At 42.1% G+C, this 266487-nt stretch overlaps 1 protein-coding gene across 5 annotated transcripts; it reads right to left on the bottom strand.

Annotated features, from left to right (window-relative positions):
• Positions 1-30344: 30344 nt before the first annotated feature.
• LOC132392716 (SPATS2-like protein) lies at positions 30345-250029 on the bottom strand. 5 transcript variants are annotated; one of them, XM_059966994.1, is made up of 16 exons: positions 249987-250004; positions 211172-211212; positions 176728-176767; positions 176152-176278; positions 141589-141965; positions 107456-107539; positions 103441-103549; positions 101306-101355; positions 100959-101208; positions 99441-99626; positions 90811-90949; positions 49408-49466; positions 38718-38827; positions 36841-36943; positions 35687-35883; positions 30345-31284 (listed from the first exon to the last, which is right to left on the bottom strand). In XM_059966994.1, the coding sequence occupies exons 6-16, from the start codon at positions 107492-107494 to the stop codon at positions 30883-30885; spliced, it is 1644 nt and encodes a 547-aa protein (XP_059822977.1). In that variant the 5' UTR covers positions 107495-107539; positions 141589-141965; positions 176152-176278; positions 176728-176767; positions 211172-211212; positions 249987-250004; the 3' UTR covers positions 30345-30882. The 5 variants fall into 5 exon arrangements, with proteins under 5 accessions (XP_059822977.1, XP_059822975.1, XP_059822976.1 ...); XM_059966992.1 differs by lacking the exons at positions 141589-141965; positions 176152-176278; positions 176728-176767 and adding an exon at positions 157141-157242 and having other exon boundaries at positions 249987-250029; XM_059966993.1 differs by lacking the exons at positions 141589-141965; positions 176728-176767; positions 211172-211212; positions 249987-250004 and adding an exon at positions 157141-157242 and having other exon boundaries at positions 176152-176417.
• Between the last annotated feature and the right edge of the window lie 16458 nt (positions 250030-266487).

Here is a 266487-nt window from a genome sequence, read left to right as displayed (position 1 = left end):
CTCATCTCTCTCAACCATGACAAAGACTTTGTTCAGATGGGCTGATCATTGAATCCAGACAAGTCCTGGTTGTGCCACCTTTCTTGTAGCAAACCTGTGCAGGGGTGTTACATATCTGTGTGTGTGATTGAAGAGCTATGAAGTGTGCCTGTGGTCCAATGGTATGGGTTGTTTGAATGTCATTGCAGAATTAGATAACGATGGATTGCAGTGCTCTTACCGGTATGTGTACATTGAGCAACATTTTTGTGAGATAAGCACAAACCTGGCTGCTTATGGCACGGGACTCACATCATACATGACTTCCTTCCTACCTACTTACGATTTTCTTTGTCTCAGAAAGTCACCCTTGTCTCTGTTTGCAATAGAACATGCATCATACACTGGAGGCCTTCATCTTTAGTATGCAAAGGACGAGTCAAGCATGATATTTCATTAACCAGAAGCACTGTGGGATCCACACCTAGTCCCTTCATCACGACTCGCAGGCTAAGAGATGTCCACAGGGCTCCTGATCTTGGAGTTCAGAAAAGAGGCAACACCAATATTGAAGTGAATGGTGTCAGGTAGTATATCACTGTGAATCTGCTCTCAGAAGTAGAATTGAATAAACTATCATGGACAAATCATTTTCATTTTTAGGACTAAACTATAATTTATGGTGCTGAAGTGCAGACAACTGATATGACTTCCATATGACTTGTGGGATCTAGTTGCGTGAACAATAGTTGCAACTTTAACTGTTAATAGCAACCGTTCAGAGTTGTACATTGTATGTGAAACATCTTGAGTTGCTGCTGGAAGAATCGCTGAGGCACTATATATAAATACAAATATGTTATTGCATGACACTTTCCACAGTTCTCCAGAATGAAAAAAAATAAAACCAAGTAAATTAAACATCTTTACCTCATTTATTTGACTGCTTTCATCAAGCAATGTTCTTCAGCAGTGGCCATGCAATCATTTGTAAATCTTTCTCAAAAATGTTTGCAGAACATTGGTTATTTTTATATTCAGAGCCCATTTTATTAGGCATTTCCTGTAAGTTGTAAAGTGGCCACTGTGTATTTGTTTGTAGCCTTCTGCCGCAGTAGTCCTTCCACTTCAAGGTTCAATGTGTTGTACATTCAGAGATGCACAGTACACCACTGTTGTAATGTGTAGTTATTTGAGTTACAGTCACCTTCCCATCAGCTTGAACCAGTCTGGCCTTTCTCATTAACAAGGCATTTTCACTCACAGAACTGCCGCTCACTGGATGGCTATTTTTATTTTTCACATCGTTCTCTAAGCTCCAGAGACTGGTGTGCATAAAATCACAGGTGATCGGCAGTTTTTGAGATACTCTAATCACCCTATCTGGCATCAACAATCATTCCATGGTCAAAGTCACTTGGGTCATATTTCTTCCCCATTCTGATGTTTGGACTGAACAACAACTGAACCTCTTGACCATGTCTTCATGCTTTTATACATAGAGTTGCTGCCACATGATTGGCTGATTAGATATTTACATTAACTAGCTGGTGTACAGGTGTACCTAATAAAGTGGCCACTGTGCATATGTTCCTCAAATACTCCGAATAAACAATTGATTTTTTTCTTCTTTACAGCACCTTGGACAGTCGGACATCTTGGGCACTTTCTTCATTGCTTCCTATCTGTTTCTGAACACCAATGTGTTGTAGGTACTTACGCAATGTCCAATTATCCCTTAGCATTTGGTCATTATGCTCCTGTGATTAGCTTACTAAACAGAATTAATGGCAAATACAAATGGGGACTTTACATGGAACTCCCTGTAAAGCTGCATCAGGTTCCATTTTCTAATGGAGTTCTGGTTTGGATCCATTAAGATCTATTGGATGATAACAAAGCATTTCAATGCATTCACAGCAGGTATCAGCCATTTATTATTCAGATGATTGGTTGTGCTGTGCTCTCCGGGATCTACATCTCAGTGAAGCTGAATAATTCATCTAAGCTGTTTTTAGTCAGATTTCGGATGGATGGTGGATAGAGCCATGAACTCGGTGAGAGGAACTTTGGATAGCCGAGTATTGGCGGGTGGGAAACATGGGACAGATTAGTTAGAGATTATTGGGTGTGCAGGTGATGGGCAGATTGATCAGCAAGGGTCAGTCAGTTGGGGAATATTACCCCAAGTTAAATTGCATTTTGTCCTTCAGGATCTGATGTGTGGAATGTGGGATCGCGTTATTTCCAGCTAAATCTCTGAGCCTCGAAGGCACACTGCTGAACCATGTGGTGGTTCTGATCCTAAATCCACCGGTGAATCTGGAGAGAGGTGGCATCAATTTCACATAATGGGAACAGCTGAAGAAGTTCCGTGACCTCACTCTGGCAACAAAGATGTGAATAACTTTTTTTTTAATCCTCTACTTCTGACTCAGTAATACTTGCTTCTGTGTTTTGAATGAAACTTAAAATATAGCTTTGAATAAAGAGAATAGAGGAATTATCCTGCTGTCCCGACCTGCAATCACCTCTCAGCCAGCACTATGAATATGCAATAAATGTTCTGTTTGTGTTAACTTGCTGTGATCAAATTTGATGCAACTTTAGCCTACATAATAAGTGTCTACACTTCAAAGGTTGCTCACAGCCCATGACCTTTGTTGGGATATTCTAAGGATGTGAAAAAAGCAAAATAAATGCAAGTTATTTTTTTCCCTTTGGGCTCTCCTGTGGAGTCCACCACTCGGATTTATCCTCTTGAAATATACCACGGAATTGCCCCATTCAATTGGCCAAATGAGTATTCCTACAAAAAATGTATTCCTACTAGATTGTAAAAGTGAACAAAAAGCTCCAGCGAAATGTTCAAAATCAATAAAACACAAACAATGACTTCCTCCCTTGAACTTCAATCGATCAGTCAATGTTTGAAGAGAGGCCACAGGCTGACTTAAAACAATTTCTTTGTAATTTTTGCTTGAGCTGCACTTCATACTTCATAAATCAATTCAAAATTGTTATTGTTGCAACCACACTGGAGGCACATCGCATTATGTGATAATTTAGATTTGTGCAATATTATTATATTAAAAATTATAGCTGAATATAGGTGATGAATAAAAATATGATTACAGAGCTAAAGTATAGGGGATTAAATAAAATAATCGAGCAAATCATTTCAGCTGATCTAATATGGATTAAACTTGCATGTTCTGTGGACATTGGTGATTGTGGGTAGCTGCACTTACTATTCCGGGGACCTAGTGGGGATTAGCTATAAAGAAAGTTTGGACAAACTTGGATTACCTTCTCTGGAGTTTTGAAGGCTAAAGAGGTTTACAAATTCCGGAGATGGATAGATATGGATAGGTTCTTCCCCAAGATAGAAACATCAAATACAAGAGTTTTAAGGTGAGATGGGGAAAAGAGACATACAGATAGGGATATACAGGGTAAGTGTTTTTTAAACAGGGTATGTACAGATACCTGGAACATGCACCTACCATTTTCTGTGTAGATCACAAAACTTTGATAGTGGTGTTTGAGGCTTTTAGATAGGCAAATTGAGGAATATAGACCATGTGCTGGGAGAATGGTTTGGTTTAACTTGTTCAGCACAGATATTGTGGGCAGAAGGGGCCTATTCCTGAAATGTACCATTCCATATTTCATGTTCAACATGACATCCCACTTTACCTTCATGCTAAAGCAACAACTTAATTGCTTCTGTTTATTTTCATGAATAAAACTTCTATGACAATGTCATTGTGCAAGAGCTGCATTTGTAATTTCACACAAGGGACTGAGTAGAGCACCAAAGAATGTCAGTGTGAACTGAGTGCTAGGAAAGGATGTCATAACTGTGACCTTCTTTGAGAAAGAAGACATGTTCTATGTGGTTATCACAGTGGGGTCTTCCCTCTAAATGCCGAGGGGTAGCTATTGGCAGTGTCCTTCTCAACCACTCATCACAGTGGCCGAAGAGCTGCCTACCCCCAGACTGCAACATGGATTCCATCCATGTAGATACACAGGTCATTACTGAGAGACATCTGCAAGAGAATTTCAGGCAGCAGACCAGCCACTCTATAAGATCTATATGTCACTCAATAAGCCTTTGATTCAATTAAAATTGGGAGTGATTGTGAAACATCCTCCTCACATTCCACATAAATTTACTTCCATCTTAGATTTGCTTTCTCAAGCTCTGTCTTCCTCACTGCAATGTTGCACCTCACAAGCCACAAAAACCCCACAGAGTTGTGCTAATAGATGAATGTTCAACCCAGAGTGACAATAGGTCACCAGAAGCTCTGCAGCTGAACTGCAGTTTGCAGGTACCACTTGCATTTGTGGGCAAGTGCTTGGAGCCCGAGCTACAAGCCGTTCTCGACTCATTCACCAAAGCATTTAAGAGGATGGGCCTTACAATCAGCAACGGCAAAATAAAGCTCCTCAACCAACCTGATCATACTGTACCATACTGCGTCTGAAGATAAAGTTTCTTGGCAAGACCTGAGCCTTTGGAATATTGGAAGTGTTGCTCATTTTTTGTTCATGAGGAACACTTCTCATGTCTTGGGATTCTGCAATGGTGACATTGGGCATCGCCTTCAATGTGCCAGTTGAGGAGCAGCAGATACCTTACTGTAACCTATACCATATTTTATGTACGGCACCATACAGCTCTGCAAGCAATAAATTTTACAACATACTGTATATCAGAGATAATAAACCTAATTCTGATTCTGATTCTGAGGTTAGGAACAGCTTCTCCCCCTCTGCCACTAGATTTCTAAAAGGTCCACAAACCCATGAACACTATCTCACTTATTTTGCTCTCTTCTTGCACTCTTCATTTATTTTTATATTATTTATTGTAACATAGCATTTTTTATGTACTGTACTGTACTGTTACCACAGAACAACTAATTTCATGACATATGCCCGCATGGTACAAGGAGCACTGCCATACAAAAGCAGCATCGATCATCACGGACCCCCACCATCCAGGTCATGCTCTCTCTTCTCGCTGCTTTAATTTTTCTAAACCCCCATTTGAAACCCATCCATGGTACAAAGGGCACTTAATCTTAATTTTCTCCATTGAAAATTCATGAGATTTTTTTCGAATTTAACTTTGAGCCTCTAAATATTTGGGTGGGCCTGACCAAAGGATTGTTGGTCTAGCTGAGCCACAAGAGACACTGAAAATTTGTTCACCGAGTTTGTGTCGGAGGCCAACTATGCTTTAAACCAGTTAGATAAACATGTCCAAGAGAAGTTTGCTAAGATGACGAAGAGATGCCTTAGATACTATTACAGAGGCTCTTTATGATGACCAAGAAATCATTTCTTTGGATGTTTCCAGCAAAAGAGAAAAACCTTCCTATTAATGTACTTCTTACTATAGTTCAAAACATGATTGCACTGGCTGTGATGTCATTAGGCATTGCTTCAAACCTTTTGATGGGCTGGGGAAGAGAGAAGGATGTACATTCAGCTTTTAAACTTCATTCAACTGTGGAGAATCCACCAGAAGGCAGCATCTAACATCAAGGACCTCCACTGTCTAGGCCTTGCTCTCTTCTCACTGCTGCCACTGGGGAGGTGGGACAGGAGCTTTAGGCCCCGCACCACGATGTTCAGGAACAGTTATTACCATCAGGCTCCTGAACTATATGGATACTTGGCTCAATGCTGAAGTGATTCCACAACCTATGGGCTCATGTTCAAGGACTGAACAACTCAGGTTTTCAGTGTTACTTTTTATTTGTTTATTTTTGTGTTTGCACCATTTGTTCCCTTTTGCACATTGGTTGTTTGTCAGTCTTTGTGCGTAGTTTTTCATAGATTCTGTTGCATTTCAACATTGTACTGTGAATGCCTGCAAGAAAATGGTAGTCTATGGTGGCATGTTCATGCCTTTGATAATAAATCTACTTCGAACTTTCAAGCTTGAATATCTCAGTGATAATAAACCTGGTTCTGATTCTGAGGATGAGCTCACGACAAAATGCAGCATCTCTTATAGAGTCACTGGCACGTGAGGTGATTCAACATGGGGAAGGAGCTCTTGGGCTGATATTGAGAATGTTAAGTGCATGCACCGACATCATGCAGAAGCCTTGACAGGAGGAGCCTAGCACCTCACGAACTCCCCATCCACCGGGCTCCACAGTCACCTTCTGTCCCATTTGAGAGAGGGAGCAAGTCCCATATCGTCCTCATCAGCCACAAAACTGGGAGTGGAAGCACGCTGTTCTGCATACTGAGGGCTGGAAAAGAGACAAAGGAAGGTGTGGGGAAACAAGTGTATGGTTAAGTAGAAATGGCATCTTTAAAACAGGGTTGAAATAATTGAAATACTGAGTACCTCAGGCGGCAGAAAGGGTCATCAATATCAAAAAATCTGTGGAATGTGGGAGTAAACCGGAGCACCTGGCCCCAGGAGGGTGGGATTAGACTCTAGGAGAGGAGAAAGTGATGAGCATAAAGAGAAGGCTACCAAATGATGTAGGAATTTTGGTAACAACATGCAGAGTCGGAAAGGAAGTACCCGTGAGCTCAGCTGAAGACAAGGTTAATGGACTAAATTCAGGAAAATGGCAAGGCAAAAATTAAAGATGTTCTCTCTGAAAGCTGAAAGGCATCTGTAATAGATGGTTTATTTAGTGGTATAAAGAATGCTCCGAGAGCTATTATAGATATATGGATGTACATGTCAATATTGGGATGTCAATATGACAGGTTTCGTAATGTTGCTAAAAGACTGACAAAATGGAAAAATAAGCAAGAGGTTTGGATATAATAATGGACAATAATGAGATAAGGTCTTGGCATAGACTATCACATCAATATTACTCTTGCTATACTACTTCAACCTGCTTTACAGACACCACTATCATCCTGGTATCTAAGAAAAATAAGGTAAGGTGTCTTTATGACTACAGTGTGGTGACTCTGACTGCCACCATTACAAAGCTGGTCATGGCACACATCAGCTCCAGCCTCCCAAACGACACTGACCTACCACCAAAACAGATCCATACCAGATCATCTCCCTGGCCCTACATTCATTTCCGGAGCATCTGTTCCTATGTTAGACTATTGCTTATTGACGATGCGTCTGCCTTCAGTACTGTAATCCCAAGCAAATTTAGCTCTGAACTAGATTTAGGACTCAAAATACTTCCTTTTGCAACTGGAACCTTGACTTCTGGACCAACAGTAAGGAGAGGCAGTAACACCTCCTCCATGATTATCCTGAACACTGATGCCACACAAGGCTACATCCTCAGCCCCTACTCTACTCCCTAAAAACTCATAACTGCATGGCCAGATTCCACTCTAACTCCTTTTAGAAGTGTGTTGACAACACCACCATAGTGTGCCTAACCTCAAATCACAATGAGTCAGAGTACAGGAAGGATTGTGGCATGTTGCCATGACAACATCCCCTTGTGTTTGATGACAACGATGTCAGTAAAGTAAAAGAGCTTGCTATTTTCTTCGGGGGGGGGGAGGTTGGGCTGATGGTGGGATGTGGGATGTCCACATCCTCCTCCCTATGGGAATGATGCTGAGGTTGAGAGCTTCCTGTCCCTAGGACTGAACACCACCAGTAGCTTGTCCCAATCCAACCATGGCCAAGAAAGCTCACTCTGCTTCCTCAGGAGGCTAAAGAAATTAGGCATGTCCCCTTTAACCCACAAGAGTTTTTAATAATGCACTATCCTGTATAGCTGCATCACAGCTCGGTATGGCAACTGTTCTGCCTATGACTGCAAGAAACTGCAGAGAGTGGTGGACACACCTTAGCACGTCAATGAAAAAAGCCTCCCCTCCATAGACTCTGTCTACGATTCTCATTGCCTCAGTAAAGCAGACAACATCATCAAAAACCCCATCCACCCTGACCATTCTCTATTCTCCTCTCTCCTATTGGACAGAGGATACAAAAACCTAAAAGCACGTAACAACAGGCTCGAGGACAGCTTCTATCCCGCTGATATAAGACAGTGTCTTAGTACGATAAGATCAAAGACCTCCCTATCTACTTTGTATGGTCTTGCACCCTATTGTCTGCACTTACTCTGTAATCATAAAGCTTTATTCTGCATTCTGTTATTGTTTCCTTTTTACTGTCAGTGTACTGTTGTAATGGAATTATCCATATAGATGGCAAGCAAATCAAGGTTTCTCACTGTACCTGTGACAATAATAAACACACTTATCAAGTTACATGCCTGAATATAAGTTGTGTCCAAGAGTTTTCAGATACTTAAGATTGTGAACTGTAAAGCAGATTCTGAAAAATGGCAGTAATGCAAAGTCCTGGTGTGAAACTGGAGAAGCTCAGCTAGTTTATTCACTGAAATCTGGAGGAAGAGCGAGGGAGAAGATGAGAAGACAAACATAGAAACTGATAGAAGAGAAAAAGAGAGAATGAGTGGGAGAACGGAATGGGACATCGTGGTCGGGCTTTGTGATGGTGATTGTGAATGATGAGCATAAGAGCACGTAACTCTTTCCCTCTCCTTCCCATTTTCTCTTCAGCCTCTTGAACCCCCATCCCTACTATTTGAATAATTTCCTCTTCCTCTGCTTTTTTGTCAGTACTCAGGCTAACTGGCTTCAGGAGCCTCCAGCTTCAATCCTCAGGTTTGACAGGCAGGTCTGACGCGGCCCAACAGCGGTGCAGGACGTCATGACTGGGGGGAAGCCGGGCATGCCAACACGACATTGGTGAAGGTGCAGAGGGACAGAGAGCTGGCCCATGGCAGGCTCTCATTTGAATCCCCGTGCACCCCATGGTTACCGACGCTTGCCGGAGGCCGAAGCGTTAGCAGCACACAGGCACCTGCGAGATCCCAATCTCCTGAACCCTAAGAAATCCAGAAATCCACTGCAAGGAGCAGTCGCTTTATCTTAGGTACCTGAAACTCACTTACCTCTGCCCTCACTGTTAGCCCCCTCCACCCCCCATACACACACCTTTATAGCCTCTCCAGTTAGTAGCAAGGGCAGCTCAGTGAATGATACTGATGCCCCCGTGTCCACTAAAGTATTTACTTACTTAGTGACACAGCGCTGAGCACGTTGAACACCTCTGAGCCACGTTGCCCCAGCAACCCCTGACAACCCTGTTCATCCCTAACCTAATCATGGGACAATTCACAATCACCAATTAACCTACCCGGTACGCCTTTGGCCAGTGTGAGGGAAACCGGAGCCCCCCGGGGAGAACCCACACGTTCCACGGGGAGGACAGACAGAGACTCTTTGCAGGTGCACTGGAACTGATGACCAAAACCACTACGTTACCATGGCACCCCGCGTCACGTTGCTGGCCCCCGTGTGAAACTCTTGTGTACGTTTGAGGGTGACCAGAACTGGCTTGTCTGACCAGAATGCTAATCCTGGCGGTGGTCCGTGTGGGTCGAGAAGATTCTGCTGTAAACACAAAGTACACTGCAGATGCTGTGGTCAAATCAACACGCACAAAAGCTGGATGAGCTCAACAGGTTGGGCAGCATCCGTTGACTGCTCATTTCAATGGATGCTGCAAGATTCTGCTGTGATTTCTACCTGATTTATCGGGTGACTGTCACACCTTCCTGCCTTATAAGGATGCCACGTTCAACCGTAGTCCACGGGTATAATAAATCTCCTCTACTCATCTATGTCTATATTGGCAGTCCCTCACTAAGTGCCCCCATCACTGGCACAGAAAGCAGGTCTTTGGTGTCCTTGTAGCAGCTGCATCCTCTGGAACCACTTTATGGTTTCTCTGCCCCTTTGGAAAGGTCGTACTCCTGTGCCGGAAACCTGAGGATGGCAGTAAGCTCTTTGACCTCTGGAAAATGAATATCTACCCCACTTATATTGTTCTGCATGTTCCTCACGTGTGTGTGTGTGTGTGTGTGTCTCTCTCTCTCTCTCTCTCTCTCTCTCTCTCTCTCTCTCTCTGTAAGTCCTTCAATCTGTCCAGCTCTTGTACACTGTCTCACTATTCTCTGTATCCACCCCTTCCCCCTGTAGTGCTATTACTTATACATTATGCAATTCTTGACACTTTCTTCTCTCCTCAAGTAAACATGACACAAAATACTGCTGCTTTATCTCCCTTTCTCCTTAATTCCACCACTGCCAATGTTCCTCTGGGCTCCAGGTTTTAGCCTGGTTTTGTCTATTCCCTGTTCAACCTTCTCAAGTTTATGAGAACCCTCTCCCCTCTCCCCTTCCCACAACACAGCCCATGATATTGATATATCCTTTTTATATAGAATATTAAATATTCCTGCTTTATCCTCTCTCCTGGGCTTTGACTCTAAAGATTTTCCACATGTAGACACAGATGTGTACTTACAAACATCGCTCTGCTATTTAGCTTCCCAAACAAGCATGCACACACCCCCTCTAGTGTCTCAAACAGTCAGTATCCACCTTTCACAAATGGTGGCCTTGTTACTTCAAACCATTCAGCATTGTCCGGTAGCCGGTCCCTTAAACAAACACATCACAGATACAACACTTTTATATCCACCAGTTCAGTTCGTTGCTGTGTTCCATGATACCTTGTAATCGCATGATCATTGGCTGAAACAGATCCCAGCACAGGGGGCTACATTTGAAAATAACCTCCCCTTAGACTGCAGACATCACTGGCTATGCAACGGGTCACAAACCCTATACAAGCCCACAAATGTGACTGTGACTAGGTCACTGGAGACACTGTGCATGTGGAAGTCTTTATTCATTATGACAAAGAGATATTGTCTTGGGAGACCCTCTCAGCAGAGTCCCCCAAAGTGCATCAACATTTTATACTGGATTTACAGTACCTGAATTTAGAGCTGTTGACAAACTATGGATGCGATTTTTTAAAATAATTGGTGTAATACTTTGTGATGCATGTGAATAGTTAATTGATAGAAATAATTTAATAAGATTTTTCGTGTTTATTTAAGGCAGAGGTTGATAAATTCTGGATCAGTCAGGGCATGAAGGGATACGCAGAGAAGGCAGGAGACTGGGGCTGAGAGGAAAATTGGATCAGCCATGATGAAATGGCAGAGCAGACTCGCTGGGCCAAATGGTCTAACTCTGCTCCTATATCTTATGGTTTTACAGGCTAAGATGCAGATATTCAAAATCAGGTTTAATATCACTGGCATACACTGTGAAATTTGTTGTTTTCTGGCATCAGTGCACTGCAATATATAATAAAAAGAACTATAAATTACAGAAAGAAATATATATACAAAATTAAATTAAGCAAGTAGCGCAGTGTAAAAAGAGAGCAAAATTGAAAATAAATAGTGTACATGGGTTAATTGTCCGTTCAGAGATGTGACGGTGGTGGGGAAGAAGCTGTTCCTAAGATATCGAGTTTGTGTCTTCGGGCTTCTGTACCTCCAGCTTGATGAGAAGAGAGCATGTGCTGTGTGCTGGGAGTCCTTCACATTGGATGCTGCCTTCTTAAGACATCGCCTTTTGAAGATAACCTCAGTGCCGGGGAGGCTAGTGCCCGTGACGGAGCCCGCTGAGTTCTCAGCTTCCGGCAGCTGCTTCCAGTGCTGTGCAGAGGCCCCTCCATACCAGACAGTGATGCAGCCAGTTGGAATGCTCTCCACGGTACATCTGCAGAAGTCTGTGAATCTTTGGAGATGTACCAAGCCTCCTTAAATGCCTAATGAAATATAGCCACTGTCGTGCCCTTGTTGCAATTGTATCAATATGTCAAGCCCGGGATAGGTCTTCAGGGTTGTTATTCTAGCATTACTAGTTTTTCTGAAATCAGTGCTGTATATATTATGTGTAAAATACCATTAAGAACTACTCCATGTGAGCCCTGTGGTCCGATTTTGAAAACATTGCATCAGGTACTGTTAGTTGTCTGTTGTGAACCATCAGTAAGTTTTATCCTTTTTATTTGTTTAACCGATCAGCAACGCAGAGAATCTACAGGCACTGCAGAGCACAAGAACATCTGCCCATTGACTTTTCATTTCCACTAGAAGTGGCACTCATGACAAGATAAACGTTCGGTATTAGTCTTCCTCGCATTTGGAATTTTACCAGTGAATACCTGTTGGGATACAAAAGATGCCTTGACATCAGTTCCAATGGAACATCAAGTAGAAGATGCAGAAAAGGATTTAATTCCCCCTGAATAAGCCATCTCTATATAGTCAGGCTCTGCAGAGTTCAGAAACACACAGCTCCCTTGTACATTGAACTTTGTACTGTTCCATGTGTAGAAATACATAGCGGTAGCTGCGACTGCTTCTCCATCATTCCATAGACTCAGGCCAGGACACTGTGTCCAGCTTCAACTATTCACTGAGCTACAACCTTTCTCACAAATACTTCTGTCAATGGAAGATCAATAGGGGATTCGGGTTAATTGGGCCATTGATTAATCAGGGCAGATGCTTACTTGGGACAACACTTAATGAACACTTAAGAAAATAGCCGGGATTCCATCCATTTATTTGGGACAATATGCCTCTTAACTGGGGCAGGGGATTGTTGTCGAGCATTTTCTAACTGGTGTCAGTCACATGCACGTTATGTGGCCATTTGACAACACACTGTGCCTAGAGCGAACAGTTTTTAAATAACACACACAAAATGCTGGTGGAACACAGCATTAATCTGCAAATTTCCTCGTGTTTGCTCTTTAGTTTTTAAATAGTGTCAGTTGCGTATGTTTGTGTTCAAAAAGCAGTGATTTTTGTCACTGATAGCAGGTGGGAAGTAAGCAGTAAGACAACTCAGAACTATTTTGCTCACTGTGGTTTCAAGCATTAAGACTTGGAAATACAAGGAACGGCCAGGAGTGAAGATAACTGATTTCATTACTTCAACAAGTTATGAACTATGAAGAATTTGAATTAATGATTGGTCGACAATCATCTTGAATGTTACATTTGGTTCCCTTTGGATACTAAACTCTCACCTGTGAGGATAAATGAGGATGTTAAATTCCACAATAATCCAAGTGCTGAGTTCCAGAATTAAAAGCAGGCAGTTGCCGCCCTCTGCTGTTGCATAGCTGTCATTGCAAAGTGGCTCTCCATTTGTTAGCAGAAAACAGAGCTGTGTCCAAGCGAGAAACTGTAAGGATGCCCACGTCATTTGTATCACAATCAGTACTGATAACTGCTGTGTTAGGTCTGTGACACAGACCCCAGGAGGAAGCTGGGAGAGATTATCTATTTGAAACCTTAACCTGAAGGTGGTTGCAAATCCTCAGCCTTAACTGAGTTTGCAGTACGCGTTCAAAGAACGAAAATTTCCGGAAAGTACTAACTCATAAACACGTCCTTGAACATGAGCAGCATTTTTTTTTTGCTGAAAAGGGTTTTTAATAATGGACAAAACCGGTTAAATTGATGATTACCTCTTTCCAAGTGAATCCTGAGAGCAAGCAGAATTTCCGCTTCTAAATCTACTGTTATTATCCTTAAGTGATTATTTACCTATTATCTGGTTAATTTTCAACTTCCAAACCAGCTAAAGCATAAAGTATTGATTACAGAACAGATTAAAAGAAAAATGTAAATACTTTAAATCAGACCTAACAGTTGAGATTAATGACCTTCCCTTTATTTTCTCTCCAGAGTGCAGATTAACCTGCATTATGTTAATAGAATTTATTGCCGTGGTTTCATAAAGTACATGAAATTGACTTTTCATGACAGATGGAACTCAATCAACAACATCTCGCTTCTGTTCAGTATCACAGTCGGTGTACTGAACTCGTTCCTTTAGCTGGCTGCTCAATTGCAGAATTCCAAGTTATTTTATGCCTGCTCTAACTTGTTTAAGGCACACTTTCGATTCATTTTGTTCGCTGTTACACCATTAGATTCTAAATCGAGAAGCAGACAAGAAGAATGAAAATATGGGTGACCAGCTGTCAGGATAACAAAGAGCTGCTTCCTGCGGAACTGTACCTATGACCTACATTCTGCCGTTGATTAGTTACGGCAACAATATCTGCCATTAGTGAAATAAATTGAGCCACAATTACGGAACATGTTTCTGAGAACACCCACTTAATGTATGGTTCCTGTAGCACCTTAAAACCATGAGTTTCAAGCATCCACTTAATGGCTCTGCACTTATAAAAAGGTTTTTTAAGTGTAAAAGCAATCCAACATGCATCAAAAACAATGTTTGCACTTGTGCTGAGTTAATTGTTAACATGAAGCTCAAAGTTTGTTAACATTTTGCCATTTCGAATTCAAAAGCTGAGGAGTGGAAGCATCTCACCTTCTTCAAATGGGAATCAGGAACAAAGTCATTCTACTTCCCATGTTCTCATTAATTCCCGCACGTCTTCTTACCACGATTTGTTTAAACGAGTAACTTACCTTTCGAACTCAGCAAAGGAGATCGATCTCCAGTTCTGTTTGTTACCTCGTTAGTGCTAATGTTGGCATCCCTTACATTCCCTTAAGGAGTGGACAGTGTGGTGTCATAGCCATTAGCACAATCGCTTTACAGTGATCCTGCTGTTACCCTGTGACTGCACGGGTTTCCCCCACCCCCCTCCATTCCAAAGACGTAGGGTAAGGGTTAGTGAGGCGTGGGTGTGCTATGTAGGGTCTGGAAGCGTGGTGACACTTGCAGGCTCCCCAGCACAGCCCTCAGACAGCGCTGAATATAGCTAATCTTGTCTTAAAAGGATATGATGGAGGGTTCTTCAAAAACTCTACAATTAAGTGGAGGAATCACTTGCTCAAATAATTATAGATAATTTAAAATAATGATCAAACATACCTACGGATCTTGATTCACTCTCCGACTATTTCTTTTAAAAAGTATGTCTTCAATAGTGAAATATGACTGTTCCATACAGGGGTAGGGGAAGGTGTTTTGATATTCCTAAGTAACGTTGCCATTTCCTCTCCGTGCTCCAAGCTTTGACATTTCAGAAATCAGGATCAGGTTTAATGTCACTGGCATATGTACTGAAATTAGTCATTATGCTGCACATACATTGCATGCATAATAATAAAAATTGTAAATTGCAGTAAGATGTGTGTGTGAATATATATGTAATTAAATACTGTAAGTGATGCAAAAAGAGGGAAAATTAGTGAAGGAGTGTTCATGTCAATTCAGAAATCAGACGGGACAAGGAAAGAAGCTATTCCTGAATTGTTGAGTGTGCACTTCCAGGCTGCTGTACCTCCTCCCTGATGATAGCAATGAGAAGAGGGCATGTCCTGGGTAATGGGGGTTTTGAATGATGGGTGTCGCTTTTTTGAGGCATTGCTCCTTGAAGATGTCTTGGATGCTAGGGAAGCTGTAAAAATTTGTGTAGCTTTGGTAAGGTACCAAATCTCCTCAAATTCCTGTCATGCCTTTGTTGCAACTGCATTGATATAGAGTCATGGAGTCATACAAAAGTACAGCACAGAAATAGGGCCTTCGGCCCATCTAGTCTATGCTAAACTATTTAAATTGCCTACTCCCATTGACCAGCACCAGACCATAGTCCTCCATACCCCTACTATCCAAACTTCTTTTAAACGTTGAAATCAAAGTTCCATACACCACTTGTGCTGCTAGCTCATTCCACACTCCCATAACACTGTGAGTGAAGTTTTCCCTCAACCCCCTTAAACTTTTAACCTTTCACCATTAACCCATGAGCTCTAGTTGTAGTCCCACCCAACCTCAGTGGAAAAAGCCTCCTTGCATTTACACTATCTATAACCCTCTTATCAAATTTCCTCTCAATCTTCTATGTTCTAAGCAATAAACTCCTAACCTATTCAATCTTTCTTTATAACTCAGGTCCCACAGACTTAGAAACAACCTTGTAAATTTTCCCTTCACTCTTTCAACATTATCGATATCTTTCTTGTAGGTAGGTGACCAAATCTGTACATAATACTCCATAGTAGACCTCACCAACATCTTATACAAATTCAACATGGCATCCCATCTCCTGTACTCAATACTTTGATTAATAAGGGCCAATGTGCCAAAAGCTTTCTTTGTGACTGTATCTACCCATGATGCCACTTTCACTGAATTATGGATCCGTATTCCCAGGTCCCTTTGTTCCACCACACTCCTCAGTGTCCTACCATCCACTGCATTGGTCCTACTGAAGTGTAGCACATTGAACTTGTCTGAATTAAATTCCATCTGCCATTTTTCAGTCCATTTTCCAGCTGGTCCAGATCGTACTGTAAACCGCGATAGCTGAACTTGAGGGAATGGAGACGTATGACATCACAACTAAAGTGAATGGAAAGCTGACTGGTTTGCGGGCATTGCTCCTGCCCCAAGTCAGATGGCACTGTGAGGATCTGTAGGAACCTCACAATGTCATCTGGCCTGGGGGGCGGAGTAACGTCAAGGGCCTCTATTCCCTCAAGTTTAGCTTTGACTTTGTTCGTCAATGGGACTGGTATACACCCGCTATGTCAGAGAGTAGAGCATGGATAAGGTACTCTTCTTCTAGTACCCCCAAGGGTACTGTGAAACAACTTCTCCTGACACTGACCTTTGTTTAGCAAATCCAACCTTGCAATGAGGTTCATCTTCTCGATGGCATGTCGTCTTGGTAGTGGGGTGAGAAGAGGCAACATAGCTGTTTCTCATTTTTATCTTTGAATGTAGTAAACATTCTTTTCGCATTGATTTTACATTTCGCTGGCCCCATGAGCAGTTTCCTTGTTTGGTTTAGTGTAATACATGTTTCCTTCATGAGTCCTGACGAAGGGTCTCAGCCCGAAACGTCGACAGTGCTTCTCCTTATAGAAGCTGCCTGGCCTGCTGTGTTCCACCAGCATTTTGTGTGTGACATGTTTCCTTCACTGGTTTTATGAACAGACATTCGGGAACAGCTGTGACAGTGGCCCCAGTGTGCATGTCGTACTATCTTATTTTGAAACTGAACTGCAGTACACCAGCCTTGTCTACTTGAATCTAGAGCCCCAAGGAAAGCTCTCTCTTCATCTGAATTATGGTCTTCTTTGACCTCCTGAAGAAATGTTTTTGAGTGACGCTAGTTTTTATAAAGGCCATGTTACACAAGCAAAGTGCTGGACAAACCCAAGTGTAGTTCACAGGGATGGAGGCAGAGTCAGGAGGCATTCTTGACGTAGCGAGCATGGTATCCATATCCAGGAGCAATGCCAGACTTAGAACTGGCAGTCCTAAGAACCATGAAAGGTGGAGACTCACACCGGAGTCGACCAACGAACTGGCAGCTCCTTGTTGTGATCACAGGGTTTTTATCCTGCATTTGCCGATGGAAGGCAGGTGTGTGTAGTTAGTGGAACCTGGGAATGATTGGAAACTAAACAAGGGGATTGAGGCCCAATTCCCGAGGTAAATAGCCAGGTGGGGGGTTGCCAGAAGGGACCATGACAGGCCAATTCAATTTCTTTTCTGCATTTCACTTCTTTTGCTGGACAGAGCTCTTTGACATGGGATGGAGACATTCCGCATCTCCTGCATTTACCTATTCTTTGTTTCACGTGTCTGGTTTGTTTGAGCTGAGCTTTACAGTCACCTCTTTCTGTAGTCTTTCTGACTGCACCCTGTTTAATCTCATGTACCACATTCTGCTTCTCTGTGAAGTATTCTTTACATTTATCAGAAAGCCACAATATCTTTTCTTGTCACCTATAGAAGTATATTAATGTGCTTACTTTAAGCTCTTCTGAAGCCTTAGTGAGATTGCTTACAACTCTAAATATTTCAAAGTGTCTGAACCATCTCTCAAAATCCCCTCATTTAGATAAATCAAATGCCTTGTGGCTTTATTAGGTAAGTAGATGTAGGTACTGCAGGTATTTACTACAGTTACTATGACCAGGGAGAAGGTGCTCAAAAGCTCAAAGACCTAAAGATACATAGGTCACCCAGACTAGATGAACTGCACCCTAGGGTTCTGAAAGAGATAGCAGTAGAGATTGTGGTGGCATTAGCAATGATCTTTCAAAAATTATTGAACTCTGGCATGATGCCAGAGGACTGGAAAATTGCAAATGTCACTCCACTCTTTAAGAAAGGAGGAAGGCAGCAGAAAGGAAATTTTAGACCAGTTAGCCTGACATCAGTGCTTGGGAAGATGTTGGAGTTAAGGATGAGGTGATGGTGGCACAGGACAAGATAAAACAAACTCAGCATGGTTTCCTTAGGGAAAATCTTGTCTGACGAACCTGTTGGAATCCTTTGAGGAGATTACAAGAAGTATAGATAAAGGGGATGCAGTGGATGTTGTATATTTGGACTTTCAGAAGGCCATTCATGAGATGCTACGTATGAGCTGCTTACCAAGTTAGGAGCCTATGGCATTGCAGGAAAGTTACTAACATAGTTAGAGCCTTGGCTGATGGGTAGGAGGCAGCGAGTGGGAATAAAAGGATTGTTTTCTGGTTGGCTGACAGTGACTAGTGATGTTCAGCAGGGGTTTATGTTGGGACCACTTCTTTTTATGCCGTAAATAAATGATTTAGATGATGGAATAGATAGGTTCTGAATTAGACATGGCATCAAAGGTTACAGGGGAAAGCCGAGAAAAGTGGGTGAGGAGGGGTGAAAGGAACAGTCATGATTGAATGGCTTTAATGCCATGTCCAATCAAGAACTTATCAATCTCTGCCTTAAGTACACCCAACAACCTGGCCTCCACAGCTGCACATGGCAACAAATTCCATAAATTCACTGCCCTTTGGCTAAAGAAGTTTCTCCTCATCTCTGTTTTTAAAGGCCACCCCCTATCCTGAGGCTGTGCCCTCTTGTCCTAGACTCTCCTACCATGGGAAACATCCTTTCCACATCTACTCTGTTTAGTGCTTTCAACAACTGAAAGGTTTCAATAAGATTTCCCCCCCCCCCCCATCCTTCTAAATTCCAGTGAGTACAGACCCAGAGCCATCAAACGTTCCTCATATGATAACTCTTTCATACCCGGAATCATCCTTGTGAACCTCCTCTGGACCTTCCCCAACACTAGCACATCTTTTCTTCTATGAGGAGCCCAAAACTGCTCACAATACTCAAGCTGATGCCTCACCGGTGCCTTATATAGCCTCAGCATCACATCCCTGCTCTTGTATTATAGATCTGTTGAAATGAATGCTAACATTGCATTTGCCTTCCTCACCACTGACTCAACCTATGTTAACCTTTAGGAAATTCTGCACAAGGACTCCCAATCCCTTCACATTTCAGATTTTTGGATTTTCTCCCTGTTTAGAAAACAGTCTGCACATTTATTTCTATTAGTGACCATGCATTTTTCAACATTGTATTTCATTTGCCACTCTCTTGCCCATTCTCCTAATCTGTCTAAGTCCTTCTGCAGCCTACCTGTTTCCTCAACACTACCTGCCCCTCCACCAATTGTTGTATCATCTGCAAACCTGGCAACAAAGCCATCTATTCCATCATCTAAATCATTTATTTACAGCATAAAAAGAAGCAGTCCCAACACCAACATTTTATCTATCCTACTTGTAATCTCCTCAAAGGATTCAAACATTTTCGTCAGGCAGGATTTTCCCTGATGGAAACCATGCTGACTTTGTACTATCTTACCCTGTGTCACCAAGTACTCCATTACCTCATCCTTAATAATTGACCTTAACATCCTCCCAACCACTGAGGTCAGGCTAACTGGTTTATAATATCCTTCCAATAATATCCTTCCTCCTTTCTTAAAGAGTTGAGTGACATTTGCAATTTTCCAGTCCTCTGGCACCATGCCAATGACTTTTGAAAGATCATTTCCAATGCCACCACAATCTCTACTGCTGCCTCTTTCAGAACACTAGGGTGCAGTCCATCTAGTCTGGGTGACCTATGTACCTTTAGGTCTTTCAGCTTTCTAAGCACTTTTTCTCTTGTTACAGTAACTACACCCACTTCTCTTCCTTCTTACACTACAACATGCTGATTGTGACTTCCACAGTGAAGACTGACATTATGATCACTGTCTCCTAAGGGTTTCTTTACTTTAAGCTCCCTAATCAAATCTGATTCATTACTTTGAAGTTTGCTCTCTATATCAGTGATCTGGATCAACAAATTTTTGGAGGACACCAAGATTTGGGTGGAGCGGACAGCATAGAAGGCTATCATGGCTTAAAGTGGGATCTGAACCAGCTGAAAAAATGGACTGAAAACTGGCAGATGGAATTTAATGCAGACAAATGCAAGGTATGGCACTTCAGTAAGAACAATCAAAGTAGGTCTTACACCGTGAATGGTAGGGCACTGAGGAGTGTTGTAGAACACAGGTCCATAATTTGAAAAAGGATCTAGTGCTTTCCCAACGTATATGACAAATAAACTCTTCTCATGCTTCTTGATTTTAACTGACGTTTCAATGACAAACTCCACCATCTTCATCAGGGATGATGCCTAGGCATCATCTGCTGTTATATAAACTCCCATTATCCATCCCTCCTGATCGGTTGGTCCTCAACCAGTCAAGTTTCCACTGTCCCACCTTGTTTACATACAAATTTCAGTTCTTACGGAGAGCAAGATCTTTACCTTTGTTAAAATTATTTTTCTCTCGTCTTATTTCAATTGCTTCCTTCACCTGCTGATCCCAAAAGCCATTGGCGCCACACAGTGGTTTTGCACCGTCAAATGAACATTGCAACTGCGATGTTCTGCTACCACCGACTTCTCTGCGTAACCCAAACAGACGCACCTCCAATGGGCCTTGATGCAGGTTTCCACTGTGCGCACTGTCTGGCCGATATACGCTGCTCCACATTCACAGGGAATCCTGTAAATGCCAGCTGTCCTGAGTCACAGGTCAGCTTTGACCCACACAAGCTGGGACTTGAGCTTTCTTAATGATTTGGGGAAGATATTAATCTGTATTTCTTCAAGATCCTGGCAATCCTTCCATGGAAATACAGGGAAGACAGGTGGTAGTGATGGGTACCCCATCATTGTTGGGTTTCCCGGTTTTTCCATCGGTTCTTTTAAGGGCCCGATTGATTTCCTTTGCCTTGTAGCCATTCTGGAGGAATGTTATGCATAATCATTTTATTTCCTCATGGTGACTCTCCAGGTCCAAAATAGTTTTCACACGGTTAATCAAAGTAGAAAGAACCGCTCTATATTGGGAGGCATGATGGTGGCTATTATTGTTGAGGTTTAAGTCTGTGTGAATGGGCTTCTGATAGACACCATGTCTGAGACTACTGTCCAGTTTCCGTCATATTAGAATGTACAGGAGTGGGAGGCAACCATTTTTCTCCATCTCCATTGAAATTGAATGTTTGCCTGTACCCCGTTCAGATGGTTGTGGAACTGCTGGTTTGTGTGGAGTCCATGAGGCCACACTACAAAGGTGTCATCGACATAACTGAGGAAGCATTTGTGTAAGGACAATGAACTCAGAACCCTCTCCTCAAAATCCTCCTTGTAGCGATTACCTATAACCGGTGACAAGGGTGATCCCATGGCCACTTCATCCATCTGTTCATAGTATATAGAGAAATTACATTGATGTAAGGTGTGTTCAAAAATGTCACTGGTACCCTATCAAACCTTGGCCACTGGAGGAACAAGCTGACCTTAATGGGAACTCACGAGAACAGGGACATCACTTTGAAACTGACATTATGCCCTCCAGGGTTATCTGGATGTAGGTTATCATTTTTTACGAAGTTGGTTGAATTTGTGATGTGACGCTCACAGCGCCAACAAAGGGAGACAGAATGGTCGTTAAATGCTCAGCAGGGTAGTTAGTTGGAGAATTTATCACACTGATGATAAGCCTCATGGGGGAACCCCCCTTGTGTACATCAAGGAGACTGTAAAGTCTTGGTGGTATTGGTGCCTCGAGATAGAAGTGTCTTGCATACCCCTGCTGACAGTCTGTATTTCTTCTGTAAGGCAGAGTTCATCCTTGCAATCGAGTCTGTGGGATTCCACTGTAGAACTCTGTCGGGGGAATCATCCAGAATCTGAAAGACTTTCCTGTTGTATTCCTCCGAGGACATCAGGATCATTGCGTTTTGGTTGTCCGTTGGTAAAATCATGATGGCTGGTTTTGGCAGCAGTGCTCGGAAGGCCAGTCACTTTCCTTTTGTCATGTTCAGTTTCAGCAAATCGGCTCTTTTGAGGGCCATGCAGACCTTTCTCCCCACCTCCTCCAGGGTGTCCAGTGGTAGTTTCCAGACTGCTTGCTTCACTCTGCCAATGTCATCTTGATAAGGTGTAGCTCTGGGGACTGGAGCGAAGTTTGGCCCCTTGGAAGGACCAATCTATTCATCTTGTTGATACTTTGCCCAGTTTGATTGATGACAATCCTTCTGGGTCCAAAGGTGCTAAACTTGGCTTTGGGAAACCCAAACCAGCACCAACTTAATTTCCCAGTTCACATGCATATTGAAACTCCCCCTTAACCATCATTGTCCTTTTTACTTGAACATTTCTATCTCCGATTGTAATTTGTACCACACATCCTGGCTATCATTCAGAGGGCTATATATAATTACCACCTAGGTCCTTTTACCATAGCAATTTCTCAACTCCGTTCACAAGGATGCCACATCTTCTGATGCTATGTCACTTCTTTCTAAGTATTTGATTTGATTTTTCACTAACAGAGTCACCCCACCCTCTCTGCACATCTGCCTGTCCTGTGGAAAGCAGCCAGTGAGTGAGTGGGGCAGTGAAGGAGTGGAGATTTGAGGCTTTGACTCGAGAGGCTTCGACGAGAAGAGGCTGAGGATGAGCTTCACTCCAAGTGAGGTAAGGTCGGGTAAGTTCCTTTCAAAGAAGAAAGTTTCAAAAGTTGAGGCAAGTATTGGGTAGGTCATGGCAGCTGAGATCGGCCCCGTGGTTTGTTCATCCTGCAGCATGTGGGAAATCAGGGATACTTCCAGTGTCCCTGACAACTATGTGTGCAGGAAGTGTGTCCAGCTGCAGCTTCTGGCAGACCACATTGAGCATCTGGAGCTGAGATTGGATTCATACTGGAGCATCCACGATGCTGAGAAAGCCATGAATAGCACGTTCAGTGAGTTGGCCACACCGCAGGTAAAGGCTACACAGGCAGAAAGGAAAGGGGTGGCCACTAGACAGCGTAGCAGTAGGCAGGTAGTGCAGGAGTCCCCTGAGGTCATCTCCCTCCTAAACAGATATACTGTTTTGGATACTGTTGGGGGAGATGTCTCATCAGGGGAAGGCAGCAGCAGCCGAGTTCATTGCACCATGGGTGACACTTATGCACAGGAGGGAAGGAAAAGGAGTGGGAGAGCTATAGTGAGGAGATTCGATTGTAAGGGGAATAGATAGACGTTTCTGCAGCCGCAAACGAGACTCCAGGATGGTATGTTCCTCCCTGGTGCAAGGGTCAAGGATGTCTCTGAGCGGCTGCAGGACATTCTGGAATGGGAGGGTGAACAGCCAGTGGTCGTGGTGCACATAGGTACCAACGATATAGGTAAAAAATGGGATGAGGTCCTACAAGGTGAATTTAGGGAGTTAGGAGATAAACTAAAAAGTAGGACCACAAAAGTAATAATCTCTGGATTACTACCAGTGCCATGTGCTAGTCAGAGTAGAAATAGGAGGATATTTCAGATGAATACGTGGCTTGAAAAATGGTGCAAGGGGGAGGGATTCAAATTTCTGGGGAATTGGAACCAGTTCTGGGGAGGGTGGGACCGGTATAAACAGGACGGTCTGCACCTGGGCTGGACTGGAACCAACGTTTGCTACTGCTGTTCAGGAGGCTTTAAACTAATGTGGCAGGGGGATGGGAGCAAGTGCAGAGAGACAGAGGGGTATAAAATGAGGGTAGAAGCAAAAAGTAGTAAGGTGAAAAGTAAAAGTGGCAGGCAGGCAAATCCAGGGCAAAAAGCAAAAAGAGCCACTTTTCAACATAATTGTATAAGGGCTAAGAGTGTTGTAAAAACAAGCCTGAAGGCGAGGAGCATTCGTAACAAGGTGGATGAATTGAATGTGCAGATAGTTATTAATGAATATGATATAGTTGGGATCACAGAGACCTGGCTCCAGGGTGACCAAGGATGGGAGCTCAACATCCAGGGATATTCAATATTCAGGAGGGATAGACAGGAAAGAAAAGGAGGTGGGGTAGCATTGCTGGTTAGAGAGGAGATTAATACAATAGAAAGGAAGGACATTAGCCTGGAGGATGTGAAATCAATATGGGTAGAGCTGCATAACACTAAGGGGCAGAAAACGCTAGTGGGAACTGTGTACAGGCCACCTAACAGTAGTAGTGAGGTTGGGGATGGCATTAAACAGGAAATTAGAAATGCATGCAATAAAGGAACAGTAGTTATAATGGGTGACTTCAATCTACATATAGATTGGGTGAAACAAATTGGTAAGGGTGCTGAGGAAGAGGATTTCTTGGAATGTATGTGGGATGGTTTTCTGAACCAACATGATGAGAAACCAACTAGAGAGCAGGCCATTCTAGATTGGGTATTGAGCAATGAGGAAGGGTTAGTTAGCAATCTTGTCATGCAAGGCCCCTTGGGTAATAGTGACCATAATATGGTGGAATTCTTCAATAAGATGGAGAGTGACATAGTTAATTCAGAAACAAAGGTTCTGAACTTAAAGAAGGGTAACTTTGAAGGTATGAGACGTGAATTAGCTAAGATAGACTGGCAAATGATACTTAAAGGGTTGACGGTGGATATGCAATGGCAAGCATTTAAAGATTGCATGGATGAACTACAACAATTGTTCATCCCAGTTTGGCAAAAGAATAAACCAGGGAAGGTAGTGCACCCGTGGCTGACAAGGGAAATTAGGGATAGTATCAAGTCCAAAGAAGAAACATATAAATTAGCCAGAAAAAGCGGCACACCTGAGGACTGGGAGAAATTCAGAGACCAGCAGAGGAGGACAAAGGGCTTAATTAGGAAAGGGAAAAAAAATTATTAGAGAAAGCTGGTAGGGAACATAAAAACTGACTGTAAAAGCTTTTATAGATATGTGAAAAGAAAAAGATTGGTCAAGACAAATGTAGGTCCTTTACAGTCAGAAACAGGTGAATTGATCATAGAGAACAAAGACATGGCAGACCAATTGAATAACTACTTTGGTTCTGTCTTCACTAAAGGAGGACATAAATAATCTTCCGGAAGTAGTAAGGGACCGAAGGTCTAGTGAGATGGGGGAACTGAGGGAAATACATGTTAGTAGGGAAGTGATGTTAGGTAAATTGAAGGGATTAAAGGCAGATAAATCCCCAGGGCCAGATGGTCTGCATCCCAGAGTGCTTAAGGAAGTAGCCCAAGAAATAGTGGATGCATTAGTGATAATTTTTCAAAACTCCTTAGATACTGGATTAGTTCCTGAGGATTGGAGGGTGGCTAATTTAACTCCACTTTTTAAAAAAGGAGGGAGAGAGAAACCAGGGAATTATAGACCAGTTAGTCTGACATCGGTGGTGGGGAAAATGCTAGAGTCCGTTATCAAAGATGTGATAACAGCACATTTGGAAAGAGGTGAAATCATCGGACAAAGTCAGCATGGATTTGTGAAAGGAAAATCATGTCTGACGAATCTTATAGAATTTTTTGAATACGTAACTAGTAGAGTGGATAGGGGAGAACCAGTGGATGTGATATATTTAGATTTTCAAAAGGCTTTTGACAAGGTCCCACACAGAAAATTAGTGTGCAAACTTAAGGCACACGGTATTGGGGGTATGGTATTGATGTGGATAGAGAATTGGTTGGCAGACAGGAAGCAAAGAGTGGGAGTAAACGGGACCTTTTCAGAATGGCAGGCAGTGACTAGTGGGGTACCACAAGGCTCAGTGCTGGGACCCCAGTTGTTTACAATATATGTTAATGATTTAGATGAGGGAATTAAATGCAGCATCTCCAAGTTTGTGGATGACACGAAGCTGGGTGGCGGTGTTAGCTGTGAGGAAGATGCTAAGAGGATGCAGGGTGACTCGGATAGGTTAGGTGAGTGGGCAAATTCATGACAGATGCAATTTAATGTGGATAAATGTGAGGTTATCCACTTTGGTTGCAAGAACAGGAAAACAGATTATTATCTGAACGGTGGCCAATTAAGAAAAAGGGAGGTGCAACAAGACCTGGGTGTCATTGTACACCAGTCATTGAAGGTGGGCATGCAGGTACAACAGACGGTGAAAAAGGCAAATGGTATGTTGGCATTCATAGCAAAAGCATTTGAGTACAGGAGCAGGGAGGTTCTACTGCAGTTGTATAAGGCCTTGGTGAGACCGCACCTAGAATATTGTGTGCAGTATTGGCTCCCTAATCTGAGGAAAGACATTCTTTTCATAGAGGGAGTACAAAGAAGGTTCACCAGATTGATTCCTGGGATGGCAGGACTTTCATATGAAGAAAGACTGGATCGACTAGGCTTAGACTCACTGGAATTTAGAAGATTGAGGGGGGATTTTATTGAAATGTATAAAATTCTAAAGGGATTGGACAGGCTAGATGCAGGAACATTGTTTCCAATGTTGGTGAAGTCCAGAACGAGGGGTCACAGTTTAAGGATAAAGGGGAAGCCTTTTAGGACTGAGATGAGGAAAAACTTCTTCACACAGAGAGTGGTGAATCTGTGGAATTCTCTGCCACAGGAAACAGTTGAGGCCGGTTCATTGGCTATATTTAAGAGGAAGTTAGATATGGCCTTGTGGCTATAGGGATCAGGGGGTATGGAGAGAAAGCAGGTACAGGGTTTTGAGTTGGATGATCAGCCATGATCATACTGAATGCCGGTGCAGGCTCGAAGGGCTGAATGGCCTACTCCTGCACCTATTTTCAATGTTTCAAAATGATGTTGACCCTTGAATGTTAAACTCCCAGCTGTGATCCTGGTTCAATCACAATTCTGTGATGCCCACAATGTCACACTTTCCAATTTCTAACTGCACTACAAGACCATCGAACCTTTTTCATATAAGAGGGGTGATTAACAAGTTTGTGGTCTTAGGTTGAAGGAGTCAATTTTAGAAAACCTAGCACATTTATTTTTCACCATAGTCCCCTCCTACATTTACACACTTAGTCCAGCGGTCGTGGAGCATACGGATCTTGGACCTCCGGAAAGTGTCCACAGCAGGAGTGATGGATAAGTTTGTGGCCTAAAGTAGAAGGAGATGAGTTATACAGCTCTTGTTACAGGCACACGCAGTTCAACTCTTTGAGTGATGATGCAGACAGTTTGAAGTTAATAACTCATCAGTTAATAATTCATCGGGGTGATTGATACGTTCATGGCCTAAAGAAGAAGGAGTTGAGTTATTAACTTCAAACTGGTCACCAAATTATAGGAAAGATATCAATAAATTAGAGAGAGTGCAGAGACGATTTACTAGGATGTTACCTGGGTTTCAGCACTTAAGTTACAGAGAAAGGTTGAACAAGTTAGGTCTCTATTCATTGGAGCGTAGAAGGTTGAGGGGGGATTTGATCGAGGTATTTAAAATTTTGAGAGGGATAGATAGAGTTGACATGAATAGGCTGTTTCCATTGAGAGTAGGGGAGATTCAAATGAGAGGACATGATTTGAGAGTTAGGGGGCAGAAGTTTAAGGGAAACACGAGGGGGTATTTCTTTACTCAGAGAGTGATAGCTGTGTGGAATGAGCTTCCTGTAGAAGTAGTAGAGGCCAGTTCAGTTGTGTCATTTAAGGTAAAATTGGATAGGTATATGGACAGGAAAGGAGTGGAGGGTTATGGGCTGAGTGCGGGTAGGTGGGACTAGGTGAGATTAAGAGTTCAGCACGGACTAGGAGGGCCGAGATGGCCTGTTTCCGTGCTGTGATTGTTATATGGTTATATGGTTACCTTAGGCCACGAACTTATAAATCACCCCTCGTACTGCGTGCATTCAAATATAACACCTTCAGCTCTGTATTCACCACCGTACTTTTCAATTTTTCCTCCATGTTGCCTGAACTCTTAACTTTTACCCCATTCTATATTGTTGTCTTATTCTTTTGGAAACTTCAGTAGCATCTCCTTTCCTTTGGCTTTATCTGTACTTTTCCAACCTGCTGAACCTGCCCCTCCCAACCTTCTATTTAGAATTAAACCTTATCTACAGCCCTAGTTTTGGTGTTCCACCAAGACGCTAGCCCCAGTATGGAATGGAACCTGTCCCAACTTAGCATATCCCTCCAGCCCCAATACTGGTGCTAATGTCCTATGAATTCAAACCCACTTCTCCACACCAATATTTAAGCCATGCATTTAGTTCACCATTGTCAAAAACAGTTACTACCCCTCAACCATCAGGCTCTTAAACAAAAGAGGATGACTACTCTCATACCATTTCTAGTCTTTCCACAGCCAGTGATATCACTTTAGGTTCTCTTAATCTCATCATTTCATGCACTCGTTTTTATTGCTATTTATTTATATTCATATTTGCTCAGATTGTTGTTCATTGATCCTGTTTACAGTTACTGTAGTATAGACTTGTTGAGTATGCCCACAGGAAAAAGAATCTCAGGGTTGTATCTGTTGACATGTATGTACTCTGATCATGAATTTTACTTGAACTTTGAACTTTAGTTCTTAGGTTTTACTTATCCTGTGTCAATTCTCACATGGCTCAGGTAACGATCCAGAGATTATTACCTTCTTGTTCTGTTTGAATTTAGCTGCTCAAATTCCCTCAGAGGAAACTCTTTCCTTGTTCTTCCTAAGTTGCTGGTACCCACATAGATCATGGCAACTGGATCCTTCCCCTCCCACTCCAAATTTCTCCACAGGTCAGAGGAGAAGTCCCTTACCCGGACACCAGGCAGACAACATAGTCTTCGGGAATCTTGATCCTTGTGACAGAGAACTGTGTTCATCTCCATGACTATACTATCCCCATCACCTGTTGCACAAGCTCAAGGGCTGAAGCTCCTTGAACACTACCCCTTGAATCCCCCTCCCTGCCTCACTCGCAGTCATGCCCTCTTGTCTCTGGACACACACAGTATTCGAGTGCTCAGCCACAAAATTGTACTTTTGCAAGAGGGGAAAAAGTAAACCAAAATTGCGAACCACATTGTACCCTTTGCCAAATTTGGAATTCCCAGCTTTGACACTGGGTGGAGCAATTGACTGTTACTTGGAGCACTGTGCCCTGCCGTTGGACTTCGTTGGGACTTAACATACGTGAATAAAGTGCTGTGGTGATTGATCACTGCTAAGCTACAAATTGGAGGATTTAGAGTCGTGGAGCACAAAAGCACAGACATAGGCCTTTTGGCCCATCTAGTCCATGCCAACTCAGTCTTCTGCCTCATCACATCTGTCTATACCCAGCTGCAGCCCTCCATAACCCTCTCATTCCCCTGTACCTATCAAAACTTCTCTTAAATGTTACAATTGAATCCACATCTTCCACTTTCACTGACAACTCATTCAAAACTCACACCACCCTCTATGAAGAAGCTTCCCCTCAGATTCCCCATTTAATATTTTGGCTCTCACTCTAAATTTATAACCCATAATTCTAATCTAGATGCAGCAAACATCTTATTGCACTGTATTGGGTTAGCTTTTCCCATTAGCTTTCTGGGAGGAATGACTGAGAAAAAGTTGACTTAATTCAGGAGTTTATGGGAGTATTGAGCAACTTGGGACTGGCCAGGAAATTTCCCCTGGTGTTTTAATAGACACAGGGGCCAACATTCTGCAGTCAACAGTGAAGTGATGGTGTCTGCTGCTGATCTTGGTTAAAGCTGTCCCGGAGGATCCAGTCATCTTCTCATTTAGATCTCCTCCATTCTGATGATATTTACTCTGGGAAATCACTTCACAGGAATGTATGGTCTCCCACATCAGTGATGTCATTAAAGAGACTGAGCAGCCAATTATATTGACGAAAACACCAAATATTGGAGGAACTTATCAGGTCAGGCAGCATCTATGCAGGGAAATATGTGATGCTTTGGGTTGAGACTTTTCATTTGGACTGATGGACTGGATATCTCTGGATCTCACCTGATGCACTTTTAAACACCACTACTTTGTGTGTTGTCCCAGACTCCAGCATATGCAATCCCTTATGTATACAATCATGTTAATTTTCAAATACAATAAATCAGATGTTTGATATAACAAAGCTTTTGCTAATACTTTAAACATATTACAAAACAGGATTTAAAGATGAATATGGAATCTAAAATATTATTAATAAGTTAAAAAATAAATTTAAATTCCATTATGTTTCTGTGAATTCTAATCCACACAGACAAAAGTAGAGATTGTATTTGAATGAGAGATGTCAAGCAGTAATCATGAAACATAGAACACATTATTTTAAAGTATTATTATTAAATTTTATTAAGTATTTAAGTGTTATTAATAATAAATCTGGCGAATGATTATTTTGTTAAAGGGGCACTTTCAGCAAAAGGAGATGCTTAAAAACTTTATTAGTCATTTCACAAATGGCATAATTTTCAAAGAGATAACATTGCACAGATATCCTTTAAGAACAGGTTGAGCATAAAACTCATCATTTATGATTTTATTTATTGATATACAGCCTTTTGGCTCTACCACATGACAACACATCTTACCCTACTGCCCAACCCCCAAAATCCCCGCCATGAGTCAGCCAAAATAAAAGTCACATATGTGATAATTTCTTTTCTCAGCAAAATGGTTGCGGTTTTCTTCATGCTCTAACATTGTCATTTCCAGCAAGTTTAAAAACAGTTTCCTTTACAAATGGAATATATGGCCAATTTCAGCAAAATGTGCTCATTTTCACAAGGTCCTTTATCTGAGACAAGAAAATATAAAATTAAAAATAATCATTTTTTTCACTTTAAATTTACCAGAATTGTATGAAGGTAAATCACAAAAGAACTTAATCCTGGAAAGAAAGTAATTCAATTAAATTAGGCTACTACAGTCATTCTATTAGGTATGGACAATACTTTGGTATCAACAGGTATCTCTTGTTTTATAGGGCATGACCTATACTGAGAAACACTTTTGCTGAAAACTGCAGACACAGGAGTGTCTGGTTCAGGGGGTCTTGATTGCGAATTGATTTTAGTTGGTGGAACAGGACTATTCGAATTTGTCGTTAGCAGCTTGCCGGTATCATGAGTTTGTCCCTGATGCCCAGACTTGCTGTTCTGATGCTGACTTTTATAACCTTCCTGAGGAGGCCCTTTCCTGCCCCGATCCCTACCATCTTCAGGTTTTCCTGGGAAACTGCTTCCACTGAGCCTTTGACCTTGTGCTCGAGGGTAGAAGCTTCGTCTTTGATTCGATGGGCCGTTACGTTGATTGTTCTATGAGAAAGAATAAGCAGTAGGCTCAGAAATTATTTCAACACAAAATAGAAACAGTCCTCTAATTCGGTTGGTGAAATTGGAACAAGTGAGGCATTTGCAGTTTATCATACGTACACGACGCTGGAAGAACTCGGCAGGTCAGGCAACATCCGTGAGAAAAGAGTAGCCAACATTTCGGGCCGAGACCCTTCATCAGGAATGGGGTGGGGAAGAGAGGGCAGAAGCCCAGTAATAGAGATAGGGGAGGGGGAAGGGCTAGAGGCGCCAGGTGGAGAACCAATCAGAGGAAGGATAAAGGGGGGAGGGGATAAGCATGAAAGAACTGTAGAGATAAAGGAGCAGAAAGTTTAAAGGGGAGAGGGGCAGAGAGGGACCTAGGATGAGGGGAGGGGAGGGAATTACTGGAAATTGGAGAATTCTATGTTCATACCACCAGGCTGGAGGCTACCCAGACGGTATATGAGGTGTTGCTCCTCCAACCTGAGTTTGGCCTCATCATGGCAGTAGAGGAGGCCATGTATGGACATATCCAGATGGGAATGAGAGGCAGAGTTGAAGTGGGTGGCAACCGGGAGACCCTGTCTATTGTGGCAGATGGAGTGGAGGTGCTCGACGAAGCGGTCCCCCAATCTGCGTCGGGTCTCGCCGATGTAGAGGAGGCCACACCGGGAGCACTGGATGCAGTTTATCATGATGCGTAAAACACAAAACTGTCATGAAACTTGTTGCATGGCAGCAGTACAATGCAAGTCTTTACAAAATAATACAGAAGATGAATAACAATGTAATGCTCATGGGTTCGTGGACCATTTAAAAATATGATCGCGCAGGGGAAGGAACTGTTCCTAAAACATTGACTGTGAACCTTCAGACTCCTGTACCACCTTCCCATTGGTAGTGTCCGGGACATGAGGGTGTTTAATAATGGATGGCACCTTCCTGAGCCATTGTCTTTTGAAGATGTCCTTGGTGGTGGGGAGGGTTGAGCCTGTGATGGAACCCGCTGAGTCTACAACCCTCTGTAGCCTCTTGTGCTCCTGGGCATTGGAGACTGCATGAGAAACTTCATAAACTAGGATAGAGAAGAAAAGAGCAGGGAGGTTGTGGTACAATGTGAAACAATAGTCAGACTATTATCTACAGTCTGGTTACCACACTACAGGAAGGATGTGATTGCATAGGAGAGGTGCTGAGGAGATTTATTTATTTAGAGATACGGCATGGAATAGACTCTCCCAGCTCAACAAGCCGCATTGCTCAGTGAGCCACCTATTTAACCCTAGCCTAATCACATGACAATTCATAATGACTAATTAACCTATTAAACCAGATGTCTTTGGAATGTGGGAAGAAACTGGAGCATCCAGAGCAATCCCACGTGCTCACAGGAAGGACGTGCAAACTTCTCGCAGGTGGTGTTGGGACTGAACTCTGAAATCTGATGCCCTGAGCTGTGATAGTGGTGTGCTAGTTGCTTTGCCTCCGTTGGCGCCTCAATATTCTGGAGCGATCCTGAGAAGATTCACCCGTGACTGGGAGGTTGCTTCACCAAGCAAAAAGGTGGGATCTCCCAGTGGCTAACCATTTTGATTCCACTTTCCCATTTCCATTCTGATATGTCAGTCCATGGCACCGTCTTCTGTGTCGGTGAGACTGAATGCAGGTTGGAGGAGAAACGCCTTATACTCCGTCTGAGTAACCTCCAACCTGATGGCACGAACATTAATTTCTTGAACTTCCGGTAATGGTATATCCCTTCACCATTTCCATTCCCATTTTCCTCTCTCACCTTATGTGGTGAACTATGTGCCTGTCTGGACACGCCCCCTTCTGACTGCTCCTGTGGCTCCTCCCACAGGCCCCTGTATAAAGGCGATCGAGGTCTGATCCTCTGCCTCATTCTCCAGGATGTAATATGATGGTCACTCACTGCTGGTTCCTTCTTCAGTCAATAAAAGCCGATATCTCGCCTTACGTCTCAGAGTGAGTTATTGATGGTGCATCACCTTATCTCCTCGCCTCCCTCTGGTGCTCTTCTCTCTTCCCTTTCAACTCCCTCTGGTGCTCATTCCCTTTCTGTTCTCTCCTATCAGATTTCCCTTCCTCCAGCCCTTTATCTCTTTCACCAATCAACTTCCCAGCTCTTTACTTCACCCCTCCCCCTCCTGGTTTCACTTATCACCTACAACCTTGTATTTCTTCCTCCTCTCCCCACACCTTTTTACTCTGACTTCTAATCTTTTTTCTCCTGTCCGGAAGAAGGATCTTGGCCCGAAACATCATCTGTTTACTCTTTTCCGTAGATGCTGCCTGGCCTGTTGAGTCATGGAATGAAATATGCATTTATTGAGAATTATGAAAAAGGCCATAAATTACATAAATTTTGGCCACTATCTGAGCTCTTATTTCTGATTTCAAGCTCCACTCTACTCCGCTGTGCTTCAAACTTCTGCAATTGCCTTTATTTCAGTTAGACACAAGTTTCTGGCTTAAGCTTTTCATTCAAAGCCTAATGAAGGGTCTTGGCATGAAACTTCAGCTGTTTAATTATTTCCATAGATACTGCCTGGCCTGCTGAGTTCCTCCAGCATTTTGTGGGTGTTACTTGGATTTCCAGCAACTGCAGATCCTCTCTTGATTATCATGAGGATGTTGCCTGGGATGGAATGTTTGGGTTCTAAGGAGAGACTGACTAGGCTAGGCTTGTTTCCCTTGGGGTAGAGCAGGTTGAGGGATAACTTGACAGAGGTATGCAACATTCTGAGGGACAAATATAAGGGAGGAAAATCCCCCATAGCAATGGTATCCAAAAGAGGGAATGGGTTTAGGGTAAGAGATTTAGAAAGAAAGTGAGTATGCGGTTAAGATACAGAGACGCTGCCTACATGGTGGGAGGAATCAGGTACACTCACAATATTTTTAAAAAATATCTACCCAAATACCTGAGTTGTATAGAAGCTATGGACTAAGAGCTGGTAAATGGGATTAGCATCAATAGATAGTTGGTAGTAACATGTGCTGGGGTTGGGCACCTGTTTCGCTGCTGCATGACTTGATTGTCCAATGACTGCCTCACCTTCCATTTCTTCCTCTGCTATGAAATACATGGTTGTAACATTCGTGAATAGGGAACGTGGATTTGATATAGTCCTTGTAGAGGTTAAGCAAGATCAGAATCACTATCACCTTTTGTTGATCTTTTCTATTGAATGTAGTGGTAAGAATTAATGCAGCAGTATCTGTAATTGTTGTAATGAATCTTAATCTTGTGATGTATGATTATATTTTTATTTGCTATATTTTAAATTCAACTAATTTAAAAAGTTGGGAAGATGATGTTCTGTAAGGATGAGACGAAATGGGTGAAAAGGCTCGCTTCATTTAAATTTAGCCTGTGGTTTGGATGACGTCAAATGTATCCAGAGTAAATCACCTAGAAATTACTTTGCAAAGCTGCATTAGGAAAATGCTTCAAGATTCTTGAAGGATGCTACAACAGGACACACAGAAATGTTTGAGGTACTCAGGCAAACATGGTTTTCTGAAAGGGAAATACGATTTGACCAAATTATTGGAGCTCTTGGAGGAAGTAAAATGTACTATGGATGAAAGGGAACTGGTGGATGTACTGTAGTTAGACTTACAAAAGGACATATACAGTCTATTATGGAAAATAAGAACCCATGGTACAGGAAGTGACTGGATAGAAAATTGCCTGGCTAACAGAAAAACAAAGAATAGTCATAAGTGGGTCAGCATCTCCTTGGCAACATATAAGGAAAAGCTGCCACATTGATTAATGCTGGGGCAATGACATTTTAAAATTTATATTAAAGACCTGGAAAGCGCTGAATGTCCAGAAGCTACATGAAAACAGTAAGAAAGCAGGTTTCCTGAATCATATAAATCATCTCATTCAGAAAGTTTTTATTTTGCATACTTGTCATTTTTTAATTTTTCTACCTGTTCGAACAGTTTCAAGGACAGTTTTTCCCCTCTGCCATCAGACTTCTGAATTGACCATGAAGACACAAACACTACCTCCCTATTCCTCTCTTGCACTAGTTATTTATTAATTATTGCAGCTTATCGTCATTTTTTATGTCTTGCACTATTCCTTACAGAGGTTATAAGGAGGCTGCAACAGGATACAAACAGGTCAGCAGAGTGAGCAAAGTGAAATAAAATGTGGAATCATGTGAATTCGTCCATTTTGACGGAAAAAAAATGAAAAACCAGTGTACTAGATGCAGTATTTATTTCCTTATTTAAGGAAGAATATAAGTGCATTGTAAGCTCTCAAAGAAGATTTCCTAGACTCATGAGTGGTTCTTTATAGGCATTGTTACTGACAGTCTAGCATTGATAAGAAGCAGTAACGTCAATGTGCTCTCCTTACCTGTCTGTCTGTAGGCACTTTCTGTACGTTTGAACTGTCCTTGGAGTTTGTTACTTTATGACCAGTGGATGCTGTTGCACTCAGTGAGCTGGATGGTGAATGGACATTACTGGAATCACCTCGAGGATTTTGATGTCGTGGAACCAAGAAGGAGCTGCACTGTGATCTTGTGGAGTAGTTGTTCTTTGGATGTGAAACTGCATAGAAAAATACACTTTACTGACAATATCCCATGAAGCTTCAGTCTACAGGCTGCAGCTGAAATCTCAGAAACCATTCTGAGAATATTCACCTGCTTTACTTCCATTCACAGTGATATTATCACTGTTGCAGGAGATCTGAAATAATACAAATTTGTTCTAATCCATTTTTACAGTTTAATTATGTACCACAGACAAACATAGATAAGTCAATAAAGAATTTCATACAAATAACAATCAGCTCATTTATTAGGTTTTTATTTAGCATACTTTTGTCATTTCCTTTATTCTTCTACTTAATCTAACTCAGCTTCTTTCCCACTGGCATCAGATTTCTGAATGGTCGATGAAGCCTTGAACACAACTTCACTATTCCTCACTTGCACTATTTATGTTGGATCTTGGAGCAATCCCAATGATCCCATTTATCCCCTCCTTGTCTATTCCCTGGACCACCAGCACCCTTCCCTACACATTCAACCTGATTGCAAGGATGACTCTCACCCTTCCCAGCAGCGACAGAAGCATGGAGACATTATGGCACAGAAAGACCCACTTGAGACATGTTAGTCCTCCATAAAGCAATCTAGTCAATTCCAGTCCCCTGCTCTATACTTTCCTCTGCCCAGTCCTGACCTAAATGGTGCAGACACAATCTGGACAGAGTATTCCACTGAGCTCTTATTTTACTGCAGATTTGTCATCTCACTTTTTGTATTCTGATTCCTGGGATAAAATCTAAATTTCCTTTAGGGTTTTCTTTTTTGGAGTCTAACCAGCACTAGTTTTTTGTGAACTTGTCCATCAAATCCCTCTATTAATTTTGCAACTGTGCATTTGATGTTCCTGGATTGACTTCTTCACAGAAATATCTTCTATTTACCAGGAATCTAATTTTATGTCACATTCTTAATCATCATTGATCTCTCATTTTTAAGCTCTGGTAAAACTCACCTTCTCCAAACAGCTGGATTTGGGTCTGCAGGCTACTGACATTACCAGTGAATCGTGCTGACTTGCCCAGATCCTCATCATATTTACGTTCACTTACAAATTGCTATTAGTGAAGAGGTAAAAACTAGAATTATACTCAAAGAATTGACAGTGGATAGCATCACTAATTAAATATCTAAGATCTGTTAATTAAACCAGTGTTACAGTATCCTATTGCTTATACTGTGGGTGTCACAATAGCATAGCAGTTGGTGCACCGGTTTACAGCCCTAGTAATCACCGATCAGGGTTGATTCCCACTGTTGTCAGAAGGGAGTTTCCTCCTGGTGCTCTGGTTTCCTCCCATGATCCAAAGACATAAGGTTAGGCTTAGGGTTAGTGAGTTGTAGGCTGCTATATTTGCACCTGAAATGTGGCAAACCTCGCGGGCTGCCCCCAGCACAATCCTAGCTAATTTTATTTGATGCAAATAATGCTTTTCACTGCATGTTTCAAAGTTTTAATGTATATGCACTGTACTTTCAAACTTGGATAACCACAAATAAAGCTCATCTTTATCTTTATCACTCCCTTCCTTGCAATATTTGTTGCTGCTCCATAGCACGGCGTTACTCCCTGCAATGCAATGTCATTTTAGTCTACTTTGGTTCAAAGGTTCATTTATTATCAAAGCACGTATCCATATATAACTCTGAAACTTGTCTTCTACAGATAGCCATGAAACAAAGAACAAACACAAAAGTCATTCAAAGAGCAACATCTAGCCCACCCCTCTCTACAAAAAATAATGGCATCCTGATTCATCAACCATGCCTAAAAACCCCCTCCCCCCACACAAAACGGAACAGGAACATCGAGCCCCCAAGAGTAACCCTCCCCTGCACAAAAAACTAACAGGACATCAACCCCCAAACATCCTCCCCTCACACAACAAAATGGAAAAGGAAGGGGCAATTAAAAAAACAGAATATAAAAACCATAAGTCTGAAAAGTCCACAGTTCATAAACACAATAGTCTAATCCATAAATGTAGATACCATCCCGTGGTATCGAGATTCATCGAAAGAGAGGGACACCACGTGAGGCAGAGAGGCCTACCCGCCCATTACAATGAGCCACACACTGATAGGCTGTTTCTCTTCTGGCAGCAATCAAAAGGCAGGCAGTCTGTGCTGAACACTCACTCGCCTTGATAACTCAGTCTGCATTGATGCTTTAATTGATGATTCATGGATGCTTTAAACAGTGAAATGGAGTCGAACATTGGTTTGTGCACCATCTCGAAGTTTTTCCGGATTGAGACCGTCCAAGTACATGCTCGCTTCCCGGAATCTTCTCTGAGCCAGCAGATTGCTGGGTCACTCAAACGATGTCCAAGCTGTAAAATGCTGGCTCTAACAGTCCCAGAAACATATTTGAAGCGAAAAGCAGATGTAAAAAAAGGAAAAAAGTAATATCTGCGTGCTATCTGGAAGTTGTCGACTGAGGGAGCATTGTATGCTGGCACCATTTTGACCAAAGATTTCTTCTTGTATTCTTGTATTATTTTCATACTAAACTTCTTAATTCCTAGTGGTATTTAGAAACAGCCTCACAAGCTTCTCAGTTGTATTAAAGCCAGAGCAACTTGTAATGGCAACTAACATTGGGTCTTGTCTGCAACGTCTTCTTGGCAAGAATTAAAGTATGAAGGTCTATACATTACAGAGTTCACAGAGTAATCCCATGAATCCCACTCCCCCACATGTAGGGCAAGGAATTGGTGAAGCAGGATATATCTGTTGAGCAGAATAAAAACCCCCTCAGAACTATGCACTCAGTTTGAGCTCAGCAACCCATCTCTACAGGACAGGACATGATTTCTTTTAACCACTGACCTTAATCTCAGCTCTGAGCTCAGCAAGCTGGGATTCTGACATCTGGATGGCCATATCGGTCAATCTCTTTAGTTCCTCAGCCCTCCTCTGTCTTCCTTCTAGAATCTCCACTGAAAAATAAAAAGATTAAAAATAGTATGATTTAGCCAAACTCTTTGGATTTTGAATGGCTTTCTGCCTGTGGAACAAACTTTCTAGAAAATTCATAAATTTGTTCTATCTTCCATATTTTTCAACAGCAAATGATTTAGGAAGAATTCAAATACAGCATATAACCAAAGCCTTTTTCAGATAGCCTTCATCCCTGCAATTGTTTCACTGAGCCATTGTGAAATAAATGAAGCAGTATTTGTTGCCAAATGAATGGTGATGGCCCTCAATAGTACTGAAAGCTCTAAAGTATGGGGGACAGATACTGTCTGCAGTTAAATTACACAAGCCGATAAGTTGTGCTTCAGATTTATGAAATTGGCCCTTCACTGTTTATTTCAGCACTGAAGTGTACTGAATGTCACAAAGTATTTGCATGGCAGATTAGGCTTAAACTGCAGTTATGCAGGGATAATCGAATGATACATGCACTCTTAAATCAATGTGATCGTGACTGTCAGCTAACATCTCTGGCATTCTTCAGCTTGTTGATCTTTTTGAGAGATTGAAAGGCTGTCAAATTTTAAATTAATGTGATTTCTCTCCCTCTTTGCTTTCTGACTGTGTTTTGTGGAATTATAAAATTCCTTACCTTTTAATTTTAGGGAGAATTTACTGCCCATCATAGTGCTTTGTTTATTTTCTTTTAGTCCAATCTTTCAATATTTCATTTTCACAAGAACACAAGAGAAAGCAGTAGTTGGCTATCTGCTCCCTGAAGTCTACCTCATCATTCCTTATAATCATGGCAAAACTGCCCCAAGGTCTTGATTTCTCTTCTATAACAGTTCCCCATGGCCTTCATTTCTCTGATCTTTAAAATAAAATGACCTTTAAATACCCCCACACAAAATGCTGGTAGAACACAGCTGGCTAGGCAGCATCTATAGGGAGAAGCGCCGTCGACGTTTCGGGCCGAGACCCTTCGTCAGGACAGATCGTGTGTTCTGCCAGCATTTTGTGTGTGTTGTTGTTTGAATTTCCAGCATCTGCAGATTTCCTTGTGTTTGCTCTTTAAATACCCCCTTTGTTTTAGCCTCCATAACTCTCTGATGTAGTGATTTCCAGAGGTTGCCCATCTTCTGTGAAGAGATTCCAAGATCCATTATAATGTGACCGTATCTCTTCATCCAAGACACTCTCATAAAAAAGACTAGTTTGATTTGGCTTTGCATGCTTAGTTCAGCAGAACATTGTGGACCAAAGGGCCTGTTCCTGTTCTCTATTGTTCTATGTTCAAGGACACTGTGAACCTTAAATGCACATGTTGGAAACAAACAGAAACCCAATGTAATTGAAGGAAGGAGCAGACAAGCTTCAGAACTGTACACCCTGTCAGCTCATTTATTCCTCTAAAATCATATAATAGAAAGCTGGAGGAACAGGTTCTGTGGAAGCAGAAGATATACTTCAACATTTTGGGTTGAGGCTGTGTGTCAGAACTGAGCAGGAAGAGGAAAAATTGCCAATGGATGGCATAGAAGGGGAGGGGAGGGTGGAATAGAGGCTTGGAGGTGATGGGTGGAACCAGTGGGGTTTTGAGGAGATAAATCAGGCAGAGGGAGAGGCGTGGTAGAGGTGAACAAAGGGAGAAGTGGACAGGTGAGTGTGGGTGGGAGGAGAACACTAAGATTGTAGGTTACTCTAAACTGGAAACATCGGTGTTCATACTATTAGGTTTTAAGCTACCCAGGCAGAATATGAGATGTTGTTCTTCCATTTCCTTAGCTGTGGACAAGGTTGAGGGCAGGTAGGCTGAGATGGAGTGGGAGGAAAAGTTAAAATGAGACTCAGCTGGAAGCACAAAATGGCTGTTGCAGACAATGTATTGCATTTGGTACCCACGATGTAGTCCCCTTTACATTGGTAAAAACAAGTAGAGAGTAGGTGAGAGTTTTGAGGATCACCTGTACTCTGTTTGCAAGGGCAGCCTCTCACAGAAAGGCCCGGCAGGGAGGCTGAACAATCAGCAGTGTTGTGAGAATGTGCTCTGGGCACAGAGGTTATTTTGAACTTTGGGTTCAAAGAAGAGAATGGCAGGGGGCAGAAATTAAAGAGAGAGGGGCTCAGTTACTGGAAAGAGGTAACAAAAGGATTCAGGACAGAGAAAGGGAAAGCAGAGTGCAGAAGGTTTGCAGCAAAAAGAAACTGACATTTTAATAGTTCAAAATATGATTTGGAGTAATGAGAAATTCCAGCAGAAGATAGTAAGGACCAATAAAACACCATATGTTCAGTTATATCCAATCTCTAGATACAGTATACAATCTATGTGCCCTGTCTTGAGAGAGTGGACATATCTAAATGAGCCTGGCACACTGAAGGTTTAGCTAGAGAAAATTATATCAAAGTTGGTGGAAAACCCAGAAAGCTGTCATGCAGTGAAAATCATTTGGATCAAACTCATATTCAACTAGTTGCCACAATACTGTAGTTGTTCTTGACTTTGTGGATGCTACTAGACTCTAGCCAGACAGTAGTAGTTTAAATAACCAGATGCACTGGAAAGCATTTCCTTGGAAATTCATGCTGGCTTATTGGCCTTCCGGAGAGTTAAATGCTGAAGCACATTTCATTGATTGTAGAAACAAAGTGTCTGTGTGATCCTGTTGCTAAGTATGATTTAAACCTCTGCATTTCCTAGAAGTACAGGATCTTTCAAAAACTATCATGGCTTTCAAGAACATACTGCCCATATAAAAGAACAAAAAGAAGGAAGAATGCAATGCGTTATGATGATCTTCAGCAGACAGGAAAATCAGAGCTGAATTTATCCAATCGGCGTTCTCATAAGACTTCTCTATTAAAGCATGTAATACTTTCCTTCACTGGAATTATAAGTAAAATTATTTTTTAAAAAATGCAAGTAATTTGTACATTCAAGGGAAGATTAAGTGAACTTGGCACAAGATGCAGCCAGATAGTAAGGATTGTGAAAAGTTTGTTTCAGGAAACCATAATTTGAGCCAGAAGACATGGAAGGTGAAGAAAAATGTGGAAGAAGATGCCAAGGAATGTAATCCTGAGCCAGGTCAACTGAGGACACAGTGTTGTAGTGCCAGCATGTTTCTACAGCATCTAATCAAGCAACTGGAATGACCACTTGTTCACTTGTTTAAGAAGCAAAACTAATGAAAGACGGATTCAGCTGCACTAAATAAGCAACTCTTTGAGGCACCTGACAAGCCAGTTGGTGTAAAATTGCTCAGGTACAAAATGTCTCAGTAATTCCTTTTCTGTACTGAATAATTTGTAATTTAACATCATGGTGATACAGTAGGTCCTCTCTCTAAAAATTCCCAATAAACCAATTTACACAGAATTTATACTTCCAAAAACATGCAGAAAATATTAAGTGGTAGGAACAGAACCCAGCATTGCCTGCTTTACATCAATTTCAAGTGTCACTGAACCACACTCAAAGGACATTAGCAGGTCACCCAGCGTCCAAAATCCTGTTGTTCAAAGTAAGTTGATCATCAAAGTATTCATATACTACTCTGAGATTTATTTTCTTGCAGGCATTTGCAGTAGAACAAAGAACCACAGTAAAATCGATGAAAAACTGCACGCGACAAAGACTGTGCAGAGAATACAGATTGTGTAAATACAAATAATAAATAAATAACTAGTACTGAGAACACAAGTTGTAGAGTACCTGAAAGCATGTCCACAGGTTGTGGTACCAGCTCAGTGTTGAGCTGAGTGAAGTTATCCACACTGGTTAAATTTGGAGTATTGTGTATGGTTCTGGTCACCGAATTATAGGAAAGATGTCAACAAAATAGAGGGAGTACAGAGGAGATTTACTAGAATGTTACCTAGGTTTTAGCACATAATTTACAGAGAAAGGTTGAACAAGTTAGGTCTTTATTCTTCAGAGCATAGAAGGTTGAGGGGGGACTTGATAGAGGTATTTAAAATTATGAGGGGGATAGATAGAGTTGATGTGGATAGGCTTTTTCCATTGAGAGTAGGGGAGATTCAAACAAGAAGACACGAGTTGAGAGTTAAGGGGCAAAAGTTTAAGGGTAACACGAGGGGGAATTTCTTTACTCAGAGAGTGGTAGCTGTGTGGAACAAGCTTCCAGTAGAAGTGGTAGAGGCAGGTTTGATTTTGTCATCTAAAAAAAAAGTTGGGTAGATATATGTACAGGAAAGGAATGGAGGGTTATGGGCTGAGTGCAGGTCGGTGGGACTAGGTGAGAGTAAGCGTTCAGCATGGACTAGAAGGGCCAAGATGACCTGTTTCTTTGCTGCAATTGTTATATGGTTCAGGAGCCTGATGAATGAGGAGTGGGTTATTGGTGGCTTTTTCTGCCGTACAGGGCACACTCTCTGCTTTTGTCTCGTTGCTGTCTGAGATCTCTGCCACTATCTTCACTTTCTCAAAACCATGCAAGGCAATAACCACATGAAGTTGTTTCTTAAGTGCTGTGGGGCCCACTAGAGAAGGAAAGCTCCCACTTCCAGAGGACGCTGGATTCATGAGCTTCCTCAGAGAACTTACCACAGCAGTGCTCGCCTCTAATGGTGAGTCGCCTCTGAGGTGATGCTGCTGTTGGCACCTCACACAATGTGGAGCAAGGAGACTCTGCCTTACATTTGGACAACCTTAAACCAGTGGCTTGTACAGGCCAGGACCCTGCAGCTGGGGAACTTACACCCCAAATTATTTAATGCAGTGAAGAAACTGGCACAGATATGCTTGTTATTGTACCAGCTGGATTTCAAGATCTAATAGTAAATTAAGTAGTTTAAAAACTAAATAGTAAATTCACCTAATAGTAAACCTAATCATAAATCTAAAAATTTCCAAGAACAAGAATAATTGGAGAGTCTAACAGAACATTATTGCTTCCCTTTCTTTTTCTAATACTGTTCATGATGAATTGCTGAGCAGTAAATTGAAGCAATTGACATGGGTGAAAATTTACTCATTAAGTGTTTTTAATTATTGTATTTAGTATTCAATGTACAAAATAACCTCATCAGAATTGGAACAGTTGGTTCTATTTCATTCTGGTCTGACCGCGGTCATTACAAATGATTTGAGTGAAGATTTGGATGGGTATGTCAGTAGGTCTGCAGATAATACAAAGGTTGATGGTGTTGGTGACTGTGTAGAAAATTGCCAGAGGAGACAGGGGGACATGGATCAGTTGCAGACATGGGCGGAGAGGTGGTAGTTGAGTTTAATCTAGCTAAGTGTGAGGTTGGAAGATCAAATGTGAACAGACAGTGCATGGTTAATGGCAAATTTGCCAAACTTGGATTCTCTGGAACAGTGGAGGCCGGGGGAGTTCTGAATGAAATTTATAAGATTATGAGAGGGATTGATAGAGTTGACAGCTCCTGGGGTTGAAATCTCTAATTCTAGACAGCATACATTTCTGGTGAGAGGGATTAGGTTTAAAGGAGATGTACAGGTCAAGGTTTTTTTTTAATTACACAGGGAGTGGTGGGCAATGTTCCCTCTCTGGTGCTCACATGCACACACATCTTTTGCTACTAGCGCACAAAGGAATTTAACCAGTATACAAAAGATTGCCACCCTCTACCTTCTTGGCATGTTCCACACGGTAGGCTTATTCAGAAAGTCAGAAGGCATGAGATCGAGGGAAGTTTGGCCCGGTGGATTCAGAATTGGCTTGCCTGCGGAAAGCAAAGGGTCACGGTGGAGGGAGTACATTCGGATTGGAGGGTTGTGACTAGTGGTGTCCCACAAGGATTGGTTCTGGGACCACCTACTTTTCGTGATTTTTATTAACGACCTGGATGTGAGAGTAGAAGGGTGAGTTGGCAAGTTTGCAGACGACGCAAAGGTTGGTGGTGTTGTGGTTAGTGTTGAGGATTGTTGAAGATTGCAGAGAGACATTAATAGGATGCAGAAGTGGGCTGAGAAGAGGCAGATGGAGTTCAATCCAGAGAAGTGTGAGGTGGCACACATTGGAAGGACAAACTCCAAGGCAGAGTACAAAGTAAATGGCAGGATACTTGGTAGTGTGGAGGAGCAGAGGGATCTGGGGGTACATGTCCACAGATCCCTGAAAGTTGCCTCACAGGTTGATAGGGTAGTTAAGAAAGCTTATGGGGTGTTAGCTTTCATAGGTAGAGGGATAAATTTTAAGAGTTGATAAATTTTAAGATGCAGCTCTATAAATCTCTAGTTAGGCCACACTTGGAGTACTGTGCCCATTTCTGGTTGCCTCACTATAGAAAGGATGTGGAAGCATTGGAAAGGGTACAGAGGAGATTTACCAGGATGCTGCCTGGTTTAGAGAGTATGCATTATGATCAGAGATTAAGGGAGCTAGGACTTTACTCTTTGAAGAGAAGGAGGATGAGAGGAGACATGATAGAGGTATAAAAGATATTAAGAGGAATGGATAGAGTGGACAGCCAGCACCTCTTCCCCAGGGCACCACTGCTCAATACAAGAGGACATGGCTTTAAGGTAAGGGGAGGAAAGTTCAAGGGAGATTTTAGAGGAAGGTTTTTCACTCAGAGAGTGGTTGGTGCATGGAATGCACTGCCTGAGTCAGTGGTGGAGGCAGATACACTAGTGAAATTTAAGAGACTACTAGACAGGTATATGGAGGAATTTAAGGTGGGGGTTATATGGGAGGCAGGGTTTAAGGGTTGACGCAACATTGGGAGCTGAAGGGCCTGTACTGTGCTGTACTATTCTATGTTCTATGTTAAGTATATTTCACAACTGTACGCAATCACATTTCCTTTTCTGGTTTCTGATGCATCAAAGGAGCGCTAACTACCAGCCCCTTGTTCACTGCTGCCAGAGGAAGGTGCTTGCGTGTGACGGTCCATCTCTTCCTCTCGCTTGCTGCTCCTGGAGGAAGGATGCTGAATTTGAATGGCCTCTCTCTCTCTCACTCCTCTCGATGCTACCAGAGGATTGTGCTCGAGCAGCGAGTCTTGGGCAAGGTTTAGTCGACACGGCTTGTGGATTGAACTCTCTAGTTTACATTATGATGCGTTTCTGATTTCTCGTTGCTTCTTTTGCTGTTGCTATTTTGGGAGATTTATGATTGGGGCAGCTTGCAGATGACAAATAACATAGCACTAGATTAAACTGCACTGAACTGAGCTGCACTAAATATGCCTGGACTCTTTTGATTTTGGTTTATATTCTGAGTTTTTCCGTCTTTTTTATGCTGTTCGCGTGATTTATTTTTGTTTTTCACGTTGAGGGGATTGATTTATTTTCTTTGAATGGGTTCATGGCTTTTCTTTGTTTCGTGGCTGTCTGTAGAGAAGATGAATTTTAGGGATGTATATTGCATAATACTTTGATAATAAATGTACTTTGAACCTTTAAATCTTTGAATCTGAACATGCAGAAACCTTTGTTTCAAGTGAATCTCCACAGTCCTCCAGAGTCATGAATTCTAAATATTCACCACTGTGAGCGAAGAAATTTCTCCTCACCTTAGTTGTAAATTGCCTGCATCAGAATAAATCTGCGGCACTTAGGCCCGGCCAGGGAAGCATTTTCCCTGTATTCACATTGTTGAGATCTCTACTTCGTTTGGAAGTGTCAATGAAATTAGTTTTCATTCTTCTCATCTCAAAAGATTACACCCTGGTTGATACATCTTTCCTGTGTGGGGAATATCTGTTAACAGAACCTCTGTTGCAAGTAACAGGAAACCAAAACTGTGCTCAGTTCTTCAGGTCCAATCTCACCAGGCCCTGAAAAATTACTATGAGGCATTCTTACTCCTGTACTCAAATTCTCTCACAATCAAAGGAAACATGTATTTGCCTGTCCTTTGCTTTCTGTACCTGCATGTAAGCTTTCAGTGATTAGTGAACAAAGACAAGTATGTCTCTTTGAAAAATCAGCATTTCCCAATCTATCATAATTTAATAAATACTCTGCCTTTCTGTGCATTTTCCATTGTTGGCCAAGGATCAGGGTCATTGAATCTTAGAGCAAAGCAAGTTCAATTCAACCCATCACTCTATCCTAACCCTATGATAAGGACGTCCAGCCCAAGCACTCACCTCCGTTTTTCCCCTAGTTCTGAAAGCTTTCTTATTCAAGTATGTGTCCAATTGCTTTAAAAGCTCCCAAGGATTCGAATTCTGTAGTTCTTTTACATCGAGTGTGTCCCTGATTCAACAGTCCATTCATATGGCGAAACTTTTCTTCCTCTTGCTTGAAGACCATGACTGCTGGTTACTGGCTCACTTGCCAGAGGAGGTGGTTTCTCATATGACCCCTTTCACAAACACCTAGTTTTTAACACCTCTCCTATGTTTTCCCTTAACCAGCTTCCCCAGACCTTCCTCTGCAAGTCTCACTTGTACCTACTGTCCTGATAAAACTTCTTTTATTCCCTAAAGTGAGATTCACACACAGGTTAACCGAGGTCTAAACAAAGATTTATAGAAGTTCATGTTTATATTCAGTCTCCTATTTATAAGCCAAAGTATCCAATACATTTTCTTAATCATCCTGTCAAGATTTGTGAAGATGTACCGATGTCAAAACAATATCATTTAGACCACCCTCCTCCTCTATTTTAAACTTCCCAAAATGAGGTAAAATATAAACTTGATACTTCACGTTGAATTGAGCTCCCCTAAAATCAGTACTACCCTGGTCAATGTATCATAATGTTAGGTTCTTACTTCATCCATAAATGTCAACACTATACTTCTTGAACCAGGTCCAGGTCATTTATTAGTCACCAGATGCCTTATCTCAACCTCACTGGGCAACCCTGCTAAATACATCCATTCATGTCTACTCTTTGCTTTCCAACACTTCACCAATTTTGTACCTGAGTTACCAAATGTCTTGCCATATGTTCCTAAAATTTGAATAAGTATCTGAAGACCTTATCAAGAGTCCTTTGGAAAGATTTTCACTCAATGGTCATTTTATTAGGTACACCCAGACTCCTGCTTGTTAATACATATATGTAATCAGCCAGTCATGTGGCAGCAACTCATGTGGTTTGAGTATCTCAGAAACGTCTGATCTTCTGGAATTTTCGTGCACAATAGTCTCCGGAGTTTACAGAGAATGGCGTGAGAAACAGAAACAAAACATCCAGTGAGCGGCAGTTCTGTGGGTGAAATCTCCTTGCTAGTGAGAGATCAGAGTGAAAGGGCCAGACTGGTTCAAGCTGACGGGAAGGTGCCAGTAACTCAAATAACCATGCATTCCTACTGTGGTGGGCAGAAGAGCATCTTTGAGTGCATAATACATCATACTTTGAAGTGGGTGGGCTACAGCAGCAGACCATGAATATTCAGAAAAGCACTCATTGGCCACTTCAGTAGGCACCTCCTAACCCAATAAAGGGACTAATGAGTCTGTATAGCTACTGTAAGAAATAAGACACAGAGGTAGAATTAGGCCATTCAGCCCATTGTGTCTGCTCTGTGATCATACAGCAGTCAGCTCCTCTTTCAAAAGTTCCTTGATTACTTAATCCAGGAACTCAATCAAATTTGATATTCCAAGAACAAATCATGTTGCTTGTCCTTCAGTAATGAGTATTTCTCCAAGTGATTTCATATGGCAATTGATATATTTTAAAAAATTGTGGACGCATGAAATATTAGCTTTCCTATTACACATATTGAAGTGAAAATTACTTGAGAGGACAGGATTGAATCATTGACAATTCCCATTTGTTGTGACTTCATTTTTTTTAATAAGTTAAGAATGTTTAAACATGTAAATACTTATAAAAGAAAATAACTACAGTTTCAAAGTTATTTCTGGTGGAAACACTGCAATTTTGACCAGATTTGTGGACAAGAACTCATTTAAGCGAATTCAATCTGAAGACTATCTAAAAGAAATGCTAAAAAAACACATTGCTGACCAGTGTGTAAAATTCTCTGTTTTTTTAAAAATCTAGTTCAGCCAATATTTTAGGAGTTGGAGAAATGAGACTGCACACAAAGGACCCTGTTGGAAGAAATCCGCAGATCCGGCAGTATCCATGGGGAGGAAGGAATTGGCAACATAATGGGAAGAGACCCTGCACCATAAGCGATTCCCTTTCTGCTCTCAGAATTAAACAGTGTTATATCCAAACAACAGTACAGTCTGAAAGTTGAACAATTCATTTACCAGACAGAAGATGACTCATCTGCTGCAAGAATTGTGGATATACAGCCGATACTAAATCTCAAAGAATGGCCACTTATAGGGTGCAGTTTATTTCCTATATGACATCTGAGCCACTGCTTCAATAGTACCTCATTGATAGAGGATTACCAGGGGTGACCTGAAGTTGCAACAGCTTTCATACATGAACAAGACATTCCTTCTTATGAATGCTCAAAGAGCTGAATGACTGATAACAGAACAAGGAGCATGTTGCCCAAACCACAGCGTTCTCACAGCAGTTTTCTTTTGTTCCACATTCCAGGATCTACAACCTCAAGTGTGTAGTTAATAAAACAAGTATTGAGAAAAACAGAACCCTGACGCAAATTTTCAAGTTTTTTCTCCCAACCAGCCGTGACAAAGGAAAGTCATTATTTTACTTACTAGCTTCCTTTTTGACTTTATCCATTTCTGTCATCAATGCGACCTCTCGATCCATGATGCTGGAATGTTAAAGACAAGGATGTCAGAACTCTCTTCCAACTGCTTTCTGATATAAAGTCCGCATGTTGAGAATTGAAGCTGAAGTTTTTCTCACCTGGCTCTACAGTGATTTTAAGCTTGAAAAGTCCGATGTCTAAAGTACATTTTGTTTTTTATGCTCTCTCCTGAGCAGCGTGCTCATTGCCCTAGAGTATGTTCAGTATTTTTTAGTCACCCCGACCCAAAGCTTCATTGCTGCCCATCTCCAGTCTACTTGCCACCAGGTTTTAAACTTGGATTTTTAAAAATATTTATATGAATGTTTTATTCCCTCTGTAATACCTGTGCTGCTGTTCTAAGTTTCAGCTCGAGTTTTCAGATAATCTCTGTTTTCAAGTCCCTCGTGTATCACCTGCTCTACCTCTGTGTTCTCCAACAAGTTTTCCAGATCGCTGCCCCCCCCCATCAAATCTGGTCTATTTATTATTAGCTGTAGGCTCTGAGCTCTGGAATGTCCACCTTAAAGTACTAAGATGCTCCTTTAAACCTACCTTAGTCTGAACCTTCAGCTTCCTGAGCGTTTGCAACTTTCTATGGCTTGGTGTCAAGGCTTTGTTGAATAATATTCCTATGTAGAACCTTGGGGGATATCCTTACAGAAAGCCATTATAGAAACACACATTATAGTTGTGGTGATGAATGAAAGATGTCAAGAGAAACTGAAAAGTGGTGTTCATTCTAAAGCGAAGATATGGAATAAACACTCTGCCAAATGTGTGTTCTGCTTATTTAGTGGATTTAGGAGACTCAGTAGCTCCAAAATGGTGTATGAAATAATGTATGATTAACCCATTCCTGGTCAGGCAGCACACTGTCAGCCAATTGTAGTAGTCACATCATTCACCTAATAGTGGCACGGTACAGCCACTTGTTGGGGTTCAATTCCCACTGCTGTCCGTTTTCCCTGTGACCACGTGGGTTTCCTCCACATTCCAAAGATAGAGGGTTGGTGTTAGAGCTGGTAAGTTGTGGGAATGCCATGCTGGCACCTGGAGCATGGCAACACTGGCAGGCTGCTCCCAGCTGGTTTAACTTGGCGTAAACAATCCATTTCGATGCATGTGTCGATGTTGAGAAGTAAATGTGACAATGAAGCCAATCTTTAAACTTCTTAACCTTCATGCTAACCTTGCTGTTTTATTTTCCTTAATATATTTATTTTCAGGATCCAAGCATCACCAGTAGAGCCGGAACAACACACACAAATTGCTGGAGGAACTACAGCCAGCTTTTATTACCCATCCCAAATGCCCATGACAAGGTAACGGCAAGCCCCCTGTGAGCTGCTCGTCTTTCTGGGTGAAAATGTTCTGATGGTGTTGTTGGGATTCAGAGCTGTTGTCATGTATACAACACAGAATGGTGTGCAACCTGGAAGGGATCCTACCAGCATCAGTCTTCCCATCGTTAGCTGTCCTTCTCCACCATGGTGGTACAGGTCATGCCTGGGGGAGTAACTGTGGTATTTATATTGGTGGTGCACTTCACAACCACCGTGCTCTAGCAGAGGAGGGAATGTTTAGGATGGTGGATGGATGCCAATCTGGTGGGCGGCTTTGTTTTGGACTGTACTGAGCAGCTTGATTTCCATTTCCACTGTCTTAATCCAACGAGTGGGGAGCATTCCCTTGCGTGCCTGTCCCCTGACTGACTGAAAGAGGCCGATATTTCAAGTACTGCCTGCCTCTTTTAAAGTGAAAGCGCACTGTGGCTGGAGTTGATGCTGGAGGGCATTTTACAAAATGAAAATGACCAAGAGGGGACAGGCTCCAAGATTTTCAGGAACTGCAATAGAGACTGTAGTGGAGATGAGGTAAAGGGTAAGAGGTCATGAAGTCATAGAGCACCACAGTACAGAAACGGATCCTTCAGCCCGTCTAGTCTGTGCCAAACCATTAATCTGCCTATCCCCACTGACCTGCACTTGGACCTTAGCCCCCCACACCACTCCCATCATAAACTTCTCTCCGATGTTGAAATTTAACCCGCATCCACCACTTGTGCTGGTAGCTTGTTCCTCACTCTTACTGCTCTCAGAGTGATGAAGTTCCTCCTCATGGTTCCCTTAAATATTTCACCATTCACCCTCAACACGTGACCTCAGTGGAAAAAGCCTGCTCGCATTTACCCTATCTATACCCCTCATAATTTTGTATACCTCTGTCAAATCTCCGCTCATCCTCCTGTAATCTAAGGAATAAAGTCCTAAACTATTCAATGTTTCCCTATAACTCAAGTCTTGACAATATCCTTGTAAATTTTTTTCTGCATTCTTTCAATCTTATTGACATCTTTCCTGTAGGTGCGTGACCAAACCTGTACTCAGTAATCTAAATTAGGCCTCACCAACATCTTATGCAATTTCAACATAACATCCCAACTCATGTACTCAATACAAGAATGCCCTTGTGCCAGAAGTTTTCTTTATGACCCTATTTAACTTTTAAGGAATTGTGAATCTGTATTCCCAGATCTTTCTATTCTAGTACTCAGTGCCCTCCCGCTCACTGTGTAAGACCAACACTGGTTGGTCCTCCCAAAGTGCAACACCTCATACTTGTCTGCATTAAATTCCACCTACCATTTTTCAACTCATTTCCAGCTGGTCCAGATCCAGCTGCAAGCTTTAATAGCCATCCTCGCTCTCCACTACACACCCAATCTTGGTGTCACCTACAAATTTGTTGATCCAATTAACCAACATTATCATCCAGATCGTTGAAATGGATGACAAACAACAACGGACCCAGCACTGATCCCTGTGGCACATCTCTAGTCACAGGCCTCCAGTCAAAGAAGCAACTATCTACTACCACTTTCTCACTTCTCCCACAAAGCCGGTGCCGAATCTTTTACTATCTCATCTTGAATGCTAAACAACTGTACTTTTTTGACCAACATCCCATGCGGGATCTTATCAAAGGCCTTGGTAAGGTCCATGTAGCCAACACCCATTGCTTTGCCTTTATCAGCTTTCTGGTGACTTCCTGGAAAAAAACTCTATAAGATTGGTTAGACATGAACTACAATGTACAAAGTGACGTTGACTATCTCTAATCAGTCCCTGTCTATCCCAATACTTATATATTCAGTACCTCAGAATACCTTCCAATAACCTTCCCACCACTGTCAGGCTCATTGGCCTATAGTTTCCTAGCTTATTCTTAGAGCCTTTCTTAATCAAGAGAACAATATTAGCTATCCTCCAATTCTCTGGCATCTCACCCATGGTTAAGGGCATTTTAAATATCTCTGCTAGGCCCCCTGCAATTTCTACACTAGCCTTCCACGGGGTCCAAAGGAACACCCTGTTAATCCCTGGGGATTTACCCGCCCTAGTTTGTCTCAAGACAGACAGCCCTTCCTTCTCTGTTATCTATATAGTGTCCATGACCTCACTGCTGCTTTGCTAGACTTCTCTTGAATCAGTGTCCGTCTCCTGAGTAAATACAGACGCAAAAGATCCCTGTCTCTTTCGGATCCCTATATTGGTTACCACTCTGATCCTCCAGAAGACCAATTTTGTCCCTTGCTATCCTTTTGCTCTTATACCTGTAGAAGCCCTTAGGATTCTCCTTCACCTTGTCTGCCAGAGCAACCTCATGTCCTCTTTTAACCCTCCCAGATTTACTTAAGTGTTCTCTTACATTTCTAAGTATCTTATTTGATCCTATTTGCCTATACCTGCTATGCATGTCCTTCATTATCTTAACCGGGGCCTCAATATCTCTCACAAACCAAGGTTCATTGAACTTGCTGTTCTTGTCTTTTATTCTGACAGGATCATACAAACTCTGTTCTCCCAAACTTTTACTTCTGAATGCCTCCAACTTACTAAGCACATTTTTGCCAAAAACAACCTTTCCCAATCCACACTTGCCAGATCCTTTCTGATACCATCAAAATTGGCCTTTATCCAAGTTAGAACATCAACCCAAGGACCAGATCCATCCTTTTCCTAATTACCTTGACACTAAAGGCATTATGATCGCTAGGCACAAAGAGTTTCCCTACACAAACTTCTGTCGCATGCCATGTCTCATTCCTTAATAGGAGATCAAGTATTACACACTCTCGTTGGAATTCTATGTGCTGATTAAGGAATCTTTACTGAACACATGTGATAAACTCTTTTCCATCCAGCCCTTTTACAGTATGGGAATTTCAATCACAACATTATGTCTCTAGCAACCATCTGCGATCTTTCTTCAAATTTTCTCCTCTAAATTCCATGGACAAGCTTTCCAGTCCATCCTGACTGAGCACTGCCGTGACATGTTTCCTAACTAGTAATGCCAACCCTCCATCTTTAATCCCTCACGCTGCATCATACATGAAACAATGAAACCCCAGGACATCAAGCAGCCAGTCGTGCTCCTCCTGCAACCAAGTCGCAATAATAGCTACAATGTCAGAATTCCATGCACTGATCTGTGCCCTAAAGTCATCTGCCTTTCCTACAATGCTCCTTGCATTGACATATACATAGTTTAGAATATTAGTCCCACCATGCTCAACCTTTTGAATTCCAACTTTATATGTAGGCTTAACATTTCTACAATGTCTCCACTCTGGTTCCAATCCTCCTGCAACCTTAGTTTAACCTCTCTCATGCATCCTTCCCACTAGGATATTAGTGCCCCTCCATCTCAGACGCAAAGTATCCCTTCTTTACAGGTTCCAGCTTCCCTGAAAGAGAGCCCAATAATCCAAAATTCTGAAGTCCTCCCTCCTGCACCATCTCACTAGCCGCAGGTTAAACTGTATGATCTCACTATTTCTGGCCTCACTAGCACATGACACCAGTAGCAGTCCTGAGATCACAATCCTGGAAGTCCTGTCCTTTGATTTAGTAGCCCTGAACTTACTTTGCAGGACCTCGTCATCCCTCCTACCCATATCATTTGTACCAATGTGGACCATGACCTCTGGCTGCTCATCCTCCCACTTAAGAATGCAGTGAACCTCATCTGAGATGTCCCTGACCCTGGCACCTGGGAGGCAGCAAACCATCTGACAATCTCGTTCTCGTCCACAGAACCTCCTTTCTATTCCCCTAACCAATGAATCCCTTATCACCACAACTTGCCTCTTCTTCCCTTTCCATTTTGAGCCACAGAGTCAGAACCAGTGTCAGAGACCTGGCCACTGAGGCTTTGCTCTGCTAGGTCTCCCCCCCTCCACTACCAACAATTTCCAAGGGGTACTGTCTGACTATCCCCTTTCCTCCACCTGACAGTCACTCAGTTTCTTGTGTCCTGCACCTTTGGTATAACTACCTCCCTGTATATCTTGTCTATCAACTCATCAGCTTCAATCTCCCGAAAGGTCTGGATTTCATCCAGTTCCAGCTCCAACTCCTTAACAGGGTCTGTTAGAAGCTGCAAATGGATGCTCTTCTTGCAGATGTAATTGTCAGGGACACTGGTCATCTCCCTGCCTTCCCAAATCCCACAAGAGGAGGTTTCCACTATTCTGCATGGCATACCCACTGCTATAAATATGCAAAATGAAAGAAAAAATAATAAATAAATGAAAACTATCTGTCTACAGCCCTGTTTGACATCCATTACCCCCAATTACTTCAAATACAACCTCAGGTCTGTGTTTATGATGCTTCGGCCATGTAATCATGCCCTAAGAACTTAGTTACAGTCACAAGCCTTATATAAATGGTCAAGCTCAGTGAATGTATTCTTGAATACATTATTACAGATCCCACTATTACCTTTGGCCTCAGCTCAATCCTTTCACCAAACTCCAAGCACCTTTGCTGTTCAAAGTCACACCCACATCTCACAGATGTGCAATCCACAACAGTTACTGAAACACTTTTGTCTGTTTTCCATGGGGTGAGATGGTAGCAGAAGCAGTGACAGGAGAAAATACAACACCAGCATAATAACTGCAATGGCTGAGAGTGGTAGAGAGACTGAAGGTGACTATGTTCTCGTTACTGATCCTGCTTTGCCTCTCTGTTTCCTCTCAGTCCAAATTTTCCTGATTTATAAGATGGTGAAAGCATACTCCTCTTACTTTGCTGCCTGTCTTGCTCAACAACCTTATCCTAGCACCCTTCCCATTTCAGATACATAAACACTATCATTTGGTCTGGACAGCCAGGTAGGCAGTGGAGACAATCGAAATGAAGGCCCACCATTACTCCCCTAATATTATGCTATTAATATAACTGTAGAAATCCTTTGGATTTATTTTCACCTTACTTGCAAAAGCAACCTCATATCTTCTTTTAGCTTTTCTAATTTCCTTAAGATTCTTTTTACATTTTTTATATTCTTCGAGCATCTCATTTGCTCTATGCTCCCTATATTTATTGTAGATCTCTCTCTTTTTCTGAACCAAGTTTCCAATATCCCTTGAAAACCATGGCTCTCTCAAATTTTTAACCTTCCCTTTCAACCCAACAGGAACATAAAGATTTATTGCTCCTGCTGCGGCCTCTCTACATTGGCATGAATGGTTTGCAGACAGCTGACACACTACCCACAAAGATCTAAGCAAATTGTATATTTTTCCACTTAATGCACTTAGGAAAACTGGTACTTGCTTTTCATTGGTCATTTCATTTGCTTTAAAATACTGCTCAATTCACTCAGTATACAATATCTAGTTACCTCTTGTGTAATTGAATGTACCTTTGCAATATAATCAGAATCAGGTTTATTATCACCAGCATGTGGTATGAAATTTGTTAACTTAGCAGTAGCAGTTCAATGCAATACATAATCTAGCAGTGAGAAAAAAATAGATAAAATAAAACATAATAATACATTAAAAAGTAATTCAATTACATATATTGAATAGAGTTTTAAAAATATGCAATAACAGAAATACTGCATATAAAAAAAAGTGAGGGAGTGTCCAAAGATTTAATGTCCACTTAGGAATCAGATGGCAGAGGGGAAGAAGCTGTTCCTGTACTGCTGAGTGTGTGCCTTCAGGTTTCTGTACCTCTTACCTGACAGTAACAGTGAGAAAAGGGCATGCTCTGGGTGCTGAAGGTCCTTAATTATCTCTGAGACACCACTCCCCGAAGATGTGCTGGGTATTTTGTAGGCTAGTGCCCAAGATGGAGCTGACTAGATTTATAACCTTCTGCAGCTTCTAGCCAGATATTTCTCCTTGATTTTAAAACATTTATTATTATCAGCTGGTCCTCACTGTGAACACGTGAACTTGGTTGTTTTCTACCTTTTTAAAATTTGAACATCTTTCTCTTGTTGTGAAGAATAAAACTGTGCTGTAATGTTTTTGAACTTGAACATCTGGTTGCACTTCAACAGGTAGGTAGTCATCATGGGTTAATTTAAATCTTCCTCATTGCCACTGCTATGCTTTGAAACTTCAAAACCTAAAACTAATTAAAAGAAAAACAAGGGAACCTGAGAGAAGCCTGTAAACTTTGTTTTTAGACTTAGGGAGGCATGCAATAAACACAGTGGCATGGTGATGTATGCCAGTCACATACGTTTACATATATGCATAATATAAACAAACAAGAATGTTTAATCGAACAATATATTTGTAATATGACTCAAATATTACTGAAATATTAAATAACCAACATTTTCCACTGCCACAGTAAGGCCCAAGGCAAACTAGAGGTACCACACCTCATATTCTGCCTAGATAGTCTACAATCAAATGGTATGAACATTGAATTTCCAATAACCCCAAGTTCCTGTGTTCCTCTCCCTCTCTCTCTCCTGATACACTCCTGGTCCTCCCATTTTTATTTCCTTTCACATATCCCCAAGCCACCGGCCCCACCACTCTTTTTCATAATCCTCCCCCTCATAGTTCATCCATCTACTACCCACCCATTTCACCTACAAGATCCTCTCCCCATCTAGTGCCTCCTGCCTTAGTACTTTTTATTATCATTCTGAGACATAGAGGCACAGAAAAATAAACACGGAAGCAGACCCTTTGAACCACCCAGTCCATGCTGAAACCATTTAAACTGGCAGATACTATCGACCTGTGCTGGGACCATAGCCTTCCATATCCCTACTCTCCATATACCTATCTAAACTTCTGTTAAACATTGGAATCGAGCTTACGTGCTCCACTTGTGTTGGCAGCTTGTTCCACACTTTCATGATCTTTAATGAAGAAGTTTCTCCAAAGTTCTCACCTTTCACCATTAACCCATGACCTCTGGCTGTAGTCCCATCAAGCCTCAGTGGTAAAAGCTTGATTGCATTTATCCTATCTATATCCCTCATAATTTTGTATACTTCTATCAAATCTCCTCTCAATTTTCTATGTTCTAAAGAACACTGTCCTAATCTATTCAATCTTTCCTTATAACTCAGGTCCTCCTACATGAAGGTGGAACTTAGAAGGATTAATGGTGCCTAACGGCGACTCCTTTGCTTGCATCTTTGGAAATGGCTCTATTTCCATCTTTAATATTTTTCCCTTTCAGTATTCTTTTGAAGATCCTGACCTGGAGTTACATGCTGACTACGGTTCTTTGCGGGAAGGGGACCTACTCACAGGGTTTCATAACTGACCGCTATTCGACATGCCAAGTGCTTGGCCTAAGAGATCCACTTGCCTTTGGAGGACCGGGGGAGGGGGTGGGGGGTGGGAGCGGAAGTCGGAGTCCAAGGAGAAGATCGGTGTTTCAAAGGAGATGGAAGATCTAAGGCTGTGAGCCCAGAGACCTGAGATCTTTGGGCACAGAGCTTGGAAAAAGCAACACAATGGACGTTTAAGATCGTAGACCAGCAAGTTGTTTGTTATGTCTCCCCTCTCACTGTGAAACGGAGACACCTCTTTCTCCCTTATTAGGGAGAGAGAGCCTGTGGTATGTCAAATGCCGGGTGAACAATGTAGTCTTTGGGGTACTGCAAGACTGTGTCTTTGTCGTTGCCTTGCTCTCGGTTGAGTGCTTGGTGGTTGGTGTCGATGCTTTTTTTTGCCGGTAGGGGTAGGGGAGATTGGTGCTTGCATGCGAGAGGGAGGGGAGCTGGGGGAGACTTCAGGGTTTTAACATTTAACTGTCATTCATTCTTTAGGGACACGCCTCTGTTTTAGTGGATGGTCACGAAGAACAAGCATTTCAGGATGTATATTGAATACTTTTCTCTGTCATTAAATGTACCCTTGAAACCAGTCCCAGCAATACCTTTGTAAATCTTCTCTGCACACTTTTAATCTTGTTTACATCTTTCCTATAGGTAGGTGACCCAAAACTGCACACAATACTCCAAATTAGGCCACACCAACGTCTTGTACAACTTCGACATAACATCCCTTCTCCTGTACTCAGTACTTTGATTTGTGAAGGCCAATGTGCCAAAAGCTTTCTGTATAATTCTATCTACCCGTGATGCCGCTTTGAAAGACTTATGGACCTGTATTTCCACATCTCTTTGGTCTACCGCACTCCTCAGTGCCTGACCGTTCACTGTGTAAGACTTACCATGGTTGGGCCTACCAAAGTGTAAAACCTCACACTTGTCCACATTAAATTTCATCTGCTATTTCACTGCCTATTTTTCCAGCTGACGCAGATCCCTCTGCAAACCATGACAGCCTTCCTCACTGTCCATTAGACACCCAATCTGGGTACCATCCACAAATTTGCTGATCCAGTTAACCACATTATCATCCAGATCATTGATATAGATGACAAACAACAAAGCAGCCAGCACTGATCCCTGTGGCACACCACTAGTCACAGGCCTCCAGTCAGAGGCAACCCTCTCCTATCACCCTCTGGCTTCTCCTAGAAAGTCAATGTCTAATCCAATTTACTACCTCATCCTGAATGCCAAGCGACTGAACCTTCATGACCAGCTTCCCCTGCGGGATCTTGCCAAATGCCTTACTAACGTCCACGTAGACAATATCTACTGCCTTGCCTACATCTACTTTCCTGGTAATTTCCTCGAAAATCTCTATAAGATTGGTTAGACATGACCTACTGGACACAAACAAAATGCATTTTGGTAAAAGGAACAAAAGTGCAGATCATTATCTAAAGGGGAAGAAAATTCAAACATCAGAGGTGCAGAGGGACTTAGGGATCCTTGCGTAAGACTCCCAGTAGGTTAACTTACAGGTTGAATCTGTGGTAAAGAACGCAAAATGTCACAACCACAGATTCGCCGTGTAGTAGATACGGCAATTGCGCTTGTGAATTTGCACGTGTCAGGTGATTATTATTTAATCGTGGTAGTATTTCACTCCATACTTGTCGACATAATGCTTGTCAAGACTTGAACAGAGCATAGCAATGCCTCACTGCTGTTTTGTATTCAGCCTTCCTTGATATATTGGAGGTTTGGCTCTTTAACTTAGCACCTAACTCCCTATGCAGAACCTCATCACTCATCCTACCCATGTCATTGGTACCTACATGGACTGTGATTTCTGGTTGCTCACCCTCCCACTTAAGAATGCTGAGGACTCGATCCAAGATCTCCCAGACCCTGGCACCTGGGAGGCAACATACCATCCAGGAGTCTTGTTCTTGCCCACAGAACCACCTGTCCATTCCTCTAATTAACAAATTGCCTATCGCCACAGTTTGTCTCATCTCCCCACCTTCCCATCTGGGTCACAGAGGGAGACTCAGTGCTAGAGACCTAACCACTGTGACTTTCCTGCGTTAGGTCATTCCCATCCCCACCCCCGACAGTATCCAAAGTGGTATACCTATTATTGAGGGGCAATAGCCGCAGGGGTACTCTGCACTGGCTCCTTAATCTGTTTCCCCTTCCTGATTGTCAACCAGTTTCCTGTGTCCTGCACTTTAGATGTAACTACCTTTCTATATGTCCTATCTATCATCCCCTCAGCCTCCTGAATGATTCATAGTTCACCCAGTTCCAGCTTCAGCTTAACATGGATTGTTAGAAGCTGCAGCCATATGCAACTCTCGCAGCTGTAGTCGTCAGGAACACTGGAAGTCACCCTGCCTTCCCACATCCCGCAAGAGGAGCATTCAACTATACTGCCTGATATCTCTATTGTCCTAGTTGAGCAGATATAAAGTAGGGAAAGAAAAAATAACTTAACCTAGAGCTTTTCTTCCCTTTGCTTTCTCTGACTGAAGCCTCCCTTCGTGGGAGTCTCAATGAGCTAAATCCTCAAGACCACCACTCTGACTCTGTCTACTCAGATGATGGCTGCTGTGCTTGCCTTTGCCTTCCTTTAATTTGCTCTTGCTAATCAATCCCAAACACAGATTGGTCACTGATCAATTCTCAATTATGCTGCCGTGATCAGCTGCTGCCTTGTTCTACTTGGGCAGTGGATTGAAATCCCCTCCTCTCAAACTTCTGATGTCCAGATTGGTCGCTGGTCAAAGCTCGGTCTTCAGCTTCACCCTTCCCTCTTGTCCTAGCTCCATCTGTCTTTAATCTCTGTCTCCTGGCTCCACTCCTTCCCCACCTGTATCCATGTTCAGGGTGATGGCACCTCAGCTCCCGGCTCCACTCCTTCCCCACCTGTATCCATGTTCAGGGTGATGGCATCTCAGCTCCCGGCTCCACTCCTTCCCCACCTGTATCCATGTTCAGGGTGATGGCATCTCAGCTCCCGGCTCCACTCCTTCCCCACCTGTATCCATGTTCAGGGTGATGGCACCTCAGCTCCCGGCTCCACTCCTTCCCAACCTGTATCCATGTTCAGGGTGATGGCAGCTCAGCTCCCGGCTCCACTCCTTCCCCACCTGTATCCATGTTCAGGGTGATGGCACCTCAGCTCCCGGCTCCACTCCTTCCCCACCTGTATCCATGTTCAGGGTGATGGCATCTCAGCTCCCGGCTCCACTCCTTCCCCACCTGTATCCATGTTCATGGTGATGGCATCTCAGCTCCCGGCTCCACTCCTTCCCCACCTGTATCCATGTTCAGGGTGATGGCATCTCAGCTCCCGGCTCCACTCCTTCCCCACCTGTATCCATGTTCAGGGTGATGGCACCTCAGCTCCCGGCTCCACTCCTTCCCCACCTGTATCCATGTTCAGGGTGATGGCACCTCAGCTCCCGGCTCCACTCCTTCCCCACCTGTATCCATGTTCAGGGTGATGGCACCTCAGCTCCCGGCTCCACTCCTTCCCAACCTGTATCCATGTTCAGGGTGATGGCATCTCAGCACTAGTTGGAAGATCGCCAGCAGAGAAAGTTTGTAGAATTTACTTCAGACCTCACAACGTGATGTGTATATAAAAGCTAGTGACTCTCTACAATCTCTGGGACATGTGCGCACACATCTGAAGGAGAATTAAATGTCATTAAGTGCAGTGTTACGCCGGAATTAAATCTTGTTCGCTCTCTTTGAATGGACAGTGTCAGCGACTTCCTTTGCACAATAGCAAACAGCAAAGCCAGCAGTTTGCAAATATCACCAGCAGCAGCTGGAAAGCAAAGAGACACGTTGCACAGGACTGTGGTCATTGTCTACCCTTGCGTACGTATCTGGGAGTAACTGTTCTGTGCAGAGGATTACAATCTCCACCCTGCTCTAGGAATGCATCATAGCTGTAGAAGGCAGAAGGTTTCACTGAATTTGCCAAACTAAACTGACTGAAAGGACCCATTGATGATGTATCTGTAAGGGAGAACTCTGCTTTCCTGCATCATTTCCTGCAGCCAGTAATAGAAGTTCAGAGCTAGCTTTCCTTATTATTTTCATTCCATTTAAACACCAGAATATAACAAGAATTAAGGATCCCCACCACCCAGGACATGCCCTCATCTCATGGTTACCATCGGGAAGGAAATGCAGAACTCTGAAGGCACACACTGAGCGATTCAGGAACAGCTTCTTCTTCTCTGTCATCCGATTTCTAAATTGACATTAAATCCATGAACAATGCTGCACTACTTTTTTATTTATTTTTTTTTGCACTATCATTTTAAGTAAACTATTTAATAGACATATATATAAATATTTAATGTAATTCAGAGGTTTCCCTATATTTATTTATCTTGTATTTCGTTGTACTGCTGCCGTAAAGTTAACAAATTTCACAACATATGCTGATGATATTAAACCTGATTCTGGTTCTGTTTTTGAATTATAACCATAAATCTACAACTTCCGGTATTCTTTGAAACTTTCTATTCATTAATGCTCTGAAAATATTATATTCCTTTATGAGAAGAAGCTATTTGAATTTTTAAAGCTGTGTGGCTTCTGTTTTCGCCACTGTTTACCATAGATAACTCCAGATCACAATACAAGATCTAAAAAAGCTCTTTGACCTTCCTCTTTGCTTTCTTTAGTATAATCTTCAGTTTCAATCTCCATAAATATTGTAGAGTACATTGTCTCTTGGAGAATGAAAAGGTACATCATAAAAATACCCACCTGCACTAATTTAAAGGTGAAAAAGGTAAAGCTGTAGCAATAAATTGGAAAAATCATTGACCTTAAATGATCCTGAGGTAGATCTAAAAGTTGGAAGACTGTTTCCCCAGACACAGATAAACTTTGCCTTTGATTTCTACAGGCAGAAAATCAGGAAATCCTTTGGCCAATTTACAGCTTGACATTTCAGCACAAAATGTTCTTGGCACTTTTTCTGGTTTATGTTCAAATGAAATGGATTTACAACCCAAGGGAATGCTAATCTGGAAATTCAATGGCTTTGCACATAATTTCAGTGTGCAACTGGTTTGAGTGGAAGCACAAAATACAATTAGGACTTGAAAATATACCTTGTGCATATTAAACCTTTGGATCATATTCAAACTATGCACATGACAATATACAACATCAGCTATTCATTTTAGATTTTCATTTTGCTACAATTAATATCACTGCACTTTTCAGTTTAGTCTGAATTGCCCAAGACCACAAGAAATTGTGTAATTGTGAACACAACTCAGTCTTTCCTGTTCCACCAATTCTGTCTACATTTCCTGCTCTCAAGACAGACATACTTTATTGATCCCGAGGGAACAACTAACTTAGGTTAAAGACCCACTTTTCCACCCCCCCCCCCACTCCACTGGAGAATAGATAAAATAACCTTGAAAACATACATCTTATGGACAATTTCTACCCACTGTTAGTAGACCCTTGAATGGATTTCTTGGATGAAAACAGTGAGCTTTTAATCTCTCTACTGACTTTGTCATGGCTCTTGTGCATTATTTGTTCACCTGCACTGCACTGTAACTGGTACAGTGTCCTCTGCATTCTGCTGCTGCTTTTCCTTTCATACCACTTTGATGTCTTGATGTTTAGAATGATCTTTCTAAATGGCACGAAAAACACAGCTTTTCATGGTAACTTGGTACATGTGACAATAAGCCAATTGTTGTCTCCACCTGCCCCTATCTCTGCACCTCAAACCACGCTTGCCTTCTCCCTTTTCCAGTTCTGTTGAGGAGTCATTATTTTGTTTCACCCCCACCACCACTGATGTTGTCCAGACAATCCCATCATCCTTTGCTTTTGGTATGCAGCATTAATTTCAGTACCTGTATAATGCATATTGGATGCTGCAGCTAAATTGAAACATGCATATTCTGTGAAGGAAAAGTTTAGGTTACACACCATAAATCAAGATCCAATGGAAGAAGGAAACCTGTTCCTAAGATAATTAAAGGTATATATCATTATTTGCAACTTTATTGATGAATCAATTACACCAAACTTAAATGATAGAAGCATAGTGGTAATGATAGACCAAATATTTATATTTTTAGGGGTGCCCCTGAGTCTTTACAACCTCTTTCTTTGCCTGCACTTTTGCTGTCATGGATCCCGAGAAGCTAGGTCCAGTACTCTTCCTGAAGCCAGCCTGCCATTCCCAACTGTAAGTATCACCATTTTAGAATCTCCAGACTTGAAGTCCAATAGCACTACTTTATTAATGGCTGCATAGCGTTAAGAAAGTCAGAAATAGCAGACATGTAGAAAGATAAACACAATGCGCCGTAATGAAAATCATTCCCCTGTGGAATGAATCGATCGATGCAGACTCACCACCCCCTCTCCCAGCAGTAACAATTTAGCACATATTTCCATGTGGTAAAGGATTTGAGATTGGTGAAATCTTGTTTTGGACTGAAAACAAGATTCCTTCTCAAAACAGATCCAAAAATAATGAATTCATAATTTTAAAATCTGGCAAGAGAATTCACAGTGGTTTATTGAGAATGCTGTTCAATATCTTGTCCAGCAAAAGTAATTTCATTTTATTTCTAAACCAATAGACTACATTTAACCTCTTGCCACAGCCAGACATCTGGTACAGATTTATTTCAGTCATGGAGTACAACATTAATATCTGTAAATCTCTGAGTGACTTTATTCACTTTACAGTTGAGAAGACAGCCAATGGAGATAGAAGTAAAGCAGGGTCAGGCAGTTTGCTTGTGGGAGGCTCCTAGGATAAACTCGATCCTGTGCAAGCCAGAAGGAAACTAAAATGGAAATAGCTGTGCTCACCTTTTTGGGCCTCTCCTGGCCTCAAAACCTCCTCCTGTCCAGCTGAGCTGGCAAGGAAGCCACACTGGCTTGCCCAGGAGACATCTGGATAAACTGGCAGTCAGACCTCAATGATGTCATGGAAGCCTGAACTGAATATTTGAAGAGGGCTTGGACAATCAAGAGGCACAGTTTGAGATGAGAACTGACAGGTTGGCAGTGGAATCGGAGAGATACCTGAGAAGGGACTAAGGCACTACGATGTGTAATAACAATACCCTGGTCCACAGATTCCTTGTGGCTGATGGAGCATTTTACTAGACAGGCAACACCAAATACCAGCCCTTATGTTTGTTGGCTGAAGCCTTGTTATATATTAAATTGAGAACAGGTGGCAAAACACTATCCTGATACTAACATAGCTTTACTGGTTTTGATGATAGACAGGTAAAGGATGCCTATTTGCAGTACCTTGTTGAGGAGGTTGTTTCGGATATCTGAGCCCAGATAATGGTATTGAGAAGATTGTCCAGACACACACATACAGACTGAGACTAATTAGTTTGTACTTCCTCTGTCAGGAACTGTAAAGGAGGCTTGACCCAAACCTAAAGCAGTGGAGATGATTTGGGGGGGAGTGATCACTTTAATGATAAACTGCAAAATAACGAGCCATGAGGATGTTGCAGAGCAAGGAAGAACTGACGCCGCACACAAAAAGTAACAGAAGGCTATGAGTGGCTGGTTGAAGTTAGCTGGTTTGGATGAATGAACAAAGATTGTGGATGAGAGCTGGGTTTAAATAGGCTGCAGGAGATGAATTGGAAACAAGTGGCAAGTGACTCCTGTTAGCTAGGTGGAGACTTGGAAGTGCCTACCTTTAAAAGCCTGGCATCCTCCTCGACAAGTCCAGACAAATGCTTGCATTTCTAAAATATTTCAAACACCTTTACTTCCTCAGGAGGCTATATAAATTTGGCATGACCATTTGACCTACATTAATTTTTATCAATGCAACTTAGAAAGCATCGTATCTACATTATTATGTTTGGTGATAGAGCCAAATCTCATGGAGAATCAAGTCAGACCTGACACATTGGAGCAGAACCTTAATCCCCACCAAGCATGCTGGCAATTGTAGCTGACAGAGACAAACAAGAAGGCAAATTACCTATTATTTTAAATCAATATTTGATTTGGTTTAGCATTTTATTTATGGATATTTGTGACAATACTCATTTTGATTTGTAAGTACTTTTTACATTTATTTTCTTCAACTTCAACAGTTTCTGTATGTCAGAGCAAAGTACAAACTGCAAAAAGTTCCTCACAGTATTTGCAGCTGATAAAGCTGGCCAGGACCTTCCAGCTGTTGCTCATTCCATGCCACCGGAATTCTGGGGAGGAGTTGGCCCTTCACATCCAGATCTTTGGCCTGGGGCTCCCGTGAGCACTGATTACAGAAGGAGCGTTGCATCAGTAAGAGTTTATTTCTTCATCTGCAATGAATTACTGCTGAGATGTTGGGTCCAACACAATTTGCACAATTTGTCTTCTTTTGCATGTTAGTTATTTGCCAGCCTTTATTTATGTATAGTGGTTTCATAAATTCTATTGTATTTCTTTGTTTCCCTGTAAGTATCTGCCAGAAAATCAATCTCAAGGTAGTATATGGTGACGTATGCTGTATGTAATTTACTAATACATCTTCTTTGACTTTGAAGTCAGAAGGCTTTGTGGCACATTCCATTCACTCAAGTTCTTGACCTTCCATTCTTAGACAGTCACCTGTTGCATTTCATTCCTCCATCTATTTATCTGATCCCTTGGTCTGAGAATGCGTGGCATTCGAAGGCGGACTCAAGCTCACCCTGGTCTCCCGTTCAAATGTATACTGATCCCAGGTAGCCAGAGAAAAGAATCATTCCAGACTGCAACAGAGAGGAAGGAAACATTGGGAAAACAGATATCCAGGATTTTTCTGAATCCGCATGTGTAACCGCTCCTGAAAGCCATCTGTGTCCTTCCAACCTCGCTCTGCTATCTTTACTGTTGATTTTTCTTAACCTTGGCAAGTCTTAATGAGACTTCTGCATTCTGCGGATACCAGAGATTCCTGTCACCACGGTTTACAAAACCCAGCAGGAGTAAAAGGGTCAGCTCAGTTTAAACACAACATTAACCGAAAAACCGACTGGTTCAAGTAGCGAAGAGAATTCCTAGTTGAACTGCAGCTATGTGTAAAAAAAAGCTGAACGGGGAGTGAACAGTTGCATGCAAATCATCACACAGAAACGACTCACTGGGCTCAAGCCATGCCTGTTAGCTCTAATTCTTGCATACAATATGAATTGTGGATGAACTTTAGTGCATAATGAGTCTGAGGAACCACGTTCTTCAGGGTTGTAAGGAAATTCTTCTAATTTCATTCCCTTCTTCATTGCATATGCAAAAGAGTTGAATTTGGCATTTATTTTTTCCAAAGGGTAAATGATGCAGTCAGAAGATGGTCAGGTATAAATGTGGGATCTCAATAGCTTATTGGCCACGCATTCACATAATTTATAATACAGTCCACAAGCATCCATTAAACCGGCAAGTCAGCCAAGCAAGCAGATTGCTAAAGTGCACCCAAGCATTATTATTTGACAAGGTAGTTTGACATATAGTTAACATTTTGGAATGAATTTGGAGCATCCAAATGGAGCTTTTCCTCTGAAGTAACTACAGTGACTGATGTGCTAGTTAGCCTTAGTCATCTGGCCCTTGAAGATCCAGTCTCCCCCTTCCCCCCGCCAATATTTTCCATCTATTGTGAAAGGCTTGCACACTAACTCTTTTGCTGCCACTTTTTGTTTTAACTGTGCTCCATTTTCCTGGCCCCGATGATAAAGAACAAGGCCAGTTTTCCACTTATCCTCTGCACCAACAAGAAGACTCTGAGTGGCATCGGCAGTATCAAATAAATCATTTGCTTAATGTGGATTTTTTACACAAATGGACAGCAAATATGTGAAAACAAAATCTAGGTTACCCCTGCTGCCAAAGGTCACATGATAAAAAGTCACAGGTAATTTTTCTATGACGCTGTAACTCTATGATGATAAACCTGATTCTGATATGAGTCTCTATTGTGGACTGAGTTCGGGAAGAGGACAGGGAGAGGGGAATCATGGTTGGAAGAAGAGGAAGGGAGAGGGGAGGGAGCAGGAAGCACCAGAGAGACATTCTGTAATGATCAATAAACCAATTGTTTGGAATCAAATGGCCTTGCCTGGTCACGGGCTGAGTGTGTCTGCACCCACACCACCTTCTGCTCCAGGCACACCTTCTCTGAAATCTGTCCCGCACCCCTTCCATGGTGCTCCACCCTCACCATTTCCAAAATTCCTTAGTCCCACCAGATTTACAAGCTCACTTTCTGCTCTACATTGACATATATCATACTGTGCAATAGTCTTAGGCACACTATCTGTATATATGTGCTGAAGACTTTTGCACAGTACTGTAGATGATCAGCAATCAGTAACCTCATTGCCCATTGCATGTCTCCCTCCATTATGACTATCAGACTAATGATTGACCCTGGCTAAATGAGATGTGCAGAAGAACATACCAGGGGCAGTCCCACAGGTACTTTAAACATATGAGATGCCACCCTACTGAAGCTGCAACACAGAACTACATGCATATTAATCAGCAAAAACAGCAAGTGATTTCACCACCAAGAGATCCTACTGAAGATCAAAGTCATGAATGGTCATGGACAATGTAACGGCTAGCATAAAGAGTATAATCACGTTTACATCATGAGTGAATCCCCTCGTGACTCTCAAGGCCTTTTCATAACCTAAAAGGACAAGTCAGGAGAGCGATGGAATACTTGTCAGCTGATGGAGTTCCTGTCCAGTCTCCTCTGGCATCTCCCAATTCCACAGAATCTAGAAGGACGAGGACAGTGGACACATGGGAGGAACATCATCAGCCGATTCTCTTCAAAGTTTCACACTGTCCTTATAGAAGTACACTATATCAACAGCTTTTCATTGCTGCTGGGTCTAAATCCTGGAAATCCTTAGCCAGAAACACTTGGGACTACTCTCATCGAATGGACTCCAGCCTTTCAAGATGGTGGTTTAACACTGCCTCCTCAAAGGCTGGCCTTGCCATCAATACCCAAATCTCAGAAAATGTACAAACTGTGGGTTAACATAGTAAGAATAAATAAATAAAAACCCACACTAAATGTGTTCATTTTGCATCTTGACCAGATGTCATATTAAAAGGCCGAGATAAAGTGAACATTGGGAGAATGTTTCCTATACTGAGGGAGTCTAGGACCAGAGGGCACAGCTTCAGAATAGAAGGGCATCTCTTTAGAATAGAGACGAGGAGGAAATTCTTTAGCCAGATACCAAGTCACTGGGTATATTTAGAGTGCATTTTGATAGGTTCTTGAGTATTAGGGGTGTCAAAGGTGACTGGGAGAAGGCACAAGAAAGGGCTTGAGAAAGATAATAAATCAGCCATGATGGAATGGTGGAATAGACTCGATGAGCTGAGTGGCCTAACTCTGCTTCTATGTCAGGCATGTAAACTAATCTCAGGAGAGAATTGAGTATGAATTGAATAAAATAGTGACATTGATAATTCGTAACAACTCATAATAACAAATTCCAGCGGTGATATTTGAAAAAGGATTTTATTAAGGCTGAATGAGCAAACGGCTGGGTAAAAGCAAGGTGATTTCAACCTCTAACCACACCAGTAAACCATGAGGAGGGGGCATAATTATGAATTTTGGTTCAAATGCAATCAGGGGGCTACTGACAAAGCAGGACTTCTGTGAAAATCATCTAGCACTTTGATAACTGCAAAGTAGCTCTATTCTTTACATAGTTGGTCTTTGGGACAGGACTATTTTTCTTACAGAACAAACCCAGACGTGGAGGACCTTTCCTCAAAGGTACGACTTAAAGTCCAAATAACAAATGACAGTTCAAAATAATGTTTACTGGAACAAAAGATTCTTACTTTTAAATTCAAAGCTGCTTGTTTGGATTGTTTTTATAAGACCATAAGATATAGGAACAGAATTAAGCCATTTGGCCCATCGAGTCTGCTCCACCATTTCATCATGACTGATCCAGTTTTCCTCTCAGCCCCAACCTCCTGTCTTCTCCCCATTTCCCTTCATGCCCTGACCAATCAAAAATCTATCAACCTCTACCTTAAATATACATAAAGGCTTGGCCTCCATAGCAGCTTGTGGCAAAGAATGCCACAGATTCACCACTTGCTGGCTAAAGAAATTCCTCCTCATCTCCATTCTATAAGGACATCCCTCTATTCTGAGGCTGTGTCCTCTACACTTAGACTATCCCACCATAGGAAGCATCCTCTCAATGTCCACTCTATCAGGGCCTTTCATCATTTGATAGGTTTCAATTAGGTTACCCTTCATTCTTCTGAATTCCAGTGCATACAGGCCCTGAGCCAACAAATGCTGTTCATATGGCAAGCTGTTTAACCTTGGAATCATTTTGGTAAACCTCCTTTGAACCCTCTCCAGTTTCAGCACATCCTTTCTAAGATGAAGATCCCAAAACTGCTCACAATACACTAGGTGATGTATCACCAATATTTATAAAGTGTCAACATTACATCTTTGCTTTTATATCTAGTTCTCTTGAAATGAATGCTAACATTACACATACCTTCCTCTCCACCGACTCAGCCTGCGAATAACCTTTAGTGACTCCCAAGTCCCTTTCCACCTCAGATGTTAGAATTTTCTCTCCATTTAGAAAATTGTCTACATTGTCATTTCTTCTATCAAAATGCATGACCATCCATTTCACAACACTGTATTTCATCTGCCACTTATTTGCTCATTCTCCTAATCTGTCTAGGTCCTTCTGTAGTCTTTTTACTTCCTCAAAACTACCTGCCTCTCTACTTAGCTTCATATTGTCTGCAAACTTTGCAAGAAAGCCTGTAGCGACCCACTTCCTAGCGCACTCGAACCGGCTCACAAATAGCCAACGCGCCGGCACAAAGGCCAGTCTCAAAAGGGCGCTAGGTCTGCTTCACCAACAAAGGGAAAAGCTCATGCGGGACTGTGAATACGTGCCCCCTACAGCATCCGCGCCCGGGGAGGGCGGGATCAGGAAGGCTTTAAAGCGAAGCTGCGAAGTTCGAATAAAATCTTCTTTAACTGCAGTTTACCGACTCCGTGTCATTATTTTAGCACTGCGTGTAGCACACCGCTACAATTGGTGACCCCGACGGTCCAAACGATATTTGGACCGGAGATGAATGACGCCGTACCTGTTCATGCGGTTTCGTTGAAACTGCCAAGCTTCTGGACGCTGCAACCTCACCTATGGTTCCAGCAAGCAGAAGCTCAATTCCACGTTTGGCAGATAAGCTCAGAGGACACACGTTACTACTACATGGTGAGCTCCCTTAACCAGGAGAGAGCCGCCCAGGTTGAGGAGTTCATACAGTCGGCCCTGGAGAACGGCAAATACATGGACTTCAAAGCCCTACTCATAAGGACTTTTGGACTCTCACGGCATGAGCGGGCTGCCCGCTTACTGCATCTGGATGGTTTGGGGGACAAACCTCCATCGGCTTTGATGAATGAGATGCTGTCTCTGGCCGGCGGACACAAACCCTGCCTCATGTTTGAGCAGGCATTCCTGGAGCAGCTGCCCGAGGACATACGCCTGCTGCTGTCCGACGCGGATTTCAGCGACCCCCGGAAGGTGGCAGCCCGGGTGGACTTGCTGTGGAATGCCAAGAAGGAGAGTGGGGCGTCCGTCGCACAGATCACCAGGCCATGCTCCCAGCAGCAAACCAGACCCGGCCCAGCCACAGAGCCGGCTAACCCCAAGGGCAGGGATGAGGAGCCCAATGAACAATGGTACCAGCGGTGGGGTGCAGAAACTCGCCGCTGTAGCCCGCCCTGCAAGTTCCGCGTCGCTGATGGCTACAGCGGCTGGCCATCGGGATAGCCTCCTGTATGTGTGGGACAAGCAGTTGGGACGCCGTTATTTGGTCGACACCTGTGCTGAGATCAGCATCTTACCTCCGATGAGTTATGACACCCGCAACAGGGCACCGGGTCCCACCCTGAGGGCTGTGAACGGCAGCACAGTAAGGACCTATGGCACCTGTATGGTGCGGCTACAGTTTGGCTCCAGCTGGTTCACGTGGGACTTCACACTGGCCGCCGTAGCCCAACCGCTTCTGGGTGCGGATTTTTTGCGGTCTCACAGCCTACTGGTCGACCTGCCCAGGAAGAGACTGGTACACGCCGAGACCTTTCAGACGTTCTCCCTGGGTGCAGCCCAGTTGCTAGCCCCTCACCCCGACTCCATCACGCTGTCCGACAACGACTTCACCAGGGTCCTGGCGGATTTCCCATCGGTTCTGGCACCGCAGTTCATGGCAGCCATGCCCTGACACGGCATACAGCACCACATCCCGACCCAGGGACCACCCCTCCACGCCCGTGCTCGAAGGCTTCCCCCAGACAAGCTCTGACTGGCGAAGGAGGAGTTCAAGAGGATGGAGGAATTGGGGATCAAACGGTGGTCCGACAGCCCATGGGCCTCCCCCCTGCACATGGTGCCCAAAGCAACAGGGGGCTGGAGACCATGCAGCGACTACCACAGGCTGAATGAGGCTACAACACCGGACCACTACCCTGTGCCGCACATTCAGGATTTTGCAGCAAACCTGCATGGCGCACGGATCTTCTCCAAGGTCGACCTCGTCCGGGGATACCATCAAATCCCAATGCATCCGGACGACGTCCCCAAAACGGCTCTCATCACCCCGTTCGGCCTTTTCGAGTTCCTCCGCATGCCGTTCGGCCTGAAGAATGCCGCACAGACGTTCCAGCGGTTAATGGACGCGGTGAGACGCGACCTGGACTTCGCGTTCATCTATTTGGACGACATCCTCATAGCAAGCAGCAGTAGTCTTTTTTTTTAATTACAAAATCCTTTATTACAAATATCGGTGCTATACAATATATACAAAACAGTGGCAAATACAATTACTGCACTACAAATAGACAATAGACATTACACCAGAATGTTGCCATCTCTATCCACGATGGCATTTACACCCCACGGTGCCCAACGGTCTCAAAACTCCTCTAAGGCCACAGTGGACTGCGCGTGTTCTTTTTCAATATTTACCCGGGCACGAACATACCCCCTAAACATTGCCAGGCAGTCTGCCCGGGGAGAAGCAGCAGTAGTCAGGAGCATCTGTCCAACCTCGGTCAACTCTATGCCCGACTGAGTGAATACAGTCTAACAATCAACCCGGCCAAGTGCCAGTTCGGGCTCGACACCATCGACTTCCTGGGCCACAGGATTACTAAAGACGGGGCAACCCCTCTGCCCGCTAAGGTAGACGCAGTCCGCCATTTTCCCCGACCTATCACAATCAAAGGCCTTCAGGAATTCGTGGGTATGGTAAATTTCTACCATCGCTTCCTCCCTTCAGCTGCCCGAATCATGCGCCCCCTGTTCGCCCTGATGTCGGGTCCAGGCAAGGACGTTACCTGGGACGAGGAGTCTGTCGCCGCTTCCATTAAAACGAAAGAAGCCTTGGCAAACGCCACGATGCTAGTGCACCCCAGAATGGACGTCCCTACTGCCCTCACAGTGGATGCATCTAACACGGCAGTCTGTGGGGTAGTGGAGCAACTCATCGCGAGTCGCTGGCAACCCCTGGCATTTTTCAGCAAACACCTGCGGCCACCCGAGCTCAAATACAGTGCTTTCGACCGGGAACTGTTGGCGCTATATCTGGCAATCCGGCATTTCAGGTACTCCTTAGAAGGTAGGCCCTTCACTGCGTTCACAGACCACAAGCCGCTTACCTTTATGTTCACGAAGGTGTTCGACCCCTGGTCGTCCCACCAGCAGTGCCATCTGTCCTACATCTCTGAGTACACGACGGTTGCCCGGCTCGTCTCGGGTAAGGACAATTCGTGGCGGACGCGCTCTCTCGCCCTAACGTTCATGCCTTTTCCCAAGGGGTAGACTTTGAGGCGCTGGCAGAGGCGCAGCAAACAGATGAGGAGATCCCAAGTTACAGAACCGCAGTCTCCGGTTTGCAGCTCCAGGACCTCCCCATAGGCCCAGGTGAGAGGACCCTACTCTGTGACATCACCACCGGCCAACCCCGTCCCGTTGTCCCGGCAAACTGGTGGCGCCATGTTTTCAACTCCATTCATAATTTGGCGCACCCCTCCATCCGGCCAACTGTCTGGATGGTCTCCAACAGGTTCGTTTGGCACGGACTCTGCAAGCAGGTCAGTGAATGGGCCAGAACGTGCATGTACTGCCAAACAGCCAGGGTGCAGCGGCACACCAAAGCTCTGCCGCAGCAGTTCCACCCCACCCACTGGCGTTTCGACTACATTCATGTGGATATTGTGGGCCCCCGTCAGTGTCGCGCGGAGTGTGGCACTTCCTCACTATCGTGGACCAGTTCACCAGATGGCCAGAGGCGATCCCGCTCACCGACACCACCTCCGAATCTTGCGCCCGGGCACTGATCACCACCTGGGTGTCCCACTTTGGTGTACCGGCCCACATTACCTCCGACAGAGGCGCCCAGTTCACCTCCAGCCTCTGGTCAGCTATGGCCAGCCTTTTGGGGACACAGCTACACCACACAACTGCCTACCACCCACAGTCGAACGGACTAGTGGAGCGTTTCCACCGTCACCTGAAGTCAGCTCTCATGGCCCGCCTGCGAGGAGCTAACTGGGCGGACGAGCTTCCCTGGGTCCTACTCAGCATCCACACGGTGCTCAAAGACGATCTGCACACCTCGTCGGCCGAGTTGGTGTACGGCGCACCCCTGGTCGTCCCCAGGGAGTTCATACCAGCCCCAAGGGGGCAAGAGGAAGAACCCGCAGCAGTCCTGGGCAGACTACGCGAGAGGCTCGGCAACCTGGCCCCCATACCCACTTCGCAGCATGGGTAGAACCCGACCTGTGTACCCAAAGACCTGCAGAACTGTAAGTTTGTGTTTGTACAAAGGGGCGGGCATCGGCCACCGCTGCAACGGCCCAATGAGGGGCCATTTACAGTGCTCAGGAACAACGGGTCCACGGTCGTGCTGGACGTTGGGGGGAGAGAGAAGGTTTTCACAGTGGACCGACTCAAACCGGCCCATGTGGACCTGGCACAACCGGTTGAGTTCCCGGCACCGTGGCGCAGGGGCTGACCTCCCAAACAGCGTCCGGCCCAGACTGTGGACACTGGGGGGTGTATCGCTGATTCTGGGGGGGGTTACGTGGTGGCCCACTTCCTAGCGCACTCGATCCGGCTCACAAATAGCCAGCGTGCCGGCACAAAGGCCAGTCCCAAAAGGGCGCCAGGTCTGCTTCACCAACAAAGGGAAAAGACTCCACGGGACTGTGAGTACGTGCCTCCTACAGCATCCGCGCCCAGGGAGGGTGGGATCAGGGAGGCTTTAAAGCGAAGCCGCGAAGTTCGAATAAAATCTTCTTTAACTGCAGTTTATCGACTCTGTGTCGTTATTTTAGCGCTGCGTATAGCACACCGCTACAAGCCACCAATTCCATCATCCAAATCATTGACAGACAACATAAAAAGAATTGGTCCCAACACAGACCCCTGTGGAACACCACTAGTTACTGGCAGCCAACCAGAAAAGGCTTAATTATTCTGTCTCTTTGCCTCCGGTCAATCAGCCACTACTTTATCCATGCTAGAATCTTTTCTGAAATACCATAGCTTGTTCAGCAGCCTCATGTGTGGCACCTTGTCAAAGGCCTCTGATAATCTAAGAAAACAACATCAACTGATTCTCCTTTGTCTATCCTGCTTGTTATTTCTTCAAAGAATTCCAACTGATTTTCAGGCAAGATTTCCCCTTGAGGAAACCATGCTGACTATGGCCTATTTTATCATGTGCTTCCAAGTACCCTGTGACCTCATCCTTAATAACGACTCCAATGTCTTCCCAACTACTGAGATCAGACTAACTGGCCTATTGTTTCCTTTTTCTGCCTCTCTCCCTTCTTGAAGAGTGGAGTGACATTTGCAATTTTCCAGTCTTTCAGAACCATTCCAGAATCCAGTGATTCTTGTAAGATTGTTAATAGTGCATCCACAATATCTTTAGCCAAGCTCTTTCAGGACCCTGGGGTGTACACCATCTGGTTCAGGTGACTTATCTACCTTCAGACCTTTCAGTTTCCAAAGAACCTTCTCCCTAGTAATGGTAATTTCACACATTTCATGACCCCTGACACCTGGAACTACCGTCATACTGCTAATGTCTTCCACAGTGAAGACTAATACAAAATACTGATTCAGTTTGTCCGCTATTTCCTTGTCCCCCATTCCTACCTCTCCAGCATTGTTTTCCAGTGGTCCCATATCTACTCTAGTCTCTCATTTCCACTTTATGTATCTGTAGAAATTTTTCGCACCTTCTTTAATATTATTGGCTAGCTTATTTTCATATTCTATCTTTACCTTCTTAATGACTATTTTAGTTGCCACTGTTGTTTTTAACAGCTTCCCAGTGCTCTAACTTCCCACTAATTTTTGTCCTATTATATGCCCTCTCTTTGACTTTTATTTTGGCTTTGACCTCCCTTGTTAGCCATGATTGTGCCATCTTGCCTTTAGTATACTTCTTCCTCTTTGGGATGTATATATCCTGTGCCTTCAAAATTGCTTCCAGAAATTCCAGCCCTTGCTGCTTTGCTGTCATCCCTGCCAGTGTTCTTTTCCAATCAATTCTGTTGAACTCCTCTCTCAGGCCTCAGCAATTTCCTTTAGTCCACTGTAATGCTGATATATCTGAACTTAGCTTCTCCTTCTCAAATTTCAGGGTGAATTTGATCATATTATGATCACTTGTCCTTAAGGGTTCTTTTACCTTAACCTCTCTAATCAATTTCGGTTCATTGTGCAACATCCAAATCCAAAATAGCTGATCCCATAGTGGGCTCAACTATGAGCTGCTCTAAAAAGCCATCTCATTTGCATTCTTGATATTTCCCCTCTTGGAATCCAGCACCAACTTGATTTTCCCAATCTACCATGACTATTGTAACATTGCCGTTCTGGCATGCGTTTTCTATCTCCTATTGTAACTTGTAGAGCTCTTTCTTACTACTGCTTGGGAGTCTGTATATCACTCCAATCAGGGTCTTTTTACCCTTGTAGTTCCTTGGCTCTATCCACAATGATTCAACACCTTCGGATCCTATGTCACTTCTTTCTAATGATTTAATTTCATTTTTTACCAACAGAATCATGCCATCCCCCTGCCTTCCTGCCTGTCCTTTTGATACAATGTGTTTCCATGGACATTGAGCTCCCAGCTATAATTTTCCTTCAGCCATGAGTCATTGATGCCTACAACATCATACTTGCTAATCTGTAACTGTACTACAAGTTTATCGACCTTACTCCGTATACTGCCTGCATTCAAATATAACACCTTCAGTCCTGTATTCACTCTTTTCAATTCTGTCTGCCTTTTACATTGCAAATCATCATGTTGACTATAATTTTGCCCTATCATCAGCCTCTCCTTGGTAAGAGTCTCACTACACATTGCCTCTGTTTGAAAACCAACTACCTCATCTTCAGCACTATCACTCCAGTTTGCATCCCCCTGCCAAATTAGTTTAAACCCACCCAAACAACTCTAGCCAATCAGCCCACAAGGACATTGGACCCCCTCAGGTTCGGATGTAACCTGTACCTTTTGTACAAGTCATACGTTCCCCAGAAGAGATCTCAGTGATCCATAAGTCTGAACCCCTGCCCCCTGCACCAGTTCCTCAGCCACACATTCACCTGCCAAATCATCCTATTCTTACCCTCACTGGCACAGGTAGCAATCCAGAGATTACTGCCCTGGAACTCCTGTTTCTCAGCTTTCTACCTAACTCCCTAAAATCTTTCTTCAGGAGCTTCTCACCTATAACGTTGGTGCCAATATGTACCAAGGTTTCTAGCTGCTCATCCTCGCCCTTGAGAATGCTATGGACATGATCTAAGACATCCCTAATTCTGGCACCAGGGAGGCAACATCGTGCCCACAGAACTTCATCTCTGTTCCTTTGACTAAAAAATTTCCTATCAACACTGCAATCCTCTTCGCCTCTCTGCTCTTTTGAGCCACAGTACCAGTGACCTGGTCACTGTGACTCCCCTCCCCACACACCCCCACCCTCATTAGGTTATCCCCTCAACATTATCTAAAGTTATATACTTATTATTGAGGGGAATGGCCACAGATGTACTCTACACTGGCTTTGCATTTCCCTCCTTCTCCTGACAGTCACCCAGTTACCTGTCTACTGCAGTCTAGGGGTAGCTGCCTGCTTGTAGCTTCCGTCTATCACCTCCTCATTCTCCCGTATGAGTTGAAGGTCATCAAGTTGCAGTCCATTTCCTTAATATGTCCTCTGAGGAGCTGCAGGCCGGTGCACCTGGTGCAGACGTGTTTATCTGGGAGACTAGACGTCTCCCAGACTTCCCACATCTCACACACAGTACACAACACTGACCCTGGAGCTGTTTTAACTGTGCTACTATATATTAATAGATGAAGAATAAACAAATAAGAAACAAAGAGAGAGAGTAACTTGCAAGACAATCTACCTCACCCAAGCCTGATTTCACCTAAGCTTGATAAACCAAAGATGGGCACAATCAAAAAATGGCTGCTCCACATTCTCATTGGCCCTTTCTAATAAATCCCTCTTGCTGATTGGTCGATCCTCAACTCAGAGAGGCTGCCACAAAACTCTGCCTTTAAAGTATCGATAACCGTCCTGAGTAAAAATTAGCTCTTTTTGTGCACCCCTGATGTGGATTGTCCAACTTTTTAAAATGGTTCATTATCATAAGGCCACAAATGCTCTTTTTGAGCATCTGGCACTGGGAAATTCAGTTATAGATAAAGTGGCAGGCTGAGAAGGTCTTGTGCTATCAAAGAACTTCTCTTTGTGTATTTCACTACTGAGTATAGAATAGGCCCGGAATGAGTGGATGAAGGTCTTGGACTTAGTATGTGGGCCTTGATGAAAATTATAGGTTTAATATTCAGGTATATTAGCATAACGGATGTGTGGGAAACTCATTATAGGGTAAACAAATATTGTTCAGTTTACAATAACTCCCTAATTATCAATTTCTTTAATTTTTAATTGATTGAATAACCACATGGCAGAACGTGACAGAACATGATCAAGGTTTGCAGCTTTTTTCCGGTGCAATCAAAACAAAGTAGTGAATAGCCAATAAATACAGTTGTTTCTGAACTATACTCATCCAAAAATTATTCCAAAAAAAATGTTACAGCTACTGCAACAAAATGTAAATGAGATTTTTACTGGCAACGACATCTGCTTAGTTAAACTTCTGGTTCTAGTGAACTAATTTTTTTACGTAAATACTCTTCAACATTCCTTGAAAAATATTTTAAAAACCAAGCCATTTTATTACTTTTTCATTCTTCAGGAGCTTTTAATGACAATTCAGCTTATTCCATGATCCTGTTAATGTTCCCATATCTAATTTGAGGCCAAGCATTTTCTTTCCAAATTTCTTGACCACAATAATTGCTCAGTTTTATGCTTCTCTGCCTGCATGATGACATCGATATTACTGAATGCTGGAGAATTGATGCTGGGCAGCGAACAATGACATTGCACTGAGTCACCAGGTCTTCTCAGACCACTCTCAGCTGCGTGTGGTGTTACTTCATACTGGCAGCGATGTCCAGACAGATGCTCACGAGGTGAGGTATCCAGAATCTCAAACTGGAATACATCTGAGTATGGAAACAATGTTATATCACACTTTGGCTGGCACAGCATAGCATGCAAATGGAGCTGTGTGTCACATCAGGACAACAAGGCTCCAGCAACACACACAAAATGCCGGAGGAATTCAGCCGAACAGGCAGCATCTATGGAAAAGAGTAAACAGTCAATGATTTGGGCTGAGACCCTTCATCAGGACTGGAAAGAAAGAGGAGAAGTTGGAGTAAGAAGGTGGGGGGAGCGAGTGGAAGAGAAAATACAAAGTGGCAGGAGATAGGTGAAATCAGGAAAGGGGGATCAAGTAAAGAGCTGGGAAGTTATTTGGTGAAAGAGATAAAGGGCTGGAGAAGGGGGAATCTGATAGGAGAGGGCAGAAGACCATGATAGAAAGGGAAGGAGGAGGAGTACCAGAGGGATGTGAAAATCAGGTAAAGAGATAAGGTGAGAGGGGGAAAGAGGAATGGGGAATGGTGAAGGAGATGGGGAGATCAATTAATAGAAGTTAGAGAAATCAGTGTTCATGCCATCAGGTTGGAGGCTACCCAGATGGAATATAACGTGTTGTTTCTCCAATCTGAGTGTGGCCTCATCACGACAGTAGAGGAGGCCATGGACTGACATGTCAGAATGGGAATGGGGAGTAGGATTGAAATGATGTCTACTGGGAGATCACACTTTTTCCGGCGGATGGAGCATAGGGGTGCTCGGTGAAGCGGTCTGGTAACTTATGTCAGGTCTCACTGACAGTATCCAAATTGGTATACCTGTTGTTCAGGGAGATGGCCACAGGGGTACTCTGCACTGGCTGTTTAATCTCTTTCCCCTTCTTGACTGTCGCCCAGTCTCCTGTGTCCTGCACCTTGTGTGTAAATACCTCTCTATATGTTCTATCTATCACCCCCTCAGCCTCCTGAATGATCTGGAGTTCACCCAGTTCAACTCCAACTCCTTAATGCAAAGTGTTAGAAGCTGCAGCTGGATGCATTTCTTGCAGGTGAGGTCATCAGGGGCACTGGACGTTTCCCTGCTTGCCCACATCTCGCAAGAGGAGCATTCCACTATCTTGCCTGGTGTGGTGAACTACATATACCAGTGTGTACACCACCCCCCCCCCCCCCCCGCCGCTGACTGCTCCTGTGGCTCCTCCCACAGACCCCGGTATAAAGGCGACTGGAGGCACAGATCCTTCCTCAGTCTCCAGGATGTTGTGTGGTGGTCACTTGCTGCTTGTGCTTTCTTCCAGCCAATAAAAGCCTACCTTGACTCACGTCTCCAACAGTTATTGATGGTGCATCACCTGGCAACCCTACTGTTCTAACTGTGCAAGTATAAAGAAAGAAACAATAAATAAACCGGAAAAAATCTACTTATATGGCTTTTTTGCCTTCACTCACACAAGTCTCTCTGCACTGAAACTCCAAAGAACTAAACCCTCAAACAACCACTCCATCAAAGGTCACCTCGCTTAACCCTGCCTTATTCTTATTTGTTCTTTCCAATCAATCCTGATTGCTAATTGACTACTGTTCAAAAACAAAACTATTGCAAATCGATGCCTTATGTACCCAATCTGCAAACCTGAGTGAACTACGTCTTCTCATGCTTCCGATCGCTGATTCAAAAAACATAAAAGATAGGTTGTCAGAGCCTTTTCCTTATGACAGAGGAGTCCAAAACTAGAGGGCTTGAGCTTAAGGTGAAAGGAGAGAAAATTAACGGAAGGCTGAGAGATAAGTTTTTCCAAATGGAGGCTAGTGAATAATTGAAACGAGCTGCTGAAAGTGATGGTTGCTCAAGGTAGTATATGCACTTTGATAATAAATTTACTTTCAACCTTGAACTTTTAGATGTACAACAGTCAAAAGGTATTTGGTACAGTTGGGAAAGGTACAGCGGGATACAGGGCCTAATGTAGGTAAACGGAATCAGCATAGGTAAACATCACTGTCGACGTGGATGAGGAGGGCTGAAAGGGCCCATTTCTGTATTATACATTTCTGTGATGTATGTCAGCCATTGCAGTCATTTATAACTTTGTAGAACCATCATCAGTGTTGTTTTTCTGGTTTATTCCAGAGAATTGCTGAAGTTTTGTATAGTGTTGAACTGTTTGGGATAATTTGCACCAATTAGTCTCAATGCTGTTGAATTAGCTAGGTAGATTTTGTGTAAATGGTTCCCTTAATTATTAATAATGCAGATTTTGGCTACAGGATCAAGCTATAGTGTTTTTATTTTTACAGACAGTGATTTCCAGCTATTTTCACTTCTCTTCCAAAAGGATTATCTCAGCCCAGCAGTTACATTCGTGTATGAATTTTAGTTCCTTTGGGGAAAGCGATTCGTGAACTGCAGATGATAGAAGCAGGCAAAGCATAAAGAATCAAAAAACATTCAGCTGCTTGTCTGCAATAAAGGCCCGAGTAAACATGACAGTTAGAGTACTGTCCACAGTTTTTTCTTGTTTTAGAAACTTCTTAAGTGCAAATGTTGGAATCGCTGTGCATCTTGACAGATGCACATCACTCATTTAAATTAATGCATTATTTGAACATTTTAACATGCCAACATTTTAAAAGCCATTATTTGCATTATGATGAACGTTCCAATGCTGCAAATAATGACACTCTTGCCAGCAGTAGTCTTGAGGCCTGTTACTTGCTGGCATACATCGTTGCTTTCCCCCTAAAAAGATCTTTAAATGTAGATCAGTAAGATTTTGCATTGTAATAGCAGTAAATTTCAACCCACAGAAATGCAAAGTGACCAGAGCCTAAAGATGGAGTGTGACTACACCAAGCAGCCAATCCTCTTGACCCAATTTCCACTAAGCATCAATGATAATTTTTTTTCCCACTCACAACCTTATTCCAAACAAATTGACTTGCTGGTCAAACAAAAGCAATTTTTGTTTTTTCCTGTAATATATTCAGAAAGCCAATAAGAAGGTTTCCACTTAAGATGATCCCTACACCCAAACACAACGTGGTCTTTGCTAACCTGCATCACTTGGCAAGAACAGGGCGTGGAGCTTGGTTTCACCTCTTGGCAGATGTGTCATGGAGCTCTCCACTGGAAACAGGGAAGAGACTCATAAATCATTGCAAATTAGAGTTCTGTTATGTCAGTGGATCCCAGTTCCACTCTCTCATCTGTCATCTATGTTCTATCAGTCTGACCTGACAAAAAACAAACACTACCTCAAACCGTGCACTAATATTATGTTTATTTTGCCCTGTAAGTATGCATAACTTATGTTAATTTAGACTCAGAGGCCACTTTATTGGGTACACGTGTCCACCTGCTCATTAATGCCAATATCTATACAGCCAATCATGTAGAAGCAATTCTGTGCATAAAAACATGCAAACATGGTGAACTAGTTCAGTTGTTGCTCTGACCAAGTAGCAGAATGGGAAAACAATATGAGCTAAGTGACTTTGACTGTGGTGCCAGACAGTGTGGCTTGAGTAACTCAGAAACTGCTGATTTCCTGGTAATTTCACACACAGCTGTCTTTAAAGTTTACAGAGAATAGTGTGAAAATAAATATCTAGAGCACAGTAGCTCTGTGGGCAAAAATGCCTTGTTAATAAGAGAGGTCAGAGGAGAATGGCCAGATTAGTTCAAGCTAACAAGGATGTTGCCTGGATTGGAGAGTGTGCCTTACGAGAATAAGTTGAATGAACTTGGTCTTTTCTCCTTGGAGCGATGGAGGATGAGAGGTGACCTGATTGAGGTGTATAAGATAATGAGAGGCATTGATCGTGTGGATAGTCAGAGGTTTTTTTTCCCCGGGCTGACATGGCTAGCACGAGAGGGCACAGTTTTAAGGTGCTTGGATGTAAGTACAGAGTAGATGTGGGGGTAAATTTTTTACACAGAGAGTGGTGAGTGCATGGAATGGGCTGCAGATGATGGTGCTGGAGGTGGATACGATAGGGTCTTTTAAGAGACTCCTGGATAAGTACATGGAGCTTAGAAAAATAGAGGACTATGGGTAGCCCTAGGTAATTTCCAAAGTAAGTACATGTTCGGCACAGCATTGTGGGCCAAAGGGCCTGTATTGTGCTGTAGGTTTTCTATGTCTCTGTGCTTCTAACAGCAAGGTGATAGTAACTCAAATAACTACGCGTTACAACAGTGGTTTGCAGAAGAGTATCTCTGAATCCACAACTTGTCGAACCTTGAAGTGGATGGGCTACAGCAGCAGAAAGTCACAAACATTCTTTCAGTGGCCACTGTCTTTGGTAGAGGAGGTACCTCATAAAGTGGCCACTGAGGTTAGCTTATGTCAAACAGGTGCTGCAAAAAGCCAATCTTTATGAGATGGGTGGAAGGGTCTCGTTTAGTTTTGTTGTTGCTATTTTTTTCTTTATTCTGCTGAACAATATTGAGGGCTGCCATGTTGGTGCCAGAATGTGCGAGAATGCTTACAGCTGATCCCGGCACATCCTCAGCTTGTATTGGTTATTTACACAGATGACGCACTTCACTGTACGTTCGGATGTAAATGTGATAAACAAATGAACCTGAATCTGAAATATGAGGACAGCCACCATGAGTTTTCCCTCCTGATAAGAGCAGGACAGCATTTGCCACCAGGACAAAGAGATCCTCTAAGATAAAAAAGAAAGAATTGCCTTTATATTGCAATTTCACAATGCCTAAAATAAAGCACGATCCTTCTGCAGTGTGGTCACATTTATAATGAGGGAGACACAGCTGCTAGCTTTGAGCTGTCACAGTCTGCAAGTGATAATGGTCAGATAATCCACCATGATGATGTTGATTCACCTGTGATTCAACATCATAAGCTGAACAGAACTTTCTCTCTTGGTAAATTCATACAAACAACTGCTAACACACTTGAACCAGAGTCCTGAACTCACACCAGGAGAATCGCAGATGATAAAAGCAGTTAAAAACCATGAAAGCAGAAAACATTTAGTTATGTAACTCTGAAATACCTGCCCAATATAAACATAACTATAGAGTACTTGACATATTTTTGTGCTGTGGGTACTTATCAATCAAGCCATTATTAGTCGTGGTTCTGGGGCATACTGGTGTATATAAACTCCCCTTTATAGTATAGATGTGTGATTATGTGTTTTGGGAGCATTACCACAAATGGGGCATATACTAGGAATGGCATATCTTAGGGAATGTTGAGGAACAAAGGATCCTTGGAATACCAGTCCAAAGATCCTTGATGGTGGTAACACAGGTAAGGAATGCATGTAGGAAAATGCCCTTCATTGGTGAGAGCACCGAATACAGAAATAGGAAAGTTGTGTTCCAATTTGATTAACTTTAGCCAGGCCTCAGATGAGCACACTGTGCACCAACGGTCAATGTGCTATAATAGGTTGTATTAGTCTGGAGAGGGTACAGAAGAGATTCTTCAGGACTTTGCCTGAGATGGAGGAGTTCCATTATGAAGAGAGACTGGAGCAGAGAAATTAAGAGGAACAGTCTGAGGTAGATAAAAGTATAAGCAATTATGGATATGGTCTAGTGCAGGAATCTTTTCCCCGTATCAAAGGTAGATAAAACCAGAGTCATAGTGTGTTATGATACGGCAACAGTCTCTTTAGCCCATCTAATCCAAGCTGGTGTTATTCTACTGAGTCCCACTGACCCACACCTGGACTACAGCCCTCCATACCTCTCCTGTCCATGTATTTATCAAACTTCTCTTAAGTGGTGAAATCAAACCTGTATCCATCATTTTCTTCTGTCTACTTGTTCCACACTCACACCTTCCTTTGAGGGAAGTTCCCCCTCGGGTTCCCCTTAAATATTTCACTTTTCTCTAGTTCTGGTTACCTGGTTCAGATATCGCCCAAGTGCAGAGTGAGAGACACTGAAGCAGGTCAATAGTTCACAGACTTTAAATCAAAAAAGGGAAAATAAAACACTAAACGCTAGGCCAAACAGGGCCGTTAACTAAAACTCTCAAAAGGAAAAGGAAGCCTACACTGCTACTGAAAAGAATATCTAAACATTAAATGAATACCGCTAGTCTTCAGAGTCAGTTAACTTGAAAGTCCAGTATCTCAGGGAAGGCTGAATGCAAACCAGCAACGAAGCTTTGCTGTGCTCTGTCCAAGTCTCGACAAGCACTATGGAGTTAGATACTATCACCATTAAATAATAACTAGCTTACACATGCAAATTCACAAGCACAAATGCCGTATCTACTGTGCTGCTGAATCCGTGGTTGTGACAGTTCTAGTTTCACTGGAGGATAAAGATTTAGGGTAGGCATGAAGAGATTAAGAGTGGATATCACCCAGGCATGATTAAAGCAGGATCACTGGTAGTAGTGCTAAGGTATTCACTTGAGTCATCTAGATACAGAAAGCCATTCACCAAGTGCTGGGTCATGGGATTAATATGGAAGAGTCCCCAGAAGTTGGGCTGAGTGGCCTGTAGTCATATGGCACCATTCAATGACTTCTATAAAAAATATTGGAAGGCTAAAAAAAAAGATGTTTAAGAACAATTTTAAAAATCTAAAGGAATGCAATTAAATCAAATAAAACAACTCCTTTGCCTTGGCAGCTTTTGCTCCTTTCATTTGAATGGGACTGCAGTTCCTGAGCCAGGTTGACTGGGCAGATGTCCCACTTTGAGAGTGGGGAAAAGTCTTTAGAAGTTCAGGGCAACTTGTCAATGAGGAAGCCTGTGGAGTAATGTGAGGTGACTAGTGACAGAGCTAGTAGGATGGGAGTGAATTCTGCTGGTTTAGGCACACAATGGCACTGGAGATCCACTGAGAAATACCTGCAGGTCCCGGCAGACGTGCTGTTGGTGGGAGTGATGACTTGCCTTGTCAGACCTTTGCTGAGATGAGGCATCTTGAAACCAGTACAGAACATCACAAGGCAGCTGAGCAGCAAAAACATCCTGCTTATTGCAGAGTTGCAGTCTAAGGGTAAGAACTTCTTAACGCAATTGTACAAGGTTTTTGGGGCCACACTTGGAGTGCTTGTGCAGTTGGGAAGGCCATAACCTTCTTCACCCAGGCATGCTTCAAATCAAATCCATGTAAAGCAAGAAGACATTAAGACTAGATATGAGACTTGCCATAGTAAAGAAGGTCCCTCACATATCCACTCTTAATGTCTACTTACATTACATGGCTTTGCTTTGCAACCCACGTAATGCAGATCCCAAGGTCTGAAGCTTTTCTTACCTCAAAAAGCTACATTAGATCGTCTGCACTTCAGAACATTGTGAGGTAATTGCATAAATTCCAAGCGGGATTGACTGGTAATGTTGGGAAGAGCTAGGAGGGATGATGGGCTGGGTGAACACCTACCCATGACCTTAAAAGACACTTGGACATGTACTTGAATAGAAAGAGTTTAGGAGTGTATGGGCCAAACATGGGCAAACAAGACCGGGCTACATAGACATTGGCTGAAGTTACTGTTCTGGTTTTATGACTTTATAATTCTATTTTGTACTGTCCACTGACAGTCACTCTGAGTGTCCAAAGGGACTGAGTTTGTAAGCTGGGCCTGTGCCAGGCTTCAAGCTCCTTGTAGATTGTATGCTCCTGGGGGTGAGCCCATGTCTGGCTTCACTCTGCTCACAGCAGGCAATGCTTGGACCTACCAAGTGAGTGACTGCAAAATGCTTGAGATGTTTCTCAGCCATGTCCTTTTTGGGGTGGGTTCATACCTACTCCCAACCTAGGTAAGGACGCAGATGAGAAATATCATGAGGAAAAATGGATAAACGTACCGAAATATTTCAAAAATTTTGTGGCCAGCTTTACTCCTTTTTAAAACATTCTCACCACTGAGACCAATATTTCCTACCCACTCCCAATATTCCCCAAATATCGCTCCCAACTTGCCAAATCTGAGATTGAGCCACAGATTCTGCTCCTTCCGAGTGCCCTGCTCAACCAGGGCCTTCCCGTCACAGAATGTCTCCCAAGATTCTCAAAGGAAGCAGAGTGGCTGGCAGAGGAGTTTGCTCACTGAATGAGAGATTCCAGTCCCCAGCCCAATGGTGAGGTGGAGGCTGAGGAATTGGAGTTTCACTAAGGGCCTGTGCTTATCTGGCCATTTACTGACCAGAAACTCAGTCACTCGAGAGAGGAAATTATCTATTTAGAACTGAAGAGAATGGAAACTACTTTAGAGCCACACTCCACGGAAGTTTAAACATTGTCACTGTACCCGTGTCTACCTCTGGCAACTCATTCCATTTACCCACCACAAGATTGTGACAATCCACTTTACCTATGCTTCTCATAGTTTTTTAAACCTATATAAGGTCATCGCTCAGCCTTTACTCCAGGAGACACAACCCCATGCTAACCGGTTTCAAGCTGTCCAGTCCCTGCAAAACCCTTGTGAATATTTTTCTGCACTCTCTTGAGATTAATCACATCCCTGTGCAGTGTGGCGAACAGAACTGGGCCCAAAGGCCCCTTTTTATGGTGAAAAGAACTGTGTATGATGTTCCCTTTCCTTGGAAACCTTAAATCCATGGATTTCCCTGCACTGGAAGTTTGTGGTTGCTTGGCTATTTAAACCATCTATATCATTTTATGAGTCAGAGGAATTGGGGATTGGATGGAAGAGTGGGGCATTTACATCATCAGCCACATGAATGGGAACATGGATTCCAGCCCCTCTTTTTCACATTTTTAATGCTTTACTAATGTTGTTTATAACATCTTGTATTCTGTGGAACCACATCACTTTGCTTTCTTGCACAAATTAATCTTTTATTTAATCTGGTTCAGCCAATAGCTATCAATGCAGCAACCTCTTAATATTTGCAGTTTTGGGAATACTTGGTAACTTCCTTCATAGATACATTTATTTTTTTAAAATAACAGATTTAGAATGCATTAAACTACTGGTAATGAAAATGTATGAAAATAGAAAAAAGTGAATGAAAAAGCACCAACATTTACCTTTTAGATTGAGATCAGTGACCCTTCTTAAATGACTAGGCTGCACCACACATTGCTGCTCATCTTTCTCAATTCTGTAGCATTTTTTATATTTTAATTAATTAACAATAGTTTATTGCTTTATCAATACATCTCATATATTTTTTCTTTTTCTTTTTGTTTTAAACATTAAAACATTCAGTTTCCTTAATTATCGACCACAAGGTCACCTTGGGGGCTTAAAGCTCCAAAATGCAGGTCCTGGGGCCTTGTGGCCTCCTTCACTTCACAGTGTGGTGGGGCCTGTGGGGCCTCAAGGAAGGCATGTGGTAGCAAAGGGCAAGAAAAGTGTGGAGAGAGAGAAGCCACATGGTGCAGACTGGCTCCAGCATAATCTGGCCCAAAGTCTCATAAATTCACATGTAATGGCAATGAGAAATTTACTTGGATCAATAGTTCCCAATGCAGGAGAGATCCTTAACTTCATGTTGCCTAACAAACTCTTCACAGGATTCAAGCTGGTTTCAGGTATCGATCACAACAGACTTTTCAATGACAAACTCTGCCATCTTTTACAGGGATGATGCCTGGGTATGTTTAGTCCGGTGGTACTTATACCCCAGTATTCCATCCCTCCTGATTGGTTAGTCTTCATCCAATCTGGTTTCTGCTCTCCCACCTCGTTTACCATTGAATTCCAGTTCTTACTTAGGTCGGGACCTTTGTCTTCATCAGAGTTTGTCATGGAAACATCAGTTATAATTGATACCTGTACCCAGATTGAAGCCTGAGAAGAGTTTATTCATCATATACACTGGGAAAGCACTTGATCCTTTTTCACATTGCCTATTATCTAACAATGTATAGGGTAGGGGTGTCAAACTCATTTTAGGTCACGGGCCGGATTGGGCAAAATGCAGCTTCATGCGGGCCAGATCAGTCGGGCGCGTGCGATCACAGCTTTCATTGCCTCCGTTTTTTCAGCCTGTTCTCATGTGTCTCAGTCTCTGCTATAACTACAAAGTGTTTCACTTCACAAATTCCATTTCTTATGAAGAAGACTGCTGAGCAAGAATTATTTTTATGATTGGTATTAACTTACAATCATAGGCTTCATATCGCCAGGCCATTAATAATTAAAATAATGGATCTATCTAAAATGATCTCGCGGGCCGGATATAATTGTACGCCGGGCCAGATATGGCCCGCGGGCCTTGAGTTTGACACCTATGGTATAGGGTGTGCTAACCATATCAAATACATCAGCAGAATACTCCTGACTGCACACAACACACAGAACTAACTCACAGCATTTGAAACCAGTGTCTGAAGAAGAGGTACATTGTAACTGGGAAGGAAACTGCAGTGAGAGTATCCTTGATGAAATGTAAATATCTTACATGTTCATAGGGAAAGGGAAACCAAAAGTGGATATGCCTGTCAGTCCTGGTCTACCTCCTTCCAGCTGTAACTTTGAGGATTTTTGCTCATTCTTGTGGTGTTACATTCCAAGGCGAATATTTAATGAATACACCATGTCTGGAAACAACTGGTTATCCAAAAATCTTGAAATCAAGACTTCGAAGCAAATGTCTATCATTTGCTGCAACACAAGAAACTTACAAATATTGTAGAAACACAGTGGTAACGAGAAAAAAGAATCACTCAACAACTAGCAATTATATCACTGATCGTTTGTTCAAATGGCACCATCTTCTTGCTGTTGCTTATGTGTTTAGCTGTGTGTGTAAGAGCGTGGTATTTTGAGTCTTACATGCTGGTGCTGCATGTGTTAAGTTATCATTGCACACCGACTGACGTCTCCATCTGCCAGGTCTATGTTTTCTAGTATTGTTTAGCCATGCACTCCCCAACACCCTGGCCAAAATGGTACCTGATACGTATTGTCATACAAATGGGCACTTGCTCCCTGATGCCATTTTGGAATTGAATGAATACCCATTACATCTAAGGATGTGAATATTAAGGTTCTACATTTTGTGCTGAATGTTTTTTATGATGCAAATTATTGACCAACAACTGTTTTTAAAAAAAGTAAGTCTTTCACAGTTGTCCTATTTAGACTCGGAATCACATACCAGGCCTGCAACTCTGCAAAGGTAGTTTTAATCTTCTTCACAGAAGCATCCATTTCCTCTTTGATCAGGAGCTGGTATCTGGCCAATGAGACTGTGCATCGTTGCAAGTCCTTCACTGATTTTTCAATGCTTGTACCTGCTTTGAGACAAACAAATTCTGGTATCATCATGATGTGCCTTCCTTGCAGGGTAATCACAATGAAAAATGTGTCCAACAACAGCTAGAGACCATTTCATTATCAGAGTCTCTCACAGCATTGTACCCACCAATTTTCCAAGCAAGCTTTACAATTACCAGCAAATGTGTACAGCTGAATTTCACTTCTATTGATCAAAGCACTTGATAATTCTAACTGTATATACAGTGGATTCTGGTTAACTGCGCCTGCAGTTATTTGGGACAGCCATTTATTTGGGACAACTTTTAAAGAACAAAAATAAATTGAAATAATAGCCCAATTTCCCATCACTTATTTAGAACCCTATGCTGCTTAATTGGGGCAATAGTCATGCCAAACAGGTTCTAACCATTGGTAGTGTTCTAATTTGTTCTGTATTTCATTTAAATACATAATTTGCTTCTCAGCTTGTGTTTATATACCTATTTGACTACCACGGGAGTACTTGGAGTCATTTTGGCAGCGGTTTGACATCTTAGGCCAATGTCAATCAGGCTTTAGATGATCTGAGCAATGGGATTAACATACACGAAACCATACACCCTGATGCCTTCACTGTCATTTTGGGAGATTTTAACCAGGCCAGTCTGGAAAAAAATCACTAAGCAATTACCATCAACAGATCACTTGCAATACCAGAGGAAACAACACACTGGACCATTGCTACACCACCATCAAGAATGCCTACCGTGCTATTCCACACCCTCACTCCAGGAAGTCTGATCACCTGGCTGTACTTCTACTCCCTGAGTATCGGCAGAGACTGAAGACTGCAGCACCAGCAGTGAGGACCAAGAAGATATGGACAAGGGAAGCACAGGAGCACCTACAGGACTGCTTTGAATCGGTGGACTGGACTGTATTCAGGGATTCATCTTCAAACTTGGATGAGTATGCTGTAGTTGTTACTGACTTCATTTAAACCAGTGTGGATGAGTGTGTTCCCTCAAAGACTTACCGTACATTCCCAAACCAAAAGCCATGGATGAACCAGGAGGTATATCGTCTGCTGAAGGGTAGACCTGTGGCATTCAAGTCTGGCAACCCAGGCCTGTAGCGGAAAACCAGGTATGATTTGCGGATGGGCTATTTCAAGGGCGAAGAGACAATTTCAAATGACGTTGGAGGCGACATCAGATGCACGTCAACTCTGACAGGGTCTGCAAGACAATACGTTCTACAAAGCGAAATCCTATACCATGAATGTCAGCAATGCTTCACTATCAGATGAACTCAACGCCTTCTACGCACGCTTTGAAAGAGAGGACACAACTACAGCTGTGAAGATCCCTGCAGCACCTGATGACCCTCTGATCTCTGTCTCAGAGGCCGATGTTAAGCTGTCTTTAAAGAGAGTGAACCCTCAGAAGGCAGAAGGTCCTGATGGAGTATTCTGAAAACCTATGACAACCAACTAGCGGGAGTATTCTAGAATATTTTCAACCTCTCACTGCTACGGCGGAAGTTCCCACTTACTTTAAAAAGGCATCAATTATACCAGTGGCTAAGAAGAATAAAGTGGACTGCCTTAATTACTATCGCCCAGTAGCACTCTAATTGACAGTGATGAAATGCTTTGAGAGGTTGGTCATGACTAGATTGAACTCCTGCCTCAGCAAGGACCTGGACCCACTTTCAATTTGCCTATTGCCACAATAGGTCAACGGCAGACGCAATCTCAATGGCTCTCCACATGGCTTTAGATCACCTGGACAACACAAACACCTATGTCAGGATGCTGTACATCGACTATAGCTCAGCATTTAATACCATCATTCCCACAATTCCGATTGAGAAGTTGCAGAACCTGGGCCTCTGTACCTCCGTCTGCAATTGGATCCTTGACTTCCCAACTGGAAGACCACTATCTGTGCAGATTGGTGATAACATCTTCTCCTTGCTGATGATCAACACTGGCACACCTTATCCCACTGCTCTACTCTCTATATACACAAGACTGTGTGGCTAGGCATAGCTCAAATACCAAGTATAAACTTGCTGATGATATAACCATTGTTGGTAGAATCTCAGGTGGTGATGAGAGGGTGTATAGGAACAAGGTATGCCAACTCGTGGAATGACGCTGCAGCAACAACCTGGCACTCAATGTCAGTAAGACGAAAGAGCTGAATGTGGACTTCAGGAAGGGTAAGACAAAGGAACACATATCAATCCTCATAGAGGTATCAGAAGTGGAGAGAGTAAGCAGCTTCAAGTTCCTGTGTGTCAAGGTCTCTGAGGATCTAACCTGGTCCCAACATATTGATGAAGAAGGCAAGATAGTGTCTATATTTTATTAGGAGTTTGATGAGATTTGGCATGTCAACAAATACACTCAAAAACTTCTATAGTTGTACTGTGGAGAACATTCTGACAGACTGCATCACTGTCTGGTATGGAGGGGCTACTGCACAGGACCGACAGAAGCTGCAGAAGGTTGTAAATCTAGTCAGCAACATCTTGGATACTAGCCTACAAAGTACCCAGGACATCTTTAGGGAGTGTCCATTATTAAGTACCTCTAGCACCTAGGGCATGCCCTTTTCTCACTGTTACAATCAGGTAGGAGGTACAGAAGCCTGAAGGCACACACTCAGTGATTCAGGACCAGCTTCTTCCCCTCTGCCATCCGATTCCTAAATGGATATTGAATCTTCGGACACTACCTCACTTTTTTAAAAATAATGTATTTCCGTTTTTGCACGTTTTAAAAAAATCTATTCAACATATGTAATTGTTTACTTGTTTATTTTTTAATTTTATTTATTATTATTTTTCTCTCTGCTAGATTATGTATTGCATTGAACTGCTGCCGCTAAGTTAACAAATTTCACGACGCATGCCGATGATAGTAAACCTGATTCTGATTCTGATTTCCATGGATCTTCAGCTAATTAGGCCAGATGCTTAATTGGGCCAAAATGTACTGGTGCCAATATGTCCCAATTAACTGGAATCCATTATAATTATTACAAAGATGTGACTAATATTTCAAGATAGGTTTATTTTTGGAAAAGTGATGATTTTTTATCCTTATTCAGCCAGTTTCACCACTGAGCTTACCTGAATCCCAAAATAGCAGCCTTCCTGAAGCCAAACTTGAAAATTAAAATGAACTTATTCATTACATATTTAGTATTCCCAGCCTGTTTTTACAAGTTCATTTCATCCTGTATTAAACCATTGTACTTCACTTTACATACCAAATATCCATCAACAATGCAGCATTGATAATTCATCTTTGAACTTCTTGTAATGGTAGCAACTTGGTTAACAATTAATTTAGTGTAGATTTAGCCAGGAGCTGCCCATTTGTTTTGTATTCCATTTAAAACCATTTGTTTTGGGTATAATGGGTCACATTACTGTTTACATACAAAATCTGGATAAATGAGCAAACATTAAGCAAGAGCAAACCACCCCTTTAGTTAAATTAATGTAATAAATAGGATAATTAAAAAGTAGTTTTTTTAGATGGATAGTAATGCAGAAACACTTTTCCCACAGGCACTTAAGCTTTATCTTAAAAGTAAAATAGTCTCTGCGGACAGGTTTTTTTTCCTGATTTTCCACCAAGCATAATGGATTTTATAAGTGGATTTTCATCTTGCAAATAAAAGTCATATTATTTAATTCTGCAAACTTAATGCTACTGCCAATCACCTTAAAACAGCAGTGTATCTCATAATTTCTGCTTTGCAACTAGACTTCTCTCCATGAAATTGAAGTAACAACTTCCTTATAAATCCTTGTACATTTTCAAAATGTTGTTATGTGTAATTTTTAACAAATCTGCATGGGAATATTTGTCCATCACGAATGAACATGTGCAGATCCGTTGAAAATCACGACAGTGTGAAGTATTTGTCAGATCTGCACAGGTGCAGTCACATTGTGACTCTTTCTGGCTCTTTGACCATTAACATTCCAGCTTGTAAGACATTTGTCAAGGCAATAAGGGAAACGAGCTATGCAAAAGGCTCACAAGGATGCTATCCAGACTGCATGCTGCAATTGAAAGTTAGCATCTCATTTCTTAGTTTTGTTTTCCTCTCAAGTGTTGTATAAAAATCCTTGGCTCTGTAGTTTGCAGCTGTTCTTCAAGTTCTGGCATATTGTACAGGCAACTATTTCTTTGTGGGCCAATCATTTTGAACAACTTTGCTCAAAGGGCTCAATAAAATTAATGACTGACTGGTAAAATCTGGAGTTTTACAGTGCAAGTTGTAGAGGTCATTGAGTCTGCTTTCTTGGCATTGACTACTATAGATCAGACTTCATAGACTGCCACAACACCATTATTTTCCAACAAACACAAATTTTATCCAGGCTTTGAGTTTAACATGTTCCTTTTCTGCTTCCTGCAAAAACAATTAACTGCAACGAAACTGGTCATTTGGCCCAGCCGGCCCATCTTGAGGTTAATGGTCCGTGTAGTTGCCAATACAGGATGGAGGCATTTCTTAAAGATTGGTTGTATGACATTTGATTACTGTGTGTGTGACTTCAAATGCTCCTCTTACAAGGATTGACCTCCTCGGGGTTGAGTAATTTTGATTGCGGTTTCACATCAATAGCTGAAGTGCAGTAATGCAAGAATTGGGGAAAAGTAATTGAGGGAACAGAGGGCAAGGAAATAAGGGGGAAAGGAGGGGGTGGGGCTCAGAGCTCGGAATGGAAGAAAGGAACCAGTATCAGGAAAAAGAAACTGAGGGAAGGGAAGGAAGAGTTAAAGGCGGAGGATCAGAAAGATGGCAGGGTTTCACTGACTGAAATTGCTTTGATGATTCCTAAATGACACACTAACAGCTAATTTGTAATCTGATGCCAGTCTGTAACTAACAACAATCTTACAACCAACTGATATTGACTCTGAAACTACACAGGAGGAAGCCATTTACCTCCTGATGCTTGTGTTGAGCCCTATTAAACCACTCACCATCCTCAGCCCCATTTACAAGTATATTTTGCTAATCTTCCTTTACAAATCTCTCCTGTTCCTTGCAAACACAATTATTGTCCATTTCTCCTCATTTTATACAGAATTCTAGGCCTCATTCCTGTAAACAGCCTATTTCCTCCCATTTCTTTGAGTCCCCGGTACCCAATGGGGGTTTAGTTTCCAACCCTTCCTGTTGTAATGTAAGTATTATTAAAAGTAAGTTAATACTAATCAGGAAGCTGTTGGTAGCAAGAGGCGGGATGGGGGGTTGGCGGGGTCTTTACTTCCGCTCTTTTTACTCCCAGTATGCATTGTATATAGTTCCTCCACCCATGCCGCACGAGGTACCTGTAAGCCTTTGTATTGTAAATATCATTTTCCGTCCCAGATAAAGATGCTCTTTTGGCCACCAAGTTATCGAGTGGTCTTTTTGTAAAGTAGAAGTTACCACACTACCAAACCTCCATTGAAGCAGGATACCCTGCAAGCCAGCTATGGTGAACACATTCATCACCATGTTCAACTTGGATACTGTGGCACATCCATCCATCTCCCCTAGCTCCAAATGATGCTAAAATCACACCCCGAAGCTTCAAATGTGCCAGTGTCTGTTTTCCCTGTTGATCTCCACAGCCAGTCCTAACGCTGCTTGTGGCCTTTGTACATTCATGTTGTTCAAAATGAAAACTGTGATGAAGCTTGAGAAGCGCCAAGCCTTTCGTCTCAAGCACTGCTGAATGTTACAGCACTGGGACCAGAGTGAAGCATACGGCCAACTGAAAAATATCTAAACTGAATCTACTTTGTCTAAATGTTCAGCACAGCTTTGTGGGCTGAAGGGCCTGTATTGTGCTGTAGGTTTTCTATGTTTCTAAATCCACCCTTGTTAACACCTAGCAATTCAACACAGGGAATGTTCCTGCCTTCTGCAAATGTGGATTTGGCAAGAGCTGGGGGATTTTTAACTGTGGTCGTCCAAAACACAGCTAATACGGGATCACTTCACAGCAAATTTAGAGCAACAGTAGGTCATTCAATCATTTGAACCTGCTCCACCACTCGGTATGATTAAGGCTGATCCCGATTGTGATACTATATTCTTGCTTTCTTCCCATACCCCTTCTTGCCTTTTGCACAGTATCTGGAAATCTATCAGTCTCCTTCTTAGATATGCATAGCACCTTCTCTCTGTGGCAGAGGTTTCTGCCAGTTCATCGTGGTCCGCTCAGCTCAGTTCAAGCCATCTTGCAGCTAGCTAAATTCTGCCTAGCTAAAGGCAGAATTTGATGCCCACTACGGAGGTACAGCCAATCACTCAGGGGCAGAATGATGAAATAAATAAATGTACAGAGTGTCCACTGACACCTTAGCATTTTCTTTTGTTACTTTTAACTATTTGCAAAGAGCTCTGAGAACTCACAATGGAGAGATTCATGTCAGTAATTTGTAATGGACATCGGCTTTATGATGACTGATAATGCGGAACAAGGGTGATGGAAAATGATGCAACTGTCAGGGAAGTGCACAGCAAATTAAACAGAATGTGGAGAATGAAGGGAAGCTGGTGTTGCCTCTTCCAGAGCACTGGAGGTTGAGGGAAGACCTGAAAGAATATATAGGATTATGACAGGCATAGATAGGGTAGGTAGCCAGTATCCTTGCCCCAGGGGTGAAACATCAAGATATCAAGGACCACAGGGCATGCAGTTAAGGTGAGGAGGGTAAATTCAAAGGAGATTTGTGGTGAAAATTCTTTACACAGGGAGTTTTGGGTGCCTGGAATGAGCAGCTAGGAGTGGTAGTGGAGGCAAAGAGAATCAGTACCTTTAGTTTCCTGTGTGTTGACTTAGCAGTTAACTTGCCATAGGCCCAGCTCATAGATATAATCAAATGGAAGGCATGAGAGTATTTACTTTCTTAGGAAATTCAGCTTATCATTGAAAACTCTCACAAACTTCTACAGATGTACCGTTGAAAGCGTCCTGACTGTTTGCTTTGTGGTTTGGTAGGGCAAGCTGCACGTACAGGAACGTACAGGCGAGAAGCCTCAGAGAGTAGTGAACTCTGCCCAATACACATACTTTCCCCATCACTGGTGGTACCTATGGGAAGTGCTTCATGAAAAAGACCTCCAGTTACAGAAACCTACCCACTGTTCTTCAATAGGGCCACAGTACGTTGCGGTTAGTGTGATGCTATTATCACTTGGGGTGTCAGAGTTCAGCATTCAGTTCTGGCGTTGTCTGTAAGGAGACTCTGTATGTCTTCCCTGTGGAATGTGTGGGATTCCCTCGGGTGTCCCAGGTTCCTCCACAGCTCAAAGACATCCTGGGTAGGTTCACTGGTCATTGTAAAGTGTCCCGAGATTAGGTTGGGGTTAAATCAGGGTTATCAGGGGATGCTGGGGCAGTGCAGCTCAAAGGGCCGGACAGGCCTGTCCCGTGCTGTATCTCTATAGAAATAAATAAGAATTTATGAACTAGAGGTGACCAGGCATATAGATGAGGGTAGTGCAGTGGATGTGATCTACATGGATTTTAGTAAGGCATTTGACAAGGTTCCACATGGTAGACTTATTCAGAAAGTCAGAAGGCATGGGATCCAGGGAAGTTTGGCCAGGTGGATTCAGAATTGGCTTGCCTGCAGAAGGCAGAGGGTCGTGGTGGAGTGAGTACATTCAGATTGGAAGGTTGTGACTAGTGGTGTCCCACAAGGATCGGTTCTGTTAGTTAGAAATTTCGTAACTTAGTATTTCCAGCAACTGCTGAGTTAGTTATTAGACCATTGCATTCTAGCAACAGTCAGAAAGAAATGGCAACAAGATGATTTAATGCAAACATGAAAACTATTAATAATCTTACTAAGCCTCTAGTTAACAGCTTTTTCTTCTCTTAAGGTCTGTTCCTGTACTCCTTCTCAGCATCAGAACAGTTGCATATTTAGGTATTAGCAACAGGACTATCTGCGTAGGGATCTTTGGTTGTTGATAACTTGCATTTTAGGGAGTGGCATGGCTTGTCCTGAGATCCCGTATGTGGCAATATGATTGGTAATTGGGATAAGTTAACAGGCCTTTGAGAATTTGAGATCCATGTACTGGATGTACTGTTGGAACAATCAAAAACTACAAAGACTGAGCACAGCTACCATTCTCATTCAGAATGCTAATATTGTGATGTTAAAAAGAAGTGTTTAAAAGTAATCCATCTTTCTCTGTTAATATATACCTTTAATCCATAAGTGCACTATACATGGCTGAAATCTACAGAAGGTACAATGCAGAAACGGTTCTTTCAGCCTAACCAGAAGTATTTATGTTCTAAGGAAATTCCAGGGAGTTACAGCATTGGCGCTAAATGCACCCATAAGCAGATGACAATGCTTTAACCTCTACGTATTTTCAGTTGTTGGTAAATGAAGTTTCCCAGGGGCATGGGTCAGGTGGAGTGGTTAGGATTTGCAACTGTCATGTTGTAAAGGTCGTGATTATAAATATTTTACCCTCTTACCTCTTTTCTTGCTTGATGCCGGGTCACCTGGCACCGATGAAGACATAGGAGCAGGTGGATGGGAACTGGGCAAGGCTTTTGGCTTCATCTTGTTCGTTGTTCTGGTGGTCTGACATTTTTGGGCATCCTGAACGGGCTGAGGTAGTAGCTCCAATGGCGTGGTCTCATTTTCCTGAGAGAGACCAACTGAACAGGGATTGAGAAGGAACAACTTCACTGCTGATTATAGTATGCCTCTCACACTGATACAGTTCCCACCACAGTACTTACCCAATATTATCAAATTCAATACCCCAATATAGTAATCATATACATCCACTATTGTGCTTTGAATCCTGGCAACATGCACTGTAGCTGTTCAATTTGCTTTACTTCTTTTCCATGTATTTTAATTTTTAGGACATTTGTTTCCCAGTGGTAATGTGGTTTTCCTGGATTAATTCACATGTTGTACATTCCAGAAAGCACATTATTGTCCGTATACATCATGCACCCGAACATTTGGGAATTTAATTACTCTAGTTGTATTGTACATTAACGTTGCTATAAAAACTGAACCTGAATTGTTATTGACAAAACTCCAAGCCATGGATAACTGTGACCTGTGCAGTGACTCAGGTTGCCTGGGGTCTGTCAGCATGAGGTGCCCAAACTCTTTTTACGTGTGCCACATCAATTAAATCTGTCTCTTTATTTCTAACAACCCCACTTACCCCATCAACACCACCATGTACCGAACTCCTATGTCATTTCTGCACTCTAATTATTACAATTTCAGAATAAAGAGTTTACTTTTGCAATGGCACCTCTCACTTCCATTTTGTACTCAGTAGTACCTCCCATTTGCTTTGCCATATGAAAGCATCTGAAGTAATTCGCATAAATGGTGCATCCAGGATTCTGCATATTTAGCCATGGTCGGAAAACTGGGTAATTATCACACTATTTGCGGGGGGGGAGGGGCAAGCAACTAAATCAGTGACTGGTGTCCACTGAGAAGCTATAAAACATAAGCAGTCCAAAGTAATCAGAGGAGATTGCTTTAGGAATACAGTATCATGTGGGTGAACATAAGACATAGGAGAAAAATTAGGCCATTCAGCCCATCGAGACAGTTCCGCCATTCCATCATGGCCGATTTATTATCCCTCTCATTCCCATTCTGCTTTCGCTCCATAGCCCTTGACGGTCTTATTAATCAAGAACCTATCAAACTCTAATTTAAATATACCTAATGATCGCCAACATCCGACTAAAGAAATTTCTGCTCATCTCTGTTCACGCAGAACATAGACCTTGATGAAGCTGAAACAGGTCAGACTGTAAAACCAGCTTACGTTACACTATTATATGATTAATTTCACCCCTAGAGTTCTCCGGTCAGAACAATATGGAGAAATAGATCAGGATCAGAATGACACATTTCTGCCTGACTTTTTAGGTTTTTGTCCTGTATTTTCATTTTTAAAAATTTGTACGTGTTTTCTGTAATAGATAAAGCAAATGTCAGAAGCTGACCTGTTTTCTCTGGGGCCATTAACTGATGTAACACTGGGCTGGTTGCTGCTTTCTCGTCGTTGGAAAGAATTTCCGTCTTCTCACTGAGAGAGTCCGCCGAGGAATCATCATTTGCTGAGCTGTTGGCATGGTACCCATTCAGTCCACCTTTTGGTAGGGGGAGATCTGCATTCTCTCCCAGTCCTTGGGTCTTTTCATCTTTTACTTGGCCATTTGCCTGTCTCAGTTTCCTTTTCCTTTTCTTATTGTGCTGGGTAAAATAAATATTATATATAGATTCGCCCCATTGCTAACCAAATAATTTAAATTCACACCATGCATTCAAAGATAAGGATTCTGAACTTTACCTTCTTTTTACCTGGCATGTTCCATTCTTTCAAAACCTCCACTGCACTGCCTGATCAAAACAGAAAATACCAATAAGGGAAGGTTGGCATTTCACTTTGGACAGGAAGCAAATTTACTAATTTCCTGCTTTTAGAACACAGTTTGAATGAAATTAGATCAAACAATTTCATTTGACAGAATCCCTATCTCTTTGTTTATTTGATCTAATTTAATGGAAAAGAGATTTAATGGAGTGCTCTGTCCTGTGATTTTGCTGGAAAACCTTTCACCAGGTTCAGTCACAGTTCTAGGAATGGGAGCAGCTCTGAAGAAATTCCGAAGTATTCATATTTTGTTTGATCAGAAGCTTAACATATAAGTCAAACATTTCTTCCTAGACTAGGCTTCTTCCATATGACGCAGATGCCTTTTAACAATGACATAGCTCACATTATTAGATCATGATTCAATGAACTGAGTACCTTTGACTCAGCTGTTACAAGACCAATGCAAAAAGGTACCTTCCATTTTCCTGAGTATAAGCATAATAATGAGCTACTGCAGCCACTTTTTAGCAGAACTAAAACAATTCTCTGTATGTTTCTCCAGTGATTTAAATTTTAGCAACCTTAAAAGAGGACCACGAATGGAGGTAGTGCATTTACCATGACATATTTCTCAGCTTGGTGACAGGGCTCGGCAGAAACATGAGAGGCAGGTTGGGCAGAGATAACCAACAGAATGGTATTAAGGAAGCCTTTCAAAGTTTGGTATTTGACAAACTCCCAGAATGGGAAAAAGGCAGCTGAAGGTACTATCATTGATGAGCGTGGGGCAAGGCAAGTGAGTGATGGGGTGGCGATGCAGCAGGTTGCAGGCACGGCTACAACTAGACTTGAGGACATCAATGTGAATCTTCACATTTGTGCATCAAAGAACAGGGATTCATTGGGAAATGGGAAAAGATCAGAGTGGTACTTAGATTTACAATGGATGCAAACACCGGCAATCTGGAAGAAATTGAATTTGTGGAATATGGGACTTGGAATGCCAACACAAAAGTTAAGATCCAGAAGACTGATGCAGCATAAGGTAAAGAGTGACTATGTGAAACTTTGTAAGTAAAAAGTTTTGATTGAGTTAGCTGTGGGTTATCTTGTGTATTCCATGTATAGTTATACACTGCATAATTCATAATAGACCTGCATTGTGGCTGGATATACTTATGGAACGTTGCTTTTGCTAATTCCATTACTTCATCTCTTCCTTCTTTTAATTCTCATCATTCAAATAATGGAGTCCAAGTGGTCCTGAAATTGAACTTTTAAAAAGTGAATGACTGGTTTTGTGCTGTAATAAGTGACAATAAAATGGCAAAAAATGCTGATATTTGAATCATCTACTTTGTGAAATGATCACTAACCTCTGAAAAAAATACAAAACATTCTCACATTTCAAAGTAAAAAGTTAATGTCATCTTTCGGTGACATCAGTCAGCACAACAATCACCTTCCACATCTTGTTATCAGACCAATGTAGTTCAATATATTCAGAAATACTTGTAAGCCTGATCTAAAGGAGACAAAGGAAATTGCATCTATTGGAATCTAGAGTAGCAAACAATGCGTTGGAGGACATCAGTGCATCAAACATCATCCGTAGAAGGAAAGGAATTGTCAGTATTTTAGGTTAAAACCCTGCATTAAGATGCAGTGTCTCAAGTCCTGATGCAGAGTTTCAACTTGTGAAGTCCGCATTTCTTTTCTTCCCATAAATGCTGCTCAGCCCACCAAGTTCCTCCAGCAGACAGTTTGTTAAACCTGCACAAATGATCCTGTAATATAGACATAAATCCCACCAAGACAGCAGAGGCAGAGGAAATTTAAAATTTGTGAACTCAATAAATTTGTTTCAGTTTGCCTTGAAAGAAAATTGGTCAAAAATTTATTAAAAAATCAGTTACTCCTATTCTATATAACTCGAATGTGATCAAACCCAGTGTGGTTGCTTTGAAGTAACCTAGAAGCCTCTTTATTCACGGACAACCAGACTTACCGGTAATGTTCAAATTCCATGACTGCATAAAGCAAAGTAGAGTTAAATGTTTAAAGGTGATGACAAACTTGGTTACAATTGGAGAATGTAATTTTCTTACCATCCATAAAGGCCTGCACTGCCTTGTCTACATTGTTGTCAAAATGTTGAAGCACCAGGACAATTTCATTATTACTTCTGTTTGGAACCACAGTTCGAACAGCAGTGATCTGGAATTGGAAACAGAGACAATAGTAAATTGATTAGCTCTCCACTTTTGTGATGATAATATTGCTCCCTCTTTTTCTGACCTTTTTTTATCATTGGAAAGACCAGTAAAGATGGTCTAAACACTATGAAAAGCGTAACCCACATCTAACTTCTCTACACTGTGCATGAATCATGAATCTAATTCTATAAAACTATTAAGCATAAATCCTAATGGAAAGGAGGGGGTTTCATGCACAAACAAGAGAAAATATGCAAGTGCTGGAAATCCAAGCAACACCCACAAAATGCTGGAGGAACTCAGCAGGCCAGGCAGCATCTATGGAAGAGAGTAAACAGTTGATGATTTGGGCCGAAACTTCAGCAGGTCTTGAGAAAAAAGATGAGAATTCAGAGTTAGAAGGTGGGGGAAGGGGAGTAAGGTGATAGGTAAAACTGGGGGGGGGGGGGGTTCATGTAGATAGGTCCAGTGACCAGATAGGGTCTTGGATGAATTGAATGACGATTTTCTGTGTTGCTCCTTCTATAAGAGTTTTTCAAGGAGATGGTATTGTATCCCCATCATAACAGTCTAGTAATAACATCTTTCCACTTAATTAATTATTATTTCATGGTCCTGTAACTTCTGTGGAGCCAGTTTGCACGATGCCTTACAGTGTTAGCAATCACCATTCAGGCTTTGATTCCCAATGCTATCTTTAAGGAGTTTCGACATTTCTCCCTGTGACTATATGGGTTTCCTCTGGGTGCTCAGGTTTCCTCCCACATTCCAACAATACACTGTTAGGTTTAGGGTCAGTGAGATGTGGGCATGCTATGTTGACATCAGAAGGGAGTGGACGGTTGTCAATCCTCAGACTGTGCTGGTCGCTGGTGCAAATAACACTTTTCATTGTATGCTTCAGTGTTTCAACATTCACGTGACAAGTAAAGCTAATATCTTTTAGTCCCCCATTTGCCTTTTGTTTGGTCTGTCCCAATCCCCTATTGACAGCTGTGGCTGGAGTCTACCTATCTAAGCCAGTCATGTGTCAGGCCAGCAGCGTTCAGCAGGCCTTCCTTCCCAGAGTAGCCCTGTAGTGGAGTATCAGTAGCACTATCAACTGTATGGGAACAGGCTCTGCGTTGTAGCCAGCAGTAGTTCCCTCCCAGGAGAGGAAAGCCACGTCAGCTGCACAGTTCATCCACAAAGAATAAACATACAGTATGTGCACTGGTGGTGACCCAGACCCTTCGCTTGCCTCTCACAGAATACAAGAAAAGGACCTTCAGATTGTTCAGAGGAAACATATTGATAAGCAAGGAGCTTACTACAGTCTCTGCGTTTTATTATTTGTGAGGTTAGATGCAAGAAAAGGCATACTTATTTGATGCTGATGAATCGATTTAGTGAATGCTTAGAGACGGAGTCATAAAGAATAAAGACTATTTTGTTATTTTTGCTGGAGACCCGATGTGGAATGTCTTTCTATTTGATCATAAGCAAGAAAGAGTTAAAGTGGTGTCACACAGAACACTCTGATGCTGTGAAGTACTCTCAAGGCTGCTATTACTGAGTCTGGGTTATTGTGGTACCTCCATAATTTAGTTCACATTTTAACAGTAAATCTAAACTCTAGCCCCTTTTGATTGATGAGGCTCTGACAGGCACTAAAGGCCTTGAACTCTTGATTTCAATTATGTTCCCAGCAGACCAAGCAGATGCCTGGCTCTTCATGGAAGAAAGGCAGCAAAGCAAACCAAGAAGAGGAACTAGTTATGTTTACAAATTCTGTGTTAATAGAATCCTTTCACCACTCATGCACAAGCTATGATTACCCAGCCTAGGATGAGCATACGTCAAAGGAACTCTTGAAGAAGCAAGTATCTCAAACGTTCTTCTTGCTCAGTTAGTCATCGATTTGGCAGTTAAATACTGTGGCTAGCTACACCCTACTATAGGCTTGACTTTAGCAAAGCTGTTAAGGAGAGAGTAGAGAGGTGACAATTAAAGCAAAAGGCAAAGACATAAGACTCGATCAAGGTGAACAAAGCATGAGACTCAGAAAAGGGGCCTTTTCAGCCCTTGAGCCAAAATAGCATTTGGTACACAGTGAAAATAGGATGCGAATAGTCTATATCAATCAGATGATTGCACCAAGGCATAACAATGTTACTAAAGGAATACATGATGACAAATCCATTCCATTCCTGACATTGCCATGGACAAATAATTGGTGAAGGGCCTCTGTGGGTTGAGCTTAGCAGCTGCACATTCTACAATTTAAGGATCTAATCTTGTATTCATAGCTGAAGGGGTCAAAATGGCCAAATAAACCAACTGACACACTGAATTGATCGTGGTTATATGGAAGTGGCAGCTGTACACAGACCTGCTTTCAAAGAGGAAAAGCAGGGGTGATCTGCTTGTGTATGATATAGAAACAAGCCATCTGACAACACTATGATGTTATGTGATGTCATCATGTGCATATGTGACATAAACATCACTTGTTCGCCTCTTGCCTCTTGACCAGAATAAGATACGCACCACTATTTAGATGACATTAGCATTGTATAGTTATTAGACTAATCACAGGTTACTGGAATTCCAAACCTGAATTCATTCACTTACCGTGGATGTCAGACCATAGAATGGAGTGCTGCATAGATGTAAAGCTTCTGTATTCTAGTTTGATGGATTCTAGACAAGCATAGGACATGACAGAGGCTGTTTGCCTGCATAAGGGGGCTTTGGGAAACAGTGAGGGGTCTTCACTTTTGGTCAATAACAAGTAACAGCCTGAGATGAGGATCAATGTGGTGAAGACTAAAGAAATACTCATAGCCTTACTGGCTGAGAAGAAAAGTTAAAATAATTCTAAAATATAGCTGTTCTAGCCCAGATCACATTTCTTTGTATGTCTGCTTTCATGGAGAACTGTCTCTGCCCTCCACTCTAAATAAAATTGTATTTGTGCCCTAATTACCTCCTTGGGTCTTTCTCTGACGAAAAACCCTCTTTAAATTGGAAGAAATGTAAATGAATGGCTGCTTCAATTGAAAAAAAAATGTTTAGATGTATGGACGGTGGGAAAGGAAGAGATAAAAGAGTGGTCATAGCTTGGGAAAATGCCCTGGAAGGGGGAATAGTTGATGGAGATGGACGAATGGACCAAGGAGTCACAGAGGGAACAGGGATCTGAAAGGGGAGGATGGAAAAGATGTGTCAGATGGTGGAACATCATTGGAGATGGTGGAAGTTATTGGAGAAATGAAAAGTAGATTGGCTAACCACTTTGTAGTACATGACAACCCTGAACTTACAGTTTCAAGTATCTTTAATTCTCCATCCTACTCACACTGAGTTTGCTGTACCAATAATGTCCAATGTAAACCTCAGGAACAGCACCTCATTTATTAACAATTGACAAACTCTCCCTCTCTACCTTTCTCACTATAGCTCTGTGTTTCACTTTTTTTCATTTTTCATTTCTGCTTCCAACTGCTGTTTTGTAAAATAATTGTTACATTGCCAACTTTGATTGCACCCTATCACAGGCATTCCAGCAGGTCCTTCCCAACTTCCCTCTCCATCTCTGCCACTTAACTTACACTTGCTGTCTCATTTCTCTGGTGCTTGGAGCTAGAATATTGACTCTTGTTCTTTCCTGACAGTTGCTGCCAGCCTTGTAGAGCAGTTCCAGCATCATCTCTTTTTGTTTTGGACTTTTAGCATTGGTCAGTTTTTGGCTCCCACTTGCAACGCTCAAATGCACAATTTTGAAAGTAGTATCCTTAACCTGTATACCTTACATAACATAATCCTCATACAATGTTTATTTTGCACTGATTTCCTTAAACCTATAGCAATAAGTTATAAGTTTGGAACTCTATAAGTTTGTAACCTATAAGTTTGGAACTCTTACCTTTTCCTTGAACTTTTCCTGAACATTGGTTTCAGACATTGCTGCTTTGATGCTGAACTGATAAGAAATACTGTCTCACCAAACCTGCAGAAAATACAAACAAAATATCAGTATTCTAATTGTGTTTACACTGACCTGTTTGTCCTTTGCCTCCAACTCTGCCAGGATGTGGCTAAATGCAAATTGAAAGAATAGCATCTTACATTCTGTTTGGATAGTTTGCAACCCAATGACACGAATGTTAACAGAAGAGATTCTGCAGATACTTTAAACCTTGAGCAACACACACAAAATGCTAGAGGAGCTCAGTAAGTCAGGCAGCATCTATGGAGGGGAATAAACTGTCAACTTTTTGGGATGAAACCCTTCAACAGGCCTGGAAAGGAAGGCAGAAGAAGCTAGAATAATAGAGGAAGGAGTACAAGCTGGTAGGTGATAGGTGAGACCACCCAGATTTTTACTTCATCTCTCCTCTCCCTCTCACCCACCTTCTCCCTCACCTGGTTTCACCCATCACATGCCAGCTTGAATGCCAGCAAAGTTACAACATGACAAATCTAAGTGAATATAAATTATACATGAATACTAGGGTGGGTGTGGATGAGTGGAAGATGATGTAGTGTGAGGTGAGGAGCATTGAACCTGAGACTAGAATCCTGGATGTCTGTGCTTCCCTCCACATTCCAATTCCCCAGCAGACATCCTTTGTCCCCACTTGGAAGTTGGCGTGATTCACATTTGGGCAAAGAGCATTTCACAGCAGGATACAGGACCAAGTGGTTCTGACCCCTGAACTGGAAGGTGACTAAGCATCACTTTAGCTGTTCATTTTGCTGAGGTCTGGGAATCATTGAGAAATCCAATTTGCCAACTGAACGAGGGAGCAGGTTCACAGATCATCCAGCATCCAAATCCCTGAAAAACCCAGTGGTGGGTAGAATCAAGATTGGTTTTGAGTTATTAAAATTTCAACTCTCCACTCATGTCATTCTACTAAAATTCATCTCTGGTTTTGAGCACATTTAAGCACATTAGAGCTTTGACCAGCAGCCAGTCTGGACGTTGGAAGTTTGGAGTGGAGGGGACTTCAATCAGGTCCACTGTCTGAGGATAAAAGGCAAGAGCAGGTTGCAGCAACGTAATAGAACTTTGACTGGTGACCAATCGGCATTTGGGATTGATTAGTAGGAGCATTTTAAAGGAAGGTAGGATGTAAAGACAGTGGCCATCATCTGAGTGGGCAGAGTCAGAGTGGTGGTTTTAAGGCTTCGGTGAAGAGAGACTTCACCTAGAGAAAGCAAAGGAAAGAAAGCTCTTTTTTTTTCTCTTCTTTATATCTGCTCAGCTAGGACAGTACGGATGACGGGCAAGATAGTAAAATGACTTTTTTGTGGGATGTGGGAAGGCAGGAAGACCTCCAGCGTCCCTGGTGACTACAATAGCAAGAAGTGCATCCAGCTGCAGCTTCTAACAAAATGCATTAAGGAGTTGGAGTTAGAATTAGATGAACACTGGATTCTAGGTATGAGATATTGTGGGCAGTTTTGGGCACCTTATCTTTGAAAGGATGTGCTGAAACTGGACAGAGTTCAAAGGAGGTTCACGAAAATGATTCCAAGATTGAATGTCTTCTCATATGAAGAGAATTTGATAGCTCTAGGCCTGTACTCACTGGAATTTAGAAGTATGAGGGGTGACCTCATTGAAACCTTTCAAATGGTGAAAGGTCTTGATAGGGTGGGTGTAGAGAAGAAGTTTCCTATGGTGGGAGAGTCCAAGACCAGAAGCTACAGCCTCAGAACAGAGGGGTATCATTTTAGAATGGAGATGAGGAGGAATTTCTTTAGCCAGGGAGTGATTAATCTGTGGAATTCTCTGCCACAGGCAGCTGTGGAGACCAAGTCTGTATGTATAATTATGGTAGAGATTGATACATTCTTGATTGGTCAGGGCATGAAGGGATGTGGGGAGAAGAAAGGAAATTGGTGCTGAGAGGAAAATTAGATCAGCCACGATAAAATAGCAAAGCAAATGTAATAGATCAACTGACCTAATTCTGTTCCTATACCTTATTTACACAAAGCAGTGTCACAAGAAAACAGCATCCATCATCAGGAACCCCCACCACCCAAGGCATACTCTCTTCTCGCTGCTGCCATCAGGAAAGAATGTACAGGAGCCTCAGGGCTCACACCACCATATTCAGAAGCAGTTATTGCCCCTTAACCAATTTGGCTCTTGAACCAATGAAGATAATTTCACTCAACTTCACTTGCTCCACCATTGAAATGTTCCCACAACCTATGGACTCACTCTCAGGGTCTCTTCATCTCATGTTCTCGATATTTATTGTTTAGTTATTTTTTTGTGTGTATTTCCACAGATTTTTGTCTTTTGCACTTTGGTTCAACGTTCAAGTTGGTGTGGTCTTCCATTGATTCTACTTTGGTTATTTTTCTATTATAAATTTTTTGAGTATGCCCACAAGAAAATGAATCTCAAGATTGTATGTGGTGACATACACTTTGATAATACATTTATTTTTAATTTTAAACTTTGAACTTTGGTTTTAAGTCAAATTAGACCACATTTAGTTAATGTGAGATGAATGTGAATTAAACCTGGTTTTCAAGGTAAAGCATTGCAAGCAGAGATAACAGTCACGATAGCAATAGGTCTATGATTTTCCAAATTACATTCATGGTTACAGTGTCAATGCTGTTTTTTTCAGGATTAATCCATTGTCCAAATATTTCATTTGCTCTTGAACAATGTGGCCTTTTGCCTAACCAAAGTTATATCACTTTCATTTCTGCATCTAAATGACATTGCTGCAACAAAACCTTCCAATGAATTGAAATTTGATAGCCCAAGTGAAGCCTAAAACATATTTATTGAGATCCTGGTCACTTTCACTCAAGAAATGCAGAATACTAATTCCAATGTCATCTCTCTTCATTTATTAGTGACAGCACATCTAACAACATTATAGGCACAAAAATGCAAATTTCTTACAAATATGACAAAATAAAATCTTTTATTCTGCAGCAGTATGTTTTCCTATGTTTATGCTGAATGGTCAATTGCATTGACCTCAACATCTCACCTTCAAAACTATGTACAAAAAAGAGGTATACATCATGTCTGGAGTCCACCACCAATTGGTGCCAGGTCGGAAAGTCTGTTTATGATTCTTCCTTCAAACTGGCTTCTTAGCAAATCAGTTCTTTAACTTCCCTCCTCAAACCTAAGCTTTCTCCATCACAGTCCCCTTTTCACAATGTCAAAATCAAGGCCTATTAGTATATTGTTCAATTACAAAAGTTGAACAAAGTTTTAATGTGCCCCAGAGATTGATCAGAGATTGCCAATTTGTACTTTGAGTCCTCACTGTCCTCGGTGGCAACAGTGAGTTCAAAAACATTCCAAAAATCTTATTCAATTTACAAAACAAATACTTCTGTTACTCACAATTATGAGTCACTGAGCTGCTAGATCACAGTGCACCTAACACAGCTTAACTCAAGTACTGCTAAACTTCAATTACATAAGAATAAAAGTTTACAAGACTTCAAGTTGGATAGAAACCTTGGCTAGCTGAACAACCTGGAAATCAAAAGTAGCTGAAGTTAAAACCTGGTAAAAACTGATATTCTTGTACTATTGTTCGATACCCTCCACTCCTGCAACGGGTCATATTGCTCCTGGCTATCTCTCCAGAGCAACTCTTTCTACAGCTTTCCATTTTTCGATAAATACATGAAAATATGTGAATCTGTTGCTTTCATGATAAAAGCATATCAATGGGAAGAAATTAATGCCCAAGACTGGAGTAACTGGAGTAATAATACACAATGTTAGCAATAATATCAGCAGTGCTTTTAGAGATCAGATATTAGTACATTTAATAAAAAGGAATAAAAGATTAAATACATTTTGTGCTAGTTGAAAGGATTATCTATTTTTTTCTTTTTACAGATCCTTTTTTGTTCTTCTCTTCCACAATGCAGCAGCTTCATTTCACATTGAATGATAACAACTACAAATAACCCAGAAAGGTCTTCACAAACATCTGGATTTGTATTACATCAAATCTTTATCTCAAATTCCTGCTACTCTGAGATTGATTTTCCTGAGAATTTCACTGCATGGGACACATGAACTCAATGGCTATACCACCACCTAAATACCCAGCCAAGTAGATAATCCTTTGCAAAAGGATGGTACAAAATAGCCTCCTAACAGAGAAGAAAGGTCTCAGCCCAAAACATCAACAGTGCATTTTCCTCCACAAAAGGCTACCAGACCCACTGAGTTCCTCCGGTAGCTAGTTACTTTTTACTCCAGTATTATTATTTCTATCAAAAAGTAATTTTCTGGATCTTACCCTATAAATGATCTGTCATCGTTAATCCAATGCTACCCTTCGCTCTCTCACAAAGAATCTACCCACTAGATTGAAGTATATTTAACATAAGAGGCCTAGCTCTATAAAATTGCAACTCCACTCTTCCAAACCTCTGGAAAAGGCATACACAATGTATATCTGATCCATTGCAGTCCACTCTTCCTTACAGCCCAGCTAAGTAACAAAACCAGGTAATGTTTTGGAAGATACCAAAAGATCATTTTTTTAGAACATATGCATCAAAAAGTCACATTTCTGACCTGTTCAGAGTTTTGTTAATTTGTGTTACGCTTATGAACATGCTGGTCATTCAGATACCTAGACTCTAAAATTTGTCTTGCATTGGCCATTATCTGAGTGTAAAGGACAATAATTTGTCTCCAACTTGCTATGGAACATGTAATGCATTAAGTCACAATTTCCACCCTCTTTCACATTGATAAGAGTAGGGAAACATCTGTATGCTGATGTGTGCACACAAAACGTGAGCTGTTGTTCATGGCTGATTTGACACAGTGCTGCCAAATGCAGACCTCAATAATGTAACTGATGCTACTTGTCAAATGTACATGCAGGAATCTGCACTTAACAGCAGGGGAAACCACTTTATGCAACCTGACTATAACCCAACTGTTCTATTTAAAGGGAACAACAAATAATTTGGATGCTTCTGTTGATTAATTTATGATTTACTTGCTAAAGTAACTTATTGGTCGAGCATTTCCCAGACCCTACGGAAGTTTGCAGTCTACACTGAGTGTCTCATGGAAGGAAGTGATAGTGCGTGTTGACTTCAAGCATTAATAGAATATTCAGAATGCTGGAGACACTTCGGGGGAAGCAGTGTCTATGGAAGGAAATGGATAAGTTGATGTTTTGTGTTGAGACCCTTCATTTGAAGGTATAGTCAAAGGTCTCAGCCAAAAACATCGACTGTCTATAAATCTGAGGCAAACTATCTGTAGCTTTGGAGATCTATTTGAACTGACTTGACATTTCCTTTCTTGATTTTGCATGTTTCTTGAGGTTGTCATAGAATCTGTAAGTAGAAGACTGTGCTTACCCTGCAAAGCTCGCTACCTCACTCTCCAAAGCAGCATTAGACAGTGGGATAAATGGGAATTTTGTGCATATCTTGCACAAAGTCAAAGCTGTTATATCTCATCCTGCTTTGTGAGCTCAGCACTTGCTTCTCAACCCTACCCACCCTGGGCCCTCAGCATTAATGCTAAATCTACCAAGGTCAGCAGTAAGATGTTAATCTTGACTCAGTCTCTCCCTTCCCTTCCTCAACATTCTAAGTGCAGCATAGTGACATTCCTTTAGCTCAACAATAATCAGCTCAACAACTTTATTAAGAGAAGCTGCCTTTGCCGTTGTGGAGCTAAGAATGAAGTTGACATTTATCACTTTGTGGAGGCCACATGCATACAGCACCAGCTAGAACAAACAATAAAAGTCCTACCAGAGACACCCACTCAAAAACCTCAAGTGTAGTTTAGAATTACTTCCCCAATTAAATTGCAGCAAGACCTGCTTTGATTGTAATATATGTGTAATGGCTAAGTTTACAGGGTCAGGACCTCAGTATTGAAACCTAGATTATAATCCTTTGTTGATCAGAATTTGTTCATAATGCATTGTGTCCCAATAGAGGCAATCTCATACCTCAAGATGCAAAGAACAGTTTAATGACAGCATGGATCTGATTGCACAGAGGCAGTAGGAAAATTCCTCCATACTGTGGAAGTAAGGCTACCCTGACCAGAAAGGAACTCTGACAGTGTTTTATGGGAGACCGGCAGTTGCCCAAGCTGCAAGTCTCCCCTCTCCATGCCACCGATGTTGTCCAAGGGAAGGGCATTAGCAACCATACAGCTTGGCACCAGTGTCGTTGCAGAGCAATGTGTGGTTAAGTGCTTTGCTCAAGGACACACACGCAGCCTCAGCCAAGGCTCGAACTAGCGACCTTCAGATCACTAGACGAATGCCTTAACCACTTGGCCACGCGCCAACACATCTACTTGATACTGATGCACCAAAAGGGTCCTTGGCCGCTGCATGGTTTTTCCATGTCATTACCACTTATACCAAGAGATTTTGTTTGGACGCCCGGTAAGTAAATGTAAAAGGGGTATTTTGACTGGAAACACTTGAAATGCTCCCTGGCTTCCCGCAGATACTAAACCAAGTATTTGTATCTAAATCTCCTCAGCTCATTCATCAACTACCAGCTAGCTGTTTAATTCTGGAATTTTTTCAGATGTTTTGGAGTTTGAAATAGAAGGCTGACTGGGTGTGAAAATTCAAATTCATTCTCAGAGTCTTAAATCTTTTTGAATGTATTCCTCAAAACAACCTGCTTCAGCTTTGAATGGATTTCTCTAGACCAGGGGTCGGCAACGTTTGCCACTGAAAGAGCCAATATGGACCCATTTCCCACAGAAAAGAAAACACTGGGAGCCACAAAATGAAATAACACTGCATACAACGGGTTTTTTTTGTCTTTATGCTATGTATAAACAAACTATAATGTGTTGCATTTATGAAATTGATGAACTCCTGCAGAGAAAACGAAATTACATTTCTGCATGCAACAAAAACATTTTGAACTCCGAAAAAAAGACGTTGGGTTGAAGGTTACTCCATAGTTAGCCTACCTTGGATCGAAGAATTAAAAGAAAGCGCGCACTGGCGGGTATCTGGCTTTGGCAGTTGTGATGTATATTAATAGCGATAAAAAAACACGTTATAGCGGTGTGCTACACGCAGCGCTAAAATAAAGACTGCAGTCAAAGGTAACTTTATTCAAACTAAACAGCCTTGCTTTAAAGCCTCCCTCAACCCGTCCCCGTGGGCGCGGATGCTCCAAAAGACACGTACTCACAAACCCCCGTAGGCCATCTCCCTTAGCCGGAACGGTGGCTAATTGTGAGCCGGTTCGGATGTGCCAGGAAATGGTGTCTCCACAAAGTTTTCAGATTGTACAAGATCACCATAATCTTCAAATTTCGAATTACATTTCAAAAGCTAACAAACCACGGGGAGCCGCATCACAGAGATGAAAGAGCCGCATGTGGCTCCGGAGCCGCAGGTTGCCGACCTCTGCTCTAGACAGAGGAAACCTCACTACAATTCACCCTTTTAGAAATCAATTGCCGGGAAGCAGACATTAAAGTCACATATTTTGTATAAATAGTGAGTTCCAATGAGATTGATGGGGAACTAACTGCAATTAGTATACTGGAATAGTGATGACAAAAGTTATCAATTGCCTCCTATGTCTGCAAGGCAAAGAATATCAGTTTAATTCAAATTACTGTTCAAAGGTTCCTGGAAAAGCATTGCAAAGACACTGGCAGGACCGGAAATCATGGGTGAAACCACCTCATAAAGATGTCCTGTTCAGTAAGTGGGTCTTCACCTTGATCTGGACTACTTCTAACAAGAACAATTTTAATAAGTTTTTAAATATGTAATCAGTAACAGGTGAAATGAACAGATTTTCTCCTTCAAATGGGAGGAAATCAAGAAAAAAAATCAGTTAAAAGCTAATATCTCTCTGAAGCAATAATGGTATGGTATTCATTTTTTCTAACTATTTCTATAACTGGACATTTGAAATACCATCACATGGAGATTGCTAACGTGCAATGCCAGTTGGAATCCAAATTTCAGGGAGCAGAGATTTTATAAAATCACCTTTTTGATTCAGTTCCAATGAAGATGGTTAATTAAAGGTTTTAGTTTGTGCTGTCTTTTTAATTCAAATATAAAACTTAATAATGGAATGCTTCTACATGAAAGCCTCTAACTGTGAGGACGAAATTCTGCAAGAATAAAATTGATAAAAACTGCAGATTATATTACTGATAATAGCTTTTAACTTTCAATGTGATTCCTCACTGTTCCCAATTATTTTCTTTGCTCACGTTATGAGCTTTGAAATTATTCAATGCTTATGAGATCCTGTAGACTTCTTCAAATGTTATTCAGTCAAACGATTGTAAAATTCTCTAGTAATTTGGTTGTGCTTTAAAACAGACAACATGGAGAAGTGATCTAGTCTAAAAGAAATTATGTGCATTGATAAAGCTCTTTATTCTTGGTATATAGCAAGTAGCCGCCCGTGAAAGACTATTGAAATGAAGTCACCATTGTTTTGTAGAGAGCTTCAGCAGACAAATCTGCACTTAACAAAATCACATAAACAGACAGAAAGATAAATATCCCACTGAACTTCTTGGGTGGCAGGAGCTGACCACAAACTATGATAACTCTCTGAGTAGTGTTCTACAATTTCTTCCATTATGTCAGCAGAGAGACAGGATCTTAGTTTAGCAACAAACCAGGAACAGACTATAACCCACACATTTCAAATTGAACAATAAGCCAAGCTGTAAAAAAAACCCAGAAAATTATAAAGAGAGGAAACACAGTTCAAATATGAGTGGGGATTTTCTTCTGTAATTTCTGTATAACAAAACAAAATAGTTCAAGCAACACACACAAAATTCAGTTTTAGAAATGGTGCAAAAGGAGTAGAGGGAACATGTAGATTTATGAGATTAGACTAATAAAAATGTTAAAAGAAACTGTATTTTATTAAGAATATATAAAGGAAGTGAGCCATAAGGTACAAGTTAGCCCCTCACAAAACATGGGGAATTTCTAATGTAGAACAAAAAAATGCCAGTGGGAAATAGTTCAGACTCCACTGCTGATCCAAGGTCAATCCAGCTTCAACCGATGACCTGCAGTAAACAGATGATACTTACTTTCATGCATATTCAGTGGCCAAGTATTTGTCAACTTATTCACAGACAATTGAGAATGAGGGACTGGGTCTAGAGAAAAGGATCAACTAACCTTCCAATGTATGGCACTGGTCCCTGAGAGGAAAAAAAATCCATAATGAAATGCCGAAAGATTCCTATAACATGGAATCCATGTTTCCCTGAAGATAGAGATCAATATCAAAGCTCTCACCACCTTCAATGCTCTCCACTCTGTTATGTGGGAGGTGGCCTTCTTTGTGCTCTTGACTAACTTGTGCATTCAGTCTGTTTACCAATGGACCAATCTTCTCACTATGCATCCCCAGAATTCCCCAAGCACTTCCTTTTAGGATCATCATCCATATTCTTCAGGCCCCTACCACTGTGTGAAGTTCTCCTTGGAGAATCATTGCTACAGTTTTGTCACGGTGTGTGCTGGCAGTGACTGAACCCAGGTGCAGAGGACAGACTCCAATATAGAGATAGAAACAAGAGTTTATACATAGGATTTCCAGCAGAACATTGATGGCTCGTTCGAGTGACATGGCGATACAAAATCACTCTCAGAGCAAGGACCCTGCGATACCCACTAATTCAGAGCCCACGTTAAATAATTACAGTACGCGGAAAACCCATAAGCTTGACAAGATTAAACAGAAAGTTCAAGGGCTTAATGACTCTAGTTAAGACAGCAATTAACAAACACAGGTGCTCTGGAAATCTTGGAGCCCAAAGTTCTACAGCTCGTTGCACAGGTCCTCAGGGCTCATGACAGTACCACTCTCCAGAAGCAGGCACCTAACAGCCCAGCAAACCTAAGGAGCCCTGGGAACTCAAAACAGGGCTGGTAAACTTGGGAATATTGTATATAACTCAGGAACATAGTATACCACAGGAGACCTAGCCAACCTAGAGTGCTTAGGAAGAACCCTTGGCTGTAAACTGGAGTAGCTCGGAACATAGACCCAGAATGTAGACTGGGGAAACTCGGAATAGAGGGCGCCCTTGCCTTCAGCTGACCGCTGTCCAAGCCGCTGAGGAACCTCGGCTGGGTCCATTGATCGTGAGGTCCGTCTGTCATGGTGTGCACTGGCAGCGACTGAACCCAAGTGCGGAGGAACAACAGACTCCATGTAGAGACAGAAACGAGGATTTCCAACAGAACGTTGCTGGCTCGATCGTGTGACATGGTGAGACAAATCATTCTCAGAACAAGGAAAGTAATTAAATGATCACAATATGCAGAACACCCATGCCAGTCAAAATAAACTTGACAAGTTTAAACAGAAAGCAGAGGGGCTTAACAACTCCAGTTAAGGCAGTAGTTAACAAATACAGGTGCTCTGGAAACCTCGGATCCCAATGTACTATGGCTCACTGCTCAAGACCACGGGGCTTGTGGAAATCTTACTTTCCTGCCTGCAGCCCCTCATGAACTGTGTCCCTCTAACCTCCAGTACACTAGCAGGGTTGGACCATGATGCAGGGCACCTCCCACCACTGGATCTGCACTCTGAGACACCTCCCCGCATTCCACCTGCTCAGTCTGCCTCCTTGGCACGGACTCAGAATCAGCCTCCTTACCGATGAGCCCACAGTGATAACAAGGAAGCAATAGAAGGTAATTCTGTATCCACAGGCCCTTTGTGAAAATGCCAGTGTGCTCCTTGGACAGAGGGAACATTCCATTGAAGGACTAAACAATGGAGTTATGTCTATACCTTGGAGATTGTGGGCCTACTTTCTCAAGCTGGGCTTGGATGCAGTGTATTCATCTCTAGACATCAATCTTATGGACAGAATGGTCTCCTCCTCCTACCTTCCACCCCCCCCCCCCCATCCTCCCCTCCGAACTGGGATGACTTGCAATAGCTGTGTGTATCCTTGATCTGAAGGATAAGTAGGCAAGTTAGTGAAGTGGATCGATGATATGAGTATTTTATTCAATGAACAAGCATGCCACACGATGCCAGTGCATGGAAGGAGTGCCTGGCTTTTAAAAAAAAGGTAACATCATCTTCATTCATGACCTTTTGGCAATCTTTCTAAAACAGAACTAGAGCTTTGTGCAAAGTTATTAAGAACTCTGACTCTGGAGTGAATTAACACCAAGCATAGTGTCAAACGGTTGTTTCAAATTTTCAGTCTTTGATTTCAGTCTTCAGTCTTTTCTTCATCATGCATACTGCCTCGATGTATGAGCAGACTTCATGCTACTCTGAGTGTCCTGGTTGCTTGCATCTGTAATGTCTTCCTACCTACTTATTCAAAGAAGTTGTCAATATGTTCATTTGATCTACAAGCAAGCTTCACCCAGACTGGCAAGTGCAGGGGTAGTTCACCATTGCAATAAAGGCTTTAATACTTTTTTACAATATTCTAGTATCCATGGAAGAATGTTTGACTCACTGACAAGTTACAAGAAGTGATTTGGGAGCAGAAGCTTCCTACTCCAAAATGGAGAACTGGAAATGCTGGAAGCTCTGTGCAAGTACCATTGATAGAGAGAAAAAGTGTTGTGCATTTAATATTTCATTAACAGTAATATTTTAATCACTCTGTGTTGTTTACATAATCCATTACAGGTTATGACTGGCATAGGTTATTATGCCACCGCGTCATAAATGCACGTCTCACTAAAGTATAAATGAAATTAGAACGCATATGCATCTCCCAGTTCCATATCTTTCTTTCAATTAGTTTTATGTTTTGGAGTTGCAAAACATAGCAGTGGTGACAAGGTAGTTTGAAAGGAATATGAGATGACTACCTACCTATTGGAGTGCGTTGAGCATTTGAGTTTCAAAAAAAGCAGTGAGAAATGGTCGAGTTATAAAAACAATGCACCACATGCTTCTTTGGTAAGGGACAGAGACAACTGAGTTAAAAAAAGGCAGAAAATGGACAAATTTTCATGGGTTCATAGTGAGTATCAGGTAATAATAGTCATAAATTTTTTTAAAAAGCAGCAATAGCTGGCTACATCAGAAATACAGCTGAATTTGATTGCACAAAAGATAACTGGCTGATGTATGCTGAGTGAATTGAGCAGTATTTTGAAGCAAATGAAATAGCCAATGAAAAGCAAATGCCAGTTGTGCATTTGGTCAAAAAGCATACAGTTTGCTTAGGTGTTTTTACTGTTCCAACCAAACCAGCTGAAATAAGATTTGCTGATATTGTGAAAGTAATGCAGGAACATTTGGAACTGAAACTATTGTTAATTGCAGAATGTATCTCCTGGCTCCATATTTTTCCTTCAATTAGGTTATGTTGCAAAACTTGACAAATATAATCAAAGTTTCATGTCTAAGATGCTTTATCAGAACTGGACGAGTGAGAAAACTTCTTTATTTAAATTTGCAGAGGGTTGAGGGGTAAGGTTAGGATGGGGAACAAAATAAGTCTGCTGTGTTTGGATGCAGATCAAAGTTGTCGATGTAACAATTGACATACAAGCTGACAATTAGGAAAAAGAAAAATTGGAACAGAAAGATAGCCCCATCTGTAGAGGAATAGAAAAATACCATATGAGCATGTTAAATTCAAGATGAGGTTTTAAGAACTGCAAGGTGCCCTGGCAGAAGATGGTTAGTTAAAATGGAGGTGGTAATCTTTGGAAAACTTATTCCACGTATCTCACAATTTGGGATGTACATAGTTCGATGTGGAAAATAGCCATTTCTTAACTAACTTCAAAGGGAATAGAATTTGAAGATATTATCTTATTTGTTCAGTTCTCTCAGTCACACTTAGGGTTATTAATCTGCCCAGTATGTACTGTCAAATGTTCAGTGTTGACACCAGATTTTTTTGACACTTTGAAAATTAACAAATGACTCGACAGGAAAATACCATGAAAACTTGCAATAAATTTCCCTCAAGGATATGTTAAGAATTTGGAATAGCAAATTCAAGTGTGTTCATATGACCTTTCAGACATAAGCACAAATTCTTGTAATGTATCAAATAAATTAGATAGCAGCAGCGGGTCAAAACAGTGGAATTATCTTCGCACCTAAATATCCACGTGCTGAAATATCAACTGTGTTTATACAGATTTTATATATGTTTATTCTAACTTTTCAGTTAGGTAATACATCTCAAAATACAAATAATTAATAAGCAGATTAAAATGGACAGAGTTTACAGTTGATTAATGCAACAATTGTCATTATACACTCCAAAGATAATGTAAAGAACACTTACGTCAATTTGGTTGTTGTTGTAGGTAGTAGAGTATTTGCTTCTTTACTGTAAGGTCCCTTACATCTGCCTCAGTTTTATTTTTTGGAGAAGGTTAACTGACAGTGTCAGTGAAAGTGGCAACTCGGTAACTTCACAAGATAATAATTTACTAACTGAGATCGCAAATGCGATTGCATGGCTAAAGACTTTAGCTTTACATTGTTGAACTCTGTGCTTTCCAAATGAACTTCCATTTATTGCTAAATTTTCAGTATTACTGAATCCCCTTTAACTCTTGGGCAGTGAAGGCTGCTCACATCTGAGGACTTATAACTGATAAGAGGAATGAAAATTTCCTTGAGGGCTGGGTTAATCATAAAGTCCAGAAGGAGTATTTGCAAAAAGCTCTCTACATATTACAGAAATGGCTATATTCTCAAAAGTACATCAATGGGTTTTATAACTGAAATGCTTTTGACAACATACCCACTGTTGTGATCTAGGAAACGCAGCCCAGAATGACTGACCAAGTATTGATACATAAGTAGCAAGTGTGCAGGACGGGATGGAGAAGCAAGACAGACCAGTCCAGGTTTTAGGGCAGCACAGCTGTGCAGCAGTCAGCGTAACACTATCCCAGCCCAACGCCCCGTGTTCAGTTTGGCTGCTGTATGTAAGGAGTCTGTACTTTCTTCCCATGACTACGTAGGTTTCCTCTGGGTGCTCCGGTTTCCTCCCAAAGATGTACGGGTTAGTAGGTTAGCAGGTCACATGGGTGTAATTGGGCAGTGTAGTCTCATTGGGATGGAAAGCCTGTTACCGCGCTGTATCTCTAAATAAAATATTTTGGCCAAGCCAGAAGGATGGGACAATATCGGCCTATCAAACTGGTACACTCAGTGGCCACTTTATTAGATACACTTGTACGCCTGCTCGTTAATGTGACTATCTTATCGGTGAATTATATGGCAGCAACTCAATGCATAAGAGCATGCAGATATGCTCAAGAAGTTTAGTTGTTTAGACTAATCAGCAGAATGGGGAAGAAATATGATTTAATTGACTTTGACCATGAAATAATTGTTGGTGACAGACAGGGTGGTTTGAGTATCTCAGAAACTGATGATCTGCTGGGATGTTCACACACAACATTCTCTTGAATCTACAGAGCATGCTGCAAAAAATGAAAAAAAAAACTCCAGTGAGCATTCTGTGAACAAAAAGGAACTTGTTAATGAGAGAGGGCAGTGGAGAATCGCCAAAATGCTATAGTTGACAGGAAGGTGTCAATAACTCAAATAACCACAAGTAATACTAATGATGTGTAGAAGAGTATCTCTGAATGCACATAACGTTGAACATTGAAGTGGATAGGTACAGCAACAGAAGATCACAAACAGTGGCTACTTTGGTAGGTACAGGAGGTTACTAATAAAGTGGCCACTGTGGGTATGACTTTACTGCTGGCATATAAAGGGCTTCTGCATACTTGAGGACAAGTTTATTGATGTCCTGTGCATGGGCTTTGCTCATTCACCTATTTCTCGCAATGTACAAACTCACGTCGATCCATGGCATAATCTACTACGCTGGCATGGATATATTAATGAAATTCTGTTTTAGGAACACTCTTTATCCCAATTATCCTGAGGCAGTCTTTCTCATACCAACATCTGTTTTATGTCTGCATGCATTATCAGCAGTAAATTATGAAATAAGTATCTAGATTCTTTAGAAGAAATTATAGCGCATTCTTTTCCAGCAGGGCAATATGTATTCCTCCTCCATTTCAATTTCTTTAGAATGCAAATACTTGTTCTTTTAGGGTGGACTCAAAAATTGTTCAGGTATTGCGTGAATTTAAGGTGCTATTTCTTGATTTTCTCAAATGGTGCCCTATTATCAAACTAACTCTGTCTGACGGGATAGGAGAATGTATTTCCCCACCCCACCCCACCCCCACTGCAAATGGCTAAAAGCACTCTAAAATATTTGACTTAAGTTCTGAATGCTTAACAATGTTCTTGTCAGAAACTCGTATGACTCATCATTACAACACCAGTAACGGTACCAGAGTCCAAAACCAGAAAAATCCATATCCTGCCACTTAATGAGTTCACATCTTGCATTATTTAAATGTTACCAAAGGAAAGAATTTTGCATACTGCACTCCTAACATATCTCACCAAAGCAGTGACTTTTAATGAAGAAAGACAGCTACCCCATTGAATAACAAGTGTTGCTTACCACTGCTAGTATCCAAAGTTCCGACAGTCAACAAGATGGGTGTGAGGGGGTTAGTTAAGCTGCAGGTAAAGTGCCAGCATTTACACGTTCCCCTTTCATGTCTCGAGGTAGCTGGTTACTTCCTGCATGTAATGTCTGAATGCCTACTATCCCTTGAAAAGCCTGGCTCTACCAGTCAGGCTTTTACTTAACCATTGAGCTAGGAAGAGGTTTATCTCTCTTGACCCTATCTGTTTTCCTTAACATCTCAAAAGCTTCAATTATTGAACATTAATCTTCTGTCTCCCTGGTGTGTATAATTTCTCTTCACAAATTAATCCACAGAGACAAGGGATCACCATTATGTAATTGGTGGGTAATTCTATGTAACTAAACATTGTTACTTCGGTGAAGACAGCACTCTGCCTGTACCTGGCCAAATCAATTCGGAAAATGCCTAAAGTGTCATCAGACAGTCATGTCATTAGAGGTTAATCTATCAGGAAACTTCTATTTGCAAGGTCATTGTAGATGAATCCTTCCTCAATGCAAAGTGAAGGTCACGAAGCAAACCTGCCTGTGTGTCAACAATGGGGCGGCATCTGTTTTTCAGGAGTTTCAGATGTCTGTTGGAAAAGTTCCTGGAATCAGTTCCTTCAACTATGAGGTGCAGGCCTGCTGACATGTTGGGTATCATTGTGGCACATATATTGCAGCTGCTTGGTGTGCAGTTCAAACAAAAATTTGGTTTGTGCTAGTGGCATTCTCTGTCTATAACTGGAAAGAACTTCATCAATATGTTTTCAGAGCTGCTGTCCTTGGCTCACATGTGCTCACTTGTTCACTTGTTCTTCTGCCTTGGTAATCACTGGGACATCTTCCAGTTTATCTGGAGGTCCAAAACGGAGCAAGTCTGATGGGTCACAAGGCACAAAGCATTCTGTGGGTTTGATCCATGAGCAAATGGTCCATCTGGTAGAATACCTTGGCTAGTGGTGACAGGTAACCTCCCAGTCAGATCCTCCTTTAACAGACAGCACTTCACCTTCAATATACACTGCCCTCAGGATGGCTACACTGGAGAAGACATGGTCATCCACCTCTTTGCAGACTGGGGATTTGCTCAGAAGGTGAGGAGATGGATGCAAAGGTCCATGTCCTGTGTCATCCCGGGCAGCTGAATACCAGAGACTGTCTGATTCCCAGGGACACACAGTGAGACAGAAACCACGCTGCTAGAAGGTCATCAACTCAGTGAAGGGTGCCCTTAGGTCTGCCTGAAAGTTGTTGACCTTCTAGCACATAGAGGGGTTGAAATTGGGGAAATTGGCCCCTCAAACAATGGAAGGTTATCACCTCAGGGGGTAACATGATGGCAATGGTGCTGTTTGTGTGAGTTTCTCTTTTTCACTTTAAATTCACATTACATAAAGTACTGACCAAGAATGGCAAGGCTTCTTGCACTATTTCTCCTTTTGTATATATTTTTGTCATGAAAAAATCTATTTTTGACATATAAATAAACATGATTTTCAAAAATGAACTGCAATTTTTGTACTTGTATAACTTTTTATGAATGAAGTTTATTTTCCAAATAAAAATCCTTCTGTCAGAAGAAAACTAGACATTGAGAAGCTAAACATGGTGTAACATCCTCTAAAATATTTGAAGTTTGTATTTTCTGTGGAAGCCAGAGGAGTGTCAATGGTTCTTTGCACTCAAATGGTCCCAGCTCTACATTTGTACAAAACCATTTACACTATGAATGTATAGAATGGATGACAGTATGAATGCAAAGAAAGCCACAAACTGTTTTTAAACATTTTTATTAAATAAAGTTTATACTTAAGCTTATAAAAAATACTTCTGTCAGGAAAGCATGTAGACATCCTTGTCCATCCCAAGCAGCAGTGAATAGCTCTCTTATCTATGGGCTGTTCACAAGAATATCATCATTATGTGCTATGTAATATGAATGTGGGCAATCAATGGTTCTGGCAAATTTTTCTATGGAAGTGGTTTGTCATTGCATTCTCCTAGGCAGTGTCTTTACCAGATGAGCGACCCCAGCCATCATCAATACTCTTAAGAGATTGTCTGCCTGGCATCAGTGGTCGCATAACCAGGACTTGTGATGTGTACCAGCTGCTGATATGACCATCTACCACCAGCTCCCATGGCTTCATATGACACTGATCAAGGGGGGTAAGCAAGTGCTACACCTTGCCCAAGGGTGACCCGCAGGTTAGCGAAGGGAAGGTGCAGAGTAAACTTCCTTTGGTAGAGATGTATACCCACCCATGTACCACCAAACATTGTTAGAATACAGCAAAATCAACAAAAATGCACTTTGGTGTGTTTGAAACTTTGTCTCCCAGTACCATGAGATGTCTGTAAGGGAACACTGTCCAATGCCATTTTTGAAGTTGCAGGAGTACATGATAGCATATTGTTTAGCATGAGCTATTATGGGGCATCAGAGTTCAGCGTTCAATTCCAATGCTGTCTGTTAGGCGTTTGTATGTCGTTCCCATAGGTTTCCTCCAGATGCTCCAGTTACCTCCCACAATCCAAAGACCTACCAGTTAGAAGGTTAATTGGTCATTCTAAATTGTCCTGTGATTAGGCTAGGGTTAAATGGATGGGCTTTTGGTAAGTGTGGCTCATTGAATCAGGAGAGCATGGTCCACACTGTATTTCTAACTTTTAAAAAATGGTAAGGGATGCACCAAATTTGATATCGCCACCACAAAGGCTTTGTGACCGAGGACTGCAGCAGTGTCCTGGCCCCACTGGGCACTATGGCGATGGGTCCTGTAGTTACATCTTTCAAACGCTCAAAGCATATATCAGCCAGAGAGGCCCCATGAGTGGGCATGGTCATTTTTATATAGAAATACTAATATTACAACTGTATAGATCCAATGACCATATGAATCTATGGATTGGATGACATCATGAATGTAAAGAAGCCTTACACTGTGTTTTGAATTTCCTGTATGAATATTTTATGAATAAAATTTATTCTTGAAACAGTCAAAGTGCGTTCTGTTATATAGAATTAATCGGGGCAGAAGGAGGCCAATTGGTCCATTCTACCTGCAGTCAGTTCTTCTAAAGAGTAGCTACCTCAGCCAAAAAGCACCATGCTTGGAGACTTACACCAATGTCACCTCGCCCACCCCCACACCTATCTCCATCCCCTAACACCCAACCAAAACCCGACCTACTACTTCTCCAAACACACCCGGCTTTACCTGCCAGTACTCCTATCTCCACCCAGAACTCCTACCTACACCTCCCAATATTCCTATCTTCACCTTGGGTACACCTCCAAATATACCTACCCCCACCCTTCAACACTCCAACCTATACCTCCAAATATACCTACCCTCACCCTCCAACACTCCAACCTACACCTCCAAATATACCTACCCCCACCCTTCAACACTCCAACCTACACCTCCAAATATACCTACCCCCACCCTTCAACACTCCAACCTACACCTCCAAATATACCTACCCCCACCCTTCAACACTCCAACCTACACCTCCAAATATACCTACCCCCACCCTTCAACACTCCAACCTACACCTCCAAATATACCTACCCCCACCCTTCAACACTCCAACCTACACCTCCAAATATACCTACCCCCACCCTTCAACACTCCAACCTACACCTCCAAATATACCTACCCTCACCCTCCAACACTCCAACCTACACCTCCAAATATACCTACCCTCACCCTCCAACACTCCAACCTATACCTCCAAATATACCTACCCTCACCCTCCAACACTCCAACCTACACCTCCAAATATACCTACCCTCACCCTCCAACACTCCAACCTATACCTCCAAATATACCTACCCCCACCCTCCAACACTCCAACCTACACCTCCAAATATACCTACCCCCACCCTCCAACACTCCAACCTACACCTCCAAATATACCTACCCTCACCCTCCAACACTCCAACCTACACCTCCAAATATACCTACCCTCACCCTCCAACACTCCAACCTACACCTCCAAATATACCTACCTCTACTACCAACCTTCTCTACATTCATCCTCCAACATTTCCACTTCCCAACACATTCAGCTTCACCTGCCAACACCCCACCTCCTAACACACCCATCTACACATTGCCTGTGTAAGCTTCCTCCACATTTTCCTTTCACTATAAAAGCCCTGGAAAAAGCAGTGTGTTTTCCATTCTCCCCCTTTCCATCTGTTCCTATTGAGGTGTCCTGTACTTGATTTGCTTCCCAGTGACTTTGCAAATAGCACGGACTTTGCTTTTAGGATATGGAAAGAAATTCTACTTTCCAGCATAAATGAAAATTCCCTCTCAAAAATAATTCCAAGAATGAATATCCTCATTAGGGTTGGAATCAATGTTGAAAATATCTATAATAAAATAGCATTCCAGCAAACTGAAATATACAATGAATATTTAAACCAAAAAAGGCAGAATTACTTCTGGCAGTGATGTGGAGGAAGGGAAGAGTGTAATCCAATCCCCGCAGCAAATGAAGGCATTCCTACAGATCCTTACTGGAGTTGTTTTGCAGGCATTCCAGGGATTTATCCAGCTGTGACACAAAGGGTACTATCTCATTTTGAGCATTCCCAGTGCAAAAGCAAATGTAACTTAGTTATTACCACATAGAAGGCCATTCAATCCTTTAAATTCATGCCAGCTCCCAGCAACCCCATTCCTTATTCTGCACAATCTGCCCCAGCCTGAAATTTATTGTCTCTCTCACACACCCATCAGGTCTTGTTTGGTTGATTTTAACACAGAACCATGCTACGGGTGAATTAATTAACGCAGCAGCCCACTTTTGGGATGTAGGAGGAACCCAGAGCATGCGTGGGGCACCCTACGTTTAGGGGGCGGTTGGGGGAAGAGAGGAAAACCCACACTGACAGTACCCAAAGTCAAGATCACTGATGTAGTGAGTCAGCAGAACTACCACGTCACCATTAATCAGCAAAGATCAATGAGAAGATGTGCTAACTAACAAATGATTCAAAGTGGGTTGGGAACTGATGTGTGCTTCAAAATCAAGGTAGCATTTGATTTGAGAGGCCCTCCTCGGCAGTGCTGCTTGCTTGCAGCATCAGCTGTCGACTAGTGCAATGAATGCAGCCTCTGTAAGTCAGTTTGAAAGGGAGACTCAGATTCCTTTCTAGTGAGCTGGACAAGTGGACCAGTTAACAGTCTCAGGAAGAACAGCCTTCGATAAATGAAAGTTTCAAAAACACCAAAGTGGTTGAACTGGCTATCTCACAAAAATGGGTTAAAGGGTCAGAAAGACCCTGTCCCATTCAGTTTAATTCAGACAGAAGTCAATTTTACGCTGCCTCGCTGCCTTCTCACTATGTTCATTTATGGAAGCGGTCCGCACCAGTCAGAGTGCTCATGGACTGCAGACGTGGTTACACTACATAAAGTCAGGCTGAAGCTCTTAAAGGGAAGGTGCATTCAACAGTATTTTGCCAGCCAAGCTTTCTGCTTCCTTTTCCCTCTGCCAGCAGTTTATCATCCTTTGTGAAGCCTCTGCTTGTTCTCTCACTCGTGAAACCCAACCAGTGCGCCCACATCTGGGAGCAATCGGTCTGAGCAGAAGACTTGAAGACTGCCAAACATCCAGCTCTGTAACTGCCTGCTGTGCTGAGCAAATATGCAGACGTGGAGCAGCAACTGGAATAACCCGGCATTAGGCCTGCAAGGAGTTGATGATCTGGCAGGTGTCTGTGCTCGAGGGGAACGGAACAGTAAGCAGATGGGTCTTTCATATTGCTTAATGTCACGATCACATGTATGAGGTTAGGGCCAAGCAATGGCTGGCGCAGAAAATCCCAAATGGCAGCGTGGACCGACTTGCTTGCTGGCAAGCATTAAGTGTGTACTCAATGTGCCCAGATGTGTCTGCACATGGAACAGATGCCATTTTGGAAGCTGAAAAGGCCTCATGTCACCAAAGCTCGAATAACACTCGCCCAGTTGTCCTGCCAAAGATATCAATGAGCAGGAGCCACGTTTGTGTGAATTCCTCGGATGGAAAAGCAGTGAATGGAAGAAGCTTCATTACCCACTTAGTTTCTTTTCTATTTTGCCTCCATGTTAATTCTCACATCTCTCTTTTTTTTCTCTGCGCCAAGTGAAAAATGAGACGTTTTGCTCTCAGGCCTCTGCAATGTAGCTGCATCACCAGCTGTCAGGAAGCGGGCAAACTGACTCACAGACACCTGACCAAGGTTCAGTCATCCCTATGTGGGAAGTCATATGCACAAGCCTGGCCTTGACTCAGGGATAGAATCCTCATCAGGTATTGATGCACCATCAATAACTCTAGGAGGCTGTAAGTGAACGATAGGGTTTTTCTAACAGCGAAAAAGGGAGCGCGACCATGTTGAAGACCGAGGGGAGGAGCAGTGCCCCAATTGCCTTTATACAGGGGTCTGTGGGAGGAGCCACAGGAGCAGTCAGCAGAGGGGCGTGTCCAGACAGGTATATGTAGTTCACCACAGGCATAAAAACGAAGCTGGCGCTCACAGCCCTGTGCTGAGGGGTTGATCCACCATCAATAACTCACTCTGAGACGTAAAGGCGAGATATCGGCTTTTATTGACTGGAAGAAGGAACAAGCAGTGAGTGACCACCATACTACATCCTAGAGACTGAGAGGCCAGGCTCAGGCCTCAAACACCTTTATACAGGGGTCTGTGGGAAGAGCCACAGGAGCAGTCAGCAGGGGGTGTGTCCAGACAGGTATATGTAGTTCACCACAGGGGTATCATCTTCTTGGAGGTGCCACCTTTAGGATGAGCTGGCGAACACAGGTCCCAGCTGTCCTCTCAAATACACACAATGGATCCCGCATTAAATTCCTTAACATATTCCAAGCATTTGGCATCTTAGTACCTTGAAGGATAAGAACACAGGCCATTTTGGAGCATCCCAATGTTCATTGCCCTCCAAGTCATACCCTACCTGGCTTAGACATTCATCATAGTTGGCTCAAGATCTTGAAGCTCTCTGCACAATAGTTATATGGGCGTACCCTCATTATACACTTGAGTGGCCAGGGATTCAATGTGTCATCAAGGGCAGTTTGGGTCTGGTTCCAAGTGCCAACCCCAAAAGCATCGTCACAGCTCATCATGAAGAAAACAGAACTTTCTTTTTGACTGTAAATGACTGAGTTAGTTACCTTCTCCGCCACATCTAAAAACAGACAGTTAGTTCAGATCCTCGTTGTGCTCTGTGTGCACTGACCACAGGGTTGTCGACATTACCAAGACAGCAGTTCACAAGTGCTTCAGCTGCTCTGATGCAGTGAGTAACGCAACTTCAAAAGCACGGCTTTTTATGCATACCACACGGTGCATTCATCCACGTGTGCAGTTCAGCAGCTGACCACTCTTCCCTTTATGGATCCTTGAACATGTACATCTGGATCCTCCCTTATCTCATCCTGACCACGTTACTAGTTACCATATTGAGCCTATGAAATTAATCTGAGTGCTGGGGTAATGCATCTCCGATGTCATACTCGGAGGCGGGGGAAATTAAAAAAATGCATTATATTATTACTGGTGCTTAAAACTGTTTGACATTCTTTTTGAAATAAAATTAGAATAATGACAGTACTGGCTCATGAAGCTGCATATTTCTGTTATAAATGTAATCTCTATTCAAAGTGTTAAATAACAGACTAAAAATCAATGTCATCTGGACCTGTAAAAGCCAGCGTGTAAATTAAGGACACTTCCCATAATGGAATATCTGGAAATAACCCAATTGTCCAAACATTTATGCAGCATCTGAAATCATTTTGAAGTTACTAACAAAAATTGTAGCTGGCTTGTCTCTGACGTGCCTTCCTTCTTCCCTGCTTTGTGATGCTACATCCTACTCTAATGTGTAATAATGTTGCGGTAGCATCCACCAGGAATTAATCAACTTTTATACAACCTCTTTTCCTAATTGCATATGCTACATAATTTGAAAAAGAGCACAAAAATATATGAAATAGCCACAAAATAGCAATATTTTACATGTTGAACTAATCATAAAGATTCTATGAAAATCTTCATGCATGAAGTTGAATTTGGGTAAAGTGAATGTGTGGCTGAGAAAATTTCAGTTGCACAGAAGCAATATTAAGTAAAGGACGAAGGGTTTTTCTCAGTCAGCACTATGACTGTCAGCTGTGTAAACAGAACAAACACATCAGGTAAAACTTGTATTTAGAAAATATTTCATGGAACTGCACAGACCCAGCACATTTAATAAAAACAGAATGTGGTAGTAATAGAATAGGCATCCATTCATATGTAAATAGAAAGCCTGGATTTGACTTTAGAGGTCTTCAGCCAAACCACATACATTAACTCCTCATACAAATACTGAGATTCCATTATTGCTCCCTAGACATGCACAACGCAGATTTCTGAACAAATGGCAGCTGAGCCGAGTCGTGGGATTTAGCTCCCTGCCTGCACCAACGGTGAAGAGATTCGTCAGAATCCGATGACCGTTCACAACCAAATTATGCTGGAGCTTTAAGACAAAAGCTGTCTGCAGTCTGCATTCTGTCTGTCTGTCACTGCTAGCCTGCACAAGCCCCTGCCTAAAAGCCAGACTTACAGCCTGATCCACACAGCAGGCAAAAGCAAGGTTTGCCTGTCATCTCGGCAGGAAATCAGACCTCCTATAGAGAGGACATTGAAAGAATGTGCACAAAAATTAAGATACTAGGAAGATGCAAAATGCTTCAGCAAAACAGAAATCCCCACTTGGCTAAAAAATAATTTTATCCTCAAGCACTCAGAATTAAGTCAATCACTCTGTCTCTGAACTTGCCTGGAATACAGGGCAAGTCAGCTGAAAGCACATTTGTAAAAAGAAAAGGCAGTGTGTCTCTATGGCAATAATTAAGGTTACTTTACCTCAAGGGAAGGTCTTTGGTAGTTCTGTTGCGGTAGATAATAAAGATCAGGCTGATGGTGCGCAGCCTAAAATATCCAGAAGCTGTAGTGAATGAAGCCCTCAATTCAGCCGGCAAAATAGTTCAGACAAATGCTGGCTCTGACCTCTTGGAAGAAGTTCTCTACATTTATCAGTGTGTGCAAACAGAGCACACAGCTGCCAAATGCAGCCCTTCCTTTGCTCTGCCAATATTCTCCTTCCTGTCTCGCTCAATCTTTCCATTCACTGCAGCACAGAGAGAAGAAGGGAACTGTTAAAAAAAATGCTGCCACTGAAGAGTTCGAATCACAATTGCAAATTCTGTTGAAAAGGGCTTGCCATTTTCAGCACACCATTCTCCAGCCTGCACAGGAAAGAAGGAAGCCATTGGGTGTTTAAAACAGAATTATAAACTGGGGCATTTAGCTCAGTGCTTTGCTAAAATATTCAGAGGAGAAAAATATTCTTCCTCAAATTCCAGAGATAATTTTTCTCAGAAAATTTATCCTAATTATGTTATTAGATGACATCCACATGTGTCCATCAGCGCTGGCACTGAGTTCCAGGTGCCAGACAAGGTGATCTCATTGGCATGGTATCCTGGGGCACTTCTCTTCCCCATGCATCCATCATGATTGACATCACCGTCTAAGAGTGAGTGTCCACACACCCATCATTACCTTCTCGTGCTCCTGGGGCACAGTAGCATGGTGCTTTACGATTCCAGCGACCAGCGTTCGTTTCCCGCTGCTGCCTGTAAGGAGTTCATACGCTTTCCCCGTGACCGCGTGGGCTTCCTCCCACAGTCCAAAGATACACTGAGTGGCAGGTTAATTGGTCATTGTAAATTGTCCCACGATTAGCGAGGATTAAATCGGGGGGGGGGGGGGGGTTACTGGGTGGCGTAGCTTGAAGCCAGAAGAGCTCACTCCATGATGTATGACAATAAATAGTCTGCCAAACCACATTTTTTAATCTTCTTTCAGAATCCATGTTGCAACTGCTTAATGATGGGCATTTGTGAGTCCACATCTGGAGAGCAGTGTACCTTTATTAGAACAATACTCAGAATCTTTTTCCCAAGGCAGGGATATCAAAAATAAGAAGGCAGGGGTGAGGAAGGAGTTTAAAAGGGATGAGGGACAATATTTTTTTAAAAACACAGAGAGTGGTTGATCTGTGAGTCATACTGCCAGAGGAGATAAGCTTAAGAGACATTAGGCATACCCACTTAAATAGGTAAGGCATAGAAGTATGTGGTCTGGATGTGGGCAAGCTGCATTGGCAGGGGTGAGAATAAGGTTGGCATAGATGTGATGGGCCAAAGGGCTGCTTTCTGTGCTCTACAACACCATGAATCAATGACTCAATGGTTCAGCAAAATGTAAGCAATCCTAGTTTGGTCCTCTCTGCTTTGCCAATGCTATCCTGGGTGTTGTTTGCCTTTTAAGTGACAGCTGTTCCCTCCTCTGCAAGGCAGAGTTGAAATGTATAAAAACAGTGGAAACTTGGAGGCATTGAGCTGAACTCGGGGGTCTTGACAATCACCCACTGGGTCGACATTGAGGGTCACCGGTGGAAATACCAAGAAAACTGATGGCCAGTAAGTCCAGTTGTCCCTTCTGTTCTTCATTTGATAGCAATCTGTCTTTTATGCAATAAAAACTCTGTCATTGATATTTCATTTAGCCTGGTTCTCTGAAGTGGGAGTAGGGGAGGTGGATGGGAGTAGTATGAGCAGTTGGAGATGGGAAGATCCAGGTAACAGTAAACAGCAAACTGTGGAACAGGAAGATGGAAGTGTGAGGGTAAAGTGGAAGTGGGGAATCAGGAACCCAGTGTGCTGGTCAGCAAGCTGGCTGTGACGAAGGAAGAGCACTGGCAATTGGGACAGCCTGTAGTGCTGGAGAGTCGAATAACTACAGATACTGCATTATTTCTTGTACCGAGGAGCTCTTCTGGTCACACTTTCAAGTCAATCACTTCAAAAAGTTTGAAGTTCAACATACATTTATCATCAAAGTATGTATACACCGCACAGCCTTGAGGGTCATCTCCTTACAGGCAGCCACAAGACAAAGGAATCCAAAAGAACCTATATAAAAAAAGACATACTTCTAATTGCTTTTTGTCAAGCCACTCGTCCAACTCATGGCTGTATCGATGGACCACTGCAAAGCCACCTGGGATCTTGGTCAGAAGGCACGCTTGGAGCAGGTGGAGGACGTTCTGGGTTGGGGCACCCCAGGTGCAAGCTGAGATTTGTTGGGTGCCCCATCAGTATTTTGGCATGTCAACTTCTGAGTCTATTTGCGACTGTTCAGCTGTTTCTGGAAGCTGTAGTAAAGCCGGGGAGGAGCAAGGTGGGGTCATCAATCAGATCTCCACCAGGGGGCGCATTGGTGTGCCAGTATTGGCACCATTCAATGTGTTTGTCACAGGAGTCGAGGTTTTTTGGGTTATAGAAAAGTTTTAAATTAGATTAGATTAGAGTAGATTCAACTTTATTGTCATTATGCCAAGTACAGATAAAAAGCCAACTGAAATGCAGTCAGCATCTAACCAGAAATGCAAAGAATCGTGTTATTTACAAAATAACTGAATAAAAAGTAAGTGCTACAACACACAAATATACAAGTACTGAGACAGTACAATATGTGTACAATACTGCTTAGTGCTGTGATGTGAGGTTCAGCAGGGTCATAGCCTCAGGGAAGAAGCTCTTCCTGAGCCTGCTGGTGCAGGAGCGGAGGCTACTGGATGGGAGGAGAGTGAAAAGTCCATGGTTAGGGCGAGATGCATCCATTTCACCCTGCCCAGGCAGGGTTTATGGTAGATGTTCTCAATAGTGGGTAATTGGGTGCCGATAATCTGCTGGGCAGTTTTCACCACACGCTGGAGTGCTTTGCGGTCCGATACGGGACAATTGCCATACCACACTGAGATGCAGACGGTGAGTATGCTCTCAATGGTACAACGGTAAAAGTCCGTCAGTATCCTGGGACAGAGGTGAGCTTTCTTGATGCTCCTCAGGAAATAAAGGTGCTGTTGCACCTTTTTGATCAGGATGGAGGAGTTCAGGGACCAGGTGAGATCATCAGAAATGTGGACACCAAAGAATTTGAAGCTTGATACACTATGCTCCACTACAGCTCCATTGATGTAGATGGGAACGTGAGTGTGGCTCCTAGCATGCCTGAAGTCCTCAATGATCTCCTTGGTCTTCTGGGTGTTAAGGACCAGGTTGTTGTCGGCACACCACACGGCCAGGTGCTGGACCTCGTCCCTGTAGGCCGTCTCGTCATCTCCTCTGATCAGGCCAACCACCGTGGTGTTCTCTGCAAACTTTTATGGAGTTAGAACCAAGAACAGGAACGTAGTCATAGGTGAAAAGGGAGTACAGAAGAGGGCTCAGCACACAGCCTTGAGGCACGCTGGGATTTCAGGATTTGAGTCAGGCAGCTGAAGCATTTTTGAGGAGTTTACAAACTGGAATGTTGTTGGGCATATTTTAGATATGCTCGTAGAACTTTGCTGAAGCCACTGGTCCATGGATCTCCAGGGGTGCAATTCCACTCATTGTTGGAAGCCATTGAACAGGTGTGGATTTCAGGGCTCTGGAGATTATTCTCATGGAAGTATGGAGCTGTGTATTGATGATGTTTGTGTGAGCACTTCTCCCCCAGATGGGTGCACGATATTCGGCAACTGAGAAACATAGTGCTAGGCTGGATGTTCATAGGACTGACTGGTTAGCACCCCATTTAGTTCTTGCTATCTTCTTGATCATGGTCATTCTGGATTTTAGTTTCTTTGCAACACTTTAAAGGTAGATCTTGTATGAGAGAGTTTGATCTAGTGTGACTCCTAAGTGCTTTGTATGTGTATCTTTGGGTAGCTGTTTGTCATTTAGTTTGACATTAAGTTTAGCCGATTGTCCAGATGAAATATTGAAGTTACTGTTTTGTTGCCGTTCATATTTAGGTACCACCTTGAGAAGTAGTTGATATCTTGGGTAAGGGTTTTCTCAAGGATTTGACATTATTTGATTGAAAGGCAATCGTCTACGACCTGGATCAACACGTTGATGTTGTGTGGAGGCTTGCGTGCTTCAAGGACTCTATCGGGCGATACCAACTCAGGGTTGCCCAAGTTGGAACAGCTGTGGATGAGATGATGAGATGTCAGACAAAGATTATCCAACCCTGGCTCCCAAATGGACAAACTTGCATCTGGCCTTCCTGGGCCACACTTCATCATGTATCAAGCCAACACTTCGATGTAAAACACACAATGTGCAAAGGGGAAGAATAAACAAATCGTGCAAGCAATAAAAGTTATCAAATAGCATCTAGGAGTCCTCGGACACGAAGCCCGGAGCAGCTGCAGCAGGCCCACAGCCTCAGCCCAGACCGCAGAGCCCACAGACACAAAGCCCAGAGCAGACGGAGCAGGCAACCGCCTCAGCTCCAGTGCAGCGCAGAGTGGAGTAAATGTTGCTGAGCAGCAGGCAGAACCATCCCAACCTTCACCTCTGGTCCCAACACCCTGCCTTTTCAATACATCTGCTCCAGCATCCAAACATCGGGTGGCACCTCAGTCTAAGACCAGGTCCTGTCACGTCAATATGCTCTAGGCCTGGACCTTGCCTCTACGTTTTGGCCCGTACCCGACCTTTCCAAATTGGCCTGGTGCCTCAGTTGATTAAACCTCGCTCTCAGGCCTCAAATCTGTCTCTTCTCCACTCAGCTTAGTTTGACCTCACCTCACTATCACCCCGGCTTCACCTCGCACCCGCACGCTTCGACCCTCGACTCAGGTGCACCATTAACTGGCCTCTTCAATGCTTGCGGTTGTCATTTACCATAATTCTATGACCAAAAAAAGTGTTATTAATAAAGTATTCAGTCGTATTCCTTGATTTGCTAACCACCAGTAAGTTGCCACTCTCTTTCAGTAGCCCCATCTTAAACCAGAATCAGTAAGCAATTTCAGCCTGTGTTGGTGCTGGCTGCTTCATCTCAGAGAGCATCCTCAAGCAAGATCTCTGATTTACATATGCAATGTCCTCATAACAAGTGAGGAAAGGCCATCTTTCACTTGTCATGAAAGCTGCAGAGCATTACTAAGCTGTGCCACACCTTTAGCTTGGATTCCTCCAGGCCTACCTGCAAAAAATATCTAAATATTTCCAGTGATCATCAGAAGCTGCCCATGAAAACTGTCAGAACTTGGTTTCAATGATATTAAGGTATCCCCTTCCCAATCCGTGTTGAGTGTAACTTAAGTCCTATACTAAATAGTTAGCTTCCTGCTCACATGATGGACACTGAATATTGCTTGTCTGAGTCCCTCAGGTCAAAAGCATGCATTGCATTGAAAGAAAATTTCTTCTGTAAGGGATTAAGAGATTTTCTTTTGGCATAACCCTATGCCCAGAAAATGCCACAGCTTATTGAGCCCTGATAAAGTTGAAGGAATTAAGGTTCTTCACCGACTCACAGACCTATTGTCTGACACCATGGCACTGTACTTCAGCATCAGGTTAAATGCTCATTCTCTCCTCCAAGTCCTTAAGTTGATGATGCAAGTATTCATGCTGTGGCAATGATCTGGAACTGCTGCTGTGTCAAGAGTCCTGATATTTTAGATAAGGAATTAATAATTAAACTGAGGACCAGTCCGACTCTGAATGATCACACACCACGACTTCAAAGAGCGCGGAATTCTTGTGGCCAATATTTATCTCCTAACCAAGGTCACTGAAAAAGGTTATCTGTTCATTGACATATCACTGTTTGTGGGATCTTGCTGTGTGCAATTTGGCTGCTGCTTTCCCGACATCATATTTCAAAATACTTTGTTGACCATAGCACACTTTGAGTTATATTGAGGTCTTGAAAAAAATTATATAAAAGCAAGTCCTTCTTTTTCAAATTAAAACCAGGCCTGTTTGAAAAGATCACAAACAAGAGAAAATCTGCAGATGCTGGAAATCTGAGCAACACACACAAAATGCTGGAGGAACTCAGCAGGCCATATTGTGCGTGTTGCTCTGTTTGAGAAGATGCTACTGATCTCACTCAAGTAGATTGTTACTGCTGTGCTTTATAACTCAAAAACATAAAACTAATTGAAAGGAAAACACAGAGCCAGGAATAACATGTCCTCTCTTTATTTACTGTATTGAGGTGCTGACTTATGACATGGTGGTGTAACAATGTATGCCATTCACATACTTTGTATATGTAACCCATAATGAATTATTCAAACAAAGAATGCTTAATCAAACAATATATTTACAATATTACTCAAATACAACTGAAATATGAAATATACAACACACCTCCTTGCTTAGCTATAAACTCCAACTCAATGTAGAATGCATCTCAACTCAAATAGGAAACATCTTGCTCTCTAGTCATCTTAGTGTATATACACAGTATACTAAATAATACAACTACTATACAGACATCCATAGCACAGACAAATTGGAATTGTCACATGCAGGCTTAAAGATTTAATCGCTCTGGAGTATTTCTTACTCTTAAGGGATAATGTCTTTCTGGACAAGGGTGGCGTGTGTCTCTCTGACCTGGCAGGTGAGACTTGTGGCTGTGAAATGATCTCAGGTTCTGGGGCCATCTCTGTGGTGGCTGTAGGAGCTGACTCTGAGACTGCTGGAAGTGGTTCTGACAACTCTGTAGACCTTTCTTCTAGATGTGTTGGCATCCCGAACAGTGCAAGACAAGCTGCTCGAACTGTCGATCTTTCCCAGGCCACCAGACAAAGCTTCGATCCAATGTTTTCATTTTGATTGTGCCTAGATAACCAGCATGTAGTTCATACAATGCTTTAGCTCTCGGCTCAGATGGTACGACAACTCACAATCTCCACGTAAGGCAACCTCTGTCAAGGGCAAGTTCATCTCGGCGCTGGTAAAAGTGGGGAAACTGTAATCTGCTGTACAATCCAGCCATGTAGACTTGAGACAGCATGGGATCTTTTCTGGTTTCCCTTTGAATCATTTCTGTCTTAATAGGGAAACTTTTGATTTGCATTAGGGAGAATATGTCAAGAGGAGTGCCATCTTTTGCAATTTTTCAGGTATTTCCTACTCCAAAGGAAAATGGGTCAATCTGAAGGGTTTTGCATGATTAGTCATCCTCTTCAATTTAATCTTGCATTTGTGTCCTCCAAGAAACAGAGCCCATCTCGACATTTATGCTGCTGCTGTTAGAGGAACACCCTTCTGTGATTGAAAATTGGCATTAGAGGTTAACGATCAGTAATGAAGTAAACTCTATCCCATGCACGAACGAGTTGAAATGTTTTGCGCCCCAAACCAGACTCATGTCATTCTGTGCATAATTTTTCTCTGCAGACACAAAGGCTATAGCGTATTCTCTTACATCACTCATAACATGTGACATGACTGCACCCTTACCAAAAGGGGAGGCATTACAGAAAAGCTTCACTGGATGATGTGGATCATAATGTGCGAGTACAGTGTCTGTTGTCACCATTTCCTTTGCCTTTTGGAAAGCCACCTCACACTGCTTTGACCATTGCCAGTTGTTTCTGATCTGCAATAATGAGTTCAAGGGATGGAGCAGAATAGCCAGGTTTGGTAGAAACCTGTTATAGTAATTGACAAATCATAAAATGGACCAAAAGTGTGACACGTCTTTTAGCCTTGGGATAGCCACCACTGCTTGAGTTCAAATTAACTGTAGTTCATATTGGCCTCTGTCAGTTCCATGTTGTTTTCTTGTTCACGCCTGTTCTTTCTTGTTACCAGTTGATGGGCTGCAGGTTTGGGTGATCTGTTAGTTTGGTGTAAAGGAGGGGTTGGGGGCGTTTGGGTTTTGTGACTTTTTTTTTCTTTTTTTTTATACAAGAGAGAGATCGTCTTTCTTTCAACTACTGATATGGCTTTCTATACTGGAGAAGACAAATTTCAGAGTTGTATTCTGCATACATAATTTGATAATTATGAAAATGAACCTTTGAACGTTGTTTAATTGTGTGTCAATGGTGTGACTGCATTGTGACACCTGCTTTAAGGAATTCACACTTGTTGCATTGTGCTCTGAGGCCACACTCTTCCAATCTTTTGAACACACTCAAGATTTTGGAGGTGTTCCTCGTCATCCTCACTGGTAAAAATGAAGTTATCCAGGTAACACTGAGTGCCTGGGCAGCCTTGGAATGAATTCCTTCAGCCTGCATGTAAAGTAACTCACTGGCTACTTTGTCATGGATGGTATAAGGAACTGGATGTGCTTTGCAAAATTTGGATGGTGCCTTCTCATTTTTCGATTTTTTTTACCCTTGATATGTTTGGCATTTCCAACGGCATCCTTGAACACTGCAGTGGCATCATCCAGTACCTTTCTGAATTTGCTTTCATTTGATTCAATTACAGGATGTGGCATGGATGGATCTCCAGTCAAGTTGTAGTTGTCTCTGACAATCACGACCCCATAATGCTACCCTCCTGTTTTCACTACAGCCAAGACCAATGAGGCTTATTGTTTGTTGTATTTCACTGTTACAAATGTCACTCCCACAGGAGTTATCTTTTCTCCAGTGTAAGTTTTCAGTTGGAGATTTGGAAGCTTCAAGTTGAATATCTTTGAAATGCCACTCAAACTCTTTTTGTGGAATGACTGAAACAGCTTAGCCAGTATCCTATTCTATTGTAATTAATTTGCCGTTCACTTCTGGTGTAAGCCACATTGCTTTTCTCCTATTAGTTTTTAGTTTTTATATCTCAAGGATACCCAGCCCTTTGTTACTCTCATCATTGTAGGATTTTTCAGATTGGTGCTCTTTTTGAAACTGGAACTTGCTTCTGTGTGCAGTCGATTTATTTTTGTCTGCCCGACATGTTCTGTGTACGTGTCCTACTTTACATCAGTTGCTACAACTCTTGCCTTTAAACCTGCATTATTCTGGTGTATGTGAGCTCCAGCCTCAACGGTAACACTCAGCCAGGCCAGTTTCTGCATTGACATTCCAATTTTGTTCATGCTCGCCTTCATTCCTGACTGCAACCGAATTGTGTCTCTGGCTGCTGTTTCCATTGAGACAGCGATTCCAACTGCTCCTTTAAACTTGAGTTGTGGTTTAGTTAGAAGCCATTTTTGAATGCTTTCTTGTAAGATTCCACAGACTAAACGATCTCTCAGAGCATTATTAAGCCCATCACTGAAATGACATATCAGCTGTAATGAATTATTTACATAAAGTATGCTTAATCAAAATGGTTCAAATGGTTCTGTTTATTACCAGAGAATCTATACAGTATACAACCTGAAATGCTTGTCATCGCAGACAGAACTCCAAAAGAATGAATGATAGAAAACAGTTAGAACCACCAAGTCCTGTCTTCCCCCTCCCTCATGCAAGCATCAATGCAATGTCCTGCTCCACCACCCATTTCAGCAAAAAGCTTCAGCGCCCATCGCCCACCAAGCAATAGCAAAGCACCCAAAGAGAGACCATGATCTGCAATCAACAAAAATTATTGTTTACCTGACAGTTCAACACACCAGAAGCTCTCTCTCTCTCTCACTAACCAGGGACAGAGAGACACCATCCATTTTCACAGCGAAAGGGGAGACTGACAGTCACTGTTACGATATTACAGTCTGCCATGTCGCTTTTCCATACATCCGCCACAGCAAGATCCTAACGTTCCATCTCCTGTGATGCCTCAGCCAGCAGCACCAGCCTGGAATAGGTCATTCACAGGGCTGCACCCTGGAGGTGCCACCTCCCAAGTCAAACCTGGATAAAGTCAGAAACTGGTTGGCCGATGAGCTCCAGGAATGGGAACTCATCTGCCATAAACAAAAAGACGTAGTTTGAGTGCCACCTGTAGATCACAACCTTGAAAGAACCACAAACACCTTGAAAAGGGAGAAAAGAGACATTAAACGGAGGAATTTAAATTGTCTTCACCAATGAGCTTGAAGAGGCAGCCTCTTGGCACCATCTTAACTCAGCCCAATATACTCAAAACAATGAATTTACAATATTACTCAAATATTATATACACAACAGTTTTAAGTGAAGAAACATCACTAAATACCTTGTGGGTGAGGAATTCCCTCAGAAATCTGAATAAATTATTTCACAGTTGTACCTCCAATACAAAAAAAGGGCTTCTCGCAAGGGCAAGAAAAAAACTGCAGTGAGCATAAGGAGCTACTGGAGCTAAATTTCAGTAATTGTGAGGTGTGAGTAAGGTTTAGAGAAGGAATTCCAGTGGTTGGATCCCAGCAAGTTAAAGACTCGTCTGTCTCTGTTGAGAATAAAGGAAAGTGGAGATGCACTCATGGCCAGAACATAAAACATAGAACAGAAGACTACAGCATGGTGCAGCTCCTTTGAGCAATGATGTGCCAACCCTTTAACCAATTCCAAGATCGATCTAACCCACATAGCCTTTCATTCTTCTTTTGTCCATCTGCTTATCTAAGATTTTCTTAAATGTCCCTCATATACCAGCCTTGTACCACCAACCTTGTACAATGCACCCACCATTCTCATTGTAAAAGAATCTGCCTCTGGCATCCTTCCCTTTCCATCCTTCCTAATACCTTAACGTTATGTGGCATTGTTTTGGCAAATTCAGCCCTGGGAAAAAGTCCCTGGATATCCAAAAGAGTCCCTGTTTGCCCAAAACTGAGGGAATGCAACTTGCTTAGAAATAGGATTACATTATACAAACTGGCTTTGATATGTAAGTGTGGAGAAAGTTAGATCTACAGAGCTTGGTAACCTCAAGAAGACTTCTGGGTGCTAGTGTAAATTCCGTTAGGTCCTCATGTGGCAGGTTTCCTAGACCATGTGGCAGTCCTCTTCTGCTCAAGTGGCTTGTGGAAGCTAGATGACATTCACTGAAGTGATGACCAGATTTCTATAGCATACCATTGAACAGCACTGCATGCCCAGGAACTTCAATGCAATAGCAGAGACACAATTTAGAACTAAATTCTTGTTTAACTATAATTTATATTCATTGAAAACTATTTCAAGGCCCCATTTCAATCTTAAAATGTTGCCCTCGCATGACTGAAGAGTTTCAGCCTGAAATGTTGACTGAACTCTTTTTCATAGAAGCTGCCTGGCCTGCTGAGTTCCTCCAGCATTTTGTGTGTGTTGCTCGGATTTCCAGCATCCACAGATTTTCTCGTTTGTCTTTAGACTAGATATTAATTCTTTCCATTTTTTTATGGCATAGGAGGCCATTTCAGCCCATCGATCTATGCTGGTGCACAGAGCAATCCTGTTCCACCACAAATATTTCTGGCCACCTACTTTCCACACATCCCTCAGGTTCCAGTGGTCGAAGAAATGACTTACTAACCCATAAATCTCTGAGAAATGGGAGGGAACTGGAGCAACTGGAGAGAACCCAGAAAGTAACATGGAGAAGTCACAAGCAACAGAGGGCAGGAATGAAACAGTCAGGCAGCAGGAGTACTCACTGCACCATTGTGCGGCTAAAAATCCGCTTGCGCTTGTATTGAACTGTTGCAGCACAGAGGGCCAATAACTGCTGCACTGGAGGACACCACTTGGAAACCCAGTGGCGCATAAGGCTCAACGTTCAGTTAGGCCAAGAAAGTGATGAAACACGTCAATACAGATTGTGGGCTGGAGTGGAAGAAGAGCAGAATTTTGGATGAGCTGAAGACAATTTTGAAAGGCCAAAGAGGACACCACTTAAATAATTGACACTTGAACTACCAGTGGTCCCTGTGGAAAGTTTCAGCAGTGGAAGAGTAGGAGTTGAGATGTGCAATGTTCTGAAGTTGTCTGTACTCTCTGTGGGGTCATGAGTGCTGCTATTTTCAGCAAACTACAGAAGTAGAGATACCAACATGTTTTACTGAACTCATGTAATTCCCAACCAGCAGCGGCTGTAACAACAATATACAAAATTGATAACACACAGTGCACCCAGTTCTTAAAGAAACATTAACCCTTATATTCTCTACAGTAGATATAGACAGCCTTTGTGTTGGAGAGAATATGGTATCACAAGCACGCTGAGCTTGGACTCAAGCCAGGATTCCAAGACTGCAAACAGAATGGGGAAGTTGACAAAGATGGGCAAAAGTAGGGTTGAGGAGGATGAGAAAGGGGACAAAAAAATGGGAGAACAGAGGATAAGAAGGGGAAGAAAAAAGGGGAAAACTCAAGATTCATGCCATTGGGTTACAGACTACCTAGCTGCTGCACCATTTTGTGTTGGGCTTCAACCTACCAGTGGAGTGGGCTAAGAATGATCAGGTCAGTGTGGGAATGGAAACAGGACTTGAAAATGGTCCGCAACTGGAAGCTCCATATAGCCATTGTGGACTGAGAGTAAGCATTTTGTAAAATAGTTGCAGAATCTGCTCGGTCTTGCTGATGTAGTGGAGGCCATACTAGGAGCCCCAAATGAGACAGACAAGTTTAGAGGAGAGCCTTTGTCTCAACTGGAAGGACTGTTCAGCTTCCTGGCTGATGGTAGGGAGGATGTTTAAGGACCAGTGTTATATCTACTGTAACTGCAGGGGGGAAATGCCAGGGATCGGGGAGGGATGAACAGATTAGAGAGTCACAGAGGGAGTGGTCCCTGTGGGAGGCAGAAATGGATGTGGAGAAGAAGATAAAGTCTGGTGGTGGAACCACATTACAACTGTAGGAGATAATGAAGGATGGTACGTGGATGCAGAGGCTCACAGGATCAGGGAATCTCTACCTCTGTTCTGTTCAGGGTGAGAGGAGATGTATGAGAGACAGAGAAAAATGTGAGATCAGCCTGCAAGAACTACAGCAGAAGGGGAGCCTCACTTCCTGAAAAGGAGGACATTTCAGATGTTCTAGACCAAGAGTCTTATCCTGAGAGCAGAGGTGGTGATGACGGACAAACTGGGAGAACAGAGTGGCTCATGTAGCTTGGCAGCTTAGTACTGTAATCTCCGAATTTATTTTTGTTCTTAACCCATAGCATTGTACAGTATGAAACAACCTCCCCCCTCTAATGTACTTCTGAAGGTAAAACACTAACTGATGTGATTGCCAGAGACAGTTTTGTTGAGAATTGAACACCTGGATGGTGAGGAAAGGGATAAGAGTTGATGGCAAGGAACTGATGTTTGTGACTGGGAGCGAAAATGATGTCACCAATATCTAATTGGAGGGAATTATTGCCCATTAATGACTGGTTATTGAATAAACAGTGTCACATTTCAGAGGTGATACATAATCAGGAGAAGCGTAGTGTTAGGTGATATTAGTCTTGGTATTGAGATTGCATATCTGCCTAGTTTTGTCTGCCTTGCTTGGATGGAGGTATTTCAGAGAAAAGTTCTGGCTGACAACAAAATGACTTGCCACAGGATGCAGATGCATTTATAATTTCTGTCTCCATCTACACAGTGACCTTAAAAGGACTGGTCATATGCATATAAATTAGGAACAAGGTAGACCACCCTGCCCTTTGAGCCTGCTCCATCATTTATCGGATCACGGCTGACCTGAACTCCACATTCCCATCCACCTGATAGAAGGGCCCGTTTCTATACTGTGTTGCTCAGTGACTCTATAGCATTCTGAGTATGGCCTCCAGCCTTCAACACCCACTTGGCCGAGAGCCTTCCTGCCCTTAGCACTCACGTGACCTCCTGTCTTCCTGCTGAAATCACTTGCAACATCTACGTGACTCAGCCGAGAAGAACAGCACCCCACTGTGATTACTTCTGTGCACATATGCCCTAACTGACCTTTCATGATTGCCTCCTGAATAGAATTGCCTCTAGTTTTTAAGCACTACCTCCATTCTGACCATCAACTATACATTTTCTTGTGCATTAAGCAAAGCACATCAATTACTTTAAGCAATCCTTCATGACCATGAGGTCTGGACTGTATCTTTTCCCCAGTCTCTTTCCCTGACTACAAATTTATCATTTGTTTCCCTGGAGCCCTGATTGCACTCGTTGAACTTGTAATTCTTCACAGTCTATGAAGGTGCTAGATTAGGATGAAGTTTTTAGAGATTTCTAGTTCAAGGCATCAGTAGATTCACCAACATCTCAGTTACTACTGCTGCAAAGCATCGTCTTCATCTTTTACCTAAGTCCACGTTACTGTGCTCTGTGCCCTACCATTTGACCTTCATAGTATCATTTGCCCTCAAGAGCATTCCACAAGCTTGGCAAATGGCTGAGATTGCTCATGGTTCTTGAGAGTGAGGATCTATCAACACTTTATCTGCCTGCCTTGAACACAGTTCTACCCAGAAAAACAGTTCTTCACACTAGCTCACTAACCTGCTACTCTCTTAAGCAGCAGCAACCCATCCCAGTGACTAATATTGTGCTCCAGGTTCTTTGATGTTGTTGTTCACTAGGGCAAGAAGCAAAGGTACAGTTATGAACAGAGAAGCCCTTATTAAGAGTGGCCAACTCTCAACAGCAGTGGTTGCTACAACAAGGTGCCACAGTCCTGCCATACTGTACACTCAATTTTTAAAGGTACACTAAAAACTTACATTCACTAAAGTTTTCACAGGCTTCCTCTGTGTTGAAGGGAACATGGGATCAAAAGCACATTCAAACTGGGATGCCAAGATCACAAACTGGTTACCATAGTGGCCTCAGAAGGGGAGCAGAATTCTTGACAGGCTGCAGGCAATATCTTGGTGGGAGGCACTGTTTATCGAGAGGCTGGAGAGCTGACCCACAGTACATAGTGAAGGGGGGCAGAGGGCTGCTGGGGGAGGTGTGGGGAAGTAAAGCTATTAATGACATACTGCTAAAAGCTGATTCCATTTTGACGGATGCTTACGTACAACGTAGTATATCAAATAGGCCCTCTGGCCCACGACATCTGCACCTAACTTGGCGCCCATCAAACTAATCCCATCTGCCTATCCCTCAGTTTCATGCCTTTTCATGTGTCTGTTTGAATGCCTCTTAAACATTGTTATCACTCCTGTTCCGCCACCTCCCAGCAGCCTGTTCCAAGCACTCCGTGCTGTGTGTGGGAAAGCACTTCCTCACAAATCTCCTTTAAACTTTCCCTCTTCCACCATAAAGCTGTGCCCTCTGGAATTTGACTGTTCTACCCTGGGAAAATGACTGTCAATGCCTCTCAAAGTACTACATACTTCAGTCAGGTTATTCCTCAGCCTCCAACACCTCAGAGAAAGCAACTCTCCTTATAGTTAACATTCTGAATCCAGGCAAATCCTGATGAATCTCTTCGGCACACTCATTGAACTCTCCACCTCCTTTCCATAAGTGACGAGGGGTAATGGAGGCTTCAGGAGTAATGGTGTGCACAGGGTTGGGGTGCTGTTGGATGGAGGGAGGAGCTGCAAGAGCTGCTCCATGGGGCTGAGGCACCGGGGGGGGTGGCACAGTGTGATAATGCCCCCTATTCAGCAGACATTGAGAATGCCATTTATGACACTGAATACAGGAAACAGACCAACTAAGGCTGGGAAAAAAAATCAAATTCACAACGCATTTGCAAGCTGCTCTAAGCTTCATACCAAATCCAAAGTAAAATCTTCATTTCTTTTGAAGATAACAAAAAGATTTCAAACCAATCCTTGATACAGGGTTAGATACCCAACTTTAACATTCCTGATGTATAGTGCAATGCAATTTGATACCCTATTAATTTATTAACTACAAATTAACCATGGCTTTTTACTAATGGTGTTATGCAGTGTGAAGCACCCTCCCTTAAATGTGCCCCTGACTAAAGAACATGTTCTTGCATTATTGCCAAAGACAGTTTTTGCTAAGGTTTGAACTTTCCTCTGACACTCTCCAGAGTTAACACTACTTTTTTCTTAGATACAGGCCACAAAATTGCTCATAATATTCCATACAGAGTCTGATCAATTCCTTATAAAGCCTCATCAGTACATCCCTGCATTAATGTTCTAGTCCTCACTTCAGTTCTCTCCATCCCATTCCTCTCTCTCTGCTGTACATCTCAGAATTCTTCCATCTTGAAGTATATTGACCTGAAACATTAACACTGTTCCTCTTTCCACACCTGCTGACTCTATTCAGCAAGTTGACTTTATCCCCAAGACAAGTTGCTTGACGCTGTTGTCCCTTTTCATGCCTTGTGGCATATTGGGCAGCATTTTTGCCGTTTCAGTAGTATTTGTGTTTTACAAGGCCAAGTTGCTAGCTCGACATTCAGCCAAGCATGCAAGGAGCTGGCTGAACTCAGGACCATTCGCCTCGAAGTCCATTGCTGATGCCACTACGCCACCAGCCAGCCAAGACAAATTGCTTATTGCTGCCAAAATTCAGGTTAGCAATTTAGGACCTAAGAAAATACAGGGATATAAGTATTGTTTAGATCATTTAGTAATTTGTGTGTTCGGTTTTGCTCTTCTAATATGTTATGTTATGAGAATCTATTCATTTTGATAGTGTGAAGAGGATGGGAAAATGGAAAGGGGAATTGTGCTTCGTCTCAATTTCTGCTTTACCTTGTCAGCCCCTCTTGCCTGGTGTGAAGCAAATGCATTCACGGGTAATTATATAAATGCGTACAATAATATAGCAATATTTAGCTTGTCTGCACACATGTACAGACATCCCCTGAGGGGGGATTGTTACTTGCTATCACTTACGCGTGGGAGGGAGGGGAGCTGGGGGATGGGGGAGAGACTTTGAGGTTTTGAGACTTTAGGTTCTAATATTTAACTGTCATTCATTCTTTGGGGGCACTCCTCTGTTTTCATGGATGGTTGTGAAGAGAAAGCATTTCAGTATGTATGTTGTATACATTTCTCTGACATTAAGTGTCTCTTTGAAACCTTTGAACTGCGAAAGCCCTATTTACTGACAGAAGTACGATATGCTGTCTAATCAAGTAATGGTCACTGTACTGACACCATGAGAGTCAAATGTGGAGACAACAAAGCTGTTCTGCGAGAAGATACCGATGGCATGTTTACTGACCAAATGTTTGGCATGATTGTATTTGTCAGGTGATGGCCAGATAGACTCCAACACTGATTAATGGAATAAATAAAAATACATTAAATGCACTTGTCGGAGTGCACATTTGATAGCAAGTTGTGTGAAACTTCTTCAAGCTGAAGAGATCTAAAGAAAGGGAGAAAGAGGGTTAAAAAAAAGAGGTCAGGAGAGAGAGAATAAGAGAGGAATTAGAAAGCGCATGAGAAAGCAATAGAGAAAGCAAGAGAAATAGAGAAAGTGATAGAGAGGTAGATAGAGAGACAGTAAACAGACAGAAGGACAGAGACACAGAGAGAGACAGAGCATTTGTATTTACCTGATTGTTCAACTGCATGAGAGGTGTCCAGAATCTCTAAAAGTTAGAGACTTGGAGTTTCTATTAACGTGAATGTGTGCACTTCAGAGGAAATCTGGGAAGACTGGTTATCCAAGATTGGACAATACCTGTAACATCAATGTTACAAAGTATAGTTTCTAACTATAAAGCAAATTAGCCCAATATGATTCTGACCTCTTGATTCGTTAAAAGCAGCACTCTTTCAGGAATTTGACCTCAGTGTCAGAGTAAACAGGAATGAGTGAAAATATAATACCCCAAAGGCTCTTGACAGAATGGACGGGAGAAGATGTTGCATTAGAGTCTAGAACTAAGGATCACCATTTAATAATAAGGGCTCATTGATCCAAGTCAGAAATGAGTCTTGGTGAAGGTTCTCAGCCTGAAATGTTGGCTGGTTATTCCTCTCCATAGGTGCAGCCTGACCTGTTGTGTTCCCACAGCATTTTGTGTCTGTTTCTCCAGAGATTAAGAATATTTTTTCTCTCAGAGTTGAGTCTCTCTCCCCCTAAAGTAGTAGTTCCTAGGTCAGGCAATATCACACCGTTGGGGATGGTGGGTGTTTCTAAAGGGACGATAAAGATAAAGGGGGTGGGGGGGTACTTGGTAGCAAGGAGCCAGCTGATGGATTACAGATTTAATTTAAGAAATTAGTTATTTATTATAAGTAATTGACCCTCTGTGCCTCATAATGGATTACAATGATCACGTAATTGCCTCATCTCTTAGACTTTGCTCAAAGCGATTTATAGTTGTTGAAAAGCAATGTGACACTTCTGTATTTGGCATCTCATGAGACCTCTGAACTGAAGAATTCATGTTATTTCTGGTCCTGGCCCACACAGTATTGCCATTCACTACTGTAGTACAATGTTAGCTAGTAAGATCCCCCTACTCTAATAACACAGTGACGTAATTCCTGTGAATCAGAGTATGGCATTCAATAAGGTAAAGATCAGAATGTGCCCCTTTTGACTGATCTTGGTCGCATTTCTCTATAGCCCAACTGAGATACTGCTGCCTTCCTTTATGTATCTTCAGGCAGAGTCAGGTTTTGCCTTAGCAATGATGATGTAATAACTTTCTCCTTTACTGATCACAGTGGTTGAGTTTGGACAAACAATAGGTGATTGTGCGTGCTTATTAATCCATAATGAAAATAGCAGATGCAGACCAAACAGAAAAGAAGTGTAGACAGTATAGTGTGGAGTATCTGAAATATAGATTTAAAACAACACCAAGTAAATAACAGGAGCCAATATGTCTGTGGTGTGAAAATCTGCAGGCTGTTAATGAAAAATCTGATAATGATGAGATTGACAAAATATTGAGTAGCCCTGAGATATACAATGTGAACACTAACATGAGACATGTAATATGGCTTACACCAGAAGTGAATAGCAAATTAATTAAAATGAAACTGGACACTAGCTCAGCAGTTTCAGTCATTGCACAAAATGAATTTGAATGGCACTTCAACGATACTAAACTGAAGCCATTTAAATGAATTATGTTTCCTTATATCATCCATGGAAAGTAGCCAGTGGGCTAGATCATATGGGGACTGAAGGAACTCTTTCCAAGGTTGGGTGCAGTCTGTGGGTAACACCGATAGTCCCAGAATCCAAAAAAAAACTGGCTGCAGTATCTATGGCAATGTTAAAGTCAATATCAACTCAGTACAGAAAGATTGATACCCTTTGCCCAGGATAGAATATATCTTTACAAATCTTTCTGGAGGGAAACACTTCAGCAAAGTGGACTTAGCTGAGACCTACCTACAGATGGAGATGGAAGAAGAGTCCAAAGTGAGTCTCATCAAAAACACTCACAAAAAGCTTTATTGCTATAATAGACTTGTTTTTGGAGTAGCATCTTCACCTGCAATCTTGCAGAAAACTATGGACCAGGTGCTGCAAGGCTCCCTAGGCACAGTGGCACCTGAATGACAAGGAACATCTCCAAAATTTCACATCAGTGTTAAAAAGATTATAGACTCAAAGCATGATGCACAAGCATGAAATCTTTTAATCAAGCATCACTTACTGTGGTCACACCATTGATGCACGGGTGCTGAGAAAATTCAACCAGTGGTGGATTCACCAAGGCCAAAGGATGTGTCACAGCTGTGGTCCTTTTTAAGATTTGTCAATTACTAATACAGGTTCCTGCCAAACCTGGCTACTGTGCTCCACCCCTTGAACTCACTACTACAGATTGGGAAGAAGTGACAATGGACAAAGCAGTGTGAGGTGGCTTTCCAAAAGGTGAAGAGAATTGTGACATCAGACACTGTGCTCACACATTATGATCCACATCGTCCAGTGAAGCTTGCCTGTAATACCTCACATTATGGTATAGGTACAGTAATGTCAAATGCTATGAGTAATGAAAGTGAGCACTCCATAGCATTTGAATCATGATCTCTTACTGCTGCAGAGAAAATTTAAGCACAGATTGACAGAGAGGCCTTGAATTTAGTTTGTGGTGCAAAATGTTTTAACCTGAATGGGAGAGTGTTTACCCTCATCACTGACCATTAACAACTACTGTTCATTTTTAATTCGCAAAAGGGAGTTCCACCAACAACAGTAGCACAAATGCACAGCTGGGTCTGTATCTTGGAGGACACAATTACAAGATCAAAATCAAGAGGTCGACTAATTATGGAAATGCTGATGGATTAACCCATTTTCCCCTGAAAAAGGAAATAACTGAAAAATTGGAAAAGGGGATCCTCCTCTTGAGGTATTCTCCCTGATGCTAAACTATGTCGATAGGACCATAAAGCCATAAATATGGGAGCAGAATTATGTCATTTGATCTATCGAGTCTGCTCTGCCACTTCATCATGGCTGATGCATTTCCCTCTCATCCCCAATCTCCCACCTTCTCCCAGTATCCCTTCAAGCCATGATGATTCAAGAATCTAGCAACCTCCGCCTTAAATATACACAATGATTTGGCCTCCACAGCTGCCTGTAGCAATGAATTCCACAGGTTCATCACTCTCTAGCTGACAAAATTCCTCCTCATCTCTATTCTAAATGGACTACCCTCTATTCTGAAGTTGTGTCTTCTGATCTTACACTCTCCCACCATAGGGAACATCCTTTCCACATCCACTCTATCAAGGGTTTCACTAGTCAACAGGTTTCAATGAGATCCTCCTCATTCTTTTAAATTCTATTGAGTACAGGCCCAGAGCCATCAAATGCTTTTCATATGACAAACCACCCAATCCCAGAACCGTTTTCATGAACCTCCTTTGAACCCTGTCCAATGTATTCACATCCTTTCTAAATAAGGGGCCCAAAACTGCATATGATACTCCAAATGAGGCCTTACCAGTGACTTATAAAGCCTGAAAATCACATCCTTGCTAACACTGTACTTGCCTTCCTCACCACTGACTCAACCTGCAAATTAACCTTTAGGGAATCCTACATGAGGATTCCCAAGCCCCTTTGCACCTCAGATTTTTGAATTCTCCTTCAATTCAGAGAATATTCTGCCCTTTTATTTCATCTATCAAAGTGCATGACCATACATTTCCTGACACTATATTCCATCTGCCACTTCTTTGTCCATTTCTCTTAATCTGTCTCAGTCCTTCTGTAGCTCTCTACTTACCCAACACCATCTGCCCCTCCATCTATCCTCATATCATTTGCAATATAGCCACAAAACCATCTATTACTTCATCCAAATCATTGATAAATAATGTAAAAAGAGGTCCGAACACAGTTCCCTCTGGAACACCACACATCACTGGCAGCCAACCAAAAAAAAAGGTTCCAGCCATTGCTGCACTGCTGTCATCCCTGCCAGTGTACTTTTCCAATCAATTCTGGTCAACTTCTCTCTCATGCCTCTGTAGTTTCCTTTACTCCACTGTAATACTGATACATCTAACTTTAGCATCTCTTTCTCAAATCTCAGCGTGATTTGATCATATGATTCTTTTACCATAAGAACTCTAACCAATTCTGGTTCACTGCACAACACCCATTCTAGAAGAGCTGATCCCCTGTGGGCTCAACTATGAGCTGCTCTAAAATGCCAGCTAGCAGGTGTTCTAGAAACTCCCCCTTTTGGGATCCAGCATTTATCTGATTTCCCCAAACTACCTGCATATTGAAATCCACCATGACTATTATAACATTACACTTTTGGCATGGATTTTCTATCTCCCATTGTAATTTGTAAACCACATTTTTGCTACTGATTGGAGGTCTATATATAACTCCCATTGGGGTACTTTTACCTTTGCAGTTTCCCAGCCTAACCCACAACATTTCTACTCGTTCCAATCCTATGTCAATTCTTTCTAATGATTTGATTTCATATTTTTCCAACGCAGCCTCCCCTCCCAGCCTTCCTGCCTGTACTTTGGATACAATGTGTATCCTTGGACATTAAGCTCCCAGCTATAATCTTATTTCAGCCATGACTCAGTGATGCCCACAACATCTTACGTGCCAATCTGTAACTGTGCTACAAGTTCACCTACAGTGGTGCTAGAAAGTTTGAGAACCCTGTAGAATTTGTGTTATTTCTGTCTAAATATGACCTAAAATGTGATCAGATCTTTACACAAGTCCTAAAATTAAAATAAAAGAACACAAATAAATAATAACACAAAAACATTATACTTGTTAATTTATTTATTGAGAAAAATGATCCAATATTTCATGTATTTGTTGGGAAAAGTATGAGAACCTTTGCCTTCAGTAACTGCTGTGACTCCCTTGTACAGCAATAACTTCAACCAAACAGTTCCAGTAACTGTTGATTAGTCCTGTACATTGGCTTGGAGGGATGTTAGACCATTCCTCCTTATAGAACTGCTTCAACTCCAGGATGTTGGTGGGCTTCCTCGCATTAACTGCTTTCTTCAGGGCCTTCCACAACAGTTCTATGGGATTAAGGTCAGAACTTTGACCCGGCCATTCCAAAACATGAATTTTCTTCTTTTTAAACCATTCTGATGTTGATTCACTCTTATCTTTCAGATCATTGTCTTGCTGCATTATTCAACTTCTATTAAGCTTCAGCTGATGGACTGCTACTCTAACATTCTCCAGTAAAATGTCATGACCCAGTTTTGAATTAATTGTTCCCTCGACGATTGCAAGTTGTCCAGGCCCTGAGGCGGCAAAGCAGCCCCGAACCATAATGCACCTGCCACCATGCTTCACAGTTGGGATGAGGTTTTGGTGTTGGTGTGCCTTTTTCCTCCAAACATAATCTGCCAAAAAGTTCAACTTCTGTCTGATCTGTCCACAGAACATTATCCCAGAAGCATTGCAGAACATCCAGGTGGTCTGTTGTGAACTTCAGACATACAGCAATGTTTTTTTTTTGGAGGACAGTGGTTTCCACGTTAGTGTCCTTCCATGAACACCATTTGTGTTCAGTGCTTTTCTTATAATGGACACATGAACAGAGACTTTAGCAAGTTCTAGAGATTTCTGCAGGTCTTTTGCTGTTACCCTTGGGTTCTTTTTCACCTCCTTCAGCATTGCAAGTTGTGCTCTTGGTGTGATCTTTGCTGGATGCCCACTCCAAGGGAAAGTAACAACAGTACTGAGTTTCCTCCATTTGTAGACAATTTCTCTTTCTGTGGACTGTTAAACACTCAGGTCTTTAGAAATGCTTTTGTAGACTTTTTCAACTTCATGCAACTCTACAATTCTTCTTCTAAGGTTCTCTAACAGTTGTTTTGATCGAGGCATGATGCACATAAACAGATCTTTCTTGAGAAGAGCAGGCTCTGTCAGTAACCTAATTTTGTGTGTCTTTTTTTATCGGGCAGGGCACCTCTACAACCTACACCTCCAATCTCATCTCATTGACTGGAGCACCCGACTCCAAATAGCTTTTGTAAAAGGCATTACCCCAGAGGTTCACATACTATTTTCCAACAAATGCATGTAATATTGGATCATTTTTCTTAATATATAAATGAACAAGTATAATGTTTTTGTGCTATTTATTTAAGTGCATTCACTTTATTTAGTTTTAGGACTTGCATGAAAATCTGATCACATTTTAGGTCATATTTACACAGAAATAAATAAAATTCTACAGGGTTCACAAACTTTCTAGCACCACTGTACCTTATTTCAGATACTGTGTGCACTCAAATCTAACATCTTGAGTCATCACCTTTTCAATTCTGTCCCTCTTTTATATTGCAGCACATCCCAGTGACTGCAACTTTGCCCTATCATCATCCTGTTTTTCCTAGCAGTCTCACTGTTTGTAAACTGTCAGCCCTATCATTCTTTTTCCCAGCCCCTTGCCAAATTAGTTTACACCCTCCCAAGCAGCTCCAGTAAGCCTACCTGCAAAGATATTGTTCCCTTCTGGGTTCAGCAGCAAACTGTCCATTTTGTACAGACCGTACCTCTCCCAGAAGATATCCCAATGATCAGAAATCTGAACCCCTGCCACTTGCACCAGTTCCTCAGCCACGAATTCATCTGCCAAATCATCCTATTCTTACCCCCACAGGACAACAATCGAAATATTACTGCCCTAGAGGTTCTGCTTTTCAGCTTTCTACCTAGCTCCATAACGTACCGCTTCTGGAACTCCTCATCTTCCCTACATGCATCATTGATGCCAATATGTACTTCTGGTTGCTTACCCTCCCCCTTTAGAACGTCATGCACCCAATCTGAGACATCCCTGACCTTGGCAACATACCATCCCGGTGTCTCTATCACACCTACAGAATCTCCTGTCTGCTCCTCAAACTATGGAATCTCCTGTAACCACTGCAGTCCTCTTCACTCTTCTTTTCTTCTGAGCCACAGTACCAGACTCTGGACCATAGACCTGGTCACTGCAGCTCAAAGTGGTATACTTAATTAGTTTCTCTATTACAGCAGAGATGATCCAAGGGGAAACAGAGAAGACCCCACATTGTCTCAATTTTACATGGGCACCCAAAATGTCTGGAATGTGCATCAGAACCTTCAGTTCCACCATTTTTACCAATGTTGGGATGAACTTGCCCTTCATAGAGGTTGCCTTATGTGGGGATTGAGAGCTGTAGCATCCAAGCTGAGAACTAAAGTGTTGGAAGAGCTGCTGTCTAAGCCAGTCATCTAGGCGTGGTCAAAATGAAAGCGTTGGTTCAAAGCTCTGTCTGATGGCCTGGGGTAGATCAGCACATTGATCAGCTCACCATGCATCACTTGGGATGCCAACATACCCAGAGGATGCCAAGAGCAATGCCCCTCCATCCCTGGGAACGGCCTACATTCCCCTCGCAGAGGATTCATGTGGATTTTGCCAGGCCATCATGGGCACAAATTTCTTCATAGAAGTGGATTCAGCTACAAGGTGGCTAGTAGTATTCCCAATAGCCTCCACTACAACCTCGCACACTGTTGATGTGTTGAGAAGGACTTCTCAAGGATTGGTGTGCCAGGACACCTAGTCAATGACAATGGACCACAGCTTCTTATGGAACAGTATCAATCCTAACCTGGACACAACATATTGATGTAGCTATAAAGAAGGCAAGATAGCAGATATATTTCATTAGGAGTTTGAGGAGATTTGGTTTGTCAACTAAAACACTTGGAAACTTCTATGAATGTGGAGAGCATTCTGAATGGCTGCATCACTGTCTGGTATGGTGGTGGGGTGGGGGGCTACTGCACAAGATTGAAACGTTACAGAAACATCAATGCAGTCAGCTACATCATGGGTACTTACCTCCACAGTATCCAAGACGTCTTCAAGGAGTGGAACCCCAGGAAGGCGATGTCCATCATTAAGAATTCTCAACACCCAGGACATGCCCTCTTCACATTGTTACTATCGGAAAGGAGACACAGAAGCTTAAAGACACAAACTCAGTCATTCAAGACATTCAAGAGCTGCTTCTTCTCTGAGATGCAATTTCTAAATGGACATTAAACCCATGAATGCTATCTCATTACCATGCTTATTCCTGCTATTTTGCACTATGTATTTTAACTGAACTATTTAAAAGATATATATATACATACACACACACTTAATGTAACTCAGCTTTTTCCTATATTTATCATGTATTTCATTGTACTTCTGCCATAAAGTTAACAAGGTTCATGACATATGTCGGTGATATTAAATTTGATTCTGATTCCTGAAAAATGAATGAAATGAGACACATTACATCTGCACCATACCACCCAGCTACAAATGGAAATCTTTTTGCAGACTCTAAAATAGGCACTGCGAGCAACATCAGCAGAACTCTCTACACTGACACAGAACCAGAAGCTCACAGATTTCCTCCCTCAATACCACAATGCAGCAAATTCCATAAACAACAACTCACCAGCGATACCGTTCCTGGGTCATCTCTTGCGGTCACGCTTGGATCTCCTCAAACCCAAACTCAGAAAGAGTATGCAGGACAAATAGTGGATATCAAACGAGGAGGTGAAAAGTTTCACTCCTGGAAAAGCAGTCCTGGCAAGGGTCTACAGAGGTGATCAAAAGTGAGCACTTGCAAAGCTGTAAGGACAGAATTGCACTCAATTTTTCACAGCAGTTTGTCTTACATACTCCTTGTGAGATTGGGTTTGAGGAGATCCAAGCGTGAGCGAAAGGAATGGCCCAGGAACAGCGTAGCTCATGAGTTGTTGGCTATGGAGTGTGCTGCAGCGTTAGCGCAGGAGATTCAGCGTTAGTGTAGGGTGTTCTACTGACATGGCACGCAGTACATCCTTTGGACTCTGGACAAACATTTCCACAAAGCAATTTGTAGCTGGGTGGTACGGGGCGGATGTAATGTGTCTTATTCCATTCATTTTTAGGGATGACTGAAACTGTTCCACAACAAACTGTGATCCATTGTCACTGATTAAGTGTTCTGGAACACCAGTCCTTGAGAAGAGGCTTCTCAACACATTGGCAGCCTGTGAGGCTGCAGTGGAGGCTACTGGGAACACATCTGGTCACTTTGTAGCTGCATCCACTAAGACTATGAAATTTTTACCCTTGAGTGGTCTCGCAAAATCCACTCAAATCATCTGCCAGAGCATTGTAGGCATCTTCTGGACATGTTGGCATCCCAAACAGTGCATGGCAAGCTGCTCAATCTGCTGATCTATCCCAGGCCACCAGACAAAGCTTTCAACCAACACTTTCATTTTGACTACACCTTGATCGCTGGCATGTGGCTCCTCCAACACTTTAGCTCTCAGCTTGGATGCTACAACAACTCTCAATCCCCACATAAGGCAACCCCTGTCAAGGGCAAATTCACCTTTGTACTGATAAAAATAGGGGAACTGGTATTCCTGGTACATATTCCAGCCATTTTTAGTGAACATTTGAATGACTATCTTTTCGATGTAGCCAGCCATTTCTGCTTTTACTTATTTAGTATTATTGCTTGGTACTCTCCGTTTATGAATCCATGCATTTTGTCTGTTTTCTGACTTTTTTTTAAACTTGACTATCTCTCTCCCCCTTCCGAAGAAACATTTGTTGCAATTTGTTTTAAACCTGAACTTCTCTTTCCTCCTTCTGAAGAACATGTCTTGTGCTTCAACAGGTTGGTAATCATCTCAGTTTTTAAAAAAAAAACTTCCTGTTATGTTTTGTAACTCCTAAACATTAAACAAATTGAAAGAAAAAACATGGGAGCTGGGGACCTTGTTTTACTTTGGTGAGGCATTTCCTGATGATGTGGTGGCATAATGAAATGCTATTCATGTACTTTTACATATATTCCATAATGAATTATGAAAACAAGGCATTCTTAATCAAACAACATATTTACAATGTTACTGAAATATTAAATACACAACAAAAATCGCCACAGATTGAATTCAAAACTAGAACAGATTCATATAATTGCTTCCTAAATCTCTTTGTTGCAGGTTGCATCCTCAGCCGGGAGAAACAGTAGCCATTTTGGACGTTGCTATTTCTACACAGCCTTGATAAGGGACGTTGCCTTTCAAATGCAGCTCAGAATTGTAATTCCCTTCTTCCTCACAAGACAAAATAGAGATGGAGAGCAGGCCTTGGCAGTGTGCTGTTCCAATATAAGCAAGGACCCCAGAGTTGATCTTACGTTAGGCCTACCTGTTTAATGTTAGCATTAGTCATCTTGTCCAGTTCCCAGTTTCTATCTTTGGCAGAAAATCTGACTGGTTCTTGTGAGCCTATATGCTGCAGTTCTCCCCCACCAACTCCTCCCAGGATTAGAAGAGACTAGGCTGTTCAGCTAATTAAGTCCAATACAGTTTTGACACTGACTGGTAACAGAAAACAAATTGCTTCACCCCATTTCATCTGGACTTCTTACCCTTATTGAGCATAAAGGGCAGAAATGGGTGCACGCAAAAGTAAAGTCTTTCTGCCCAGATACTCATTTCCACTCTTGGCGTTGAACACACTGGGACTGCTTCATGTGATGGTGTGCCCACACTTGGAATAGCTAATGCATTCCCTGCACATCAGCCATTAGCTGGGTGGTGTGGCGGACCAACCTTTGCATCCCACAGTGAAACGGCAAGGGCTCTGGCCAATAAGATGCAGAGATCTCATCCCAAAACAAGCCCAATCACCATTTACAACGTGCAAAGGAGGGGCAACACTTTGTTAGCCGTATCAGCTGTCAATGATAGATATTTAAAATCTAAAGCAGTGAATCATTAAAAATATAAAATACTTTTAACAAAATTGTGGACTATGAAGATGTAAGGAAGTAAAAAGATTAAACAACAAAATAAGTTTTGCAAAAGCTATCTTAGCTTCCCTCTTTGCTGACTAAAAATCATTGCCTCACAAAGCACTCTGAACTTTGGATCTGGCACCACGTCAGATGGTGTAGGATCTGGAAAGCAATTCACAGAACTATCATTAAATTCTTGACTCTCCCCCATTTCACAGAACGTGTCTCGATGTCCAGAAATGAATTCACTTTCAACAGTTGGAAGGCTAGAGTTCCGAGCGACTAGGTAAATTAAGTATCATCTGGCTTACTCTGTAGCAGTACTAGTGTCCTGTAATGGAACGGATTTTGGAGGGAGAGTAGATTTGCTGCAACTACACTTTAAGTACCAACAATGGAGTATGAACTTCTGAGCAATGGTACTTTGGGTGTCAAGTCACTTGGCTGTTTCAAGACTTCAATGGTGAGTTCTTTTCTGCTCATAAGAATGCACCTGCAAGATGCATTCCTCATCTAACAGGTCACACATGGTTTCCAGTAAACAAGGCCAATCCACACTGAATTAGTAAAGTGGGAGATGCCTGTGCATTGAATCCTATCCATTTCTCCCCACCCACCATGAGCTTTGGAGGAAACAACCAAAGGTTAGAGCTCTTCCAAATTGGGTCAGAACTTCCTGGAAACTATGAGATCTTGGCCCAAGTGAATCCCCAAGTACTCTAGTAGTTCCACTGAATTTCTAGCAGGAGGCTGTTGGAATTCCCATGAATAGTTTACAACCATCATTCCAGAAGAAAGCATGGACAAGAATGACATTTCTCCATGTCTATAAACAAAACATGCTCACTTCTGAAAGTTATACCGGAATCCACACTCTATTGTGCTATTAGTCTGCAACCACCCTCTCAATTCTGACTTTATAAATAATGCCAATTTAATGCACTCCCAATTTACTTAACTTTATTCAAGTTATATTTAAAATAGTAACATTTACTGTCAGTGCTTAAGCAGTTAAAAATTATGAATTTCATTTATCTTATTGAGTCAAAAACCACATCTGTGAAACATTATGTATTCAATTCATTAAGATTACCATATGTCACAGAAATCTGCAGTGTTTGAGTGTGCTTCAATAACTCTGAACATTGTCCAAACTGAGATACAAGGAGTATTTGAGCCACAAAGCATCTAGCAAGTTTTTATAGCTAGAGCTGTATCCTGAACTAACTTGCTTTGTATTCAGTAGAGAGCTAGAGTTTCTATACAATGTATATGAATGTGTATTATAATAACTAATCTTGTGCATCTGCATTGTTTTGGGCAAATTCTACACAGCAAAGTGGGCACAGACTATTAACTATTCATGTTGCATTCATTCACATTAGTCTACTAATATGCAATGCCCTCACAACGCCAAGCATGTTAAACAAAAGAGACAAGGAAAAACATTTTATTGAATTTTGCAGGGCAACCATGAAGTAAAAAGGCAGATTTTTTCTTTGAGGCTAGGCTAAGCAAACTAGTCCTGCACTCTTGCGTTTACAAGAATGAGAAGTCATCTCACTGGCAGGGTAGGTGTTTCCGCTGGTGGGCATGGGTGGAACCAATGGTCACAATCTCAGAATAAGTGGCTGCCCGTTCAGCATGGAGATAAGGAGAAATGGTTTAACTGACCATTGTGTACCTTGGGAATTCTCTGCGCAAGAGAGATTTGGAAGCTCAAACAGTGAGTGTATTCACAACAGGAGTCTGATAGATTTTGAGATGTTAATGGAGCCTAGGGATATGGGGAGAGTGAGGGAAACTGGCTCTGAGGGAAATGATCTGCCAGAATGTTATTGATTGGCTCCATAGATAAGCGGGACTGAATTGTTCTGAACAGTGAGGTCATTTATCAGCACAGAGGGCCTGAAAGGTTATTGAGGAAAGGTTTCTCTGAAACAGGGTCACCCTGATGTTTACTCTCAGACCAGTGCAGGTGCCTGTGTGAGCTTAAGGTTTTCTGAGGTCATAACCTCACCCACCTCAGCCCAATCACCCATTTTTATCTCCCATCAACAACCCCCCCCCCCCATCTCCTGGTTTCATCAACCACACATTTCTTGCACCAGATCCCCCCCACTTTGGTTTCATCGGCTCTTCACCTCTGCCTTAATGTTTCCCATCATCATCTTCTTTACTGATCAGATTCCAGCCCTGGTAAGCCTTGCCCACATATCTATCACCCTCCAGCCTCTATCTCCACTTTCACCAGCCCTTCCACCTGGCTCTCTATCTACTTTTTTTCCCTTGTCTATTTTACTCCTATCACCCACCTATTCCCTCTTACCCACTTGACTCCTACTGCTCATCGTTCTTCACCCCTCTTCTGTCCACCATCATTTACTCTCCCCATCTCACCCATCCTCCTCTCTTTGTTCTCGCTAGCTTTCTTCTCCACTCCCAGTCCTGATTCAGGGTCTTCAGCTCAACCATTAGCAACTCCTTTCCCTCATCATACACTGCCCAACCAGATGAATTCCTCCTGTGGTTTGTATTTTTAGACAGAAAGATGTCGAATACCATCTTTGCTGCAAGCTGCCTTCCTCTTCTATTATGGTAATTTCTACTCTAATGAGTATGAAAGGTCAACAAGAGAAAATCTGCAGATGCTGGAAATGCTGGAGCAGGGAAGTTCGCAGCTTTGTTGCAGAATTTCTTCTGGCCGACCTGCCCTACTGGAAAAAATGTTGTGATGACAAGAACCCACGCCCCAGTTTGGAGCAGTTTAACTGAGGTTTGCTTGTGTAGAGAGCTGGGTAGGAGAAATGCATTGGGCCCTTTTAATTATGCTGTCAGAATTCGAGGCTGGATCTCTTGCAAACTGCACAAGTCACAACTTGGATTAATGTGAAAGTAAATCTCGGTGGACAGGAAGTTTGGGTGCTACACTACTGCTACTATTGACTGATAGAGCTGCACTCCAGGGAAACAACCCTGTAAGGTGAAATGCTGTGCTGAAAAGGTCACCCAATATTAGTATCTGGCATTAAATACCAGAAATGTGCAAAATTGGTTCACACCGTTTCCATCTGTACAGTGTTCTTTTTTTCCCCCACTGGTAAACTTCCAGGCCCAGGTCAATGTCAAAAAGAGGAAGACCTGGGAATGGGAAGAATGGGGGAGAGGGACACTGATTGACAGGAGAGATGAGGGTATAAGGTGAAAAAAGTAAAGAAACTAAAGGATGGGCCTAGAGCAGCAGCTCAGGAACATTTAAGCATGCTATACAATTTTTAAAATTTCCACAATATTGCACTTCTCTAAAAAATTGAACAATTTTCTAATCAAGATGGCACACCCTGCATTCTTTTCTTCTTTAGGAATTCTAGGTATCTAACAACACTGTTCACCCCCAAAAAGGAAACAGCAACTGTGGTTCAAATGGATTTTGTTTGTTGTGATGTACTTTGGGGAGTGTTACACATGACATAAACAATTTTGCCTGAACGAGGATACATTGGAAATGATCAGATCTCAGAATCGTAACTATTCTGAGGTGGAAATGGACTTGGGAGTCCTTGTGCAGGATTCCCTAAAGGATAAATTGGAGATCAAGTCTGTGGCGAGGAAGACAAAGGCTATGCTAGTATTCATTTCAAGAGGACTAGAATATAAAAACAAGGATGTAATGTTGAAACTTTATAAAGCACTGGTGAGGCCTCACTTGGAGTGTTGTGAGAAGCTTTTGGGCCCCTCATTTTAGAAAGGATGTACTAAAACTGTAGGGGGTTCAAAGGAGGTTCACGAAAATGATTCCAGGAATGATTTGCTTGTCATATGAAGAGCACTTGACAGCTTTAGGCCTGTATTCATTAGAATTCAGAAGAATGAGGGGAGCTCATTGAAACCCATTGAATAGGGAAAGCCCTTGATAGAGTGGATGTGGAGAGGATGTTTCCTATGGTGAGAGAGTCTAAGACCAGAGGTCACACCCTCAGAATAGAGGGACATCCTTTTAGAACTGAGAAGAGGAGAGATATCTTTTAGCCAGAGAGTAGTGAGTCTGTAGAATTCTTTGCCACAGGCAGCTGTGGAGGCAGAGTCTACGTATATTTAAGGCAGAAGTTGATAGATTCTTGATTTCTCAGGGCATGAAGGGATATGAGGAGAAGGCAGGAGATTGGGGCTGAGAGGAAAACTGGAGCAATGGGCCAAATGGCCCAATTCTGTTCCTATAGCTTATGGCTTTATTATGCCACCACATCATATGTGGGTGCCTCAGTAAAGGAAAATGAAGTAGGCACTTTATTGCTGGGCTCCCATGTTCTTTTGATCAATTTCTGGAGTAACAAAACATAACAGACATTGTTATCTTCCTAAGGGCACTTTGAGGTGAACAATAAACTCTGGTTTTTCCCCTCGGTAATAGAAAGTTATATCTGGGGTTAGCTTCAGAAAGCAGTACATACTTGGAATGACATTCTTTTGGCTGCTGGAATTGATAAACAGAAGAAAGGAACTCCATTCATGCGTGAAGTTTTTTTAATGGGTGGATGAAGTGCTGGGGGTGGGTGGAAGCATGGGCATAGATTCTATAAAACAGTAACCATCAAAGGTCGGGATGATGCAACGCTGAGACCATTTCCTGATTAGAGTACAATTGTTTGTAGTTACTTGGTCTCAATAAGTGGCTCATACTGAAAGGATTGCATTTAGAGTTATAAAGATATAGAGCACCACAGCACAGAAAAGGCCCTTTAGCACATATGGTCCATGTCAGTCTATTTAAACTGCCTAGTCCCATTGACATGCATCGGAACCACAGCCCTCCATATCCCTCCCATCCATTTACCTATCCAAATTTCCCAAGTTGTGAAATTGAATCCGCATCCGCCACTTGCACTAGCAACTCGTCCCACATGCTCACCACCCTCTGGGTGAAAGAGCTCACCCTCAAATATTTCATTTTCCACACTTAACCCATGATGTCTAGTTATAGCCTCATCCAACCTCAGTGGAAAAAGACTGCTTGCATTTACTATATCTATATCCATCATAATCTTGTTTACGCTATTAAATCTCTTCTCATTCTTCTAAGCACTAAGGAATAAAGTCTTATCCTATTCAACTATTCCCTATACCTCAGCTTCTCAAGTCCTTGTAACACCCTTGTAACTTTTCTCTGCACTCTTTCATTATTATTTCCATCTTCCCTGTAGGTAAGTGACGAAAGCTGCACACAATAATCCAAACTGGGCCTCACCAGTGTCTTATACAACATCCTGTACTCAATACTTTGATTTATGAAGGCCAATGTGCAAAAGCTTTCTTTGCAATCCAATCAACCTGTGACACCACTTTCAAGGAATTATTGATCTGTAGTCCCAGATCCCTTTGTTCTACCACACTCCTCAGTGCCCTACCGCTCACCATGTAATTTCCTACCCTGGTTTATCCTCTCAAAATGCAACGTCTCATATTTGTCTGCATTAAATTCCATCTCCCATTTTCAGCTCATTTTTCCTGCTGGTCCAGATCCCACTGCAAGCTTTGATAGTCTTCCTAGTTGTCTACTAGACCCCCAATCTTGGTGACATCCATAAATTTGCTGATCTAATTAAACACATTATCATCCAGATCATTAATGTAGATCACAAACAACAGACACAGCACTGATCACAGGCCTCCAGTCATGCAGGGGAACACTCTGCTATCACTCTCTGGCTTCTCCCACAAAGTACGTGTCTAATTAAATTTACTACCTTATCTTGAATGCCAAGCGACTGAACCTTCTTGACCAACCTCCCAAACGGGACCTTGTCAAAGGCCTTGCTAAAGTCCATGTAGACAACATCCACTGCCTTGCCTTCATCAACTTTCTAGGTAACTTTCTCAAAAAACTCTACAAGATTGGTGACCTACCACACACAAAGTCATGGTGACTATCCCTAATCAGTCCCTGTCTATCTAAATACTAATATCCCTTAGAATATCCCTTTTTTGAGGATGTGACTAAACACATTGATGAAGGAAGAGCAGTAGATGTAGAGTATATGGTTTTCAGCAAGGCATTTGATAAGGTACCCCATGTAAGGCTTATTGAGAAAGTAAGGAGGCATGGGATCCACGGGAACATTGCTTTGTGGATCCAGAACTGGCTTGCCCACAGAAGGCAAAGAGTGGTTGTAGATGGATCATATTCTGCATGGAGGTCGGTCACCAGTGGAATGACTCAGGGATCTGTTCTGGGACCCTTATTCTACGTGATTTTTATAAATGACCTGGATGAGGAAGTGGAGGGATGGGTTAGTAAGTTTGCTGATGACACAAAGGTTGGAGGTGTTGTGGATAGTGTGGAGGGCTGTCAAAGGTTACAGCAGGACATTGATAGGATGCAAAACTGGGCTGAGAAGTGGCAGATGGAGTTCAACCCAGATAAGAGTGAAGTGGTTCATTTTGGTAGGTCAAATATGATGGCAGAATGAAGTATTAATGGTAAGACTCTTGGCAGTGTGGAGGAGCAGAGGGATCTTGGGGTCCAAGTCCATAGGACGTTCAAAGCAGCTGCGCAGGTTGACTCTATGGTTAAGAAGGCACATGGTGTAATTGGTCTTCATCAATCATGGAATTGAACTTAAGAGCCAAGAGGTAATGTTGCAGCTATATAGAACCCTGGTCAGACCCCACTTGGAGTACTGTGCTCAGTTCTGGTCGCCTCCCTACAGTAAGGACGTGGAAGCCATAGAAAGGGTGCAGAGGAGTTTACAAGAATGTTGCCTGGATAGTGGAGCATGCCTTATGAGAATAGGTTGAGTGAACTTGTCCTTTTCTCCTTGGAATGAAGGAGGATGAGAGGTGACCTGGTAGAGGTGTACAAGATGACGAGAGGCATTGATTGTGTGGATAGTCAGAGGCTTTTTCCCAGGGCTGAAATGGTTGCCATGAGAGGGCACAGATTTATGGTGCTGGGGAGTAGGTATAGAGGAGATGTCAGGGGTAAGTTTTTTTTACTTAGGGAGTGGTGAGTGCGCGGAATGGGCTGCCGGCAACAGTGGTGGAGGCGGATACGAAAGGGTCTTTTAAGAGACTTTTGAATAGGTACATGGAGCTTAGAAAAAGAGAGGGTTATGGGTAACACACACAAAATGCTGGTGGAACACTGCAGGCCAGGCAGCACCTATAGGGAGAAGTACCGTCGATGTCTCGGCCCGAGATGTCGACAGTGCTTCTCCCTATAGATGCTGCCTGACCTGCTGTGTTCCACCAGCATTTTGTGTGTGTTGCTTGAACTTCCAGCATCTGCAGATTTCCTCGGGTTATGGGTAAGCCCGGTAATTTCTAAGGTAGGGATATGTTCGGCAAAACTTTGTGGGCTGAAGGGCCTGTATTGTGCTGTAGGTTTTCTATGTTTCTAATACCTGTCAATAACTTACCCACTATTGATGTCAGTCTCACCAACTTTAATTCCTGGCTTATTCTTCGAGCCTTTCTTAAGCAAAGTAACAATGTTAGCTATCCTCCACACCTCCTGGTCCTCACCTGTGGCTAAAGAGGTTTTAAGTATCTCTGCGAGGACCACTGAAATTTCTGCATTAGCCTCTTACAGTGTCCGGGGGAGACCTTGTCAGGACCTTGGGATTTATCCATCCTAATTTGCCTCAAGACAGCAAACACTTCCTCCTTTGTAGTCTGTATATAGTCCTTGATCTCACTGCTGCATTGCCCCGTTTCTATAGATTCTGTGTCTGTCTCCCCAATAAACACAGAAAAAAATACATTTTAAATCTCCCTCATCTCTTCCAGCTCCACATGTGATGACCACTCTGATCTTCCAGACAACCAGTTTTGCTCCTTGCTCGCCTTTTACTCTTAATAAATCTGTAAAAGCCCTTGGGATTATTCTTCACCTTATGTGCTGGAGCAACCTCATGCCTTCTTTTAGTCCTCCTGTTTCCCTTCAGAAGTACTGAAGTAGGTAAATTATTGGAAGGAATACTAAGAAATAGGATCTACAAGTATTTGGAAAACAGGTACTTATTTGAAACAGTCAGCATGGCTTTGTGCGTGGTAAGTCATGTTTAACCAATCTATTAGAGTTTTTCAAGGAAGTTACGTGGATGAAAGGAAGGCAGTGGATGTTGTATACATGGACTTCAGTAAGGCCTTTGACAAAGTCCCGCATGGGAGGTTAGTTAGAAAGATTCAGTCTCTAGGTGTACATGGAGAGGTAGTAAATTGGATTAGACATTGGCTCAATGGAAGAAGCCAGAGAGTGATGGTGGAGGATTGCCACTCTGAGTGGAGGCCTGTGACTAGTGATGTGACACAGGGATCAGTGCTGGGTCCATTGTTATTTGTCATCTATATCAATGATCTGGATGATAATGTGGCAAATTGGATCAGCAAATTCGCTGATGATACAAAGATTGGAGGTGTAGTGGACAGTGAGGAAGGTTTTCAAAGCTTGCAGAGGGATTTGGACCAGTTGGAGGAATGGGCAGAAATATGGAGATGGAGCTTAATGCGGATAAGTGTGAGGTATTGCACTTCGGAAGGTCAAACCAAGGTAGAACATACAAGGTAAATGGTAGGACACTGAGGAGTGCAGTAGAACAGAGATTCAGATTCAGTTTATTGTCATTTAGAAACCACAAATGCAATGCAGTTAAAAAATGAGACAACATTCTCTGGAATGATATCACAAAAAAAGCACACGACAAAACAGACCACACAAGAAAAACCACATAACGTTTGGTAATCCCCAATCCAGAGTCTGGAGAGGGATCTGGGAGTACAGATACATAATTCCCTATAAGTGGCATCACAAGTAGATAGGGCTGTAAAGAGAGCTTTTGGTACATTGGCCTTTATAAATCAAAGTAATGAGTATAAGTGTTGGAGTGTAATGGTGGGGTTGTATAAGACATTGGTGAGACCGAATTTGGAGTATTGTGTGCAGATTTGGTCACCTAATTACAGGAAGGATATTAATAAGGTTGAAAGAGTGCAGAGAAGGTTTACAAGGATGTTGCCGGGACTTGAGACACTGAGTTACAGAGAAAGGTTGAATAGGTTAGGACTTTATTCCCTGGAGCGAAGGAGAATGAGGGGTGATTTGACAGAGATGTATAAAATTATGATGGGTATAGATAGAGTGAATGCAAGCATGCTTTTTCTACTCAGGCTAGGGGAGAAAAAAAAAGAGGACATGGGTTAAGGGTGACGGGGGCAAAGTTTAAAGGGAACATGGGGGGGGCTTCTTCATGCAGAGAGTGGTGGGAGTGTGGAATGAGCTGCCAGATGAAGTGGTGAATGCGGGCTCATTTTTGACATTTAAAAACTTGGACAGGTATATGGATGAAAGGGTTTTGGAGGGATATGGCCCAGGTGCAGGTCAGTGAGAGAAAAATGGTTTGGCACAGCCAAGAAGGGCCAAAAGGCCTGTTTCTGTGCTGTAATGTTCTATGGTACTCTCTTGCATTTGTTATACTCCTCAAGTACTTCATTTGCTGCTGCCTGCCTATACCTGCCATACATCTCCTTTTTCTTAACCAGGAATTCAATATCTCTTGACAACCAAGGTTCCCCAAATCTGTTATCCTTGCTTTTTTCCTGACAGAAACATACAAACTCTGTGCTCTCAGAATTTCACTTTTGAAAACTTCCCACTTATCAAGGACACTAACCAGAAAACAGCCTACCCAATCCACACTTAAAAGATTTTTTCTGATACCATCAAAACCGGCCTTTCTCCAATTTAGAATCTCAACCCAAGGACCTTCTCCATAATTACCCTGAAACTAATGGCATTACAATCACTAGATACAGACATTTGACAAACTTCCCTTTCAGCTCTTTTACAGTATGACAGCCCCAGCCGATAAGAAAGAAAGATAAAAGTCACCTGTTATCACAAACTTGTGTTTCTTGTAACAGTCTGTGACCACCAGCTACACTGCTTCAACAGGTGGGCTAAATAAAGTGTGGGTAGCTAGCAGGCTTCATACCCCAGTGAAACAGGGCCACGCCTGCCCTGGTGGCATGTGAAGTCAGCTCTGTCAGACGTGGTTGTGCGATGCTACACAGAGAGCAAAGGGACACAAGAAGTCATGGTTATCCACTGCAACCAAGGAAGACCCCAGTTTACGATGACTACTCATACCACTGGACCGAGACTTCTGAGGTCGAGATCGTGGAACTGTCCCAGTGCAATGCTTTTCCACTTAAAAAAACTTCTCCCACACACCGTCACTGTCAGATACAACAGACATCCAACAAGCTGCCACATCCTTTTGATTGACTGCAAGTGAACAAAAGTGATGCAGACACTGAGTGTAGATAATGGACTGCCTTCATTCAATGCCTTTGACAACTGGATCCTCCAAATCTTCATTTCATTGTAACATTCAAGATGATTGGTGATCCCTTCAAATTGGTGATCCACCAGCATTTTGTGTGTGTTGTTGTTTGAATTTCCAGCATCTGCAGATTTCCTCGTGTTTGAAGAGAATCCTGGCTATTTTCTCAATTTGTTTTTCTTCTTTAAGAATTGTCCCAAATAAATAATCGTCCCAATTAACTGGAGTTGACTGTATACACAACTTAGTCCTAGCGTGCTGGATCTTTCAATTCCTGAATTTTTATGTATGCATAACATCATCTTACCCCACGAACACACCACTATCTGCTCCTGTGCTTTGGTTCCCATCTCCCTGTAACTCCATCTTAAATCTATCCCCTCCTCATACAACGGGGGGGTGGGCCTGCAACTAGAGTGGCAGGTGCAAATCATCCCTTCTGTACAGGTCTCACCTTCCTTGTAGAAGAGCCCAATGATCCAAAACTCTGAAGCTCTCCCTCCTGCACCATCTCCTTCACCATCTGCTAAACTGTACGATCTTCCTTTCTCTGGCCTCACTAGCACAAGGCATAGGTTGCAATCCTGAGTCTACAACAGTGGAGGCTCTGTCCTAAACTTAGCACCTAATTCCCCGAACTCACATGGCAGAACTTCATTACTCTTCTTACCTGTGTCATTGCTACAGACGCAGACATGGACCACAAACTTTGGCTGCTCCCCCTCCTACTTAAGAATGCATTTGATTCAAGATGTCCTGACTCTGGTACCCAGGGGAGGGGGAGCACACCCTTCGGGAATATCATTCTCATCCACAGAGCCTCCTGTTTGTTCCCTAACTAATGAATCTACCTGATGCACCATCAATAACTCTCCGAGACGTGAGGCGAGATATAGGCTTTTATTGGCTGGGAGAAAGAACAAGCAGCAATTGACCACCACACAACATCCTGGAGACTGAGGAAGGATCTGTGGCTCCAATCACCTTTATACCGGGGTCGGTGGGAGGAGCCACAGGAGCAGTCAGTGGGGGGGGGGGGGGGGGGCGTGTGCAGACAGGTATACACATAGTTTACCACATCACTGCAGGTCACCTCTTCTCCCCCATCCCTTCTGAGCCACAGATCCAGACTCAATGCCAGAGACCTGACTGCTGTGGCTTTCCTCTGCAGGGTCATCCCCAGCAGTACCCAAAGCAGTATACCTATTGAGGGTTTCGGCCACAGGGTTACTCTGCACTGGCTGCTATCCCCTTTCCCCTTCCTGACAGTCACTCAGTAATCTGTACCCTGCATCTTGGGTGTACCTACCAGCCTGTCTGTCCAGTCTATCAACCCCTCAACTTCCCGAATGATCCAGTATTCATCCACTTCCAGCTCCAATCCAAAAAAAGCTGCAGCTGGGTGCTATTCTTGCAGGTGTGGCTGTCAGGGACACCAGAGGTCTCCCTGCCTTCCCTCATCCCGCAAGAGAAGCATTTCACAATCCTGCCCAAAATCCCCACTGCTCTAACTGTGCAATAAGAAAGAAAAAGAAAAATTAAACAAAAAAATTCCATCTTGCTGGTGTTCAACCTTCTCCGCTGCAACCTGTAGTGCTGCCTTTACAGTTGTCTTGGAGAATTCATGGCTATGAGTTTGAAATAATAAAGGAAGAGCAATGTCACAGAGGGTGAACTGTAATATTCTCTCTGGCATTAAGCTGATTGAATATTGCTGCAGCTGTATATATTCAGATGGGCCCTGAATTTCTCAGGTTTGCTTTGAGCTCTGTGGATTGTGGAGAGCTTTGAAGACATCAGATGTGAAATGTAACTGATAAATCACAGATATGCGTGATTAAATGGACAATAAAGCTGCTACTGAACAAATGTTTGCCCTCTTTCTTATCACTTTGAACATTAGGGAGCAGAGAGCCATTTTCAGCCATATAATTAATCTTGAAACCACTGATATGAATGAGAACTTTAAGCCACTTTCATTGAATTTAATCGATGCATACAAATTTTGAAACAGTAAGCTGCGGCACTGTAAGTAAAGACCGATGGTCATTAGCATAACGTCTGAGATTCTACACAAATTCTACACAACAGAAAGCGACTTAACACAAGAACATCACACAAGATGCTGGAGGAACTCATTGGGTCAGGCAGCATCTGTGGTAGGAAATGGACAGTCTACGTTTAGGGTCGAGAAGGATCAACTGTCCAATACCCTTCAGAAACACTACCACAGGTGCTATCTGATCCACTAGCATCCAGTGTGTTGCTCCAGACTCCAGCTTCTGCAGTCTATTGTGCCCTGAATTGACACAAGGGGTCTGGAAATTGATGAATATATTCATACATAGAATTATTGGAGGTTCCCAATATGTACATGATTGACCATCGGCAGAATCCTGATAAGACACATGTCCCCACCATGCTATCTTCTTGTAGCTACCATCAGCAGAAGGGTCAGAAGCTTGAAGTCCCACACCACCATGTTCAAGAACAGCTATTTCCTTTCAACTCATTTGTTTTTGAACTAACCTGCACAATCCTAATTACTATCCCATGATAACAACACTTGGACATAATGAACTACTTCTCTTTTTGTTCAAATCGGAATCAGAACCATGCTTAATATCATTGGCATATGACATGAAATTTGTTAACTTTGCAGCAGCACAAAACAATATATAATATAGAAAAAATAACTGAATTATAGTAAATATATTTTATTTCTGTTTCTACACTACTTAATTATTTTAACTATTTTACTAACTAAATAAGTAGAGCAAAAACAAATTAAAAAAGTGAGGTAGTGTTCATGGTTTCAATGTCCATTTAGAAATCGGATGGCAGAGGGGAAGAAGCTGATCCTGAATCACTGAGTGTGTGCCTTCAGGCTTCTGTACCTCCTACCTGATGGTAACAATAAGAAGAGTGCTTGTCCTGGGAGGTGGGGGTCCTTAATGATGGATACTGCCTTTTTGTCCTTTCTTTTGTAAAAATCATAACAATTAATTTAAGTTTTTTTGTGAATACTGATTATCTGATGCTACATACTTATAAAGCTGCAACAGGTAAGGTTATCATTACACCTGTGTATATATGTGATAATGTACTGTATATGAGAATAAACTTGACTGACTTTAATTAACACACACAAAATACTGGACGAACTCAGCAAATCAGGCTGCATCTGTGAAGGGGAATAAACCGTCAATGTTTTGGGCCTTAAGCCTTCATCAGGACTGAAGAGGAATGGAGTAGAAGCCAGAATAAGAAGGTGGAGAGATGGGAAGGAGTCCAGGCTGGCCAGTGATAGGTGAGACTAGTTGAGGGGGAAGGTAGGTGGCTGGAGAGGGGAGATGAAGTAAGAAGCTGAGAGGGGATAGGTGGAAGTGATGTAGTACAAGAAGGAGGAAGCTGAGAGGAGAGGACAGTGGGCCGTGGAAGAATGGGAAGGAGGAGGGGCATCAGAGGGAGGCAATGGGCAGAGGAGGAGAAGAGACTTAGTAAGAGGGGAACCAGAATGGAGAACAGAAAAAGAAATGACCAGAAATTGGAGAATTTGATGTTAGTTAGTGCAGGACTAATGAATGCAGCAAATGTTGTGGAATCATCAAAAAAATAGCCACCCACCTGAAATAATAATTAGTGAGATTATTGTGGAGTGAGTGAGTTCTTTGACCTCCAGGGAACTCAATTTTCCCAGTATTCCTGAGTGTTCTACTGAAGAAACTACCTTAAAGGCAGTACGGGTCGGTTTTGCGTAGGTAGGCAGCCTTTAAAATCAATAGCAACGCCTTGTGGCTATCCATTGTTGTCACTGAGTAGAGCACACCCAGGAGTCACTGGCCCAAGCACGGGTATGTGCAAATAGCCAGAATAGGAAAGGTACAGAAATCTCAAAGAGTTGTAGGATCAGAGGAAGAGATGGCAGTAAAAAGTGACAGTGCCATACAAGTGTCTGCAAACAAGGTGATTCCATACTGGATGATGGGTGAATGGATTCTGTGGAAAATTTGGATTCCACTTGGCCCCGGACCTCCCTGCTTCTTCTATTGTGACCTGGGATGCAAACCTCCACTGAGATGCCAGATCCCAGGTCATCAGCAAAGCCAATGGAAGCTCAGGGCCTCTCCCTTGGCACACAACCTTGACACCTCCAGGCTCACTGGCTGCCGAAAGCTTTCAATAATATGGAATGTCTTTGGTACTGGCAACCGCGCAAAATCATGTCAACACATGCTCGTAAAAGCTGGGAGATGGGAGGTCAACCTGGCGGTGGGGGGGGGGGGGAAACATTAAAATAGGTACATCTAAAGAATCTAATTGCAGAGGATGGTAGTTTCAACTGCAGGTAAGCTGAGGAAAGGGCAGATAAATTATGGAGCTTTGTAGATGTAGGTGTGTGACTGTGGCCAATAAGACAGGAATTGATCGCATTTTTATCTTTGGATATTGTTTACCCATTTTTAGTTGCCGTTACTGGTGTCTTTGCTATTAGTTTACTATTAGACTTGAAAGATTTAACTTTCAAAATGCAGATACAGCACCTTAAAGCAGACAAAGTTTCATCACCATGGATGGAAGTGTGGGAGGAGGGAAGGATTCCCAGCCAGAGTAGAGCATGAAACTTCCTCTGCCTGGTATCTTGTTAGTAAATGTACAGTCGCTGGAGAAAAAGTTTGAGAACCTAAGGGGAAGATTGTCATATCAGAGGAAATTGAGGGATTGCTGCGTTGTGTGTTTCGCAGAGATATGGCTAACTCAAGATGCCAGATTCGGAGATCAGACCCGGAGGTTTCTCGATACACTGAATGGACCGAAGTGCTGAAACAGAGAGACAAAAGGCGGAATCTGTGTTTCATGATAAACTCTTTGTGGTGTTCAGACACAGCGGTCTTGTCACACTCTTGTTCCCCTGATCTGGAATATCAGCAGCACCCCTATTTCTTAGAAGTCTGTGAAGATTCAATGTATCACCTAAAACTTTGTCAAACTTCAAATGATGTGTGGTGAAAAGTATATTACTGGTTGCACCATAGCTTGATGTGAAAATGCCTTGAATGGAAAAGCCTACAAACAGTAGGTGGATGCAACCCAGTCCATCATGGGTAAATCCCTCCCCACCATTGAGTACATCTACATGGAGCACTGTTGCAGGAAGCAGCACCTATCATCAATGGCCTCCACTGTTTAGGCCATGCTCTCGTCTCACTTCTGCCATCAGGAATGAGGTACAGGAGCCTCAAGACCCACACCACCAGTTTCAGGAAGAGTTATTACACCTCAACCATCATGCTCTTGAACCAAAGGGAATAACTTCACTCACCCCATCACTGAACTGTTCCTGCAACCTATGGACTTGCTTTCAAGGACTTAATCTCATGTTCATGATACTTATTGCTTATTTATGCATTACTATTGTTCTTATTTCTTATTTTTCTTTCTTTTTGCATTTCCATAGTCTGTTCATCTTTGCACGTGGGTGGTTTGACTGTCCTGTTGAGTATGGTCCTCGATTGATTCTATTGGGCTTCTTGTGTTTACTGTGAATGCCCACAAGAAAACAGATGTATATGGCAACAACTGTGTACTTTGATAAACTTCCTTTAGCGTTGAGTGAAACCAAACTATAAGGGGCAAATGGAACTCTGGACTAATTTGCTACTTTCAATACAAAATTACTTAAAAGGATGTGAATATTTATCAGCTCACCTGTAGGTGTGATATTCTTCAGTCCAAAACAGCGACTGCTGACTCTTTTCCACGGATGCTGCCTGGTTGCCGCATTCCTCCAGCATTTTGTGTGTGTTGCTTTGGATTTCCAGCATCTGCAGAATCTCTTGGAATTGATGCTGCTATTAGATGCTGCTGTTTTATGACTATTTACACTAAAAGTTCTCTGCTTACTTTATTGCACTTCATACCTTGTGAAAACTTACTCCAATGGAAAGCTGTAGTTATAGCCCAAGTTCAGCTGAAAATCTAATTATACCAAGTTCTCACTAGTAAACCTAGATTTTTGATTTTTTTTCATAGATTAGGTAATGCTAAATAGATTTAAGTATACACATTTTATAGTAGAGCCATACACTTTTACAAAGTGAAAAGAATTCTTCTATTTTATATTCCCATATAGTTTAAAATGTTCAGGTAAGTATCACACATATAAAATTAACAGGTCTAAAGGACCAGAGCAGATAGAAATTATGAGTCCATATACTCATGTAACTAAAAGTTAGGTTTTTCATGCATTTGCTGCACCCAGTTTGAAATAAAGGTTAAGCTCACATCAATTGAAGTAACTTCATCTTAACTGTATCAGCAAAGCCTGCAAGCAATAGATAATAACAGAATGCATTAGATCACTGCTCAAAGTTCAAAGTAAATTTTATTATCAGAGTGCATACAGTATATGTCACCATATACATCTCTGAGATTCATTTTCCTGCAGGCATACCCAGCAAATCTACAGAATAGTAACTATAATAGCATCAATAAAACCAGCCAGAGTGCAGAAGACAACAAACTGTGCAAGAGCAAATATAAATAAATAACAAGAAAATGAAATAACAAGATAGAAAGTCCTTAAAGTGAGATCATTAATAACAAGATAAAGAACACCTCTGAGGATATGAAAGATTTATAAAGATAACAGCTTTGGGGTTTCTTTCCCAAACCTACACTCTCAAAATTTCTCTTTCTTTTCAACACCAGTACCTCTAGATGCCCAATATAAAATCTATGTCATTAATAAGCAATAGAACTCATGCAGGGCAAATATAAATAGTTAATTGCCTTAGACTTATGAAATCAATAGATAGGAGATTTATTTTTGTTGCCTGCTTTACACACGTTCAAACTAATCCTGCCAAAGGGTTTTGGCCTGAAACATCGACTGTACTTTTTTCCATAGATGCTGCCTGGCCTGCCGAGCCTCCAGCATTTTGTGTGTGTTGCTTGGATTTTCAGCATCTGCAGATTTTCTCTTGTTTGTGATCCAAATTAATCTCCCTTACTTGCTTTGTCACACAATACATGGTGGGGTTCTTCTAAAATATTATTGTATTGAACTCAATGGATACAACACCCATACACTAACACATCATGGGGATAGCACACATAAACGAAGGATGAAATATCTTTCTGTATCTCTAGAAAAAGAAACCCAAACTGATTACACAGTGAATGACCTTCTCGTCAAGTCATTTTTATTGTCATTTTGACCATTACTGCTGGTACAGTGCATAGTAAAAATGAGACAACGTTTTTCAGGACCATGGTGTTACATGACACAGTACAAAAACTAGACTGAACTACGTAAAAAACAACACAGAAAAAAGCTACACTAGACCACAGACCTACCCAGGACTGCATAAAGTGCACAAAACAGTGCAGGCATTACAATAAATAATAAACAAGACAACAGGGCAGTAAGTTGGTGTCAGTCCAGGCTCTGGGTATTGAGGAGTCTGATAGCTTGGGGGAAGGAACTGTTACATAGTCTGGTCGTGAGAGCCCGAATGCTTCAGGGCCTTTTCCCAGACGGCAGGAGAGAGAAGAGTTTGTATGAGGGGTGCATGGGGCCCTTCATAATGCTGTTTGCTTTGCGGATGCAGCGTGTAGTGTAAATGTCTGTAATGGCAGGAAGAAAGACCCTGATGATCTTCTCAGCTGACCTCATTATCCGCTGCAGGGTCTTGCGATCCGAGATGGTGCAATTTCCAAACCAGGCAGTGATGCAGCCTCTCAGGATGCTCTCAATACAACCCCTATAGAATGTGATGAGGATGGGGGAGGATGGGAGATGGACTTTCCTCAGCCTTTGCAGAAAGTAGAGACGCTGCTGGGCTTTCTTTGCTATGGAGCTGGTGTTGAGGGACCGGGTGAGATTCTCCGCCAGATGAACACCAAGAAAATTTGGTGCTCTTTACGATCTCTAGCGAGGAGCCGTCGATGTTCAGTGGGGAGTGGTCGCTCCTTGCCCTCCTGAGGTCAACAAACATCTCTTTTGTTTTATTCACGTTCAGAGACAGGTTGTTGGCTCTGCACCAGTCCGTTAGCTGCTGCACCTCCTCTCTGTAAGCTGACTCGTCGTTCTTGCTGATGAGACCCACCACGGTCGTGTCATCAGCGAACTTGATGATGTGGTTCGAGCTGTGTGTTGCAGCACAGTTGTGGGTCAGCAGAGTGAACAGCAGTGGACTGAGCACGTAGCCCTGGGGAGCCTTCATGCTCAGTGTGATGGTTGGAGATGCTGCTCCCGATCCAGACCAACTGAGGTCTCCAAGTCAGGAAGTCTAGGATCCAGCTGCAGAGGGAGGTGTTCAGGCCCAGTAGGCTCAGCTTTCCAATCAGTTTCTGAGGGATGATTGTGATGAATGCTGAACTGAAGTCTATGAACAGCATCCGAACATATGTGCCTTTTTTGTCCATGTGGGTTAGGGCCAGGTGGAGGGTGTTGGCAATGGCGTCATCTGTTGAGCGTTTGGGATGGTACGCAAACTGCAGAGGGTCCAGTGAGGGGGGCAGCAGGGTCTTGATGTGCCTCATGACGAGCCTCTCGAAACACTTCATGACGATGGATGTGAGTGCAATGGGACGGTATCATTTAGGCAGGACACTGAGGACTTCTTCCGCACGCGGACGATGGTGGCGGCCTTGAAGCACGTTGGAATGGTGGCGCTGCTCAGGGAGATGTTGAAGATGTCACTGAGAACATCTGCTAGCTGGTCTGCACATCCTCTGAGCACTCTACCAGGGATGTTGTGTGGTCCAGCAGCCTTCCGTGGGTTGACCCTGCACAGGGTTCTTCTCACGTCTGCCACGGTGAGAGACAGCACCTGGTCATTTGTAGGAGGGGTGGACTTTCTCACCGCCACGTCATTTTCCACCTCAAAACAGGTGTAGAAGTTATTCAGCGCATCTGGGAGGGAGGCATCACCTGCACAGTCAGGTGACGTTGTCCTGTAGTGGTGATGTCCTGGATGCCCTTCTACATGCGCCGTATGTCACCGCTGTCCGGGAAGTGGCTGTGGATTAGCTGGGCGTGTGCACGCTTTGCCCCTCCGATGGCTCGGGACAGTTTGGCCCTCGCTGTTGTTAGGGCTGCCTTGTCACCTGCACTGAAGGTGGAGTCGCGGGACCTCAGCAGCGCACGCACCTCTGCGGTCATCCACGGCTTCTGGTTAGTGCGTATAGTGATGGTCTTGGACAGAGTAACATCATCAATGTACTTGCTGACGTAGCTGGTCACTGATGCTGTGTACTCCTCTAAGTTGGTAGAGTCGCCATCGGTTGCAGCCTCCCTGAACATGTGCCAGTCAGTGTGCTCAAAGCAGTCTTGAGCAGTGATGGCTCCTTCTAGTAGAATGTTAATTATTCAAAACATTAGGTATCACTGTTGGTCTGTTGTTCCCGTATTTCTGTCATGTGAGCTACAAATGCTAGCATAGTAGCATGTCTAGGTTATTTTTAACATTAATTACTTTTACTGAAAGCGATTTAAACTGGAATGATTGCATTTGGTGAACATTTCCAATTCTACGTTCTTCAAAGCTTCTAGATAGATTGCCAATGGGAGATTTTCCAGCAAGAAATAGTTCTAACTCTGCTGTTTCATCTTGTTAAAATTAAGATAGTGGATTGGTCATGAAATTAAAATTTGGCAGATGGAATCAATATGGTTTGAAATGCTTTGGGGGGTAAAAGAAGCTTACAAGTTTTTGTCTGGTAAATGAAGGCTGCAGTCAGAATCTTTATAAGCCCTTCCCACCCTTCTGAGGAATTCCTATTGTAGACTTACTTATGGATTTCCACCCTCCCTCCTAACTTACACTATCTGCTTTGTAGCACAAGACACTTTTAAGTTATTTTATTTTCTTTAGCAATACAGCTTGGAGTAGGCCTTCCAGCCTTTTGAGCTGCAACACCACAGCAAACTCCGACAGCTCCAATTTAACCCTAACCTAATCACAGAGTATTTTACATCCTTGGAACGTGGGGGCAAACCAGAGCACCTGGGGAAATCACACCCATTCCACAAGGAGAATGTACTGACTCCAGAAGTACATAAAGGCGATGCTGGAATTGAACACCAAGCTGCAACATCCCCAAACGGTAATAGCATCATGCTAACCACTACACTACCATGGTAATTATGTTCTGCAGTAGAAGCTGAGAGAATTGTGCAGCCTAGATCTGTAGCAGCTGAAAATGGTAACAAGAACAGCCAATAAAACCCTTAACTCTGTGATTATTGCATGTTATTTTTGGCCCTTCCAAACCTTCAAGCTGTGCTGCCCAGCAACCCCCAATTTAACCGTAGCCTAATCACGAGACAACTTACAATGGCCAATTAACCTACACTCAGTACATCTTTACACCGTGGTAAGAAACTGGAGCACCTGCAGAAAACCCATCCCATCATAGGGAGAACATACAAACTCCTTATAGTGGTAGGAATTGAACTGGGGTCGCTGGTACTGTAAAGCTTTATGCTAACCACGACACTACCGCACTGCCTCTTGTATAAAATGATTCATGATTATATAAAAGATCCTGTTCTTGAGCACTCCAGTACTTCATTTTTCTTATCAATTATAAACTTGAAAAAAAAATCATCTACAGTGTGTTTATAAAATGGAGAAGGCTTGTGCAGTGCTTGGCTGTCAAGGTGTTTTGAAGATCATGACTTCAAACCCCAACACAGACCTTATGTTTCACCTGGCAGTAGGTATCTCTGCCTCTGGTACATTGTGGTGAACTACATATACCTGTCTGGACACACCCCTCTGCTGACTGCTCTTGTAGCTCCTCCCACAGACCCCTGTATAAAGGTGGTTGAAGGCACTGCTCCCCCCTCTCAGTCTCCAGGATGTTGTGTGATGGTGTCTTGCTGCTGACAGAGCTTCCTTCCAGCTAATAAAAGCCTATCTCTCGCCTCACGTCTCCGAGAGTTATTGATGGTGCATCATACATTTCGAATCATTATCACTGCAAAATTCTCCAAATCCACCAGAACCAACTCTGATGTCCTCCCTCAAGCTGTTACTCCCAGCAAAGTTGCAGCTTATTCTCGATCAATCCCACTGAGCGAGCCATGGCGTTTGAATGCCTATGACCACATTTCCAAAGTAAAAACTCTATTCTGAACTCCACCATGGTGAAAGAAAGCTATGCAGGCAGAGGAAATTATCCAAAGATGTCATTGAAGCCCCCTTAAAGTGTAACGTCCACTCCAAACCCCAAGTCTGTCACTGACAAATTAGAGAAATGGTTCTTGGAATGGCACTAAGAACCTTGAGTCTATTAGCCCACTTCACAAACTACTTACCCACACCAAGTTAAGCAGCTTCTTCCTGAACTGTGGCATAATCCATGCATTTCACATCAGCCGCCTCAGGACCCGTACATCTGGAGCAGAAGTACATGCCCAGCTGCCTCTTGGAACTCAATACTCCACGCGACTGGATCTTGGACTTCTTGGTGGAAAGATCCCAGTCAGTCTGAATTGGCAGCAAAATCTCCAGTACTGGTGCCCCCCCCCCCCCCCCGGGGCTGCTGACTCAGGACTGTGTTGCTAGATTCAGCTCAAACTACAAGTTCTCTGATGATACACCAGTGGTTGGCCTCATCAGCAACATGAAGATTCAGCACGCAGAGAGAAGGTAGAGGGGCTTGTCAAATGGTGCAAGAACAACAACCTGAGTCTCAACGTGGACAAGACAAAACAGATGATTGTGGACTTCAGGAAGGCACAGGTTGACCACTCTCCATTGCACATGAAGAGCACAAAGTTACTTGGTGTGCATATAATGGATGATCTATGCTGGACCCACAAAACTTCCACATTAGTCAAAAAGGCACAGCCTACACTGAGGAGATTGAGGAGCGCAAGGCTCCCTGCCTCCACTTGAACAGCTTTCTACAGGAGCACCATCGAGGGGGTCTTACCTGGCTGTATCATCATGTGATATGGAAGCTGCAAGGCATCAGACTGTATCAGAGGATAGTAAAAAACCACCAAGAGGATCTCCAGGGCCTTCCTCCCCACCCCCTTCTATTTGTGACATTTACCGGGAGTGTTGTATACCAAGAGCCAAAGCCTTGTTGAGGATCCCTGCCCCCGTTCCACAATCCCTTTGACAGACTACTATCAATCAGGAAGAAGGTACAGCAGCATCAGGACTAGAACTGCCAGACCAGGTAAAGGTTCCTTCCCCTCGGATGTATGACTAATGAATACCCTGCCACAACTTAATTGTGGTAATATTTTCTTTTATAGGCTGTGTGTGATATATGTATTGTGGGTGCACCATGGTCTGGAGGATCATTTTGTCGTTTGGTTGTATAGTTCAGATGGCAATAAACTTGAAAGAGATGCATTCCTCAGTAGCATCTACTGAAACGAAGCATGTCAGTGTAAATAGAGAACACCACAAAATTTAAACTGCTTCCCAGTTGCCTTCATTCATCTGGGAAACATAGTATTGAGCCAGCAACAGTCAATGGATCATCTGGCTTTTGGTGACTTGATTTGATGGTTCACTTCACCATTAACAGAGTTAAAGGGTTCGCTTTAGTCCTTTTCCCTGTACAAGGGGTCTTCTGACCTTCATTGAATTTCTGCATTTCTAGCAACCTTTCCTATGTAAGCAACAAGGCAAGGCAAGGCAAGTTTATTTGTATAGCACTTTTCAAACACAATGCAGTTCAAAATGCTTTACATAGAACAAGATATAAACAAACCAAACATCAACTTTCTGACAATATAAAGAGAATAAAATCGCACATAAAAATAAAGAAATAAGTTACAGTGCAGGAGATTCTAATTAAAAGCTACAGAGAAAAGTTTTGAGCCTCGATTTAGAAGAGCTTAAAAGTTGGGTCAGGTTTCAGATACGAGGAGCAAAATAACTAAAAGCTGCTTCCCCATGTTTAGTTTTGACCCCAAGGACGGGAAGCCTACCTACACCAGATGACCTGAGAGCTCAGAAAGGTTCATAAAGTAACAAGAGATCGGAGGTGTATTTTGGCTCCAGACCATTCAGTGCTTTATAAACCAGCGGTGATATTTTAACATCGTTCCTCTGATGGACAGGAAGCCAGTATAGCAATTTGAGAACAGGAGTGATGTGTTCTACTTTCTTGGTCTTAGTGAGGACTCCAGCAGCAGCGTTCTGAATGAGCTGCAGCTGTCTGAGGGATTTCTTTTTTTTAAAAAAAAACAGAGATCTGTGAAAACAACATTACAGCATTCAAGTCTACTAAAAATAAATGCATGGACAGGTTTATCTAGATCTTGCTGAGACAATATATTTTTATATTTTTAAGACGCTAGTAGTCTGACTTTGTGATTGTCTTAATGTGGCAGTTAAAATTCCAGTCAGAGTCCATCACATCAAGGTTTCTGGCTTGGTTTGTGATCTTTAACAACAGGGATTCTAAGTGAGCACTGACTTTTAATCAGTCATTGTTGGCACCAAAAACAATTATTTCAATTTTCTCATTGTTTAACTGGAGGAAATGTTAGCACATCCAATCAGTGATTGTGCAATACAGATTTTTTATTAGTGATTGTATGGGACCATAGTCATTTGATGACACTGTTATATAAATCTGCGTGTCATCCATATAATTATGGTAGTATATTTTGTTGCTTACCATGGTTTGAGCTGGAGGGAACATGTACATGTTAAACAGAAGAGGCCCTAGCATGGACCCTTGAGGCACTCTGCATATCATTTTTGTTCAGTCAGATATGTAGCTACCAATCGATACAAAATACTCCCAAAAGTCAAACACCCTTTAGGCTTGAAATATGTCCTGCATAAACCCTTTGAACAGTTAATTATAGTTATCATAGTTTTAAAACAGTAAGGAGGAAATATTGTGAATATCACTTTAATCACACTTAGCATTCAAATCCACAATAAATGACCTTCTCCTGCAGTTGAGTTGCAGAATTAGCTGGTTACATAAACATGGATAAATGAGTATTCATTACCTTCTGGAAAATGTGACATAATACCAAATACTTACAGTTAATGTCACAAATAATCATTTCTACTTTTATTTTTAAAACCCTTTTCCAGTCAATCCTGAATCAAGCATGTGATGACTTTGGCTTAACCCGATGGAATTGGCAGAATGCAAATCAGTACACTTCTGCCTTGATACATACTCATTCTGACATACTTGATCAGTCACATAATAATGTGGTAGCTGCTTACTTCGGGTAGGCTAATGTATATCTATCTAAAAGACTTTATTCTGCTAATCGTAGATTCACCCCGACATATATTCCCATGTCATACCTGGAAATGATGGTAATTAACTATAATTTAATTGTCTATTTTATTATTTCCAAAATAGTGTAAACTCAATATAAGTATATGATGAATCCATCATTTGTTTGCTGAAATAAACAGCACTCATTTTGCAGTGGGCTGCCAGAAACATTGTAATGACTGGTCTCCCATGCCAACGTTAAGGCTCTGGTTATGCTCAACTTGCTCCTGTGGGAAGGTCGTATGGTCAATGCTCCTGACATCAAATTCCTAAAATAGGTGCCTCACTCTGAATTATACCTTGCCATGAGGCTTCAGGAAAATGCTTCAAGGCTGTTCTCAAAGCCTTCTTCAAAAAGGGCAACATTTTCATTAACCCATGGAGTCTCTGAGCAATGAGCATTCAAAGTTGTGACGCAACAGATAGAAAGGGACCAAGTACCTCAAGATTCTACAAAGGAACCACCTCAGACAACAAAAATGAGAACACAACATCACCAGCAACATATCTGCCCCTCCTGTTCCATCCAGACCTCCTGCCCCACCTCAGTAGAGTCAATAGATCCCACATAAAAGTGTTCAAGAAGTTCAGGACTTACAACAGAACTTGGTTGAAAACAAGTCACCACAGACACAAGGGCATAGCAGGGAGAAGAAAGAGCTCAGAACAAATTATGAGTTTCCTGGTTGTGCTACATGTTTAGGACACACACACACAGAACTCTCCTCAAAAAGAATCACGGAAACTTATAGCAATGGAAACAGTCATTCAGCTCATCAGGTCTGGTAACAAACAGTGGATTTTAGTCGAGGAGTGAATTTCTCAAAGCCATTCTATATATATAAAAATCAGACATTTGTTTGCATTATTTTCTGCTCCAACTTTCACTCTAGAATAGGATCCTACCCATCTAAATCTGTAAAATAAAGGTACTGGATTGTAGAGACTTAAAGGATTGCAGGTTCTGGAAATCCTGATGAAGGGTCTCAATCCAAACTTTGACTGTCCATTTCCCTCCATAGCTGAAGCTTGACTTGCTGTGTTCCTCCAGGGCTTTGCATATTGAGTTGAATTTTTATAGATACTTCATACTGCACCCCCTGTAAAACTTTAAACATCAATAATTCAGCCTGCTTTCCTCTCCCGACCCACTTCCCCTTCTTTCAAGCATACTGTACAGAACATCTTTTGAAATATTTCCACAAGCATAAAAAATAATTAAACTAGAGGTTATGTCTCTCACCGCCCAGCTCATGTGTAACAATTTGAGTTACCCAATGGATGGTTATCCCCAACTTTACATTACCATGGAAAGTTAATAAAATAGCTTTCTGAACGTTCAGCCACCAATGATTAAAAGCATGGGAAATCATTAGCAAATTATCAGTCACTTCACATCACACAGATAGGGAAGCTGCAGTGTCTGCTGATTCTAAAGCAAATATTAGAGACAGAACAACCAACTAAAGATACTTTAATGAAGTTGGGTCAGCTCCCAACTGACAGCAGTGGCTTGTACAATGCGTCAGAAGACACACCACATAGCATTCTCAGTTCTTAACATGCAGTTACAGCATTACTCATGCTGTACCATGTCCCCATTAAAAAAATCACTGAATATTTATAAGCATAAATGATACCTTTAACTATCTAGTGAAATGAAATTATGCAACCAGCTGATTATTCTCAGGTATATAGAACATAGAACAAAATGTTCTGCCATAATGTTGTGCCGCCCCTCAATCCCTGCATCCCATATAACCCCCCACTTTAAATTCCTCCATATACCTGTCTGGTAGTCTCTTAAACTTCACTAGTGTATCTGCCTCCACCACTGACTCAGGCTGTGCATTCCACGCACCAACCACTCTCTGAGTGAAAAACCTTCCTCTAATATCCCCCTTGAACTTCCCTCCCCTTACCTTAAAGCCATGTCCTCTTGTACTGAGCAGTGGTGCCCTGGGGAAGAGGCGCTGGCTGTCCACTCTGTCTATTCCTCTTAATATCTTGTACACCTCTATCATGTCTCCTCTCATCCTCCTTCTGTCCAAAGAGTAAAGCCCTAGCTCCCTTAATCTCTGATCATAATCCATACTCTCTAAACCAGGCAGCATCCTGGTAAATCTCCTCTGTACCCTTTCCAATGCTTCCACATCCTTCCTATAGTGAGGCAACCAGAAATGGACACAGTACTCCAAGTGTGGCCTAACTAGAGTTTTATAGAGCTGCATCATTACTTCGCATCTCTTAAACTCTATCCCTCAACTTATGAAAGGTAACACCCCATAAGCTTTCTTAACTACCCTATCTACCTGTGAGGCAACTTTCAAGGATCTGTGGACATGTACCCCCAGATCCCTCTGCTCCTCCACACTACCAAGTATCCTGCCATTTACTTTGTACTCTGCCTTGGAGTTTGTCCTTCCAAAGTGTACCACCTTACACTTCTCCGGGTTGAACTCCATCTGCCACTTCTTAGCCCACTTCTGCATCCTATCAATGTCTCTCTGCAATCTTTGATAATCCTCTACAGTATCTACAACACCACCAACCTTTGTGTCGTCTGCAAACTTGCCAACCCACCCTTCTACCCCCACATCCAGGTTGTTAATAAAAATCACAAAAAGCAGAGGTCCCAGAACAGATCCTTGTGGGACACCACTAGTCACAACCCTCCAATCTGAATGGACTCCCTCCACCATGACCCTCTGCCTTCTGCAGGCAAGCCAATTCTGAATCCACCTTGCAAAACTTCCCTGGATCCCATGCCTTCTGACTTTCTGAATAAGCCTACCGTGTGGAACCTTGTCAAATGCCTTACTAAAATCCATGTAGATCACATCCACTGCACTACCCTCATCTATATGCCTGGTCACCTCCTCAAAGAACTCTATCAGGCTTGTTAGGCATGATCTGCCCTTCACAAAGCCATGCTGACTTTTCCTGATCAGACCATGATTCTCTAAATGCCCATAGATCCTAGCTCTAAGAATCTTTTCCAACAGCTTTCCCACCACAGACACAAGGCTCACTAGTCTATAATTACCTGGACTATCCCTACTATCTTTTTTGAACAAGGGGACAACATTTGCCTCCCTCCAATCCTCCAGTACCATTCCTGTGGACAATGAGGACATAAAGATCCTAGTCAGATGTTCAGCAATCTCTTCCCTTGCCTCATGGAGCAGCCTGGGGAATATTCCGTCAGGCCCCGGGCACTTATCTGTCCTAATATATTTTAACAACTCCAACACCTCCTCTCCCTTAATATCAACATGCTCCAGAACATCAACCTCACTCATATTGTCCTCACCATCATTAAGTTCCCTCTCACTGGTGAATACCGAAGAGAAGTATTCATTGAGGACCTCGCTCACTTCCACAGCCTCCAGGCACATTTTCCCACTTTTATCTCTAATCAGTCTTACCTTCATTCCTGTCATCCTTTTGTTCTCACATAATTGAAGAATGCCTTGGGGTTTTCCTTTACCCTACTTGCCAAGGCCTTCTCATGCCCCCCTCTTGCTCTTCTCAGCCCCTTCTTAAGCTCCTTTCTTGCTACCCTATATTCCTCAATAGACCCATCTGATCCTTGCTTCCTAAACCTCATGTATGCTGTCTTCTTCCACCTGACTAGATTTTCCACTTCACGTCACCCATGGTTCCTTCATCCTACCATTCTTTATCTTCCTCACCGGGACAAATTTGTCCCTAACATCCTGCAAGAGCTCCCTAAACATCAACCACATGTCCATAGTACATTTCCCTGCAAAAATGTCATCGCAATTCACACCCGCAAGTTCTAGCCTTATAGCCTCATAATTTGCCCTTCCCCAATTAAAAATTTTCCTGTCCTCTCTGATTCTATCCTTTTCCATGATAATGCTAAAGGTCAGGGAGTGGTGATCATTGTCCCCCCAGAGGCTCACCCAGATTTGTGACCTGACCCAGTTCATTACCTAATACTAGATCTAGTATGGCATTCCCCCAGTCGGCCTGTCAACATACTGTGACAGGAATCCATCCTGGACACACTTAACAAACTCTGCCCCATCTAAACCCTTGGAACTAATCAAGTGCCAATCAATGTTAGGGAAGTTAAAGTCACCCATGATAACAACCCTGTTATTTTTGCACCTTTCCAAAATCTGCCTCCCAGTCTGCTCCTTGGTATCTCTGCTGCTACCAGGGGGCCTATAGAATACCTCCAGTAGAGTAACTGCTCCCTTCCTGTTCCTGACTTCCACCCATACAGACTCAAAAGAGGATACTGCTACATTACCCACCCTTTCTGCAGCTGTGATAGTATCCCTGACCAGTAATGCCACCCCTGCTCCCCTTTCCCCCACCTCTCTATCCCTTTTAAAGCACTGAAATCCAGTAATATTGAGAATCCATTCCTGCCCTGGTGCCAGCCAAGTATCCGTAATGGCCACTACGTCATAATTCCATGTATGTATCCAAGCTCTCAGTTCATCACCTGTTCCTGATGCTTCTTGCATTGAAGTACACACACTTTAGCCTTTTTACCTTACTTCCTTTATACCCTTTATTCTGCTGCTCTTTCCTCAAAGTATATTTATGTATATTTATTTTTTCCTAAAATATATACTTGGTATAAATCTACTTTGTCTTCAAGTCTTTTTCAAATCTAAAGCTTTTTGCTCATTTGCTACACATATAATTAGTTGACATCAATTCCAGGTACCAGTAACTCCATGGTATCACTTTTCCAGATTTCATATGTATCTAATTTTACATTCCATACAAAAGTTACCATGGCATAAGTGTCTACATAATTGTCAATGCATTGTGCTTGGTCCTGAACTCAATTACAACACCTCATAGGTTCTTAAGACTCTTTGTATCCCTCTTTTTAATAAGTCTCACCTCCAAATTTCTACTCTGGAGTCTAGAAAGCAACATCTCTTCTTTCCTATTATTTTAGTAAAGTCACAAAGTCATATACTTTGTCTTTCCCTCTCCAACGATCTCCACTACTTGTGACTGCTTTCAGGCTCTATATTACATTTTTCATCAGGCTGGCATTAGTAAGTTCTTCCAAAAACAACATCTGTAGATGTTGTATATCCAAAACAAAAGCTAAAACTGCAGGAAACACTCAGCAATTCAAGCAGCAGCTGCGTGAGGAACAAAATTAATATTTTAGATCAATTGCAATGCATCAATGAGTTCATGTTCATAGTGACATTTCTCATAAATCCCTTCAGAATTTTATGACCTGCCTCCATTTGCAGTGCTGTCTTCCCCTTAAAACAAACTGTCCAACTGTTGCTCGATTTTCCATTCTAACAGCCATGCAAACAACAAAAGCCTTGTAACTGCCGAATTCTTCTCAAAGATGCACCCAGTCTCATATGCGAGTGTCTCTTGTAGCATCTGGAAATCATTATAGAAATGAACTTGCCACAGCACCCCATCCTGTGGCTTTTCTCTTCCCCTTTGGTAATGGATTCTTGCACGGGCATTGAGGAAGTCATGAAACTCCTGTGAACCAGCACAAAACAAACTGCAAGCATTTTCTCTGAACTAACTTCTATCAAGAACTGTGAATTGTCCCATTGCTCCCAAAATTTTGAATCGTTCTCTGGAATCAGACAATAAGACACAGGAGCAGAATTAGGTCATTTAGCCCATCGAGTCTGCTCTGATGCTTAATCATGGCTGATTTATTTTCACTCTCAGCCCTATTCTCTTGCCTTTGCCCTGTAAAGCCCTCTGTTTTAAATATATCAAATGACTTGGCCTCCACAGCTGTCTGTGGCAATGAATTCCTGCAGATTCACCACTCTCTGGCTGAAGAAAATCCTCTTCATCTCTATTCTAAAGGGACTCCTATTCTGAGTGTGTGCCCTCTGGTGCTAGACTCCCCCATTAATGGAAACATCCTATCCACATCCACTCTATCTATGCCTTTCAATATCTGCTAAATTTCAATCAGATGCCCCCTCATTCTTCTAAACTCTAGCAAGTAAAGGCCTGGAGCTCCACATATATTAACCCTAATTATCACAAGTCTTCTGTAGATCCTCTCCAATGCAAGCACATCCTTTATTAGATAAGGAACCCAAACAGAACACCAAGGGTGGTTTGACTAACGCCTTATAAGTGTCAGCATCACATTTTTGCTCTTATGTTCTTATCCTCTCAAAATGAATGCAAACACTGTATTTGCCTTCTTTACCACCAACTCAAACTGCAAGTTAACCTTTAGAGAATCCTGCACGAGGACTCCCAAGGTCCTTTGCACCCACCTTCTAATTTTCTCTTCATTTAGAAAATAATCTATGCCTTTATTTCTTCTACCAAAGTGCATGACAATACACTTCTCGACACTGTATTTCATCTGCCACTTCTTTATCCATTCTTCCAATCTGTCTAGACCTTCTACAGATTCCATGATTCCTCAATACCACTTGTACCTCCACCTACCTTTGCATTGTCTGCAAAGTTGGCCACAAAGCTATCAAATTTGTCATCCAAATCATTGACATATACTGTGAAAAAGAACTGGCCTCAACACTAATCCCTGTGAAACGCCAATAGTCACCAACAGCCAACCAGAAAAGGCCCCCTTTATTTGCACTATGCCTCCTGCTAGTCAGCCAACCCTTTATTTATTTATTTAGAAATACAGCGTGGAACATGGTAGTAACTTTCCTGTAATACCTTATCTTGTTCAGGAGCCTCATGTGTGGCACCCTGTTAAAGGCCTGCTGAAAATCCAAGTAAACAACATCCACTGATTCTCTTTTACCTATCCTGTTATTTCCTCAAAGAATCCCAATAGATCTATCAGACAGGATTTTCCTTTGAGGAAACCATGTGCTCAAAACCACCTGCTTAATAATGGATTCCAACATCTTCCTAATGATTGATTGAAATGGCCTATAATTTATTATCTTTTGCTCCTCTTCCTTCTTAAAGAGTGGAGTGATATTTGCAATTTTCCAGTCCTTTGGAACTATTCCAGAATCTATTGATTTTTGAAAGATCACATTTTTTTTCTACATGTTACACCCTCTCCTTTGTTCTTATGCTGTCTTTGAATTCCCTTGTCAGCAACAGTTGCTTCATCCTGCCTTTAGAATATTTCTTCTTTGAGTCGTATCCATCCTGTGCCTTCTGAATTGATCCCAGAAACTCCAGCCATTGCTGTTCTGCTGCTAGCGTCCCCATTGCAATCAATTTTGGCCAGCTCCTCACTCACATAATTTCTTTTACTCCACTGTAATACTGATACAACAGTCTTTATCTTCTCCCTCTCAATCTGCAGGTTGAATTCTATCATATTATGAACAGTGCCTCTTCAGGGTTTCTTTATCTCATCTCCCTAATCAAATCTTGCTCATTCAATCCAGAACTGCTTTCCCCTGGTGGGCTCAACAATAAGCTACTCAAAAAAATCCATCTCGTAGGCATTCTGTAAATACCTTCTCTCAGGATCCAGCACCAACAAAATTTTCCCAATTTACTTGCATATTGAAACTCCCCATGACTATTATAACTTTGTCTTTTTTACATCTTTTCTACCTTTCATTGGAATTTGTCCCCCAGATTGTTGATATTGTTTGGAGGCCTGTTTATATCTCCCATTGGGGTCTTACACCTACAGTTTCTGAAATATTTCTACCCAAGGATTCTGTATCTTCCGATCCTACATCACCACTTCTAAGGATGTTAAAGTGGTTGTTGACTGTGGAGGGAATATCTTCAAAGCCATCATGCCCATTTTAGAGACAACAATCTGATGCTCTGTGGTGAGATCAGACATCTTATTATGGATGGGCTTTGCTTTCTTCCGGGACATCTAATTCCCAGGTCGACTGATACCCTTCCTTGTGTATGTTGTACAAGCCTGCAGCAACCCTGAATGAATAAATACAGTACTTGTTTTACTTGCTGCCCCACATCAAAGCAGTCACACTCCTTTCACTTGCTGGCTGACATCTCAAGGAGCAGCAATGCAAGTCCACCACTTTCAAGGATTAAGGATCAACTTTTTTTATGCCATATGCATTTACATGTATTAGGAATTTGTTGTGGTGTGTTGGTCAGGATACAACACGCAACAAAAATACAAGAACATTTTACAATTATTAAGAATAAATAATTATATAAAAATAAAGTTAGAGGTTAATCTATAGATATGGAAAATGTGCATAATTTTCAAAGAATGCTCTTAATATTCCATGTAATAGGAGACATATTCTTTGATGTTGCCAACTCCCATCACAAACCACTTCTGAGGATGTAACTATGGCCTTTAGCTCCACATCATTGATCTATTTGAATCTCCCTGGCATGAAAATACTGTGTACATTGTCTCAACATCTGGCTCATCTGCTCCTTGGAAGGTATCTGTTACGTATCCCGTAACTGGATAACTTACCAGCAAAGATAGAGAGGTTCGTTGGAGCCTGATGGCACTATTTTCGAACGGTTTTATTCATAAAGGGGGGCACAAAAGTAAGGTTAATACAAACATTCAGATAATGCACGTCGTCAATACTCAATCTAAAGCGTGGGTATAGTAATAATCATCATTAAGTAATCTCGACTGTTGTCTAGGGGATAATATATTGTCCGTTGGAAATATAAAAGTCACTCAGAAGTCTGCAGACTTTAGCCTTTCGGGGAATTGCTGGGTTTCACGTGTTTTAGAGGGATCGGTAGCTGTCACGTAGCAGGGAGATGCATGTCACACAGGTGCCTCTAAGAACAATGGCCAAAACCGTTGCGTTGTCTCTCACTTCCTGGGTCCAAGACCCGAATTAATAGCGATCTTGCGATTCTCCAGAAGGAGGGGGCTGCTCCCGCCCCTTCGGCCCCTCAGAGCTGTGGTACATTCATAACAGTCTCCCATTTAGCCTTTCAACCCGAACTTCATATTTCTCTTGAAATACGCTAAAACTATTCTCCATCTGCAACAGCAGCTGTGGCTGCTGCCCCAAGTCGCCTCGCTTCACTGAACTTTGATCCTGGTTATACTCTTTCTCACTGCCCCAAATGTAACTGTCTTCTCACTTTTGACGACACTTTATAGGAGCTACAAACTCTGCTTCAGGTTCAATAAGCTCCAGACTTCCTGATGCCTCTCAAGTTGCAGCTGATGTAACTCTAAACATCTTCTCTACACCAATTCTACAGCTCTGGGAATTTGCAGCACTCCACTTATCAGGCACCAATCCCAACATTGTAGTCAAACTTGCTGGCAAGAGCGGTGCTGTTATTGACCAGAGATAGTTGACTGGAAAAGCTTCACAAAAGTTGATTACAGCTTTCAGATGAGGTCTTTCTAAGATCTCTCCATTCTTCCCTTTGGATGATGGTCCCACCACGTGGCATTCTCTCCACAGTCACCAACCACTATACATCCTTCCCATAGGTCCTACACCTAGGCCTATTATTTCAGCCTGTTTCTGGCTTATCTTCTTTCTCTTGATTTTCTTTCACAACCTCCTACCTCTTTCAGAGCTTCCATTTTCCTGGCTCAATTTCACCATGGATATTTAACCGTTACGGACGTACATCTCACATCATTGACAACCCTTCTCTTCTTCACTGATGGGATGCCTATGTAGTCTCATCCTCCATCATAATTCTTCACTTGTCTAAGGCTTTTATCTCCACCTGCTTCCTCCCACCAACAACACAATGTGGGAAACCCTCAAGGACGAAGATATTCCATTTACTGTGGGATATATGGAACAATTACTATGAGTCCTCAGGCCTCTTTCTTCTTCCTTTTGAGTACTTCAGTGGCTATATTGATGTTATTTCTCATCCTTGTACAGAACACCAAAGGATCTGCTGCCATCATGTTTTACTATTTATTTGGCCAGGAGACCTTATCCCAGAGTAGGACCACTTTTTTCCATTTCTGGAATTCCCAATCCTCCTGGATCCCTCGCTCCGACATCTTATCTTTAGCTGACCTAATTGCAAAGTGAGTTTAGTCTTTGGTCTTTTCACTCATCTTGCCATAATAGGATCATAGGACATAGGAGCAGAATTAGGCCATTTGGTCAATCCAGTCTGCTCCGACATCCCATCATGGCTGATTTATTATCCCTCTCAACCCCATCCTCCTGCCTTCACTCTGTAATCTTTGACACCCTTACTCGCAACTGTCAAGACCTTTCATCATTCGATGGGTTTCAATGAGGCCACACCTCGTACTTCTGAATTCTAGTAAATACGGCCCCAGAGCCATCAAATGCTCTTCACGTGATAAGTCATTCAATCCTGGAAATATTTTTGTGAATCTCCTTTGAACCCTCTCCTGTTTCAGCACATCCTTTCTAAGCTAAGGGGCCCAAAACTGCTCACAATACTCCATGTGAGGCCTCACCAGTGCTTTATAAAGTCTCAACATTACATCCTTGCTTTTATATTCATATCCTCTTGAAATAAACGCTAACATTGCATTTGCTTTCCTCCCCACAGACTCAACCTGCAAATTAACCTTTAGGGAATCCTGCACTAGGACTCCCAAGTACCTTTCTACCTCAGTTTTTTATATTTTCTCTCCAATTAGAAAATTTCTTTCCTTCTACCAAAGTGCCTGACCATTTACATCCCGACGCTGTATTCCATCTACCATTTCTTTGCCCATTCTCCTAATCAATCTAGATCCTCCTGTAGCTTCTCTACCTCTTCAAAACTACCTCCACATATCTTCATATTATCTGCAAAGTTTGCAACAAAGTCATCAGTTACATCATCCAAATCATTGTAATATAATGTAAAAAAAACAATCAGTCCCAACATAGAATGCTTGTGGATTACCACTAGTCACCAGCAACCAGCCAGAAAAGGTTCCCTTTATTCCCAGTCTTCGCCTCCTGCCAATCAGCTGCTGCTTTATCCATGCTAAAATCTTTTCCATGATACCATGGGCTCATAGCTTGTTAACAAAGGCCTCCTGAAGATCCAAGTACACACCATCAACTGATTCTCCTTTGTTTATTCTGGTTGTTATTTCTTCAAAGAATTCCAACAGATTTGTCAAGCAAGACTTTTCCTTGAGGAAACCATGTGGATTAAGGCCTATTTTATCATGTGCCTCCAGTACCCTGAGACCTCATCCTTATTAATTGACTCCAACATCTTCCCAACCACTGAGGTCAGACTAACTGGTTTATAGTTTCCTTACTTCTTCCTCTCTCCCTTCTTGAAGAGTGGAGAGACATTTGCAATTTTCCGGTCTTCTGGAACCATTCCAATAAGCACTATCAGCGACACACAAAATGCTGGAGGAACTCTGCAAGTCAGGCAGAATCTGTGGAGGGAATAAACAGTCTTCATTTCGGGCCATGTCCCTCCATTGGGACTGGAAGGGAAGGGGAGCAGAGAGCAGAGAAAGATGGTAGGAGGGGAAAGAGTACACGTTGTCAGGTGATTGTTGAAACCAAGTGAGGGATAAGGTAGTTAAGTGGGGAGGGGATGAAGCTGGGAGGTGATTGGTGGAAAAGGAATACAACAGAAAGGAACAGAGGACCATGGAAGATAGGGAAGGAGGAAGGGGTAAACTTCTACAGATGCACAATGTCTATTACTAAATCCCAGAAATGGAAAAGTCTACATGAAGTGGTGGATACAGCCCAGTCCATCACAGGCAAAGCTCTCCCCACTACTGAGCACATTTACATGGAGTGCTGTCACAAGAAAATAGCATAAAGGACCCCACCATGCAAGCCATGCCCTCTTCTCGCTACTAAGTGGGAAGGAGGGACAGAAGCCCTAGGTCCCAGACCTAAGGAGCAGATACAACCATCAGGCTCCTGAACCAGCATGGGTAACTATATTCACCAAAACTCTGAACCGATTCTACAGCCTCCAGACTCATTTTCAAGGACTCCTTACAAATCACATTCTCAGCATTTATTTTACTCGCACAATTTGTCTTCTTTTACACATTAGATAGGTGTCTGTCTTTGTATATAGTTTTGTGTAAATTCTATTGTATTTCTTCCTTTTCCTATAAGTGCCTACAGGAAAATGAATCTCAAGGGTTCATGCAGTAACACGTACTGACTTTGATAATTAATTTTACTTTGACTTTGATCAGAGAGAGATGAAGAGCAGATGAAGAGAAAGTGCAAGGGGGAAGCAGAATGGGGAATGTAAAAAGAGAGAGGGGGAGAAATTACTGGAAATCAGGGAGATCAATGCCCTAGATCGAGTCTCAGCAACGTAGAGAATACTGCACTGGGAGCACCTGTTACGTATTCAGGCAACAATAAACATATGAGTTAGGCAAGGGTTTATATAACAAATAACACGTTTATTAAACACTGAAAACAAACCCCCCAAAAGTAAACAAACACTAACGTAACCAGAAATCAGCTGCTGTGTGGCAGCTCAAACAGTTCTTAAAGCTATGTTGCAAAAACAGTTCTTTAAAGTAGTATTGCCAAAGTTCAAAATGCTCACAGTCCATTTAAGGGAGAGACTTTTTAAGACGATTTAAATTTTCTTTCACGTCGTTTTGCTTTGATCCCCGATGTCAAACTTTTCCCACAAAGAATTTACGAAACGAAACGAGACGAAACAGCTTAAAGGTACTGACCTTTCCTTTATCACTGTCCTCAATCTTCTGCTATCCCGCAGAGATTAACATGAGAACAGTCAACGAATTCCTTCTGAATAAAGATTAAACAAGGTCAAACCCCTTTCACTGTCGAAAATCGATTCTCCTCGATCTTTAACTCCCGAACTCCGATCTTCACTCTCCACTAATTCTCAACTAGCAGTATTGTAAAGAAACTGCTGGCAATGACCTTTTAAACTTTAGGCATCAGATAAAACTTCATCCTTCAACTAAGCTGTGTCATCACATTAAATCACGCAGTGGCATGAAGTCAACATGGCAAATCCCGCCACAAACTGCCCCCCCTCACAGGGTGGGGTCTTCCTTTTCATACCCTGTAAAAAAAACCTGTCACATGATCACTACTGGCGGGAAAATGACATCACTCCACCATCACAAGACCATTACCTCAAGTCCAGTACAGCTTCAACCCCAGTCACGTGACAAGGGTACCACTGTCATGTGTCACGAGTACGTAACACACCAGATACAAAAGACAACCTGCAGACTCGCAAATCAGTGTCACCTCACCTGGAAAGACTGTTTGCTGCCCAGAACGGTTGAGGGGGAGGAGGCATAGGGGCAGGTCCTGCTTGCAGGGATATGTTCCAGGAGGGATTTCGGTGACAAGTGTACAAGAGAGTTACATATAGAGTGATCCCTGCAGAGAGCGGATTTTGGGGTGGGGGAGGGCAGAGAGAAGCATATGCTTAGTGTCAAGTTATTTTCATGTTGCTTTTCAACATTCAGAGTGCTTCACTCATTCATTGTGCATCTGGTAGCTCCAGCACTTCTGTGTTTGATCACCAATTTACACCCTCTTGTCAGGGGAGCCTTTCACCACCCTGTGTCAGCCAGCAACAGAATGAGCTGATTCAGTCTCCTTTGCTCTCCACAGACTCTCCCTTTGATTGCTTCAGGTTTCCCCTTCTCTGCAAGTTAAAACAGGTTTCATTTCCATATTTTCTCAGTTCAGATAGAAGGTCATTGAATTGAAACGTCAGCTTTGCTTGTCACTGCACCTGTGCTACCAGGCCTGGTGTGTGCTTTTGGAATTATCTATTTTTATCTGAGATTTGTAGTATCTACGGTTTTCTGTAAAGATCTGTTTTGGATGTGAACAGTGAACCTGAAATCATGACTTTGCTGCCCAATGATTTTGCTTTTTCACTGAGGCTGGGTGGGACTACAACCAGAGGTTGTGGCTTAAGGGTGAAAGGTGAGAAGCTTAAGGGGAAGATTAGGGGAAAACATACATTTGGATGCTGTTCATAGACTTCAGTTCAGCATTCATCACAATCATCCCTCAGAAACTGATTGGAAAGCTGAGCCTACTGGGCCTGGACACCTCCCTCTGCAACTGGATTCTAGACTTCCTGTCCGGGAGATCTCAGTCAGTCCAGATCAGGAGCAGCATCTCCAACACCATCACACTGGGCATGGGGTCCCCCCAGGCCTGTGTGCTCAGTCCACTGCTGTTCACTCTGCTGACCCATGACTGTGCTGCAACACACAGCTCGAACCACATCATCAAGTTCGCTGGTGACATGACCACGGTGGGTCTCATCAGCAAGAATGACGAGTCAGCTTACAGAGAGGAGGTGCAGCGGCTAACGGACTGGTGCAGAGACAACAACCTGTCTTTTAATGTGAACAAAACAAAAGAGATGGTTGTTGACTTCAGGAGGGCACGGAGCGACCACTCCCCGCTGAACATCGACGGCTCCTCAGTGGAGATCGTTAAGAGCCCCAAATTTCTACATTGCTGAGACTCGATCTAGGTTGGGGTCCGCCTCGCTGACCACCTTTGCTTCGTCCGCCACTAAAGGTAGGACCTCTCAGTGGCCACTCACTTCAATTTGTCTTTCCCTCCCCATTCCCACATGTTGGCCCATGGCCTCCTCTGCTGCCACACTGAGGGCATATTCAGATTGGAGAAGCGTCTGAGTAGCCTCTGGCCTGAGGGCATGGGCATTGATCTCCCTGATTTCCGGTAATTTCTCCCCCCTCTCTTTTTACATTCCCCATTCTGCTTCCCCCTTGCCCCTCCTCTTCATCTGCTCATCATCTCTCTCTGATCAAAGTCAAAGTAAAATTAATTATCAAAGTCAGTACGAGTTACTGCATGAACCCTTGAGATTCATTTTCCTGTAGGCATTTATAGGAAAAGGAAGAAATACAATAGAATTTACACAAAACTATATACAAAGACAGACACCTATCTAATGTGTAAAAGAAGACAAATTGTGCGAGTAAAATAAATACTGAGAATGTGATTTGTAAGGAGTCCTTGAAAATGAGTCTGGAGGCTGTAGAATCAGTTCAGAGTTTTGGTGAATATAGTTACCCATGCTGGTTCAGGAGCCTTATGGTTGTATCTGCTCCTTAGGTCTGGGACCTAGGGCTTCTGTCCCTCCTTCCTACTTAGTAGCGAGAAGAGGGCATGGCTTGCATGGTGGGGTCCTTGATGCTATTTTTTTTTCTGTCTGTGATGGGGCTTTTTTTTTTACGTAGTTCAGTTTAGTTTTTGTACTGTGTCATGTAACACCATGGTCCTGAAAAACGCTGTCTCATTTTCAATATGTACTGTACCAGCAGTCATGGTCAAAATGACAATAAAAGTGACTCGACTTGACTCAGAGGGCCGTGAGAGTATGGGATGAGCTGCCAGCACAACCATCGATCCATGCGAGCTTGATTTCAGTGTTAAAGAGAAGTTTGGATAGGTACATGGATAGTAGGGATATGGACGGCTATGGTTAATGGGAGTAGCCAGTTTAAATGGTTTTTTTGCATGCACTAGATGGGCCAAAGAGCCTGTTTTTGCGCTATACTTTTCTATGACTATGTTATGAACTTATCAGGCATACAACCCATCGATCCATTATTCACCTATTATTACTGGTGCATGTTCCTGACCCATATCTACAATGGACAACTGGATCCATATAATCAAAAAAGTTATATTCCCCACAACAAAGAAACACCTTTGCTAGCCCCCAGCAGCAAATAATCAAGAGATTTCTAGTGCAACTTCCAGGTAGTTGTGTTCTAATTGTATAATTGTCCATATCTACCAGGTTCAGGGTGGTCCATCCCTCACTTCACTAATAATACCGCAGCAGTTTTTAATCATTGGCAGTATGCACGACTGCATCTCACCAAGCCATAGACAGCACCTTCCAAACACGTGACCTCCATCAGCTACAAGGCCAAGGGCAGCAAAAACATGGGAACGTCCTGACTGGAAGTTGATCTCCAAGCCACACACCATCCTCACCCGGAAAAATATCACCATTCATTCATCATCCCCGGATCAAACTCCTTCCCCCAACAACATTTAGGGTACACGCTCACCTCAAAGATTGCAGAGTTTCAAGAAGGCAGCTCACCACCACCTTCTCAAGAGAAGGCCATGAGATGGCCATTGAGATGCTGGCCCAAACCCCTTGAATTAATTTTTTAAAAACATGACTGTTCTATATTTCTGAACCTTTGCTTTCGGGACAAATGTAGGCTACTATCTTCTCAGTTACTTTCACTTAGGTGCCCATGTAGTTCTTGCAGTCCCTCAGTCCTTATAACACAGGATACAGAGAACTGGTGATCTGAAGCCAAGTCCTTCCGATGGCATCTATGGCGAGGTCTTTTGCCTTTCGTATTTACAAAACTACCTGGTTTCTTGCCAAGCACATGTGTGGTGTCCATGTGACACAAAGGTAAAGAAAGCCACATCTTCAAATCTCTTTCCCCTCTTACCCTAAATCTATGCCCCCTAGTTTTGGACTCCCCTACCCTGGGGAGAAGAGTTACCATCCATCTTATCTCAGCCTCTCATAATTTTAAACTCTTCTATAACATCACCCCTTATTCTTCTATGCTTCAAGGAATAATGGCCTAACCTCTCTCTATACCTCAGGCCCTCTAGTCCTGGCAGCATCCTCCTAAATCCAGCTTCACCACGTCTTTCCTATAAGAAGGTGACCAAATAAAGATTCCTCAATGACAAGTGTACAGTTTTGGATGCTGTTGGGGGTGGGTGGTGGTGGGGAATGACATATCAGGAGAAGGCTGCAGTGACCATGTCTCTGGCATTGAGTCTTGCTCTGTGGCTGCGAGAGAGGGGGGAAGAAGAGGAGAGTGGTGGTGATAGGGGATAGAGTAGTTACGGGAACAGACAGGAGATTCTGTGGTCGTGAAAGAGGCTCCCAGATGGTATGTTGTCTCCCAGGTGCCAGGGTCAAGGACATCTCAGATTGGATCCACAGTATTCTTAAGTGGTGGGTGGGGGGGCCGGCCAGAAGTTCAAGCTCAGAATGAATGTTTATTCAGCCGTACACATGAATGCAGTCAAACAAAAGAGTGTTGCTCCAGGGTTAAGGTGCAAAGCACAATACCAACAGTCACACATAGCATATCACACATATTGTTACAAAAGCAGAGAAACATACAATCACAAAAAAAATGGTCCAAGTTCCTGAGTGGCATGGCTTATAGATTGATGATGATTTTGATGAGATTGATTGAGGATTTTGTCCTGGAGCCACAATTCTGCAAGAACAAGCACACAGCAGTTCCTCATCACAGGCTACTACAGCTGCATACAAATGCAGTCCAGCTCATCTTCCAACAAAGTAGTGGAACATATTGGTACCACTGGCATGCAGTAAAGGGCTGGGCTACCAAAGAGAGAACATAGGGAGCTAGGCAATGCACACAAAAAGCCAGAGGAACTCAGCAGGCCAGGCAGCATCTATGGAAAATAACAGTACAGTTGATGTTTCGGGAAGGGAAATGGGTTAGAGCTCATCCAGACGAGAGGAATGACAAAGGCAATTTTGGTTCAGTCCTTAACATATAGAAATGGGGGAAGCTTGAAGAGTAAAACGCGCTGGGACAGGAAGTTGAGGCATCAGGATGGGGCTCTGAGGGAAGAGGTTGACTGGTGTGGGGTTGTTGTATGGAGATGGAGAGGTGGTTGAGAGTGGCAAGCAGATGGTTAATGCTTCAGGATCGTGAATTCTTCTCAATGGAAGACTTCCTTTGGGTGAGCAAACTCTGCTGTGTCAATTGCTGGTTAATTCATCCTGTCAGGAAATGCAGAGGCGCCTTGACCTAAAAGCAGAGTGGTGGAGACAATTTAGCAGTGAATGATATTTTGCTAATAATCGATAAAACAGGAAGGGACATAAAATAAGGAGGAAAGATATTTAACATAACAAGGTAATTGGAGGCTAAGAACAACTGGTTGGGGCTGGTTTGTATGCATGAAAAAGGACTATGGATGAGAGTTGGGTTTCAATGGTCTGATGGTGATGAGTTGGAAACAAGTGGCAGGAGACTCTTCCTAGCTGGATGGAGACTAGGAGGTGCCTGCCCGTGCAGGCCTGACACTGAATAATGAAGGTCTGCATGCTAAGCACCTGTTGTGGTAAACTATGTATACCTGTCTGGACACGCCCCTCTGCTGACTGCTCCTGTGACTCCTCCCACAGACCCCTGTATAAAGGCGATTGGGGCACAGCTCCCCCCTCAGTCTTCAAGATGTCATGCTCCCTTTTCACTGTTAGAAACATAGAAAATAGGTGCAGGAGTAGGCCGTTCGGCCCTTTGAGCCTGCACCGCCATTCAGTATGATCATGACTGATCATCCAACTCAGAACCCTGGACCTGCTTTCTGTCCATACCCCCGATCCCTTTAGCCACAAGGGCCATATCTAACTTCCTCTTAAATATAGCCAATGAACCGGCCTCAACTGTTTCCTGTGGCAGAGAATTCCACAGATTCACCACTCTCTGTGTGAAGAAGTTTTTCCTCATCTCAGTCCTAAAAGGCTTCCCCTTTATTCTTAAACTGTGACCCCTCGTTCTGGACTTCCCCAACATCGGGAACAATCTTCCTGCATCTAGCCTGTCCAATCCCTTTAGAATTTTATACATTTCAATAAGATCCCCCCTCAATCTTCTAAATTCCAGTGAGTATAAGCCTCGTCGATCCAGTATTTCTTCAAATGAAAGTCCTGCCATCCCAGGAATCAATCTGGTGAACTTTCTCTGTACTCCCTCTATGGCAAGAATGTTTTTCCTCAGATTAGGGGACCAAAACTGCACACAATATTCTAGGTGCGGTCTCACCAAGGCCTTGTACAACAACAGTAGAACCTCCCTGCTCCTGTACTCAAATCCTTTTGCTATGAATGCAAACATACCATTTGCCTTTTTCACCACCTGCTGTACCTGCATGGCCACCTTCAATGACTGGTGTACAATGACACCCAGGTCTCGTTGCACCTCCCTTTTCCTAATTGGCCACCGTTCAGATAATAATCTGCTTTCCTGTTCTTGCAACCAAAGTGGATAACCTCACATTTATCCACATTAAATTGCATCTGCCATGAATTTGCCCACTCACCTAACCTATCCAAATCATCCTGCATCCTCTTAGCATCCTCCTCACAGCTAACACCGCCGCCCAGCTTCGTGTCATCCGCAAACTTGGAGATGCTGCATTTAATTCCCTCCTCTAAATCAATAATATATATTGTAAACAACTGGGGTCCCAGCACTGAGCTTTGTGGTACCCCAGAAATCACTGCCTGCCATTCTGAAAAGTCCCGTTTACTCCCACTCTGTGCTTCCTGTCTGCCAACCAATTCTCTATCCACATCAATACCATACCCCCAATACCATGTGCTTTAAGTTTGCACACTAATCTCCTGTGTGGGACCTTATCAAAAGCCTTTTGAAAATCTAAATATACCACATCCACTGGCTCTCTCCTATCCACTCTACTAGTTACATCTTCAAAAAATTCTATAAGATTCGTCAGACATGATTTTCCTTTCACAAATCCATGCTGACTTTGTCCGATGATTTCACCTCTTTCCAAATGTGCTGTTATCACATCTTTCATAACTGACTCTAGTATTTTCCCCACCACCAATGTCAGACTAACCAATCTATAATTCTCCGGTTTCTCTCTCCCTCCTTTTTTAAAAAGTGGGGTTACATTAGCCACCCTCCAATCCTCAGGAACTAATCCAGAATCTAAGGAGTTTTGAAAAATTATCACTAATGCATCCACTATTTCTTGGGCTACTTCCTTAAGCACTCTGGGATGCAGACCATCTGGCCCTGGGGATTTACCTGCCTTTAATCCCTTCAATTTACCTAACACCACTTCCCTACTAACATGTATTTCCCTCAGTTCCTCCATCTCACTAGACCTTCGGTCCCTTACTATTTCCAGAAGATTATTCATGTCCTCCTTAGTGAAGACAGAACCAAAGTAGTTACTCAATTGGTCTGTCATGTCCTTGTTCTTGATGATCAATTCACCTGTTTCTGACTGTAAGGGACCTACATTTGTCTTGACCAATCTTTTTCTTTTCACATATCTATAAAAGCTTTTACTGTCAGTTTTTATGTTCCCTGCCAGCTTTCTCTCATAATCTTTTTTCCCTTTCCTAATTAAGCCCTTTGTCCTCCTCTACTGGCCTCTGAATTTCTCCCAGTCCTCAGGTGTGCCGCTTTTTTTTTGCTAATTTATATGTTTCTTCTTTGGACTTGATACTATTCCTAATTTCCCTTGTCAGCCATCGGTGCACTACCTTCCCTGGTTTATTCTTTTGCCAAACTGGAATGAACAATTTTTGTAGTTCATCTATGCGATCTTTAAATGCTTGCCATTACATATCCACCGTCAACCCTTTAAGTATCATTTGCCAGTCTATCTTAGCTAATTCACGTCTCATACCTTCAAAATTACCCTTCTTTAAGTCAGAACCTTTGTTTCTGAATTAGCTATGTCACTCTTCATCTTAATGAAGAATTCCACCATATTATGGTAACTCATACCCAAGGGGCCTCGCGCTACGATTGCTAACTAACCCTTCCTCATTGCTCAATACCCAGTCTAGAATGGCCTGCTCTCTAGTTGGTTCCTCATCATGTTGGTTCAGAAAACCATCCCGTATACATTCCAAGAAATCCTCTTCCTCAGCACCCTTACCAATTTAGTTCACCCAAATGATATGTAGATTGAAGTCACCCATTATAATTACTGTTCCTTTATTGCACACATTTCTAATTTCCTGTTTAATGCCATCCCCAACCTCACTACTACTGTTAGGTGGCCTGTACACAACTCCCACCAGCGTTTTCTGTCCCTTAGTGTTATGCAGCTCTACCCATATCGATTCCACATCCTCCAGGCTAATGTCCTTCCTTTCTATTGCGTTAATCTCCTCTCTAACCAGCAATGCTACCCCACCTCCTTTTCTTTCCTGTCTATCCCTCCTGAATATTGAATAGCCCTGGATGTTGAGCTCCCATCCTTGGTCACCCTGGAGCCATGTCTCTGTGATCCCAACTATATCATATTCATTAATAACTATCTGCACATTCAATTCATCCACCTTGTTACGAATGCTCCTCGCATTGACACACAAGGCCTTCAGGTTTGTTTTTACAACACTCTTAGCCCTTATACAATTATGTTGAAAAGTGTCTCCTTTTGCTTTTTGCCCTGGATTTGCCTGCCTGCCACTTGCACTTTTCACCTTACTACTTTTTGCTTCTACCCTCATTTTACACCCCTCTGTCTCTCTGCACTTGCTCCCATCCCCCTGACACATTAGTTTAAAGCCTCCTGATGGCTGTTAATAAAAGCCTCATTCACTTCCAGTCTCTGAGAGTCATTGATGGTGCATCAATTTTATTAGCAGCAATTTTAAAACATGGAGAGCATTTTACAACCCGACAGATTGGATCCCGACCCTCAATCCCAGGAAGCCGGCGATGCTTTCAAACTCTGGCTAGCATGCTTCGAATCGTACCTGGGGGAGATTCATGTGACCGACCCTGCCACGATGCACAGGGTTCTCCTCTCCAGAGTCAGTTCAAGGGTCTACTCCATGATCAGGGACCAAACGGTGTGATGGATGCCCTCAAAAGACAATACCGGCCGCCGGTGAACACCGTCTATGCAAGATATCGCTTAGTGACACGGCAGCAGCGGGCTGGAGAGTCGAGCACTGAGTTTGTCCGGGCCCTACAGACACTTGTGCGGGCCTGTGACTGCAGAACAGCATGTGGAGCTCGTAGTAAGAGACGCCTTCGGTACGGGGATGAGGTAGGTGTACGTGCACCAGCGGCTGCTGGAACACGCTGATCTTACCTTCTTTTCCTATTCCTATCTGGGCTTCTTTTCCTATTATGCCCAATGGGTCCCTCACTACGCAGACAAGGCCCGCCCCCTGGTCAAGTCCACCGCAGTTCCACTCTCAGCCGAGGCCAGTGCAATCTTCAGCCGCATTAAAGGGGACATTGACAAAGCAACGATGCATGCAGTGGATGAGACCATTCCCTTCCAAGTAGAGAGTGACACCTCCAACTTCATGCTTGCTGCTACCCTCAATCAGGCAGGGAGGCCGGTAGCATTCTTCTCTCATACCCTTCAAGGCCCTGAAATTCAGCACTCCACGCTGGAGAAAGAAGCCCAGGCCATAGTGGAAGCTATTAGGCACTGGAGGCACTATCTCACCAGCAAAAGGTTCACCTTGCTGACCGACCAGCACTCAGTTGTGTTCATGTTTAGCAACCAACAGCGGGGCAAAATCAAAAATGATAAAATTCTGAGGTGGAGAATAGAACTCTCCACCTACAACTATGACATCCTGTACTGGCCTGGAAGGCTCAATGAGCCCCCTGATGCCCTATCCCGGGGAGCGTGTGCTAGCACTCAGCTCGACCGACTATATGCCCTCCATGCAGATCTTTGCCACCCAGGGGTCACCTGGCTGTACCATTTTGTGAAAGCCCGGAACCTGCCTTACTCCCTTGAGGACATCAGGATGATGACCAGGGACTGTCAAGTCTGCGCTGAGTGCAAACTGCACTTCTACTGTCCTGAAAAGGCACAACTTATCAAGGCCACCCGCCCCTTTGAGCGACTGAGTGTCGACTTTAAAAGCCCCCTTCCCTGCACCGACCACAATGTGTACTTTCTTAACACAATCGATGAGTACTCGCGGTTCCCTTTTGCCATCCCCTGCCCAGATACCACTGCCACGTCTGTCATAAAAGCCCTGCACCAGCTTTTCACTCTGTTCGGATATCCCTGCTATATCCACAGTGATAGAGGGTCCTCCTTTATGAGTGACGAGCTGCGCCAGTACCTGCTGGCTAGGGGCATTGCTACTAGTCGGACCACGAGCTATAATCCCCAGGGAAATGGACAGGTGGAGAGGGAGAATGCCACGGTGTGGAAGGCCACACTTTTAGCCCTTAGGTCAAAGGGATTGCAGGTCTCACACTGGCAGGAGGTCCTCCCCGAGGCACTCCACTCCATCCTCCCTGTTATGCACGTCCACCAATGCCACCCCTCATGAGCGCCTATTTTCTTTTCCCAGGAAGTCTGCCACTGGGACCACCCTACCGGCTTGCCTGACATCCCCAGGACCAGTGCTGCTCTGGAAACATGCGAGGAGCAATAAATACTCCCCGCTGGTCGAGAGGGTTCACCTACTTCATGCCCAGTATACCTACGTGGTCTTACCTGATGGGCAGGAGGACACGGTCTCCGTCCGCGACCTGGTGCCCACAGGAGCTCCAGACCCCTACCCCAAACACTCCATGGTGACTATGAACCCCGTACCCACCGAAGTATATACCCACGAGACACTGCGCATGCCAAGCCCTACACAGACTCCTCATGACACTCCCATACCGGGTGCCTCACACACGCATGAGGGATTACTGATGCCTAACGGGCTGGCACCTCAAGTCAGGTCGGAGCCAGCACAACCACCGTCACCAGTGCTACGTAGTTCGCAGCGACAGACTCGACCACCTGATAGACTTAACCTATAAATATACTTGTAAGAAACTTCACCCCGTGGGGACTCCCTTTTAAAACAAAGGAGGGGTGAACGTGGTAAACTATGTATACCTGTCTGGACATGCCCCTCTGCTGACTGCTCCTGTGGCTCCTCCCACAGATCCGTGTATAAAGGCGATTGGGGCACTGCTCCTCCCTCAGTCTCCGAGATGTCGTGCTCCCTTTTGCTGCTAATAAAAGCCTATCATTCACTTCCAGTCTCCAAGAGTCATTGATGGTGCATCACCTGCCTACGTATGAACACTGCTTTCAATGAATATGCATGGCCTCGTAGGCTCCTTGGTTTCATTAGTGCCCTACAATTCATAGTTTCAGCCTTACTTTGGTGTGTCTTTCCAAAATCAATCACCTGCGTTGAAACTTATTTGCTACTCCATAGACTATTTCCCTAACCGATCAAGATCTCCTTGTAATCTTCTTAATAATTAACACCTTAATCTTGTGTCACCTGCAATCTTGCTAATCAAGCCTAGAACATTCACTTCCAAATCATCAATATAAATAATGAATAACAAGGGTCTCAACACCTACTCCTGAACCACAGCACTAGTCATCATCTCTATTCCAAGAAACAAATTTGAATCATCACCCTCTGCTTCCTAATTCTGAGCCAACTTTGAAGCCTCATAACGATTTAACCTTCCAGACAGCATACCATACGAGACCTTGTCAAAGGTCCTGCTAAAAAGTCAAAACAAACAATATCCATTGCCCTAGTCTCATCTAAACGATGCATCAAACATAACTTCAGCCACACAAAGCCATGCTGATCCCTCCTGATTAGAGGTGGTAGATGCTGGTAAATCCTGTCCATCAGAATCGCCCTCCTGTAACGATATCAGACTGACCAGCCTGTGATTTCCTGCTTTGATCCTGCTTTCTTTCTTAAACATGGAATAATGCTAGCCACCTTCCAGCATTCAGGAATTTCACCGGTGACTAATGATGAAGCAAGCATCTCCTCAAGGACTCTGCAATTTCTTCTCTAGCTTGGGAAAACTGAGAAAGCAGCAAATCTTAAATAATATCAGGAATCCACTGGTGAAAAACAAGCAAGTCAGGCAAAACGTGTTAATAAAAGCCAGGTTTATTTTGGTCTTCATGCAATCTTTAAAAGTACACAGACAGTACATTCAGATGAGATAATCAATTACACATCAGTTTATGCTCCTGTTCTGCAGAAAATCTGTTGGTTCTCAATAAGTCTCTTACATCAAACACCCCCACTTGAATTTCTAAATTAAAATTCACCTTTTCAATGTAACCATCTCCAAAACCCTGCTAATAATGTCTTCCTCCATTTCAGGGTTGATATACATCTCTCATTGCCTTTGCTCCATTACTGTTGGTGTCCAGCCTCTCAAAGTCTCGAGTTCCCTCTTTAGATCCTCATCATCTCTTTCCTTTTTCACTTTCTCTTAAAACCATTCTCTTTGACTGATATTTTGGTTACCTGTCTCCACGGTGTTAAATGCTAACATAAAATGCCATGGGTTGTTTTATATCATAAGAGGAGTTATGTATACTATTGCTAGTTGTTGCTGTCAGAATTCTACGGCCCCAATGCAGTGGACCCATGAGGAACATTTATTTATTTATAGATGTAGTCAGCAAATGGTAAGTTCAAAAGATATTCATAAACAATTTAGTCAACTACATTGTAACACTGGAGTACTCAGTAAATAATTAAGACTGACCTGATTGAGGATTCATGGGTATCAAACCCCAAATGTGAAACATAAAACTTTAAAATGAATGGAGTAGAATTAAAAAACAGAAATACCAAAGTAACTGATTTAGTGACAGATATTCTGCAGTAAGGTTCCTTTGAGTAAGGTACAGCTAGGACACCAAATGCTAACCATTTTAGTAATGCACTGGAAGCAGGCTATAGGGACTAGAGGCAATTTAGGCAGCTTTTAGCGCAATACCACATTCCTGTTTACTGAACAGACCAGATATATTAGAGAATTCTCCCCAAAGCAGACTAGAACTAGTACGGAGGGGCCACTACACAGGATTAGAAGAAGCTGCAGAAAGTTGAAAACCCAGCCAGCACCATCTGGCCTCCTCTGCATCCAGGATACCTCAAAAAGGCAGCATCCATCTTTAAGGACCCCCATCACACCAGACATACCCTCTTACCATCAAGGAGGTGGTATAGGAGCCTGAAGACACACACTCAACATTTCAGGAACACCTTCTTCCCTTCCACCATCAGATTTCAGACTGGACAATGAACCCATGAACACCACCTCAGTATTTTTCCCTCTCTTTTTGCACCACTTTTAAATAATTTTTATATTTTATACATATAGATCTTATTGTAATTTATAGTTTCCATTATGTATTGCAATGTACTGCTGCTGCAAAACAACAAAATTTACAACATATGCCAGTGACATTAAACCAGATTCTGAATTTTCTTTAGGACTGAAAAAGACTCACTTTAGCAAATCACATTAAAGCCAAGTTAAATCGATCAAATAATCAAGTATACCTCATGATACAAAGGGGCATATTGTACTCTGCTGGAGAGCTGCGTGTGTGTCTATTCTCTGGAATTGCTCTGGAGGGATGTGCAAACAATCTACATACCTAATGGATTTCTTTGACTTACAGGAATATCTCAGAGTGTCATTGATTCAGCTTGTCCCATGCCACTGCAAAACCAGAAACATTTCAATAGGCTTTTCTTGTCTGCCACGAGCTACAGAAAACAGACTGCTCAGATTGCAAAGAAGAAGCAGACATGGCGGATTGAATATAGCTCTGACTGTTATTCTGAATTGGATGAATGCAGAGTACAAAGGCCACAACTAGCAGGGGCTCTCCACGTTGTGGTGTTCCTGAGCACTGCCAGGATTAGAATTAATAATGTTGCCATTTTCAGACTCCTAATGATAATAGTCTTCCTGGATAATTACCTGTTTCATTTTGCTCGAGGCTTTAGAAGATGTGATATAATCTGAAAAGAAAATAGCAAAACCACAATTAAAAACCCAGAGCTCTTAATGCTATTTCTCAAATATTATTTTAGCTCGGGCTCGAGAAACGCTTGGATGTAACAAATACATGTAAAACAGAGGAATCACAAAGATAATGACATTGACAAGGTTTAAGTGAGTTGCAAATATTAATTTTCTCATCTCCCCTCCAAAAATGCTAATAAAAAAAATTGTTAGCATATAGACTGGAAATGATACTATTTATTCCCAATCCTTAATTGTCTTTGAGAACATTCTTCCAAGTCTCATGCAGTCTGTATTGTGAAAGTGATCCCAACAGTGATAGATGGTCGGGAAGTGAATTATTGACATGTTGAGCGGAGAGTTTGAAGGGACACTGACATGACTCCAGGTTGTGATGCTGTGAGGATTTGCAGGGAAATACTGTTGTTGCTATATAGTAAGGTGTAGGTATGATGTGTTGGCACTGATGTGTGACGCTTGCAGCAAATTTCAGACCGTGGAAAGGCACTAAGTATATGGTGACTGGTACAAAACAACACATTTCACTGTACATTTCGATGTTCATGCGAGAAATAAAGCTAACGTTTAAAAATCTTTTATCTCTAAAAATGTAGTGCATCATTTTGGTAGTACACACTATTGCAAAAGTAGAGGGTGTGTTTTAGCCTGAACATGTTTCAGTTTCAGCTGAGATAAACGCAGAGTACTCTATCGTACCCTTGCACAGTGGAGATTATCCAGAAGTTGGGAGTTGGCTAGGACGTTAAGCCTGTAATTGTAGAAAGTACACAACAGTATGGTCAGAATCTGCAAATGGAAGGTAGATAGACATTATGGCTGTTGTTGAAGCAAGGGTCTTGATAACAAGTGAAGCTGTGATGCCCATGGGGGTGGGGGGGGGTGGTTTCTTCCACTGGTCCCGCTGAATCTTCTCATGGGACTGGACTTCATTGTACCTACACTCAAAGCGTCCATTGTAATTCAATAGTCCCACTTCTAAAATGCAAGGTATCTTAAAAAGGAAGATTAGCCAGCATCCTTGATCTGGCACAAATTTTAAAATAATCTTGTGGAAAGGAATTTAAAAAACACATCCTGGAAACACACAGAGCAGGTTGGTGAATCTCCTTGGAGGAAAGAATGTCCATAGGGCCACTCACCAGATGGACTATCTGAGATTTCAATTCAAAAATATTTCATATAGATTCCAAGTTTTACTCTTTAAGAAAAATGCCCTTTCTTTTCTCCTGAATATATTTCATCTAACTGGTAAAGCTTCACAGGAGCTGCAATGCTTGGTAATTCACAGAGGCGTAACTGAGCACAGCCATAGATGTGAGAGTGAGCAGTACTTCCAGGTGTGCACATAGCCATGCCTGACCCAGCATCAGACATTCACACTGACCACTTCCCTTAGAGTCATTTGAGAAACCCAGGCGTTTAGCTTCTCCTCAGTCCAAGAGTTGCAGAGGTTAATTGTAAAGCCCTAACATGCTTTCAGAGCTTTGAACCATGCCACAATATTTTGTAGGTTTTGTTCAACCAAAGGTTTCCATTAAACAGCACTGGCACTTTATCATTCATGAGGAAAAGCAACAAATATTGGAAGATCTATAACATAGCAGGAAGTAAAACACATCAGTAAAAGAAAATGAAAAGCTCTTCACTGGCATTATAAATCAAGCTGTCAAAATAACTTTTGAACTAACTCTGCCATTTACTAATCAAACTGAGGGCTTATGATTCTGGTCAATGTACTGCATTACAATTGAAATATTACTTGAAGAAAGTTCCCTTTTGCCTCTGCACCATCCGTGCAATGACGTTGGCAGCTATGGTTTGTAATGTGGGGAAGTAGCTTCCTGGCAGTGACCACAGAACAGCAGGCCTTAGATCTGATCATACCAAGACCATCCTCGTAGAGAATATTCTTGTATCAGATGTCCATCATACATCCTGTTCTAGATAAACCAGATACAATTGCATTGATTTGCAAATCATTGCAGCGACCGTATTCCTCATGAGCTGCACCAAGGAACCAGTTAAAAATTCAGAGCAATTGCTGAGAAGGAAGAATCAGCTGTTTATCCATGGCTGTCACTGAGTGAGGAAAACCAGGAAAATGGTCTTCACAGCTTGGTATGCAGATAAAGAAACTCCCTGACACAAGATCACAATGTGCTGAGGTAGAGTGTTTTATGCTGTGTCCTTACATCATCTTCCCCAGCTTCACACTGAATGGCCACCTCCATTTGTGCATTCCCTGTTTCTTAGATTCTTGCCTAACATGTATAGCATGCACCAATCGTGACAACCCACTCAAAATTTTGTTGAACTTCAGGTAAGGGCCACTGCCCCCTCTCCTTCATCATTTCCCTTTCCCATTTCCCTCTCCTTATATCCCCATTAACTCCCTCTGGTGCTCCTACCCTTTCTCTTTCTTCCATGGCCTTCTATCCTCTCCCATCAGATTCCCCCTCCTCCAGCCCTTTACCTTTTTCACCAATCAACTTCACAGCTCTTCACTTCACCTCTCCCCACCCCCCCCAGTATCATCTATCACCTTGTACTTCTTCCTCCCCCCCCCCAACTTTCTCACTCTGACTTTTCATCTTTTTTCTCCAGTCCTAAAGAAGGGTCTCAGCCTGAAACATTGTGTGTGTTGCTTGGATTTCCAGTATCTACAGATTTTCTCATTTGTGATATCCCACTCACCTGATTCCCACAGAAATCGAGCTTGATTTCAATGTTTAAGAGAAGATTGGATGGTAGGGGTATGGAGGGGTATGGTCCCAGTGAAGATCAGCGGGAGTATGGGAGTAGGCATTTTGAATAGTTAGGCACAGACTAGATGGGCCAAAGGGCCTGTTACTATGTTGTAGTTTTTTATGACTCTATGACGACTCCTTCAGAGGTATCCACACAGCAGAAAGATTGAACACAAGAGATTTTGCAAATGCTGGAAATCCAGAGCAACTCACACAAAATGCTGGAAGAACTCAGCAGGTCAGGCCACATCTACGGGAGGATCTAAGGATCAGGACAGGTGAAGGGTGTCGACCCGAAATGTCCACATTTGATTCCGTTCCATAGATACTGCCTGACCTGTTGCGTTCTTCCAGCATTTGTGTGTGGTACAACAAAGATTGAAGATATTGATGGCATGGTCTTTATGAGCAGCAAATTGAGTAGGCAGATCTCAGCAAAACATATGACTAATTGCAACATCCAGTGAAACAGTTTGAAATTGGAGGCACATCACTATTTATTCAGAAGCAAGAGTATGGGAAGACAATTAACAGCATTGCTGGATTATTAACAAATCTACTATTTAGCAGAGCAACTTAAAACCAATGGCAGTCTCATTTATAAAAATGTTAACTAAGTTTTACTGAATGAACCACTTTCCAGGATTGATCATTCTGTTGAATAAAGTTGTGATTTTCATCAATATTTAAGCTTTAACCAGTTGCCATATTCAAATCCAACATTGCACTCACGTTAATATTAGAAATTCAATGCCTTGTCAGTCTAGTTGGGAAATTGAATTGATTCTCTATCCTTTGCAATTGATTCGGCTTGTATTGAATCATTATATACTGCCCTGGGATTTCCAGTCCTTTCACACTGGATGTTTTTTTGTGCAATACGTAGTTATGACATTAGAAAGATGGTAATTTTTGGGTTGATATTTTGAGCAGCATGCAGAATATCTATTTATAAAAGAAAGACAAAAACTGCATTGATTTTAAATCAATAAGAAACAACAAATAATTTTCAACAACATGAAATTAAGAGGAAAAGACATCAATTCCAAAAAAAATCTTAAAAAATCTCTGGCTGAGATGTCAGAACTGAGGCATTTTTGCTGAGTACAGAGAATAAATTGAATCCATAGCTCAGAAACAGCCATCAGATCCAGTTGGCCCACACCAGTGTTTATGTTCCACATCAGCTTCCACCACACTATCATCTCAATATGCTCCATCCTGTACAAATACAGACTTCCCTTAAGTACATCGATTTATCCACTTCAAGTATTCCACGTGGCAGAGCTGAATGCTCTCACCACTCTCTGTAGGAAGAGTTTTGTATTAAATTTCTTACTTGATCAGTTAATGGCAAACTCAAATTTATATACTGATTTTCAGGACACACCATAAATCTTCACATCCACCCTATTGAATCTCCTTTAGCTCTTTAAAAAAATCTCTCCCAAATTTCTGTTTCTCTATAGAGAAAAAAATAGCTGTTTACTTAAAATAAAAGTATCTTCTTAAGGGACAGTGAAAGTGGATTAACTTTTTTTTAAAAAAAAAATGTACTGAAAGTATTGTGTTCAATTTAACTCATGATACGAGGGTAGTCAAGGAAATAAATTGAGAAGACACAAAATCTCTGCCAAGAGATTAAAAAAGATTAAGTGTGCAAAAAAATGGTTGGAAGATAATATTAGCAAATATAGAGTTATCTATTTTGACAAGAATTATTGAAATGCAGAAAGTTGTTTAAATGGTGTTTGACAATGCTGATATATAAAAGTATTCAGATGTCATTGTCTATGAATCATAGAAAGTTAGTATGCAAGATTACAGGTAATAGCTAGAGAAATGAAATACTAGACGATTGCAATAGAGTATAACAGTATGGAAGTCTTCTACAAATGGAAGGGCTTTTGGTGAGATCACTCTTATATTACAGTGTATGATTCTCACAGCATCACAGAGCTGTATAGAACAGAAATAGGCCCTTCAGCCCACAACATCCATGATGACCCATTTAACTACAATGTTTTTACATTAGTGCCATTTGCTCCTATATGGTCAGTATTTTTCTACGCCTTGTTTCTTTAGGTGTCTGTCTAAATGTCTCTTAAAGATAAAGACTTCATCTGATTCCACCACTTCCTCCAGCTGCAAGGTCCAAATATCAGTCACGCTCCATATTTAAAAATTCCTAGAAATCACCTTTAAAGCTTCTTCCTCTGATCTTCCATCAATGGCCCCTGGTTTTGAAGGTCTAAACCATGCAATGAAGATTCTCATTATATCCCCATCTATGTATCTTTTAAAAAAAGTATATCTCTAATAGGTCACATGACAATAAATTTACATTGAACTTTGTGCTCAGCCCCCTTTGCTCCAAGAAAAGAAAGCACAGCCTTTCCATTTTCTCCATAAAACTAAAGTCATCCAATATAGGCAACGTCAAGATCAAACTTCCCTGCAATCTTTCCAGTGCAATGACGTCATTCCTGTGGTGTAGCACCCAGAAGTACACACAATTCTCCAAGAGCAGCCCAACCAAAGTTTTGTATATTTGTAACATAACGTCTCAACTCTCATTGTATTGCATGACCTATGAAGGCAGCTATGGCCTTCAACCCCAAGGTCCTTCTGTCCATCAATAATCCTTTGTACTCTATCATTTACTGTATATATGCTATCCATAGTTTACTTCTCAAAATGCATCACCTTCCAATTTTCAGGGGTAAATTCCACCCTAGAGCTCCACCCAACTTTTCATTTAATCCATGTTCTGCTGTAGCCATAATTCTAATCTCTTCATTTAATGAAAGATATACCTGCATTGGAAATAATACAAGATAGCAGGGGTGAAGGCATGACTTATGTGGAAGGCTATGTAAATTAGTAAACTGTCTAAAGATTAGAAGGATGAAAAGTGATTTTATTGAAACTCAGAACATTATAAAGCATGTAAAAAGGGCAATGTTACGACGTCATGGGGAATTTCAATATGCAGGTAGTTTGGAAAAATTAGGTTGGTGCTGGATCCCAAGAGAAGGAATATGTTGAATGTTTACAAGATGGCTTTTAGTGCAGTTTGCGATTGAGCCCACTAGATACAAGGCAATTCTGGACTGGGTGTTGTGTAAGGAAACAGATTTGATTAGGGAGTTTGAGGTAAAGGTAGGAGGCAGTGAATATAATGATAGAGGCAGTTGGAGATAGAGAAGTTAACATTGCAGGTATTGGTGTTATAGTAGATTTAAGGGAACTACAAAGGTATTAGAAAGGAGATGGCCAAAGTCAATTGAAAGGGGAAACTAGCAAGGATGACGGTAGAACAGCAATGGTGGACATTTCTGGCAGTAAATTAAATACACCAGATCAATTCATCCCAAAGAAGCAGCAGCATTCTGAAGTAAGGATGCAGCAGTCAAGGCTGACAAAGGAAGTCAAAGAGAACATAAAAAGACACAAAACGTAGCAAAAATTTGTGAGGAGCTATATATATTATATATAAAGAGAGGCAAGAGTGGACATCAGACCACCAGAAAATGACAGAAGCTGTGCCTCTGACTCTAGACTCTCCCACTATTGGAAACATCCTCTCCATGTCCACTTTATCTGGACTATTCAGTATTCCATAGGTTTCAATGAGATCCCCATCATTCTTCTAAACTCCAGTGAGTACACTTGACATTTTTGCATTTTTGGCATGGTTCTGGTGTCTTCCACAGTGAATATTGATTCGAGATACTTACTCAGTTAATGCACCATTTATTTGTTCCTCATTGCTACCTCCCCAGTGTCACAGCTTCAGAATAGAAAGCATCATTTTAGAACAGATGAGAAATTTCTTCAGCCAGAGGGTGGTGAATCTATCGAAGTCATTACCAGAGATAGCTGTGGAGTCCAAGTCATTGGGTACATCTAAAGAGGTTGATTCATTTGTGAGGGCATCAAAGGTTACTGAGAGAATTCTGCCCCAACTGTATGTCTTGTGGTCTAAAGGACTTTGCTGGGGTAAACATGAGGGTGCTTCTTCTGGTGAGGGGGTTTAGAACTTTGGCTGAGGATAAAGGGTGGCCCACATCCGGCTGAAGTGAAGAGCAATGTCTCAGAAAAGATCTGCTGAACTCTCTGCACAGAGGCTTGTGTATAATGCATCTTTGAATGTGGAGCAGCAGGGAAGTGGAGGAGCTGAATGATCATTAACAATCTTGCCTTTATTAATTAATAGAGTAGGTTTGAAGGTTTACATCATCTACTCCTGAACTTTTTAAAATTCTTAATGGCTTATACATCCATTTATTTTGTCTTCTTCTGTAATTTAACGCATGTTCATTTCCCTTCAGGCCAAATGATCATCTTAACTTACAACTTTGCTGCACAATTACACATTCTAATGTAGGTTTCTTGTCAGATAACAAACAGCAATGTTCAGCTCATGTGCCAAGAACACAAACTAGGCCATGCAATTTCCTATTCCATCCCTCCCCCCACCACCATTGGCAAATCTTGAAAACTGCCATTGCCGAGTGAGCTGGCTGAATTCGCTAGCCTCCCAGTGGCACAGTACTGTTCTTAATGGTTTCCCAGGTGTGTGATGAATAGTCACTGCCCACGACCCAAGAGGCTTACAGCTAACATCAGCATTCTAGCACGTGACCATTACAAAAGCTCAGAGTTGTTGGTGACAAAGTTAAACTTCTAACATAATTCTTTGCCTATCTTTTTGTTGTAAACAATAACCAGCCTTCAGTTCTTAATGCAAATAGCGAGCAGTAATCAGCTTGAAGTTAAAAAGCAAAGCTTTGCAAACAACAGTTACAGAATACAGGCTGCTAATCCATGGGTGGTGGGGAGGGGTGAGGGAAAAGGTGGTGCTGGCTACTGAGAGATGTGGTTTGCAAAGTGAAGTGACCATGATATTTCTTGCCTACATTATCCAAAGGCAAGATCATGGGTTTCTGTCACTTGGCATATCAAACATTCTTGCAAATTGGGATCTCTATGTACTCAGAGTCAGCCCTCACAGCATTGATTGTGAGTCTTTGGGATCTCTATCACCAGAAGTTTTTAGAACAATTGTGAGAATTTCTTTGCCCTAGCAGACTACGTCATCTAGTAGAAAATAGTATATTAGAACTCATTGGGGATTGCTAGGAATGACAGAAAGACAGAGTGAGAGGGAGAATTAGAATTCATTCCTCAACCTTTGATTTCTGCAACAGGCAAATCTTTCATCTGCAACTCATTGATATGTTCTTTTAGTCTGTAAGAATTGTACCTGTGCTTGGAAATCCTTTATAAAGTTTGAAATTCTCTTTCATTGTTAAGTGTGGTCAAGAGCCACTTGTATAAATTGAATTGACTTTGTTTCTTACATCCTTCACATACACGAGGAGTAAAAACGTCATTAAAAATAGACTGTGTTTAAACTTCTTTGTTAGCTGGAAGTATCTCCTCCTTGGTAGGGAGAGGGGGACCTACCCCTCAAACAGTGGATGTTGGCAGCTAGACCTTGCCACAGAAACCACACAGGGGAGTAAGCTAAACCTTTAAGGGTAGGTAGACACAGTACAACCTTCCTATTGTGAGGACTCCCATAGATATCTATATCAGACAGGGCTTGTTTTGAGTTTAAGGCTTTGTGGACAGGGAACCAATACCATCACAGGTGTAATGTTTCAACAGTTGTAAGCTGCTCTGAGGCTAACCATAGGATAGGCAAAGGGATTTTCCAAGAAAAGCAGAATAAGCAGCACTAACAGAATTGCTTTGACAGCTGGTTCAGCAACACTATCCAGCTTACCCTTAATGGAAACTGAGTTAATACTACAGTTCCAAGATGCTGGTGATAGCTCGCAGACCCGAAATGTTAACTGTGTCTCTTTCCGTGGATGTCCCTTGACCTGTTTGGCTGTTTCCAGCATTTTCTGTTTTTATTTCAGACTTTCAGCATCTGCAGGTTTTCAGCCATTAGTGAGCTCGGAATAGTTGCAAAAGTTTCCAACTTACATTTATCATCTGAAAAGTTTAACACCCTTTAAAATATTAAAACACTGAATAGATCAAAAAATCATTCTATTTCGAACAATCCAATTGTATCAACAAATTATCAAATTATAGCTCCCCACAGGTTTTCATTGTACTACAATGAGCAGACCTCCTGTTCTTATGCCTGTTTTATTTAGAGGTACAGTAAATCATGGAATAGGCCCTACCAGCCCAATAAGCTGCGCCACTCAGCAACACACCTATTCTTAACCCTAGCCTAATCACAGAACAATTTACAATGACCAATTAACCTGCTAGCCAATATGTCTTTGGATTGCTGGAGGAAAAGGAAGCTCCCGAGGAAACCCATGCAGTCATGAGGAAAACATACTAACCCCTTACAGGAAGCACCAGAATTGAACTCTGAACTCCGACACCTGAACTGTAGTAGCGCGGCGCTAAACACTATCGTACCCTGCTGCCCTGATCTAAAATGGCACAAGCTCAGTGGGCTGCGGATTCTGTGGAAATTCATATTCCCATACCAGATTTCAGCAGGTGGAGCACAATGATATTGTTATTGGTGACCAGATAAGCTGAATTTCAATGATCCATATTCTTGCAGGATTATTGAACATCTGTGCAGCTGCCAAGGTACACACCTGCCAAGTGTAACTGCATGCTTTTCAGAAGAAGAACTTGGCCATTTAATCTTGAGAAGAGCTTTGGGTTGGTGAAATAGGCCTTTGCTTATGGGAAAACAAATTCTAATGGACATATGTTCACAATATCATCACTTTCCTGATCACAGAAGGGCAGAGTAATGGGTTCTGAATTCAGACTGGTCACTCAGTATTGCCTTTGCTGAGCTGCTCATTTCTTTCCCTGTTAATTGTATTAAATTTCATACAGTTGCAGCAAATGTGTGTTAATTTTCACAAACCGAACTACTGTGCAAACAAGGGACAAGGGTAAAAACAATACTGTAGTCAAACTCCCAACCAGAACTCACTGAGAAGAAAAAAAAGTTCAGAAGAAATTAATAACTCAGTTTGCACCACAGATGCTCTGCTTGTGAAAATTATACTTTGGCACTAATGACAAAGTGGCAGATTAATCACGGAGCCCAAATATTCTCCTGGGAGGGAACGGTAAATGTTCACTTACAGCTCCTCCACCAAGACAGCCAAGCATACAATGTGCCCACCGCAAAAGGCAGAAAACAAAACTGCAGTGGCTGAAAACCTCAAATAAAGTCAGGAAAATAATGGAAGTACTCAGAAGGTCAGATAGTACCTGTGGAGACAGGATAAAGAAACAACAGAGATCTGAACTGTTAACTGTGCTTCATTCTCCAAAGATGCTGTCTCACCTGTCTGTTTAAATACCAACTAGGGCTCCTTTTTTCTTTGATTCTGTAACAATCTTTTGCTTCGTTACACTTGGGATTTTGTTTCAAAATTACGAGCAGAGTGTAAATGCAGATAGCTGGTGATTCATTCTCTATTGACTGATCAGCACTTTATGGCAGTTAGTTTTTATTTAACATATATAATGGCCTGATGATATCCAGATACCAGAGGTCAGCAAAGTCTAGAGGTCAAACCCTGAAAGTCAAAGACCAAAGTTTGCTAGTCCATCTGTCAAGGCTTGGAGATCAAAGACTGCGATCGACAAGCCTTGAGGTCGATATCCAAAGCTCGAAGTTCAGATGTTGAAGCCTGAAGGTCGAACACCAAGTTCAGCAAGTCTGGAGGTCAAAGCCCCTGGGTCGTCTTACACAGAGGTTGGAGGCCAAATGTCTGAGCCCAAGCCAGGGACTGGAGGTTGAAGACCCTATGTCTATGAATCTGAGAGTCCAGGGTTAAAGACTGAAGTTTGCAGACTCAGAGGAAGCCTGTCTGGAGGTCTGGTTTGGAAATGTACGCTAAAGGCTTACTGTTGTTGGTGGTGATGGTGGTTGTATTGCTCTGTTGAACTTTGCGGCGTGCTATATTGGCACTGGAAATTGTGCTGACACTTGTGGACTGCAGCACATTGTTAGGTTGTGTTGGCTATTAATGTGAACAACACATTTCACTCTATACAGTCAGCCCTCCTTATCCGCATGCACGGATTCAACCAACTACGGATCAGGAAAACCCGGAAATTCTCTCTCCAGCACTCATTGCTTGAGTGTGTACAGACTATTTTTTCTTGTCATTTTTTCCTTAAACAATACAGTATAACAACTATTTACATTGTATTAGGTATTATAAGTAATCTAGAGATGATTTAAAAGTACAGGCAGTCCCCGGGTTATGAATGAGTTCTGTTCCTGAGTCTGTCTTTAAGTCGGATTTGAAGTCGGAACAGGTACATCCAGTATTATGTAGCCTCAGCTAGTAAAACGTTTGTCTTAGTATATATTTTACCTTTCTATGCATATAAAACACTTAAGAATCATATGTATTTCAATAATTAAACCACTGCGTTGCTTAGTAATAATTGTAGCTTTCATCAGGGCAGGGCCTTTTACATGCTCCATTAAAATTGTTCCGATCATTGACCGACTGTAGTCTAACGCTTTTCCAATGACCGATGGTGTTTCACCTCTTTCTGATCACTTTATTACTTCCACTTTATTTTCAATCTTGATTATTTTCATGAACAGAAACCCTGCGGATTCAGATCTGCGCCAGGTCCCGAAGTCCACTGCACTGATGCATGTTAAATAAGGTCTGGTGTTCCACTGGGTCCTAAAGACCATTTTATTGTGACAGGTTAAATAAGGGACTTGAGCATCCACATTTTTTGGTATCCACGGGGGTTCCCGGGACCAATCCTCTGCGGATAAGGAGGGCAGACTGTATTCTGATTTACATGAGAAATAAATTGCTAAATACTTAAATTAAATAATCAAGCTGACAATTAAGCTAAGTAAAATAAACATAATAAATAGCTCAGACAGGACAGGCTGGCGAGCTCACCTACTGAGGCTATATGGATGGAACTGAGGAATAAGAGAGATGATTACATCAATAGGATTATAATATAGGCCACTCAACAGTCAGCAAGATTTAGAGGAGCATATCTGTAGAGAGATCGCAAACTATTGCGAGCAGCATAAGGTGCCCTCATATTAACAGCAACTCCCATACTGTAAAAGGGCTGATTGGGATAGAGTTTGTTCAATGTGTTCACAAAAACTTCCTTAATCGATACACAAGAGGTCCCAACTAGAGAAAATGCAATACTAGACTCCTATTAAGGAAAGGGAAGAGGCAGGTGACAGAAATTTGTGTAGGGAATACTTTGCATCTGGTGATCATAATGCCATGAGTTTCAAGGTAATTATCAGAAAAGGATATGACAGGCTAAGGCTCTAAACAGGAGAAAAGGCCAATTTTGCTGATATCAGAAAGGATCTGGCAAGTGTAGATTGGACAGGCTGTATTCTGAGAAAAATATATTTGGTAAGTGGGAAATTTTCAGAAGTGAAGATCTGAGTGCACAGCGTTTATATGTTCCTGTTGGATAAAAGGCAAGAATGACAATTTCAAAGACCCTTGGTTTTCAAGAGATAGAGGAATGAAGTGCTTAACAGATACAAGCAGGAAGGAGCAAATGAGGTACTTGAAAAGTATAAGAAATGCAAGAGAACACTTGAGGAAATCAGGAGGGCTAAAAGAAGGCATGAGGTTGTTCTAGCAGACAAGGTGATGGAGAATCCTAAAGGCTTCTACAGATATATTAAGAGATAAAGACAAAATTGGTCCTCCAGAAGATCAGACTGGTCATGCATGCATGGAACCGAAAGAAATGGGGGAGGTATCAAATTGATTTTATTTTGCATCTGTATTTACCTGGGAGGCAGACACAGAGTCCATAGAGGTGAGACAAAGCAACACTGAGGTCATGGACTGTATAAAGGCTCTGAGAATAAGCCTGGAATTTATAGGCCAGAGAAGGCTGATTTATACTTGTGCGTATGGGCTATGCCATAGGCCTGATTTTCACTTCTGCATAGGCTCTAGCGAGCATGCATTGGTGTGCGCCAAAACGCTAGTTGGCGGTGGGCCTCCTATGCCACTGTGTTGAGTTTCTTCTTGAGAGACATGGATGAGAAAATGCAGTTCAAGCATTTTCGCATGTCGGCAGGTAGATTTGACGATTTGGTTCATCTATTTCACATCGGTGTACAGACATGGCGGAGAAGAAGTAACCAGAAATGCGTAGGAGGAAAAGTGATGCTACCAATCGGACCGATCATAGTTGTTGCAGTCTGTGCCGCCACGATGCGCGACTTACTTTTTTGGGGAGGTGCATGTCACCCTATGACATAGGGTACGTGGTGCCTATGGTGTACATGCAACACAAGTATAAATCAGCCTTGAGGCTGATGTCAATAGTGGATAAGTTATTGGAAGATATTCTAAAGGGACCGGATACCGGATATACAAGTATTTGGATAGAAAGGGACTGATTAGGATAGTCAACATGGCTTTGTACATGGTAAGTCATATCTAACCAATCTTATGGAATTTTTCAAGGAGGTAACCAGGAAAGCTGATAAAGGTAAGGCTGTGGACATTATCTACATGGACTTTAGCAAGGCTTTTGATGAGATCCCACAGGGGAAGTTGGTCGAGAAGGTTTAATTGCTTGGCATTCAGGATGAGTTAGTAAATTGGGTTAATCATTGGCTTCATGGGAGAAGACAGAGTGGTAGTAGATGGTACCCTCTCTGACTGGAGGTCTGTGTCTAGTGGCGTGCCGCAGGAATTGGTGTTGGGTCTGTTGCTGTTTGTCACCTACGTCAATGATCTGCATGATAATGTGGTAAAATAGATTAACAAATTTGCAGATAACAGGATTTGGGGTTTAGTGAACAGCAAGGTAAGCTATCAAACTTTGCAAGTGATCAAGTCTGGTGGAAAAATGGCAGATGGAATTCAATACAGACACAAGACATAGCAGCAAAATTAAGCCATTCAGCCCATCAAGTCTGCTCCACCATTCTATCATGGCTGATCCTGGATCCCACTCAACGCCATACACATGCCTTCTCGCCATATCCTTTGATGCCCTAACCAATCAGGGAACTATCAACTTCCACCTTAAATATACCCACGGATTGGCCTCCACTGCAGCCTGTGCACTGCATTCCACAGATTCACTGCTCTCTGGCTAAAACAAAAATTCCTTCTTAAACATCTGTTCTAAAGGGTCTCCCCTCAATTTTGAGGCTGTGTCCTCTAGTTCTGGACACTCCCACCATAGCAAACATCCTCTCCACATCCACCCCATCTAGCCCTTTCAACAAGAGTGTCCTCCTGCTTCAAAACATCCACCATTGGTCCAGTACTTAAAAAGACCAAGGTAACATGTCTGAATGACTGGTGTCCTGTTGCACTCACCTCACTAATAAGCAAATGCTTTGTGAGGCTGATCAAGGACTACATCTGCAGCATACTACCACCCACACTGCATCCCCTGCAATTCTCCTACCGACACGGCCGATCAACAGATGACGCAATAGCTACAACTCTACACACTGTCCTTACACATCTGGAGAAGAGGGACGTTTATGTGAGAATGCTGTTCTTGGGCTACAGTTCAGCATTCAACACCATAAGAACATAAGAAATAGGAGCAGGAGTAGACCATCCAGCCCATCGAGCCAGCCCCGCCATTCAATAAGATCATGGCTGATCTGTCCGTAAACTCAGTTCCATCTACCTGCCTTTTCCCCATAACCCTCAATTCCCCTACTATGTAAAAACCTATCTAACTCTATCTTAAATATATTTAGTGAAACAGCCTCAACTGCTTCCCTGGGCAGAGAATTCCACAGATTCACCACTCTCTGGGAGAAAGTGTTTCTCCTCATCTCCATCCTAAATCTTCTCCCTTGAATCTTGAGGCAATGTCCCCTAGTTCTAGTCTCACCTGTCAATGGAAACAACCTTCCTACTATCTAATCTATTCCTTTCAAAATTTTGTATGTTTCTATAGGATCCCCTCTCATTCTTCTGAATTCCAGAGTATAGTCCCAGACGACTCAATTGCTCCTCATAGGTTAACCCCTTCATCCCTAGAATCAAGCTGGTGAACTTCCTCTGCACTGCCTCCAAAGCCAGTATATCCTTCCTCAAGTGTGGAGACCAGAACTGTACACAGTACTCCAGGCGCGGCCTCACCAGTACCCTGTATAGTTGCAGCATGACCTCCCCGCTCTTGAATTCAATCCCTCTAGCAATGAAGGCCAATGTTCCGTTCACCTTCTTAATAACTGCTGTACCTGCAAGCCAACTTTTTGAGATTCATGAACAAGCACTCCCAAGAGTCCCTCTACACACAGCATGCTGCAATATTTCACCATTTAAATAATAATCTGCTCTTCGATTACTCCTTCCAAAGTGGATGATCTCACATTTACCAACGTTGTATTCCATCTGGCAGAACTTGGCCCACTCACTTATCTATATCCCTCTGCAGACTCTCCACATCATCTGCACAATTTGCTTTTCCACTCGGTTTAGTGTCATCGCAAATTCTGCTACGCTACACTCAGTCCCCTCTTCCAAATCATCAATGTAAATGGTAAACAGCTGCGGGCCCAGCACAGACCCCTGCAGCACCCCATAATTCCCTCAAGGCTTGACAAGGAGCTTAGAGACCTCAGCTTTCACCCTGCCTTGTGTAGCTGGATCCTGGACTTCCTGTCAGATCACCAGCAGGTGGTAAGAGTGGGCTCCCTCATGTCTGCCCCTCTGACCCTCAACAGACGTACCCCTCAGGGCTGTGTACTGTCCCCTCCTTTATGCTCTGTATACCCATGACTGTGTCCCCACCCACAGCTCCAATCTGCTAATTAAATTTGCTGACGATACTACACTGATTGGACATATCTCAAATAATAATGAGGCAGCCTACAGAGAAGAATTCACCACCCTGACACAGTGGTGTCAAGAAAACAACCTCTCCCTCAATCTTGAAAAAACAAAGGAGCTGGTTGTGGATTACAGGAGGAATGGAGACAAGCTAGCCCCTATTGACATCAATGGATCTGGGGTTGAGAGGGTGTTCCTTGGCATAAACATCATTGAGGATTTCACGTGCTCTGTACATACTGGCTGTGTGGTGAAAAAGGCACAACAGTGCATCTTTCACCTCTGACGGTTAAAGAAGTTTGGCCCCCACCAAATCCTAAGAACTTTCTGTAGGGGCACAATTGAGAGCCGCATCACTGCCTGGGATGGGAACTGTACTTCCCTCAATCACAGGACTCTGCAGAGAGTGAGTGGTGTGGACAGCCCAGCACATCTGTAGATGTGAACTTCCCACTATTCAGGACATTTACAGTGACAGGTCTGTAAAAAGGGCCCGAAGGATCATTGGGGACCCGAGTCACCCCAGCCACAAATTATTCCAGCTGCGACCATCTGGAAAAAGCCAGGACCAACAGACGCCGGGACAGCTTCTTCCACCAGGCTATCAGACTGCTTAACTCATACTGACACAACTGTATTTTGTATGTTATATTGACTATCCTGTTGTAATACTATTTATTATAAATTACTATAAATTGCACATTGAACATTTAGATGGAGATGTAACAAAGGTTTTTACTCCTCATATATATGAAGGATGTATGTAATAAAGTTAATTCATTTAGTAGGTTTCAATAAGATCCCTTCATGTTCTTCTAAATTCCAGTGAGTACAGGCCCAAAGCTATCAAACACTCCCTTCATATCCAGAATCATCCTCATGCACCTCTTCTAGACTCTATCCAATGAGAACATATCCTTTGAGATATGGGCCCAAACCTGTTGTCAATACTGTACTCCAAGTGTGGCTTGACCAGTGTCTTTTAAACCCTCAGCATTATCTCATTGCTTTTATATTCTATTCCCCTTGAAATTCATGCCAACATTGCATTTGCCTTCTTTACCACAGACTCAACCTGTAAATTAATTTTCTGGGAGTCTTGCATCAGGATTTCCAAGTTCCTCTCCACCTTTGATGTTTGAATCTTCTCTCCCTTTAGATTACAGTCCGCACTATTGTTCCTTTTACCAAAATGCATTATCATACATTTCCCAACCCAAGATGACAGGTGCTTTGGAATGTGCGCCGTTGATGCACCATCAATAACTCTCTGAGACGTGAGGCGAGATATAGGCTTTTATTGGCTGGAAGAAAGAACAAGCAGCAATTGACCACCACACTACATCCTAGAGACTGAGGGCAGGGCCCAGGCTCCATTCACCTTTATACCAGGGTCTGTGGGAGGAGCCACAGGAGCAGTCAGCGGGGGCGTATCCAGGCAGGTATATGTAGTTCACCACAGCCGTCCAATGAGCAGAGTGTGCTTTCACACGGTGTGCCTGACACAGAGGTGATCCGGGTCTTTTGATTGGCGGGAGATGGAAAGAGAATACACCAGGGTGGAGTGGACTTGGAGTGGGGTTGGGAGTCAATGAAGCCCGGGGAAATCGATAGAGGATCAGCGAGGGAGCTCCAACTTGTGCACATTAAACTGTTTCATTAAAATAGGCCCTTTTCTTTTATAACCCTTTAGTCAAATTAATTATAAAGCTCAATTGTTTAATTGTATATGGTGTACTGTCAGTTATTTTGTGGGACTGATTTGTAACAGAGTAATAAATCACACAGCATCCACACATACAGGGGATTTTGCACCTCAATCTCATATGTTTGGTGGCTCAGAGACCGTCTTCCCTAGACTTACACAGCCGACAGAACCTGAGGGTTACAGCCCAGTCGGCCAAATTTGTCTCAGTTCTGCTGCAATCACGTTGCTTCCTCAGCATTACCTATCCCTCCACCTATCTTTGTATCATCCGCAAATTTTGTCACATCGCCATCAATTCCATTATCCAAATCACTGGCAAACAATGTGAAAAGTAGTGCTCCCAATAGTGACCCCCACGGAACACCACTAATCATCTGCAGCCAACCAGAATAGGCCCCTTTACTCCTACTCACTGCCTCCCGGCTGTCAGCCATTCCTCTATCCATGTCAGTCTCTTTCCTCTAACACCATAGCACTTTATCTTGTTAAACAGCCTCATGTGTGGCACCTTATCAAATGCCTTCTGAAAATCCAAGTAAATGACATCCACTGCTGAGTGTGAGGTGCTGCACTTTGGGAGGACCATCATGGGTAGGTCTTGCATAGTGAGAGGCAGGACATTGTGAAGTGCAGTTAAATAAAAGGATCTGGGAATATAGGACCATTGTTCTTTGAAAGTGGTGTTGCAGGTAGGTAGGGTCATAAAGAAAGCTTTTGGCACGTTGACCTTGGGAAATCAAAGTATTGTGTACATGAGTTCAGATGTAATGAAGATTCTTAAGATATTGGTGAGGCCTAATTTGGAAGATTGTAGCAGTTCTTGTCACCAACCTACAGGAAAGATGTCAATAAGATTGAAAGTGCAGAGAAAATTTACGAAGGATGTTACCAGGAATTAAAGACTGCAGTTGAATAGGTTAGGGCTTAATTCCCTACAGCATAGGAGAATGAGGGGAGATTTGATGAAGGTATACAAAATGATGAGGGTAATAGATAGAATAAATGCAGTTAGGCTTTTTTCCCAGAAGGTTAGGTGAGACTATAACTGGTGGTCATGGGTTAACGGTGAAAGGTTTAAGGGGGAACTTCGTCACACTGAGGGTGGTGAGAGTGTGGAACAAGCTGCCAGCAGAAGTGGTGGATGCATGTTTGATTTCAACATTTAAGAGAAATTTAGGTTATGTACATGAATGAGAGGGGAATGGAGGTCTATGGTCTGGGTACAGATCGATAGAATTAGGCAGATTAAGAGATTGGCATGGACTAGATGGGCCGGAAGTCCTGCTTCAAGCGTTCTATGTCTATGACTAACAGTCTACTAACAGTTGATATGGGAGAAAAGTTGAGCATTTACAAAAGGAATGAGCTACTCATCCCATAAAGCCACTCTGAATACAGTTTGATCAGATGAATGGCCTGTTAATTGCACTTACTTACCCAGCTTCCTTCCACTTCCACACAGAAAGATATCAATCAGTTCAAAAAGCCTAGAACCTATTTTTGTGCTTCCAACTTGATCACACTGAAGATCATATTCATGTGGAATTAGACAGAATATTTCTTTGGTTTATTTATATTAGCCTACCTAACAATTTCTTGGTGTCAGGTATGCATCAAATAATGTCATTATTCCTGTAACAACTATTTTCAAAGGTTTCAAAGGTGCATTTAATGTCAGAAATGTATACAATATACATCCTGATATGTTTTTTCTTCACAACCATCCACAAAAGCAGAGGAGTGCCCCAAAGAATGAATAACAGTTAAATGTTAGAACCGCAAAGCCCCCTCCCCAGCTCCCCGCCTTCCCAAACACAAACGACAGCAAGCAACAATCCCCCTCCCCCCACCAAGCACCCAAGTGTGCAGCAAAAGCAACAACAAAGACAAGGACCCGCAGATACCCCAAAGGCTTTGCGTTTTATCTGGTCTTTGACGTACGACAGGCGCTCTCTCTCCCCAATAATGGGAGAAAGAGGTGTCTCCATTTCACAGCGAGAGGGGAGACATAAGCAACTTGCTGGTTTATGATGTTATATTGCTCTTGCTGTCAAAAATTGGAGCAGAGAAAGGTTATAATCCACTACCATGTGGAACAGTTTCAGTGAAGCAAGTACATCAACTTCAAGAATCTAACGTGGATCCACCATATTGATGCAAACTTGGTAAAGACGTGGCAGCCAACAAGCTTGAGGAGATTTGGTATGTCAAAGACTCCAGCAAATTTCTTCAGATTTACCGTGGAGAGTATTGACTGGTTGCGTCACCAGTGCACAAGATCATAAGAGGGTTCAGAATATTGTAAACTGTGCCCATCATGGGCACAGGCCTTCCCACTACTGAGCCCATCTTCCAAAGTGAATGCTTCAAGAATGCAGCATTGATCAGTATGAACCCTCACCATCGGGAACATTTCTTCTTCTCATTACTACCATCAGGGAGATGGTATAAGGGCCTAAAGAACCACACTTAACACATTATCAACACTTTCTCTGTTATCAGACCTCTGAGTGGTCCATGAACACTGTCTCACTATATATTTATATTATAGATATTCGTGATGCCCGCATTGTCTTGCTGCCACAAAAGAACACATTTCATGACTTCAGTCAATGGGCATCATACCACGGGCACAGGAGCAGAATTAGGAAATTCAGCCCATCAAGTCTGCTCTGCCATTCCAGCATGGCCAATTTGATATCCCACTCAGCTCCATTCTCCTGCCTTTTCCCCATAACCTTTGACATCCTTAATGAACCTCAACCTTATCAATCCCCTCTAAATATACCCAAAGACTTGGCCTCTACAGCCATCTGTGGCATTGAATTCCATAGATTCACCACCCTCTGGTTGAAGGAACTCTTAATCTCTATCTTAAAGGGACATCTTTCTGTTCTGAGGTTGTGCCCTCAGATCCTAGACTACCCACTGCTATTTTCTCCATGTCCACTCTGTTTAGGGATTTCAATAGGTTTCAATTAGATTCCCCCCACCATCCTCCCCCATTCATCTAAACTTCAGTGAGTACAGGTCCAGAGCTATCAAATGCGTCTCATTGTTAACCCTTTCATTCCTGGGCTCATTCTGGCAACCTCCTCTGGACTGTCTCCAATGCAAATGCATTCTTCGAGGCCTAAGACTGCTTATAATGCTCCAGATGTGGTCTGGCCAAAGCCTTAAAGACTCAGCATTACAACTGCTCTTTTATATTTGAGTTCTCTTCATATGAATGCTAACATTGCATTTGCCTTCCTTACCACCAAATGAACCTGCATATTAACCTTTAAGGAATCTTGTACAATGACTGATTTCTGAATTTTATCCTTCCTTAGAAATTAGTCTATGCCTTTATTCCTTTTCTCAAATTGCATGACCATACACTTCCATTTACTAGATTCTACCAGCTACTTCTTTGCCCATTTTCCCAGTCTGTCTAAGACCATCTGTAGACTCCCACCTTCTCCAACACTACCTGTCCCTCTACCTATCTTCATATTGTCCATAAGCTTAGCCACAAAGCTATTAATTCCATCTGAAGTACAAAGTGAAAAGAAACTACCAGCTCCTGCGGAATACTACTAGTCACCAAGAATTGACCAGAAAAAGCTCCCTTTAATATTAAACCTGATTCTGAATCGAGTTTGTTCATTTAAAGGGGTACTCTGCTGGCACTGGCAGACCTGATTGGGCAACCAGAACTGACTGCCAGTTGCTCAAAGACCACCATAAAAAGAGAGGTTTTTCCACTAAGAATCTACCCTAAAATATTTGCCAGATGTTTCTGGACCTTTATGATGAACAAATGTGTTTACAGGCACAGGTATTCCAAGGCTTCTTCACCAAGGTAACGTTACCTTCTGAGGAAAGCCTCAGTCACACTTGTGTGCTTAGACCGCTTATAGAGATCACTGAGACATGCAACATGGAAAAAGGCCATTCAACCCACAGTCCTTTGCTAATCAGCAAGCAGCCATTTCAATTAATCCTACACTATTCTCCACACTCTCCCATCAACTCACCTACTTACACACAATGGACAACTTAAGAGTTGTTAATTGATCCAACACCACTCCCCCACTGTTTTGAGATGTCGTAGGAAAGTGGAGCTCTTGAGGAAACTCACATGGTTACGGAGACAGTGTGAACTCCTCACTGATGTCAGACTGAACTCAGGTTACTGGAGTAGCATCGCTACTTGCTAGACCACTGCGTCACTCTCGCCACTGCATCTTTGCAACTGGTTGTTGCAGATCCCCGACATGGTGGCACACTTGTTATTTAGAGAGTAGTAACGCAGAGGCCTAGACACACCATCCAGGGACTGGAATCCAAATTCCTACAAAGCAGCTCTGAAATTTAAAGTCAGTTATTAGTATGGGGTTAAAATACAGCAAATTTACCATTAGGGATAGTGACACTGAACTAACGGATTGTCTTAAAACTCCATGTGGTTCACCCATGTCTTCCAGAGAGATAAACACATTAGCCTAAATGAACTATAGACCCAAGCAGCACATTAGACTACGAAATGGCCTGGTAGGCCTCTTGGTTCAGCCAAAACACCATGTTGGAATAGAGAAAAAAAAAATCAAGACAGACCACCATGCAGTTATTTAAGCACCTCATAGACCAGCACTTCAATCACAATGGTATTGAAGGCCGTGGATCAGAGGCAGTTACATGGGAAAGGTACAATGGAAGGCGTGAGGCTGATACTTTCCTTTAAGACTGATATTATAACTAGGACACTAGCCAAGTTCTTCCAGTACAAATTATGACACAGATATCTGCCTGATGATGTGGAAATCTGCCAGGTACATCCAGTATACAAAAAGGAATAACTTGAGCAGGCAAAATACTATTGAATCACCCTGCTCTCAGTAATCAGCAAATTGATAGAAACCATCAAACCATCAAATGGCAGCTACTGTTTACTGACTCATTCGTTGCTGCCCAGGACCACTCAGTTCCAAACATCACAGCCTTGATCTCAATATGGACTAGAATCCCAGCAGACAGGCAAGAGTTACTGCCCTTGACAGCAAGTCATTATTTGCCTGAACACAGTACCAAGCTGACAGGCATCCAATAGCTGGAGTCGTACCTTAAATAAAGGAAGATGGATGTGGTTGCGGGAGATCAATCATTCCACCAGCACAACGTCTTGGCAGATGCTCCTTGGGATGGTGTATAAGCCTCAATCATCTTCACCTCCTTCATCAATGACCTTCCTTCTATCAAGCTCATAAGTAGGAATGCTGCATAATGTTCATTCTATTTGCAACTCTTCAACATTCTGGCATCTGACCACTTAATCATCCCAGTACAACTTCCAAGTCCCCCAGCATCAACATCCTGAAGGTAACCCAGGACCTAGCCCAACATTATCATAGCTCAAGGGTAGGTCGGAGGTTGGGTATCTTGCAGCAAATCCCCTCCACCAACTGGAATAACAAAACAGAAGTGACAGAATCATTGAGTCAAACAGCAAGGAAGCAACACCTTCGGGCCACACATTCATGCAGACCATTTAACATCTATCCACATTTTATTCCATTTTCCTCTTGAGCAGCCACCTATGTTCATTCATTTTTCACCCAATTGCCCCCTCAGCTGCATCACTTCTCTTGCAACCTATCTACTCTAGGGGCAATTTACTACAGCCAATGAACATACCAAGCTCCACACCTTTGGTACAGACTAGGACACTGTCCAAAGGAAATTCTGTAGTATCAATTCTGAAGTGAACTCCAATAACCACAACCATCTTCCACTGGAATGTTTTCCCTTTATGCCCATCAAATTGATGGCACCTTGATGGCATGATTGGTCAAATGCTGCGTGAGGTCAAGAGAAGTCACATTTACCTCACAAATGAAACTCCATGCTGACTAGATAACTTCTCCAGTTTTAACTTCCCTCACACCAAATAGTTGTGAGACCAAATGCAGAGAAAAGTCATACAATATTAGGCGGAAAAAAACTCCAAAAAGGCTTTACTGGATTCTTTAGCAAGCAAAGTATAGGTAGAGGGTCCAAAAACTCATAGGCATGGACAAAATCCAACAAAAAAAAACGATTAGAGTTTCAGAATCTAGGGATTCCTGCAAACAAAGGCAAGATTTCTGTTACAAAAGAGGATTCCAAGCCTGAGCAAAGAAACAAGTGGCAAGGGAATTGTATAGGCCAGGGGTCAGCAACCTTTACCACTGAAAGAGCCACTTGGACCCGTTTCCCACAGAAAAGAAAACACTGGGAGCCGCAAAACCCGCTTGACATTTAAAATGAAATAACACTGCATACAACGTTTTGTTTTGCCTTTATGCTATGTATAAACAAACTATAATGTGTTGCATTTATGAAATTGATGAACTCCTGCAGAGAAAATGAAATTACATTTCTGCATGCAACAAAAACATTTTGAACTCCGAAAAAAAGACGTTGGGTTGAAGGTTACTTTTAAGTAAAATACTCAACGTCTATTTGAGTCCTTCTTGTATTTATGAAAAACGCCAAACTTAAATTTGCCGCCAGCAGCAAACCAAAAATAACGTCAGCCAGCTGTCAACCTGAAAAATAAAAGGACTATTTCACTGAACAATGAAAACATATGAATATACGTAAAATAATAGGCAATTAAAATATTTATCATACTTGTTCAGGTTGACTCACACCTGACAATGCAGTCGTATTTAGTAGGGATGGATCGATGCTTAGGGGAGTGACCGGGAAGGATAATGTGTTTTTTTCCTCTCTGAACTCACAGAAGCGTTTCCCAAATGATGTTTGCATTGCGATGATTGCAGAATGTAAATACTCCGAATTTATCATGTCGTGACCTTGTTTGAACTCTCTCAAATTGGGGAAGTGAGACAATGTGCCTTTCTGTAAATCTCTGGCAAGCAACGTCAACTTGCGCTCGAATGCCAAAACATCCTCCAACATGTGCAGGGCTGTACGTCCTTTCCCCTGAAGAGCTGTGTTCAGCGTGTTCAGGTGCGCTGTCATGTCTACCATGAAGTGTAGCTTTTCCAGCCACTCTGGCTGTTCCAGCTCAGGAAAGTTGAGCCCTTTGCTGCCCAGGAAAGTTTTCACTTCTTCCAGACACGCGACAAAGCATTTCAGCACCTCCCCCCTGGACAACCATCAGACTTTGTTGTGCAGCAGGAGATCAGAATATGCAATTTCCATCTCGTCCAGTAACAAACGGAATTGACGGTGATTTAAACTTTTTGCCATTATTTTATTGACAATCTGAATGACAACATCCATTACTTCTGTGCATTCCGGAGGAAATGTTTGAGCGCACAGTGCCTCTTGGTGCAAGATGCAGTGAAAAGTCAGCAGCTTTCTGTCCAGCGACTTCTGCAGTAAAGCCACAATTCCCTTGTGCGTTCCCGTCATATTCGGTGCCCCCATCAGTAGCTACTGATACCAGATGGGTGGTCTTTATTCCTTTGGCTCTTAAACAATTCAAGACAGCCTCACAGATGTCCTCCCTCCGTGTTTGGTCTTTTAGAGGTATCAACTCAATCAGTTCTTCCTGTGGCCCGGCAGAGTTTACATACCGGCAGAACAACGCTATTTGTTCAATATCACCTTTGTCTTTAGACTCGTCACAGGCAATCGAGTAGGCCACAGCTGAATTGATGTCTTTAATTTGCTGTCTTGTGATGTCTTCTGCCATTTTTATGGTTCTGTCTTTGACAGTCTTTGCAGAGAGGGGCATATCCCTGATTTTCTGCACAATTTCACTCTTGTTTTTAAAGTCCGTGAATAGATGTTCTGAAATCTTAATGAAAGATTCTTTTATATATTCACCATCTGTAAACTGCTTCCCGTGCCTGACTATTTCCTGAGCGGCAATATAACTGGCGTATGTCGTTGATTTTCCAGACTTCATCCATTTCTGGAAATGATTTTTGCTCAGATCAACCTTCCGCATCAGTTCCGAAACGGCTTTTTTTCTCTCATCTCCATCCGGATATTTTTGAGCAAAGGCTGCGTGTTTATTCTGGAAATGCCTTGCGACATTTGACTTTTTGTTGTTTGCTAGTTTCTCATTGCATATTAAGCATACTGGTAAACCAGTCTCGTCAGCAGTGAAAGCAAATGAATCTGTCCACGTATCATTAAACGTTCTGTTTTCTTCAGTCACTTTTCTTTTTTTAGAATTCTCCATAGTTGGCTTACCTTGGATCGAAAAATTAAAGAAATCGCGCACTGGCGGGTGTCAGGTATTGGCAGTGGTGACGTATATTAATAGCGATAAAAACACGTTGCAGCGGTGTGTTCACGCAGTCAGTAAACTGCAGTCGAATAACTTTATTCGAACTAAACAGCCTTGCTTTTAAGCCTCCCTCAACCCAGCCCCCATGGACGCAGATGCTGCAAAAGACGCGTACTCACAAACCCCCGTAGGCTATCTCCCTTAGCCGGAATGCTGGCTAATTGTGAGGAAATGTGTCGCCACACTTAGATTGTACAAGATCACCATAATCTTCAAATTTAGAATTACATTTCAAAAGCTAACAAACTAACATAAAATACATTTTAATTAAATACTGACCAATTATTTCCCAAAGCCACAGGGAGCCGTAGCACAGAGGTGAAAGAGCCACAAATGGCTCGGGAGCCGCAGGTTGCCGACCCCCGGTATAGGCCAAGGTGATAACAATGAACTAATAATTAGTCTAATTGGCAGGCCTTATCTCTTCTGCCCTCTGGTGGCCAGTTTGAGGTGTGACAGTGTCCCCTCCTCTACAACTGACTCCTGACAACCCAGGACCATCAGAATGGAGATGGTGGGAAGCCTGGATCAGGTCTGGGTCTAAGATACGTCATGCCGGCATCTCTGAATCATATTCTTCTCCCAGTCCCCTTCAGTTGACCAGATAGTGAAAGCTGTAACCATGACATTGGGAATCAAGCTGCCTCCTCACCGTACAAGTGGGATTACCAACTGCAATGTGAGCGGAGGGAACTGGAGAAGTTACCACTGGTTTCAATCGGGAGGTGTGAAAACTGGGACTTACTCTCATAGACCTAGGCAGAGTCGACGGAGTCAGAATGACAGAGTTGGCCCCATCTGATGTTCGGCTTAACAAATCTCAAAGACAATTTTCTGAACTCAGCTCACAAAGGCAAGTCTTTATCAGAGGGTCAAGCCATGGGGGACGTCACGTGATGACGTAGGATCGAGACGTGGAAATCCAGCTCTCCCGTAAAAACCAGTAAAATAATGTTTAAGTGTAGAAAAGTTAGTAAATATTTTTTTAAATTACTTATAAACTACTCAGGATTGTCTTAAGATATGTCTCCTAAACAGAAGCAGAAGAAAACTACTACTTTGAAGACAACACAAGTTGGAAAAGAATCAAGGCCAGCCGCCATCAAAGAGCCTCGGGCTCAAGTGCATTTTACCTCTGGTGATACAGCACAGGAAATTGCGGCAACATCAACCATCTCCAAAATAAAAGAGCAACAGGAATTGCACATGTGTGAAGTAAGGGGCATACACAAACATGAGCAACCCAAACTACAAATCCCAGCTATGACCGAAACTGAAAGTGAAAGTGAATATGAGGTGGAATCAGATTCTCTGGATAAATCAGACAAAGATGAAGAGACAAATAAAGAAGAGCAACAGGAAGAGGTTGGAGGTGATATTGGAGACATAAAAAAATTTTTGGTGCAAATAAAGCATGAACTAAAAGCATTAAAATAAAAAGATATTAAAAATATGAAGATTATGTTTGATAAAATGATGAAAAGACAGGACAAAATGGACAAGAAAATTAAAAACATGGAAGAAACAATGGGAGACACCATTGATAGAGTGAATAAAATGGAAGATAATATTTCTGCCTGGACATCAGAAAGAAAACGATTGTTGGAAAAAGTGGATGTACTTGAAAATTTTAGCAGACGAAATAATATTAAGATTGTTGGACTAAAAGAAGGTATAGAGGGAGAAGATCCAATAATTTTTTTTAATGGATTCCGGAAATTTTGGAAATAGAAGAACCTAGTTAATTGAAATTGAAAGGGCTCACAGATCCTTAAGATCAAGACCTCAAGTTGATCAAAACCCACGATCAATCTTGATAAAATGCTTAAGATATCAAGATAAAGATCCTGAAGGCGGCTGCCCAACGTGCCAGAAAGAGAAACGGGCCATTGATGATAGAAGGGAAAACAGTTCTTTTCTATCCTGATATAAGTTATTCCTTCTTTCTCTTCAAAAGGTCATTTAACCCAGCAAAAAAAGTTTTATGGGAAAAGGGTTATAAACTTATATTGCGCCACCCGGCAACCCTGATAATTTTTTTGGATGACGGAAAAAGAAGATTTTTTACTGATTATCGGGATGCAGAAGAATTTGCACAAGAACTCCCAAATATTCACTAATCACAGCCAAAGATTTAAAAGTGAAACGGATTAAAGATGAAGACAGAGACAGTGAATGGAGTTGATGGATGTTTAAGGACAGAAGAATATTTAAATATATTCTTAATTATATGATACTAGGGGAGAAAGTGAAAAATTTGAGAAATATTAATCAAGAGTAGTGATATTATTTTTTCTTCTCTTATATATACTTTATGTTACAGGGGAGCTGAGGGAACTTCGGATCAATTGCTACAGGATTCACGTGTGTAATCATGGCGATTGCCATGACCCGTACAATGGAGGGGGGTAATGTTGTGATTTTTTTTCTCACATTAGTAGGGGGGTATTTTGTTATTTTATTCTTTATAAAATATTTTTCTTTAATCTTTCTTTCTTTGCCTGGACAATCGGGGGAGGTGGGGGGAAGACACATAGCAACACGGAGAATTTTAAAAAGATTTCCCAAGGTACTACGAAAGTTGAAAAGTTAGGTATTTCTATAGACTGGAGTAACCCTGTTAAAAATAATGACTAATTTACTGAATTTTTTAAGTTTTAATGTTAATGAGCTGAATGGATCGGTGAAAAGAAAAAGAATTTTAACATACATTAAGAAAATGAAAATAGATATAGCTTTTTTTTTACAAGAAACACACTTAACAGAGATAGAACATCAGAAATTAAAGAGATTGGGTCTGAAATGTTATTACAGCTTCATTTAATTCAAAGGTGAGGGGAGTTGCAATTTTGGTTAATAAAACTTTACCAATTAAAATACAAAATGTATTAATTGATTCTGTAGGCAGATATGTAATTATACATTGTCAAATTTTTTCAGAACTATGGACTCTTATGAATATTTATGCACCAAATGAAAATGATGTAAAATTTACACGAGGCCTTTTTGAATTTGGCTGATGCACATGACAAAATATTAATAGGTGGAGATTTTAATTTCTGTCTAGACCCAGTTTTAGATAGATCAACAAAGGCTGTTACGAAATCAAAAGTAGCAAAATTAACTTCATCATTGATGAAAGATTTAAATTTGATTGCTATATGAAGAATTAATCCAAAAGAAAGAGATTACTCATTTTATTCAAATAGACATAAAACTTATTCAAGGATAGATTTTTTCCTATTATCAATGAATATTCAAGACAGTGAAAAATATAGAATATAAAGCAGGAATATTGTCAGATCATTCCCCCTTGACAATGACAATGATAATGATGGATAAAGAGGAATCGATTTACAGTTGGAGATTTAATTCAATATTATTAAAACGTCAAGATATTTGTGATTTCATGAAAAAGCAGATTCAGTTTTTTTTTAAGATGCAAATTTACATTCAATTGATGATAAATTTATAGTATGGGAACCAATGAAGGCATATTTGAGAGGCCAGATAATAAGTTATACTTCTAAAATTATGAAGGAATATATGGTAGAAATAGATCAATTGGAAAAAGAGATTACAAAATTAGAAAAAGAACCTCAAAGATATGACAGAAGAAAAACGAAGACAACTTGTTAACAAGTTATACCGAACATACCGAACAGAAAAAGCAATTATGAGAACTAAACAGAGATATTATGAACTAGGTGAAAGATCACACAAGATTCTTGCTTGGCAGTTAAAAACAGACCAGATTTACAAAACGATAAATGCAATTAGAACAAGTGTAAATAAAATTACTTATAAACCTTTAAAAATTAATGAAACTTTTAAGAATTTTTATTCTGAACTGTATCAATCAGAATCACAAAATGATAATGTTGAGAAAGAAAGGTTTTTAAAATCACAAATAACTCTTCCAAAATTGAATTCAGAACAGAGGGGATTAGATATGCCTTTTACATTAAAAGAGGTCAAAGAAGCTCTAGGATCACTTCAGAGTAATAAATCCCCAGGAGAAGATGGTTTTCCGCCCAAATTTTATAAAAAGTTTAAAGATTTACTAATTCCTCCTTTTATGGAGATAATACACCAAGCGGAAAGAACGCATAAACTTCCAGAATCTATTTCAACCGCTATTTTAACAGTATTGCCAAAAAAAAGATAGAGATCTTTTAAAGCCAACATCATATAGACCCATTTCTTTGTTGAATACCAACTATAAAATAATAGCAAAAATTTTATCTAATAGATTATCTAAATACTTACCAAAATTAATACATATGGATCAAACAGGATTTATCAAAAATAGACAGTCGGCAGATAATGTAACACAGTTACTTAGCATAATTCACTTGGCACAAAAGAGGGAGGAAATTAGTGTGGCAGTTGCCTTAGATGCAGAAAAAGCATTTGATAGATTGGAATGGGATTTTTTATTTAAGGTATTGGAAAAATATGGATTAGGTGTATCTTTTATAAAATGGATTAAAACAAATACTAATCCCAAAGCTAAAGTAGTGACAAATAGTCAAATTTAACATCATTTCAGTTAACAAAGTCAACTAGACAAGGTTGTCCATTATCACCTGCTTTATTTGTGTTGGCGATAGAACCATTAGCTGAATTAATTAGAACAGACCCAGATATTATGGGTTTCAGAGTTAACCAGAAGGAATAAGATTAATTTATTTGCTGACGATGTTTTACTTTATTTAACAAACCCATTATATTCGCTGCGTAAATTATCTTCTAGATTGGAAGAATATGGGAAAGTATCAGGCTACAAAATAAATTGGGAAAAAAGTGAAATTCTACCCCTTACTAAAGGAGATTATCGTCAATGTCAACTAATAACTCAATTTAGATGGCCGATAAATGGTATAAAATATTTAGGTAAAAGAGTTGATAATGATATAAAGAATTTATATAAATTAAATTTACCATTATTGAAAAAAATTCAAGATCTTGATAAATGGATTACATTACCAATAACATTAGTAGGCAGAGTAAATGTTATAAAAATGAATATATTCCCTAGATTACAATATTTATTCCAAACACTACCAATATAATTACCGCAGAAGTTTTTTCAAGAGTTAAATAAATGTGTGAGGAAGTTCCTTTGGAAAGGCAAGATGTCAAGAATATCGTTGGAAAAATTGACATGGAAATTTGACCTAGGAGGGTTACAACTTCCAAATTTTAAGAATTATTATAAAGCAAATCAACTTAGATTTATTGCATCTTTTTTTGATGAAGATAAACCAGCATGGATTAGAATAGAATTAGATAAAATAGGAGAAAATATACCAAAAGATTTTATATACAAGAGGGAATCTAAATGGATACGGGAAAAGAAAGAATCTCCTATATTAAAACATTTGATTGATTTATGGGATAAGTTAAATGTTGATGATGAGATAAATCTTTATTAGCAAAGAGACCTTTAATTCAAAATAAACTTACTCCTTTTATAATGGATAACCAACTTTTATACAATTGGTTTCAAAAAGGGATTAGATATATAGGAGATTGTTTTGAAGGAGGTATATTAATGTCATTTGATCAACTAAAGAATAAATACAAAATATCAAACAACACTTTTTTGTTATTTCCAATTAAGGGCTTATTTAAGGGATAAATTGGGTCAAACAACATTATTGCCAAAACCTAATGAAATAGAAACTTTAATTCAAAAAGGAAAAATTAAAAAATTTATTTCTTGTATGTATAGTTTGATTCAAAAACAGACAATTAAACAAGGAATTCATAAGTCAAGACAAAAATGGGAAACCAATTTGAATATTAAAATTGAAGAAACAAGTTGGTCAAGACTATGTCTTAACAGTATGACAAATACAACAAATGTCCGGTTAAGATTAGTGCAATATAATTTTTACATCAATTATATATTACACCACAAAAAATAAATAAATTAAACCCAAATTTATCTGATCAATGTTTCCAATGTAATCAAGAAATTTGTACCTTTTTTAAAAAAAAACACACTCTACTTGGTCTTGTTTTAAAATTCAACCTTTTTGGACAAATTTAAGAGTTTTATTGGAACAAATTATTGGAACACAACTTCCACATAATCCAACATTATCTTTACTAGGTGCTATTGAAGGGATAAAACCGAAATCTAAACTTAATAAATGTCAGAAAGAATTCCTAAAGATTGCATTGACAGTAGCCAAAAAGACTATTGCAGTTACTTGGAAATTGGATTCATACTTAAGTATAGATCGTTGGAAGAATGAAATTTTCAGCTGCATTCCACTTGAAAAAATTACTTATAATTTAAGAGATAAATGAAATATTTCTGAAAATTTGGTGCCCTTATTTACAAAAGACAGGATTAAATATGTAGGTGCTCCGAAGATAAAATTATTGGTTATTTGGGGAAAGAAATAAATATATATACTAGAGTTATTACGAACATGGAGCATGTGGGGATCTTCCGATATCCAGGCATTCTTTCTTTCTTTCTTTTTTCTTCTCTTTTTTTCCCCTTTCTACGGGGATATTTTAGGGGGGGAGGGGTTAAGGGGAGGGGGCAAGGGTTGATAATTTTTTTTTCCTTTTGCAACTATTTGAAAATTCAATTAAAAAATTCATTAAAAAAAAAGAGCCAAGCCATCTGAAGGGACGAGTAATCTTCTCCACCCACCGGCTTGCTTCTTGTGACAGGTTGAGGTTCCAGGGTCCTTCTCCAGGTCCTCGTGCATCAAACAGCAAACCTCTCTGCAGTTGGAACCCCAGTCTCTGCTTCCTGACTGGAGAAGAGTGGCAAAGGAAACCTAAATTGGCATTCAAATGGGGTAAGTAGGTGGAGCAGATCTGTGGAGTGTTATGTGCCAGATCTGCTCAGATCAAGAGCTGGCTCCAGGAGGATGGTTGGGAGGACACAAAGCAACAGAGGTACTTCTCTGTTCCATCTGACCATTGGACTGGGGGTGGAAACCTGACAGAAGAGCCAGAGATCAGAAAGCCTTCTAGTAATGGGACATGATCGGACACAATGTCAACTGGAATGCCATGATTCCAGACAGCATTCTGTACCAAAATAGCAGCAGTCTCTTCAGCAGAGGGAAGTTCAGGCAGGGCAATAAAGTGGGCAACTTTAGAAAAATAGTCTACCACTACCAGAATAACAAGGTTACTTTGTGATAATGGCAAGCTGGTAATGAAGTCCGGAGATGCGGGGCAGGTAGAGGGTGCAGAATTCCAGCAGGGCACTGATTAGAAGATTTGTGGTTGAGCACGGACAGAATGAGCATGCACAAATGATTGGATTTCCTTCATTATTTCTGGCCACCCAAAGTGTCTTCGAATGAATTCGTAAGTCCTCCCCACCCCAGAATGCCCAGCAAAACTGGAAGTGTGACCCCACCAGAGAACCTCGATCTTACTGGCTGAGGTGCTGCACCATCAATAACTCACTCTGAGACGTGAAGGCGAGATATCAGCTTTTATTGACTGGAAGAAGGAACAAGCAGTGGTTGACCACCATACTACATCCTGGAGACTGAGAGGCCGGGCTCAGGCCTTGGTCGCCTTTATACCGGGGTCTGTGGGAGGAGCCACAGGAGCAGTCAGCAGGGGGCGTGTCCAGATAGGTATATGTAGTTCACCACATGAGGAACAAACGAACATCCTGCTGTAACCCCATCTGGGATGGGCTCACCCTGCATTGTGTCTCATGGACAGCATCTTCGGCAAGCGGGAGCCAGAATACTGTCTCTAGATGGGCTCTGAAAAGCAGTCCTTCTCAGAACAGCCATACCGGTGGGAAAGAGCATTAACTTTCACATTCTTTGAGCCTGGTCTATAAGAGATAAAGTTACAGCATGAAAAAAGTGCCCGCCTAGCTTGCTTGGGATTCAGGCATTAAGTCACCTGGATATAGGCAAGAGTTTTGTGCTCCGTCTATGCAATAAACAGGTGCTTGGAACCTGAAACCTTCCAGCCAGCGGTGCCATTTTTCTATTACTCATTTGACTGCTAGGAGCTCTCGGTTACCAACTTCGTAATTCCTCTCAGAAGGGGACAGGCATCCGTAAAAGAATGAACAGAGTGAACCTTACTGTCAGTCACAGACCTCAAAGAGGACAGCTCCAACACCAGCCTGGGATGCATCTGCTGCAACAATGAAAGGTAGTTCACCCATGGTGCACCCATTTTGGGGCTGAAGTGAATCACCTCTTCAATTCATCAAAAGAAGGTGGTGCCTCAGTTGTCCAATGAATACGGCACAGAGAGCCCTTAGGAAGTGCAGAGATGTGTGCAGTAATGCTGACGTTGTAAATGAAAATCCTATGGAAACTGGCAAAGCCAAGAAACCTCTGCACCTGCTTTAAGGTCTCTGGCTGTGGCCAGTCAGTGATGGCTGTCATCTACCCTGGCTCCATGTACATGCCTTCTGGAGAGACAATATAACCCAACAAGGAGACTTTGGAAGAATGGAGCAGACATTTAAGCTTCATAAAGAGATGACTTTCAGAGAGTTTCTGGAGGACCTGTCAAACATGATGAACGTATTCATGGACAGAGCTTGGAAAGATCAGTATATCATCTAGATACACAAAAATAAAACAGTTCAACATCTCCTGAAAAAAAAAGGCCTGAAAAGCTCCAGGGGCATTTACCAATTCAAATGGCGTGGCGACCCGACTCCCGTGTCGTTATTTTAGCGCTGCGTGTAGCACACCGCTACAATGGCAGGATAAGATATTCCCAGTAGCCACTAGGGGTGCTAAAAGCTGCCTTCCATTCATCACCTTCTCTGATGCCCGTCAGACTGTAGGCACCACGCAGACCGAGCTGTGAAAATGGTAGCTTGCTGCACAAGCTCAAATGCAGACGACATCTGCGTCAATACAGAGATGAAGACCACAATCCTTCTTGGAAGCAAAGAAGCCAGCACTGGCCAGAGAGACGAAAGGGTGAATGAAACAGGTCTTTGAATCATCCTGGATATATTCATCCATATGAACTTGGTTTCTGGAGTAGAGAGGGGACATAATCGACCTGTGGGGGAGCAGCACCAGGGAGAGGTTCAATGGCACAGTCATATGGTTTGTGAGGTGCCTACTCAGTAGCTCGCTGTTAACTAAACACCTCTGTCAGATCTTGATATTCAGGAGGCAAATGTACAAGGTCTAATGAGTAGTCAAGAGAGTCACAGGAAATCTCCCAGTAAACTGCTGCAGCTGCTTCTCTGTGTATCCTGACCACTGGGAACAGAGGAGAGATTCAGGAAATCGGGCACGCAGAGCTCCAGTGAGGATATCCAGTGACCCAGGAGAACTGTGCATCTTGAAGGCGCAGCCAGGGATAGACAAGAATCAGAGTCTCAGGAGGACTTGAGGAGATATAGAGAAATTGGTTCAAGGTGCATTTTCCCTGTGGTCAAACAAGGAGCCTTTACTCTGTATTTGATTACTCCAGAGCCGGTGGCTTGCCACCCATAGTTTGAACCTTCCAGGGCAAGAGACAGACCTCAAAGGGGACACACATTTTCTGTGCCAGTTCGTTGTTGAGTAAGTTAACAGCTGCACCCAAGTCCACAAATGCACTAAGCGCAATGATCTTCTCATTGGAGTCGTCCCAAGTGAGACTGGCTGGTAGTAAATAGGACTGGGGAGTCTCAAGTTGGGCCTCCCACCCCTTAGCAAGCTTTTGACCTTCACTGCTAGCTCAGGGCAGGAGACATGCAGGTGGTCCATTGCTCCATAGTGAAAACAATGGTCCGTTCTGATGCATCGCTCCCTCTCCTTAGGTGTCAGGAGGGTTTGCCCGAACTGCATTGGTTCATTTTCTGCCTGTTGACTAGGACAGGTAAGCTCAGACGAAGGGGATGTGAGAGAATGAATGAATGAAATTTTATTTTGGTCAGTACAACCATAACCAAAAGCATCATTTTCAATGATGATTTCATAGAGCAAAATTAAATGATAAAAATCTTTAAAACAGACTGAAAGGCTGTAAACTGAAGCTACAGCTTATTATGCCTACCCCTCTTACTTATACAAAAACATGTGGCATCAATCATCACATCAAAACAAAAAAATCTCAATCTTTTAAACACAAAATCCAATTTCAAGTATCATTTATTTACGTTACTCCCATTCATTTTAAATCATGTATTTTATACCTGTTCATTGAATTATTTTTAATTTTTTAAACTTTTAAACTGTGTGGTGCATGCACAACTACACTACACTAAATTCACCCTTGACTGAAATAAAACGATTTTTTACATTTGTTCTTATCCTTTGTTTTTGAAATGTACATGTTCCTCTCAAATCATGTTGACTTCCTCTCATTTTAAATCATCTTTGGATACTTTGTGGTAACTGCCCATTTTTTTACTTTATATATAATTTGTATTATTTTAAGATCTATGAAATCTGAATTTTAATGTATTTAGCTGAATAAATAGTGGATTGGTTGGTTCATAACTTGTCTTATTTACAATTCGTATGCCTTTCTTTAGGAGTAGAAAAATTTGTTTTGTATGTATTTCCCCATACCTCTACACAGTAAGTCATGTATGGGACTGTAAGTGAACAGTATAATGTATACAAAGATTCCTGATTTAAGAAATCTTGTGCTTTATACAGTATTGCAATAGATTTTAACATTTTTGCTTTGATATAATTTATAGGTGGTTTCCAGCTTAATTTATTATCTATTACCACTCCTAAAAATTTTGTTTCAGATTCCTTATCAATTTCAACATCATTTATTCTAAGTTTACTATATGAGTTTGGTACATGGTTTGCAAATATTATGAATTTAGTTTTCCTTAGATTCAGTGATAATTTGTTAGTATCAAACCATATCTTTATAATTTTTAGTTCTTTCTCCACTATATCCAAAAGTTGTTTCAGATGTTCCCCAATACAAAATATAGTTGTATCATCAGCAAGTAATATACATCTTAATGTCTGAGAAAGCATACATATATTGTTTATTTTCAAAATGAACAGCAACGGACCAAGCACTGAACCTTGTGGGACCCCACAAGTTACCCTCAAAAGTTTTGAATTTGAGTCATTTACATGTACATACTGATACCAGCCTTCCAAATAACTATTTAACCAGTCATGTGCCACCCATCTAATACCATAGCTTTCTAATTTTGTTAATAATAATTATGGTCAATGGTGTCAAATGCTTTTAGATCAAGGAATATTCCCACTGTGTATTCATTTCTTTCGGACCTGGAGTATGAGAATTAGGGCATTCTCTCCTCCTCCTCTCACAGACACAGATGTCAATCCGGAGAGCCATGGTTGTGAGCCCTCCCAGGGTAGGCCCCCACTCCCGACTGGCAAGTTCATCTTTCACTTCTGCGGAGAGGCCCTGGTGAAACATTCTGAGGAATGTTCTAGAATCCTGCTTGCTTTCAGCTGCCAGAGTCCTGAATTCTACTGCAAAGTCTGCAACAGATCGGGCTCCTGGCACAGATCTAGCAGCCACTTAGTTGCCTCCTGGGTGGTCAAATACCTGCTTAAAGGTGACCATGAACACCAATTGGAGATTTCTGGGACCATTGAGCATTGCCCACTCTAGTGCACAATCTAACAGCAGAGATATAATATAGGTGCTCTTGGATTTATCAGACTGAAAAACTGGAGCTGAAAGACAAAGGCATAATGAGTCCGAAAACCTGGATTGCCACCGTAACATGGGGAGCAGGGAACTTGGGGTTCTTTCACAGGTAGCACCGTCCCAGGAGGTGCAACTGGTGCAGGCACTGGCATTGCATCAGGACAAGGATCTTGAAGGCATGCCGAGGAGATTTACAAGGATGTTGCCTGGATTGGGGAGCATGCTTTAGGGGAATAGGTTGAGTAAACTCAGCCTTTTTTCCTTGGAGCGACAGAGGATGAGAGGTGGCCTGATAGAGGTGTACAAGATGATGAGAGACATTGATCGTGTGGATAGTCAGAGGCTTTTTCCCAGGGCTGAAATAGCTAGCACAAGGGGCAAGTTTTAAGGTGCAAGGAAGTAGGTACAGAGGAGATATCAGGGGTAAGTTGTTTTTAAAAAAAAAAATAAACATAGAGAGTGGTGAGTGCGTGGGATGGGCTGCTGGCAACGGTGGTGGAGGCGGTTACGATAGGGTCTCAGACATCCCACCCTGCGTAAACTAATTTCAGGGAGGTAGCACCATCGATTTGCGGGAGACTCCTGGGAGAGATGGGATGTCTGCAAGAGAGTAGCTCTTTAGCAGCTAGCCAGCTAGTTCAAATAACTAGCCAATGAATGACACCTGTTAAACACACCTCAACATGTCTTTTACATTTTAACCTTCCAGGGGCAATAGAAAAGTCACTGTTGCAAAAAGTGCAGCGAGCAGCACTGTCATTATTTTTGACCCCTATTAGGCAGGGGTACACTTTAGTGTAGTCTGGAGAGAGGTACTTCTTTTGGAACACTCTGACATGTCACACTCTCGCTCAAAAAATATAAAAACATTAAAAATCTATTTCCAGGATATTGTACATAATTTGCAGGCATCAGGGAGCCACTATCAATATGTGGGAGACTCCCAGAACTTCCGGCAGAGGTGGAATGTCTGGGGTCTTTTAAGAGACTCCTGGACAGGTACATGGAGCTCAGAAAAATAGAGGGCTATGGGTAACCCTAGGTAATTTCTCAGTCAAGGACATGTTCAGCACAGCTTCATGGGCTGGAAGGCCTGTACTGTGCTGTAGGTTTTCTATGTTTCTATGCATAAAACAGCTAAAGAGACTCAAATAACTGCTTTACAGCATCCCAAAAGCTGCTGTAGTAGTTCTTGATGTGCACCAAGCAAGGCTCCCTGCTTACCAACAACAGATCAGAGCTGTTCCTCTTCTGCTGGGTCCATTTTAATGGACCAGGCTTGCTGTCACAGCTGGCTAGGTAACTTCTTCAGTTTTAACTCCCTCACACAGAATTGAGGTGAAGAAAAGTCACACAGATTTAGAGGAAAGAAATCCAACAGGACTTTACTGGATTCCTTAGCAGGCAAGGCCCAGGCAGAAGGTCCAAAAATCTCACAGGCAAGTCAAAATCCAAAAAAAAACATTAACTAGAGCTTCAGAAATTAGTGATTCATACATACAAACAAAAGTGAGGCTCTACTTACAAAAAGAGAATTCCAAGGCTGAGCAAAGAAACAAGGGACAAGGAACTTAAATAGGGCTACAAGCAAGGCCCAGGTGATAACAATTAACTAATTATTAGCCAAATAGGCAGATGGGCAAGGTTGGCCTTGTCATCTCTGCCTCCCTCTGGTGGCCAGTTCAAGATGTGACACTCCAATTGGTTCAAGTTTGATGTCAGTTTCTGATGACTGAGGGTGTAGCAACTGGCCAATTTTGATTGGTTGTGTTTCTTGTGAACAGAATTACCTGGACAAGTGTCAGCAAAGTTGCCTCCAAATAGTACAGCACAATGACTTGTAAATACATCATCAGAAGTCCTTCCCCAGTGTCAGTGTGGGAGTATATCACTAGAAGTTCAAGAAGGTGGCTCACCACCATCAATTGCTCAAGACCAATTGAGAAAGGGCAATAAATGCTGGTTATGCCAGTGATGCTATCATTCTGAAAATTAGCCAAAGGGATTCACTGACCCAAGGACTTAAAAGTGGATTGATACAAGATCTTATTTCCCTCTGACTGGTATACAGAACAAGTGTCCACAATCTCTGTAGAAAACGTAAATTCTTCGGATCAGCTCCACTCCGTGGTTTGAAAACCTGGACTCCTTAGATCAGATTGGCATCTACTGGGGCTAGCATTTCAAAATAATAAAGTCCACAATCATTCAGCAATGATAAAGCCCTCATTGGACAGAAACCAAAGTTCACTTTACGCCATTGTACTTGCTGATATTCCAGGTCCACGTTGGGATACAAGTGTTTAATTTTCAGTGATGGAGCATCATACTTCATTCACCTCTAACCAACGTGCTGTCACACTTCCCAAGACGAGTCATCGGTTCTCTGTGACACTCTCTCACCCAATCCTACCACTTGCAAGAGAAAGGAGCAATGAAATCTTTCACCTCCCTGATATTTGTGTGCCTTTGGCCTCCCTTCCTCCAAGGTAGTCACAACAAGTATTGTAAAAGCAGAACAAGCAGCAAATAAGAGCTGCAAAATAACTTCACATTGGGAGCCTTGTGCAATCGTTTCCTGGGCAGCTTGGCAGCAATGGCTTGAGTCTAAATTGGTCACAGTTGTGTGACCCGCTACAGCGTGACATTTTTTCACTGTGAAAACCTTAATGGTGAGCAGCAATCAAGAGTTAACTTGATTCATCTCATTCAAAATGATACGCTTTGTAGGTGAGCAACAGCAGGGTGTAATTAGGCATTGGCTGAATGTAGTTCAGATGCATGCATAGCTGATCTGCAGAGTGTCCACTTAAGAAATGATCTGTGGCTTTGCGGCCCCTCTACCCAGGAGGAAGAAGATCATCTCCTCAAGTCTGGATTGTCATTGATATTGAAAGCATACCTCATCTCCCTCCTATAACTTTGGCCTGAGCCTGAGAGAAAAGGTTAAGAAGTCAGCTTTTATTCTCCAACCTGTGGATGCTTTCCCTCTGTGTAAAGGGTGGAGATGGAGAGCGTGAGGAGAGTAGGCGGACTGAACACATTGCATGTTTCTGCTCCCACATCACCAGGGCACCGAACATCCCTTTAGATGTACATCTTCATAATAAGCACTGTACTTCAATGTCCCTTGCCCGTAGAGCTCTCCCTCTTCTCTGCCTGGCAGCCATTATGCACGTTTCTTCTGTGCTCTGCTATGGGATTGCTGAACCATGGGTCAGTGCCCTTTTCCGATTGCTGCTGTGCTGATGTGAGTGACGTCCCACTGCGAGTCCTGCTGAAGTGGTTTCAGTGCCTAGTTTCTCATGTGCAAACTACTTACAAGCTACTTCAAACTGAACATTGGTTAATGTCTTGATTTTTTGTGAGGGACAGATTTTGGGGTTAGCCACTTTTCCTGGACCAGAAATGGACACAATCCAGATTCCAGCTCAAAAAATTCTTCTTGCTCCTGGTCAGACTAGACCTGCACCAGTTTAGGCAGCCCTTGAGATATTCCATGATCCTGTGGACACCCATAGCACTGTCTACAACTTGAGACATCAGCCTCATAGTTCAAAGCTCAAAGTAAATTTATTATCAATGTACATAAGAATATGTCACCATCTACAACCCTGAAATTCGTTTTCTTGCAGGCGTATTCAGTAAATCCAAGAATCAAAACCGAATCAATGAAAGACCGTGTCCAAGAGGGCAGACAAACAATTAATGTTCAAAAGACAAAAAACTGTGCAAATGCAAAACAAAAAAGAAATTATAATAAAAAATAAATAAATAATAGATATCAAGAACATGTGATGAAGAGTCCTTGAAAGTGAGTCCATTGGTTGTGGGACCAGTTCAATGATAGGGCAAGTGAAGTTATCAACATTGCTTCAAGAACCTGATGGTTGAGGGGTAATAACTTCTCACTACTGCAGCTCCACTCCTTCCTGATGGCATTAGTGAGAAGTGAGTGTGTCCTGGGTGATGGGGTCCCTGATGATGGATGCTGATTTCCTGCGACAGCGCTCCATGTAGATGTGCTCAATGCTGGGGAAGGCTTTATGCATGGCGGACTGGGCCATCTCCACTAATTTCTGTAGACTTTCTTATTCAAGGGCATTGATGTTTCCATATCAGGCTGTGATGCAACCAGTCAATACACTCTCCACCACACATCTATAGAAGTTTATCAAAGTTTTAGATGACATGCCAAATCTTTGCAAATTTCTAAGGAAGTAGAGGTGCTGTTGTGCTTTCTTTGTAATAGTACTTATGTGCTGGGTCCAGTACAGGTCCCCTGAAATGATAGCACCAAGGCATTTAAAGTTGCTGACCCTCTCCACCTCTGGTACCCCGATAAGGACTGGCTCATGGACCTTGGGTTTCCTCCTTCTGTAGTCAATAACCAGTCCTTGCTGACATTGAGTGAGAGGTTGCTGCTGTGGCACCACCCACTCAGGCAGATTTTCAATCTCCCTCCTGTATGCTGATTCATCACTACCTTTGACTCAGCCAATGACAGTGGAGCTGTCAGCACTGTCATTGGCTGAATCAAAGGTAGTAGCGCTGAATGCATTGTATCAAGTTCCTGTCCGCATTAGTTTAAAATGGTCCCAACCTGTTTGATATTAGCCAGCTAACAACCAAGTTGATGTGGCACTGGAAGAATTTGACTGCAAAATCACAGAGCAGCATGCTAAAACTAGGCCATGCAGGAAATTAAGGAAATGAATTAGGAGAAGGTGAAAGCAAAATATATTTTTAATAAGCTCAGCATTAAAGAAAATCTGGGACAGTTGCTAAATGTAATATTACCTCTAAAGTGAGAAGGAACTTCCATTCAAGGAGAACTTTCAAGATCTTGTTTGCTGAACACTTCCATTATTAAAGATGGAAAACAAAGATTAATCTTATGGGCACTCATTGTTATCATTAACAAATAAGCAGAACATTTTAAGATATAAGAATGTTGATGAGTGATTTAATTTTGTATGGTAATGTACATCAGAACATCTAAGTTAATTTTACAAAGTCATTATTAATTGCATTTGCTCTTTCTGATGCCCAGAGTTTTCTTGGCAGGCATAAGCCTTTCACCTGCAAATTAGGTGCGATCCCAGCAATATCATTTTCCGCCACATTCAGCTATCGTTTTTCCATACAATTCCTGACTTAAATTTAAGGAAGCTGAATGGAGCTTCAATGCCTTGGTAACTATTTTGATGAACAAATATGTATTTCCTGAATTACATTGAATATCCCATAGAGGAGCAGTCAAATTGGACCACCCTGCCTCTTGCACTATTTAATAACACAAATGACCTTGAATTTGTTTGTGCTATTCCACACTTTAAAGGTTTAACAATCTCCAAAACAACTTGGCAAGCCACTGTAAGGTATTATAAATGCTTTCCCACTTGCATGCACTGAGGGAGCCACTCACTCTCTGTTAGCAGTAAGACTGGCAACACTGACTTCGGTGATCCTCGAGTAGGGGAGGGAGAACCAGTCAGGGTTGCTGAGCAGAACGTGCATCTGCTTGGGCGTTGACTGAGCAGTTATTTGCCTGAACGTCGATGTCATCAGCAACAAAGAGCCTCACTGTCAAGCCTCTCAACCAAGGAATGACTCATTTACTTCACGTACTAGAGCCTATAAACCATGGCTGAGTTGTGCTCTTCCTGAAATCAGCACCTTAAAGAGGAAAAGAATTGTGAAGGGGAGACATTTGCCATAAGATAATTTATCTGGCATAACTGTTGAAATAAAAAAAAGTGCACTTGCTGAAAATAACCATTTGTTTGCTGCCAGTTTTAGTATGCTGGTTCAGTTCTGGTCGATTAGCTTGACTTCAGTCTTATAAAATGAGAAGCAGTAAGAGATGGATCAAATTCAACGCTGAAGAGGAGTTTGGATAAGTACATGAATAGAAGGGGCATGGAGAACTTTGTTCCATTTGCAGGTCAATGGGACTACACGGGATAACACAACTAGATGGGCTGAAGGGCCTGTTTCAGGGCTTAGCGCTCTATGACTCTTTTGAATTTTATTGTTTCTTGTGCTGTGATTTTTCAGTCTACAGTGTCCACTTCTGCCCAATTCCAGGACACTTGCTCCATGCTAATATCGCTCAATGTCACATTTGGTGAAAAAGACACAACAATAACAGTTAGTTGTTGTTAAGCATCACTAATGGTGGTAATTGTATTATGTCCAAGAATATGCACTATTGGGATTTATTTTTAATTTTACTCATGCATCATGTTACATTTCTATTCCCTGCATCTCAATATCTAAAGTTCTTGCTAAGTATAAGCATGGGGCAAAATATGCAATTGAAAAAGAATTCTTCCTCTTTTGAAAACAAAATGATAGTCCAGAAATTATTGCTGGTGCATACTGTATACAGACAATATTGCAAGGACAATAACAACCTTCCCTACTCTATGAAACCAGATACACTCAGAGGCCACTTCACTAGGTACAGGAATTGAATTGAATTGACTTCATTTCTTACATCCTTCATATACATGAGGAGTAAAAGTCTTTAAGTCTCTGTCTAAATGTGCAATTTGCAATTTATAGTAATTTGTAATAAATAGTATGTACAACAGGACAGTCAATATAGCAGAAAAATACAATTGTATAAGCGTGAATTAATCAGTCTGATGGCCTGGTGGAAGAAGCTGTCCCGGAGCCTGTTGGTCCTGGCTTTAAGTTACGTTCCATACCAGACAGCGATGTAGCCAGTCAGGCTGCTCTCAACTATGCCCCTGTAGAAAGTTGTTAGGATTGGGGGGCCCATACCAAACTTCTTCAACTATCTGAGGTGAAAGAGGTGCTGTTGTGCCTTTTTCACCACACAGCCAGTATGTACAGAGTACCTGAGATTTTTGGTGATGTTTATGCCGAGGAACTTAAAGCTGTTCGCCCTCTCAACCCCAGATCCACTGATGTCAATAGGGGTTAGCCTGTCTCCATTCCTCCTGTAGTCCACAACTATCTCCTTTGTTTTTGCCACATTGAGGGAGAGGTTGTTTTCTTGACACCACTGTGTCAGGGTGATGACTTCTTATTATCTGAGAAAAGGCCAATCAATATAGTATTGTCAGGAAATTTATTTAGCAGATTGGAGCTGTGGGTGGTGACACAGTCATGGGTATACTGATAGTAAAGGAGGGGGCTTAGTACACAGCCTCGAGGGGTATGTATGTAGAGGGGCAGAGGTGAGGGAGCCCACACTTACCACCTGCCAGTGATCTGGCAGGAAGTCCAGGATCCAGCTACACAAGGCAGGGTGAAGGCCGAGGTCTCTGAGTGGAACCCAGTGTGGTCTTCTGCTGCTGAATCCACTTGGGGGTTCAACATGTTATGCATTCAGAGATGCTCTTCTGTATACCTCTGTTATAACACATGGTTATGTGAGTTATGGTCACACTGTCGGCTAACTATTACTTGGATTGCACTACCTGTATGCATAATCTATATTTTCATTTATATTTTTCATTATTATTGTTATGAGCAGAGAGACAACATCTGCCAGAAGTAAATTCCTTGTATGTGCACAGGTACTTGGCATTTAAAGTCTGATTCTGATTCCTATCAGTTTGAACTTGTCTGGCCATTGTCCTCTGATCTCTTTCATTAACAATGCATTTTCACCCACCAGAATGCTGCTTACTGGTTGTTTTTCATTTCTGGCACCATCCTCTGTAAATTTTAGAGAGTGCTGTGTGTGAAAATTCCAGGAAATCAGCAGATTCTGAGATACTTAAATCACACTGACACCAACAATCATCCCAAATTTCTTCCCCATTCTGATGTTTAGTCAACAACAACTGAACCTCCTGACTATGTCTGCATGCTTTTATGCACTGAGCTGTTGCCAAATGATTGGCTGATTAGATATTTGCATTATCAAGCAGGTCTATACGTGTACCTAATAAAGTGACCATGGAATGTATATTGCATCTGATTCTAGACTGTGAAATTTCCTCTCCTGTTTTTAAAAACAGCTTTTAAAAGCTCCTGTTAAAAGCTGCAAGAGGAAAAGCTTATCAATTGAAATCAGGATAGTTTACATGTACATAGATCCAACACTGATGACATCACCATAAACCCACAGATATCTACAACATAAAGATGCCAAAAAAGTTGAAGAACATTTTCTTTGTCCTAATCTTACATCCTTGGTTGGTGCCATTGTGGAGGCAGAGTAGAGAAACTCAAAGCTGCTACTTCACTTCAGGTCAACCCCAGCCTCAGGTGCTGCTGTCTGTGTGGAGTTTGCAGCTGCTCACTGTGACCACATTGGTTTATTCTCAAATATTAATAGTTCAATTACTCTCTATATATCTATTCATCCATCCATCCATCCATTCCCCTTGGGGAGTAGGGCAGTAGAGGAATCTGAGCAGAGATGGTGAGGAGAACTAAAATAGGGATCGATGTAAGATCAGTATAAGTGGGTGGTTGATGGTTGATATGAACTTAATGGGCCAGAGATCGTACAATGCTGTATCACGCTATGATCAAGTGGTCTTATGAGATATTTTTTAAACTGGAAGTAGAGTTTCTACCCCCATGACAACTTCAGGCAATAACTTCCAGGTACCCATTGCTCAATTGGGGAAGTATTTTTCCTCAGTTTTTTTCCAAACCTTTTACCAAATGTAGTGTATCATCTGAAAATCTCAACTAAAAACAAAGAATGCTAGAATCACTCAACAGTTCAGGTAGCATCCATGAAGAAAGAAACTGAATCAACACTTCAAATCAGAAACCTATAATCAGAACTGGGAAAGAAATGAAAAAGTTCATTTTTAATTCATTTAAGTCCTGAAACATTGAATCAGAGATCATCATCTGCTGAGTCTGTTTGTGTTGAATCTGCTGCACTTTTAATGGATATTTTCTATCTGAATATTTCCTGCGATTTGTGTTTAAAGGAGCTTAGGAGAGGAAATTGCAAATTTAAACTTAGCAAGGATGAAAAGTAGTCGATGTTTCTTCCATTCATTTTACAACTGAAAGCCGTGAAGAAAAAGGACAATGGGCAGCATGATTAGAAAGTTAATGAAGTAAGAGGAGAGAGAGAGAATGTCATAGTAGGTGGTTGACTTGAGGAAACTGTGGACTTCAGGAAGGGTAAGGCGAAGGAACACACACCAATCCTCATAGAGCGATCAGAAGTGAACAGAGTGATCAGAGTGAACAGTTTCAAGTTCTTGGGTGTCAAGATCTCTGAGGATACCTAAACTGGTTCCAACATATTGTTGCAGTTATAAATAAGGTAGGACAGTGACTGTAGGAATTTGACGGGATTTGGAATATCAACAAATACACTCAAAAACTTCTATAGTTGTACCATGGAGAGCATTCTGACAGGCTGCATCACAGTCTGGTGTGGAGGGGCTACTACACAAGACCGAAAGAAGCTGCAGAAGGTTGTAAATTTAGTCCGCTCCATCTTGGGTACTAACCTACAAAGTACCCAGGACATCTTCAAGGAGTGATCTCTCAGAAAGGCAGTGTCCATTATTAAGGATGTCCAACACCCAGGACATGCCCTTTTCTCACTGTTACCATCAGGTAGGGGATACAGAAGCCTGAAGGCATACCCAGCAATTCAGAAACAGCTTTTCCCTCTCTGCCATCTGATCGCTAAATGAACATTGAATCTTTGGACACTACCTCACTTTTTTAATATATTATATTTCTGTTTTTGCATGATTTTAATCTATTCAATATACGTATACTGTAATTGATTTACTTACTTATTCTTCCTCTTCTTTTATACTTGGTATGGCATTGAACTGCAGCTGCTAAGTTAACAAATTCCACGACACATGCTGGTGATAATAAACCTGATTCTGATTCTGAAGGAAAGTGTACAGTGGAGTTTTTCAGGAATAGATACTTCCCTGAATACGGATAAGTTAATGATTCAGACTTTGGTCTACAGGGCATGTTATCCAATTTTCCAGCTGACACTGGACTTGCAGGGGTAGTTAACCACGAGGAGGATAGTAGGGGAGTTCACAGAGGAACAGAGACATTGGCAGAATGGACAGATAGCTGGAAGATTAAATTTAATGCTGAGAAATGTAGTGTTCTACATTTTGAAAGGGAGAATGAGTAGAAGCAGCATAAACTAGATGACACAATCCTAAATGTACAGCATGGTAGCACAACACTTCACAGTTCACCAAGCTGGGTTCAATTCCCACAGTCACCTATAAGCAGATTGTATGTTCTGCCCGTGACCGCTTGGGTTTCCTCCCACAGCCTAAAGATGTACCATTTGGTAGGTTAATTGGTCATTGTAAATTTTGGTGTGATTAGGCGAGGACTGAATTGGGGGTTACTGCAGCATGGCTCGTAGGGCTGGAAGGGCATACTTGACGCTGTATGGCAATAAATAAAATAAATAAAAATAAAATCAGAGGACAGGAAGGAGATATCTAGGTCATGACATTACCACATAAATGTGCACCTCACTAAAGTAAAAGCAAAACTAGGGCACACATTTCCTGGGCTCCTGTGTTTCTCTTTCAATTAATTTCTGGAGTTACAAGACATAACAGTGGTGGTGATTAAGTTTTAAAATGACTCTGAGATGTCTACCTACCTGCTGAAGTGCAGTGAACTGTTTGAGTTAATGGAAAGGGCAGCATGTTGTGTTTTTGGTCAGAAGTGGGAGAGAATGATGGCTGAGTCAAAAAAGGCAGAATATGGACAAAATTCACAGGTTTATAAACAGTGATAATAATAATAAATTTAAAAAAGCATAAATGGCTGGCTACATCAGAAAGTTTGATTGTACAAAAGATACTTGGGTGTTGTATACAGAATGAATTGATCAATATCTGGAAGCAAATGAAGTATAGTTTGTTTAGAAGTTTAACAGCTCCAACCAAACCAGCTGAAATGAGCTTTGCTAATATCATGAATGTAATGCAGGAGAATTTAGGACCAAAACCATTGTTGAATACAGAATGCTTTAGGTTTCATTTGTGGAAATCATAAGGAAGGGAAGTCCACTTCAGCTTACATGGCTGAATTCAAGAAATTGTCTGAGCAGTGATGGGCTGAATGATCATTTAATTTGTGGAATCTGACAAGGAAGCATTCAAAAACGGCTCCTATCAAAAGCACAACTCCTCATCTTTAAAAGAGCAGTGGAAATCACTGTACCAACAGAAACAGCAGACAAAGAAGCAATTGAATTGTAGTCAGGAATGAAAGTGTGTGTGAACAAAATTGCAATGTTTAAATAGAAACCTGCCTGGCCAAACAAATTGTGTTACTGTTGTGGCAGGGACTCATATACACTAGACCAATGCAGGTTTAAAGTCAGAACTTGAGAAAATGCAACACAGTAAGACACACACAAAGAGCACGTCAGACAGACAAAAATAAATGGGCTGCACAGGGAAGAGAAAAAGACAAAAAGCTGAGTTGAATTTTTAAAAGGAGCACTACTCTGCATGTTGTTGATGTAAAATCTGATAATGATGAGAGTGACACAGGACTAAGTAGCCTTGAGATTTACAAAGTAAAAACTAACATGAGACAAGCAATACGGCTTACACCAGAAGTGAATGGTAAATTAATTGAAATTGAATTTGACACTGGTCTGGCTGTTTCAGTCATTCCACAAAATAAGTTTGAAAAGCATTTCAAAGATACTGAACTGAAGCCTACGGATATCCAACTAAGAACTTATACTGGAGAAAAGCTAACTCCTGTGGGAATACCATTTGTAACAGTGAAATACAACAACCAATAAGCCACAATGAGCTTGTATGTGGTGAAAACAGGAGGGCCAGCATTGTGGAGGCGCGAGTGGCTGAGACAGCTACAGCTTGATAGAAGATCCATTGAACCTTTACATGCCACATCCCCTGCAAGAGTCAACTGAAAGTGAATTAAGAAATGTACTGGATTATGCCACAATACTGATCAAGAATGGCACTGGAAAACTCGAACATATCAAGGGGAAAATAGAGTTAAATAAGAATGGCAGAACCAGTGATCCCATCCAGTTCTTTATACCATCCTTGATGAAGTAGTCAGTAAGCTAGCTCGCATGGAGGCTGAAGGAATTCTTGCCACAGTTGTGCGGAGCCCATTAGCAATGCCAGTGGTCCCAGAATCCGAGAAGAAAGCACCTCTTAGAATTTGTGGTGATTTTACGGTCATAATCAACCCAGTACTGACAGTAGATCCTTTGCCCAGGTTCAAGAATATTTTTACAAACCTTCCTGGAGGAAAACACCTCAGGAAAGTGGAGTTACCACCTAAAGATAGAGATGGAAGAAGAGTCCAAAGTGTTTCTATCCATAAACACTCAGAAAGGACTTTAGCACTATAACAGTATTATTTCTGGGGTAGTATCAGTGCCTGCACTCTGGCAGAAAGCTCTGGACCAGGTACAGCATGGCTGCCCAGTCACTGAGTGCTATCTAGATGACATAGCTGTTACTGGTAAGGATAACAAGTAAGATCTCCAAATCCTTAAGACAGTGTTAAGACTGTTAGAAGATTATTGGCTCAGTGCACGATGCAACAGTATGAATTCTTTAACCCAGGCATCGATTACTGTGGACACACCACTAATGCATAAGTACACTGAGACAATTCAAGTAGCAGTCGATGCCCCAAGGCCAAAGGACATGTCATAGTTGTGATCATTCTTAGGATTTGTTAATTACTATAACAAGTTTCTGCCAAACCTAGCTACTGTATTCCACCCCTTGAACTCATTATTACAGAGGGGGAAAAATGGCTATGGACTAAGCAGTGTGTGATGGCCTTCCAAAGGTAAAGGAAATGATGACAACAGGCACTGTACTCACTCATTATAATCCACATCATCTGGTGAAGCTTGCCTGTGATGTCTGGCCTTATGGTAAGGGTGCAGTCATGTCACATGTTATGAGTGATGGATGTCAAGGCCCTATAGTCTTTGCATCACATTCCTTTACTGCTGCAGAGAAAAATAACTCACAGACTGGCAGAGAGGCCTTGAGTCTATTTTAGGGTGTAAAACAGGTTGCAACCAGTAATTGTACAAGACAGAGAGAGTATTCCCTCGTTAGTGATCTTCAACCATTGGTGGCCATCTTCAATCTACAGAAGGGCAGCGGCACGTACGCAGAGATGGGCTCAGATTCTTGGAGGACACAATTATAAGATTGAATTCAAGAGAACAACTGATCATGGCAATGCTGGTGGACAGTCCCATTTACCTTTGGAAAAGGAAATACCTGAACATTTTTCAGAGGACGTTCCTCTTGAAGTACACTATTGTCCCTACTGCATATCAAAAATCTCCCCTCTGCAGCAGAGGTGCCCCAAAGGGAAACGACTACATGCATCTTCCACTTGCCCATACTTTTCTTTTGATTATTTCTGGAGTTACAAAACAGAACAGGGATAAGGAATTGTTCCTATGTGGATTGGCTAAGATAGGATCATTCTCCTTGGAACAGATGAGAATGCAAAAAGATCTGACAAAAATAATTAACATTATAAAGAATATGATGAAGTAGATAAGGATACTGTTCTCATTGGCATAATAGACAAAATCTGAGGTTGGGTGGAACACACACAAAATGCTGGAAAAACTCAGCAGACCAGGCAGCATCTATGGAGAAGAGTACAGTCCTGCAGAAGGGGTTCAGTCTGAAACGTCGACTGTACTCTTTTCCATAGATGCTGTCTGGCCTGCTGAGTTCCTTCCGCATTTTGTGTGTGTTACTAGGATTTCCAGCATCTGCAGATTTTCTCTTGTTTAAAATCTGGAGATGTGGGGGTGGGGGAGACAGAATGAAAGTTATTGGCAAAAGAAACAAAAGGAAGATGAGTCCTTTTGTAACACAAGAAGTGTTTCTGGTTTGGAATGAACTACCAGGATTAGCAATAGAGGAAGAATTTCATCATAGTACTTAGAAGCTATTGGTTTCTGAGAGAAAAATAATTTAAAGCCTATGGGAAAAGAATCTACAGTATAAGTGGGGCCAACTGAATTGTCCTTCCATAGAGCTGGTATGATCTCAATTTGCTGACTATCGTCCTTTGATTCAGCCATGGAGAACCTGAAAAATATTTGACAAGATCATGTTAATAATAATGTAGAAATGAAATTAATGCTCCTACTTATATAAGGATTGCTAATGTCAATAAACTCTGATTCCCAAAAGGGAATTCATGTACAACAATGCTGATGACTGAGTATTTAGATTTTTCTAAATGTATTAATCAATTTCTGCAGTTTACTTTCACAAGGACATGTTTTCAACAACATATTACTGGGACAACATTACATTACTGACAATAAAATGTAAGTTTAATGTTGTTAATTTGAAAAGTTAAAAAGTAAGTGTGATATTGTAATGACTGGAAGTGTTCCAGCATGTTTGCCTGGCCCATAATTCTCAGTAATAGTTTTCCTTTCACATTCGTCGGTCCTTTATGGCAAACTTCTGCTCCACTGCTACTGGGACGATGACACTTACCGCATGACAAAATTAAATCCTATAAAGTTCCTTACCACAGTTTGTTCTGTCAAAGAACTTCAGGGAAAAAATTTGTCATTGGTAACCAGTGTAAATAGTGAGTGTATCAGCTGTCGGTCAGCTCACTCCCACACACTCGGCTGCATGAAATTCCACAACCATGTGCTGTGTACAACCTGCAGCCAATGATCAAGACAGCCTTTCACACCATTGATAAAAGACACAATTCTCCTTCAATACCATTCAATTAAATATTACAGATACTGCACAGCTGAAATAAACATGAGCTAGAACATAGTACAATATATTATCGAACAGGATAGAACTTTGTTGTCATCACACAGGACAATAAGATTGCAGTGCTACTCTAGTCCATGAAAAACAGATAGTTAAAATGCATGCCGAATGGCTTAATTTTTTTTAAATCCCATATTTACATGTAACAGGTGACTTTTGCCCAAAGGCTTTTGGCAAGCCAGGGTACAGTATAGCATTATTCAGCTGCACAACAACCTTTCTGAAGAAGCTGTTTTTCAGTCTTACTGTCTTCCCTAACATGTCTCTGTATCTCTGACCTGGGTGGCAGGAGATTGACAGTGTCTGGGATAGGAAGGGTCTTTAATGATGCTGCAAGTGCACCACAGGCATCAAAAGTTGTACGTTGTTTCTGGTATTTGAGTGCTAATGATGTGCTGAGGTGTCCTAATCATTCACTGTGATCTGTCTTGCTGCAGCTAGTGTATCACACTGTTATTCAGTATGTCAGTATGCTATCCATCATACATCAATAAAAGTTGGCCAACAATTATTGGGGCAGATTAGCTCTTCTCAAGCACCCCAGGTGGTATAGTTGCTGTTGTAGCTTCCCTACTATCAAGGTTGTGTTGATGGACCAAATGAGTTCCTAGGGTGATATTCATCCCCAAAAGCTGGAAACGGGAGACTCTGCTACTTTACCATTTATGAATAGTGGGGCTTGTTTAGGACCTCTTGCCTTGCTGAAGTTAATTATCATTTCTGTTGTCTTCTTGATGTTGAGTGATAGGTTGTGGTTCCTGCACCTATCGGACAGTTTCAGCATCTCCTCTCTATATGCAGATTCATTGTTGTTTGTGGTTGGGCCAATCGCAGTGGTGTCATCTGCTAACTTGATGATTTGAATTTGTAGCAAGAGCAGGGGTGCAGTCATGGTGAAGGGAGAGTGGAGAAGCGGGCTCAGTGCACACCCCCGTGTTCAGGGTTCATGTGGGTGATGTGCCTAGTTTCACCGTCTGGGTACAATTAGCGAGGAAGTCCAAGATCCAATTACGGGTTGATGTGCCGAAACCTGGATTGTAGAGTTTGACAGTCAGTTTGGTGTTAAAGGCCAAGCTGTAATCAATGAAAAGCATCTTGATGTAGGTATCTGGGTACTCCGGCTGTTCCAAGACAATATGAAGGGCAATAGAAATGGCGTCTTCAGTTGAACTGTTCGCCTTGTAGGCAAACTGAAGCTAGTTCCAGCTGAGACTGTGTCCTTGGTGTCGGACATGACCTTCATAGGAACAGCCTCTTCAGCCCACAATGTTGTGCCAAACATAGTGACGAATTAAACTCTTTAGCCTGCACTTGACCCACATCTCATGCGTCTATCTAACAGCCTCTTAAACATCCCTGCAATATCTGCTTCCACCACCACCTGACAGACCTTTGCAGGTACATACGACTCTTTGTATTAAAAAAACCTGGCACTGCACATCTCCCTTAAACTTCCTCCTTCTCACCTTAAATGCTTGTCCTTAGTACTTGACATTTCTCCAGTGGGGAAAAAATTCTGTCTTCCCTATCTATTTCTCTCATAATCTTTTCCACCTTGATTAGCTTTCTCCTCAATTTTTGATACCCCAAAGAAAACAAATTTAGTTTGTCCAAACTCTGCTTATAGTTCATACCCACTAAACCAGGCAGCATCCTGGTAAACTTCTTTGTACTCTTTGCAGAGCCTCCATATTCTTCCTGTAATGGGGTGACAAGATTTGCACAGAATTATTTGATGATTTGGTAATAGAAGGCAACCTGGCTGGTATTTTGTCTGCTAGCAGGAATGTGAGGCAACATTATTCATGGAATGAAACTCCAGCTGTGACAGCATCTGTAATGAGAAAGCATGCCTCACCTTCTGAATTTTTTTTGGCACTTTCTGTTTCATTTTAGATTTTCAGAATCTGTAGTTTTGTGTTTTTATTTGCTGATTGCTTAAACCAGTGCTGCTACTCTTTCAGGGATTTCCACTTGAAGAAATTCTGTCCACTTTTTGACAGAACGTCCACTTGTCTCTTCTACCCAGTTCACCTTCACTGTTTTCTGCTTCCCTTCCCATCCTTGATCGGGTGCTAAACAAAACTCACTTCTACAACCATATCTCTGATTTCATGTGGATTCCAGCTGCACGTCAGCCCTTCAGATTTTGGATCCATCTAATATTACAGATCAATTGAAGCTACTCAGTGCTTCCCAGTTCACCGAGATCCATGCACAACATTATATGCTAAGTACATGCGGGACCCTGCATCAATGGCCACTTGGCCAAAATGTGTGGAAAAGGACAGCTTCATGCTCCTCCTGATTACTCTCTTCAGCATCCAAATAAGGAAGATGACATGATCATATGAACATTTCACTGGAGAATTCTAGTACGATTATCCTTAGCATTAGTTATCACATGCCCCAAAATCTAGTAGCAATTGCTTTATTTTCTGTGAAAAGATGCTGACTTCTTTCATTCGGAAGCATTTCTGAATACAGACCGTGGGTAGATCATAGAAATGGAGAAAGGTGAATACCAGCAATTACTTTTTCTTCAGCCTCTCTTTCCCATCAGTAAACTGCGAAACTGGTGCGAGGGAATCTATTAATAGTGCTCCTCAGCAAGAAGCCTAAAGCAGCCTGAGGCCAATTCATTCCCTAGCCCAGAGGGAGGAAACATTTTCTTCACCTCCTTTCCATATAAAGCAATATTCATATTGTGGTTACAGAGAAAACAGTCAGGAAGTAAACACATTTTATCACCCAATTACAATGCCATGAGAAATTTATTGTTAACGAAGATAAGACAAAGAAACCAAGTGCATGGGCTCTTCATGCTCAGCAGTGAAAACATATGGGGTGGAACTCTGGCGGCACAGCGGCGCAGCAGTTAGCATCGTGTTTTACGGTGCCGCTGACTGGGGTTCGGTTTCTGCCACTGCCTGTCAGGAGTTTGTATGTTCTCTGTGTGACCGCACGGTTTTCCTGCAGGAGCTCTGGTTTACACCCACGTTCCAAAGGCATAGAGCTTAATAAGTTGTGGGCATACTATGTTGTCACCTGACACATCTGTGGTGAACTACATATACCTGTCTGGACACGCCCCCTGCTGACTGCTCCTGTGGCTCCTCCCACAGACCCCGGTATAAAGGCGATCAAGGCCTGAGCCCGGCCTCTCAGTCTCCAGGATGTAGTATGATGGTCACTCACTGCTGGTTCCTTCTTCCAGTCAAT

The sequence above is a fragment of the Hypanus sabinus genome, chromosome 4 (genome assembly GCF_030144855.1).
Source record: "Hypanus sabinus isolate sHypSab1 chromosome 4, sHypSab1.hap1, whole genome shotgun sequence".
NCBI classification, from domain to species: Eukaryota; Metazoa; Chordata; class Chondrichthyes; order Myliobatiformes; family Dasyatidae; genus Hypanus; species Hypanus sabinus.
The sequence above is the reverse complement of the archived record's forward strand: the minus strand, read 5'-3'. Positions and strand labels throughout refer to the sequence as shown.

Coding starts and splice junctions, on each gene's coding strand:
- LOC132392716 (XM_059966992.1), bottom strand. CDS start 107,494: ATGTCTGAAACCAATGTTCAGGAAAAGTTCAAGGAAAAG. Junction 101,209..101,305: donor ACATGCCAGGTAAAAAGAAG/GTAAAGTTCAGA, acceptor TATTTTACCCAG/CACAATAAGAAAAGGAAAAG. Junction 38,828..49,407: donor TAAAGTCAAAAAGGAAGCTA/GTAAGTAAAATA, acceptor TTTATTTTTCAG/TGGAGATTCTAGAAGGAAGA.